Raw genomic sequence first — 288,358 nt, 5'->3', positions numbered from 1 at the left:
CACATGTGGTGCGATCACCATTTATGTACGCATGCAGGACAAATCCGTGCGCTCGACTTTGTGCGAGATTTACATTTTTTTTATTCTAAATTGTTTCCTTTACATTTTTTTTAATCTCTTTTATTGCTGCTACAGGCAATGGAAACATCCCTTGTGACAGCAATAGGCAGCGACAGGAACTCCCTTAATGGGGAGATCTAGGGTCTGATGCCTCCTCTGCCCTTAAAGCATCTGATCACACCAAGATCGGTGTGTTCAGGTGTTTTACCAACTTAAAAATGGCGCCATTTACATCCGGGAAATCGGGAGCGATGTCGCATCATGTTCCCTATACAACAGATCATGGGAGTCAGGGATCAGCGCCTAATTAGCCACTGGATTGGCTTTTACAAAAAAGCTGGCCGCTGACTGTAAATAACTATATCAGGATGATGCCTGATGCAGGTATCTTCCTTGCTGCGCACTGTATTGACAGCAGAAGCTCCCCTTGTCAGGATACACAGCTCTGCACTGTAGCCATTGGCTGCAAGTGCTGACTGAATTCTGATTTACCAGGACAGTTTGACAGAAGCTGGTTGTTACACTGGCTTCTGTTGAACATAGAGGGGAGCAAACAGTGAAATTTGGCTATTCAGGCTAAACCGATGTGTATACACCCTGCTTTAGATGCGTTTGTAGATTTAGATACTAACAAATCAAAACCAACTCCAGCCAGCACTTTTTAAAGAAGACATTCACTTTAAAAATAAATGCACACTTTTTACCAGGTTAAAAAAAAAAAAAAAAAAAAAAAACACCCTTTTTTTATTGTTAGGAGCCTGCAGAGCATTGCAACCATGATCCGCTGATCATGATACAATCTGCAGACTTGACATTTGTCAGCTACATTAGCGAACTACCAGGAAGGGGCATTAGTGCCCATTATTACATTATACAAAAAAAATTGGGCTAACTTTACTGTTTAGTTTTTTTAAAATGTATTAAAGAGGAAGTAAACCCTCCTCAGGAAGTTGTACCTATAGGTAAGCCTATATTAAGGCTTACCTATAGGTACTGTAAATATCTCCTAAACATGCACCGTTTAGGAGATATTTACCTTTAATGCAGCCAGTGACGTCACTGGCGCATGCGCTCTGAAGGAACGGCAGATCGTGCCGTTCCTTCAGAGCCCCGTGCCGTGACCGTCGGCTCCCGCGCGCGTGCGCGGGACTGACGTCACCGCGGCTCCGGCCAATCAGATGGCCGGATGCCGCGATCCCGGAAGATGGGCGACTATACATGTCGCCCGTCATACAGGTAAGCGGACGGCACGGCGGGGGCTCGTTCTAAGGTAAGTATTTCATAATGAGCTACTATGCGATGCATACTAGCTCATTATGTGTTTCTCTTTCAGGATGTAAAGAAGAGAAAAATTTTTTTTCTCGGTTTACAACCTCTTTAAAAAGTGATTATTACCAAAAAACTGCGCTTGAAAGACTTCTGCGCAAATACAGTGTGACAAAGATTGCAACGATCGCCATTTTATTCTCTAGGGTCTCTGCTAAAAAAAATATATATATATATATATATATATATATATATATATATATATATATATATATATATATATATATATATATATATATATATATATATATATAATGTTTGGGGGTTCCAAGTAATTTTCTACCAAAAAATACTGATTTTAACTTGTAAGCAAACAAGTGTCAGAAAAAGGCTTAGGATCCTTTCACACGGTCGCTCCGCTGCTTAAGTCCGCTGCGGGACTTTTTTTTTTTTTTTTCACGGAGCGGATGACATTTGTGTCATCCGCTCCGTGTGTCCGCATATCATCCCATCCGTTTGCGGATGATATGCGGACATAATGTAAGTATATGGCATTGCGGATGTCAGCGGATGACACCGCTGACATCCGATTTTCCTTCCTTTACGTTTTTTACACGGATGAAAAAATAGGGTTCTGTTCCATTCGAAAAAACGGAACAGAACTGAATGGAGGAAAATCGGATGTCAGCGGATGGTATTACGCTGACATCCGCAATGCCATTCACTTACATTATGTCCGCAAATCATCCGCAAACGGATGGGATGATTTGCGGACACACGGAGCGGCCGTGTGAAAGGACCTTAAGGACTCTTTCACACGGGCGGTCCGATCAGACCTGCCTGTCAGTTTTTTAGGCGGATCTGATCGGATCCTCCATGCAGCTCTATGGGGCAGCGGGTGTCAGCGGAGACACCTCCGCTGACACCCGCTGCCATCCGCATCCGATCCTGTGCTGAAATCTGGACGGATGGAAACCCTATTTTTCCATCCGTTCAGTAATCGGAGCGGATCTGATGAGAGCGGACAAGCGGTGCGCTCTCCTCCGATCCCCCATAGAGGGCAGCGGGTGCTGAGACACGTCCCTCTGCGCTCTGCAAGCGGAGACGGAGCTGTCATCCGCCCGGCTCAGCGGGGATCGCGGATCGATCCCCGCTGAGCAACACGGATCCGCCTGCGGAGGCGGACCGTGTGAAAGAGCCCTTAGTCTTTAAAGCGGTTGTATACTCAAAAAAACAAAAAACAAAAAAAACAAACCCTGCAGGACAAAGGCATAATGAGCTATAATGCATCGCATACTAGCTCATTATGAAATACTTAGCTTAGAACGAAGCCCTGGCACGGTCGCCTGGACAAAGCTGAGGGAGCCGACATGCTCCCTCGGCGTCTCTTCCTGGTTCGGTGGTTCCGGTGCTGTGAGTGGTCGGAGCCGTGATGACGTCTATTCCACTCATGTGCAGTTTCACTTTCCATCAAGATCCGGCAAGGAGCTCTGAAGGTCCGCCAAACCTTCAAAGTGCATGCGCCGCAGACGTCAGCGGCTGCATGCAGGTTGAATATCTCCTAAACCGTGCAGGTTTAGGAGATATTAATTGTACCTACAGGTAAGCCTCATTATAGGCTTACCTGTCGGTAAAAGTCATTGAGTATACTACCGATTTAAGAGGTTAAATTGCCCTCACTAAGCGCTGGTTCACACTTCTGCGATGCGGGAATGCTGCAAACATGCAGCGTGATCCCGCATCACATCCGAACCTCTGGCAGTTCACACTGCCATATGCGATACGCAGGGGGCGTCAATTAAAAGTTAACGATACCCCCAGTTGCCATCGCATATCGCAGTGCAATATCGGCGGATCGATCCCCCGCTGTGAAAACCTGAGTCCGCCGACGGACCACCAGGTGTGAAAGGGGCCTTAATGTTGATAAACACAATTTTTTTGACAGCTGTGAGTGAGCAGAGAACATCTCTGTTAGAGCCGGTTCACATAGGGGTGACCCGACTTGCCGGGGCGACCTGTGAAGTTGCGGTGCACAAGCCGCACCGCGACCTCGGAGCGACATGCACGGACTTCATATCATTGAAGTCAATGCAGATCGCTCCAAAGTAGTACAGGACCCTTTTTCTAAGTCGGAGTGACTTGTGTCGCTCCTATTAGAACGGGTCCTGTACTAATCTATGGCAGGCGACTTGTCAGGCGACCAGGTCGCCTGACAAGTCGCCCCAGTGTGAACCGGCTCTAAAAAGCGAGGACATGCCGTTTTAAGATCGGGATGATGGGGGGGTGAATAGAGATCACCATTTCTTTAAGGATTAATCTTGCAGCTCTAGTGTAGGGATGCACCGATCCGATATTCGGATTGGATATCGGCGCCGATATGGCCATTTTAGATGGATCGGTAACTTCGACCGATCCACTGGCCCGATCCGGTTTTTGCTTGGCAACGGCTCAGCCATCCCTTACTAGGTGCAGTAGTAGTATGGGATGGGAGCCGCTCCTTCCTGTATAGGTCCGGCTCACAGGCAGAGTGATATCAGATGCACTCCACCTGTGAATGGAGGAGCCGTACGCATGAAGCAGCGGCTTTGCTCTGTACTGCAGCCGCTTGCTTTATGTGTAGCTCCGGATCGGTTCCGGTATCTGCGATTTCACAACGCCAGATATCAGTATCGGGTCCAAAAAAGTTGGATCGGTGCATCCCTACTCTAGTGTAACATGTTACCAAAGGTAAACTTATCCATAAAAAGGCATTAAATTTTTTTTAAACCTGCTAGGCAAAATTATAACGTACTAGCATGCATTGCATACTAGAACTTTATGTGAAATATACCTAAAAATGAAGCCCTCCAGCAGCGTGCTGCCCCTGCTGACAGGGCTTCAATCTTCATCCAGTCATCCATCCAGGTTGGCGGGCTCTGGTCCTTTGATCTGATGAGCCGCAATGACATCACTCCCACACATGCACGTGGGAGCTGCTGCTCACTGCACACGGCTCTGAAGGATGGCACGGGAATGTCGTTCACAAGTAAATATCTCCTAAACTGTGTACTTTTAGGAGAGAATTACTGCACCTATAGGCAAGCCATAAGTTTAGCTATACATAAAAATCATGCATGGGAGTTTACTCCCACTTTAAAGCAGTTACAGCAAACCATTTCACATAACCGCTAACCACTGCAAGGACGCCTGTCAGTGGTAAATAGTTGGTCTCATCCTTGTAACATGGGCACAGTGGTTGCACAGAAGTGGCTCTAGCGATCGACTTCTATACAACCGCCCGGGTTTGTACTGTTTGATGAGCGCTGCCAGCTGACCTGTGTATTCTGTAGGTCTCCTTCTCCTGTCAGAATACAAGGACGCAACGGGGAGGATTCCCCCAATCCACATCAAATGGGTGGATAGAATTGGTAATTCCTTTTGTTCAAATCGCCAAGGGAAGCCTGCCTACTCCTAACCAGGCAAAAGACAAACTGAATTGGGAATGCGGCTAGCAGGGGGGGGGGGGGTATTGGACCAGAGGGACAGCCCCCTGTAGGTGTGTCTATGCAAAGTTTTTGTGAATATTTCTAACAAAATCTTCTGCCTAGCTTACTCCTGTGGATAAGACCAATACCCAGTAGTGAAGACTGTATGTGTGGGTGGCGACTGTCAGAGGACTTAAAGAGGAAGTAAACCTTCCTCTGACACTTTTACCTATAGGTAAGCCTATGATAAGGCTTACCTATAGGTACTGTAAATATCTCCTAAACATCTACCGTTTAGGAGATATTTACCTTAGATGCATCCAGTGACGTCAGTGGCGCATGCGCTCTGAAGGAACGGCCGCTCGTGCCGTTCCTTCAGAGCCCCGTGCCGTGACTGTCGGCTCCCGCACGCGTGCGCGGGAGTGACGTCACCGCGGCTCCGGCCAATCAGATGGCCGGATGCCGCGATCCCGGAAGACAGGCGACTGGACATGTCGCCCGTCATAGAGGTAAGCGGATGGCACGGCGTGGGCTTGTTCTAAGGTAAGTATTTCATAATGAGCTAGTATGCAATGCGTACTAGCTCATTATGTGTTTCTCTAATGCCTCGTACACACGTGCAGATCGTCGGCCTCTTTTGTCCAGGGCTGTCGTGTCTGTTGAAAAGTGCAAAAGACTGCACAAGAATTTTGTCCGCCGACTACAGCCGACTGCAGAAGTGATGTCATGTGATGGTTAACTTTCCCTGTGTTTTTTCTTTTCTGAGCATGCCCAGTCTTGCAAATCTGCTGTCTGTCGAATTCTGTATTGACTGGCGAACAATCGGCCGCTCTGGTGTCGGCATACAAAAATTTTAATGCTTGCACGACAGATTCATTTCGGCCGAAAGTGCGCTGTCGGCTGTCGGAAGCATCATACTAACAAGCCTAAAATCGGCCGATCGGTCGTCGGCCAAAGCTTTTCGGACGACAATCTGCACGTGTGTACGGGGCTTTACAGGTTGCAAAAAGAAGAGAATTTTTTTTTCAGGTTTACAACCTCTTTGAGAAAAGACTAATCTATAGGCTGCCTTGCTGGTCAGATTACCAGGTGTTAAAGTGTTACTAAACCCAGGACCCTGCATGTCCATGGCTGGTCTCCCACAGTACCCAGAACATGGAAATACAATTCTTTTAGCAAATAAAAACTGCTAAATACCTTTTCTCATCAGCAGTATATAGCAGTCTTGTGACTTCTATCAGTGTCTGATTAAAGCTTGTAGGAGGAGTTTTCATTCTCCCCTGACTGTCCTATGAGGCTGCAGGATCCCTAAACCCCTGTCTGGACAGTGCTGATTGGCCCTATGCTGATCACTTGCACCCCACTCTGCGCCCTCCTAGCACAGTTACCGTTGACAAGCGGAAAGCTCCCGATTGCTTGTTGTGATTGGGAGTTCACAGACCACGTGACTGCCCTGAGCCAATCTTCAGCTGTGTCATAAACCTCTTAAAGGCCCGGGAGGAGCCGGTACCAAGAGGATAACAAATAAAAGAAACACTTATAAAAGAAAAGGAATGCAGCCATCACATCTGAGAATGGGTAAGCTGCAATATGGTCAATGTTTACTTTAAGGGGCTCCCAGGCTTTGGACTCCAGTGACAAGCATGGTGACTCCAGCCTGACCAGGACACAGAGGGAGGGCAGCAGATAAACATGCACAACTGGCCAGTGCAGAGCATACATAGTGATGCCCCTGTGATGTTTGTGTATTGGACTCCTATGCAAGGTGCACGCCTACTGGATGACAGCCTGAGGAGAGACAGGGCTCTGCTGATGCTGTGGCACTACAACTCCCAGCATGCCCCGGGTGCAGAGCCGAGTCCCCCCCCCCCCCGGGTCAGAGCCCTCAGGATTAGGCAGGCCTCTGGTTGCGCAGTGGGATTTGTCACGGCTCTCTATCCGCCCACTGCTGCCCAGGCTGAGGCCCTGTGTGTGCCCGAGGAGAGCAGGCCTTCACCTCCCACCACCGCCGCCTCCACACACGGCCTCCCCTCCTCCCTCCCGCGTTGCGCAGTTGGAATTACCGCTCACCTGCCGGGAGAAGAAGCGCCGCTGCTGTGCTGTCGAGGAGAAGCCGCCGCCGCCTCACACCATTCAGGCGACGGTGACGAGAAGCGTCTCTCGGCCCTGGCAAGACGGGCTCGTCTTCATTCCCCTTCCCCCACCCCCACGGGGGACTCGGTGGGAGCAGAACGGGCCCGGTTGTGACAGTTGGACTCGACTCTTCTGAGGGGGTGTCAGAGGTGGGGGGGTGGCCGGTAAGAATCAGCCAGGGACCTCGGAGGCTCCTGAGCGCGCTCCGTGCACGAGCTTGTGTGCCGGGCGCGCGCGCCGCAGTTGCGTCATCAAGCTTCTCTCCTTCCCGCCCAGTTCTCCTCTACAGCACGCGAAGGTTCCCGGATGTACTGAGATGGAAAGCAGGGAGGGGGCGGAGGCTGGCTGGGGACGCGGGTGACGTCACCCTGTAAATGGTGGTTGGACAGGTTGACAGTGTTGTCAATGAGCCACGGTGCGTGTTCGCTGCCTTCCCTCAGGGCTCAGTCAGCGCGGCCCCGGGGGGAGCAGGAAACTCACACTTATTACTCTGCTCACCTCAGTCATAGGTCTGTTGTGAATGGCAGGCTTGTCAGCTCACCCAATAATGTAGGGAGTCTCTCTCCCTGTGTTCCTGGTGTACACATCTCCCATGATCCCTCACTCTCCAGAGCCCTGCTCTATGAGGAGCTGCCTGGTGACATGACAGGCCTGGGGTGGTCATGTGTGCCATGGACATGGCATAGTACTAGTGGAGACCACCCTCCGCCTGTGTATAGGTGATGATACATAGTCCAGCCTCATGTCTGTATGCTGGCAGGAATTCTCATTATCTATTGTTAGAGCTTTACACACACCAGTATATACACCCATCAGCCATAACCGTATGCACCGCTATATACACCCATCAGCCGTAACCGTATGCACCGCTATATACACCCATCAGCCGTAACCGTATGCACCGGTATATACACCCATCAGCTGTAACCGTATGCATTGGTATATATACACCCATCAGCCGTAACCGTATGCACCGGTATATATACACCCATCAGCCGTAACCGCATGCATCAGTATATACCGGGTCCAGTATATACACCCATCAGCCGTAAACCTATGCACCGGTATATATACACCCATCAGCCGTAACCGTATGCATCGGTATATACACCCATCAGCCGTAACCGTATGCACCGGTATATACACCCATCAGCCATAACCTTGTGCATCGGTATATACACCCATCAGCCGTATACCGTATGCACCGGTATATACACCCATCTGCCGTAACCACATGCACCGGTATATACACCCATCAGCCATAACCGTATGCACCGGTATATACACCCATCAGCCGTAACCGCATGCATCAGTATATACCGGGTCCAGTATATACACCCATCAGCCGTAACCGCATGCATCAGTATATACCGGGTCAGTATATACACCCATCAGCCGTAAACCTATGCACCGGTATATACACCCATCAGCCGTAACCGTATGCACCGGTATATACACCCATCAGCCGTAAACCTATGCACCAGTATATATACACCCATCAGCCGTAACCGTATGCATCGGTATATACACCCATCAGACGTAACCGTATGCACCAGTATATATACACCCATCAGCCGTAACCGTATGCATCGGTATATACACCCATCAGCCGTAACCGTATGCACCGGTATATACACCCATCAGCCATAACCGTGTGCATCGGTATATACACCCATCAGCCGTAACTGTATGCATCGGTATATACACCCATCAGCCGTATACCGTATGCACCGGTATATAAACCCATCAGCCGTAACCACATGCACCGGTATATACACCCATTAGCCATAACTGTATGCACAGGTATATACACCCATCAGCCGTAACTGTATGCAATGGTATATACAACCATCAGCCGTAACTGTATGCATTGGTATATACACCCATCAGCCGTATACCGTATGCACCGGTATATACACCCATCAGCCGTAACCACATGCACCGGTATATACACCCATTAGCCATAACTGTATGCACAGGTATATACACCCATTAGCCATAACTGTATGCAATGGTATATACAACCATCAGCCATAACTGTATGCATCGGTATATACACCCATCAGCCGTATACCGTATGCACCGGTATATACACCCATCAGCCGTAACCACATGCACCGGTATATACACCCATCAGCCATAACCGTATGCACCGGTATATACACCCATCAGCCATAACCGTATGCACCCATCAGCCGTAACCGCATGCATCGGTATATACACCCATCAGCCGTAACCCTATGTACTGGTATATAGACCCATCAGCCGTAACCGTATGCACAGGTATATACACCCATCAGCCGTAACCGTATGCACCAGTATATACACCCATCAGCCATTACTGTATGCACCGGTATATACACCCATTAGCCATAACCATATGCACTGGTATATACACCCATTAGCCATAACCGTATGCACCGGTATATACACCCATTAGCCATTTTGGCATTTGCACAGAGTCCTGACCTCAACCGGTAGAATACCTTTGAGATGAATTAGAGCGGAGACTGAAAGCCAGCCCTTCTCCTCCAATATCAGTGCATGACCTCACAAATGCGCTTCTGGAAGAATGGTCAAACATTCCCATAGACACACTGCTAAACCTTGTGGACAGCCGGGGGAGGAAGGAATGGAGAAGTGCGGACACACGTCTGCTTTCCTCCCCTTCTTGCTGTGACCTGGAAAGCGATGTCTATGACGTCACTTCTGGATCAGCCTCTCAGTGTTCCCGGATAGCATAGGCAGGTAGCAGCTATGTTTTGCAATGTGATCTGCAATGCAAAACATTTGTCCCCATGTGATGAAAAAAAAAGTTAAAGCATAACTCCACTTTTATTGAGAAAAAAAAACATTCCCCTCTGGGTGATTACAAGGATTTTAACAAACTTTGTTGCAGATTCCTACCTTTTGGTATTCTGAAGAAATCATTGTTTATGCCCTTGTGCTAAGTGATTCTAATGGGAGTGGTTTCGTAATTATAAATCAGCTGGTGCAGAATTAGGGCTCTAATGAGGAAAGTGGCAGGGTCTGCATCCCTTTGGACGTGATTTTTCTATTGGGAGTATCTTACGAAAAGTGACATTTTAGTTGCAGGGGATGCTAAAAATCTGACTCATATCTTAGTGCAGACTTCTGGGAAAATCAGTGAGCCAATCACACAAGCAGGAAATGATGTTTCTGGGGTGTGGTCAGTACACATTCTGTGTACAGAACACCTCCAGGTTGCCATATTGCATTGCGCTTTGCAGAAAATTACAGCGGCTGCAGATTGAAAAGGAAAGGTCATTTTTAATAACATTCAATTTCAATATGACTTGTGTTGCTATATAATAATGCTATATTATTATTATTATTAATATTTTTTTGTATTTTCTATTTTTTTCCCATTAAAGTGGAGTAACTTTAATGGGAAAAAAATGTTATTTGCAAAAAAATAAATTTACACCCAAAACTCCCCCCCCCCCCCAACACTAAAAAAAAAAAAAAAAAAAAAGGTTTTTGAGCCCCAACCCCACATATACAGACGTACAAACGGTAATGCATGCATCAGGGGCATGAACATGTTGATTGTGATACACACGTACATATTGCCATGCACGCCAGAGTGAGAGCAATAAATCTTACACCAGACCTCCTCCCTAACACTAAACTGATGACCTATGAGGTGTCGCCTATATAAAATATAGGGTACTGAAGTTTGTTGCCATTTCACGGGCATGCACAAATTTAAGGTTTGACATGTTGGGTATCTATTTACTTGGTGCAACTTCATCTATATTTTACCAACTTATTGTGTTTGTTTGCCCTAAAATTCACTTTAGTGTGTTTTATACAGGAATTTTGCATTTCCTAGACCTTTGCGGTAATATCATGTGACATACAAAATTTGAACTCCCACTATTTTATTTTCTAGGGTATCTTCTTTCAGAAAATATATCTAATGTTTGGGGCTTTTATGTAATCTTTAGGCCTAAATTATTATTATTTATTTATTTTTATTTTTTTGTGGAAATTATTTTTTTGACTGCAAAGTTATACAAAACAAAGCCTATTGGACATACACAGGCTTAAAAGTATACAATAAAATAAGGCTTCTTTCACACGGTCCGCCTCCGCAGGCGGATCCGTGTTGCTCAGCAGGGATCGATCCGCGATCCCCGCTGAGCCGGGCAGATGACAGCTCCGTCTCCGCTTGCAGAGCCCTCTATGGGGGATCGGAGGAGAGCGGACCGCTTGTCCGCTCTCATCAGATTACTGAACGGATGGAAAAATAGGGTTTCCATCCGTCCAGATTTCAGCACAGGATCGGATGCGGATGGCAGCGGGTGTCAGCGGAGGTGACCTCCGCTGACACCCGCTGCCCCATAGAGCTGCGTGGAGGATCCGATCAGATCCGCCTAAAAAACTGACAGGCGGATCTGATCGGACCGCCCGTGTGAAAGAGCCCTAAAAGACAACTAAATACAAACAAAAACAAAACTCAATTGGTATGGCAACCAATGCCTAAGGCCCCGTTCACACAGGGGCGATCCGACTTCGGGGGGCGACCTCCGAGGTCGCGGTGCGAGCAGCGCGCCGCGACCTCGGAACGGCCGCCATGGACTTCATAACATTGAAGTCTATGGCGGTCGCCTCCGGGTCGCCCCAAAGAAGCTCCGGACCCTTTTTCTAAGTCGGAGCGACTTGTGTCGCTCCTATTAGAACGGGTCCGCAGCTTCCCTATGGAAGGCAACCTACGGCGACCTGTGAGGCGACCAGGTCGCCTCACAGGTCACCTTAGTGTGAACGGGGGCTGAGACATTTATGTTTATTCAACTGAAGGATCAATAAGTAACATACTGGTCCAAACAGTCCCACAGAGCACCAAAGGATTTCCTAACCATTACCAGGGGTTCAGTGAAAAAAGACTTAAGGGCACACAGTGACAGAAGCCACATCTTCTTAGATGCGGTCTACATTTCCCATAGCTTAGAGAATTTGGTTTTGCATCCTCTAGCCACTTAAGGACTGAGCCTATTTTTTGACACATTTGGTTCACAAGTTAAAATCAGTATTTTTTGCTAAGAAACTGCTTAAAACCCCCAAACATTATATATATATATAATTATTTGGTCACACGGTATTTGCGAAGCGGTCTTTCAAACGTCATTTTATTGGGAAAAATTAAGAAAAATTACATTTCACTGCATTTAAAAAAAAACGAAATAGTACAGTTATCCCATTTTTTTTTGTATATTGCGAAAGATGATGTCAAGTCGAGTAAATCGATACCCAACATGTTACGGTCTAAAATTGTGCACACCCACGGAATGGCGACAAACTACAGTCAATCAAAATCTCCATAGGCAAATGTTTTAAAAAATTTTAACGGTTACCAATTTAGAGTTAGAGAGTAACTCTTTTTTTTTTTAAATTATTGCTCACGCTCTGGCAATTGCGGCGATACCTCACATGTGTGGTTTGAACATCGATTTAATTTGCGGGTGCGACTTTCGTATACGTTTTTTTCACACGCGAGCTCACGGCGAGGGGGGTGGCTAAAAATTTTATTTTTTTTCTTATTTATTTTATTTCTTTTTTTAATTTTACCACAGGTTTTTAAAAAAAAATCTGATCACTTTTATTGTTGTCACAAGCAATGTAAACATCCCTTGTTACAGCATTAGGCAGTGACAGGTACACTTTATGGAGGGATCGAGGGTCTAAAAGACCCCAGACCCCTCCACTACACTTTTATGTATTCAAAACACTGGCATTTTTGAATATACTCACTTTTTAAATTTGGCGCCTTTAGCAGCCGAGTAACCTGGATGTGAGGTCATGGATGCCGCCTCCGTGTTACGTCATCGGAGACCCGATCAAAGCCGCATCCGGCTTTAATCGGGACTCCACCCAGCCGGTGGGACGGGAGACCCAGGCAGAGCCGCGGAAGGCGGCGGGAGGGGGGGGCGTCCCCTCCCGCTCACTGTGGCTCCTAAGCCGCATCGGTCATTACCGCTGGAAAGCCGACCGCCGGCTCTAAAAAATGGTACCGGGATGATGCCTCTAGCTAGAGGCATCACCCCAGGACAACCACTTAAAGTCAAGGAATAAAAGAAAATACAGTGGCGCAAGCTAATAGCAGTAAACTAAAAGTAGTCCATGGGGTAGCCATATAGGCTATCATAAAAGTCTTTTGTAATGAGACAAGGACCAGTCCATACGCTCAGGGCCAGCCTAGTGGGGAGCGGAAACAATCTCCAAATATGAAAGATACAAAGAGAAAAACAGGCGCCTCTGAGTAAAGACTGTAGTATTTAATTGGCAAGATACATTAAAAACTTACATCAAGGTAAGTAGTTGTAGGTAAGGTGGGTCCTTTCGGCATCCATTTACGGCATGGGGTCACTGCTGGGGGTTCGTGTATGTCTCAGTCCTTCCTGTTCCTGTTCAGCAGGAAGTGGAGCGGTGTCACCGGCGTGGAACTGAGGCTGGGACCGCAGGGTGAGCCACAATAGCCGTCCAGAGGATCTTCCGGCGTGATGACGACGCGTTTCCGAGCATGCGCACTGCGATGGAATACCAGCGCGCGCCTCAGTTCCACGCCGGTGACACCGCTCCACTTCCTGCTGGAGTGGAACAGGAATGACTGAGATGTACACGAACCCCCAGCAGTGACCCCATGCCGTAAATGGATGCCGAAAGGACCCACCTTACCTACAACTACTTACCTTGATGTAAGTTTTTAATGTATCTTGCCAATTAAATACTACAGTCTTTACTCAGAGGCGCCTGTTTTTCTTTTTGCAACCACTTAAAGTCACCCGACAAAGACCTACGTCGGTTTGCGTTAAGTGCCTACTTCTTAACTGGAAATCCCCTTAAGGCTCGTACACACAAAAAAAATCTATTTTCTTATTTAATTTCCTTTAGATTTACCTTCAACTATGTAGTGCAAGGGTCTGCCTGATTGCATACAAATTGAAAAATTTTAAGCTTGACCTTATATTATGTGGTTTGCGGTAAATCTAACAGAAAATTGAACATGTATGGCCAGCCTTAGTCAATCTGTATTGTTGTTTTTTCTTCAGGCACCCCTTACCTGCATAGGCAATTGTTTGGTAAAATTGAATTAACCCTTTAAGGCCCAATGAAGGGGGCAAAATGCGTTGGATTCTCCATAAGAACCCTCATTCTTCCAAAATATATTTGAATAACTTTGGTAAACCGTAATTTGCAGTTCTGAAACTTTTGAATTACCCTTTATAACTTGTTAAACATATTTGTTCTACTCTTATTTAATGGTTACATAATTCAGTGCAGTTTGATTTTTCTTTATGCTAATAAATAATTTAGTATTGTGTTGTGGAAAAAAGTAGGTTGCAGAAGCCTTAGCAGATACTCTAATCTACTCAGTCAGCCAAGAAAAGAAGGATTAGCCAAGAATACTGAAAAAAAAAACATATTTAGTGCAACTGAATGTGTATACAAAATACGTAAAGGCATCAAACAAGTATTACAGCTTTCAGACTTTAGTATGTCCATTTTTAGTTACAGTTTTACATTGTTGTATGCTGAATGTTTGATCATTCGTAAATAATTGCAAACCTTTTTTTTAGACTTCGTTTTTTATTTTTGTAATACAATTGGCAATCTGTTTTACAAGTGAAAAATCTGATTTGTAAAAACTTATATTAATTTGTAAAAAGTTATATACTATTATTGGAGGAGTGAATAAATACACCACACATTCATGTGGAAACACATTGGAGTTTAAGGCCTTGTTTAGATTTGTGGTTGAGGTGGGGCGCAAAAATGAGCAGTTCAGCCGTGTTTTTGCCACCCGTCAACCACCCCCCTAAGGTGCAAGTGGCAGTGGACATGGGTGTTTTCATGAAAAAGGCGCATTGCTTCACTTCGTGCCCGCAGCAAAGTTCACTCGACTTGTATCCACACATTCAAGTAAATGGAGAAGCAAAGCAAACACCTTGCAAACACCAGCAATGTATGCAGTTGCGGCGCATATGTCAGCAAAAATGGGGTTTAACCACTTTTTGACCGCACTATAGCCGAAAGAAGGCTACAATGCGGTCATTTAGTTCTGGGAAGGCATCTATTGATGTCCTCCCAGAACCCTGCGACCCTGTGCGCCCCTGTGTCCTTCGGGCACAGCTGATCACAGATCGATGTAAAACAAATGCCGGTTATCGGCATTTCCTTTCCTTAGCGCTGTCATGGTGTGAGGAAAGGAAAGCCGATAAATGGCTTTCCTGTGACAGCAGACATTTACAATGATCATCAGTGCCCTGTTTATCAGCGCATCCCCATCAGTGCCAATTAGTGTCCATCAGTGCAGCATATCAGTGCCCATCAGTTCTACCTATCAGTGCAGCATATCAATGCCCATCAGTGCAACCTATAAGAGCTTATCAGGGCAGCCTCATCAGTACTTATTCATCAGTGCCCATTGATGCAACCTTATCAGTGCAGCCCCATCAGTACCCACCAGTGCAGCCTCATCAGCACACATCAATGAAAAAGAAAAATTACTTATTTGCAACATTTTATAATGGAAACAAAGAAAAAGTTTTTTTTTTTTTTGTTTTGTTTTTTCAGAAATAATGGTCTTTGGTCTTTTTTCAATTGTTAAAAAAAAAAAAACACAGTGGTAATTAAATACCACCAACAGAAAGTTCTATCTGTCTTAAAAAAGATACCAATTTATTATTGGTGCAGTGTTGCATGACCGCGCAATTGTCATTCAAAGTGGGACAGCGCCGAAAGCTGAAAATTGGCCTGGGCAGGAAGGTGGTGAAAGTGCCCAGTAGGCAAGTGCTTAAACAGATGGTGAGGAGGCATCATATCACTTCCACACCACACCTCTCAGTAGCCTCTGGAGTGTAATCCAAATGCGGATGGGGCTTCAGAGGCAAGGGAGATTTAGATACGGTACATGTCTAAATCTACCCTAAAGGTACACAAGAATACAAAAGTAATGTATTTAAACTTTTCCACAGAAGTGCAAATGTGAAATCCTCATTCCATGCTCTGGCTTATTTATAGCCCTCAGATCTCGATGTAAAAAGGACCTGTCATGCCCTTTTCCTATTACAAGGGATTTTTACACTCCTTGTAATAGAATAAAAGTGATAAAAAAAAAAAGAATGTAAAGGGAAAGTGTCAAAATATAAAAATAAAAGTAAAATACCCCCCCCCCGTATCAGCGCATTCGCACGCACAGAAGTGAATGCATACGTACATCGTGCCCGCAAATGTAAACATCGTTCAAACCACACATGTGAGGTATTGCTGCAAATGTTAGAGTGCGAGCAATAATTCCAGCCCAAAACCTCCTTCATCTTTCTAAACAGGTAACCTGTAAAAAATTTAAAGCATCGCTTATGGAGATATTTAAGTACCAAAGTTTGGCCTCATTCCACGAGTGAGCGCAAATTTAAAGCATGACATGTTAGGTATATTTACTCGGCGTAAAATCATATTTCACATTCTGCAAAAAAAAAAAATCGGGCTAACTTTAGTGTTTTGTTTTTTGTATAATTCATGAAACCGTTTTTTTGTTTTCCAAAAAAACGCGTTTGAAAAATTGCTGTGCAAATACCGTGCGTCATAAAAAAATTGCAATGACAACCATTTTATTCCCCAGGGTCTCTGCTAAAAAAAAACATATATATTGTTTTGGGGTTCTGAGTCATTTTTTTTAGCATAAAAAAATTAGGATTTTAACAAGTAGAAGAGAAGTGTCAGAATTGGCCTGGTTGGCAAGTGGTTAATCAAGTTAAAATCCAATAATAAAATGCATTAATAATTCTGTGGAATTAACAACATCTCCCTGTGACCTGAGAATAGTCCCCTGCATGGAAGCAGGAGCCCACTTGCCATGGCCAGTTGTGGGGCTTAACACTGAGAAAACATTCAGGGATGCCGGGATTAGAAAGAAGAACCTGGACCGCCTGGCAAGAGTTCTTCCTTGGGTCAGAGTAGGCTATCACAGTTCATAGTATTGACGATTTTTTCCAAGTCAGAAAGCAGAGATTCAAAGCCCACACATTGTACTGATTTATCAAGTAGATCCCTTCATTTTTGTAGACTTACCCCTTCCATTCTAAAACAAAGGTTGGAGTCTATTGGCTGCCTGCTTTTTTATTGTGTACAGATTATAGTCCAGATAATAGCCTAGCTTGGGATGGTTGGAACCTCAGTCTTGCTTTGTTTCCATTAGGTATATTTTTCCCCTTGCGTCTTTTCCCCCCTGACACCAGGGCAGTAAATGAGAGCAAACATGTCTAGCAGAGACCCAAAAAATATTAAAATGGCTGTAAACTCTCACATATACAGTATACGGTGAAGTGACTTGGCTCAGGTGATATGTAGAAATTAAGGCTCCGTTCACATGTTGGCTTTTTGGGGACATTTTTCTGCTCTAGGATCAGCTCTCAAAACGCCCAAGACAAATCCTATTCATTTCAATGGCCCCTGTTCACATCTGAGCATTTTGACGCCGTGAGCAAAACGCCCAACGCTCAAAAAAGTACATGAGCTTCTTTTTGGGCAGATTACAGGTGTTTTCCATTGGTCTCTATTCAATCTAAAAACGCCTGCACAAAAAACGCGTGTAAAAACGCCTGTAAAACGCCTGCAAAAACGCCCATAAAAACGCCTGAAAAACGCCCATAAAATAATAGCAACGCCAAGATGTGAACGTAGCCTAAAAGAGAAGTATGGGATTATTTTTTTTATCATGCTTAGCCTAACCTAGCCAAAGCCCCCCCCCCCCCCCCCCCCCCGTCGGCTCTAACACTGAGAACTTGTGATCAAACACAGCTGATGGCTCAGTTCTCACAGCTCCCCAGAGCTGCTTACTGTCAGTCACCGACTCTCTGCTCTGCACCTCCCCCCTTCGCTCACTGGAGCGATGGGCTGTGGAGGGGTTGGGAGCAGCTGGCTCAGGCTCCCAGTAGCTTGCAGAGGGGCTGAGCCGGGTGTCGGTTCAGGCATGTGGGTGGATCTTGAGCATATGGTCGCGATCTTTCCCGAGCCTGGACCAGGACTGTGACGTCAGCTGACAGCAGGCTTCAGCCCGCTGTCTGCTGAAAATGGGCCACAGGAGTGCAGAACACTCTGCACTCCAGTACAACCAAACGGGCTTTGGCTGTACTTCTCTTTTAAACAAATTGCCCTACATAAGTTGTACCTGTGTATCTCAAATCTTCTTTTTGCTACATCCATTAAAAGTCCATAATTTATAAAGCTTGTCTGAGAAGTAAGAAAATGGGGGGGGGGGAGCTGAAATTACACTCTGCAGAGTAAGGAGAGCTCCGACAGCTGATTGGAGGAAAGGGATACACACCCCTTCACACAGAACACAGAACGGAGCTGAGGCTGTCAATCACAGGCTGTGTGCTGGAGCTCCCTCCCCTGTCACCTTTTTTTTCTTGGTGTCAGGAAAACATGTCAGAAGTGACCCATGCAGATAGCAGAGGAACTAAGCAGCTGGCAGAAATAACACTTTGTGCTCCTAAGGCCCCTTTCACACTATCCGTCCATCGGACAGATTCCGTTTTTCTCAGCGGGGAATCGAGCCGCTGATCCCCGCTGAGCAGGAGGATGACAGCTGTGTCTCCCCGCTGTGTGCGGAGACACAGCTGTCAGTTCCCCATGCATCTCTATGGGGGAAATCGGATGGGAACGGACCGTCGGTTTCCATCCATCCAGATTTGACGGATCGGATGTCAGCGGACATGTCTCTGCTGACATCCGATCTCCCATAGAGATGCAAGGGGGGACCGTTCAGATCCGCCAAAAAGACGGACAGGCGAATCTGAACGGTCCGCCTGTGTGAAAGGGGCCTTACTGAGACTATTTAATTTGCTACACAATAAAGAAGGATATGCTTTGTTCATATTTCATGTCGGAGGTTTGCAACCACTTTAACTTTTTTTAAGTAGCACTAACTCTTCCCTGCTTTATGCAATGCTAGAGAAATAAAACAATGGCTGGGGTAAGGCATTAACAGTAAAGTAAGCCAATGTTGCATGTATTCTGAAGCTTTTACAGTTAAAGTGTAAAAATATGCAGACATCCACAACTACAGAGAAAGGGGCCAGTTAATTAGACATCTAGGCCAGTAGGAGGATTTAGCCTGGAGTTAAAAGTCTGCCAGCACACTCCATGTTGCCAGGCAGCAGTGTTTGTTGACGGTGAAAAGAGTGTGAGCTCTCAGTGACAATAAGGAAGGTTTTGGAGCTCTCACTTCACAAACACAGCTGATTTATGTGGCTTTTTAAATAAAAGCATTAAGGGAAAAAGCTGGTATATTGCATTATTGTTTCCATTAAAAAAAAAGTTCAATACAATCCATCAAAATTTAAAATTGCATATTAAAATTGATATAATAAGCTTATGAAAGGCAGACTCATTGCATTACATGAGATGTCATAAATATTAGCAACAGATGCTAATGAGTATCCAGCAGTTGAAAAATAAAAACTGCTGCACTATAGTGCTAATCTGGGGAGGAGGGAGCCCATGGTTTGGCTTGTGAAATGAATAAGGACTAAAGCATTAATGCACAATACTGCTGCAGTCAGCAATCAGTTTAATATGTATTTAATTTGTTTCCATTTGACTCATTATTCTAGATGTACAACAGGCACAAGAATCAGGTTGCATTAGAATGCCTTTTTCTTCTTTAAATTTGAACTTGTTGCCTAGAGCAGATTTTCTCAACATTTTTAACATGAAATAGCTTTCAGGTTTTAGGGAACCCCTGCCAGTAATTACTCTTCTTTAGCGTGATCAGCAACCTGAGATATAAGAACAAATAAAAGAATAAGGAATGTGGCATTCTTAGTATTTAGTATTTGACACCTAAGGCTGATATATAGGAGTTTTTTCTCACATTGGTGGTCAGTAGTGATGTGCCCCTCACATTTGTGGTCGGTAAAGTGCCTTCTTATATTGAAGGTAAATATAGTAACCCCTTTACATAAATATAGTAACCCCTTTACATTTAGTAGTCAGTGGAAAAAAGCCCCCTTACTTTAGTAGTCAGTACAGTAGAGAAAGACTGTCAGAGAATGCCTATCAGACGTTTGGCTCTCAGAAATGCACATGCGTGCTGCATTCTTAGCAGTATAGTGACCAAGCGCATGCATGTGCACACGGGTGCTTACTCAGTGCATGTTGGCACCAGATGGGCTATTTAAGAAAGCTTCTGCTCATGCTTAAGTGCTGACTGGTCTTTCAGCTATTCTCTGCATTCTGCCATTATTCTGCTTGTTCCCTTTTTGCTGACCCAGGTTGCATCTGACCTGAACTTGTATCCTGCTTCTGCCTTGTCGCAAGTTCCTGACCCCAGCTCTGCTTCTGACTACGTCTGTGCCTTATGACTCTGTACCCTGCTGCCCGCCCACTGCTGACCTCGGCTATTCCTGTGACTACGCTTCTGTTCCTGGCTCGGTTCCTACATCCTGTTCGAATGCCTACTTGGTTGTCATCTGTACCAGCTCTGCTCACCACAGTGAGTTCCTGCCTCAAGTTTACTGGGAGTTCTGACAAGCCTCGCAACTGGACCCTGCAGTCCAGGGGGAGTGCCTTTTTTACCTTTGGTTGGATCTCTGAGCACAGTTCCAGTTCCTGACTTGACGTTCTGCCAGCCTGCCAGGGACGGCATCAACTGCTGCAGGCATTCCTATCAACACCTAGCGGCACTCATGTCCCTCCTGTCCCTCAGTACCCTCTGTTCCATCCTCAGCGGTACCTGGGCCGGAGATACAAGAGAGGCCAGCCTTGTCATTTCAGTCTGAGGTTGCTTATCTGAAAGGTAGAATTTGCTTATTGCTCAAGGAACCCCTAGGAACTTCTAGGGGAACCATATGGTTCTACAGAACCCCAGCAGGAAAAGATTCTGGAGCTGGTAGTTTATGAGGTTAACACCTAAAAAAAGTAAAACCCAAACGTAAACCCTGCATGGTTGATGTCACCTGACTTGGTTGATTTACTAGCCTTATTTAGTATGGTGAATTCAGAAGCTGATTGGCTACCATGTACAGCTGCACCAGATTTTGCACTCTCCAGTATTAGTAAATCAACCCTTTTGGGTCCTTTCTCTTCTTCCCCAGCATTCCTCACTCCTGCACAGAGCAGAATTTATGTAACAATGTGCGAGCACAGATCTGTGAACCTGTACTGTGAGCACAGCCTAGCATGATGATGTATGCTTACAGGAAGATAGTTGGATGACCTGGGCAATATTCAGCCAAGAAGAGGACCAATGTTAGATTGAAAAGCAGTAGTCTGTGGGGGACAGTGCTGACAGGAGGTGAGCATTGCAGTAAAAGCTGTATTCACAAACTAAAAACAGCGTGCATGGTGACGTCATGAGTGTAAGCTCTGCCCTATGCGTTTCGTTACATCTGACGTCCTTGGGTATGCCTATGATGCTGTAATCAGGAAGCTGTTGGATCCCGGGACTGGTATTTTATTGCTGAGCACTGGCTGTTTTTACCATTGTGAGTAACTAGTCAGTTATTTTAATAATAAATTGCGTATACAGTTTTACACTTTATAGGCCTTCTCGGTTCTTCTTTTTTTTTTTTTTAAATAGTCTGGTTAAACATCTCATGTTACTGGATAAGAGATCCTGGTGACCACAGGTGGAGAATTAGAGGTGATACCAGTTCCTCTACAGATGCCACATTATTTCATAAGTATGCATGACTCTTTTTATACATAAGTTCTGGTCCATAAGTTCTGGTAAGAGTCCTCCTTATTCAAGGTGGTGGCACACTTGGCTGTTGGGGACATAGGAATATAAAGATCCCTTCACATCACATTTTTCACAGATTTGGAATTATTTGGGACTATTACTTTTTTTTTTTTTATGTTTAATTTTTTTTTATATCAAAGGTACACTTGCTGATATTTTCACTGGTCAGTTTTAGTGCAGCAATGTAGTTTTAAACAGGAGGGTGGAAGGTTTTACCCCTTTCTTCTTACAGTTCACAGTATCCATGCACATATCCCGCAGAAAACTCATACATTTTAGAAATAATTACTATTTATTTGTATTGTGTGTTTTGCATGTATTGTAGTTGTATTGTATATAAAATATTTTCTTATCTTTACAATTAATTAATCTCAAATGTATGCTTTTTGTACTTGGAATGTATCCAATACATGAATAAAGCATCTGGGACTTCTATTTCTGTGTGAGATTGGGTTTTGTACTAAGCTAAATATGCTAAGTCTGAAAAGGACGCCAAGTGTGCATTGTTAGATCCTGTGAGTAGAAGGTAAAATCTCAAGAATTTCTGTAAATTCTTGAGCTCTTAAACACTGCAACAGTTTGTAGCAGTGATATCTGTGATTCTACATTCCATCTACTATATGTTGCTAGGGGCACATCACCTGCAGATCCAACTATCATTGCAAGACCACACTGCAATATGTACTCATATATTTCATTGAGAATCTCAATAATAATGTATCACTTCACAAAAAAACAAAATATGTACACCTTCTAACATTTCTAAGGCTCCATGCACATTAGCATTTTTTATAAGCTTAAAAAACGCTAGTAAAAAATGCTGGATGATGGACCACATCGAATCGGAGAGCAGCGGGTGTCATGGACAAGTCACCGCTAACATCCACTGCCCCATAGAGGTACATGGAGCATCCGATCAGGTCCACCTGAAAAATTGACTGGCGGACTTGATCGGAAAGCCTGTGTGAAAGGGGACTTAGGTGAGCTTTAAGAAAGTCCTAATCCTCAGATGATGTTATGACTATGGACATAGAAATAAGACAACCAGTGAGTCTTTTTCAAGGGATGTTTCTCTAATGCAGTTATATATGTTTTAATGTGAAAAAGATGACTTTTCCAAGACTGCCCATACCTCATGTAAATACCTTCCAAAAAAACTTGCACAGAGCTTGAGATTAAGTGACAGGTAACTTGTTTTGTGAAATAAAGAGTAAGGGTCCTTTCACACAAGTTTTCCACCCAACGGACTCCATTTTGCTCAGCGGGTAGACCTGTCAGAGCCCCGCTATCCTCTATGGGAGATCAGATGAAAATGGGCCACTTGTCCATTTTCATCCGATCCTATCAGATCTGATCCTCCAGACAGGATCGGATAGCAGTGGATGTCAGCTGAGATGTCACTGCTGACATCCGCTGACCCATAAGGGTGCATGAAGCATCCGATCAGGTCCACCTGAAAAACTGACAGGCGGACCTGATCGGAAAGCCCATGTGAAAGGGGCCTAACTAATGACATCCTATATTTTACTGCATGGTAGCCTAATAAAAAAATAAAAAATAAAAGCCAAAAAAAGCAACTCTAGGACCGTAGCCACAGTAAAGATGGAACTTCACAGTTAGTACGTATTTGGAATGACTTAATCTTGTAAACTGAAATGTCCGATTTCAATACCTACCAGTACAGAAACAATTATAGTGTATGTTTGAGCAGAAAAGAAATGATGTAAATATATATTTATTATGGGCATGAAATCCCACTTAGTTTTTTATTTATCACATCCTCTTTTTCATTCACTCACTGTGAAAGCACCGTCTTTTGAGCCCCCCCCCCCCCCTCTGTCCAGCCCCAAACTGCTCTTTCAAATAAGGCTCTGTTCACACCTATGCAGGTGCAGTGGTGCTTATGTTTTGGTGCGTCACATTTCAAGCAGACCATTCATTTCATTGGGTTTACCTACATGAGGCAATAGCCCAAAAGAAGTGTGGGCACCTATTTTTAAACTCTTATGCCAATAAGTTACCATGTGTTGTGGTGCAATGTAGCGCACGACATGTACGTTGGCTGGTGCATTTGGGGTAAGCTCCATGAGAAGTGCCCTCCTATTCCTTCTGTATTGAAATGTATTGTATTTGTACTTTCCCACTTTATATTGTAAAGCGCTGTGAAAAGTGTTGGCGCTCTTTAAATCCTGTATAATAATAATAATAATGAGACCACACAGTGCCTGACAGGAAATAGCAGGTTCTTGCATCATATGCCTGAGGAGCTTAAAGTGGTTGTAAAGTCAAATAAATATTACTGCCAGCCCCTCTGTTCTATCAATCCATTCTACACTGTGTACATAATTGTATAAAATGATGCCTCTAAATATGTTATCTCAAATCTTTTCTGGCCTGTTACATGACCTTTAGCTGCTCCCCTCCCCCAGTCTAAGGGCTATAGTGGGAGGAGCCAAGATCTCCCTGTGACGTCAGCTGGGAGGTCACGTGACCACTGTGCTGGCTGCTCAGCTCCTTCTGCTGTATCCCTTAGATCAGGGAAGAAGAGCGTCCAGAGGTGTCACGTAACCGGCCAGAAAAGATCTGAGATAAGGTGTTTAGAGGCATTATTTTATACAAACATGTACACAGTGTAGGGTGGATTGATAGAACAGAGGGGCTGGCAGTAATACTTCTTTACTTTTACTGCCAGCTACTAATAGCGGCAGGAGGGGGTGTAGGCGGCTCACACACACAGGAGCTGACAGGCAGGGAGGGAAGGGAAGAGAGGAGAGCAGCAGGATGATGGAGGCATGTAACTTGACCACGGTATAATGGATCAGCAGCCATGATTACCATGGTCAGCACATAAGGGGGACACTGGAACAAGCAGGATCAACCAGGTTTTTTACAGCTTAGAGAGAGAGACAGATTAGACAGCACACACGCTGTGCTGTTTAACCTGCTATAAGGGAACAGTATCTCTTTTTATTTATGTATTTATTTATTAGGGTTACAACCTCTTTAAGCCCAGACATCCCTGCACACCTTTCTGAGCTCTTTTGTATCACTGTTTGGCAGATGCAAGACTTTTTCTACTCCATGCTGTGATCATCCCTGGTGTTGATCATTTTGGACATCTATTAGGTCACATTGTAACTCTTTGCCGTATCTCTCGCCTCTGTTTTGCTATGGTCACATCAGCTCAGTACTTTGTTACAAATTACTCCCCCTGTCTATTGCTTGCCACATTCTACTCTGCATTACGTATCTAGTTTTTTTTAATCCCATCTGGGTTCTCCCTTTTGCCACAAAACTCTGCACATTCCTCACAACCCTTTGTCTCCCATCAGGCTGGCCCCTTTTACTATTTCTTATGCTGGCCATACACCAAACAACGCCCCCTGCCAGCTAATGTATTAGTCTCTCCAGCAGCGGTCGGAAAACATGAAAGTGATTCTAAAGGATAATTTATTTTTTTTACCTACAATAAAAAAAATGTTATACTTACCTGCTCTGTCCAATGGCATTGCACAGATCCACCCCTTACCTCCTTTTGGTCCCCCAATCAGTGGTGAAACTAGACAATCTTTCACCTGGGGAAAAGACTCAGTTCGGCGTTCCCCCACCCCCTCCCCAGAGAGAAGTTCTCCATCTATACACTCTAAGCCCCCTGCCCAGAGAGGGAAGCATAATAAATACATAGATAAGCCATAGGATAGGTAATAATAAAGTTTTGCTAATAGTGATTTTAAGCCTCACTTCTGTAGTGGATTAGGACAGGCGCCGCCAGAAAAGAAGTGAGTCAAGAAGCTGGTCTTTATTAGGGCCTGGTTCTGTGTACTCCTCTTCCTTCCCGGCAGCGCCCGTCCCAATCTGCTGTGGGGATGAGGCTTGAAATATTCACATAAAGTGCTGCTGCTTTCTTCTGGCCAATCCCGAACACTTTAGTGGCACACGCCAATTTTTTTATACTTTTTTTTTTTTTTTAGTATACACCATACCTCCCAACATTCTGAGATGGTAATGACAAGCACCTATTAGCAAAAGTTTGTAGCCATACAGCACTCCCTCTGCCACGCCCCCCCCCCCTTAAAGGAGAACTGCACAAAAAAAGATTGATTAAACCTACACGTGATTTTTATTCTATTATACTGGATTTTGGAATTTACAAATGCAGCAATTTAGAAATTGGATTAAAGGTTTAGCTCTGTAAAACACTTTTTGAAATATAAAAGCAGAAAACTAACCAGCAATATGGAGTAATTAATGCAAATATGTATAGATATACAGGTGTAAGCTGCCACAAACCTACCCCCGTGAAACAACTTTTTTTAAATAAATTGAGTGCAACTATATAGATCAGACCAAAATGAGGGAGAAATGAAGAGGGACAGAGGGACTTTGTTCCACATGAGGGACAGTCCATCGAAATCAGGGACAGTTGGGAGCTATGGTACACTATAGGACTGTAAAAGACCTGGGGCACCTTTGGGTGCCCCAAGGAGAACAACAATGTGGCCTGTGTGGTGTACCAAAGTGCGTTAAACATTGGAGGTGCTTAAAAGGGGCATGGTTATTTAAAACAAAGCATTCTTGTACCCATGAAATATACTAAGACTACTAAAATAAATGTCAGTGTAAAAATATGAACTTGACCTCCCTTATAAGCGGACAGTGTCACTCAGTCCAGAGCAGTGGACAGTGAGTGGACAGTGTCAATAAAGCAGAGATTGGTGTCAGTAAGGGAGAGGTTGGTGTCAGTATAGCAATGGACGGTGTCAGTAGACAGTAAGATAAAAAGCCTTCTGTGTGTAGCAGCCTCCCCAGCATTCCCTAATACTTACCTGAACCCCATCTCTATCCAGCAATGTCCATGAGTCCCTTGGCTCTTCTGATTGGCTGAGACACAGCAGCGGCGCCATTGGCTCCCATGACTGTCAATCAAAGTCAGTCAGCCAATCAGGAGAGAGTGGCGGAGCCAAACGGCAGCTTCATGTCTGAATGGACACACGGAGCTGCAGCTCGGCTCCGGTGTCCCCATAGAAAGCTGCTTGTTGTGGGGGCGCTCGACTCAAGGGAGGGGCTAGGAGAAGCAAAGAGGGACCCAAGAAGAGGATGCAGGCTGCCCTGTGCAAAACCAACTGCACAGAAGAGGTAAGTATATTATGTTTGTTAGTTTAAAAAAAAAAAAAAAAAGGAGACTTTACAATCACTTTAAGGTAAAAAATGTTTTGACTATAGAAACACTTGAATAGTGCCCACATCTGCAATGCAGTTCAACTGACCATATTGCATCATGCTGTAGACAGTAGAACTTCATGAAAAGTCTGTTTGCTTAACCGCTTTCAGACCGCCTGCCGCAGAAATATTGTGGCAGGCAGGCCCTCCTGCGCGAACCGCCATAGGTATACGTCGGTTGCGCGCCTGCAGCTAGGGGGCGAGCAGCGGGGACTCCGATGCACGGGGAAGGCAGCTCCGATTGCAGCCTGCCACCCACGATTGCTCCCCGCTGAAAGAGAAGAACAATCAGCTATTGTAAACACAGCTGACCGTTCTTCTCTCTGGAATGATCACAGAGTGCCTGTGATCCTTCTATATAGGATCACAGGTCTCTATGATCATTTCACAAGCCCCGCCCCATACAGTTAGAATCACTCCCCTATGCTCACATTTAACCTCTTAATTGCCCACAGTGTTAACCCCTTCCCTGCCAGTGTCATTATTACAGTAACAGTGCATATTTTTAGCACTGATTACTGTAGTAATGTCACTGGTCCCCCCAAAAGTGTCAAAATGTCAGTTAGGGATCCTATCTGTCCGCCGCAATGTCGCAGTCCCGCTAAAGATCGCAGATCACCGCTATTACTAGTAAAAAAAAAAAAAAAAACTATAAAAATTATATAAATCTTTCTTAGTTAGTAGACACGATAACTTTTGTGCAAACCAATCAAAATACACTTATTGTGATTTTTTTTTACCAAAAATATGTAGCAGAAAACAAATTGGCCTAAAATGTTAAAAAAATTTGATTTTTTATTTTTTTTTTGGGAATGTTATATAGCAGAAAGTGAAAATTTGTTTTTTTTTGTCGCTCCTTTTTTGTTTATAGCGCAAAAAATAAAAATTGCAGAGGTGATCAAATACTACCAAAAGAAAGCTCTATTTATGGGAAAAAAGGACATCAATTTTATTAGGGTACAGCGTCGCACGACCGCGCAATTGTCCGTTAAAGTAATGCAGTGGTCATTAAGGGGGCAAATCCTTTCGGTCCGAAAGTGGTTAAAAAAATAAAATAAACAGTGCGATGCACTGGAATGGGAACATCGGCACCACTGTCATCCTACTGCACACCAGTGGCTGCCTTCTAACACAGCTGCTGAAGTGAACAAGCCCTAAAACATTCTAAATTTAGGCAGTTTATGGCAGCCTTCTCCCAGCCTTTCGTTTCTCTGCCTCCACTGGCACAACACTCCTCCATAGCCCTGTTTTCTCCCATCATAACTCCTATGTCCATGGTGGTCAAATGGAAAATTATAGAGGGCCTCAAGAGCGGCCCCTGACACTTTCAGAGGTCCACACAATAGCAGCATATTTATGCACCTCAATGGCCAAAAATGTTGGTCCTTGCTGCATTTTTTGCAGTTTATCGCTGTGCACACTGAAGAAGTTCAAATACATTAACCCCCCAGCATTGGTGTCAGTGGCAGCATTGATGTCAGCACGATTAACATTAACACACATTGGTGGTCAGTGACAGTGAAAGTTAATCCCCCTCCCTCTCCTGCATTGGTGGTCAGTGGCAGTGAAAGGTAATCCCCCTCCCTCTCCTGCATTGGTGGTCAGTGGCAGTGAAAGGTAATCCCCCTCCCTCTCCTGCATTGGTGATCAGTGGCAGTGAAAGGTAATCCCCGTCCCTCTCCTGCATTGGTGGTCAGTGGCAGTGAAAGGTAATCCTCCTCCCTCTCCTGCATTGGTGGTCAGTGACAGTGAAAGGTAATCCTCCTCCCTCTCCTGCATTGGTGGTCAATGGCAGTGAAAGGTAATCCTCCTCCCTCTCCTGCATTGGTGGTCAGTGGCAGTGAAAGGTAATCCCCCTCCCTCTCCTGCATTGGTGGTCAGTGGCAGTGAAAGGTAATCCTCCTCCCTCTCCTGCATTGGTGGTCAGTGGCAGTGAAAGGTAATCCCCCTCCCTCTCCTGCATTGGTGGTTAGTGGCAGTGAAAGGTAATCCTCCTCCCTCTCCTGCATTGGTGGTCAGTGACAGTGAAAGTAATCCTCCTCCCTCTCCTGCATTGGTGGTCAGTGACAGTGAAAGGTAATCCTCCTCCCTCTCCTGCATTGGTGGTCAGTGGCAGTGAAAGTTAATCCCCCCTCCCTCTCCTGCATTGGTGGTCAGTGACAGTGAAATGTAATCCCCCTCCCTCTCCTGCATTGGTGGTCAGTGACAGTGAAAGTTAATCCCACTCCCTCTCTTGCATTGGTGGTCAGTGACAGTGAAAGGTAATCCCCCTTCCTCTCCTGTATTGGTGGTCAGTGGCAGTGAAAGGTAATCCCCCTCCCTCTCCTGCATTGGTGGTCAGTGACAGTGAAAGTTAATCCCCCTTCCTCTCCTGCATTGGTGGTCAGTGGCAGTGAAAGTTAATCCCCCTCCCTCTCCTGCATTGGTAGTCAGTGGCAGTGAAAGATAATCCCCCTTCCTCTCCTGCATTGGTGGTCAGTGGCAGTGAAAGGTAATCCCCCTCCCTCTCCTGCAGTGGTGGTCAGTGGCAGTGAAAGGTAATCACCCTTCCTCTCCTGCATTGGTGGTCAGTGGCAGTGAAAGGTAATCCCCCTCCCTCTCCTGCAGTGGTGGTCAGTGGCAGTGAAAGGTAATCCCCCTCCCTCTCCTGCATTGGTGGTCAGTGGCAGTGAAAGTTAATCCCCCTCCCTCTCCTGCATTGGTGGTCAGTGACAGTGAAAGGTAATCCCCCTCCCTCTCCTGCATTGGTGGTCAGTGACAGTGAAAGGTAATCCCCCTTCCTTTCCTGCATTGGTGGTCAGTGGCAGTGAAAGGTAATCCCCCTTCCTCTCCTGCATTGGTGGTCAGTGGCAGTGAAAGGTAATCCCCCTTCCTCTCCTGCATTGGTGGTCAGTGGCAGTGAAAGGTAATCCCCCTTCCTCTCCTGCATTGGTGGTCAGTGACAGTGAAAGTTAATCCCCCTCCCTCTCCTGCATTGGCGGTCAGTAGCAGTGAAAGTTAATTAACCTCCCTCTCCTGCAGTGGTGGTCACCCCCCTCCCTCTCCTGCATTGGTGGTCAGTGGCAGTGAAAGGTAATCCCCCTCCCTCTCCTGCATTGGTGGTCAGTGACAGTGAAAATTAATCCCCCCTCCCTCTCCTGCATTGGTGGTAAGTGACAGTGAAATTTAAGAGGAGAGGAGGGATACCAACAAATAAGCAATGGGAGCCTATGGCTGATATACGGCTCCGGGAATTGTTGAGCCATTGTTGAGCGCCCCCTTACAAAGGGATGCTAAAACTGCGGGATCATGGGACTTGACTGGGCAGAATTAAAAAAGATATTTACATTTTTTATGCAGGCAGTGTAGGATGGGTAGAAGGAGGGGGGAGGCGGCATTATTATTAAGAACAATTATTATTATTAGCCATTACTACCACTTTATGTTTTGGACTACACGTGGTGTTTTTTCAAACTGATATCCATAGAATAGGTGGTACGTCTGTGGACTTTTTTCGCTTTTGGATGGAGGAACATACTGTCTTGAAAATTTCAAACTATATTGTGTCACAAAGATTTATTCACAAAACCTTTATTTCTCTTTATATACCAATTCATTGATTTTTTTATTTAGAGATGATATATGAGTAGCTATAGACATTGTTTCATTTTATTTCCTTTTTTAATGGTTTTATAATTTATTTGCACTTAGACTGTTGGTGTTCTTTTTCCTTTTCTCTTAGCTCCATATAATCCAGCATGTAGTACTGGTGCATAAATATTCTTGCCTTGCTCAGGCTAATAATCAGTCACCGATTTCATCATGTCTTGCGTCTATTTATAAATGACTGAGTCACCATATCAACTTGTTGAAACGCATATTTACACACATGCACACTGTCATTGTTTTAGGTCTCAACATGTCCATGTATTCCTGCTACCAATTTGGCTGATTATATACTTTAAGTCTCTGGGATTAGCTTTATTCATGCTGAAACATTTTATACTTTTAACAGAAAATAAATGAATAAAAGATGAATTACAGCTAAACATACACATCGTAGTTGTTTTACAGTAATAAATATGCAATTATTTTTTTTTTTTTTTGGACACTGATTCTTGAGATGGCAATTCCAGGAGCACAAATATTGCCTTTGCAGAATGTGCTGCTTCTTAGGTGCCACAATGGAGAAGACTAACCATCAGGGTACGCATCAGAACTAGGGCCCTATTTGAGACCTGCAGAGGAGGTCATTGAGCGGGTGAATGTTACACAACTCACTGTTGATGCCCCTATGCAGAGGGACCAGTATTTCATCAATAAGTTCTGTATACCTGTGGGTCCTTGGGATGCCCTAGGACAGTGTTTCTCAAAGTTTTTTAAGTTGAGGCACCCTTTAAAACTTTGCACAATCTTAAGGCACCACATTCTAAAATGTAAAAACATTATTAAAGAACGCAGCAACATCCACACATGTAGGGCACCCAACATTCAAGGTGATTTATTTTTCCAAAGCAAACACACCTTTGCACACTGGTACTGACTAGTATTTTGGTGTTTCTCTTCTCCCTCCATTTCTCGCCCATTTCTGTGACCCAGGGCTGACGGAGAGAGGCAAGCAAGGAGGTTGTGCAGCTGCCTAACATCCTACTTAGGGGTTGTTAGGACACTAGTGGCTAGATGATTGTAACAGTGCACAATGAAAACCTGTAGCTTTGTGTAACTAAAAGGCAGGCTTCATCCACCTGCTGGCTTGTATACAATTTTTGGGCAATTTTTTTAACATTTTTCCAAGGCACCCCTGTAGGAATCTGAAGGTAACCTGGTTGAAAAAGGCTGCTATAGGAAGAAATACAGATCAGGTGTCCTGCTTCGAGGGTATCCATATCCCTTGGGGCAGAGACATGGCAGAGCAAATGCCACCTGAGTTGGCCATTTTTGCCACCTCCCCCTCCACTTTTGGTAGCTATGATGCTGGCAGACAAGTCGCACAGCATTAATGGTTGCTAGGACCCAGGCAGCTGGACTATACATCATCACTGGTCGTTGGCTGACTGCATTATAACAAAAAATGACTCTGTGCACCCTGTGGGCTTAACATACACAAGGCTGAAGATGCATTGAGGATGGAGTGTCTAGTATGGCCACTCCGGCTTCAGAGTTGCCCCCACCATGTGTCACCTTAGGTGGCCGCCTCAGTTTTTCTCATTGGTGGCACAACCCTGTCTTGGGGTATGGGAACCAAATGACATTAAACTGGCATCAAACTGGGTCTCTGAATTAGTTTTTTAAAATGTTGTTAGATTCTTCTACAACTATATTATCTCTATGAAATCCGGTTCCCTGGATTACAGAACCTGAAATCAGTGTAGATGGCATACAGGTATGGGCCTGTGTCAAATGGTTATGGACTTGTGTCTATTGCATCAGTTTGAGCAGCTTCTGAAATTCTTCAGAATTCGACCTGCTGTTGACCTACTTCTGACCTGCATTTGATCTGCTTTAAGTGGATTTTGCATTCACATAGACTTGTATGGGAATGCAGAACTTGCTTGAAGCAAGCAAAAACTCTTTGACACAGGCCCTAACATTGTCGTAACTGTACCTCAATTCTATGTTTTGACTAGACAAAAAGAGTAAAATCTCACTAGCTGTAACTTTTACCATTTTACAATTTTGTCCTTTGCCATGTTTATGTACATAAATATGATAAAATCCTTATGATTTTTTTCAGCTGTTCTGTTCCTAGCTTTGCATATGTAAAGTAAAACCAAGCTATTTGTATCTTTTGAAGCCATACTGGTACCTAATAAGCCTGGTGATGATGATCATTTTGACAGTCTGATAAAGTTGGAACTTTAGGTAAAAAAAAAAAAAACAAGTTGGGGAACAGGCAGGATTTTTAATGCAGAAGAGACATACTGGGGCTTATTTACTAAAGGCAAATAGATTATCCATTTTGCAAGTGCCAGGCCCGCTGATAAGGCAGTACAGACAGCTCTCCTGTACTGGACCCCGGCCCCATCAGTTTAAAAGGGGGGCCCGGTTGTACTACCTCACTGCAGACACTGATCTTCTTCTGCCTTCCCCTGCAGCACTGCTGGCTTCTCCTCCGCTCCCTCCCTCCAGCTGTGCTGAAGGGGGATCCACGCCCCATCCCTCTGCTTTCCAGGCCCCCCCTGTGCACCCCTTTTCCCCCCATCTTAGCTGGCAGCGGCACACAAGTGGATGTTTCAGGATGGAGAGCAGAGAAGGGGGTCAGTAAACATGTCATATAATAATGATTTTAGTCTATGTTTAGGGAAAATATAATATATTTTCTAGGGTTGGGTGGGGAGCGGGGCCCTGTCAGGTAGGCAGTATGGGGCCCCATGATTTCTAACAGCAGCCCTGGCAAGTGCATTTGCACTCTGCAAGAGCATTTGCTCCAGAGCTTAGTAAATGGGGTGAAGCTTCACTTTGCAAAGAACACCCAATCACAAGCAAGGAAAATATAAAAAACAGCATTTTTGCTTGCACATAATTGCATGATGGAAGTTAGCAGACTTAATTTACTGAGCTCTGGAGCAAATGTCCATACAGAGTGCAACTGCACTTGCAAAGTGCACAGTCTATTTGCCTTTAGTAAATCAACCCCCAAATGTCTCTTCTGCATTCCTTTCTTACCCGCCTGTCCGCCGCTGTACACTGAGCTGTACATGTGCAGCTCGGGGCACTATTCTGGCAGTGTGGAGCTGACTGAACTCTTACGCATAAGCAGGAGTGACGTCACCTTGGCCAAATAAAATGGCTGGAGATCATTCCCGGGACGCTGCTGACTGAATATGACAGCTGCCAGCGTGGAGCTCCAGGACAGTGCAGTACTCGAGCGAAGATAAGTATATTTCCATTTTAAAGCAGAGCTCCATCTGAAAATTAAAATAAAAAACAAATGCTGTAGCTGCTGACTTTTGACTTTCAAAATGCAGTTTATTGAAAAGAAACACATACAGTCAATTAGAGCAACACCGGATAATTAAACAGAACAGGGTAATACACTGTGTAACAGAAAATAAAGACAATGGTGATATTCATCAACAAGTTAAGCAATTACCAATGGAATCATAGTTCAGTAGACCCCAGGGACACTGCCCGAGAGAGACAAAAAAGGGTTAGAGACCGTGAGTTGTATCTAGACCCCCAGCGAAAGAGGAGTCCAACAGCATACTCTTGTGGAAAGTTATAAAGAGAAACACCCACCCCCCATATACCCCACCAGGGTGTAAGTCCTCCCAAGGAGGGGAGCATCTACGACTGGCCAGTGCATGTACGGGAGTTCTCCCTCCATCGGCTCCAAACCCGCTCAAATTTTTTGGGGCAACCTCTGTGCAGGTATATCAAACGTTTATATGGAAGGGTAGAGTTGACATCAGCCATCCAAAGACGGAGAGTAAGGGGTTGCGCACGCATCCACAATTTGGCTATGAGCTTACGGGCATGGAAGAGCGTTTCATGTAGGAAAGTGGTTAGGAATTTGTCAGCTATGTCATCTGGAAAAAGGCCCAGGACACACTGCTTAATATCTAGCTGAAGTGGGGAACCCATGTGATCATGTAGAAAGGTGATGACCTGTAGCCAAAAAGTTTGCACCACAGGGCATGACCATAGTAAATGTGTGAATGTGCCTGAGTGTATGTGACACGGGGGGCAGTCAGAATCCACCCCCCCCCCGATATCTCGCCAAGCGAAGAGGGGTAAGATAGGACCTGTGGAGGATATACAGTTGCGTTAAACGGTCCGACAGTTTGGGGGAGGAAAGTTTGGGACTGTCCAATATTGCATTCTAGTCTGATTCGTCCAGTTGGGGGACATCAGAGCTCCATTTACGTTGTAGGGTCTCCACCACTCTCTCGACGGCCCGAGAGCGCAACTCCAAATACATGGCCGAGATCAATTTAGACTAATCCTCGCCCATGAGGATAATAAGAGCCGGGGCCTCGGGCAGATCCGGGATCCCAGCGGAAAATTGTAGCTGCTGACTTTTAATATAAGGACACTTGCCTGTCCAGGGATCCCATGATGTTGACACCCAAGCCAATTTCTCCATCGGCTTCAGATGCAGGCTTGGCATTGCAAGTAAGGGAAACTGCCAATGAAGCCTTCAAGCTTCACAGCTGGTTTCCTACTGCGCGTCCGCTGGTCACACTGCACTTTCTGAATGGTCCAGCCGTCTTCTGGGACACACAGATCCCAGAAGGCAGTGGGGGAGAAGGAGGGGCCGAATATGTTGTAGATCGCCGTGCAGCGATCCTACCCCAGAAGTGAGAGTGAGTACCTGTTAAAACCAGGTACCCCCTCCCCACAAAAAGTGCCAAATGTGACAGTGGTGCTCCGCTTTAAGGGATAGAGATGATGAGGAAAAGGGGAGCAGCCATTTTATTTATCAAGCATGTATTTATGATTAAGCGGATATATTGGATGTATATGTTGTGAGAAGATGTATATGTTGTGTTCAAAATACCTCCAGCTGTTAGATTGCTATCTAGGCTTTTGAAGACCTGTTTCTCAAAGGAGCCAAACTACTTGGAAGTGACAAGTCTATGTTAATGACCATCTGCATATCAAAGAATGTCACCAAAGACACAGATTTGACTTCAAAGAAACTTTAGATAGCTAGGTGCCACCCACTTCAGAATGTATAAATTGCATTAGGTGTCCTAGCTAGCTGGAGCATATGTTTTCAAACCAACAGAATGTAATGTGACTGAATTGCTCTCCAAACATGTCTGTCTACCTACATGTTTGTATAATAATTTTCAATCTGGCTTCAACAGTCAAAATGTTACTGAATACCATGAGTTTTGGGTTTTTCCCCTACAGAGATAATTTGGCTAATCCTTTTGGGATCTTTGATATCAAATAGGTTAAGTACTTCTGATTTAGAGGATGATACCACAAATATGATTCCTTCCTCAAATATTGCAGATATAGCATGACATGTTGAAACAATTAGGAACTTTATTCTGTAACATGGATCCATGGGTATATTCCAAAAGGAACAAACATTGGCCATGTGGTACCTTGATGTCATATATTTATAGGGAATGCAAAAGGATAGAAAATGAAGAGGGATTCAAACTGGTTTTATACGCTGGTTGCTTCTGCAGTGCTTTTCCACCATTAGTACTTTTTTTTTTAGGTTTTTTTTTTTCACATGAATGTGAAATATTCCCCTCCAATCTCTTTCCACCATCCACTTAAATTATTCATTTTTATGGGGAAAAGTGAATAATATTTTATTTTTTTGGAACATACAATAAATCCTCTGCAAGTGTCTCAGCACATGTTGTGTTTTTGGAGGGTGCATTTACACCTCTGCATTTCAATGTATTCAGGGCCGCTGATAGGGGGGGGGGCCACCAGCCCACTTGTAGGGGGCCCGAGTACACAGGGGGGCCCACACAGAGAGGAGTATTAGTGATGGACAACAAATACAGAAATCTTCCTCCAGCACCTGAATCTGATCTGTCCCTCTCCCTGCTATCAGCTTTTATCTGCTGAGAAAGAGACAGTTGTCCCTCACTAATCCCCCACCCTGTGTGGGCCCCCCTCCCAGCACTGGCTGTAATGTTATCTCTGCTCAGGAGTTTATTTGTAACTTTATTTCTCTCCCTCTGTCTCTCTGATCCCTGAGCTCCAACTGCCCAGCCTGTATATTTTGTTGTAATTTTAGCTAAATATATCTTTAATATTTACTTGGGGGGGGGGGGGGGGGGCTGCCAGGTAGTCTGTATGGGGCCCTGCGATTTCTAACAGCAGCCCTGAATGTATTGCCCGTATGGTGCATTAAAAAAAAAAAACCCTGCCTACAGTGCATGGAGCTGTATCTTTGGTGCAGCTTCCAATTTCTATAGGCATTGTTGTTATGAAACATTTCCAACATGTCCCTTCAACAGAAGTCTATTAAACAATTGACTTCTGTCGAGCGGGCAAGACCACTCACTGAACGAGTGGGTAGAGGAATCCTCCAACAGGGCGCTGATAGCAGCACCCACCACTGTTACAATAAACTATTCAGTGCCTGTCGCTGTTGATCGATGGAAACATGTGCCTTCAATAGAAGTCTATTAAACAATTGACTTCTGTCCAGTGGGCGAGACCACTCACTGATCAAAATTCAAATGGCCCCTGCTGGATCACCTGAGTTTTGATCATTGTATCTACAGCTTTTCATAGGGTGACAGGTCTACTTATTTCAGCTTCAGTGTTGTCACCCTTTCCTGAGCATTCCCAAGTTGGAATAGAAGCAGCTGTATTAATGCACTGGCACATTCTGCCATAGTCACTACAGCAAAGTGATGTTCAGTAGGAGTGCACAAATCCACTGCTAGGGAGGGAAAACGCTCAAGGTAAGAGCAAACTGTATTTTTGTTGCAAAAAAAAAATGCAATCCTATTTTGCTTACATTACTCTACAAAACTAAGTATTATTTTGTGACAGCTTTTCATTTAATTTCCCAGTTTCAGCCTTACTGAACCACATATTAAGCATGGTTATCCCTAGCAAACATTTCTGCAGTTCTTTTCCAGAGATTAAACATTTTTGTGCTTTAGTGAATATAATCTGGCAGCAGATGAAAATAATCTTTTAATCCAATTTATATAATCACCACTACAGCAGCCTGGGAGCCTTCTACCAAGGTGCTTTCAGCACTTTCTTCTGTGTATAAACACAGGTTAAACAGGGATGTTCAAACTAATTTTATATACAGTGGGTATAGAAAATAAATACTCCCTTTAAAATAATCACATTTTGTTTCTTTGTAGCATGAAATGAAGACAGATACGGTTTTTGTTTTATCCAGCTGCATTTACTCAACATACAATATCCAAGTAAAAGATATAACACCAGAATGACTAAAAAAAATATGAAAACTATTCAAAAACAGAGTCACTGAGTTGGAAAAAGATCACCCCCCTCCTAAAAATGACTAGTAAACTCAATCAGCTGTATCTAATCACCTTCTCAATGGCACACTAAGCCATTTGACTTTCAACTGTGATCAGCTGTGGTCATTTTGATTACCTCAGCATAAACATAGCTTTCCTGGAGCATTTTAGTCCCTGGTAGTGCAACTGAAGCAAACAATCAACTATGGATAGCAAGGTACTGTCACTGGGATCTCCGGGATAAATTTGTGGACAGGCACAAGTCAGGAGATGGATACAAAAACATTTTCAAAGGCTTTATCAATGCCTAGAAGCACAGTGAAATATATTATTAGGAAGTGGAATGTATTTGATACAAAACACAGACCCTCCCTGGATCAGGACGTCGCTCCAAACTGGATGAAAGAGCCAGAAGGAAACTGGTCAGAGAGGCTAACAAGAGGCCTACAGCAACTCTAAAGCAGCTGCCGGAATTAATGACAGCGTTGTCATTGTGTGCATGTGACAACAATATCACATATTCTCCACAAATGTGGCTTGTATGGGAGAGTTGCAGAAAAGAAAAAAGCCACTCCTCTAGAAAGGCCACATGCAGTCACGACTGAGTTTTGCCAAAACACACCTTGAAGATTCTCAGGCCACAGGGAAATAAGTGTTCTGGTCATATCAGACTAAAATTGAATTATTTGGCCTCAACACAATATACCTAAATACAATACAGCTCACCATCCAAATAACACCATTCCTACCGTAAAGCTTGGAGGTGGTAATATCCTGTTATGGGGGTGTTTCTCTGCAGCAGGGACTGGAGCACTTGTCAGGATAGAAGGAAAAATGGATGGAGCAAAATACCATCAGATTCTTGAGTAAAATCTGCTGCCCTCTGCCAGAAAGTTGTCAATAGGAAGAAGGTTTACCTTCCAACATAACAGCGACCCAAAGCACACAGCAAAAATAACCACACAGTGGTTGAAGGAGAAAAAGGTGAATGTCCTTGCATGGCCTAGTCAGAGCCCCAAATCCCATTGAAAATCTGTGGAAAGACTGCAGTCCACAAACAGTTACCATCAAATTTACCTGAACTTAAAGCGGAGTTCCACCCTGGAATACTTTTTTTTAATAAAAATACCCCCGGGACAGTCAGGGATAGTACATTCCACAATGGCTAGCCTCTGATCTGTCCCGGGTTGCACTTACCTTTTAGGACAAATACTTACCTTGAAAAAGTATTGTCCAGTGCTGCCATCTCAGGTGTGGGCAGCTTGAAGCCAGCGCGATCCTCTTCTGCGTCCTCTTCCGTCTTCTTCGGTCCCACGATGCACTGCACCGGCCCCGCTGTCACTTCCGGTGCGCACGCGTCATCCCTCCACAGCTTCTGGGCATGCCCAGAAGCTGTTTAGAAGGGAATGACGCGCGCGCCCCGGAACTAACGTCGGGGCCGGTGCAGGCGCAATGATTCCTGGGAGCGATGACGTTCAGCTCCCAGGAATCATTGCAAAGCCAGGAAGTGACGACGGGCCGTGGCCGCCGAGGGGAGGTAGAAGGAAGTAAGGTAAGTATATTTTCTTCTCTACGAGGTAAGTAAAAAAAAAAAAAATGTGATTATCCATTTGTTTTTCAGGTGACCCGGAGCGAGAAGATGGAGGTAAGTATCATTTTAGGGTGGAACTCCACTTTAAGCAGTTCTGCGAAGAAGAATGGGCAAATGTCTAGATGTGTAAAGTTAGTAGAGACAAATTCCAACAGACTAAATGTTATAATTAAAGCAAAATGTAGTTCAGCAAAATACTGACACCAGGGGGTGATCCTTTTTCCAACTCAATGATTCTAGAGGTTTGTTATTTTGTTCTGACATGCTGATGTTCTATCTTTAACCTGAATAGTATAAGTTGCAATACAGCTGGATAAAACAAAATGTGGCTGTCTTCATTTCAGGCTCCAAAGCGATACAATGTGATTATTTTAAGGGGGGGGGGGGTAATTATTTTCTATACCCACCGTACACATGATCATGTCCATGTGTAGATAACACACTCCAGGAAAAAGTTCCAAGAAAGCACTGTTTTTTTCTTTTGTCTAGTCATATGCATGTAGGAAATCATCAGTGTGTATATTTGAAGCCAAGCTCCAGCCAAAAATGTTGAATAGACATGCATGCCTGCACCCCTACTAGGAGATTTCTCCTCACTTCCTGTTACAACAGGAAGTGATGGGACATCTCTTTAAAGCAAATCCCAATTTGTCAGCGTTTGAAACACCAGATTGTGCTTATTCATATTGGCAAATATGTGAGTGTATCTCCTTTTTTGTTTTAAATAAATGTATGGTTTTAGCAATGTTACACTATTGTGGCATTTCTTGCTTTTATAATATCTGGATCCACTTTGGAGCAAGCTTTAGCTTTCTCTGGGTGCTATGTGGTCTACATATTTGAGCGTGATCTTCTTGACGGCTGGGAATGCTGGATCGTATTTGTCTTAAAGCGTTTATTGACCACTCTAACTGGGGGTCACGCACTATCTGATAAGCAGAGCATGAGGGTGTGAGGTGTCACTGGGCTTACCTAAGGATCCCTACTATTATCACAGTTGTGTGATTAATATATCTACTAGCTTCTTACTTTTGGGACTTTGTTTACACACTTATATATTGATTTTTGATCACTCATGTTTATATTTAATATCATAGCGCTGCACTATTGTATCTAATCACTTAAGCTGGCCATAGATGGGTCCGTTTTTTTCGTTCAACTACAGGTTTAATGAAAACAAATAATCCACACATTTAAAGTGGAACTTCACTCTTGAGTCAATACGTTTTCCCAGTTTTTTGTGGTAAAATTAGGTGCCTCGGCTTATATTCGGATCGGCTTATACTCGAGTATATACAGTACTTGTAATAAATCAACAAATTCACTAATGCAAAAAGTCTGTGGGATATATAGGGGTTGGTTTACTAAAAGAAAATATACTGTGCACTGCAACAGTAAATGAGGGGAAGCTCTGCTGATTTCTATCATCCAATCATGTGCAAGCAAAAAGGCTGTGTTTTTTTTTTTTCTTCCTTGCATGTGATTGGATATTCTTTGCAAATTTATTTATTTATTTCAGGTACTTATATAGCGCTGTCATCAATGTATGTGTATAGCAATTCATTAGTTACATTACATGTGTATTCAGTCTACAGGGGAGGTGTACATTCTATACAGCAATGTTGATATGTCAGCATAGAGAAAACTACAGTGTTGTGAAGAATTTACATATCCATTGTCTTTGTATGTGTATATCAATTCATTAGTTTCAATACATGTGTATTCAGTCTACAGGGGGGGGGGGGGGGGTACATTCTATAAACCAATGTTCTTACATCATATTATATTACCATGGTATGTGTGTTGGATAAATAAAAACACAACTATTAGACCCCATTCAGACTAGCGCGACTTGTCCGGCGACTTGTCAGCCTGACAAGTCGCAGTCGGTCGCTCGCCATTGAGTAGTACAGGACCCGTTCTAATAGGAGCGACACAAGTCGCTCCGACTTAGAAAAAGGGTCCTGTACTACTTTGGGGCGACCTGGGAGCGACTTGCATAGACTTCCATTATGTGAAGTCCCTGCAAGTCGCGCCAAAGTCGCGGTGCGCAGGTCGCCCCTCGAAGTCGGATCGCCTCAGTGTGAACCGGCTCTTAATATATGAAATAACGGTTATTTTTAATTTAAACAAAATAAACAAAACATTGAACACTACTCATCTAAACTGGAAATGGAAATAAATTCATATAATAACTTAACAGAACATAAATAATTAAAAAAGTGCAAATGCAAAGTAGCAAAAAAAAACAGTTTTCAATTGTAACTAAAATCATAAATTTGTGTATCTGTAAACCTGGGGCCATGGTGAGTATAGCCCCGTACACACGTACTGATCGTCGACCAAACGATCGGCCGTCTTTTGTCCAGGGCTGTCGTGTCTGTTGAAAACTGCAAAAGACTGCACACGAATTTTGTCGGCCAACAACAGCCGACTGCAGAAGTGATGTCATGTGATGGTTAACTTTCCGTGTGTTTTTTCTTTTCTGAGCATGCTCAGTCTTGCAAATTTGCTGTTTGTCGGCCGAATTCTGTACTGACTGGCGAACAATCGGCCGTTCTGGTGTTGGCCAACAAAAATTTTAATGCCTGCACACCCGATTCTGTTCGGCCGAAAAGTCGGAGTCGGTTGTCGGAAGCATCATACTAACAAGCCGACAATCGGCCGATCGTTCGGCAGCCTAATATTTACGGCCGACAATCGCTACGTGTGTACGGGGCTTTAGTGTCCATCTGGTCCAGGATAACGCCAATGTGTTGTTTGCAGGGGTGAAGCTGGAGTTGGAGGTGGAGGTGGAGTAGGAGCCATACACTCGGATACACAAGTGTTATAGGTGATATCACCTCTTACTCCTTTGTTGAGAACGTTAAATAAAAGGCACTTTTATTGAAGCGCAGTTCCACGAATGATCCGAGAACAAAAGCCACGTCACATCTGCAAGAAGGAAGGCATGGCCTTGGGGGTCACATGTATACCTACTTACATCACACTCTACGAACAAACGTAAAAAAAAAAAAAAAAATCGGTCGAGAAATTTTGTGAACATTTATGCACTGTCAACTAAAAACGGTTATGAACGCTGAGCATGAGAGAGAAAAATCGGAGGATATTTCGTCCGATTTCCGTCAAGTGTGTACGGGCCTTAACTGTAATAATGACACTGGCAGGGAAGAGGTTAACCCAGGGGCGATCAAAGAGTTTTTTTTTTTTTTGCGCTATAAAAAAAAGAGCGACAATTCTGAACAAAGAAAAACAATATGTTTTACTTTCTGCTATATAACATTCCCAATAAAAAAAAAAAAAAAAATTACATTTTTTCATCATTTGGCCAATTTGTATTCTGCTACATATTTTTGGTAAAAAAAAAAAATTCCAATAAGCTTATATTGATTTGCGCAAAATGTATCTCGCCTACAAACTAGGGCAAAGATTTATGTAATTTTTATTTATACAATTATCATTGTTGCAACTCTGTACATGAGTTACATTGGCTGGTAGGCGCTGTATTGCAAAGCACTGGCATTGAAATGCAGGTTGAGCAAGTCCTAAAGAAGAGAACGCCTTTATGTAACACAAAGAAGGAGAGCCTTGCACAACTTCCTCCATGGAGGGAGGGGGGGATAGGAGGAGATTCAGCAGCAGAAAACCCTCCTGTTCCTTCATAGAGGAGGAAGAGGACAAAGTCATATAGTGTGCAGCAGAGACATTGTGCACCCAGCAAGTTTCCGCAGAGTGACAGCTACAAGACCACCCCTCCTGTGTGACCTGTGCCCCTCCTGTGTGACCTGTGCCCCTCCTGCGTGCCCTGTGCGTGGGTGTAAGCTGAACGCAGCATGGATCTGCTTATCGTACTGATGCTCTGCTGCCTTGCCTACTTTCTCATACAGATCATCAGGTTTATTAAAGCAGATGCAGATTTAACTTTGCTGTGGGCAGAGCGCTTTGGCCACTCGCCAGGTAAATATCAGACGCTGCTGAGAAATCGTCCTAAGGCTCCATTCACACCTGAGCGTATCGTTTTCAGGCATTTTTTTTTTTTTTTTTTTTGAGTTTTGCAGGCATTTTTTCGGGCGTTTTTCAGGCATTTTTTGCAGGTGTTTGGAGGCAGGCATTGATACCTAACAAAAACGCTTGTAATCTGCCAAAAAGGAAGCTCATGTACTTTTTTTAACTTCAGGCGTTTTGCTTCAGATGACAAAACGCTCATATGTGAACAGGGGCCATTGAAATGAATGGGATTTTGCTGGTTGGGTGTTTTGAGACTTTAGAGATGAGCGTCTTACCAGCTAAAAATCGCTCAGGCGAGAACAGGGACTAATTGGCCATACACACTATACAATTGTCTTTAGATTTTTTTCCTTTAGATTTACCAAAACCGTATAATATGAGGTCAAATCTAAACACTTTTAATTTGTATGCAATCTGGCAGACCCTTGCACTGCATAGTTGAAGGTAAATCTAAAGGAAATCTAAAAACAAAAATTGTATAGTGTGTATCCAGCTTAAAGTGGAGTTCCGGGCCTCAGGGGTGAAATTAAGATAAAAATACCCCTGGGACAGTCAGGGCTAGTACATTCCACAATGGATAGCCTCTGTACTGTCCCGGGTCACACTTACCTTTTAGAAGAAATACTTACCTTGAAAATTCTGGTCATGCCCAGAAGCTGTTTAGCAGGGAATGAGGCGCCCGCACCGGAAGTGACGAGCGAGGCCGGTGTAACGTTAAAAAACCATACCCCGTGAAAATTCCCTACCCTCGTCACTTCCGGTGCACATACGTCATGGAACAGCTGAGCAGGTTTCCATTGCGCATGCTCAGAGGTCCGGAGGGTAGGGAATTTTCACGGGGTAGTGATGTGTAACGTTAGACCACATCAGCTGTTGCCGCGGGTACATTAAATCACATCTCCGCTGCCACATTAAATCATCTCCGCTCCTACCCCTGTGACTTCCCTGATCTCAGCTACTAAATGTAAAAGCGGCGGGTGTATGAAAATATAAATCACGGAGATCTCGGCTCCGTGATTTATATTTTCATAGACCCGCCGCCGCTTCTAAAAAGTAAGTGCGACCCTACCCTCCGGAGCTGTGAGCATGCGCAGTGGGAAGCGGCTCAGCTGTTCCATGACGTATGTGAAGAGGAAGTGACGAGGGTAGGTAATTTTCACGGAACACCGGTGCAGGCGCATTGATTCCTGGGAGCGATGACGTTCAGCTCCCAGGAATCAATGCAAAGAGGAAGTGACGGCGCAGGCCGCGGCCGTAGAGGGAGGAAGTGGAAGAAAGGTGAGTATATTTTTCTTCAATAACAAGGTAAGTAAACAAAAAAAAAAAATCGTAACTATCCATTTCTTTTTCAGGTGACCAATAGCAAGCGGATGGCCCAAAATCGATTATGTCGATTTTGTGGCCGGAACTCCGCTTTAAGGCTGGCCATAAATGTTCAATTTTCTTGTACAATTTTCTGTTAGATTTACCGCAAACCACATAATATGAGGTCAAAGCTAAACAACGCTTTCACTTGTATCCAATTACCCTGTTTCCCCGAAAATAAGACAATGTCTTATATTAATTTTTGCTCCCAAAGGTGCCCTAGGTCTTATTTTCAGGGGATGTCTTATTTTTCCATTAAGAAGAATACGGTACACATTTATTGTTGAACAAAAAAAAGGAAATGTATTACCTGTATACGGTACGGTTGTAGTTGTCATCACAAACCAGCAAATTACATCCTCCTGTGTCATTTTGACCCCCCCCCTTCTGAACCTCCTGTGTCATTTGATCCCCCCCCCCACACCTTCTGATCCTCTTGTGTCTTTTTGATTGCCCCCTCTGATCCTCCTGTGTCATTTTAAGTGATCTGACTCCCCCCACCCCTGTGCCAGTGGACACCTTCACCAGACATCCACCCCACCCCTTTATCAGACATTTCCCCCCTACCTCAGTCACCCCTGTGTGTCCACAAAATGTGCCCGACTCCTGCCCCGCACGACTCACTGTCTAATTGTGAGTCAGCCAGACTCTGTCAGGGCAGAGCGAGCAGGAGGCGGCAGCTTGTCCTGTTGGCGGCGCGGCTCTCTGATTAAAAGAGACCTCGCACTTCCTGTCTGCTCCGGCTCCGGCTGCGCTGCGGCCAACAGTGAGCTGCGTGGCGGTTCCCGCCGCTACAGTCCAGAGTTACGGTAGCTTCGGGGGGCCTTATTATCGGGGAGACCTTATGTTTAGGGGAGGCCTTATTATCAGGGAGGTCTTATTTTCGGGGGGGGGGATGCCTTATATTTTAGCGAGAGGCAAAACTGTAAGTAGGTCTTATTTTCGGGGGATGTCTTACTTTCAGGGAAACAGGGTAGGCAGGCCTTCATACTACATAGTTGAAGGTAAATTTCAAGAAAAATTTAAGAAAATTGCATAATGTTTGGCCAGCCTAAAGCTGGATACACACTATACAATTTTCTATAGATTATTTCCTTTAGCTTTACCAAAACCATATAATATGAGGTCAGACCTATACACTTTCAGTTTGTATGCAATCAGGCAGACCCTTGCACTACATAGTTGAAGGTAAATCTAAAGGAAATCAAACAACAAAAGTTGTATAGTGTGTATCCAGCTTAAGGGTGACACTAGTGCTGCTAAGTGTCCATTCACACTGGTACGACTTGTCAGGCGACTTGGTCAGCCTGACAAGTCGTGCACCGTCGCTCCCACTGTGTAGTATAGGAGCCGTTCTAATTGGAGCGACACAAGTCTCTCCGACTTAGAAAAAGGGTCCTGTACTATTTTGGGGCGACCTGGAGCGACTTGCATTATGTGAAGTCAGTGCAAGTCGCGCCGAAGTCGCGCTGCACGCGTCTTCACAGGTCGCCCCCTAAGTCGGAGCGACCTAATGTGAACAGAGCTTTACTTTAGTGTGTTTTGTAGCGCATTTTTGCGTGTTTTTGATGTGTTTTCATGCTTTATGTTTTTTTGTTTTTTTTTTTGTAGGAGGAAACGCAAAAATATATACAGTAAAACTTTTGATTGAGAGTAACTTGGTCTGAAAGTGTTTTGCAAGACAAGCTAAAAGTTTTTATAAATTGTGACTTGATAAACGAGCGATGTCTTGATATACAAGTAGCATCATGTCACAACTGAGTATAAAAGAGAAGGGAGACGCCTCTAAGTGTAGCAATATGATTACATTTAATGAAGGCTCAACATTTAGCAACTCACATGGTTGATTAACCACTTCAGCTCCGGAAGGCTTTACCCTCTTAATGACCAGGCCATTTTTTGTGATTCGGCACTGCGTTATTTTAACTAACAATTGCGCAGTCGTGCGACGCTGTACCCAAATACAATTCATGTCCTTTTTTTCCCCACAAATAGAACTTTCTTTTGGTAGCATTTGATCACCTCTGCGGTTTTTAGATTTTGTACTTTAAACAAAAGAAAGCGTTGATTTAAAAAAAAAAACCACAATCTTTTTCACTTTCTGCTATATAACATTTTCCCCTAAAAAATTAAAAATCTAATTTTTTCATTATTTTAGGCCAATTTGTATTCTGCTACATATTTTTGGTAAAAAAAAAAATCCCAAAAAGCGTATATTAATTGGTTTGTGCAAAAGTTATAGCGTTTACAAACTATGGGATAGATTTGTGGACTTTTTATTTATTTATTTTAGTAATGGCGGCGATCATTGATTTTTAGCGGGACTGCGACATTGCGGCAAACAGATCAAAACTCTAACTGACATTTTTGACACTTTTTGGGGACCAGTGACATTAATACAGTAGTCAGAGCTAAATAATATGCACTGTTACTGTATAAATGACACTGGCAGGGAAGGGGTTAATTACTGGGGGTGATCAAGGGGTTAAATATATGCCTATTTATGCTTACTCACTGTGGGGGGGAGGGCTCTGTGACAGGCAAAGAGAGATCAGTGTTTCAGCTTAGCTAAGACACACGATCTCCCTCTCCCTGCCTGACAGGAGAGCCGCTTGCTTTGTTTACATAGGCAGGCGGCTCTTCTGTCAGTTTCCCCGAAGATCGCTCCTCCTGCAGTCTGGCTAATCACAGCGGGGGGGCGCGGCAGACCGCGTGCACATAGTCACGTAGATCTATGTGATTATGCGCAGATGAGCCACCCTGTCGCAGAGAATCTGCGTGGGGAGGTCAGCGAGTGGTTAAAAAATAGCACTGCACCACGCTGCATTGATGGGCACCATAAAAAATAGCGGGACTCCACTGTCGTGCTTGCCAGTGCAACATATGATGCAGGAAAAATTGCACTAGTGTGAACAGAGCCTTAAATTGGCAAATTATGGTTGTGCAGTGCATTAAGGTAGCAAATTAAAATGAAAGGACTTCTGATGCACCAAAATGAACCATAAGTTGGTCCCAATATCGGTGCCGCAATGCACCGCACTATAATACACTGCAATGCATGTGTGTAGACTTAGTGTGCTGGGGTGCTATTCAAAATAAAGGGCACTGTAATACGTCAATATGTTTGTTGCCACAACACATAGATGTAAATCGGCCCAAAGCCCTGGTTCACATTGCTGCGAATTTGAATCCAACATTCCGGCGCGACTTCAGCGCGGCTTGCATAGAACTTCTTAAACAGAAGTCAATGCAAGTCATATTGAAGTCGGACCAAAAGTAGTACAGGAACCCAGTGGCGGCCCGTGCATAGAGGGCGCCAGGGCACCGCCCCCTACCCCTAAAAAAAAAGAAAAAAAAAATGACAAAATGCGAACAAATAAAGTTTTACAAAAAAAAAATTGGGTTCGCCGGCCTCTGTAATGGAAGTGGTGGCTAGAGGGGGGGTGGGGGTGGGGTTACGTCCCAGAAGAAGCGCCGATCGGCAGCCTTCTGGGGGCGTAACCCGAGCGCAAGTCCTTGCGATCGGACACCCCCACTTTCGGATATCCTGGCTGTGATTGGTCCAGTCTCCAGCCTGGACCAATCATCATCCAGGACATCCGATCCCTGACGTCACAATGGGGGCGGTGCCGGTGCGTGAGTCAGTCACTCACCGTCACCGCCGCTCGGAGGACGAGGGAGAAGCCGCTCTCCTTCCCGCCGCCGCAGAGAGGACGGACTGGATCGAGGAGGGAAGAACCCGCCGCCGCCAGGTAAGTGCATTAAATTGAAGGGAGCACGCACGCTGGTCTCTGCATTGATTGGGGGACAATGCTGTGGGCACTCTGCATTTATTGGGGTACAATGCTGTGGGCACTCTGAATTTATTGGGGTACAATGCTGTGGGCACTCTGCATTTATTGGGGTACAATGCTGTGGCGCTCTGCATTTATTGGGGGACAATGCTGTGGGCACTCTGCATTTATTGGGGTACAATGCTGTGGGCACTCTGCATTTATTTATTGGGGGACAATGCTGTGGGCACTCTGCATTTATTGGGGTACAATGTTGTGGGCACTCTGCATTTATTGGGGGACAATGCTGTGGGCACTCTCCATTTATTGGGGGACAATGCTGTGGCGCTCTGCATTTATTAGGGTACAATGCTATGGGCACTCTGCATTTATTGGGGTACAATGCTGTGGCGCTCTGCATTTATTGGGGGACAATGCTGTGGGCACTCTGCATTTATTGGGGTACAACAATGCTGTGGGCACTCTGCATTTATTGGGGGACAATGCTGTGGGCACTCTGCATTTATTGGGGTACAATGTTGTGGGCACTCTGCATTTATTGGGGGACAATGCCGTGGCGCTCTGCATTTATTAGGGTACAATGCTATGGGCACTCTGCATTTATTGGGGTACAATGCTGTGGGCACTCTGCATTTATTGGGGTACAATGCTGTGGCGCTCTGCATTTATTGGGGGACAATGCTGTGGGCACTCTGCATTTATTGGGGTACAATGCTGTGGGCACTCTGCATTTATTGGGGGACAATGCTGTGGGCACTCTGCATTTATTGGGGTACAATGTTGTGGGCACTCTGCATTTATTGGGGGACAATGCTGTGGGCACTCTCCATTTATTGGGGGACAATGCTGTGGCGCTCTGCATTTATTGGGATACAATGCTGTGGCACTCTGCAATCATTGGGGTACAATGCTGTGGGCACTCTGCATTTATTGGGGTACAATGCTGTGGCACTCTGCAATCATTGGGGGACAATGCTGTGGGCAATCTGCATTTTTTGGGGGACAATGCTGTGGGCACTCTGCAATCATTGGGGTACAATGCTGTGGCGCTCTGCATTTATTGGGGTACAATGCTGTGGCACTCTGCAATCATTGGGGTACAATGCTGTGGGCACTCTGCATTTATTGGGGTACAATGCTGTTGGCACTCTGCAATCATTGGGGTACAATGCTGTGGCACTCTGCAATCATTGGGGTACAATTCTGTGGCACTCTGCAATCATTGGGGTACAATGCTGTGGGCACTCTGCATTTATTGGGGTACAATGCTGTGTCACTCTGCAATCATCGGGGTACAATTCTGTGGCACTCTGCAATCATCGGGGTACAATTCTGTGGCACTCTGCAATCATTGGGGGACAATGCTGTGGGCACTCTGCAATCATTGGGGTACAATGCTGTGGGCACTCTGTAATCATTGGGGTACAATGCTGTGGGCACTCTGCAATCATTGGGGGACAATGCTGTGGCGCTCTGCAATCATTGGGGGACAATGCTGTGGCGCTCTGCAATCATTGGGGTACAATTCTGTGGCACTCTGCAATCATTGGGGTACAATGCTGTGGGCACTCTGCAATCATTGGGGTACAATTCTGTGGCACTCTGCAATCATTGGGGTACAATGCTGTGGGCACTCTGCAATCATTGGGGTACAATGCTGTGGCACTCTGCAATCATTGGGGGACAATACTGTGGGCACTCTGCAATCATTGGGGACAATGCTGTGGCGCTCTGCAGTGATTGGGGACAATGCTGTGGCCTCTGCATTGAAAGGGGCATGCACGCTGAACTCTGCATTGTGGGGGCACAGCACAGTGTTCATTGCATTGAAGGGGGCACAGCACAGTGTTTATTGCATTGAAGGGGGCACAGCACAGTGTTTATTGCATTGAAGGGGGCACAGCACAGTGTTTACTGCATTGAAGGGGGCACAGCACAGTGTTTACTGCATTGAAGGGGGCACAGCACAGTGTTCATTGCATTGAAGAGGGCACAGCACAGTGTTTATTGCATTGAAGGGGGCACAGCACAGTGTTCATTGCATTGAAGGGGGCACAGCACAGTGTTCATTGCATTGAAGGGGGCACAGCTTCAAAGTCACGCAATTTTTTTACTGCGTTTTTTGGCGCGAAGCAATACCTATTACATTTTTCTTTTTGCGCCCCCCCCAAAAATTTTGAGCACCAGCCGCCACTGCAGGAACCTTTTTCTAAGACATTTACAGTCATTTACTTTGTGATTTAAGTCCCTCCTTTTAGAACAGTTAATAGGGCGCAACTTGTCATGCAACTTTGAACTCTTAAGTCACATGACAATTTGTGGCAGTGTGAACCAGAGCTTAACCCTAAAACGCACAAAAATTTTCTAAAAAAGTGAGTCATTTGATAACCGTGTCCACATGTGCGTGTTGTGGTAACGCTCTGGAAACTTTATGCTACTTCAAAGCACAGTAATGAACAAAGCTATTGGATTTTCTCTGCCTCAGGCGCAATAAAAATCACACTGTGGGTTTTTGTGTTTACTATTCTTCAAAAATGATTTGCTTAATACTTGACTGCAGGTGCAAAAACTTTCATTTAACTACTGTATATTCCGCAAAAGCCAAAAATTATATAAAGCCACGTTGTGTGCACCAAATGCCTTTGCAAACACAGATATTGCCCTGTAAAAGTAGTGGAGATATCACTGTGCGATACATAGCCTGAGCAGAAAACTACAAGGGTGGGCGGAGACAAGACCAGTCACCCTGCACAAGGAGAGAGAGAGCAGCAGTGACTGGTCTTTATTACAGCAAGTTCCTGCACAGAGGTGAAGTATCACACTGGAAATACTGCACAGATCTGGAAGAAATACACAAAGTACACCAATATTCTAGTAAGAATACACATGATTCTTTAGATAATCTAGTTCAGCTTTATTGTAGTTAAATCCACATAACTACAGCATGTTCTATATTTAAGGTTTCATTTAGGCCTATGCGTTAGGCACACACATGGTGTTTAAGCCTCGGTTTCCACTAGTGCGGCTACGAAGTCGTGCTACTTCTAGCACGACTTCGTAGCAAAAGTAAACCACGGCTTCAGTTAGACTTGTCCCTCATATATAGAGGGAAGTCGCGCTCAAAAGTAGTACACGATTTACTTTTGAGGTCGCGGCAACTGAAGCCGCGGCAGTGGAAACGTGCCCCATTGAAAACAATGGGTTTTGACTTGCTGTGCGACTTGACATGTGTCAAGTCGCACCGCAAGTCGCACTAGTGGAAACCGAGCCTAAAGTGATTGGAAAGTCTCTTTTTTTGTGTTTTTTTTTTAAATAACAAACATGTTATACTTACCTCCTCTGTGTAGTTGGTTTTGCACAGAGTAGCCTGAATCCCCCTCTTCTCGGGTCCCTCTTCGCTGCTCCTAGCCCCTCCCTCCTGTCAAGTGCCCCCACAGCTAACAGCTTGCCATGGGGGCACCTGAGCCGAGCTGCAGCTCTGTGTGGCTATTCAGACATGGAGCTGCCGTTCGGCCCCGCCCCTCACCTGATTGGCTGACTGACTTTGATTGACAGCCGCGGGAGCCGCTGCTGTGTCTCAGCCAATAAGGAGGGGGAGTCCCGGACGGCAGAGGGACTCGTGGACATCGCTGGACAGAGATGGGGCTTAGGTAAGTATTAGGGGGTGCTGGGGAGGCTGTTACACACAGAATGCTTTTTATCCTTTTTTTTTTACAAAATTTTACATTTTATTAAGTTTCAAGTACAAAAATACAAATACCCTTCAGCAGTCTTGTTGAAACAATTACCCAAATCACCCCCCCCCCTCCCAAGTTCCCTCCCTCTACCCCTATCCACTCAGCATTACTCGACTTTTCATCTGTTGTACCACCTCCCTTTCTTCTTCGTCTACCCTATGTTTTTTTTTTTTTCCCCACATACCCTAGTCTGCCCAGATTTTGAAATATTTTCTCGTCTTCTTAAAATCCGCCCATTTTACCGATCTGAGGAACTCTCTGCTTCCCAGATACTCCATATTGTATATATACTCAACTCTTTTACACCAATCTCTAATTGTGGGGCTTTCAGGTTCTAGCCTTTTTTTTTTTTTGGGCTTTTTCTGCATAATTTTGAAATCTTCTAATTTAGGCCCCTTTCACACAGGCGGACCGTTCAGATCCGCCTGTCAGTTTTTTTGGCGGATCTGAACGGTCACTCCATGCATCTCTATTGGGCATCGGATGTCAGTGGAGACATGTCCGCTGACATCTGATCCGATCTGTCAAATCTGGACGGATGGAAACCCTATTTTCCATTCGTCCAGCAGATCGGATAGGAACGGACCGACGGTCTGTTCCCATCCGATTCTCCCATAGAGATGCATGGGGAACTGACAGCTGTGTCTCCACACACAGCACGGAGAACAGCTGTAATTCTCCTGCTCAGCAGGGGATCGGCGGATCGATCCCCCGCTGAGATAAACGGAAACTGCCGACGGAGCGGAGTGTGTGAAAGAGCCCTAAGTCTTGTGGTGCCTCTGCTGGGGCGCCTTTTAATCTTCTAACCCGGTGTACTCTTTCCATTTTTATTTGTTCGGCTTCTCCTCTGTCAAGTAATGAATTAAACATTATCCTCCTTTTCTCTGTTAAGAACCCCATGTGCTGGTTCAGGTAGGCCTCTGATTCTCAAGTTCTTCCTTCTGTTCCGGTTCTCTTGGTCTTCTAACCTTTATGCCAGGTTTCTCTGTTCTGATTTTTAGGTCCTTCAACTCTTTTTTTTTTTTTTTTTTTAACTCGTATGTTATTTGTGTATAACTGTCTTGTCTTTTCTCCACATCTTCCACACGTGACAGTAAGTGGCCCAGGTCATTGTGTATTGTTGTCATTTCTGTTTTTAAAGACTTTTCTAGCGCTGCAAACATAGCAGCCATTTTTCACCTTGTTCTACTGTGAGATCTTGCTCTGGGTCACACTCCAGATCCTGCTCCAATCTTGACTGCCCTGTGGTATTTATGTCAGATGGCAGTCTTTCCTGTCCACTTTTTTCTTTTACCTCTGTCGGTCTTACACGGGTTACTTGTTATTTCTCAGGAGGGGGGTCACAGGGCAGCGAGGGAAGATCAAACCTACCGCTTCATAGGGGAATGGGATCCGAGAGCTCCTAGCTTGAGCTCCACTCGATTGCCATGCTTAGGCTCCTCCCCCCCAGAAGAAGGCTTTTTATCTTAATGCATAGAATGCATTAAAATAAAAAAACCTTATACCTTTACAACTCCTTTATTTACTAAAACTGGAAAGTGCAAAATCTGGTGCAACTCTACATAGGAACCAAGCGGCTTCCAGGTTTTATTGTCAAAGCTTAATTGAACAAGCTGCCCAATGAGGAGGGAGAAAGCATTGAGAGCGGATGCTCTTTTGCATGACGCTGGATCGGATCGGTAAAAAAACCTTGATGCTTCAGAAGCATTGTAATAGAACAAGCTGAAGTTAGAAGCTGATTGGCTACCATGCACAGCTGCACCAAATTTTGAGTGCTCTACTTTTAGGAAATTACCCCAATTGTGCAGTCATTTTGGGGGAGGTGCTTGTTTATGCACACCTCCCAACGCCAGTAAACATGTGTTGAGGTGTGTTAGAAAAAAAAGTTGGTTGATGTTGGACATTGAGCATCCATTGAAAATAAAAAGGATTCTACTTGAATTGCGTTTAGTGAGTGTGTTTTACTGCAGGAAATGGACAACTCTGATTGGGTCCTAAGAGCTCTAATTGGTTAATTCTGGAGACTGCTAAAAAAAAAGTCCAATGTATGTCAAAAATGATGTTTACCTCAAATAATATGTATCATAATGTATCATTTATTTTGTAGAAAGTAAGTTCCGTGGCAGCGTTGTGTGGGTGACCGGGGCCTCAAGCGGCATTGGCGAGGCGCTATGTTACCAGCTGGCCAAATTAGGTGCCCAGCTAGTCCTCTCCTCTAGACGCGAGGATGAACTGCTGAGAGTGAAGAAGAAATGCATTGGTTTGTATTATTATTGTCATATGCTGATGTGTATTTGTACATCAATATGTATTTTTAGCAAAGTAAATGTTTGAAAATAACACATTTGTATTTACACAAACCTTTTCAGTAATAATGTCTCTGCCATTAACATTTTAGGCCCCTTTCACACTTGTGTAACTTGTCCTGCGACTTGGGACTGCAAATTTGCATGACAAGCCGTACCCCATGATTTCCGATGAGTACCGTTCATATCTGTGCAACTTCAAATGGCAGCCACTTCAAAGAAGTCCCTGCACTACTTTGGTCCGACTTTGATGCGACTTGAGGTCTATAGACCCTGTTTTCTGAGCACTTTCAGCAGCTGATTGATTTTTTCTTTTTGAGTATGCAGCTTCCAAATATCTTAATCCTTACCTATGTTCCAGTTTAAACTGGTGCCATGATCGCTGCCCCAGGTTTCTTGTTTCAGGGTGGCCGCTTTCTCTTGCAGAGTCCTATGTAGCCACCCTTACAAAGAGGGACGAGAGTTGTGCATCAATAGAAACACACAACCCCATAGCCTAGGATGGCAAGGTTCATCTCTCCATTTCCCCCTCTATTCTCCAAGCTAACAGACTGGCCCCATACTCCCATACTGCACTGCCCACTGTTAACTCTTCCAAATCCCATGGTTTCTCTATTCCACCTTTTTGTACTGTAGTTTTTTTATTTTTATTTTATTTTTTTTTTATTATTTTTGTGCTTTGTTTATACCAGAGACCAGCGATTTGGAAGACAAAGATATATTAGTTGTTCCTCTTGACCTAACCAACATAGGTGCCCACAAAGCAGCAACAGACAAGGCGATGAAACATTTTGGCAGGGTGAGTGCTTTTTAAGTTTATTGTGTACTAGTGTGATCTTTTTATAGTGCAAGTGAGACAATGGCTCTTTATGATGGACAAAGGTTGTATATGGTGGTGCTACTCACACACATATTCTACAGAAGCTCTTCAATGTCGCTTAGACACTTATTTACACATTTTTCTTAAATCTGAAAAAAGTGGGCTGATTAATGAATACTGGAACAAACATTGATTGATTACCATTTATTACCAATTAATCCCACTAATAATACCTGACTGGTTGCTATGGGGAACAGCTTTGCTTTTGCCCCAATTTTAATAAGCCCCACTAACTGATAAAACCTTAAGACAACAGAAGTGGCTCTGTTAGCCATTATAATCTGCCAGATTCCTTTATTTTGCCTGTGATTATTGATAATATATCATATTTTAAAATCAATACATATTACAAAAAAATGATTGCATTTCCAGTGCTGAAACAGTAATGGGGTAAGAAGGTACCCTTAGTGTCCATTCACACTAGTACGACTTGTCAGGTGACTTGGTCAGCCTGACAAGTCGTGCACCATCGCGTCCCATTGTGTACAGGAACGGTTCTAATAGGAGCGACACAAGTCGCTCCGACTTAGAAAAAGGGTCCTGTACTACTTCGGGGCAACCTGGAGCGACTTGCATAGACATTCATTTTATGAAGTCCGTGCAAGTCGTGCCGAAATCGCGGTGCACGCGACTTCACAGGTCGCCCCGAACGTCGTGCCGCTTCAGTGTGAACCGGCATTTAAAGTGTATTTCCACTTTTGCAGCCAAATTAGGACAACACCTACTTTATATGTGTTACATGTTCCCAGTCACATAGCATAACCTAAAAGAAAAATACAAATTGCTGATTACATTTTTAACCATTTTCCATCCGGGTCAATTCTGACAATTCGCTTCCACATGTAAAAATTGACTTTTCTTTCTAGAAAATGACTCCTAAACATGACGTTTGCAACAATAACTCACATGTGTGGTGCAATCACCCTTTTACATATGCGTGGGGAAGTAACGTATGTGTTGGCATTTGCATGTAAGCACGATGGGATGGGGGCACATTACATATATATATATATTTTTTTATATTTATTTTATACAAAATCCTTCTTTTTTTTTTTGGGATTAACTTTTTTGCTATGACAAGGGATGAACAACAGCATGGGCCATGACAGGTCCTCTTTATTAGATCCCATATATCTCCTTTGCAGCTGATCAGACACAGATTGGTCCGATCGGCTGCTTTCCTGGCCACTGGCAGCCAGGTAAACAAAGAGGTGGAACTGGAATTGATGAACTACTCATCGCTTCTGGTTTCTGGGGTTACAGAGAGAGAGGAACAATGTCAGTTCCTTTCTCTCTGTTCAGGGCAGCAATTTCCACGGGCTGCATCACTCCTGGGCCCCGCAATGGGGCAGTAGAGCCCAGGAAACGCGGCGGTAGCGGGAGGGGGGTGGGACCCCATTGCATCACCTGCAGAAGTGATTGAATTAGCCACTTGGATCACTTCTGCCTGAAAGGGAATCGTCGGCTGAAAAGATACATACCAGGATGATGTCTGTAGGTGCAGGCATCATCCCAGTATAATCACTGAAACCCGAGGACGTCCTACGGGCAGGAAGTGGTTAAAAAGTATGTAAACCCAACACTTCATATTCCTGATATGTGGCTGCTGTACCATATACTTGTATAACAAAGTATTCCCTTCTCTTTGTATTGCTTGCTATGTGTGAAATCCCTGGTGATCCTTCTAGTCCCTCTGCTTTCCTAAACAAAACTGACCACACTAAGCAGGAGAACACACCTTGGTCAGTTCTCGAACTGTGCTGGGAACTCAGTGTGCTCTCCTCCAATGATCAGACTTGGCCGGACCCCCCCCCCCCTTCCCCTGCACAGTCTCTAGCTGGGAAGACCATTGTTCTGCTGTTTCCCCTCCCCCAGCTCCTATGCAGCTGAGAGCAGAGGGAATGTGATCACTTATAGAAAAAAATAAAAAGCAAAAAAAGGTATTTATAATGTTTTTATATATATATATCTATCTATATATATATATATATATATATATATATATATATACACACAAATGTTTTGCCATTAATTTCTATTTTAATTTGAATGTATTGTTTTTCAAGGTGATCATTTACAATCACTTTAAGTGCTTTTTACTTGCTTAAAAATTCTTCCAGCTTTTAAATGTGTAGCAATGATTAACATGGTGAACCTTCTCTTTACTGTGTTGCAGTTCTTCATTATCAGCTGTAAACTAGATTTGAGCCTAAACCTGGCCATAGATAGTTCGAATCTCAGCCTGTTCAGCAGGGCTTTGCCAAGATTTGAACCATGTATGGGCAGGCTGAACGTACCCAAGGTTTTTGATCGATTAATCTGGGTACAACCAGCCTTTTGGACTTTATATGTAATTAATGCTACCATTTATTATAGCCACCAGCAGTAATCAGAGTATTCTTCAGGCGGAGAGGGCTTCTCCCCCCCCCCCAACCCCCCCCCCCCCCCCAGGAGAACACAATGGCTCTGCAGGAGGGATTCTCCCATCAACATTGACTGTGTTGATGAGAGCAGCCTTTTCTAACCAGGGTGCCCAGGTTTGAGGTCTTGATGTTTCTTTAGGGGTACCTTGGCACAATGCCTAAAAATTGATCAAAAATTGTATACAAGCAAGCAGGTGGATGAAGCCTACCCTTTAGTTACACAAAGCCACGGGTTTTCAATATGCACCATTACGAATAGACTCTGGCATCTTCACAACCAATGACATCATCAGTTAAAGTGGAGTTCCACCCAAGAGTTGAAGCTCTGCTTATCTGTCTCCTCCCCACATTTGGCACCTTTTGGAGGGGTGGGGGCGTTCACCTTTTTTTGACAGCTACCCATCCCCACTTACGTTGGACCTCGTAGCGGCAGCGAGGTCCATCAGAAGCTTAAAGCCCCCTCCTCCTTCCGCGTCACCAGGTCATTCAGAAAGCGCAGAGCGATTCACGCATGCGCAGTAGGGAACTGGCTGTGAAGCCGCAAGGCTTCACTGCCAGTTTCCCCTACAGACTATGGCAGGGGCAGCACCCGAGAGCCGATGGAAACATTGCCTAGGGTTCCGCCATCGGTGGATTCAAGTGTTCTAATATTAAAAAGTCAGAAGCTACAATATGTGTAATATGTGTATAATATGGGGGGGCTGGAGCATCGCTTTAATAAGGAGGATGTCTGTTGCCTCCGCAGCATTCTTTGTTTGACCCTCCTGTGCCAGTGCCCCTCTTCCTTAGCACTGGGGTGACATTAGTTGACTGATGGAGAGAAATTGAGGGAGAAGAGAAACATTGGAATACTAGTCAGTACCAGTGTGCAAAAGTGTATTTGCTTTGGAATAATAAATCACCTCTAATGGGTGTTCTACTTGTGGAAGTTGCTGCATTGTGTAAAGCTATTAGATTCGTTTTTTACATTTTAGAACGTGGTGCCTCGAGACTGTCCATAATTTTAAAGGGTGCCTTGACTGAAAAAAGGTTGAGAAACACTGGATTAGAGAATCAAGTGATTTTCCTTCCTGCAACCCGTGATTGCAGGAAAGAAAATCGCTCCATCTATGACTGGCTTAAAGCAAAGCTCCATCCAAAAGGGAAAGCTCCGCCTGTTTGCATTCTTTTTTTTCCAGACTGGAACTCCTCTTTAACAAATGGTTACAAATTTAGAAACCACCCTCATGCATTGAGGGACAGCTAGAGTCTGTGTGGGGACAAAGACACCGTGAGACTGCACAGAAGTCCTTAGAATCAGCCATGACACCCTCTCCTTAGAAACCTTTAAAAAGTAAGAAATATTTTTTGGTATACTGTGTGAATGGAAACACACAACAAACATATAATGGGGTTTTCTCAAATTGGACCACAAAAGTAGCGAAGGGCTTCAAAGAGGGCCCCCCATAAGAAAACGCAATAAAATGTTAAATGGTGTACCTAAATTAGTAGGCATGCACAGGGCCGCTGATAGGGCAGTACAGCTTGCCCTCCTGTAGTGGGCCCGGTGCCCATCAGTTCAAAAGGGGGGCCCAGACACCTGCTGAGGTGGGGATGGCTCTGTACTGCCTATATTTCTAACACAGACACTCTTGTCGCTCCCCCTGTGCTGCCAGCTTCTCCTCCCCTCCCTCCCTCTGCAAGGGAATCCATTGAAGTATCTGTGCTCCCCCCCCGTGTGGGAGATCTATTCAAATATCTGTGCCCACCCCCCGTCCCCCCATGTACCCTTTCTCCGCAGCATTGCCAGCTTCCCTCCCCTCCTTTCCCACCGGCAATTGCTGAGGGCACACGGGGGGGTTCATTTCAGAATTGAGAGCAGGGCTGCTAAATATGTCCTATGAGCTCCAGGACCTCATTCACACACAGGGCTTAACTGAATACAGTTTTATCTTTTAGCTTTAGACCCCTTTCACACTTGTGCGACCTAAAAGTCGTGCAATTTAGCCACGATTTTGACGCAATTGTGCCTGGACTAGCAATGCCTGTAATGTCTTTAGACCTCAAAACATATTAGTCGGACCAAAGTAGTACAGGGACTATTTTGCAGTCATTGCGTCACACAGATATGAATGCTACTCACTGGAAATCATGGAGTACGACTTGTCATGGGACTTTGCAGTCCCAAGTTGCAGGACAAGTCGCACAAGTGTAAAAGCGGCCTTAGGCTCGATTCACACCTATGCATGTTGCTTTTGAGCATTTCTGTTGTGCTTTTTGCTGTGTTTTTTTTGCCCCGATTTTGCTGTGATTTTCCATGATTTTAGCACGATTTTACCACAATTGGCATTTTGCCGTTTTTATGTTTTTTTCGGGACATTTGTTGTTGGGTAGTTTTAAAAACGCCAAATGCAGCAAAATCACAGCAAAAATGTCTTTCTGCATCTTCTTAATTGAAGTCTATTCAACCAAACAAGCAAAAAAAGCACCGTTTTGCATTTAAAAAAGTCCCTGACCCTTTCCAAAAACGCAGAGGCACAGAAATGCATTGATGTGAATGTGTTCCTTCCCATGTTAATAAAAAAAATAGTTTTTTCATGCTTTTTGCAGAAACACAGGACATAAGTGTTAATGGAGCCTTAGCAGAAATTTTGTTGCGTATGTGTCCACTAATAAGAATTTGAGTATATTTGTATGGAAATACGGTACGGGGGGGGGGGGGAGTTGGGGTTTGACCTGTCAGGTAGACTGTACGGGGTCCTGTGATTTCTAACAGCAGCCCTGAGCATGCATAATTTCATGTTGCTTTTCCTTCACTTTCAGCCATCCTTACGCCGCTTCTGCGCTGCCGCCATTTTTAAAATCTACATTATAACTTAATATACTATGTCTACTGTGCATCCATGGGATGGAATACATGATGTCATGTGTCATTGTGTTTATCTATTTTAAAAAAAGCCTTCCCTGAGAATCTGATGATCTCAGGAAGGTTTTTTTTTTTTTTTTTTTTTACGAACAAATGAGTGTCATGTCCTAAGGTGCACAAACTAAATGAGACACATCATGTGTTTTATCTTGTGCATACACAGTATGACTAATTTGAGATTTCGCAGCTTAGGCTGGCCATACATGTTCAATTTTCTTGTACAATTTTCTGGTAAATTTACCAAAAACCATATAATATGAGGTCAAAATAAAATAAAACTTTCAATTGTATCCAATTAGGCAGGCCTATGTACTACATATGAATAAAGAAAACGAGAGGGGGGAGGGGGCGAAGGGGGGACTTTTTAGAGGGGTACCGTCATAAGACCAATATGCATAATTAGGCATGAAATTTAAAAAATATAATTTTTATTAAATTAAATAACATCGATTAAAAGTATATACTGTGTTTCTGATCTCACAGATATCAGTATTACATATATTATAAAAGCAAAAGAACAGAAGCCAAGGCATAAATAACAAAATTGTTTCCTACATGGAGGGATGATAGAAGAATCTATACAGACCCTAGGCTAACCAGATGACAATATTACTGGTTAGTGCTAAATGTAGTAGACGAAGATGCCCAAAACCTTGCCCAACATGTTTCGCGGAATAACCGCTTCCTCAGGGGCAGTTGAAGGTAAATGTAAAGAAAATTATACAGAAAAAAGTATAATGTATAGCCAGCCTTAGGCATGAGATCCCCCTGTAGGCACAGGTGACGTTGCCTTCCCAGGGGGCATCTCTCCAATAAGGACCAGGTCACTAATGCCTTCTGGGACACCATGGAAATGAACACAAAGTCAGTGTTAGATGATTTTACATCACCATGCAAGGTGGCTAATGACAATTTTAATGAAAGGGGGTCCACTTTATGGTGTATGTGTAGGCAAAAATACTCACTACATCTCTTTAATACTGCACTGCGTTACTTTAACTGACAATTGCGCGATTGCGCAACGCAGTACATAAATACAATTGGTGTCTTTTTTTTCCCACAAATAGAAATTTCTTTTGGTGGTATTTGATCACCTCTGCGGTTTTTATTTTTTTTGCTAAAGACCGACAATTTTGGAAAAAAAAAAAACATTTTTACTTTCTGCTATAAAATATAGCCAAAATAAATGTAAAAAAAAAAATTGAATATTCTTTTAAAGCAAATACACTTTTGCAAACTAGTACTGACTAGTAAGACACTGTGTTGCCCCAGGGCAAAAAGCTTCCGTTCAAAGTTCAGCCTCAGAGAGGAAATTCAGGTGCACGCCCTGGAAATGATTAAGCACCAGTTTGGGTGCGAAACGCGTTAGATGCCAGTGTCATCATCTCCGTTGTGGTATGATCATCCTTCATGTATTTCTGCATTTATTTTCTTCAATAAGGGACTATTTTTTGGAGTGCTGCCATCCAGTCCATTTCTTCCATAGTACTGACTAGTATTCCAGGGTTTCTCTTCTTCCTCAGTTTTTCTCCATCCAGCTAATGAGACCCCAAAGCTGATGGAGAGAAGCATAGGAGGGTATGCAGGCAATAAACATCCTCCTTATCAACTGATGATGTCATTGGTCGCTAGGAGGTTGGCAGCTAGAAGGTTGTAATGGTGAACAATGAAAACCTGTGACTTTGTGTAACTAAAAGGCAGGCTTCATCCATCTGCTGGCTTGTATACAATTTTTGGGGCAGTTTTTAGACATTTTGCCAAGGTACCCCTGAAGAAGCCTCAAGGCACGCCGTGGTGCCTAGGCACCCTGGTTGAAAAAGACTGGTCTAGAACATACACATTACACTATGTATATTTTTTCCTAAATAAAAACCACATTCACATTCAGAATTTGTCCGAGAAACATTTTCCATCCTGCTCCTCTTCTTGTGAATACTGTCGAAAAAGTCAGTTTGATCCCACCAACCATAGAAAAGTTTTTACCTAAATTCTACTGGTGTATGGCCAACATAAGCCAGGATAGGATTCGTGAAAGAAGAAATGTTCTGTGTGGATCCTAGCAGAGGAGTGTTCGTTTGTGTGTTAAAGGTTGTGTGTCAATCAGTCGATCGAGTGATAAAAAAAATCTGTCCCTGGCCCTCCTGTATTAACTTTCTACCTGCGTATGTTTTTTCTCACAGATTGATATCCTGGTAAATAACAGTGGGAGATCACAGCGCTCTCTGTGTATGGATACAGATCTGGATGTTTTTCGAGGGTTAATGGAACTTAATTACTTTGGGACTATTTCCCTGACCAAGCATGTTTTACCCCATATGATAGAAAGGAAGAAAGGAAAGATTGTCACTATAAGCAGTGTGACCGGCTTTATCGGAGTCCCCCTGTCCACTGGATATGCTGCCAGCAAGCACGCTGTTCAGGTAAGCATTTCCCGTTATTGAGGTAGTTCAATGGGGTGGTGGTCTCCTTTATACTACAGTATGGAATAGTCTAAACCAGTGGTCCTCAACCCTGGTCCTCAGGGCCCACTAACAGGCCAGGTTTTCAAGATAACTGAAATACATCCCAGGTGATATAATTTGCTGCTCAGTGATTGCAGTACTCTAGTCTGCATCTCCCCCAAGGTAATACTTAAAATCTGGCCTGTTAGTGGGCCCTGAGGACTGGAGTTGAGGACCACTGGTCTAAACTATGGTGGCATAGTTCCATTGTTATGGAATGTAAACTATATTACCAAAAGTATTGACACGCCTGCCTTTTACACGCACATGAACTTTAATGGCATCCCAGTCCATAGGGTTCAATATTGAGTTGGCACTCCCTTTGCAGCTGTAACAGCTTTAACTCTTCTGGAAAGGCTGTTCACAAGGTTTAGGAGTGTGTCTATGGGAATGTTTGACCATTCTATCAGAAGCGCATTTGCGAGGTCAGGCACTGATGTGGTCGAGAAGGCCTGGCGCGCAGTCTCCGCTCTAATTTATCCCAAAGGTGTTCTATTGGGTTGAGGACAGGACTCTGTGCAGGCCAGTCAAGTTCCTCCACCCAAACTCGCTCATCATGTCTTTATGAACCTTGAGTTGTGCACTGGTCCAAATTATTTGGTGGAACGGGGATTATGGTGTGGGGTTGTATTTCAGGGGTTGGGCTTGGCCCCTTAGTTCCAGTGAAGGGAACTCTTAAGGCGTCCGCTTAGCAAGATATTTTGGACAATTTCATGCTCCCAACTTTGTGGGAACAGTTTGGGGATGGCCCCTTCCTGTTCCAACATGACTGTGCACCAGTGCACAAAGCAAGTCCATGAAGACATGGATGAGTGAGTTTGGTGTGGAGGAACTTGACTGGCCTGCACAGAGTCCTGACCCCAACCCGATAGAACACTTTTGGGATGAATTAGAGCGGAGACTCTTGGTCGCCTTGCCCAACATCAGTGCCTGACCTCACAAATGCGCTTCTAGAAGGATGGTCAAACATTCCCATAGACACACTCCTAAACATTGAGGACAGCCTTTCCTGAAGAGTTGAAGCTGTTATAGCTGCAGGGAGGGCTAACTCAATATTGAACCCCACGGACTAAGACGGGATGCCATTAAAGTTCATGTGCGTGTAAAGGCAGGCGTCCCAATAGTTTTTGTCATCTAGTGTATGTTCCTTGCTAAAGAATATTATTTTTTATCAACTTCAATACTTTTGGTAATTTAGGTAATATAATGTACCACTTAAAGAAAAAAATAAAAATATAAAAATAAAAATAAAAAAAATATATAAAAATACAAGAAACAATGTGGTACTTGACCTACTGATTGCCAACAATACAGACCTGCTCACGGATATAGAAATACGGGGCAACTTAGGAAACAGTGACCATAGGTCAATAAGTTTCAGTATTTATTACAGTAATAGGAAACACAAGGGTAATAAAAGGACATTGAATTTCAAAAGAGCCAATTTCCCAAAACTGCGCTCTCTGCTAGAAAATATCAAATGGGATAGAACCCTGGGAACAAAGAACACGGAGGAAAAATGGGAGTGCTTCAAAAGCATACTTAACAAAGGGATTGGCCACTGCATTCCAAAGGGAAATTAATTTAAAAGAGCAAAACTAAACCCTGGGTGGCTAAACTCCAAAATAACAATGCATTTATCAATACTAAAGAAAAGGCCTTCAAAAAATACAAGGCTGAGGGGTCATTGGCAGCATTCAAGCATTACAAAGAGTGTAATAATAAATGTAAAGACGAAATCAAGGCGGCTAAAATAGAACATGAGAGACATATAGCGGAAGAGAGTAAAAAGAACCCCAAGAAATTATTTAAGTATATAAACAGTAAGAAAGCGAGGCCAGAACACATTGGCCCCATAAAAGACAACAAAGGAAATATGGCCACAGAGGACAGAGAAAAGGCAGAAGTGTTAAATAATTTCTTCTCTTTAGTCTTCACAAAAGAATCGGGGGGCTACACTAACCCAGCTTGTAATGCTAAACTAAATAATACACCTCAGGAAGTACCCCCATGGCTAACAGAGGATAGACTTAGAACTAAACTAGAGAAACTTAACATAAATAAATCACCGGGACCGGATGGCTTGCACCCGAGGGTTCTTAAAGAGCTCAGCCAGGTGACTACCAGACCATTATTCTTGATCTTTAAGGATAGTCTACAGACGGGTATGGTGCCAGCTGATTGGAAAAAAAGCCAACGTGGTACCAATATTTAAAAAAGGGCCAAGATATATCCCGGGTAACTATAGGCCGGTCAGCCTAACATCAGTAGTCTGCAAGATTTTGGAGGGGATGTTAAGGGACCACATACAAGACTTTAGTAATGAAAACTGTATTATTAGTAGTAATCAGCATGGATTCATGAAAAATCGTTCTTGCCAAACCAATCTATTAACCTTCTACGATGAAGTGAGCTGCCACCTAGATAAAGGTAAGCCTGTGGATGTGGTGTATCTGGCCTTTGACACCGTTCCCCACAAACGCTTACTGTACAAACTAAGGAAGGTAGGTATGGACCATAGGGTGAGTACCTGGATAGAGAACTGGCTCCAGGGGAGAGTCCAGAGGGTGGTGATAAATGGGGAGTACTCGGATTGGGCAGGTGTGGAAAGTGGGGTCCCCCAAGGTTCTGTCCTGGGACCAATCCTGTTTAATTTATTCATAAATGATCTAGAGGAGGGGATATCCAACACAATCTTGGTATTTGCGGATGATACTAAACTAAGCATGCCAATATATTCTATGCAGGATGTGGAAACAAGCGGACCTGGACAAAATAATGGGGTGGGCAACTACATGGCAGATGAGGTTTAATGTTGAAAAATGTAAAGTAATGCACTTGGGCGTCAGAAACATGAAAGCAAGCTACTCACTGGGGGGGAAACCTCTGGGTGAATCTAGGATGGAAAAGGACCTGGGGGTACTGGTGGACAACAGGCTTGGCAGTGGAATGCAATGCCAAGCCTCTGCAAGCAAAGCCAACAGAATACTGGCATGTATAAAAAAGGGGATTCACTCCAGAAATAAAGAGATTATTCTCCCACTCTACAAGACTCTGGTCCGGCCACATCTGGAGTATGCTGTCCAGTTCTGGGCACCGGTCCTCAGGAAGGATGTGCTGGAATTGGAAAGAGTCCAGAGAAGGGCAACAAAAATAATTAGGGGAACGGAGGACATCAGCTATGAGGAAAGACTACAAGCACTGAACTTATTCTCTCTGGAGAAGAGACGATTGAGGGGGGATATGATATCAATGTACAAATACTGTACTAGTGATGACCCTAGCATAAGGAACAAACTTTTTAGAGAAAGGGAATATAATAAGACACGTGGCCACTCACTAAAACTAGAGTAAAAACGGTTTAACCTTAAAATACGTAGGGGGTTCTTCACTGTCAGAGCAGTAAGGATGTGGAATTCTCTTCCACAAGCAGTCGTATCAGCAGGGAGCATTGATGGTTTCAAAAAACTATTAGATGGGCACCTTAAAGACCACAACATACAGGGGTATACAATGTATGGTTAACAGCAAACACACATATCATAGGTTGAACTGGATGGACTGATGTCTTTTTTCAACCTCACAAACTATGTAACTATGTGTATGTGTGTGTATATATATATATATATATATATATATATATCTATATATATATATCATTATTATTTTATTTTTTTGCAGGGTTTCTTCAACAGTCTTAGAATAGAACTTGGTTGCTACCCAGGTATAACAGTGAGCAACATATGCCCGGGACCTGTACAGTCAAAAATTGTGGAGAATGCTTATACTGAACAAGCAAATCAGGTACTGTGACTTGTCTACTTTTTTCTGAAAACTGTAAAACTGTTTACATGCCTAGAGCATATTTAAATTTCAAAATAAAATGTAATATATTAAGAGTTTGGTTCCCAGGCCTAGGCAATGTACAGGAGCTTGAGAAGTTGAGATTAAGGCCTCATCCTACTGTCAGTGAGCTGTCAAATTGCAGACATCTGCTGTCCACTGAGGATCTGACATTTGACAGTTGGTTTACAGGGGTAGGAATCATCCTCATGGTGGGGTTAATCCTAACTTTGGAATGTGCGCATGTACATCTCTGTGTACATTCTTGGCACATCTTGGTGCTGGGATAAATTAACTCCTGTATGTACGCATGGGAGTTATATCATCCTGGGCTGGTCAACGAAGGTGGCCAAAGAAGGTGAGGTCTATTTTAACCACTTCACCCCTGGAAGGTTTACCCCCCTTCATGACCAGGCCATTTTTTTGTGATACGGCACTGCATTACTTTCACTTACAATTGCGCGGTCGTGCGACTCTGTACCCAAATAAAATTAATGCCCTTCTTTTCCCATAAATAGAGCTTTCTTTTGGTGGTATTTGACCACCTCTGCAGTTTTTTTTTTTTTTTATTGCTCTATAAACAAAAAAAGACTGACAATTTTGAAAACAAAACAATATTTTTTACTTTGTGCTATAAAGCATACCCAATAAAAAAAATGTAAAACATTGAATGTATTCATCAATTTAGCCCAATATATATTCTGCTACATACTTTTGGTAAAAAAAATCTCAATAAGTGTATATTGATTGGTTTGCGCAAAAGGTATAGCATCTACAAACTATGGGATATTTTTCTGTAATATAAATATTTTTTTTTTTTTTTACTAGTAATGACGGTGATAACATTTTTTTTTTTTTTATTTGCGGGATTGCAGTGGACAAATTGGACACCTAATTGGCACTTTTGAAAAACTTTTGGGGACCAGTGACACTAATACAGTGATCAGTGCTAAAAAAAATGCACTGTCACTGTACTAATGACACTGGCAGGGAAGGGGTTAACATCAGGAGCGATCAAAGGGTTAATTGTGCTCCTAGGGAATGCTTTCTAACTGTGTGGGGGTTGGCTTAACTGGAGGAAGACAGAGATCTGTGTTCCTACTTAGCAGAAACACAAGATCTCCATCTTCCTCTCTGACAGAATGGCGGTCTGCCTTGTTTCCATAGGCAGACCACTGTTCTGCCTCTCATGTGAATGATCTGTGGGTCCTGGCGGACATCGCTGTGTCCAATCACAGCTGGAGCGGGTAACCAGCGGCGAGCAAGCGCGCCCCAGACCTGGTGCATGAAATTACGTACAGTTGTATGGGATTTCGCACAGGAGGGCTGCCCTGCTGTAGTATATCTGCATGGGGTGGTCCATGAGTGGTTAAAGACTGACAAAGGTACTTGCAAACAACACAAGGTGCTGCTCTTCAGCGGTATTCTAACCTTAGCTTTTCAGACCAGGACAAATTTGTTTTAATTACTTGCCGACCACCTAACTGGGAATATACGTTATGATTTTGAAGTTAAAGTTGTTATAGCAGCAGCATATTGTTTTTTCCCTTAGGCAACTGGCTTTCAGATAAAAGTCATCCCAGCGGCAGATTCACAACAAAATGACTTTTATGGGTGTTCCCCCTTCCGCTTGCTTCCTTGTAGTTTCCGAGCTTACCAGAGCAGTCAGTAAGCCTGGAACTGATCCGATGTGGCCGATGGCTCGGCAGGAAGTCGAGTGAAGGCAAGCTATTCCCTACTCGGCTCTATGCCCTTGGAGGACCAGAGCGACCTCTGATGCCACTTCTGGTTCTCGGGCTTAAAGAAAATTTAATTTTTTTTAAGTCAGTGTCAATTATACTGCGGCTGGCTGGCTCGGCTGTGCGAATCGACGTATGGGTTTGCAGGAGCAGTGCTGGGGGCAAGCGCGCGCCAGCAGCGGCATGCTCTTGTCCCCACTAGGCAGCGAGGATGGCCATCCACAGGGCCGGTGGCTGCAATTGCTGCTGGGCACCTGCGATCGTTCCTTGCTGAGAGAGAACGATGGTCAGCTATTGTAAACAGAGCAGACCATTCTTCTCTCTGAAATGATCACAGAGTGCCTGTGATCCTCCTACATAAGATCACAGGTCTCTGTGGTCATTTCACAAGTCCCTCCCTCATACAGTTAGAAAAACCCCCTAGGCTCACACTTAACCCTTTGATCACTACTGTGTTAACGACTTCCTTGCCAGTGTCATTATTACTGTAATGGTGCATATTTTTAGCACTGATTACTGTAGTAATGTCACTGGTCCCCCCAAAAGCGTAAAAAATGTCAGTTTGGAGTCTGATCTGTCCGCCGCAATGTTGCAGTCCTGCTAAAATTTGCAGATCGCCGCCATTAATAGTAACCTGTAAACATTTAAGTGTCACCTATGCAGATTTTAAGTACCATAGTTTGTCTCTATTCCACGAGCGTGAGCAGTTTTAAAGTATGACATGTTAGGTATCTATTTTACTCTAGGTAACATCATCTTTGACATTATACAAAAAAATTATTCATTAAAGTGTATTTTTTCCCAAAAAATTGCATTTGAAGGACCGCTGTGCAAATACAGTGTGACATAAAATTTTGCAACGACCGTCATTTTATTTTCTAGGGTCTCTGCTGAAATAAATAAATATATGTATATAAATAAATAACTTTTTATGTGTCTTTCAGGCCCCGTTCACACTGGGGCGATGCTACTTTGCCGGGCGACCTCATAGGTCGCGGCGCGCTGCTCGCCCGGTGACCTCGGAGCGGCCGGCATAGACTTCATAACATTGAAGTCTATGCAGGTCGCTCCGGGTCGCCCCAATGAAGCTCCGGACCCTGTTTCTAAGTCGGAGCAACTTGTGTCACTCCTATTAGAACGGGTCCGCAGCTTCTCTATGGAAGGCGACCTACGGCGACCTGTCAGGCGACCAGGTCGCCTGACAGGTCGCCCCAGTGTGAACGGGGGCTCAGTCAGTTAAACAAGCAATTTTTTTAAAGACCAGGCCTTTTCCTGGCATTTGTTGTTTACAATTAAAAATCAGTATTTTTTGCTAGAAAATTACTTAGAACTCACAAAAATTATATATATATATATATATATATATATATATATATATATATATATATATACAGTAAAACCTTGGATTGCGAGCATAATTCGTTCCGGAAACATGCTTGTAATCCAAAGCACTCTTATATCAAAGCGAATTTCCCCATAAGAAATAATGGAAACTCAGATGATTCGTTCCACAACCATTTATTCATAAGTCCTTCAGTTTATAGTCCATATTTAAAGATTATAGCATTGCGATAGGTTATATAACCATAAAATGTCCATCCACAAATAGCCGCTTCCACAAGGATTAGAAGTAAAATCCAGCAGGAGCTACAGAGTATCAAAGAGAAGAGAGGCGCCTCTAAGTGTAGCAATATGGTTCCATTTAATGAAGATACAACATTTAGCAACTCACATGGTTGATAAATAAAACAGGCACATCTAAGTATGAAGGCATCCGGGGTACAGCTGTCCACATAGACTATCTTCTGCACTGCCGGCTGCCAGTCTGTAATCCTGACCGGGAAGACCACCCTGCATTAAAGCGATCTGAAAGCGAGGGGCAGCATGGAAGGGATGGCGTAGATGGCGGTGCGGAGGATGGTCTATGTGGACAACTTTAGCTTGGATGCCTGCATCCCTGGATGTGCCTGTTCCAATCCTCAACCATGTGAGTTGCTAAATGTTGTACCTTCATTAAATTTAACCATATTGCTACACTTAGAGGCGCCTCTCTTCTCATTTATACTCAGCTGTGACTTGAGGCTACTTGTATATCAAGACATCGCTTGTATATCAAGTCAAAATTTATTTGAAAATTTTGCTTGTCTTGCAAAGCGCCTTTAAACCAAGTTACTCTCAAACCAAGGTTTTACTGTATATATATATATATATATATATATATATATATAAATAAAATATATTTTTTATGAGGTTGAAGTATCTTTCTAGCAAAAATACAGATTTTTAATTGTAAACAACAAATGCCAGGAAAAGGCCTGGTCTTTAAAAAAACTGCTTGTTTAATTGACTGAAGGACACATATAAAAAGTTTCAGGTCCTGAGCACTGCAGAAAAGGAACATCCCACAAGAGCTGCAGTTTTGGATATGCTCTGACCCAGTCCTCCAGCCATTACAATTTAGTCCTTGTCAAAGTCGATCTAATCCTTTTTTTTGCTTTCAACACATCAACTTCAGGGACAAGATGTTCACTTGTTGCTTAATATATATATCCCACCCACTTTCAGGTGCCATGGTAAGGAGATAATCGATGTTCATGTTACTTGTCAGTGGTCATAATGTTATGGCTCATTGGTGTAAGGTATTGCTTAATATGCTGGAACATAGTAGTTTACGATATAATAAAAGATACTTATTAATTTTAATTTCACATGCCAGCAAATAAACAAACCTCAAAATATATTCCTTGTGTTGCAGCATTTTGGAACTACAGCAGATCAGACTTACAAAATGCCTGCAGAGCGATGCGCACGCCTGATTTTGGTGACAGCTGCAAATGACCTGAATGAATCCTGGATCTCAGGCCAACCCTATTTATTGATATGTTACTTTTGGCAGTACGCGCCTACATGGGCTTGGTGGATAACAGGGAAAATTGGTCAAAAGAGAATAGAGAACTTTAAAAGTGGACTGGTATGTGCTTTTCCAAAAAAAAATCTAATGTATCATTTAAATTTGAACTTCAGGCAGATATTTCTTAAGAGAAAAATGAATGCAGCTCTGTAATCTTTTAAAATATCTTTTCAGTGATTGTAAAGTCTTGTTTTTTTTTTTTTTTCTATTAAAATAGAGCGGTTTTGCACAGGGCAGCCCTAATCCTCCTCTTCTAGAAAGCATTAAGATAAAAAAAACTTTCTGCCTTTACAACCCTTTTAAGGCTCTGTTCACACTATGGCATTCCATATCGAGGGTGGAATAGGAACTTCTTTTAGGCGACAGGCATCCCACGATTCTGTTTGCGTGACAATCACGGCAAAATTGCGCCGCGTTTAGAGTGCCATTGAAAATAACGGGGATCGCAAGGCCGTCCCGCGATTTTCAGCATTTCTGAATCGCGGCAATTCCGCCCACAATCCAGAACGCCATAGTGTGAACGGAGCCTAAGATTGTTGTAATTACCGTTAATCCTTTTCTTGGGAGTCTTTTGTGGGGCACAGAAAGTTTTTCACCTTTCAGGTTATACTGTTGCCTACAGGAGGATTGGATACCCCCCAGCTTTATAGGTATTTTTTTTTTTTTTTGCCTTCCTCTGGGTCAACTGTCGGTATAGGATTGTGTATATGGAGGTTTCTGTGGGGTTTTTTTTCTATGAGTTGAACTGGATGGACTTTTGTCTTTTTTTTTCAACCAGACTATCTAGGTAACTATGTACAGTATGTAGGATGCCTCCATTTTGTAGCACAGCATTAGTGATAGGCTGAACATAAATATAGAGGGGTGGGACCTGTGTCTCTCAATAGTCTGCAAAAAAAAGGATTATAAGTACAAAAATTGGATTTTTGACTTACCATAAAATCCATTTCTCTGATGTTCATTGACGGACACAGCTCCTGATTCTTCTTAACCATTGGGTTATACAGGAGTAGGACACTAGGCAGGAAAAAGCTTGACTACGTCTATGGGCAGTCCCAGGGGGTATACACCCATCTCAGCTTATAGGCACTCAGTTTTGTTATAAGGAGTGTCAGAAGAAAGCCATCTCCACAGAGGGGTGGGTGCTGTGTCCATCAATGAACATCAGAGAAATGGATTTTACGATAAATCAAAAATATCATTTTCTCTTTCGTTCATTGATGAAACCACTCCTGATTCTTCTTAACCATTGGGATGTCCCAAAACAGTGTTAAACATGAGGGGTGGGAAAAACATCAGAAAAAAATTCCCAAGGCTAACCATAGCCAATCAGGTAACATAGAGCTCTTCCATAAACAACTGGAGCTCACCGGAAAAACAATACACCCTCAAAGGGGACCAGGTCCTCTAAACAGCATCCTGCAAAACTTTGCGGCCAAAAGAAGCATCCGCAGATGGCAACACATCCTCTTTATAACATCCCCTTTATAAAAATGTTGTAAAAGTGTGCACCGATGACCAGGTGGCCGCTTGCAAACCTGCGTCACTGACGCATATTGACGGAAAACCCAGGAGGCACTAGGTACCCTAATAGAGTGCGCCTTGAGAGGGAAAGGAGGAACCTGATCCTTGATGGAATAGGCCTGAACCGTTGGAAAAAAATGCTAAAGCCAATACCTGGCCCTTGATGGTACTCAAGGACAATTGCTGTTCAACCCCCCCACCAGTTGAGGGAAGGTTAAGATCCGATCTACCGAGAAGGAGCGAGGATTAACCCCAAGAGACTTACACCATATAATGTACGTCTTCCGCGTACAATGGTAGTTCTTCCTAGAAGGAGATTTCCTAGCTTTCAACAACGTAGGAATCACCGACTCAGACAAACCTCTATCCTTGAGCACCTGGCGTTACAAGTGACTGTAAAGCAGGATGGAAGATTGGTCCTTGGGACAGCAGATCCTACCTGAGAGGAAGTCTCCAAGGAGCATCGGTGACCAGCTGCACCAGTCTGCTGAACAACAGAAGCTGAATTTTCTCCTGCAATGTCTGGAGTTCTTCCAGAGGAAGAAACTGATCTGCAAGCTCCACAAGACAGGGGGAAGCTGTTTCCCTTCCAGGTCCCGGTGTAAAAGTTTAGCCCACTTGGTCAGAGTTTGCGACACCAGGGCAATAGTAAATACTAGCCTAGGTGCCGAACCAACCACAACAAACATATGGAGGGCCAGAGCCTCTGCCCTCCTATCAGCTGAATCTGTAAAGGCCGGGGACTCCTCACCCGGAAAGAAGGTAGCTTTATTCAACCTAGAAACCATCCACCTTTTAAGAAGTTAATACTCATAAGGATACAGCAAGGCAAAAATTCTTAGAACCACTGCGTTTTGGACAACCCCACTATTTTGTGACAATGTTGTCAAAGTAAGCGGAAAGGGGAACACCTTTGCTGCTTTGGAAGGCCTATGGGTGCTGAAAGGGACTGGCGCCTCCCACACAGCATCAGTTGCAACCTCCATTTTTTAAATTTCATGCACTGACACAAATAGTCCATCCAACAGCGCCTTTTCATGCGCGGCTAGAGAAGCAGAGGAATCATCCTTGCTATCTGAGCACTCAGGGTGCTTGGACACAGACCCAGCAGAGTGACTCGAGTCTGCGGCGGCCGAAATAATTTCAGGATCTGATGTAATCAGGGAAGGGCCCCTGACTGTGATCCCGCAAAGGGGACGCCGACCGAGGGCTCACCAATGGACCACCTACTGAATGCCGTAAAAAGGGGACAAGGGGGTCACCCTCCAAGCCCCTCCATAGAGGCCTGCATAATACGAAGTAGCCCCTTAAAAGGGGGCCACCTGCTGTTACCCCGCAGTGAACCCTTGATGGTCCCACAGCGCTAAAAAAGGGGCAGGTGCTCCACATAATAATGGCAACAAGGCTTTCATCAAAAAATGATTCGTCCTCACAGCGCCACCCCTTCCAAGGGATGCGCCAAAGCTGATCGCATGGCCTAACAGGCCACAAGCCGTGGCCTAAATATTCGTAGAAGCCCAGCCGCAAGTGCACAGATTCCTGTCCGGCAGATGCCCAAAGGAAGAGTGGGGGCTTCAACCAAACTCACTGGGGCCGCCCCCCAACAGAGTCGCCCAAATCGGTCATATGGCCTAGTAGGCCGCAAGTCGCGGCCTCAATTTTTTCTGGGCACCCAAATGCCTGGATGTGTGCCCCAGCGAAGCTGACCATCCAGGGGAGGGCAGATGCCCAAACAGGAGGCAGTGGCTTGAGCCCCCCTAACAGGGGCCGCCCCACAGTTTCCAACTAAATTTTTGTCCGGATCCGGGCGCGTGAGGCGCTGACCCTAAACCATCCACTCCCCATGCCCGACAGCCGCCGCAGGGAGCCCAGAGGACATCCCTGACCTAGTCACCAAACCCCAGGGAGGTAGGCAACCCTGCTTAACCCCCCTCCCCCCCCGTTACACACCAGGAAAAACCCAGTCAGCAGCAACTCCAACAAGCCCCCCTTTATAGCATGTGGCAAAAGCCATCTCATAACCTCACCCAGGGATGGTGGGGGGGCCGAAAGACCCCAGTAATCACAAAAGCTTAGAGGGGCTGGGGGGAACCTGGGGATTCCACCGCCCCAGGGAGGGGCCCATGTCCACCCCAAAACCCTCCAGGGGTAGAGTGGGGACAGCTAATTATCATACCAGGAGCAGGGTGGGCACCGCTCCGGACAGACCACCGCTCCATCGTAATGTGGGTGCTGTCGGCCAGGAGGAATGCTGCGACTCGGGCCAAAGCCAGGTAATATGCGCCCTCACAAGACATTTAACTCGCAGGCCAGCCCCCCGTCCAGTGGGGCTATGTCGCGGCCGACCTAGAGCGGAGCTGCAGTCTGCACGTGCTCGCTGGCCAGACTGGGGGGACCCTCTGGATCTAGATTATCCAGTCCGTCTTCCAGTTCGGCAATTGATTGTAGACTCTCAACAGAAACAAAATAATAAAAAGAAAAAATCGCCAGGACCAGAGATCCCAGCAAGGCACTAGGTCCTTACTCCTGATTAGGCAGAAAAAAAGTGCCTATAGCTGAAAGTGCAGATATATCCCCTGGGACTACACATAGGCATAGTCAAGCTTTTTCCTGCCTAGTGTCCTACTCCTGTAGGGGGCAGTATAACCCAAAGGTTAAGAAGAATTAGGAACTGTGTCCGTCAATGAACGAAAGAGAAATCCTATTTTTTTTGTTGTCCTATGAGGGAAATAGGAAATCTTTCACTTTCAACACATCAAACACTAAAAGGCCCAAAAATATAGCACAAAAACCCAGACAATTGGGGGCAGCCTACAACTCAATAAGCTGCCTGAAGGTGCCCTCAGATGAGGCTGCCTGGTAGAAGAGGAGACTTTGCAGTCTGTTCCTTAAAGTGGTTGTAAACTCTCACATGTACCCAGTGAAGTGAACAGCCTCAGATGATACAGTTGATTAAATCCTCCTACATAGGTTTTACTTTTTTACCTGCAGTCTTCTCTTCCCTACAACCCTTCAAAATCTTTTTTCATTTGTCAGTAGCACATAAGAGGGGGCGGAGAGGCTGCAGTGTGTGTAAGCTGATTGGAGGAAAGACACACACCCCCTCCACACAGCAAAATAACTGTATTCTGGATAGACAAGCTGCCTGCTGAGTTCTCCCCCCCACCCCGACACAAATTTATGTCAAATGTGACTCATGTTGATATTAGAGGAGCGAAGCAACAGAGATAAATGACACTTAGAGCTTTGGAGAGAGATAAGTAAACACTACAGATATGTGTGCTTTGCTCAGATTTCATGACTGAGGTTTACAACCACTTAAGCTGGCCATAGACAGTTTGAATCTTGGATGGTTCAGCAAGGACAGGCTGAAATTCAAACCATGTATAAGCAGGTTGAATGTGCCCAATTAATGGTTACAACCAGCCTGTCAGATTTTACATATGATTAATGCTAGCGGCAAACTAGAGCCGCCCCCCACTGGGAGAACACAATGGCTAAGCGGGAGGGATTCCCCCATTAACACTGACTGTGTTGATGGGGAAATTGAGCAGTTGTCTTTCCTGCAACCCATGGTTTCAGTAAAGTAAATCGCTCCATCTTTGGTCGGCTTTAGGCTTCTTCCAATGCGGTCATTACAACCAAGGTTTGAAGCTATAGAGTTTACCAGCGCTTTAACTGTACTTCATCTCTGTATTTAGCATTTTCTCTGGAGTTCAGCTCTAATTTAAGAACCTAAAGTCTATCAAGGGTAGCAAATCTAGTTAGTGGTCTTAAACCTTAACTCTGGGCAGCGCTAATCAAAGAGCTCCCATGGAGCAAGCTACACAATTAGAAGGTAGTAGCAATCAATCTCACACTCGTGCACAATGCTCCAGTCATGTGCTTGATCACAAGATGCTACAACATGCTATTTGTGTAGCTTACTCCATAGCAAACCATTTGTTCAAGTTATTTAGAGATCATTTGCTACAAGTAGTGATCAACCACTATTTTAATGGGTCCCCGCTTAATGAAGTGACTACCAGCAAGTGGCTAGATATCTCAGTAGCAAGAGATTAAAATTGCCTGTGTAGCTTTAGCTTAGGAAATGTATCTAGTTCATAGAATTGGGATCCTGATATAAATTTTGAGTCATGAGCGTATTTGTACCTGGTGTTCCACCTTAATCCGGATCAACAATGAACTGTATTTTACACATTTGCTAAAATTTTGCATTCAAGAAGACACACGTAATTGGTGGAGACCTCCAATTTACATCCTTATGGAAGTTACAGGTGAGAACTGGTGCACTCCGGTATGGATAAGATAGCTGCAGGAATGCTTTTGATGCTTACAAATTTTATATATCCAGAAAAAATTAATTAGAAACATGCCACATACTTCAACTTCAGGTCCAAAGCATGTAGCCCCCCACAATGAAATGAGCAAGTCACATTGCCCTGCAGTGAGTAAAACCACTATTTTCATACAGGAAACACCTGGATTCAGGGGACCCTAGGTGACCATGCAGAATACTTTGTATCTTGTACCTGCTATTATCATATTCATGCAACTCATAGCTAAATAGGTGACCGGTACACTTCAGTCTTTTTTGCCTGGTATTATATATGCACCATTTGCTTAAATGTATGCACAGTGACTAATATGATGATGTCAGAAGCTGTCTGATTTAGCTGATATCTGAGATATTTTTACTGCTCCGTGCTTTTGTGCGCTGTTTAATGTGATTTTTTTTTCTCTTTCAGGATGCAGATTCTTCCTATTTTTCAAAAAAGACTTCCTAACAGACGTCTGTGTACCAAACCGCATTACTATTTCTAGCAAGCAGCTTGTCATTACAGGGAGCCTGAAGGTGTTGTGTGAATGAATAAAAGGGCTTTCTGCATATTACTATATTTCCTTCTATTTTGAGATTTTTGGGTTCCTGGATATAGTGCTATATTCTGACCTTGCCCATATATGTCTAGGTCTATATGAACAATCCATAATAAAGACCGTCACAAATAATCACTACGAATTATTTTGCCCCTGGGATACAGGTTTGCATTCTTTGCTTTCCATTCCCAATACCTCCACCAATATTATTCCAACAAGGCTTCATACACACTGGTGGTGCTATTGTGGCAATTTCACATAGAGTTTTCTGCAGTGTAACATAAGTGATAAGAAAGGTGATACGAAATGAGCAATATTCAAGATCCCGAATGCAAAGAACTGCATTATGCACATTAAATATCTGCAAATTATGATCACATAGAATCACATCGATACAGTGGTTTAATCACTTCCGGCTCAGGATGGATTTCTTGATCATGTGACCACTTTGATTGGCTGTCACAGTGGTCATGTTCAGGAGTTCGTTCTGCCTGATCCAGATCATGACTAGAGACCATGAGCTGCCTATGAATGGAAGCACAGAACCTTGTCTGTCCAGCAGCACATATGCTTAACGTGGGTGGCAATGGGTTAAAGTAGAACTTAAGTCAGAAAATGAAGTCCTGCTAAAAGATTTCAGGCTGGCCCCTTTTGCAGGTATAGCTATATAAACCATTAAAAATAAGTAAAGCCCAGTGTCACCCTGCTCTGCACATGCTCTGTTGCTCTCCATTTTTAGGCATTGCCAAATTTCTAGAGGCTGATCTGCTGACAGCTTTAAAGTGGAATTAAGTCCTCCTATCCTTTACAGCCAAGGAAGTGGCTTCTGTTTGATCTGCAACTGCCATGGTGCTGCACATGTGATCATTTATGACACCAGCCCTATTGATGGTTTTATAGTTTGGTCGAGGACACAAGCAAATGTGACAATTAGCAATACAGGCATTCCAGGAATGAAACTGTTTTTTGAAACCATTAAATCGATGGGTTTAGTTCTACTTTGGTTTACTGATGTTCAGGGGCTGTGGACTTTAGCAAAATGGCAGCCTCCAGCAAGATGAAACAGGAACAATGTTGGAGGCAATTTACAGCACACACAAATTTTGGTAGCATAATTAATAATGTGGAATGTATGTTCTGTAATGTCTATCTACTATCTAATGTATGTTCCTTGCTAAAGAACATTATTTTTATCAAGTTGTTATGCTTTTACCTTGAGCTGAGAAGAGAATGAGAGCAATGGCCTATTCTAAAATTCATGAAGTCTAAACTTCCTAACATGATATTGCCCCTGGACACTCGAGGAGTAAATTTTTTATTTCAAATATATATCAAAAGCATCTCTGTAAAGAGTGTTGTTACTCTACCATAACGAGTGCTTTAAACCATGGGACATACGTAGTAAGAGCCATTTTACACCTGTCTGCCATGGTACATTGCACAACGTAAAATTACATTATGTTGTTTAACGTGTGTTGATTTAAAGTAGCCCATTCAAATGAATAGGCTGCCAACACAACAGACCAGACAAAAAAAAAAAAAAACAGATAAACCATTTTTTTCCGATGCAGAGCACCACAAAGCAAGATATCGGTGAATCCATCAAGAGCATGCTTACTGGGAAGTTAATCCGCACTTAAAATTTAACTGAACACAAAAAGTGAATATATCTTATAGGAAAACTTTAGAAATGTTACTTGAGTTTAAGCAGTACTCTGAAAACTTGTCTGGAATGCCTCCTAAAATTTAGCACTGCAGCCAGCAGTGCACTCCTGGTATATAAGTGTGTCTAGACACTTCTGTGCCTGCAGCCTCTTAGCTGTATACCTACAACAGGGTTTCTCAACTAGGGTTTCTCCAAAGGTTACTAGGGGTTCCTTGAGCAAGGAGCAATTTATACCGCACAGATAAGTTCTCGCTTACACCATTGATCTTTTTAGCTACAGTATATAGTAATTTCTAGAAGCGTTTCCCTGATACCGGAAAATTATTTCAAGGGTTCCTCTGTGATAAAAAGGTTGAGAAACTGATCTACAGGGTAAAATCTAAGCCACTGCTGCCTGACTGCTAGTACCATTAGTTTTGAGTGATATTTGGGGATGTAAATTCTGTGCTGCTCATAGTTCTCCTTGCTGGAGGCAATGACATGAGGAAGCCAAGTCCTGCCTCTAGCAAGATGGCCATCTCAATACAAAGACTCAGTGCAGGTGGAATAGTTCAGCTTTTCTCCAAAGGAGACGTATGGCCAAAGCTCTTTTGGCCGTACTTCTATGGATAACAGGAGTGCACTTAGTTTTGCACTCCTGTGACCCAGATTTAGCCAACAGTGGGCTAAAACATGGCACTGAGAGCCTGAGCCGCCACTCCTGCCCCCTCCATAGACCAGCACTCTGTGAGCACTGACAGTCAATGGCTCTCTGCTCACAGTGGTCTTTGATCGCTCAGTTCTCGGTCTTAGAGGTGGCAGGGGCAGATGCAGCTTCGAATCAAAGCTACATCCACCTAGGTAAGTATGTAGGTTTTTTTTTTACCCTAACCCAGCACTTCTCTTTTGAAGGCAGATCATAGAGACAGTAAGGTGAGTGAGCATTGTCATAAAAGAAAAGAAAAAGGAGCCGCAAACACCTAGTGCATTACCCGCGGTCACCATAAAAAATGTTTTAATAAAATGCCAAAAACATACAGACAAGAAGAATAATAAAATCACATTACAAGAATCCACCACACATGGAATGGAACATGTCCCTGTAGATAGGACCGCTAACGCGTTTCGGGAGTCAAGCTCCCTTCATCAGAGCTCTGATGATTCTTGTAATGCGATTTTATTATTCTTCTTTACTGTGAGTATGTTTTTGGCATTTTATTAAAACATTTTTTATGGTGACCACAGGCAATGCACGAGGTGTTTGCGCCTCCTTTTTCTTTTATGTACCCATGTTGGAGTTCCCTGCCTGAGGAGAGCATCGCTTGGCTGAATTGTTTGGTTGGAGTTAGTGAGCATTAGGACAGGACGTGTTAACTGGCAGGATTATCAGGTAGCAATATTTAGAAAAAATTATGTGAAAAATGAAAAACTAATTATAAAAAAAAAAAACTTTAAACTAACAAAGTCACCGGTTTGTTAGTAAATGTAAAGAGGAAAAGATGGCCAGTACTCCCGACCACCCAAGGTGAATAAACGATATAAAGTGGCCTCAGACTTTTATTGCATCAGGGTGTGTGGTTTGGTTGAGACATGTAGGCTGGGGCTGCTCATTATTGTTTATTCACCTGGGCTGGTCGGAAACAGCAGCAATCCTTTCCCCTTTACATTCACCAATCCTCTGGACTGGAATCAGGACAAGCCTGTGCCCCATGTTCTGGGACACGGATATGCTTTCACCTCTACATAAAGAATCAAATAGGTCACGGTAACAAAGCCACTGGATCATAGGGCTGGAAAACTGCAATCTATTACATTTTTGTTTTTTAAATCTGCTAAGCATGTAAGCCAACCAAGGGTCCTGGTTAAGTTCATTTCTTGTTCCTTACTATACCTTCATGCCTCTGATACGCTTGCTTTTCATCTGTAAGTCTCAATGTTTGGGGCTTTGCACTGGCACTTTTTGTTGTGGTTCCACATACAATTGTGAAAGTATGCATCTGTTTTTACGTTAATTTAAAACATTTTTAATTAAAGTGGTTGTTAAGCCACTCTGACCTCCTTATACTATCCGCTCTGTCTTCTAATCCTGTGTGCCCCTGTGTGTGTGATTTATAAAAAAAATGCAGTGTATACCTGCTTTCAGAGCGGCTCTCATGTGACCGGCCGCCTCTTTCCTCTCCCCTTCTGACAGCTGCAGCGGGAGGGGCCGAGAATCCGCTGTTGACATCAGCTGGGAGGAGAGGAAGAGAGAGGCGGCCAGTCACCTGAGGGGCACTCTGAAAGCAGGTATAGACAGCATTTTTTTTATAAATCACAGGGGCACACAGCATTAGGAGACAAGAGAGGATAGTATAAAAATGTAGATGTTATTTTAGCAGCAGGAGTGGAGGGGTGGACACTGTCACTAGCTGACAGGCAGGGAAGGGGGAGGAGGACACAAGAGAGCAGATAGAAGAGCTGTGGATCACAAAGGTATGTAAACGGACCACGGTGTCAGGCTCAGCAGCCATGATATACTGTGGTCAGTTTACATTGGGGAGGGTAGAAACTGGCTGGATCAGCCAGGTTTTTTAGGGTTATACAAGGGGCCAAATTACACAGCACAAGCACTGTGCTGTATAACATGCTTTAAAGGGACAGGATCCATTTTTCTTTTTTACGGTGACAAACGCTTTAAGGCCACATTGCTACGTAGCATGACTGAGTGCTGTCCAATTATTGTGAGCTGCCACCAAGGTGCATGTTGCTAAATCAATTGAGAGTCTGTTATTGTCCCCTTTTCTTTGCACAATTTTGGTACTAAAATCATTCTCTGCTTCATTTGGCGGCTTAGCCTGGAATACAGATTGTTTTAATATTTTTTTCTGAAGAGGGTGTTTTTAAAACTGAATTCCAGGCAAACCGCTAAATACACAGATGAAAAACACAACTGATAGATGTTTTACTTGCCAGTTATGTATTTCTGTCTATTCAGCCCTGATATTTACACAGCTTAGCCAGAGTCCAGATTTAGGTTGATAGTCTGGAAGCAATACAGCTTGGCCATTTGATTGGACAGTGAAAGAAAAGAAGTCCTCACCTTGCTTTCTTCAATGAGCATGATTCTAGTTGTCACACATGCATGCAACATCCTTGATTGGGTAATGCTGTTACCCCTTCCTCTACCTTTTAGAATTCTTTTTAATATTGTATATATACTTGATGTGGGAATTCAATTAACAATAAGGCTACAACATTCTTTTCCGAGGGGTTTATACAACAGAAGTGTTAAATTCGGGTACTTACACTAAAAAAAATACTTTAAATATTTTTTGAGTGTATTTAAAAAACTGTATTGATTTTTTTAATTTTTTTTTTTATTACTACCTGAAATTTTGCCTTAGGTTTATGCTGAACAGTCTAGTATTAATTTTATAGGACAGTGGTAGTCAAATTTTGAGTTAAAGGGGGCTCAAATGCGGCCCCTGACATCACGAAAGGGCCACACATATTGTTCAATATATAAAGGACTGTCAAACTGCAGACCTAATAGATAAAATGAGGGTTAGAGAGTGTGGACATGTTAAATTTCTGGCTGGGGATATGCTGCAGAAGACAATGGGCACAATTTACTAAAGCTTATCGCATGCGTTATGTCGGTCACGTGATCACTTAATGCATACGATAACCAAAATGTCAATTCACTATCGCTCATATAGGGCATTTAACGGAAACACCAAAAACATTCAGTAAATAATGCATAAAAAGGTATTAAAGTCAATTCACTAAAGGAAATAAATAAATGCATGCGGTAATTAAGTATTGCTCTGAGCTTGCATTAATTTTGCGGTAACCACAGCACTGTCAAGAACCCCCCCCGTGATTGGTTGAAAAATAGGCAGGAAAGTGCAAGCTGGAGGTGTGTGGAGTGTTATCTAGAGGCTGTAAGAGGATATCTCATTGAAATGCATCCAGTCTCCTTGTATTTAGGGCAATACAGAAGAGGAGGAGGAGGAGATGTCAAGTGGTCTTTTTGAAGGTAAGAACCTTCGAAGAACAATCGCACAGTTCTGGACCAATTCTCTGACGCGCAGACACTGCAGAAGTTCCGGTTATCCAAGCAACTGATAAACAAGCTCTATATCCAACTGATCGGGCACTTTGAGCTCTTTTAGGCCCTGTTCACACCTGAGCGTATTTCAGCTCGTAAAACGCTCATCCCTGAAGTCTCAAAAGCCCAACAAGCAAAATCCCATTCATTTCAATGGCCCCTGTTCACATCTGAGGGTTTTGTCTCCTGAAGCAAAATGCCTGAAGCTCAAAAAAGTATGTGAGCTTCTTTTTTGGTAGATTACAACTTTTTTTTTGTTAGATGTCAATGCCTGCCTCCAAACACCTGCAAAAAACGCCTGAAAAAAGCCTGTAAAAATTCCCGAAAACGATACGCTCAGGTGTGAATGGAGCCTTAGTGAAGTCATGCCACACCAGCCATGGCCAAGCTGCTGTCAGCCTTAAATTTTTTTGGAAAGGTGTCATACCAGATGGTCGCAGGTGAGATTGTGGGAATTTCCCAGTCCTCTTTTTCCAGTCTCCTCACCCAAGTTCTAATTGGATTTCCTGCAATAGCACCAAAATACATCTTTTTCCCTGATTCACGCCAGGATGTGACATTCATGCGATATGCATGCGATAATTTACCGCACAATGTCATGTGGTATTTTTGACTAGATAATGCATGCGAGTTCATAACGAGAGTTTCTTTGTGAATTGCACCAGTTTTTTTTAATATTGTGTGATATGTTGCTGCATACTCGAAGGCGGCAACATATCGTTTAGTGAATTGTGCCCAATATGAAATTGGAAACATGTAGAGATCAATGCTATTTCTCTAATCAATAATCCCACTACAAACTGCTTAGGTCTGAGGGCAGCACATCATATACTAAAGGGCTGTAGGCTGGGCACCAGGGTTTTAGGGTCCGATTGTTCCCAAACAACTAAAACCTACTTTCAATAGACACTAAAGGGTTTGTATGTTTAACAAGCATTCATTTTGTTCAAGCGTAACCCCATCAATATTGAATACTTTAACATATTTTTCGAACACTTCAACATTCCTTAAGATACATATACAAAGAAAGCAAATATACACTACCACCATCCTCCCTGAACTTAAATTTCTGCTATGGGTGGATTGGTCCTTTAAGCTGAAAATCACAAATGCCACATTATCACTCAGGTTTACTACAATCAAAATTAACAGTTTATAAAATAATTATTTTACATTATACACATTTGGTCAAACATTTTTTTTTTAAGTGTACACATATTTACACAAGAAGCTATGACCTATTTTAAGTCACTCGTCAATCTGCTACTGGAATTTATAAAACTGAATGAGTACAGTGACTTAGAGGTAATGTGAAGGGTAACATCACTGTAACCAACTGAGCGTGCAGTTCAATAAAGTGTGACATGTCTGAACAACAAACGTCCAACAGCAGTATCTATTCTTGTGTACTGGGTCATAAATTAGTGTTTTCCACTGAACATGCAGAAACACAGTAGAGGGATTAATACAAAGGCACGTGGAGAGGTACAGAGGAATAGATTGGATATCCAAGAGGTGGGTCTGCTGCTTGCACCGTTAGGTTCCGTAGTAGCACTGGGTGAGCCTGTATGCTATAGCGCTCCTCATCATCATTTGTGGCGTACAGAAGTTCCCAGGAAAGATTTGCCCATTGACCTCGAACAGCTTCTGCATTAAGTTTCCCGATCTGAACCAGCTGCTCCTGAAGGGTGAGTACTCTGCCAGTGTATACGCCCTGGATGCAAGGAAAATATTGGTTAAAGCATCTGCTTCTCACCACATTTACATTGAACAAAACCAAAGCTAAAAAAAAATTGCACACAGGAATCCTGCAACTGTCATTTTAATAGCTAAATGAGGCTAGTAGTATTATATCAACTGCTAAAAGTAGGCATATAGCAGACTACTGCTGCAAAACTTAGGGCAAACAGCTAAATACACAATTAAAATACATATGTGGGAGTTGTCCTACTTGCCAAAGTATTTGAATATTTATACAGCCCTGCCAGACAGCCTGGTAACCTACCTTTAAAGGGATGCAGCTATGTTTCCCCTACCTACCTCCAACCAGTGACTGGACAGTAAAGGAGTGGGAACAGGCTGGTCCATAAATGCCATCTCTTTACTCTCTCCTCCTGTTAGCATGTTCCTTTAATTTCAAAAAATTGGATTGGAACCCCATAATGTCCTCCTTAACAAGAATCTGAAATCAAGTCCCATTCAGGTGTCTATACTGGCTAAAAAAGACAGCGAAGTTCCAAAGTAATAAAAGCTAAATTAGGTATCATCAAGCCAAGTTGACACCATAGTTAGGGGTATAAAATCCAAAATTCCATTATTATACCATATCTGGTGTGGGTCAGTATACCCAACATTCACTATACAAAAAGAAAAGGGGAAAGGATCCCAAGAAAAAGCAGTTTCTAAGTTTGACACCAAATGGTAATATAGTAAAAATAGACGACACTGTTTACTCTTTATTTTTAGCGCAATAGGGTAGGTAGGCATTTATTTATTATGAAATAATTTGTTATCATTACCTCACACATATGGAATGTTTTTTTGAATCCTGTATAGACATGCTATGTTAACTATGTATGGGTATATTCCATGGATAGATTGTACGAATTAACAAATCTGTCATGTGTATTCTGACAATGGACCAATTTTTTATGAATGTATTACTTTTTGATGTTTGTATGTTTTCTCCTTTATAGTCTTGTATATGGGTAGACCCTTTCATTATATTAAAGACGGTCTGGTCTTGAAAAAGCAGATGTTCCGCAAAACGCGTCGCCCATCACACAAAGATTAAAACTTTACCCTCATTCTTTGTAATGTATTTTTCTATTATGTGCTTCTTTTATATTGTATAAAATAAAAGGTATATTTTTTACTATCTTTAGCTCTGTATATATCAATGTGACAAGAGAAGTATACTTAAAGTCCCATTTCCAACATTCCTTCTCCTTTCTCCTCTATAGTAAAAATATACCTTATTCAGGACTTCAAAATGAGAAAAAAGCACAACAATAATGCAATCTACACCTCCACCCAACACTAAAAATTATGACGTTGTTAATTCTAAAAACAACACCAGAGTCCGGACTCAATAACAACTGGTTTATACATATGAACATTATGGTCACCATAACACCATGAACACCATTCATGACTCCAAGCTCAATTCAGAGCATATCTGTATGTACAAAAATGCATGCATCAGGAAAATGGAACAGCATGAAGTGTTGGAGTGATAGTGACCGCTCTTCGGGCGCTTCAAGAATATTCTTTTAGCAATAAACTGTATAATAGACGATATTCATGTTTATTAACCAGTCTAGACTCTAGTGTTGTTTTTAAAATTGACAATGTTGTCATTTTAAGTGAGTGGAGATGTAGATTGCATTATTGTTGTGCTTTTTTCAAATTTTTAAGTCCTGAATAAGGTATATTTTTACTATATTACCATTTGGGGTTGCACTTGGTACCTACTTTTTCTTGCGGCCCTTTTCCCCTTTCTTTTTGTAAAGTCCCAAAGCAAGCAGCATTCCACTCAAGGAAAGATACTAAATAAAAAAAAAAAAGGGGAGGGGAGGCCAGTCACAGAGACCTGTTAGGCCTCATGCACACTGGACAATTTTTCTGCTGCTCCTAGGGGCATTTGGCATTTTTTTCCCTGCATCTAAATGTCACTGCCTTTTAGCCTATGTGTCCATGCACACAAAGGTGTTTAGAGGAATTTAGAGGTAGAAAAAACCCATCCAGTGGGTCCAGGAGCAGTAGAGTTTTGGCAGAAAAAACGCTTGAAGCTCCAAATTGTGCCTAGGTACTAGGTACGTTTATCGATTAAACGTTGATTAATTTCAGTATCCAGAATAAATGATTATTATGACCAATGCAATTCATTAACTGCCACGCACCTAAACATGTTACACGAGTTTACAGGTGCCAATCGCTTTTTCTGCATAGACGCTGCTGCCAGGAGGAAAGGAGTCTGGGAGAGTTAGCAAAACAACCAGTGTGCATGAGGCCATAAAGCCATTGAACTTGCCTCTCCTCTGATCACAGAGTGCTTTTTCCACGTTATAAATAGAACGCTCTGTAGGACACCGTAGACACCTCACTGCAGCCTGCATTTTATGAATTGTATGTAAAATGCACACAGTGTTGAGGAAACTCTGCAGTGTCCAGTGGCGAGTGGTATCTGTGCGCAGTTATAAATGGAGCGCCTAAAGTATATCTAAAACCTTTTTTTACATTTTGGATTTGGCATGTTGAGGGGTTTAGAATCTCTGGCAGGTTTTTAATGCCATACATGTCTTTGCTGGAGACATTTATGCTCTCTGTCTTGGTGACCACTGGAGACTTGACAGGGCACATTATAATTTGTGTAAGAAACAATTGTGTCTCAGATGAGAAAGACTGAAAGAACTTGAGAATCTTGGCTGCCCTCGAGTTCCTGGCTTTTCACCCATATTGCACAATAGTGGTTTCAACCTTTTACTACATTTAGATTTTTACAAGACTTTACTTGTTATGGTTATTACACTAGATAAGCCTACGAGATGTCACACTGTCGGAACAGCTGCTTCTGATCCCTTGTAAGCACAAGCAGCTGACACATTCAGAAAATAAGTAACTAAATTATAAAGCAAAGTTCAGCTCATTACAGGTCTCTTAGGCTACAGGAATTACACCTGCAGATTAATACTACATGGTTTAGAACAGAGGTGTGTGACCTCTGGGCCAGGATCTCAAGCAGTAGTCAGTTTTCAGGGTAAATGATTTTAGAATGTAAGCTTCAATGAGCAGGGCCTTCTGATTCCTCCTGTATTAAGTTGTATTGTAACTGTACTGTCTGCCCTCATGTTATAAAGTGCTGTGCAAACTGTTGGAGCTGTCTACAAATCTTGTATAATATTAATAATAATTGCAAAAAAAAAAATGTAAGCAATGCCTTCTCTTAATGATTAACATGTATGCAAGCTCTAACAATGAACTTCAAGTCATACTGGTCTCGTTTTTTTTTTTTTTTTAGTTAAAAATAACAAACATGTTATACTTCCCTCCTCTGTGCAGTTGGTTTTGCACAAAGCAGCCCAGATCCTCCTCTTCTCGGGTCCCTCTTCTGTGATCCTGGCCCCTCCCTCCTGCCCAGTGCCCCACAGCAAGCAGCTTGCTATGTGGCACCCGAGCCACAGCTATCTGTGTCCATTCAGACATGGAGCCATGGCCCGGCCCCACCCCCTTTCTCCCCTCATTGCCTGACTGACTTTGACTGACAGCAGCAGGGGCCAATGGTGCCACGCTGCTGTCTCAGCCAATGGGGAGCCGAGTCTCTCCTGCAACATCGCTGGATCTAGATGGAACTCAGGTAATAATTAGGGGGGCTGATGCACACAGAAGGCTTTTTATCCTAATGCATTGAATGCATTAAGATAAAAAACCTTCTGACTTCACAACCACTTTCACTTATTTGCTACCTTTTGGACTTTTAATATACCACTGAAAGTGTTTTGTTAACATACATCCACAAGACAGGCGGTGAAAGACTACATTCAGGTAGCAAAAATATTCCAACATGCCGGAAAACTCTAAGGCTGCATTCACATGTCAGCGTATGGATCGCGGGCAGAATCGATGCGATTCCGCCCGCGATCCGGAGATTATTGCAAATCGCTGGACGCCTGTGCGTTGCCCGTGATTTGCAATAGCACCCCAAACGCTGAGCGATGTTGCCACGATTTCCACCTGCCGATTCGCGGTAACATCGCGCAAAAAAAAATCGCGGGACGCAATGCGCTCCAAAGAAGCTCTTGTACTTTTTTGGGCGTAATGCGTCCTGCAATTTTTTTTTGCGCGATGTTACCGCGATTTGGCAGGCGGAAATCGCGGCAACATCGCTCAGCGTTTGGGGTGCCATTGCAAATCACGGGCAACGCACAGGCGTCCCGCGATTTGCAATAATCTCCGGATCGCGGGCGGAATCGCGGCGATTCTGCCCGCGATCCATACGCTGACATGTGAATGCAGCCTTAGCGCAACAAGCACTTCTCTTCAAGTCACTGTTCTATGCTTAACCACTTCTGGACTGGAAGGTTTTACCCCCTTAATGACTAGGCCATATTTTGCGATTTTACGGTAAGTCAAAAATCCAGTTCTCTATTGTTCATTGACAGACGCAGCTTCATATTCTTCTTAACCATTGGGACGTCCCAAAGCAGTATTTGCATGAAGGGTGGGAAAACAACGCAGAGAAAAAACGTAATTCCTCAAAGTCTAAATTTAGCCAAGCAGTAAACATGGAGCTTGACCAGGAACAACTGGAGCTCACCTAGAAACACATACACCCTCAAAGAGAAAATATTCTCTTTTTAAACAGCAGCCTGCAAAACCTTGCGGCAAGAAGAACCATCCAAAGATGCCAACACATCTACCTTGTAAAATTTTGTAAACGTGTGCACAGACGACCAAGTTGCCGCCTTGCAAACTTGTATAACTGACCCCTGATGGCAAAAAACCCAAGAAGCACTCAGCGCCCTAGTAGAATGCGCCTTCACAGGAAAAGGTGGAACCTGACCCTTCAGTGAATAAGCCTGTACCACCGTCTGCCTGATCCATATGGATATTGTCGCCGCAGACTCAGCCAATCCCTTTCAAGGTCCTTCCATGAGAACAAAAGGAGAGCCTGATTTCCTGAAAGACTCCGTAACCGCCAGGCAAAACCTAATTGCCCAAACCACAGCCAAAGAATGCAAGGCATTTTCCTTGGGATGCTTGGGCTTAGGACAGAGTGAAGGCAGCACAATGTCTTCATTCAATGGAAATCAGAAACCACCTTAGGAAGAAATGACTGATTAGGTCGAAGTACCACTTAATCTCTGTGGACAACCAGAGAAGGAGAACGGCAGGATAGCGCCGCCAATTAAGACACTCTGCGGGCAGAGGTAATAGCTACCAAAACAGCTACCTTCTGTGACAGGGTAAGCAGAGGAATCTCCCTAAGTTTTCAAAGGGAGGTTTTTGAAGAACAGACAGTAAAAAGTTAAGATCCCATGGAGGTAACGGGGACCGTATCGGAGGAGCCACATGACAAACTCCCTGGATAAAAGTGCGAATCAAAGAATGCGTAACTTAAGGGTGTTGAAAAAAAGACAGCCAAAGCCGACACCTGGCCTTTAATAGTACCCAAGGCCAACTGCTGCTCAACCCCTCTTTGGAGGAAAGCCAATATCCTAGCCATTGAAAAGAAGCGTGGATGCACCTTAATCGATTCACACCATGAGATGTACGATTTCCACGTACGATGATAAATCTTCCTGGAGGTAGATTTTCTAGCCTTCAACTGTGTAGGAATCACTGAGTCAGAAAGACCCCTATCCTTCAATACCTGGCTTTCAACAGCCACACCATTAAAGCCAGCGACTGTAAAGCAGGATGGAAGATCGGCCCTTGAGACAACAGATCTTCCCTGAGAGGAAGTCTCCAAGGAGCATCGGTGACTAACCTTACCAGATCTGCATACCAAGACTGGTGAGGCCAGTCTGGGGCCACCAGAATGACCGGAATCCCTTCCACCTCTATTAAGCGCAGAAGCTTCAGCAGAGGAAATGCACAGATTAGCTGATACTGATCCCAAGGAGCCACCCGTGCGTCTGTGGCGTCGGCCAAAGGATCCTGAGACCTGGCTACAAACCTGTGTACCTTCTCGTTGAGCCGAGAAACTAACAGGTCTACATCGGCGGAGAGGGCTGGAACAAAATTTTCTTCCCATATTAAGATCTTGGCCATCTCCCGGGCCGCCAGGACAATCTTGGTGCCCCTTGATGATTAACGTAAACCACGGCCGTGGCATTGTCTGATTGAATCCAAACCGGACAACCCTGCAGATGATTTGTCCAGTGAAAGCAAAGCTTTATTGCTCTGAGTTCAAGAATATTGATCAGAGTCCAGGTCCCCTAGACACACAGCTTTCCAAGTACTCCCCCCCCCCCCCCCAGCCGGACAGGCTGGCATCCGTGGATACCATGGTCCAAAACAATGGAAGTAAGGGCTAAGGAATGGAGCCACCACAGAAAAGCACTTCTTGCGTTTTGACTCAACAGAATCAAATTGTCCAAAGATTTTGGATCCTTGTTCCACTTGACAAGAGTACACCTTTGCAGAAGTCTTGTGTGGAACTGAGAAAACAGAACTGAAGGTAGACACCATCAGGCCTTGAGCTCGCATGCAAGTCTGCAATGAGGACAGAGTGCTGGATAACAGCAACCAAATTGCCCCCTGCAACTTTGGAAGCTTTTCCAGGGGAAGAAACACCCTTGCAGAGGGTGAGTCCAGAGTCAGTCCAAAATAAACCATTTTGGAGGCTGGGACCAGAGCAGATTTTCTGAAATTGATGGTCCAACCGAACTCTTGCAGAGTCCATACAGTGATTGACAGATCACCCACCAGAACTGAGTGGGAGTCTGCTCTTAAGAGGAGATCGTCCAGGTACCCTAGTACCGCAATCCCCCGCTGTCACAGTAATGCCAATACCGGAGCCAATGCGTTGGTAAAGACCCTGGGGGCAGAGGCGAGACCAAAGGGTAACGCCACAAATTGATAATGTTCCTCTCCTACAGCGAAGCGAAGAAAACGCTGGTGTCCAGCGTAAATAGGGATGTGCAGTTATGCAACCTCGATATCAATAGAGGCCAAAAAGTCAACGACAATCGGGAGGCACCACTCCGGACAGACTACCTCTCCATTCAGGGTGGAGGGTGCTGACGGCCAAGGGGCACGCTGCAACTCAGGCCGAACCAGGTCGTGTGTGTCCCGGCGAGGTGTTTCACTTGCGGGCCAGCCCCAGCCCACTGGGGCTCTGTCGTGGCGAGGCCTAGGGCTATAACCTGCACACGCTCGCTGGCCAGACTGGGAGACCTTAAGGATCTAGGATATCCAGTCCGAAACCCTGTCCGGCTGTTGATTGCAATTCTCTCAGGAACATAACTAGCTAAAAAATTTAAATTTTAACAAAGGTTCTCTTTAAAATAAAAAAAACAAGCTAAGACCGAAGTCCCAGCCGGAAACTAGGTCCTACTCCTAAACTAGGCAGAAACAAACTGAATCCTATAGCAGTGAGTGGGTGTATACCCCCAGGGACTGCCCCATAGGCTTGGTAAAGTTTTTTCCTGCCCAGTGCCCTTCTCCTGTAGCGGGCAGCATAACCTAATGGTTAGGAAGAACATGGAGCTGCATCTGTCAATAAACGATAGAGAAAGAAAAATTTGGCTTTCGGTACACCTTAAGAAAAAACATTACAGATTTTATTACACGTAACATGGCAGTTAAAATGAAAGTAGTGCTAATTCATGTGCCCATTTTTGTTTCAAATTTTGCTAAGTCCTTTGGTGAACTTACCATGTTTGGGTCATGGCCCAGGGAGAAGAGGTATGGTTTCTCTTGTAAAACAGCCTGCTGCCACTCAGAATCCGAAACCAAACCAATGTACCAGTCATTGTCATACTCTTCAAGGTAATTAAGAAGCTCCTTGAAATCTTCCACTGGCCCCAAACTTGCTTTATCAACCATGAGCTTAAAGGTATACCTGCAAGATAAGTTCACAGATGTACACATGATATAAAAGTTCAAATACATGGCAAGGCTTAAAAAGGGTTTGACTTTGACATATCACATGAGCAGGCTTTCCTTTCCTTTGAACTAATTGTTGCCAGTGGTACTTTACTACTTTGAAAGTATCAAAAGTAGGGGAAACACAATGCATGTTTGGAAGCACAAAGCTGTGCAGCCCTTAAGCTGGCCATCCATCAAATATCTTGGGTACAACCAGCATGTCAGATTTTTTAGCATAAGATTATTGCCAGCTGCTATAGCCACTAGCAGTAATCCTTCTGCTCTCCTGGCAGGGATGACTCCCTCTGCCGGGAGAACACCATAGTTTAGCGGGAGTGATTCTCACATTAACACTGTGTTAATGAGGAAATGGAGCAATTTTCTTTCCTGAGACTCATGGTTGCAGGAAAGAAAATTTCAAGATCTATGGCCTGCCTTAGTGCTTTTAGTGAAAGATCAGATTGTTTCTTGTTTCCGATATTTAGTTGATGGTGGGAGTACACACTGGTCCCTTACATAATTCATAAAATCACATATGTTGACCTGCAACAACTTAGTTTTCCTTTCTCTAATTTTTAAAACTTACCGCTATGAATAAAAAAAATAAAAAATAATTACAAAATGGAACTTTACCTGAATGCTTTGAGTGCAAGCTGAAACAGTTCTGGATTTCCAGTTAACCAATCCAAAGAAAGAGACCATGGGATCCCACCTAAATATGCTCGAAACAACCAGGCAGAACTAGGAGATGAGTTTTCCATGCCAAAAAAGGCATAATAAATAGACGTCAACCCTTGAATATACAAGTCTCTTAGTGAACTGTCCCTGATACCCTCCTCAAGAAGAGCAGAGGGCTTCTCACTTAAATGGTGAAAGTCTAACTGAGTCAAAACAAACTCATACCACTCTGTTGGAAACATCTGTTTCATCTCCCTCATTTTCAAATTTAACAAGGAGACAAATATCCAGTCTTGAGGTATACTGAGAAACTTTGAGTAGGAGGAATTGAATTCCACCATTTTGAAATGTTCAACGTGAGTTGTGTTTCCTCGTTCAGTTGCAGGAAGACCAAATCCTACTACAGAGTACAGTTTATCTACTGCTACATCTTGCTCCACATGAGCATCGATATGTGTCTGGACACTCCCAGGGATGGAAAACCCACCACTGGCTGCAGCCATGACTGTTTTAATTCCAGAAGTCTTTGGATGTGGAAGAATTTCGAAGATGTCATCATCAGACCACTCATCACCAAGTTCTTCATGAAAACTTTCCAGATCCTTTGATGATTCTTTGTGTTCTATGTAGTGTGGACCAACCAATTCTTGGTGTTTCCCTGACAAGCTCAGCTCTTTCTCTTTGCTTTGTTCTGTGTGTTTGCCTTCTTGAACTTTTGACTTTTTGTAGCAAGTCTGAATAAGCACCCACAAAAGCACTTTAATGAAATCGTCTTTGAATTGTTTCAAGTTGTCGTGTGAATCAATTATACCAGACAAAACGTTCCGGGCATCAGAGTACACTCTGACTGGAACAACAGTGCATGGAGTTAAGACGTTCCCAAAATGGTTGTTGAAGGCAAACCGACTAGTATTTTCTGCCTGCTCAAAGGCCATTTCAAAAACTTCATCCACTCTCCGAGCTTCGGCTGTATGACAAGAGGTTTCTTGCAACTCTAATCCCTAGGGTAGATAAAGAATATCAAATTCACATTACCACCACCAATAATTAGCATAAGCCATTCATACAGCTAACAATATCTTGTTTCTGTATGGCCTTGATCCTGAAAAAAATGTTTGTGTGCTCTCTTAACACCTTCTGTAGTTCTTAAAGAAGGATATTATAGGGATCTTGTCATGTGACAAGATCCTACAGTCCTGCCAATAAGCACTGTGGATGCAATGAATTAAATAACTATCTGATCAACAAAAAATTAACCACTTGCTGACCACTCTATAGCAGATTTACTGCTACAAGGCAGCAGCTGTGCGCAGGATCACACATATATACGTGATTCTGCAGTTCCGCCCGCAGAAGCCGATCGGTGGATGCTGGGCACTCAATGTCCGCCGGCACCCGCCGATCCTTGGACAGACTTTCGCTTATGTAAACAAGACAGAGTTCCACTCGGACAGTGGGGAAAGGATGAATTTTGTGTTCCTGTAGGAACTAGATATTTAACCCCTTCCCAGCCAGTGTCAGTAGTACAGTGAGAGTGCATATTTTTAGCACTGATCAATGTATTAGTGTCACTGGTACCTGCAAAGTGTCAAAAGTGTCAGTTAGTGTCTGATTGTCCACCACAATAAGTTGCTGATCACTGCCATTACTAGTATAAAAAAAAAAAAATTCCAGTATATATCCCAAAGTTAGTAGTCGCTATAACGGTCGCGAAAACCAATCAGTATATGCTTATTGGGATTGGGATTGCTTATTGGGATTTTTTTTAAACATGTAGCAGAATACATATTGGCCTAAATGTATGAAATTTTATTTTTTAAACTTTTGTATTGGGTATTTTTTTTTATTGGATATGTTTTATAGCATAAAGTAAAAAATATTGATTTTTTTTCCAAAATTGTCTGTCTTTTTTTGTTTATAGCTCAAAAAAAAAAACTCAGTGGGAATCAAATACCACCAAGAGAAAGCTCTATTTGTGGGGAAAAAAATACATTTTATTTGGGTACAGCGTTGGGTACAGCGACCGCACAAATGTCAGTTAACATAATGCAGTGCCATATCACAAAAAGTTGCCTGTCATGAAGGGGGTAAATCTTCTGGAGGTCAAGTGGATAAGTAGACTTTTTTCATTTAAAGACAAACAGCTAAATACACAGTTGGAATGCAAGTATACAATGCAAAGTTATTTATCCTATCAAATTATTTGTAATTCTGTTCTAACGGTCTAAAGATCCAGGTACCTCTTCCTAAACACTGTAATAAGGTCCTGAACCTCCCTGCACACTACTCTACAATTATGCAATATAGCCAGGAAAAAGACCGTCCCAAGCTTGCAATTGAGCAGTGATGTAGGGTCAGCACACCAATGAGGTCATTTCTACACCAATGAGGCCACTGCTCTGCCTTCTGCAAGCATGATGACTATGTTAAGCCGTTTAAAAGAAAGTAAAATCCTTTAGCAATTTAATGTTAATAATAATATGTACATTTATTAATAAACAGACGCTTTAGAACTCTGTATAACTTTGTTTAATTATTTAAGTGTAAAGCCGATCAAAATAATTTTAAATAAACGGGTTGGGGAAAGGTTAGGACTTTCATTGTGTTTTCACTTGCGTTTGAGGCCTTATTAAAACTTTCCCTAATTTCCTTTCCTGGAAACAGCCTTTCCTGACGCCCACATGGCAACATACATGTGATATAGCTCCACCCCTATATCTACCCACAGGACCTGTTTAAATCTATAAAAGAATAGCTAGAGCAACCTCCCCCATTCTCCTTTTTGTCCTCAAGATCTACACCCGCAAGACCATGTTGTTGCGATTAGTCTCTAACTACGGACTGAGTTAGAGTCTGTCTGGTTTCAGCCTCTCCCAGGTGGTCCCTTATTTTAGGCTGCTAAATGCATCAACAAGGTGAGGATCCCCTTCTGGTGGTCTTTTGGGGCTGAGGCGTTCTCTAACTAGAGACGTCAGAACCTCATGTGGTGCACCTGAGCTGGTGTTTGGTTGCTTGAGTCCATGAGCTGAATCCTGGTGCTGGAGTTAATGCTTCCTTTTCTTTTCTTCCACAGGTATATGCTATCCCTTTTTGTTTTTCCTCCCTTGCCTCTACCTTCATTAGGCTTTGTCACTTTTCTTTTTGGGAGCATTTTTTTTTTTCCTTTTGTCTGCAGTTTTTTCCTTTCACCTGTAACTGGCGTGTGCACGATCCAGTACAGCCTTTGTGGCTGTTTCCAGTATCAGGGATGGCTATGGCATTGACGCATGCACTATGCAAAGGAAACATCTTCTGTTTTCCTTTGCTGATGCTGCAGGTGAATGGGGGGAGGAGGAAGGTGATTTCGGCACATCTACGATCCGTTTGCTTCTTTCTCTGAGTCTCTTTTATTTTACTTTCTGTGCAGTGCTGACATCCATTCTCCATTATGAAATTTCTGCCACATAACAAAGACCTCCATGTGCTTAGGTAAGGACCATCAGTGTGTAAGAAGAGGAAAAAGAGTGCCTTTCTAGGAGTGTGGCCTTCTGGCGCAACCTAGCCCGCTCTTGCTCAAAGTTCTTGCTAAAAGAGCATCGCCATGTCATGAAAAGTCCAGTGTGGACAGCAGCTCATACAGCTCCACAGGTCTTGCCCAGGAGGCGCAGAAAGTTACTAGTGAGTGTCGGCAATCCTCCTCTCCAGAGTGCTAACAACGACAAAAGGGAAAGATGTGCTGGGCCTGCAGTGCAGATCTATTACCAGACTAACATATGTGGATATTGCTGCCAAGATTACTCTAAGGGCAAAGGACGCTATGAGCCATAAAGCCATGGCTCTTCATGGGCAAGTAGTTAGTGAGTCTCTGAGATCTCCAGCTATTTATGTTAGCCAACTACAGGCACAACCTCAAGGATGCAGCTCTGCAAATGAGTTCAGGGCATTACAGTTAGCCCTCTTAATCAAGAAGGCCCTGGGACTATTACAGTCATCTTTATTCCCAGCTCTGAGGGCACCTTTATCCAAGCCATTGACCTATGCCTTATACCTGGTTTCACCTGAGGTAGAAGAAGGTCGCTCATCCTCTTTGAAGAGGCTAAACAGGTGTCTCTTGGGTCATCATTCATTAGGGCTGATAAGCAGGCCCGGAATGGGATGACCCAGATGACTGCCTTTGAAGTCAGAACATACTTCACGTTTTCAAAGCACAGCCTTCCATACTCCCCAATGAATAGGAAGGTGAGGCCAAGAGGAAAGTCGCTAGTGATAAATGGATTTTTGTAAGATCTTACCGTAAAATCCTTTTCTCTTAGCTCATTGACAGACGTAGTCCTCGGTGATACACCACCTTCGGGTTATGTTGCCTCCACAGGAGCAGGACTAGACAGGAAATTAAAAAGCTCTGGCCACACCCTAGGGGCAGTCCCAGAGGGTATATCCTCTCTCTCTCTGCCTCAGCAAATCAGTTATGTGAAAAAGCAGTCTTTAGAGATTTAACCCAACCCAACTCAAAAAACAGAGGGGCGGGGACTACGTCTGTCAATGAGCTAAGAGAAAAGGATTTTACGGTAAGATCTTACAAAAATCCATTTTTCTCTAGCGCTCATTGACAGACGTAGTCCTCGGTGATACACCACCTTCGGGACGTCCCAGAGCAGTATCACAACTGAGGGGTGGGAAAATGAAATCAAATCCCAATCTAGAAGGCCCAACCGGTGTCAACTAGAAGTTTACAATGCTCATCCTTAATGATGAGACAACAAAAAAGAGAAAAATTTTTTTTTTTTTTCCAAACAGAAAAAAACCCTCGAGGTAGACCACCGGTCTCCTCAAATTGCGGCCTGCAAAACCTTGCGGCCAAATGTGGCATCCGCCGATGCCGTCATCAATTTTATAGAATTTTGTAAAGGTATGTACCGACGACCAGGTGGCCGCCTTACATACCTGGACCACTGACGCCTGATGGCGAAAGGCCCAGGAAGTACTGAGCGCTCGAGTGGAGTGCGCCCTAACAGGGAACGGAGGACTCTGACCCTTAATAGAATAAGCCTGTACCACCGTTTGTCTAATCCATTTAGCAATGGTCGCGGCAGATGCAGGCAAACCCTTTCTGGGGCCATCCGTGATCACAAAAAGTGAATCCGTCTTACGGAATGATTCCGTAGCTTTCAGGTATACCCTGATTGCCCGAACCACATCTAAGGAATGCAATGCATGTTCCCGATGATGCTTGGGCTGAGGACACAAGGAAGGTAGTACAATATCTTCATTCAGATGAAAATCTGAAACCACCTTAGGAAGAAAAGATGGCTTAGGATGAAGTACTACCTTATCCCTATGAATCACTAGGTATGGGGACTGGCATGATAATGCAGCCAGTTCTGACACCCTGCGAGCAGAAGTAATAGCCACCAGGAAGGCCACCTTCTGGGATAAAGTAAGCAAGGGAATCTCCCTGATGTTTTCAAAGGGAGGTTTCTGTAGAACCGACAAAACCAAATTAAGATCCCAGGGCGGTAAGGGCGCGCGGACTGGTGGAGCCAGGTGCCGCACCCCCTGGATGAAATTCCGCACCAAGGACTTGGTAGCTAAAGGTTTCTGAAAGAAGATTGCTAATGCTGAAACTTGACCCTTGATGGTGCTCAAGGCTAGCTTCTGCTCAACCCCTTGTTGCAAAAAGGCCAATATTCGAGTCACCGAATAGGTACGTGGAGGAAATCCTAAAGATTCGCACCACGCAATATAAGTCTTCCATGTGTGATAATAGACCTTGCTGGAAGTCGCTTTCCTTGCTTTAATAAGGGTAGGAATGACTGAAGCTGACAAACCTCTGTCCTTCAGTACTTGGGTCTCAATGGCCAAGCCATTAAACCCAGCGACTGTAAAGCATGATGGTAAATTGGTCCTTGAGACCACAGACACTCCCTGAGACGAAGTTCCCACGGAACGTCTGCGACTAGCATGTTCAAGTCGGCCAGGCCGGCTTGAGGAGGCCAGCCTAGAATTTCTAGGACCACTGGCGCTGATAGAATCTGAACCAGGCGTCCCTAGAGGTATCTGGCCCCGACCATCCGAGAAAGTCTGGTCGTTTTCTGTTCCCACACATTTATCAGATACCTGATTGTTAACAGGAAGGGTGATCTTTTCTGGTTGAACCTCAGGGACCGAAGTCACCCGACTAGAGGCTACTTGGCCTATCTGGTCAACCAGATCCGATTCCTGTGAGGTATAGGGACTAATCTTAGGAAAAGGTAAAGGAAAAGATCTATTCAGGGAACGGTAACTACCGCTTTCTGTAGTACTTAAATGTTGGAAGAGAAGAATCGCACCGGTAGTAGTGGTTGATGCTCGATCTAATGTCCTGAATACCGGTGAAAACGTCCCCCCACCCTGAAACCGGGTGGGGGCGCACCTTCAGGCTGTGTACTCCTTTGCTTCGGGTTTGGCTGGGTTGGTCCTCTGCTTGTCCGACCAGCCCTTCTTGAACCCTCCTGGAGGAGTCTTGCCTTTCCCGCTAGTACCAGCCGGGCGCCCTTTATGGGCGGTAAAGAAAGGTCCTCGCTTGTTGCGAGGTCCCTTAGCTTTAGCAGCCTGTGGCAAAAAAGTGCTCTTGCCCCCAGTGGCATCCTTAATGATTTCATCTAGGTTGGCCCCAAATAGACGATTCCCCTGAAAAGGGAGATTTGTCAAGGTCTTCTTGGAACCTTGGTCAGCTGACCAGCATTTTAACCACAGCACACGTCTGAGGATCACCGCTGACATAGATGCATGCCCTAATAAGGGAATAGTGTCCAAGGCTGCGTCACAGATAAACTGTAGCCCTTGTATAATCTGTTCCATCAAATCAGATGTCTCCTGGGGAATATCTTTTCCCCTAAGGTCTTGGCGTACCATTTTCGCCCATTCCGTAAGTGTCTGGGAAACTAGACCAATAACAATTACTGGTCTAAATGCTGACCCTATCAGAGAGAAGATGGTGCGGGACTCTGCTTCCATCTTTCGATCCACCGGATCCTTAAAGGACGAAGTGTCCTCCACTGGGATAACCGTGGCTTTATTCAGCCTGGAAATAGGTGGATCCACCACTGGTGGTACCGTCCATTTCTTAATGATGGATTCCTCAAACGGATAGCGTCTAGCAATACGCTTGGAAATAGTAAAGGTACGTTTAGAATGCTCCCATTCTCCTTTAATCTGATTACCGAAACATTTGGGTACAGGAAAAACCTTCACCGTTTTGATGGGCTTATTAGTACCAAAAGGAATCTCTGTTTCAGTTGCCTCTGCCGGTAAAGCCTCAAGTTTTAAGGTTTCCTGCACTGCCACAACTAGTGCGTCCACCAATGCTTCTTCCTGAATTATAGCAGGAGAAGAAGCGTCCTCCTCACTGTCTGAGGGGGCTTTACCTGGGATAACAGCCCTTGCAGAGGAACCTGCAACTGCAATGACCATCTCTGAATCTGAGTCAGAGGTGTCAGATAGTATAGGGGTAGGCGGGGGTCGCTTCCTTGACCCCCGTCCCTGACAGGCCGCCTCCACCCGAGCCACCATAGACTCCAAAATTGCTGTAAATGACTCTACACTCTGTGCACCGGCCGGTCCCGTGGCCCCCTCGAGGGAAACAGGTGGGGGAATATGTGTGGCAGGGTCCATGATAATTCCAGTCACTTCCTGGATATATAATTCAAAAATAAAAAACTTTTTTTTTTTTTTTTTTTCAGACCCCTAGCGCCACAAAAAGCCCCTTAGTGTTACCTGCTAGGGATCCCTATCGATCGAGAGAGAGAGAGAGATAGACCCCCAGGCTCACCACTTGATGCTCAGAGTTTAACTGCAACAGGTTACAGCGCTGTCTTGACAAACAGGAAGTCTTTTGGCTGGCTGCCCAGGAAGAAAGGAGGCGGCTCCGCCCCTCTGCACGCCTTCCGGCGCCTCCCCCAAGCTCCACGAGGTGTTTGGATCACCTCAAACATGGCCGCCCCCATGCTGGAGACACGAGGCTACTCCAAAATGGCGGCTCGTGCGATCCAGCAAAAAAAATGGCGGTGGCCTGTACTGAATAGCGGTGTGCTGCAGGGCACACAACACTCTCTCTGCATGGGGATATGGCGTGGTTGGCGGTACCGGCCCTGGCGGACCGCATGGCCATTCGGGAGGCCTGCTAATAGCTGGAGATCTGATTAGGAAGGCAGTCTACATGTCCGTGGCTTCTGACTGGTAGGTAGCTTATTCTTATCACCGTAAGATTCCCAGAATGCCACAGATTACATCTTTTTAACATGTATACAATTAGATTGTTAGCTCCCAAACCAAGCCTCCTGGCTTTTTGCACATAAAATCACACTCAAAGTAGGAGGATCTGTGTCATGTTATAGGATAGAGAGGGACTCTATCTTACCATACAGAGAGGGGCCCGCGTTCACCACAAGACCCGTCAGGGGAAAAGGGGGAACATACTACTCACCATACCAGAACCAGGCGGGCACCAACTCCTTACAGTACCCCTCTCCACCGGGGCGGGAGGGCTGTCGACCGATACGGACGCCGTGACTCATGGTCTTTGGCGTTTCAGCGAGACGTTTAACTCGCGGGGTCAGTCCTTTAATGGGACTTTGTCGCGGCCGACCCAGCGCGGAGCTATGGCCTGCACGCGCTCGTAGGCTGAACTGGGGTGACCACCGGATCTCAACATCCAGCCCGTCGCCCAGTTCAGCTTTCTTGCTTGAAGATCTCACAGGAACACTGGAGAAAAAAAGCTGTCTAAAAAATCCTTTAAGAAAAAATTCTTGCCAGGACCTAAGATCCCAGCAAGGTATCTAGGTCCTTACTCCTAACTAGACAGAAAATAACTGATTTGCTGAGGCAGAGAGAGAGAGGATATACCCTCTGGGACTGCCCCTAGGGTGTGGCCAGAGCTTTTTAATTTCCTGTCTAGTCCTGCTCCTGTGGAGGCAACATAACCCGAAGGTGGTGTATCACCGAGGACTACGTCTGTCAATGAGCGCTAGAGAAATGAAGTTTTACATAAGTAAGCAGCGGCAAAATTACACCCTACACCGGAGGGAAACACCACTTCTCTGGTCAAAAGATCGGCACTGCAACTTGCTAACACACTTAACATGTGTTGCAGTAACACACACTTTACAGCACTGCACCCTACTGCAAAGGTGTGGACGCTACCATAATGCTTTTTGTCAGGCGTGTTAATCTTTCTAAGGAAGATTCTCTTTTCATTGGCTATGTCCTTGATCAATGAATTGACTGATATTTGAGGGATTCATGTCCAGAGGCAGGGGGCGCTTGTAAGCCAGTGATCGCAGGACTTCATGGCAAGCCCAATACAGTTGGCACCCAGAATTTCGAGGTTACCATCACCCATGAATTGCTGAAAGAGCAGGCTATTAGTGTTCTTAGTGAGCTTAAGTGCTCAACTGATTTTGTGGATAAAGTAGCATTTGCGGTCATCAATGTTTCCCTAAGGCAGTGCTGCATTCAGTGACAATGAAGAGGGCTGTAAAGCCCAGTAATAAATTTATATGTATCTTGGAGCTGCTATGGTTTCTTTTTGATAGTGTTCAAACCGGTGTATTCAAAAAACTTTGTATAGTGAAAATCTGAAAAAAAAGCTAATATCTTTGCAAAAAGTTAAAAAGATATAAAAAAGTGTAAAGAAATATAGCTGCTATACACCCAATGTGACTCTCATACTAATCACTGCAATCATAAATTCAATGAAATTTGTACAGCGCTAGTGTGAACTGAATACCCTATGCAATATTAGAACAAAATCCAACTACTGACATGAATATCATGTGCAATACTAAAAACACAATCCAACCAACCATGTGCCACAACACTCAAGGTTGAGTAAAAGTCCTTTTATAGTCCTCTGTACATCATATTCCACCTTGTGTGCTAAAAAAAATAAACCACTGCATGCGTTACCACCACCAGGTGTGCTCCTACCTCAGCTATTAGACCTCACATACTATGTGCGGTCAGAGTACACTTTTTGTCCCTTTTACTTGACTGTGGGTAATGTTTGGATGTATCCTCTTATTCATTTTACATGGACTGGTACATGTCTCCTCCTTGTACTCCACTCAGCACCATGCAAGCAAAAAAAAAAAAAAACTAAATATAGTGCTTATCATTTCTAAAACTTTTATTGCTTTGCCACGAAAAAACTCCACACATATATTTTATGGGTGCTAAATCATATATCATATATATATATATATATATATATATATATATATATACACACACACACATTTTATATATATATATATATATATATATATATATATATATATATATATATATATATACTGTATATATATATCTATCATATATATCCAGCATTGTTTATTACGTTCGGAAGCCCTATACTATATTGAGTATCGGTTACCGCACTTCCTTGTTCCTCTCGAACGTCGTGATGTCATCCAGGAACTTCTCAAACAAGTGAAACATAAAGCTGCCTTTGCTTCAGAAACAACCTCCAGACACTCAGCCATGCAATTCATTGCGTCATGCTTCAGAATAGCACAAACCACTCAGGAGGTGGAGGTCCTCTCTCAATATATCAATATTATACAACTGCAGTAGGGAATAATTCTAAGTCCTCCCTCATTTACAGGGTTTTATTCTCCTCTGTGTCTCGTTCAAAAAAGACCGAGGACCAGTGTCGAATTTAAAGAAACTTAGTCTCGGTGGCAGGTGGACATTTTCAGTTTGTGTGTCTTCCGTTTAGAGCTCTTCACCTCACTGATGACCTTTATGGAGGTCCTATTCTCTGTGTAGCCCCTGTGAGGAAGTGGAGTGCTTTGAATCCATCATTACTTGGATGGTATTCTACTGTTGGCTCAGCGTCCAGATGACCTACTAGTTCAAAAGTGGATTCTTCTGGCCAGCCTGAGAAGTTTTAGCTGGATAGACAGCTGGAGGCCCAGTTCAATTCTCAAGCAAGTACTTTCTCCTCCTTCTCAGAATGGGCCAATCAGTTGTCAGCTTCCCAAAGCAGGGTCTCCTGAAACGATGATGTCTTGCATCCCTATGCTACCCTGGGAACATTGGATTCTCCGGACGTTCCAAAGAATTTCCTTTTTGCAATGCAGAAGGCAGCACCTGAGCCGATTCAAAGTGCTTCTCCTCAGATGCACAGGAGCCTCTGGTGATGGGTATGTCAGGGGACCCTCACTCAATCCTGTCTGGTATGTTCATTATCCTGGACCATTGTCACCAATGCCAGTACTACAGGGTGTATCAGGTACAGGTGTGGCCAGAAATGTGTGGGCTGCCACAGAGAATATCAGACACAAGCAAAGTGTGAAATAATATAATTTATTTAAAAATAAGTGAACAACATAAATGTAAACGCACTTCCAATATACCAAACTGTGTAAAGCAAACCAGAGAACCAAGCGAATAGTGACACAATGAACAACTGCCCAATCCAAGTATATACAGAAAGCAGGGAATATGAAGCATAGTCTTAACAGAGCCAGGGTCATATGCGGAAAATCAAGCAGAGGGCGCTGGGAACAAGATGGACAGGGAGAGGGTAGCAGGAGACAGATAGAGCAGGCAGGAAGACACCAAGGAAACAGGAGAAGCACAGACAGAGCTTAAATATACTTCCTGCAACAAACACCAGGTGATGACTGGTGATGTAAGCTTCAGGCTGCTGAGAGACACCCCCTTGTGGACACTGGAACTGCACCCTTTGGATCTGGGAGCCACAGTGCCACCAGCAGATGAGCAGTTTCCTGACAGGGTGGATTACCACCTGCAGTCATCTCAGAATGCAAGACGGAAGGTGGAGTTTACTGTCAGGGTAGTCTTCAAAAAGCAGAAAATCTGAGCAGTTGGGCTAACACTATGTGCGCTATTGCCTCACATTCAGGCTTGACTGGTTATTCTGCATGAGGTCAACACAGCAGCGGTATCATACGTTTAGAAACAAAGGAGAACCGAAGGCAAGTTACAACAGAACTGGAACTATCATGTCCCTGATTGAATATAATCTTCAGGGACTACAGGTGGTGTAACTTCTGGGCGCCCAGGATAGTGAAAGGGACTGTTGCAACAGGTGTTTTTGGTTCCTAATGAATGGGTCTTTTATCAGAAGATCTTGCCCATATCTCTCAAGTATGGGGCCTCCCTCAGCCGAACCTGTTTGCATCACCATCCATTCACAAAGTGCCTCTCTTGCTACCCTTAACCGTTGGTGGAGGAAGTGGATGCTCTCACTCACCTAAGGAATAGCCACCTAGCAGATGTCTTTCCTCTACTGCCTTTGGACATGAAGTTCCAGGGGAGACTGTTGTCTGAGGGTCTCATTGTGATAGCAAGCATGCCAATTCGCCCACAGGCCTTGAGTTTACCCTAGCCATGGAACCTAGCCCAGAACAAGCACTTCAGCTACTAGTGTTTACACAACACCTGTCCCAAGATGGACTGGAAATTGAGAGGGTAGGATTGGAGGACTTGGGCTGTTTTATGGATGTGGTTTAATTGTGGCAGGGTTCCAGAAAGGGATCAACAAACGCTATTTACTCTGAAGTCTGGAACAAGTTTCACAGTCTTCGCAGCTGAGTGTAAGGTTCTGGCACTCTCAGTGCCTCCTATCACATCATTTCCGGGTGCGTTCCATCTACCTACATAGATGAAGCACATATAGGTGTGTTTCCCTTTAAGAGTGCTGACATCATCATGAGGCGCCGGACTGAACAGCTATTTAAATCACCAGCTTTCACTCACATGTGTTCGTTCAACCTGCTGTGTGCCTAGATGTGCCTTGATGCTAACCTGTCTTGAAGCTCTCATGCTTGCAAGCATACCTCGCTGTCGGAACCACGCTGCGCTGATCCCTGTATCCCGCTACCGGATCATCCGCTCTTGTCGAACCTCTCCTCTGCTACATTGCTACTAGTGATAAGTACCCCACAGGGGAAACCTCAATAACCTTCATACTAAAGCTTACACTGTCTAGCTCTGCATACTAAGGACTGTTACTACATCTGCACTATCTAGATTGCTAGCTCTTGAGCCTACTATCATCTGCTCTTGCACTGGGTTAGTCTCTCCTGTATGTCATCTGCTATCCTATCATCTACTACCATACATGATTGCTAACCTATCTGCATCCCACCTGTTACTATCTCATTCTCAAGAACATTCCTCTCAAGTGTCTGTCACCTATCGTCTCTACTCAACCTGTCTCTTCAGCCTATCACCTCTATACTACTATATACATAGATCACTCCAGGAACTTCTTATTGAGTGTGTATATTTGTATGCTGAATTGAGATCATCCACACATGATGAGTCTTGGGAGTTGGGATTGGTGTCTCAGCGTTTCTCTACATGACTACTGAAGTGGAATATTTCTGCAGCTGTAAATCCACATCATACATAAAACGCAGGAGCGTTAGATTGAACGAACCAGATAAAATGGATTCAGCAGAAATGACCACTCAGGTGACACAGTTAACACAACAAGTAACTGCGTTAATACACGCACTTACTGAATTAAAAGAAGACAATCAGGCTCTGACGCAGCAGGTGGCCAGACTGACACAGCCTACTGCTGCTCAACCCCCAGAACCTCTTGTCCTTCTACCAGACAGGTTTGATGGTTCCCGTTCCTCTTTTCTTTTTTTTCGTATGGATTGTGAGCTCCTATTTATCCTTAAGCCTAGGACCTATCATAATGACTTTATTAAAGTGCATGCTGCCATTAATTTGCTTTCTGGCAAAATGAAAACGTGGGCATACCAGAAACTGCAAGAAAAAAGTCAGATCCTAGACAATTGGGAATCATTTGCAATTGCGATGCACTCCCAGTGTCTCCCCTCCCAAAAATCTACTCCTAAACCTGCTCCAGGTAACCGCAGACCCCGGCTACCTAGGGAAAAAAGGAAACCAAATGAATATGGTGATCCTGCCTGGTCATGGTCCAAGCCTGCCTTAAACAGTCAGCCTTGTCACTCTGACACATCTTATTTGAACCCTGATCCTACAGAGATGGATGAGGAGCCTATGGAGATTGGTGCCTTACATACTAAGTTGTCCTTACAAAAAAAGAAAGATCACAGGAGAATCTGTGGCCTTTGTTTTTATTGTGGAGAAGGGGGACATTTCATTACATCCTGCCCAACCCGACCCCATAGGCCTAAGGCTCTCCCAATGGAGGCCAGGCGAATCCGAACTGTCTTCCCTGAAAAACAGCCTGGAAATTACCAAGGCTGTCGCCAGCCCTGTCCCCGTTCTATATCAGAAAAGGACACCCAGAAATTGGCAGATGTTGGTATAGATACTACTCTTTTTGCAAGCACATTTCTAGCTTCCAATGAAAACATTGAGATTCTTGCACCTGACTGCGTACGCGCTTCTAATGGCACGGTGGTATGTAGGAAGGATCTGAGGATGTTTGAAGAAGCATTGGTTGCTATGACTACTTCGGATGGTTATGTGTCCGATTCTAGTGAGGGGTTCATGTAGCAGACACCCTAACAACAAGTGATCCGATTCTCATATCGGCAACAAGTGATCCGATTCTCACATCGGGTACCAACCTGATCGGATTCTCATATCGGCAACAAGTGATCCGATTCTCACATCGGTTACCAACCTGATCGGATTCTCATATCGGCAACAAGTGATCCGATTCTCACATCCGTTACCAACCTGATCGGATTCTCATATCGGCAACAAGTGATCCGATTCTCACATCGGTTACCAACCTGATCCGATTCTCGTATCGGCAACAAGTCCTATCCGATTCTCAGATCGGTTACCAACCTGATCCGATTCTCATATCGGCAACAAGTGATCCGATTCTCACATCGGTTACCAACCTGATCCGATTCTCGTATCGGCAACAAGTCCTATCCGATTCTCAGATCGGTTACCAACCTGATCCGATTCTCATATCAGCAACAAGTGATCCGATTCTCACATCGGTTACCAACCTGATCCGATTTTCATATCGGCAACAAGTGATCCGATTCTCAGATCGGTTACCAACCTGATCCGATTCTCATATCGGCAACCAATCTTATCCGATTCTCACATCGGCAACTAGTCTTATCCGATTCTCGCATCGGCAACCAGTCTTATCCGATTCTCGCATCGGCAACCAGTCTTATCCGATTCTCGCATCGGCAACCAGTCTTATCCGATTCTCATATCGGTAACCAGTCTTATCCGATTCTCGTATCGGCAACCAGTATTATTCGATTCTCGTATCGGCAACCAGTGTTATCCGATTCTCGTATCGGCAACCAGTATTATCCGATTCTCGTATCGGCAACCAGTCTTATCCGATTCTCGTATCGGCAACCAGTCTTATCCGATTCTCGTATCGGCAACCAGTCTTATCCGATTCTCGTATCGGCAACCAGTCTTATCCGATTCTCATATCGGCAACCAGCTTTTTCCGATTCTTATATTGACAACCAGCCTTAGAGGCCTTCCGGAGCCGGCCTTACGGGGGGGGGGGGGGGTACTGTAAGGTTCTGGCACTCTCAGTGCCTCCTATCACATCATTTCCGGGTGCGTTCCATCTACCTAGATAGATGAAGCACATATAGGTGTGTTTCCCTTTAAGAGTGCTGACATCATCATGAGGCGCCGGACTGAACAGCTATTTAAATCACCAGCTTTCACTCACATGTGTTCGTTCAACCTGCTGTGTGCCTAGATGTGCCTTGATGCTAACCTGTCTTGAAGCTCTCATGCTTGCAAGCATACCTCGCTGTCGGAACCACGCTGCGCTGATCCCTGTATCCCGCTACCGGATCATCCGCTCTTGTCGAACCTCTCCTCTGCTACATTGCTACTAGTGATAAGTACCCCACAGGGGAAACCTCAATAACCTTCATACTAAAGCTTACACTGTCTAGCTCTGCATACTAAGGACTGTTACTACATCTGCACTATCTAGATTGCTAGCTCTTGAGCCTACTATCATCTGCTCTTGCACTGGGTTAGTCTCTTCTGTATGTCATCTGCTATCCTATCATCTACTACCATACATGATTGCTAACCTATCTGCATCCCACCTGTTACTATCTCATTCTCAAGAACATTCCTCTCAAGTGTCTGTCACCTATCGTCTCTACTCAACCTGTCTCTTCAGCCTATCACCTCTATACTACTATATACATAGATCACTCCAGGAACTTCTTATTGAGTGTGTATATTTGTATGCTGAATTGAGATCATCCACACATGATGAGTCTTGGGAGTTGGGATTGGTGTCTCAGCGTTTCTCTACATGACTACGGAAGTGGAATATTTCTGCAGCTGTAAATCCACACCATACATAAAACGCAAGAGCGTTACACTGAGCAGTATTTTGATCCTCGCAACTCGGAGGTTGCCCAGTTGCTGAAATTTCTTTACATGGATCTAGATTTGGGGCTCAGCCTAGTTCCTTAAGGGTTTAAATTTCAGCCATTAAAGCTTTCACCAGGGAAAATAGGCATGTGAGCTGCTAGGAGAATACTTCAGGAGGTCGGTACTGAGACTTTGCCATGAAGAAGAATAAAGTTACCCAGTGAGTTTTTATTCTGGTTCTGTATTTTTTTGGGAGGACTCTGTTTGCATCACCAGAAAGCAGTCATCAGTAGAACATCACTTAAGAGGCAGTGTCCCTCGATAACTTCAGGCAATAACTTCAAGGATAGAGCATTGGAACTGCAAGCACTTGAGTCCTACATCTTACTCCTTCCGGAAAAGTTGAGGCCTAGGGCCCTTTGTTCCCAAGGTGGCTTCTGTTTTCATCTTACAAACAAAGTGGCGGTTTCATCCTTTCTAGCAGAGACAGTACCTAACTTACACACGCTGATATGCGAAGTGTCTAAAATGCCTATCTTCAAGCTGCTTACTAGTTAAAATCCTCCAGAAGGTTGTTTGTGTTTTAATCAGGCAAGATTAGAGGAAGAAGCTACAGCAAAAACTTGTCATCTTAGAGTGTCAAGGTCATCCAGAAAACTTACAGTGCGGCCAGGCAAGAGTCTCCAGAAGTGACAGAGGCTCATTCAGCGGGGTCCATTTTGACATCTTTAAGTTCAGGGCAGCGCATGCAAAATGTCTATGGAGATATCTGCCTCAGGCGCTACAGGGAAGATCCAGGGGCTCAGTTGTCAATGGACTTGGACAGAATGACAGTCCAAGCTTCCATGTCTATTGTAATAAAGTTTGATTATACATTTTGGTCCTCACTGCTTAGCTCGTTATTTATCACATGTATGCTGCTATGTTGGCATTAGGAAAATTGTATCATTACTTACTGTAATTTTCCTTTTCTGACACCAGTCCATGGCAACATACGAACCCTCTTCTCCTTATCTTGTTTATTTTACAGAGAATGGGGGAGGTTGCGCTAGTGTTCCTTTTATAGATTTAAACAGGTCCTGTGGGTGGATATAGGAGCGGAGCTATATCACATGTATGTTGCCATGGATTGGGGCCAGGAAAGGACAATTTCAGTATTTGATACAATTTTCCATTTACACCAAAAAAAGGAAGTTAGGGGAAAAAACAGGAAAAAAAATCAGCCAAAAGTTTCGAAACCCTCATTCCCAAAAGAAACATTTTGGCTACGGTTACACTCTACCAAAATATCTCTAGTTAAAAAAAAAAAAATAACAAAGTGCATCAATGCTTCCTATATGCTGGTTAGCAGCATGTGTGTAACTGCCTATAAGGCAAATTGCCCTGTCTTTGCTAGCAGTGAGAAAGAGCGGGTGTCCCTCCTCTGAGCCATTAAAGTGGAGTTCCGGCCTCAAAATCGATAAAATCGATTTTGGGCCATCCGCTTGCTAAGGGGAACCTGAAAAAGAAATGGATAATGGCAATTTTTTTTTTTTTTTTGGTCACTTACCTTATTATAGAAGAAAATATACTCACCTTCCTTCCACTTCCTCCCTCTGCGGCTGCAGCCTGCACCGTCACTTCTGGTTTGCGATGATTCCTGGGAGCTGAACGTCATCGCTCCCAGAAATCAATGCGCCTGCACCGGCCCCGCTCGTCACTTCTGGTGCAGGCGCGGTATTCACTGCTAAACAGCTTCTGGGCATGCCCAGAAGCTGTGCAGGGATGCCGCGCTGCACCGGAAGTGACGGGCGGGGCCGGTGCAGTGCATTGTGGGACTCCGACGTCACGAAGAGGACACGAAGAGGGACGCTGCGGCTTCAGCTGCCCATACCTGAGATGGCAGCGCTGGAGAAGAAATTTTCAAGGTAAGTATTTCTTCTTACTGGTAAGTGCGACCCGGGACAGTTCAGAGGCTATCCATTATGGAATGTACTAGCCCTGACTGTCCCGGGGATATTTTTAGCTCAAATTGACCCCCGAGGCCAGAACTCCGCTTTAAGTGGTCTTTACATTCTGAACTTTCTAGTCACTTGTGTCTGCAAGTGGGTTTTCACATATGCTGTACATTTGATTAAAAATAAATCACCATATATTTACCATTTATTTTTTAGAACCAAATAGAATATTTAAATTTAGAAAAATATATTTATTTTAAGAAGAATTGAATGTGCTTAGCTTTCTAGCTATGGTGCTTCTGCTAGAGCTAATGTGTAATCATCCACATTTTTACTATTCAGCTTATAATGCATCCCAAGAATGTCAGTTTAAGCAGGTTCTGAAAATACAGATCACAGTTAAAATATTTACCTTTACATTTACACAGCAGTAAGTATAGCCCCTTTCAAGAATCAGCAGCCATATTAATCGATCTTGAAAACGACAAAGGAAGTGTGATCCTGGAATAACCACACCTGTTAAAAGAAAGCATAAATGTTAGAATTAAACATAAATAATCTTTCGCAACATAAATTGTATGCCAATGCTGCAAAAAGATCATTTAAAAGTATATTTAAAGCCAATATTTTTATTTTTATTTGTATAGAGTTGGTGTCCACCATTGGTAGATTCACCCTTTCTCTGACAATGAAAGAAAGGCCTCATGTTTACTGGACATTTTTACAGCCGCTGTTTTTGGCGTCAGGCGTTTTTTCTGCAGCCAGTAAACTCCCTGGCATGTAATCCTATGTGTCCATGCACACATAGGCTGTTATTTGTAGTTTTTGTCAGGAGCATTTTCTGGCTGCAAAAAAAACCCCAGAACCCCCCGTTTTGATAACGTCCAGTGTGCATGAGGCCTAATCGGTAATCCATTTTATAGTTAATCGCTAGGACAGGAACAGAATGAAATAATCCAATGGAGACACCTGTTCTGATGGCAACCATGTAGGAGGGGATTTCCCCTTACTTTGGAGGGATTTCCTTTCCCTTTCTATTGTATCTTCAGAACAGGAAGCAAAGAGAAACCCCCTCAATTTGATACTGATGGCAAAAAACAACAGGGTCTTCACCTTTCCCTACTTTAACCACTTGCTGACTGCCTAATGCAGATCTACGTCGGCAGTCAGCCCCTCAAAGGCAAAACGACGTAGGTCTACGTCACTAGCCTGTGAGGCTCTGGGGAGCGAGGGCGCGCCGCCGGAGGCGCGCTCCCGCTCGCTCACGGACCCCCCCGCGCGTGTGCCCGGCGGACCCGATGTCCGCCGGGCACTCGCGATCATCCGTTAGAGCGGGAGAAAGGCAGGCGGCTAATGTAAACACAGCCGCCTGTCATTCTCCCCTGTGTAAGAATGGAGATCACACGGTTGTACTATGTAGGACCGTTGATCTCTGTTCTTACACAAGTAGCCACATCCAATCACAGTTAGAAACACGCCCCTAGGGACACACTTAACCCCTCCCTCTCCAATAAAGTTAACCCCTTCCCTCCCAGTGTAATTTTTACAGTAACAGTGCATATGTATAGCACTGATTACTGTAGTAATGTCACTGGTAACCCCAAAAGTGTCAAAAATGTCAGTCAAGGGTCCGATCTGTCCACCGCAATGTCGCAGTCCCACAAAAAAAAAAATCGCAGATCGCCGCCATTACTCGTTAAAAAAAAAAAACAATAAAAATGCCAAAAATCTTTCCTTTAGTTAGTAAATGCAATAACTTTTGCGCAAACCAATCAAAATACGCTTTTTGCGATTTTTTTTTACCAAACATAGGTAGCATAAAACAAATTGGCCTAAAATGTTAAAAAATTTTGATTTTTACATTTTTTTTGGGAATTTCATATAAAAAAATGTGAAAAATATTGTTATTTTTGCAAAATTGACGCTCTTTTTTTGTTTATAGCGCATGATCAAAAAATCGCACAGGTGATCAAATACCAGCAAAAGAAAGCTCTGTTTGTGGGAAAAAAAGGACGTGAAATTCGTTTAGGTACAGTGTCGCACGATCGCGCAATTGTCTGTTAAAGCAACGCAGTGCCGAATCGCAAAATAGGCCCTGGTCAGGAAGGGGGTAAAATCTTCCGGGGCTTAAGTGGTTATTTTGCATTTAGATATACTTTAAAGGAAAACTCCAGTCACTCAGGAAAACAGGACATTAAACTTACATAATATATACTGTATCTTGTTTTACTTAAACAGTTGCTGTGCTCCTTACAGAAAAATTATCAACAACAAGCATCCTGGGCAAATTAAACAAAAAGCTTGTCACAGCTTGAGGAGAGGAGACAGGCGGTAATCGGCTAGTGTGAAAGGGGACATCTGCACTGATATTAAGGAGACTGATCCAGTTCAGCCCCAACAGTGCACATCAGTGCTCCCAATTAGTACCTCATCAGTTCAGCCTATCAGTGCCCGTCAATGCTGTCTATTAGTGCCCATCAGTGCCACTTATCAGTGCCCATCAGTGCAGCCTTATCTGCGTACATCAGTGAAGGAGAAAAATTACCTGTTTACAAAATTTTATAACAGAAACTTTTAAAAATATTTTGGTCTTTTTTCATTTATTTAGCAAAAAAATTAAATACCACCAAAAGAAAGCTCTATTTGTGTGAAAACAATGATAAAAATGTCATATAGGTACAGTGCTGCATGGTCACGCAACTGCCAGTCAAAGTGCGACAGCACGGAGAATTGACCTTAGCAGGAAGGGGGTAAAAGTGCTCAGTAAGCAAGTGGTTAAGGATTGATCTGTTTGGTTGCCATTTAACTTATGCAACCCTATGTTTTATATTTTACTAAAAATTGATTATATTATGGTTGTGTGCACTAAAATTTTTACTGTATTCTTTCCTAAAAATATGCGTTCAATTAACACTTACGCAGATATCGTGCAATATAAAAAGAAATTGCAACTGCCACTATTTTATTCCACAGGGTCTCTGCTTCCAACAAATATATTTTTGGGGTTTAAAGTAATTTGTAGCAAAAAAAGTGTGCGAAAAATGAAAAAAATTACCTTGGTAGGAAAGTGGTTAAGCACCCATACTGCAACTTATTCAGTTAATATTTTTTCTTGAGGAGGCTGACTAGGACATTTAAATGTGTACTTGATGTTAGTAGATCCTCACTGTACAACAAATAATTTTATTTATTATATGGCAGGGAAGAAAGAAGAACTAAATCTTATGTGACAGGAGTGCCGTGTGTAATAAAATCTCGGTGGCTGCTATTCCTAGCATTGAGAACATGTCTGGGAACACAAGAGTGCCACTTCCTGCCTGATTGCCATACTTTCTTCATGTGCTGTGGCAACACTCCATGGAAACACAAGTAAACCACTTGGAAAACAACATAATTATGAAAGTCAAACCCTTTCATCAAACAAGTGTGTCAGCCAGTCTAATTCTCAGTTTCACTTGTATATTCCGTTATCTTCTGTAGACAGGTATGTACAAGTAAAATATTCATGGTTTACGGGAACGACTTAAAGCAGAGGTTATATTGTGTTAAAGAAACTTTAAACTATGAACATCGGTTGATGTCAGAGGCCTGGCATCTGTCCAGCATTGTAAAAGATAATGGTAACACAAGCTGGTCACTGACATTTAAAAAATGGCTCATGGAGTTGCGTTAAAATGACTTTGTCATGACAATACACAAAAGTGAGAATGGTAGGAAAGCAGGCACTTCTAAACCTAAAGTGTATGATTTAACAATAAATGTATCTTATTTTGGTCTTTTAAACATACTATAGAAAGTGTTTTATTATATCTATCCAACTGGGGCTAACTGGCAACTTTTGGCCCAGGGAGCAAGTACAACCTAGGGGCCCATGGTGCAGCAGCAACTTAGCCCCTCTCCCGCTCTCCCTGTTCCATGTCTCCTACTGACCCTCATCCCAGGCTGAAGCTCTGCTCACTGGGCGGGTTGGACTAGACAGCACCTGCTGCACCGAATCCAGGTTCCTGAACTGGCTCAACAGGGCTGGCTCAGGGAAGAGAGCCTCCGGCGGGACATGGAGCCATCCTCTGCTCAAGCATGGCGTATACCATCCATGCCGGGGGAGGGGGGGAAATGTGCACTGTTTTCACAAAAAATACACTAAAATCATTATTAGTGGACACAAACAGAACACAACATAACTTACAAAATTCCTACCAAGCCCTGGTTCACACAAGCGTGTCTTGTCATGCATCTTGATAGTTCAAAGTCACATGACAATTCGCACCACATTTGCGGCAACGGAACAATACAAACTGTTGACTTGAGTTGAGGCAACTTTGAAAAAGGTTCCTGTATTATTTTTGTGCAATTTCAATGAGACTTGCATTAACATTTGTTAAATGAAGTCGCTCAGAAGTCAGCAAGTCGCACATGAAATCACACTGATAGTCAGCTTTGAAGTCACGCTGAAGTAGCATGATTTCAAAGCCACAGTGGAGTGAACCAGGGCTAAGTCTAAAAGATAAAACTGTACTGCGTTAATAAATAATGTTCTGTGTGTAAATGAGGTCTTAGGGCTCATTCACATAGGTGCTGTGGCCTGTACATCGTGAATCAGTTTTTTTTTTTTTAAATGTGGCTATTGCTGTGCTCAGGCAGCCTATGTTACGCTATGGGGATGCAGCAGCTGTATAAACATGGCCGCAGGGTTCCCCCTACATCAGAGTCCGCAGGGTTCCCCTTTACAGTGGAAGTGGGATCTATGTGGACCCTGATGTAAAGGGAAAAACTGCGGGCTCTGATGTAAGGTGGAATGCTACAAATTGTGATGTAAAAGGGAACGCTGATGTAAGGGTATCACTGTTCAACAGTTAAGGGGGGGAATGCTTGGAACTCTGATGTTTGAACTCTGGTGATCCGAGCCACCCTCACATCTCTGTAGAGTGGGTGATGTTGCAGTCATCCCCTGTGCAGAACAGGTTAGATATCGATGTGTGCGGATATTCCTTCATTCCTCACTGACACAGCAGAATACCTGTGCCCTCTCCCTTGCGCCTAGACTGACTGACCCCAGCCCAGACTGTGTATACCTCGGAACTGGATAAACCTACTGTACATAGAAATCCTTGGACAGTTAATAGCTCCATATATGTATTACATCTGTGTCTTAAAATGTTTTCCTAGAGTTCAGCTTTAAAACCTCTGCAGTAGCTTATACTCTATACTCCCCCCCCCCCCCCCCCACACACCTATTGTTGGGAGTAATGAGAAAAAGCCCTGTATGTGTCCCATGAGGATTCTAGTTGAGTTGAACTTACACAAGGCTGATCACCCTCTCCCACACTATGGTGGTGGTGCTGATACCGGAGTGGCAAATCACAAAGCACCAGTGTTGTCACATGTAACAAAGGGGGATGAGTCAAATGCTAGCTAAAACCCAGTTTTGCTTGTGGCTGCAGACAGAGCAGATTACCAGATGCTGCTTTATGGGCCGCCCTTAAAGTGTTTGTAGAAAGAACAAACAGGAAGAAGCAAAGGTGATCTGAAGCTTTGGGGTCTGGGGCTCGAGCGCACCGCTGGCTACTCGCTTAAAACTGTCATTGGCCACAGCAGGAGCCAATCAGGACTAGATATCCACCAGGACCTGCCGATCGCTCGGGACATAATCAGAACGGCAGTCTGCCTGAGTAAACAAGGCAAAGCAGGAACACAGATCTTTGCCTTCCCCTAGTCAAAGCACCTCCCCCCACAGTGAGTAAGCAAAACCTAGGCACGCAATTAACCCCCTGATGGTAACCCCTGTCATTGGTACAAGCCAGTGTCATTGGTACAATGACAGTGCATATTTTGTAGCACTGATCACTGTTTTAGGGTCACTGGTCCCCAAAAAGTGTCAAAAGTGTCAGTTAGGTGTCCAATTTGTCCGCTGCAATATCGCAGTCCCGCTTGTCGCTGATCTCTGACATTACTAGTAAAAAAAAAAAAATGGATTTTTGTAAGAACTTACCGTAAGTTCCTTTTCTCTGAAGTTCATCAACAGACGCAGCTCCTTATCTTCATGACTCATACGGTTATGCACCTCCTTCTAGGAATAAGCACTAGGCAGGAAAAAAACGTAACCACGCCTATAGGGGCTGTGCCTGCAGGCATAACCCCTCAGACTCTGCTATCATCAAACAGTTTAGTTGCAAGCAGTGTTCAGGGGACAAAAAAACCTATACCTTAGAACAGTGGTTCTCAATTCCGGTCCTCGGGACCCACTAACAGGCCAGATTTTAAGTATTACCTTGGGGGATGCAGACTAGAATACTGCAATCACTGAGCAGCAAATGAGATCACCTGTGATGTAATTTAGTTATCTTGCAAACCTGGCCTGTTGGTGGGTCCCGAGGACCGGAGTTGAGAACCACTGCCTTAGAAGTAGAGGGGCGGGTACTGGGTCTGTCGATGAACTTCAGAGAAAAGGATTTTACGGGAAGTTCATACAAAAATCCAGTTTTCTCTATCGTTCATCGACAGACGCTGCTCCTTATCTTCATGACTCAAAGGGATGTCCCAAAGCAGTATAATCATGAGGGGTGGGAAACAACGCAGAAACAAACGTAAGTCCCCAATGGCTAAACTTAGCTAACCAGGTAACATGAAGCTCAACCAGGAACAATTGGAGCTCACTCAGAAAAAATGTAACCCTCAAAGAGAAACTAAACAGAGTTTTCTTTTTAACTGCAGCCTGCAAAACCTTGCGGCCAAAAGAAGCATCCGCGGATGCCAACACATCTACCTTGTAGAATTTTGTGAACGTATGCACAGACAACCAAGTTGCCGTCTTGCAAACTTGTAGCACCGACGTCTGATGACGAAAAGCCCAAGAGGCACTCAGCGCTCTCGTAGAATGAGCCTTCACTGGGAAAGGAGGAACCTGACCCCTCAGTTAATAGGCCTGTACCACCCTCTGCCTGATCCATCTGGAAATGGTCACAGCAGAGGCAGCCAATGCCTTACGAGGTCCATCAGCAAGGACAAAAAGAGCGTCTGATTTTCTAAAGGATTCACTGGTCTCAAATAAACCCTGATCGCCCGAACCACATCCAAAGAATGCAAGGCATACTCCTTAGGATGCTGAGGTTTAGGGCAAAGTGAAGGCAACACAATGTCTTCATTCAGATGAAAATCAGAAACCACCTTAGGAAGTAACAACTGATTAGGTCGAAGTACCACCTTATCCCTGTGTACCACCAGATAAGGTGAGCGGCAAAACAACGCCTCCAATTCAGGTACTCTGCGGGCAGAAGTGATCGCCACCAATAAGGCAACCTTCTGAGACAAAGAAAGCAGCGAAATCTCACAATTTTTTTCAAAAGGAGGCTTTTTAAGAACAGATAACACCAGATTTAGATCCTACAGGGGTAACGGGGATTGTTACCTAGATAAAAGTCGGGATTAGGACATGCATGGCTAACGGGCATTGAAAATATATAGCCAAGGCCGAAAGTTGGCCTTTGATAGTACCCAAGTTAACCGCTCTTCAACCCCTTTCTGCAAAAAGGCCAAAACCTTAGCAATCGAAAACAAGCGAGGGTGCACCTTCAGCGATTCACACCATAAAATGTACGATTTCCACTAACGATGGTAGATCTTCCTGGAAGTTGACTTCCTAGCCTTCAAGAGTGTAGGAATCACAGAGTCAGAAAAACCCATATCTCTCAACACCTGACTTTTAACAGCCATGCCGTTAAAGCCAGCGACTGTAAAGCAGGATGGAAGATTGGACCTTGAGACAGCAGATCTTCCCATAGAGGAAGTCTCCAAGGGGTATCAGCGACCAGCCTGATCAGGTCTGCGTACCAAGACCGGCGAGGCCAGTCTGGGGCCACCAGAATGACCGGAATGTTTTCCACCTCTATCCTGAGCAGAAGCCTCGGCAGGAGTTTCAACAGGGGAAATACATAAATCAGCTGATACCGACCCCAAGGAGCCACCAGTGCGTCTGGAGTCGGCCAGAGGATCTCAAGACCTGGCTACGAATCTCTGCACCTTCTTCTTGAGGCGAGAGGCAAACAGATTGACCTCGGGAATCCCCTACTGAACACACAGGAGGCGGAACACCTCAGGGTGTAGGGACCACTCCCCTTGATCCAACACCTGATGACTCCGGTAATCCGCCTGCCAGTTTTCCACACCTGGAATGTGTACAGCAGAGAGGGCTGGAACAAAGCTTTCTGCCCAGGCCGGAAACTCTGCCACCTCCTAGACACTCTTGGTGCCCCCCTGGTGATTGATGTAAGCCGCAGCTGTGGCATTGTATGATTGAATCCGAACTGGAAAACCTTGCAGATAAGTCGTCCAATGACTCAGACAAAGATTTATCGCTCTGAGCTCCAAAACATTTATCGGAAGTTTTGACTCTTCGATCGTCCAACAACAACTGAAACGCCCCCTGCAACTTTTGCAGCTTGTCTGAGGAAAGAAAAACCCTCGCAAAGGCTGAATCCAGAGTCAAGCCCAGATAATCCAGTCTCAGAACTGGAGTCAGCGCAGATTTCTTGAAACTGATGTTCCAACCAAACTACTGCAGAGTTCTGACCGTGATATCCTGTCAGATCCCCCAACAAGGCTGAATGAGAGTCCGCTCTCAACAGGGGATCGTCCAGGTACCCCAGTATCGCAATCCCCCGCCGGCGCAGCAGTGCTAATATTGGTGCTAGTACCTTGGTAAACACTCTGGGAGCTGACCAAGAAGGCTAAGAAATCTCCCTAATGCAGAGACGCTACTACTATGCGAATGGACTCCATCCGAAACCTCTGTACCCACACAAAGCGGTTCAGGGCCTTGAGATCCAGGATGGGACGCACCTTGCCTTCTTTTATGGGCACGGTGAATAGGTTTGAATAAAATCCCTGAAGCGGGAACCAGCACAATCACTTCTTGCGACAGCAAGTCGTGTCCCGCCCTTCACAAGTGCCTTAACCGGACTGGGGATAATTGAAGATTGGATGGGAAGAACCTCTCCGACTGACAAGACCGAAATTCGATCTTGTATCCTAATCGGATCAGTTTGTGAACCCATTTGTCCTGATTTAACGAGGTCCAGGATTCCTAAAAGAATCAAAAACATCCCCCCACCCCAGACTTGGGAGTGGGTGCCCCTTCATGCAGCCGAGGACTTGTCTGCAGGTCCAGATTCGCTGTGCTCTTACACCCCATGATACCTTTGATCAACTCATCCAGGGAGGATCCAAACAGCCTTTCCCCTGTAAAAAGAAGATCAGTCACAGCCTTCTTTGAAGCCTGGTCAGCTGACCAGTATTTTAGCCATACCATGCACCTAATAGCAATCCCCACTGATGACGTCCGGGCCACTAACAAAGCTGAGTCCAGAGACGTATCATACATGAACACCAGGGCTTGGGTCAACTGGTCTATTAGTTCCAGTACTGCAGGGGGAAGCCGTGCCGTTTCCAAGTTACTTTTCAGTAACTTCACCCATTCAGTAGCAGTCTGCGCTACTGAAACATTCACAAAGGTAGCCTTTAACATGTGACCTGCTACCACATGTAAATGGTGGGACAAGGATTTCACCTGTCTATCCACGGGATCTGGAAAGGTTGGAGATTCTTCCACCAGTACCAGTCACTTCATTCAACCTGGCCACAGGAGAATTCACTTTCGGTGGTACAGTCCACCTATTGGACATCGCCTCTGCAAAAGGAAACGGCGTGCAAAACGCTTAGGCACCACCAACATGTGCTTAATGCATCGCCATTGTTCATCCACAATAGTATAAAGCCATTCTGGACAAGGGCATACCTTGCCCGATTTACGGGATTTGCGGGAGCCAAAAGACACCTGCATATCTGACGCTGTAGGTTCATCAGCCAATTTTAGGGTTTCTCGCACAGAAACTATCAGGGCAGGACCATTAGAATGCGAAGACACCGACCCCTGAAGGTGGTCTGCGTCCGATGGAGGTGAGTGCACGGGGCGTTTGCGGCTGGCAGCATCAAAAATGACAAAATCCACTTTTGACATCAGGCTTTGCAAAAAAACTGCAATTTCTGGCTGCGACTGTGAACCGGAGGGTCCCGCAGTCGCTTCCAGGGGGTCTGCAGGTGAATTTGTATCCTGGGACTCCATTGCTCAAATACATTTTTTTTTTGTGTAATGCCCCTTTATGACCGCAAAAAATATGGTCCCACCGCTATTACTGCGGATTCACAATCTCTGATTATTATGTAATAAAAGCAGAGCAGAAGAGGAAAAAACCCAGAGGGAAATCCAGGAACATTACCAGACCACAGAGAAGCATCCAGCTTCTAACACGAAACTAACACTGTCTGCACAGGAAGAGAAAGAAGCTCTGCCTCATTATCATTATGAGCCATGTCGCATGCCTGTCCATCCCACGGACCTCAAGAAAATGGCCGCTCATACATTCTCAATGGGGAAGTATAGAAATTGTCTGCCCATGCAAACTAATGGGAACACAGAGATCATGAACCACAGCAAAATGGCGGCCATCACGGCGTGCCATGCGGTCTCCAGGACCCCCTAAAGGGGTCCCAGAACAATAGGTATCTAAAGGTCCCTAGCTAGAGACCCACCCAGGACAATCCATCCCTTTAAATAAGCGCCATAACGGCCGCATTATTACGCCCCCCCCAAGGTAAAACCTGCTAGGGGTAGGGGACTGCCAAGGGATACACCAGATTAGTCCTCCAGGGTGCCAGGGAACCGAGGGAGCCCCTAAGGTCCGACCATTCCAGGGAGGGGCCCATGCCTGCCTCGCGACCGCCAAGGGTGTTTGGGGGGGGACAATTTTACTCACCATACCAACGGTACAAGGTGGGAGCCACTCCGAAACAGATCACCTCCCACCCGGGATGGGGGTGCTGTCAGCCAAGGGGAAGGTGCAACTAAGGGCATTCCAGGTCGATGCGTCCCAGGGAGACTGTCCACTCGCAGGCTCATCCCCATCCATCGGGGCACTGTCGTGGCGAGGCCTAGTTCTGGACTATAACCTGCTCATGCTCGCTGGCCAGGCTGGGAGACCTTAAGGATCTAGATTATCCACTGTGAAACCGCAGCCGGCTGTTGCTTGTAGTTTCTCTGGATCTTGATCCTCAGGAACTAACTAGTTAAAAAATAAAAAATCGCAAACTTTCCCTTTTACAGCTAAGACCGAAGTCCCAGCAGGGAGCTAGGTCCTATTCCTAACACTAGGCAGAACAAAACTGTTTGATGATAGGTGAGTCTGAGGGGTTATGACTGCCCCAATAAGCGTTGTTAAGTTTTTTTCCTGCCTAGTACCTATTCCTAGAAGGAGGAGCATAACCCTATGAGTCATGAATATAAGGAGCTGTGTCTGTCGATGAACGATAGAGAAATAAATAAAAATATCCCATAGTTTGTAGACGCTAGAACTTTTGTGAAAACCAATCAATATATACGCTTATTGGCATTTTTTTTTACCAAAAACATGTAGCAGAATACATATTGGCCTAAATTGATTGTTTTAAAGAAAAGTAAAAAAATATATTTTTTTTTTCAAAATTGTCTGCTTTTTTTTTGTTTCTAGCGCAAAAAAAAAAAAAACGCATCAAATATATGGTAATCAAATACCATCAAAAGCTCAATTTGTGGGGGAAAAAAAAGGACAAAAAATGTATTTGGGTACAGTGCCGCATGACTGCGCAATTGTCAGTTTAAGTAACGCAGTGCCATATTGCAAAAAAATTCCCTGTTATTGAAGGGGGGGGTATAACCTTCTGGAGGTCAAGTGGTTAAAGTAAACCTGTTGCTTTGCCTTGCAGTACCATGACAGGAGTCTGGCTTCTCTATAGCATCTCCATAATTAGACAAAGACCAAGACCAAGTAAACATTGACCACAAAGTTACCGAGTCATCTTCTCCACAGTATCGTTACACCTACCTAGACTTCCAGAAGCAAATGCAGATTGCAGAGCTGCAGCAAAGCCTGGGACCATTTGCTGGTAATAGACTGTATCAGAGCACACACAGGCTGCAGCACCTACAGCACCAGGCCAGCTGCGAATGGGTCTGGGGAATCCCACCAGGAACACCGGGAGAGTGAAAAGTGCCAGTAATGGAGAGGACAGCACAGCTGACAGGATAATGAAGATCAGCACCAATGGGAAGAAAATAATGTTTATTGTAATTAGGCTGCTTGTCGACTTCCTTCTTTGCTTCTTTTCAGTCCAGGATGTCAGTAAAACAGTAATAGCAAACTGAAGTTTGGAGACTAGCTGATATAGACGATCACGTATTAAAGCAACCTGTAAAATGTCATAACAGAGGTAAAATTATATTTTAAATTATCTACAAAAAGAGTCAATTACTAAATTTCATCAAAATAAGATAAATCCATTAAATAATCATGTTTAAGTTTTTGAGTGTTGGCAAGCTTATTCTGATGCCTTCTTTGGGAGACAATGGTGAAATCCACCTTGAAGTAGACCTTTCCCTCCTCCTCCTCCTATGAAGCATTACAGATTACACCAGTGTTTCTCAACCTTTTTTTTTAGTCAAGGCACCCTTTAAAATTATGGACAGTCTCGATGCACCTCATTCTAAAATGTAAAAAAATTATTTTAATAGTTTTACATATTGCAGCAACATCCACACTTGTAGGACACCCAACGTTACAGGTGATGTTTTCTTCCAAAGCAAATACACTTTTGCACACTGGTACTGACTAGTATTCTAATGTTTCTCTTCTCTGTCAATTTCTCTCCATCAGTCAGCTAATATGACCCCAGTGCTGAGGGAGAGAGGCAGAAAAGGGTCAAACCGGGATGCTGTGGAGGCAACAGACATCCTCCTTATTAACTGATGACATCATTGGTTGTTAGGATGCCAGGGTCTAGAAAGTCGTAATTGTGCATAATGAAAGCCTGTGGCTTTGTGTAACTAAAAGGAAGGCTTTATCCACCTGCTAACTTGTATACAATTTTTGATCAATTTTTAGGCATTTTGCCAAGGCACTCGGGCATGCCTGGGCACCTTGGTTGAAAAAGGCTGGATTACAGTATGGTAAGCTAAAAACAATCCATTGTTGCTTGAACCCTACCTTGCCCTCTCCTCATTTCCCCACACTGCTCTGCACCCCTTCCTGTCAAACCATGCCACCCTCTTCAATGCCGACATCATCAGTGGCCAGTTTCGTCTTCTGCATTTTTCTGCACTGGGCCAAAGAAAACACCAGCACCAGATCTTACACATGCCCAGTAGGAGATCTGACGTGGTCGTGTTGCTTACACATTGCCATGGCTTTTGCAACGTGGCAGAATCCACCCTTTTCTCTTGACAGCATATCTAAACCCAACAACAGAAATGTGACTGCAATAGTTACATTTTTTGTGGCTTTTTCCCCCTTTTATTTTCACCTGGTAATCCTGCCAGTAGCACACATCCTGTACTGGGGTGACAATGATCACTCCTTGTCTTATATCTTTGGAGAAAAAGATGGTGTCACCCTGGCCTGCTCTTCTGATTTTGAGTACAAACTCCTCTTCTTCTTTTCATCTCCATTACATAGGGAGGCTTTCCTCCCTATGTTTATAGAAGTTGTTTTAAAGAAGTTTATAGAAGATAGCTGGGAAAACTGATTTCATTTTATAATGTATCAGTTGAGTGTGCAGGGAATTACTAGGACACTGAAATTCTGGCAAGAAACATGTACAGTATCTCACAAAAGTGAGTACACCACTCACATTTTTGTAAATATTTTATTATATCTTTTCATGTGGCAACACTGAAGAAATGACACTTTGCTACAATGTAAAGTAGTGAGTGTACAGCTTGTATAACAGTGTAAATTTGCTGTCTCCTCTAAATAACTCAACACACAGCCATTATTGTCTAAACCGCAGGCAACAAAAGTGAGTTCACCCCTAAGCTAAAATCACCAAATTGGGCCCAAAGTGTCAATATTTTGTTTGGCCACCATTATTTTCCAACACTGCCTTAACTCTCTTGGACATGGAGTTCACCAGAGCTTCACAGGTTGCCACTGGAGTCTTCTTCCACTCCTCCATGACAACATCATGGAGCTCGTGGATGTTAGAGGCCTTGCGCTCCTCCACCTTCCGTTTGAGAATGCCCCACAGATGCTCAATAGGGTTTAGGTCTGGAGACATGCTTGGCCAGTCCATCACCTTTACCCTCTGTGCATACAGGATCAAACAGCCTTTTTACACAATGCAGAGGATTAACCCCTTCCACAGTGCGTATACTAAGCATGCTTTACTCATATACAGACAGATTTTACTGTTGTGGGTTTATTAACACTTTAAGGCCTCATGCACATGAGGCATTTTAAAAAACAAACTGCAAAGCCAGTACCGAGGCCAGGAAAATTTGGCTGTAAAAACGCGCTTTTAGAAGCGTTTTGCATTGGCTTTCATGCACGTTTAGCAGTGTTTTTCTGCCCTCTTCTTTTTTCCACTCCCAAATTCAATTACTACAGCTTAAAAAAACACCTATGCCACTTACAGCTCCTAAAAGCCCATATGTTCATGGAAACATAGAATAACATGGGAGAGACATTTTTAAACCTTTGGAGTCGGCTCCCGCCAGCCCTTTAAGGGGTTTGGAATTCCAGGAGACCGCTGTGACATGATAGGAAAACTCCCGATCGCAAGGAGCAATCATGAGCTTTTTGTGAGCTGCTGGTCACTATGCCGGAAGCGAGAAGGGCGCTAACTTTTGGCACAGCTCTGTTGGTGCTAATGAATGCAAAATTGCGGCTACTCAGCGCCAAGGCCCAGCCGCATATTTGAGTGTGATCAGCGTCTAGGGTTAAGCTGTAAAAAAAAAAAAAAAAAAGCCTAATACCCCTAGGAGCAGCTGAAAAAACATTCAGTGTGCATGGGGCCTAAGGGATCATTCGCACCTGTAAATGCAACCTGTCTGGAACCAGCTGCGAGACCCCTAGCAGGGGTTCCCACTATCAGCAATCGCTCATGCAGTGTTGAAACGTGGGTGATTGGCCCTGTACCCAGACGGCCTGCATCCATGGTCGATCACCTGCTGCTTGAGCAAAGTGGGCACAATTAGCTGCAAGAGCCAGCAGCCTCCCATTGCTTTCAATGGGGCTGCCTACTCACAGCTGGAGGTAACGCAGCTGATCGCAGACAGGTTGCATTCGCATGTATGAATGCACCTGTACTTTTAAGGCAGCTCCCAATTATAAAAACAAACCCTTAGGCTCCATTCACACTTGTGGCAACTTGTCATGTGACTTTGGACACAAGGTTCATTTACTAAAGCAGGAGAGTGCAAAATCTGGTGCACTTCTGCCAGGATTTATTGCCAAAGCTTAACTGAACAAACTGAAGTTAGAAGCTGATTGGCTACCATGTACAGCAATAGTTATCAGCTATAAGTTGCTGATCGCCGCCATTACTGTACTAGTAAAAGAAAAATATATCCCATAGTTTGTAGACGCTATAACATTTGTTCAAACCAATCAATATTCACTTTGAGAATTTTTTTTTTTTTACCAAAAATATGTAGCAGAATACACATTGACCTAAATTTATGGAGCAATTATATTTTTTACATTTTTTTTATTGGATATGTTTTATAGCAGAAAGTAAAAAAATTGGATTATTGACTTACCGTAAAATCCATTTCTCTAATGTTCATTGACGGACACAGCTGCTGATCTTCTTAACTATTGGGGTATACTGCCCCCTACAGGAGTAGGACACAAGGCAGAAAAAAGTCTGGTTACGCCTATGGGCAGTCCCCGGGAGTATACTCCCTCTCTCTGCTATAGGTACTCAGTTTTGTTACAGCAGTATCAGAAGAATTACAACTCCACAGAGGGGTGGGTGCTGTGTCCGTCAATGAACAGCAGCGAAATGGATTTTACTGTAAGTCAAAAATTCCATTTTCTCTTTCGTTCATTGAAGGTCACAGCTCCTGATCTTCTTAACCATTGGGACGTCTTGAAGCAGTGTTAAACATGAGGGGTGAGAACAGCGAAAAAGTAACTCCCAAGGCTAACTATAGCAAACCAGGTAAACAGGAGCTCAACCAAAACAACTGGAGCTCACCTGAAAAAAACAAACAAACAATACACCCTCAAAGAGGACCAGGTCCTCTAAACAGCAGCCTGCAAAACCTTGCGGCCAAAGGAAGCATCTGCAGATGCCAACACATTCACTTTATAGAACTTTGTGAAAGTGTGCACCAACGACCAGGTGGCCGCTTGCAAACCTGCGTAACTGACAATTGATGACGGAAGGCCCAGGAGGCACTGAGCACCCGAGTACAGTGCACCTTGACAGGGAAAGGAGGAACCTGACACCTGATGGAATAGGCCTGAATCACTGTCTGTCTGATCCATCTGGAAATGGTTGCAGAGGAAGCAGACAACCCTTTCCGAGGCCCATCCGTGAGCACAAACAGTGAGTCTGACTTCCTAAAAGACTCCGTAACTGCCAGGTGCACCCTATTTGCCCAGACCACATACAAGGCATGCAAGCCAATTTCCTTTGGATGTTTTGGCCTGGGACACAGGGAAGACAACACAATGTCTTCATTCAAATGAAAATCAGAGACAACCCGAGGAAGGAATGACTGACCAGGACGAAGAACCACCTTATCTCTGTGAACCACCAAGTAAGGTGAACAACAAGATAACGCCGCCAATTCCGACACCCTGCGTGCAGAAGTGATAGCCACCAAGAAGGCCACCTTCTGGGAGAGCATAAGCAGGGGACTCTCCCAAAAATTGCATCCATGAGCACAAATAGTGAGCCTGACTTCCTAAAAGACTCCGTAGCTGCCAGGTGCACCCTAATTGCCCGGACCACATCCAAGGCATGCAAAGCAATTTCCTTCGGATGTTTTGGCACTGGACAAAGGGAAAGCAACACAATGTCTTCATTAAAATGAAAATCAAACACAACCTGAGGAAGGAACGACGGACAGGGGCGAAGAACCACCTTATTCCAGTGCACCACCAAGTAAGATGAACGACAGAATAACGCCGCCAATTCCGACACCCTGGCCACCTTATGGGACAGCGCAAGCAGGGGAATCTCCCGAAGATTCTCAAAAGGAGGCTTTTGGAGGACTGAAAGCACCAAAATGAGGTCCCAAAGCAGCAACAGAGACCGCACTGGACTGCCTAACTCCCTGAAGAAAAGTACGCACCAGAGAGTATGTGGCCAAGGGCCGTTGAAAGAAGAATGCTAAGGCCTACACCTGACCCTTGATAGGCCAGTTTCTGCTCAACCCCCCATTGAAGGAAGGTCAAGATCCGAGCCACCAAAAAAGAGCGAGGATGAAACCCAAGAGACTCACACCACGCAATGTATGTCTTCCACGTACGATAGTAGATCTTCCTAGAAGTAGATTTCCTAGCTTTTAACAGCATTGGAGTCACCGACTCAAACTTCTATCCATCAGCACCTGGCATTTAACAGTCAAGCCATCAAAGCTAGCGACTGTAAAACAGGATGCATTGGTCCTTGGGACAGCAGATCCTCCTTGAGAGGAAGCTTCCAAGGAACGTCGGTGACCAGCCGCACCAGATCAGCGCACCAAGCCTGGCGAGGCCAGTTCTGGGCCACTAAGATGACCGGAATCCCTTCTTCCTCGATCCTGCGTAGAACTCTTGGCAAAAGCTTGAGAGGGGGGACGGCGTAAATCGGATGATACTGACCCCCACGGGGCCACCAGCGCATTTGCGGCATCCGCCAGAGGACCCTGTGACCGAGCCACAAACCTCTGCACCTTTCTGTTGAGTCAGGACGCCAACAGATCCACCTGAGGGATGCACCACCAGAGACACAACTGATGAAACCCCTCCAGATGAAGGGATCACCCCCCATGGTCCAACGCCTGCAGACTGAGGAAATCCACCTGCCAGTTTTCCATCCCAGGAATTTGTACGGCGGTGAGGGCTGGAACAAACTGTTCTGCCCACCTTAGAATGCTGGCTACCTCCAGAGCCGCCAGGACACTTCTTGTGCCCCTCTGGGGATTGACATATGCCACGGCCATGGCATAGTCTGATTAAATGTGCACTGTACATCCCTGAAGATAATCCGTCTAATGTTCCAGGCACAGTCTGATCGCTCAGAGTTCCAAGGCATTGTCGATAGTCTGGACTCTTCCAGTGTCCAGATCCCCTAAGCAGAATTTTTGCAGAGGACGCCTCCCCAGCCGGACAGGCTGGCATCCATGGTGTCCACTGTCCAATACAAGAGGAGAAAGGATTTGCCCAGCCAAAGCACCAGAGAACAAAGCCACCATATCAGGGGCTCTTTCATTCCCCAGCTCAGCCGTAACTGATTGTCCAGAGACTTCAGATTCTTGTCCCATTTGGCGAGAATCTCCCTTGCAGGGACCTCATATGGAACTGTGCAAATGGAACTGTCTCGAAGGCAGACACCATCAGGCCCAGCACCTGCATGCAAGTCTAGAGGGATGACCATCTTTCGGACAGCAGAAGACGAACTGCAGCCTGCAGTTTCTGGAGTTTGTCCAGAGGAAGGAGCACTCTGGCTAAGGCCAAAACCAGTCAGACCCAGGTAATCCAGCTTGGTGGATAGAACCAGAGCAGACTTCTGAAAATTCAGAATCCAGCCAAACTCCCTCAAAGTTCATATGGTGATTTCCAGGTTTGCCACCAGAGCAGTAGGAGACTCCGCTTGCAGAAGGAGGTCGTCCAAGCAGCCCAGTACCGTGATCCCCCATTGGCGTAACAATGTTAGCTCCCGGGCCAACACTTTCATGAAGACCCGAGGAGCGAAGGTGAGACCAAAGGGTAACGCCACAAACTAATAATGTTTCTCTCCAACGGGAAGCAGAGGAAGCGCTGGTGGTGACCGAGACATATTGGAATGTGAACCTAAGCGTCCTTGATGTCAGTGGAGGCAAGAAAATCCCACTGATGCAGGGAAGCCCCCATTGTGCGAATGGACTCCATTCTGAACTTCTTCCTTGAGGTACAGAATTGGACGCACCTTGCCTTCCTTCCTGGGGACTGTAAACAAGTTTGAGTAAAAACCCTGAAAACGCTCCGAAGTTGTAACTGGGACAATCACCCTTTGAAGTAAAAGCTCTTGCACGCCCCAAAAAGAGCCTGTAAGCGGATCAGGGACAGTCGCACGTTGGAAGGAAGAACCTTACCAGAGGGTAAAGAACGAAACTCGATCTTGTAGCTGGACCATATGACCTCGTGGACCCACCCAGGGAAATCCACGGGTCTGGGAACCAGCGAAAACATACCCCCACTCGAGATACGGGTAAGGGTGCACCTTCATGCTGAAGGGGCCTTGTCCGCGGGTCTGGAGATGCCTGCTTTTGACTTGCCAGACCAAGTTTGCTTGGGTCCTCCAGAGGAGGCCCCAAAGGGCTTTAATCCCTTGTCAGTCGACCCTGAGGGACAAAAAAACTTCTTATGAGCCGAGAAGGAGGGCCCAAGTCTACTGTGACAGGAAGTCAGGTAAATCTGTGGATGTAGTCACAGACAGGAGATGCATTTCCCACCTGATTTAGAAAGTTCACCAATTACTATAGGGTGTTGGCTGCAGAGATAGCCAGCAGGAAGTTGAAAACCATTCAGCTGTTCAGAATGAGAAAATGAAGGCCTCTATAATTTGTCCAGAGGAAGTCTAAGGATTGCTGCCTCCTGTTGCCGTGTGGGCTGGGAGAGGAGGACAGTCAGATGTGTACCTCCCGACGCCATGTGGGCAGGGGAGAAGGAATGCCCCCTGAAAGCTGTGTGAGCATGGGGAAGACCTCCTGAAGCGATGTGAAGCTGAGGAGGGTAACAAGTGTGAAGACTACTCGAAGTGAGGTCTTGGATCGTTTCTAGGTGAAAAGAAACCCATGGACATTTCCTGTGTGAATGGGAAATTAATTAAGACTGAAGACTTCTCAAGGTGAGAAAATGAACTATTTCTATGTGGAAGAAATAAATGCACTGTGTTCAATGTGAAGAGAAAAACAAAGGGACATGATCAATGAACTGTTTGCTATGTGAAGAGACAAATAAAGGGACATGTTCAATGTGAAGAGGAAAATGAACATGTGCTGTGTGAAGAGATAAAACATGGACTATTGAGAGTCTGCTGTATGGTCAGCCAAGTCTGCCCAACAGTAGGTTGGGGACAGACTTCATTAGATAGGTTCCAGTATGTGAGAAGGTAGCCGCCCACAGTGGCAAGGATTTATTTTGTGTTTTATTTTATTTTGGATGTTTTTGCTGCATGCACTTGTTTGAAGAAAATTGCATGAATAAACCAAAGTGTTGTTTGCAACCACTTCTCGGCTGTCTCCCTGTGTAACGAACCCCCCCAAGGGGTCATCCACGCCTACCACCGAGTGAAACCCCACATATGGTGGAAGTATGCATTGGGCAGAAGCAGAGATCCCTGCAAAGAAGTTCATCTGTCCTAGGAACTTTCTCTGGTGCATGAGATTGCACAATGTGTACAGGAAAGGAGATCCTGCAAGAGAGAGAAAAACTACTAAGTTTTAAAGGGACAGTGGTCTCAAAATTTTTTGCTGGACTGTGAAAAATTTATTGTGGAGTTATTGAAGATGGGGCGATCAAGACGCCTGAAAGATGCAAAGATGGAGGGGATGCTACCGTCTGAACGAGCCCCATCCATGCCTAAAGAGAGTCTACTAAAGAGGAAGGTTGTTGTCCCTAGCAACACTGAGGAAAATGTGGATTTTCAGCGGAGCTTTGCAGCTCAACAAAAGGCTCACCAAGAGAGCATGGCAGGCTGGAAACAGAGACGCCAGCAGCCAATGGAGGTCATCGGTTTGGAGGAAACCGAGTATGTGTGCAGGGCTGAGATGGATGCCTTGAAACGGAAAATGGAAGAAAAGGAACGAGCCCTGGAGTTGCTTAGGATGGAGCATAGAAACGTGCAGGCTCAGGTGTTCCAGTGGGAAGAATCCACTGCTCTTCTTTCCGAGTTGCAAAAACGCAGAGAGACTATAATGGAGAAAGATACCATCCTCATGGAAAAGGAAAGTGAAATTCAGACTTTGAAGGAGCAAAGTAAGGATGTTGGAGTTGCGTAATCAGCTGAAAAAAAAGTCTTCAGTCTTTGGAAGCTACAAAAATAGACCTGCAGGGGGTGCAGGAACAGAATGTCGCTCTGAAACCGACATTGTCTCTCAGCGACAAGGAGAAAAGTGAAAGAGAGGCTAAATTACTGAGTACTGTGTGTGAGCTCACCACTTTGAGCAATGTGGTAGATGAATTGCGTACGGACTGTGAAAGTTGGAAAGATGAAGCCCAACGTGTCCAGCAGCAGCTAAAGGAGAAAGAAACCTGTGTGGCAGTATTACAGTCTCATTCCCAGAAACTAGCCAATGAGGTGAAGGCTCTTACGCAGGGAAAAGGAGATTCTGAACACAAGAGAAAAAAGTAGAGGCACAGCTGCAGGAATCGCAAGTCAAAGTGTCAGAAGGTGACCGATTGTGTGCTAAGCTGTCAGAGAAGGCAAACTGACTGCAGGTTGAGTTGGACAATGTCACAAATCAGCTTTCTCAAGCAGACAGCAAATCTAGAGAAATTGCAAAAGATTTCTCTATCTTGGAATCGCAGCTGCAAGACACGCAGGAACTCTTACAGGAAGAGAGGTGTCAAAGGCTGAGTTTTAGCACAAAGCTCAAACAAATGGAAGATGAGAAAAATGGTGTCCTGGAACAATTAAAAGAGGAGGAGGAAGCAAAGAAAAACCTATCAGAGCAAGTTGCAACACTGCAAGCTCAGATAGCGGATATGAAAAAACGCATGGAAGAAAGCGTTGGTTCATTTGAGAATGTTGAAAATGTGAAAAAGAAGTTTGATCAGATGCTTCGTGAGGATAAGACTGTGTCTGCAAAATATGCAGAAGAACGCGACCGTGCAGAAGCGGAGGCGCGTGATAAAGAGAGCAAAGCCCTGTTCTTGGCTCGCTCCTTGGAGGAAACTCTAGAGTGTAAGGCTGAACTAGAAAGAGTTAACAAACAGCTGTGTACAGAGATGGAAGATTTGGTCAGCTCCAAGGATGATGTTGGGAAAAGCGTTCAGGGGCTAGAAAAGTCTAAGCGAGCCTTAGAACAGCAAGTAGAAGAGATGAAGATTCAGTTGGAATTACAGGCAACAGAGGATCTGTCCCAAAGAGGGGATAGTGTGCCTGATGCAGTTTTTAAAAGGATCAGTGTTTTGGGGTCTGTCCTGAGTGAGCCTCAGAAATGTGATGACGTGTGGCTTGAATTACCCCTCTGGAATAAACAGTTCCTTCAAAAACTTCAAGCATTGGAAAATGTATCATTAGAGCTTCAGCAAACAAAGGAGCTGTGCAAGAAATGTGATGATTTCTCAGTTCAGGCTGAAAACCTAGTGGAGAAAACTAAAGCGGAGAAAACTAAAGCAAGTGATATAAAGCTGGGAGAAAAAAGCAAACACCACCTAGTGGAGAAAACTAAGGCTGTTGTTGAAAACATGAAGCAAATGAATTTCAAGTGCCTTTCAGGGAATATTTCCAAAATGGAACTGGTGAAAGACAGGTGGCAGAAGTTTGATCGTGATCTTAAGATACATTCCATGTGGAGTTCAGATAAAGAAAAGGAACCAGGTGACCTTGAGCGGTCAAATAGTTCAGCAGAAAGTGCATTGAAGAAACCTGTAATAGACTGTGTTGCAGTTCCATGCTTCTTCACTGATGCAGAGAGGAGGTCTGTAATGGATACCACCCAGATCGCTGGGTTCACTGTCTACGGCTAATTAATGAAGCTACTGCCTTTGACCCATATGATGGTGGAAGGAAAGTTGATGATGTCGCTGGAAAAATGAACAGGGGTCACTTTGAAGAAATGTGTGACAGCCTGTTGTCGCAAATGGAAGGCCTTCTGAGCAAGCCAAGCTCAAGAAGGCATTTCTTGGAACAAAGCCAAATGAAGCAGAGGTTCTCAAAGTGTTGTGGAAATCATTTGTTGATTGCAGAGAGAGGCGTCTTAAGAATGTTGAAGACATTAAGACTAGCACAATTGAGTTGCCTATGGATCACGGTCCTCCATGGTGGATAGGACAGACGGTTATGCAGGACAAACCTGAGAAGGAGCAAAATGATGCCAAAAATGCAGTTGAAGAATGTGTATATGAGATGAGGGACAAGTTGTCTGACATTTATGAGAAATCTGTCAATGAAGATGACAGAAACAGTTTCATCCGGAAGCTTGAGGATACTAGGAGGCTTATCAGTGAGAGTGAAGAGAAGTGCCTGACACATGCGTGTCTGGAAATCTGTGTCCCAACCCGAGGGTTGAAACAAGAGGGGGGGGGCTATGTGACAGGAAGTCAGGTAAATCTGTGGATGTAGTCACAGGCAGGAGATGCATTTCCCACCTGATTTAGAAAGTTCACCAATTACTATAGGGTGTTGGCTGCAGAGATAGCCAGCAGGAAGTTGAAAACCATTCAGCTGTTCAGAATGAGAAAATTAAGGCCTCTATAATTTGTCCAGAGGAAGTCTAAGGATTGCTGCCTCCTGTCGCCGTGTGGGCTGTGAGAGGAGGACAGTCAGATGTGTACCTCCCGACGCCATGTGGGCAGGGGAGAAGGAATGCCCCCTGAAAGCTGTGTGAGCATGGGGAAGACCTCCTGAAGCGATGTGAAGCTGAGGAGGGTAACCCAACCCCACACTACGATGAGGTTTCTTGCCCTCAATAGCCTGTGGAAGAAAAAGGTACTCTTCCCCATTGTGAGACCTTTAATGATGCAATTCAGAATAGCACCAAACAGGCAATGGCCTTGAAAGGGAAGATCAGTCAAGGCCTTTTTAGAAGTCTGGTCCGCAGACCAGCATTTTGAGCCAAAAGACACGTCGAAGGACCACTGCCGAATCAGAGAAAGGAGCCACTAGGGGAGCCGCATCCAAAGAGGCACTACAGATAAACTGCATTAAATATATGTAATCAGCACTATGGATATTCGAAAAAATATGTGGTAAGGTGCTAAGTGTACATGGAGCTGCTGCCCCCCTTATGACTACTACCTGCCTATAATGAAACCTGTAAAAAATATTTGGATTTTTGGTCCTGCTCTCTGTGGGATATACAACTAATGTAATTTGTCATATATCAAAGAAATTATTTAAAATATGTGGAAAGTGCAACATATGTGCAAAAAATGAAATTGCTGAATGAGGTAAAACAATATTGTGCAAGATATGCAAAACTTAGGTGCAAATCCCATAGTGTGAATCCGCTGGCTGCACCCGATGATGTCAGAGTGACGAAACTCATAGGGAGGAGCCTAGCATCATTGCACCACTTCTGGTTAGAGTCCGTGGAGTGCATTGCATCCCTACATATTGCCTAGAAAAATCGCTTAGGGACCCCAAGGTGACATATTAGTCGTCTTCACTCTTTAGTGACAATTCTGTCAAAATAGGAGGGGAAAGGGAACACTGTTGCCACTCTGGATGGCTTGTGAGTGCCAAAGGGAACCTGCGCCTCCATCTTTAGGGTCTCACGCACAGATACAATCAGTGCGTCCACCAGCGCCTTTTCATGTGCGGTTGCAGAAGTGGAGGAATTCTCCTCACTATCTGAGGATTCAGGGCACGTGGGTGACCCACGTCCACAGTGGACGTATCAGATTCAAGATCTGATTAGGGAGGGGAAGGCGAGGAGCAGGCCAGCCCCCGTCTGGTGGGGCTATGTCACGGTCGACCTAGGGCGGAGCTGAGTTCTGCGCGCACTCGCTGGCCAGACTGGGGTGACCACTGGATCTAGATTACTGTATGCAGCCCGTCGCCCAGTCTGACAGTTGATTTGAGATCTCACAGGAAAAATCCAGGAGAAAAAAATTCTAAAAAGAAATAATTTTCCAGGACCAGAGATCCCAGCAAGTAACTCGGTCCTTACTCCTGACTAGGCAGAAAAAAACTGAGGATCTATAGCACAGAGAGGGAGTATACCCCCTGGGACTGCCCATAGGCATAGCCAGACTTTTCTTCTGCCTAGTGTCCTACACCTTTAGGGGGCAGTATAACCCAATGGTTAAGAAGATCAGGAGCGGTGTCCATCAATGAACAAAAGAGAAATAATGCTTTTGTTTTATTTTTTTCAAAATGGTTGGTCTCAAAAAATAACGCAGTTGTGATCAAATACCACCAAAAAAATTCTCTACTTGTGGGAAAAAAAGGACATAAATTGTATTTGGGTACAGCATTGCATGACCGTGCAATTGTCAAATAAAGTAATGAAGTGCTGTATCGCAAAAAATGGCCTGATCATGAAGGGGGGTAAACCTTTTGGAGGTCAAGTAGTAATGTTATCAATGCGACAGCTGTGCAACAGTCAAAGCCAAAGTCGCCCCAATTCAAAGTTGCATCAAAGCTGCAATGTAATGTCGCAACAAAAATCGCACGACTTTGAAGTCACACAAGTGTAAATGGAGCCTTAGTATAGCATCTCAATGATTGTAGAAGATAATTTATTCAATGCAGAAGTTGTTAAAAAATAAATAAAAATTACCAATGCATTTGGGGATGTTCCAACAGCCCCCCCCCTTCCTCAGGGCTTGACAATGCTGAACTAGAAAAAAACGTTTGGATTTTCTGCAGTCATAATTTTAAAAACAGCAAAAATTATTTTAATCATCATAATGTCCTGGTAAAGGGAGCCTCTTGGAAACCCCAAAATGTTTTGTCTGTTTTTTTAATGACTACTAAATAAACATTTTCTGGACTGTCAACAATATCTTGGTGCACTCTTCTACAAACTATGGGAAAGAACTGAGCATTTTGGTTGATAGATTTCACCAGTGGAGTCCCTGAGAAATACACAAAGCCAGATCATTCAGTTTTCAAGGCCTGGGGAAGGGGGACCTTAGCCCCCCCAAAATATGTTTAAAATCATAAATAATTTGTCGCTGATACATAAAGGTCCATAAAAAGGGCAAAAGCCTGATATTATGGCAGTCCGTATATAATAATAATGTCCATATATATGGCTTTAGCCAAAAAAGAACAAGTCCACTGTTTCAGGACTAGCCTACAGAGGGGGGAGTAAAAGCAAATTCCCAAAACATGTAACATGCCTCTTAGTGTAGACTGAAAGATTATTTATTGTAGAATAAAAGAATCAAACTCACATGGGTATGTGTAACACAAGCTTTTCAGGTGAAGTATCACCTAAGGGATGTTCTGAGGTGTAGGGGCTGGATGTGCCCGTGCTGGAGCCGTGTCCGCCACTGGTAACGCTGATTCCGGCCAGCGATGTCTGTAATGAGGAAACAGACAGGACCGAGGGGTGGACCGCACACTGGAACGCAGCACTTGCCTCTGACGTCACTAGTACGCGATGCGTTTCTGAGCATGCGCAGTAAAGAGGATACTTCAATGCGAGCCCCTTTTTCAAGCTAGTAATGGGTGAGCCTGTACTTATATCTATTTGTCAGACATCTACACTTAACTAGTATACATTGCATTATACAGCGGTTTTATTTTCCCAAATGTTTTATGTCTCCTTGTATTGAATTATCAGTTTTTTCTTGGAAATATACCGTATATTGACCACTAGATTGTGGGATGTGTATAAAAATCAGTACAGACTTACCCATTACTAGCTTGAAAAAGGAGCATGCATTGTAGTATCCTCTTTACTGCGCATGCTCTGAAACACGTCATAGACTAGTGACATCAGAGGCGAGTGCTGCCTTCCAGCTTGCGGTCCACCCCTCGATCCTGTCTTTTTCCTTACCACAGACATCGCTGGCCGGGATCAGCGTTACCAGTGTCGGACACGGCTCCAGCACGGGCACATCCAGCCCCTACACCTCAGAACGTTACCTGGGTGATACTTCACATGAAAAGCTTGTGTTACACATACCCATGTGAGTTTGATTCTTTTATTCTACAATAAATAATCTTACAGTCTACACTCAGAGGTGCCTCTCTTTCTGTTTTCTTCCCCAAAATATGTTGGCTAGTTAGTGAAAGTTTCAAACAGTCATGTCTTGTTTGTTTTTGATGAATAGGCAACCATTCGTAGATCTCAGGAATAGAAAGTAGATGATGCTGAAGCTCTAACAGGTTTAGTAAAATAGCCAAACATTTTTTTCTTTCACCAAACAGGGCTTTCTGTCAGAACTCAAGGAGATATTTAGGGAAAAATACAAAAACAATTGATTAAACAGCAATGTTTCATAAATAAGCTCAGTAGGACCCTGTTCCCATTAAGCGATTTGGAATCATAGCCAGAATCAGTGCGATGCTGCCCGCGACTCCAAATCGTAGCAAAATGCGTGTTTGGGTGCCATTATTCTTAAAGTGATTGTAAGGTCTTGTTTTTTTTTCTATTAAAATAATAAACATGTTATACTTACATCCTCTGTGCAGTTGCGAAGGGCAGCCCAGATCCTCCTCTTCTCAGGCCCCACTTTGGCTTTCCTGGCCCCTCCCCCCTGTTGAGTGCCCCCACAGCAAGCAGCTTACTATGGGGGCACCTGAGCCAAGCTGCAGCTCCGAGTATCCATTTAGACACGAAGCTGCCATTTGGCCTCGCCCCTCTCTCTCCCAATTGACTAACTGAGTTTGATTGACACTGCTGAGGCACTCGTGGACAGTGTTGGATAGAGAGGGGGCTCAGGGGAGCTGCTGCACATAGAAGGCTTTTTATCCTAATGCATAAATTGCATTAAGATAAAAAACCTTCCGACTTTACAACCACTTTAATGGTACCTCAAACACCGTATGATTTTACTGCGATTGTCGCAACACGTAGCAAAAAGTACGTTTTAAAAGCGCACTTTTTTTTTCAGCTAAAAAGGAGCAGGAGCTTCTTTTGGGCAGCAATGTGTCACGCATAGGGGAAGCCTGTTCACTTCAATGGGCTGCCCTGTACGTGACACGCGGAAATGCTTGTAAATCATGCTTTCAAAATCGCAAGCCGGAATGCTTGTTACTGTAACGCAATGTCTGAATGAGGCATATCTTTCAAGCAAGTGCAATCAAAAGAAAATGACCCAATATTGACGCAGTTATTTATACACTTAAAAAATATTAAATATTTCAGCTCTGTTTAACTTTAACCCTCATCCAACACAAATATATGCTTAAAGTGGTTCTAAAAGGCTGAAGGTTTTAACATTCATGCATTCTATGCATGAAGGTAAAAAACCTTCTGTGTGCAGCGGCACCCCCAGCCCCCCTTAATACTTACCTTAGCTCCCTCCAATCCAGCGATGTTCACGATAGCCTTGGCTGTCCTGGGACTCTCCCATTCTCATTGGCTGAGACAGCAGCAGGAGCCCACTGGCACCCACTGCTGTCAATTACAGCCAGTGAGCCAATGAGGAGAGAGCGGGGGGAAGATGGGCAGAGCTGTGGCTCTATGTGTCTTATGGACGCATAGAGCAGTAGCTCGGGAGCGAGCATGCAGCGGTGCCCCCCAGCAAGTGGCTTTCTCTGGGGGCATTGCTTAAGGGGGAGGAGTCAGACACACCAGCGAGGGATCCAAAAAGAAGAGGTATGCGGCTGCTCTGTGCAGATATGTATAACGTGTTTGTTATTTAAAAAAAAAAAAAAAAAAAGCGTTAATACCAGTCTAAATCTTCTAGTAACTAGTTCTGAGCATGAAGATAAATTAATCAGTTCATCTCAACCCCCCCCCCCCCCATGTTTGTCAAAAAATGAATGATCTAAAATAATTAGAAACTATATAAATATTTTTAACCACTTGCCTACCGGGGTAGTTGCACTGTTATTTTCCAAATGCATAGTTTGGAAAAAATACACTAAAACTAATTATATCACAAGGCCCCCGCCAGCGCTCCTGGTTCGTCCTCTTCTCGGTGTGCCACTATATGAAGCTGCTTCCTATGGTAGCACACCTCCTTTCTCAACCCCAGGCCACGCTGCCTGTGTCAATGGAAACAGACAGCACGGCTCAGCTCTGCCCACCACCTCCTCATCACAGTATTTGGCTCCCACTGCCTCAGCAAGCTTGCGAGCGCGTGGAGAGCCGCTAAAGACAGGCACACTGCTGTACTGAGATCAGCATACTGCTGCCTAAACATTTTTTACCTTAATGCAGTAAATGCATTAAGGTAAACGTTTTTAGGGTTTAGAACCACTTTAAAGTGTATCTAAATCCAAAAGCAAAAATCTAATATATAGCAGCTTACCAGTCCTTAGATGGGGTGGCTACATGAGTTTCCTTTTATCCAGCTAAGAACATGTTCAGCAAGTACAAAAAATACCTGTTAATCTTGCCAGAAATGCAGTTCTTGTCACCGCCTATAAGCTGAAAACACAGCATAAACCATGTTAGTAAACTACTAATTCTATTAAACCCCTTGTAATGGGGATGAACAAAGGCAGAGCCTGTTTGAAGGCCAGCCTTGTGTGTCAAGCAGAGCTCCTTCCATAGGTACAAGGAAGAAGTGTAGTCATAAAAGGATAAAAAAGGCACTATTTACAGGATTATTAACTAAAAATAAAAGGAAAGGTTTGAATAAAATGTAGCAATCAGGTAGTTCTAAGTCTCCATTCACACTACCGCGGCTTGTAAGGCGACACAAGTCGCTCCAACTTAGAAAAAGGGTGCTGTACTACTTCGGGGCGATCTGGGAGCGACTTGCATAGACATTCATTATATGAAGTCCGTGCAAGTCGCTTGCAAGTCGCGGCGCACACAACTTCCTAGGTCGCCCCCGAAGTTGTGCCGCTTCAGTGTGAATGCGGTCTAACAGACATCCTGTACTGGGGTGACAATACCACCCATTTACAGATACAGTACAGTGAGTGAGCACTGTCACTCTACAATAGGAATCGTGTTACTGGCAAGAACACTGCGTGAATAAAAAAAAAAAAAGCAGCCACCTCATTTAAGAGCTAGTAAACTGCAAAATAAACAATATTTGTTTTTTGGGTTTGCATACACTTTAAATTATAGTTATGCACGGTAATGCTGATAAGCATAATACAGGTATGGTTAGTATAAAGTACCAGTCTAACACTTACCAAAAGAAGCCTGATCCCTGTGTCCAGATCAATGTTCCACCAGACGGTCGTGTTAAAAACAAAGAGCTGTACAATTGATACGGTGACCATCTCCAGCAAGGCATTTTCTGTGTTCTGCCATATCTAGAGGAAAATAAAAAACACCTTGCACATGACCACTAAAATAATTTACACACAATTCTAAAACTTTTATATATGGCCACAAAAAGGGGACACAAATATAACAGAGCAGCCACAAAATTTCTATAGTTAAGAGATGAAAAATATTTGCAAAATTCTCATCGCTGAGAAACCTGTGCCAAAAGCCCTTCATCAAGATCTAATAAAATATATTTTAAGAGTGCTGGGAAGGAAGGCGTTGCAGTGATTCACAGAGATGCAAAATATTTGGACCTTATCATTAACCAGAAGCTTAGCTTCCATATTGTATATTCTGAAAGTCAGTCTATAACCCGGTAGAAGTTCTATGGTGATGAAACGCATAGGGTGGAGTGGCTTGATCACGTCATCCCGTTACCTGGAAGTGGAAGCGGACGCCATGCGCATGTTTGTTATACTCGCTTTCAAATAAAAATTTGTCTAAAGGTTTTACACTGTTTAGTGTTCTTGATTCATATGTACCACGTATAAGGAGTTTGAGGTACTTTCCTGGAATCACACCCTAAGATACCATCCTGGAGATTGTGCTGTCTTGTTTAGGCACTGCTAGAGGGAGCGAGTCCCCAAAAGCCCGTTAGACCCGCCTGTATATAGGGGGTTTACGAACTCTGGTAAGAGGACATCTCATTAGGGTGTTGGTGACTGGCTTCTTTGGTGAAGGGGAGGAGACAGCATCTGTCTTCAATCCTTTGGCTGTTGGACCCATAGTCTTTTTACTTTTTTTCATTTATGGACTGTTTTTCACATTAGACTATATTGGATTAATATATTGATTACACAATTTTCAGCGCAACACTTTATGTTCACATATGCATTTTGGTGATAAATACAGTATCTCACTGATGTGTTTTCAGCTTTTTGTTATATAATTAGCACACAAGCGCAGTAATTTTTGGTTTACACTTTAACTGAAGGGGTCATGGTAGCAGTCTTCAGAACTGAACTTATGAATAATTATAATTAGGTGATTTTTGGCCTCCCTATAGCTGTTCAGTGAGGATAATAGTCTGGGTTGGACAGCAAAAAAACATTTACAATTAACAAAGGAATAACAATCAGAGTAAAGAGCTGCTTATCCTAACAATTGGTCATTACATTTAATTTGTTCACCCACTGGGACTTTAATACAGCCAAACACAAGTATACCACCAACACATTGTATAGAAAAATATTAAACAACAACTTTATTAATACAAAAGCATATCAAAACATAGCACATTCTAAAATGTACATAAGCCCTGGTATGGAAACAGTACCAATGTACTGCAAGGTAAAAACCCCTCTATATATATATATATATATATATATAAATAAATAAATAATAATAAGCAGGAAATAATAGTTTACAATAGAATTTCCCAAATAGTAAATTTGGCCAGAATAAGCCCCTGTGTTTCACTCAAGTATAAAATGTTCTAAACACTTGGACACCAGTCCGTACAGTTCAACCTATGATGAGTGTGTGTGTATGTGTTTATGTCAATAGTACACCGTATACCCCTGTATGTTGTGTTAGTTAAGGTGCCCATCTAATAATTTTTGAAACTCCCTGCTGATACCACTGCTTGTGGAAGAGAATTCCACATCCTTACTGCTCTGACAATAAAGAACCCTTTACGCAGTTTAAGGTTAAACTGATCTCTTCCAATTTTAGTGAATGGCTGCGTCTTTTTAAAATTTTCTTTGACTGAATAGTTTGTTCCCTATGCTAGGGTCGCCAGTACGGTATTTGCTCATTGATATCATATCCCCTCTCAAGCGTCTCCTCTCCAGAGAGAATAAGTTCAATGCTTGTAGTCTTTCCTCATAGCTGAAGTCCTCTAGTCCCTTTATTACCTTTGTTGCCCTTCTCTGTACTCTCTGGTAAAGGGACACATTAAGGACTAGTTGGTAAATATTCTTGTAAAGGGACACATTAGGGCTTGTGGGGGTCACAGAGTTCCTAACCCCTACCTATTCCATGAACAGTTTGTAGCAGGTGGAACAGGGTTGACCCCCTACAAGCAGCACATACAGTATGTGTATAGGGAATCTGTCAAACATACATCATTTAAAGTGAGTGTCTTGTTTTTTGCCAATAAAAATAAACATATTATACTTACCTCCCCTGTGCAGTAGTTTTGTTTTCTTCTCGGTCCCTCTTTGGCTCTCCTGGCCCCTCCCTCCCTTTGAGTGCCCCCACAGCAAGTAGCTTGCTATGGGGGCACCCGAGCTAAGTCCCAGCTCCGTGTATCCATTCAGACACAAAACTCTCTCTCCTCATTGGCTAACGTACGTTGATTAACAGCAGCAAGAGCCAATGGCGCCGCTGCTGTGTCTTAACCAATGAGGAGGGAAGTCCCGGACGGCTGAGACAGTTGTGGACATCGCTGGATTGAGAGGGGGTTCAGGTAAGCATTAGGGGGGGCTGCAGCACACAGAAGGCTTTTTATTTTAATGCATACAATGCATTAAGATAAAAAATCCTTCTGACTTTTCAACCACTTTAAGTGGGCAGAACAATCCATTTCACTTTGACTGAGAGCACAAAGGTACACTGCAAAAATGCTACTCATTGGCTTTAATGAACCCAAGACAGCTCCTCTTTACTTTTTTCAAATGGAGCATGGAATGAATGATGCTTGGGCATACTGTAGTTGCATGTGTATGCAAGCCCTTTCATCTATTAACTGAACTATCGATAGTCAAATAAATAAAATAGACACATATGCTTTTTTTCTCAAATTCATGTCAAATTGCTAAGTAACACCTTTTGGTTATACGTAATGCATTAATCGATCTGAAATAACTAAAGTACTAAAACAAATATTAGTAGCTGAAAACCTATCATTCATTTTTACAGACACTTTTAATCAAACTTTAGAAAGCTGCATTATACTGCATTTATATGGCTTGGCCAGTGAGGTAGAAGCAGGTAAGTAGTATTCTTCCTGTTCTCGTAGCAATCTTGTCGATAGTAAGTGGCCAACAGCAACAGGGTTGCAAGTGTGACAGAGGCCTAATGGTACACTGAGCTGGACGTTCTGGCTGAGCACAGTTACAATGCTATCTGGAGCAGTTCATTGTATTAAAACATTAATTAAAAAAAAGACTCCATTTCATTGATACATCTATAACAGAAACGTTTTTGACACAGCACTCCCTTACCATCCTATAAGCCCTTGTGAGTCCAATGCAGGCTGATACCGAAGGCAGTGAATGCAGTGAAGTATCCAGAGAGAGGTAAGCCGCCATCATTAAAGGAGACACTAAAAAAAAATAGGAACAAAATAAAAGGGTCAGACCATTCAGTAATTACCATTTTACTTTTGAGTAGATTCCACTGGGATAAGTCACCTTCTAATTTATATACCCCTGGGTTGTATCAGTAAAAAAAAACTCCTACATCTGACTTCCCAGCTCCTAGCATCTGCTTTGGCTTTTCTAAGAAACTCTCCCAGATGGATTTTTCAGTTCAGAGAAAAAAGTCTCGGAAATGTGTAAGAGGTTGAATGGTCCAGCCAAGACTAAAAGTGCATATAAAGCTAGACAGATACAGTAGATAAAAACTACACTGGGAAATTATTAAACCCATTCCATTTGCTGTATTTGTGCCTTTGGTGGGATTTCTTTTCTCTTTCTGTACCAAAGACACAACTACAAGTGAGAGGAAATATCTTTAAAATGAAAGGAAATATCTTCTTAGAAAGTTGTCACTGAAACAGATGTCCTCTCTATTCCTGTCCTGTGACAACTGTAACACTTTGGATTTTGAATCACTTCCAATTACAGAGACAATGATCACCAGGTCAAAGAGATCATCTTGATCTCACAAACAGAAACAGAGACAAAAAAAGAGTATCTATGGTCAAAATTAAAAAAAAAAAAAAAAAAATTGTATTAATTTCCACATTGTATTTAAGTTATTTCTAGCCTACTCATATTAATCTGATCGACCTTGAAGTTTGTAGACTAAAGGGCCATACACACTATAAGATTTTCTGAAGACTTTTTCATTTAGACTTACCAAAACCATATAATATGAGATCAAACCTAAACACTTTCAATTTGTATGCAATCTGGCAGGCCCTTGCACTACATAGAAAAGGTAAATCTGAAGGAAATCTAACCACAAAAGTTGGATAGTGTGTATCCAGCTTTACTTTGTGAAGATCCCTCCGCATTTACTTCATTGAATTCTGTGGCACATATTCACTATGCCCTGTGAGAAGGCACTGCTCTGTCATGGAATTCACAAAGCTTGCCTTCTGATCTACAGAGGTGCTGAGAGGAGGAGCTTCAGGAGTCTGAGTCAGTAAAGGAATTACTGCTTGCAGATAGCAAGGTACCATGGGATATATAGTCCTTAGAAATTGAAAGTTGAAATTATGTCCTTAAGAGCATAGGACCTGGGGAAAAGTCGCTTGATTCACCTGACAATGGTGAAGTGAAAAAGCTGGATGCTTTCTACAAGACCCCACAGGCAAAACAAAGAGCGTGCAAACAAAGGCTGTGGCAGTCAGGTAGACCCTGACAGCTCGTACCACATCAAGGCAATGTAAGGCAATTTTCTTGTTATATTTGTTGTTCTTGTTATATTTTGGGGAAGAATAAAAACAAGAAAGGAGAATGTCCTTATTGAAGTGTAAAGAAAAGACCATCTTCTGTAGGAAGGAAAGTTTTGGTCTAAAAACCACTATGTCCTTGTGTGAAACAAGAAAGGGCTCTGCCGACTCAGAAACAGAAGTAATGGCCAACCGGAAGATAACTTGCAAGTGAGGTCTTCCAATGGAATGTCTGGAATTAATTCAAATTTTATATATATATATATATATATATATATATATATATATATATATATATATATATATACATATACACACAGTAAAACCTTGGATTGCGAGCATAATTCGCTCCGGAAACATGCTTGTAATCCAAAGCACTCTTATATCAAAGCGAATTTTCCCATAAGAAATAATGGAAACTCAGATGATTCGTTCCACAACCATTTATTCATAAGTCTTTCAGTTTATAGTCCATATAAAAAGATTATAGCAATGTGATAGGTTGTGTAACTATAAAATGTCCATCCACAAATGGCGCCTCCACAAGGGGATTAGAAGCAAAATCCAGCAGGAGCTACAGAGTATAAAAGAGAAGAGAGGCGCCTCTAAGTGTAGCAGTATGGGGACATTTAATGAAGGTACAACATTTAGCAACTCACATGGTTGATGATTAAAGAGGCACATCTAAGTATGCAGGCATCCGGGGTAAAGCTGTCCACATAGACTATCTTCTGTACCACTGGCTCTCACCGATGTCAGTCTGCAAATGTGATTGGGAAGACTACCCTGCAGTAGAGTGATCTGAAAGCAAGACTTTGAATCGCTCGTGGAGCGCATCGTGGAAGGGTGTGATGAACATGGCAGTGTGGAGGATGGTCTATGTGGACAGCTTTACCCCGGATGCCTGCATCCTTAGATGTGCCTGTTTTAATCATCAACCATGTGAGCTGCTAAATATTGAACCTTCATTAAATGTAACAATATTGCTACACTTAGAGGCGCCTCTTTTATACCCAGTTGTGACATGACACTACTTGTATATCAAGACATCGCTTGTATATCAAGTCAAAATTTATTTAAAAAATTTGCTTGTCTTGCAAAGCGCTCTCAAACCAAGTTACTCTCAAACCAAGGTTTTACTGTATATATATATATATATATATATATATATATATATATATATATATATATATATATATATAGATAGATAGATAGATAGATAGATAGATAGATAGATAGATAGATATATTAGTCAGGTCAATACATTTTGGGACATCAACACAATTCTAATCTTTTTGGCTCTATACACCACCACAAAGGATTTTAAATGACACAAACAAAATGTGCTTTAAATGCAGATTTTCAGCTTTAATTTGAGGGTATTTACGTCCAAATCAGGTAAATGGTGTAGGAATTACAACAGTTTGTATATGTGCCTCCCACTTTTTAAGGGACCAAAAGTAGTGGGACAGATTAACAATCATAAATCAAACTTTCACTTTTTAATACTTGGCTGCAAATCCTTTGCTGTCAATTACAGCCTGAAGTCTGGAACGCATAGACATCACCAGACGCTGGGTTTCATCCCTGGTGATACTCTGCCAGGCCTCTACTGCAACTGTCTTCAGTTCTTGCTTGTTCTTGGGGCATTTTGCCTTAAGTTTTGTCTTCAGCAAGTGAAATGCATGCTCAATCGGATTCAGGTCAGGTGATTGACTTGGCCATTGCATAATATTCCACTTTTTTCCCTTAAAAAACTCTTTGGTTGCTTTCTCAGTATGCTTCAGGTCATTATCCATCTGCACTGTGAAGCGCCGTCCAATGAGATCTGAAGCATTTGGCTGAATATGAGCAGATAATATTGCCCGAAACAATTCAAAATGCATCCTGCTGCTTTTGTCAGCAGTCACATCATCAATAAATACAAGAGAACCAGTTCAATTGGCAACCATACATGCCCACGCCATGACACTACCACCACCATGCTTCACTGATGAGGTTGTATGCTTTGGATCATGAGCAGTTCCTTTCCTTCTCAATACTCTTCTCTTCCCATCACTCTGGTACAAGTTGATATTGGTCTCATCTGTCCATAGGATGTTGTTCCAGAACTGTGAAGGCTTTTTTAGATGTTGTTTGGTAAACTCTAATCTGGCCTTCCTGTTTTTGAGGCTCACCAATGGTTTAATCTTGTAGTGAACCCTCTGTATTCACTCTGGTGAAGTCTTCTCTTGATTGTTGACTTTGACACACATACACCTACCTCCTGGAGAGTGTTCTTGATCTGGCCAACTGTTGTGAAGGGTGTTTTCTTCACCAAGGAAAGAATTCTTCGGTCATCCACCACAGTTGTTTTCCGTGATCTTCCGGGTCTTTTGGTGTTGCTGAGCTCACCGGTGCGTTCTTTCTTTTTAAGGATGTTCCAAACAGTTGATTTGGCCACACCTAATGTTTTTGCTATCTCTCTGATAGGTTTGTTTTGTTTTTTCAGCCAATGATGGCTTGCTTCACTGATAGTGACAGCTCTTTGGATCTCATATTGAGAGTTGACAGCAACAGATTCCAAATGCAAATAGCACACTTGAAATTAACTCTGGACCTTTTATCTGCTCCTTTTAAATGGGATAATGAGGGAATAACACACACCTGGCCATGGATTAGCTGAGCAGCCAATTGTCACATTACTTTTGGTCCCTTAAAAAGTGGGAGGCAATACAAACGGTTGTAATTCCTGCACCTTTCACCTGATTTGGATGTAAATACCCTCAAATTAAAGCTGAAAGTCTGCAGTTAAAGCACATCTTGTTTTATTTCATATACATACTGCCTGGCAAAAAAAAAAAAAAGTAGCCACCTGGAATTACCTAGGGAAAATATCAAGCATGCAGTAACTATTCTATTGGATAGTTACTGCATGTGCACAAAGAATGAGGTCAGCTGACTACCTGAATATACTGAATGACCAGGTTATTCCATCAATCAAATTTTTCTTCCCTGATGGCACGGGCATATTCTAAGATGACAATGCCAGGATTCAACGGTCTCAAATTGTGAAAGAGTGGTTCAGGGAGCATGAGACATCATTTGCACACATGGATTGGCCACAACAGAGTCCAGAACTTAACCCCACTGAGAATCTTTGGGATGTGCTGGAGAAGGTTTTGCGCAGTGGTCTCCCATCATCAATACAAGATCTTGGTGAAAAATTAATGCAACACTGGATGGAAATAAATCTTTTGACATTGCAGAAGCTTATCAAAACAATCCTACAGCGAATGCATGCCGTAATCAAAGCTAAAGGTGGTCCAATGTGTGTGACCTTTTTTTTTTTGCTGGCGACTTTTTTGTTGGCCTGGCACTGTATATAGTTTACATCAGCAGCTCCCTGAATGAAAAAGGAGCTGTGTCCGTCAATGAACGAAATAGAAAATGGGATTTTTGATTTACCGTAAAATCCAAGCCGTCAAACCCAGCGACTGTAAAGCAGGATGAAGGATCAGTCCTTGGGACAGAATATCCTCCCTGAGAGGAAGCTTCCAAGGAACATCAGTGACCAGCCGCACCAGATCGGCGAACAAAGCCCAGCAAGGCCAGTTTGATGCCACAAAGATGACCAGAATTCCTTCTGCCTAGTTCCTGTGTAGAAGCCTGAGCAGAAGCTTGATAGGTGGAAAGGCGTAAATCAGCCAATACTGACCCCACGGGCCACCAGCGCATCTGTGGCATCCGCCAGAGGATCCCTTAACTGAGCCACAAACCTCTGCACCTTTCTGTTGAGCCAAGACGCCAACAGATCCACCTTGGGGGTGCCTCACCGGAAGACACAGCTGATGAAACACCTCCGGATGAGGGGACCACTCCCCGTGGTCCCACGCCTGATGTCTGAGATAATCCGCCTGCCAATTTTCCAGCCCAGAAAGGTTCACTGTGGAGAGGGCTGGAACGAACCGTTCTGCCCACCTTAGAATGCCGGCTACCTCCAGAGCCGCCAGGACACTTCTTGTGCCCCCATGATGATTGACATAAGCTACGGCCGTGGCATTGTCCGATTGAATGCGCAGTGGACAACCCTGAAGACGATCCGTCCAATGATCAAGACACAGTCTGATCGCTCTGAGTTCCAAGACACTGATCGGTAGTCTGGACGCTTCCAGCGTCCAGATCCCCTTAGCAGAATGCTTGCCGAGGACGCCTCCCCAGCCAGACAGGCTGGCATCCGTGGTGACCAATGTCCAATACAAGGGGAGGAAAGATTTTACCAGCCAAAACGCCGGAGAACAAAGCTACCATATCATGGAATCCCTGATTCCCCCCACTCTGCCAGGTCTGATTTTCCAGAGACTGGGGAGTCTTTTCCCATTTGGTCAGAATCTCCCTTTGCAGGGACCTCGTATGGAACTATGCAAACAAAACCGCTTCAAAGGTAGACACTATCAGGCCCAGCACCCGCATGCAAGTCCGGATGGTTGACCGTCTGTTGGACAGCAGGAGGCTAATTGCAGCCTGCAATTTTTGGGAGTTTGTCCAGAGGAAGAAGCACTCTGGCTAAGGCCGAGTCCAGAGTCAGGCCCAGATAGTCCAGCTTCCTGGACAGAACCAGAGCAGACTTCTGAAGGTTCAGAATCCAGCCGAAACTCCCAGAGAGTTCGTATTGTGATCTCCAGGTTATCCACCAGAGCAGAGGGAGATTCCGCTCACAGAAGGAGATTGTCCAAGTAGCCCAGAACCACAATCCCCTGCTGGCGTAGCAAGGCTAGCACTTTTGTGAAGACCAGAGGAGCAGAGGCAAGACCAAAGGGTAACTCCACAAACTGATAATGCTTCTTTCCCACAGCAAAGCAGAGAAAACACTGGTAACTGGCACATATTGGAATGTGAAGGTAGGCATCCTTGATATCGATAAGAGGCGAGGAAATACCCCTGACGCAGGGATGCCACCGGCGTGTGAATGGGCACCATTCTGAACTTCTGTACCCGCACAAAGCAGTTTAGCGCCTTGATGTCCAGGATTTGACGCACTTTGCCTTCCTTCCTGGGGACTGTGAACAGGTTTGAGTAAAAACCCTGAAACCGTTCCGAAGTCGGAACCGGGACAATCACTCCTTGAAGGAACAGCTCTTGTACTGCCCCAAACAGACCCTGTAAGCGGTCTGGGAACAGGCGCAAGTTGGAAGGAAAAAACCTTGCCGGGGGACAAGAGCAAAACTCAATCTTGTAGCCAGGCCAAATTACTTTGTGGACCCACTTGTCTTGAACTAGGGAAATCCACGGTCCAGAAACCAGCGAAAACATCCCCCGATCCCCGATACGGGTGGGGGCACACCATCATCCTGAAGGAGCCTTGTTCACGGGTCTGGAGAAGCCCGATCTTGGCTTGCTAGACCAGGTTCATTTGGATTCTCCTGAAGAGGCCCTGAAAGGCTTTGAGCCCTTGTCAGTCAACCCTGAAAAAACTTCATATGAGCTGAGGAGGGCCCACGTCTACGATGAGGTTCCCTGCCCTTAGTAGCCTGCGGAAGAAAAGTACTCTTCCCTCCTGTGAGACCTTTAATGATGTCATCCAGGGTTGCTCCAAACAGGCAATCTCCTTGGAAAGGAAGATCATTCAAGCCCTTTTTTGAAGTCTGATCCGCAGACCAGCACTTGAGCCAAAAGACACACCGAAGGACCACTGCTACAGAGAGGCGAGCCATCAGGGGAGATGCATCTAAAGAGGCATCACAGAAAAAACTGCAGCCCCTGGACCAGCTGGTCTGTCAGCTCGGCAAAGGCAGGGGGGAGCTGTTTCCCCTCCAGGTCACAACGTAAGAGCTTAGCCCACTCGGTCAGAGTTTGCGACACTAGGGCAATGGTGAATATCGGCCTCATTCCTGAACCAGCCAGAGTGTACATATGGCAGGCCACAGCCTCCACCTTCCAGGTCAGTCAGATCCTTAAAAGGCCGGGGGACTCTTCAACCGGAATCATGGTTGCCTTGTTTAATCTGGAAACTGGAGGGTCCACCACCGGCGGCACAGTCCACTTCTTAAGAAGGGACTCCTCATAGAGGTAACGCCTAGTAAAGCGCTTAGGGACCCCACGGGGACGCTTTGTTCGTCCCCACTCTATAGTGACAATTCTGTCAAAATAGGCAGGGAAAGGAAACACCTTTGCTGCTCTGGATGGCTTGTGAGTGCCAAAGGGTACCGGCTCCTCCGTCGCAGTTTCAGCTGCGTTCTCCATTTTCAGGTCTTCACGTACAAATACAATCAGTGCATCCACCAGCGCCTTCTCATGCGCGGTCGCAGATGTGGAGGAATCATCCTCACTGTCAGAGGATTCCAGGCGCGTGGTTGCAGACCCAGCAGGGTGACCCACGTCCACGGCGGTCAAATCAGATTTTAAGATCTGATGAGACAGATGAGGCAGGGGAAGGCTGGGGGTGCTTTTTGCTAGCCCATCGCCCGCAAGCCACCTCCACCCGGCACACAAGGGACTCCAGGACCGCCGTCAGTGCATGGATAGATGGCTGGAACCGGAGGGCCCCGCAGTCTCAGAGAGGGGATCAGGTGGGGATCACCAGGGGGACCCCACAAAAAAGTGTAAAACACTACTAAGGGACAACCCCCACCATGCTGGCAGCACCACCTGGTCGCCAGGCACAAAGCGATCCTCAGCAGAGATGTAGAGGACTCCACCAGACTCACCACACACAGAGACAAGCACCTGAAGCCCCCAGGATAATCTGCACTACACGTGCGGCGATCAGGAAGTAAAATGATCCAGGAGTCAGCATCAGGAGATGAGGGGGGCTCCCACCACCGAAATCGCCGCCCACAGGGCTCCGCTATGATGGCCCCTGATCTTTTCAATGGCAAACCACAGCAAAATGGCTGCCAGACTACACAAACATGGCCGCCCTGTTTAGAACACACAGGCTACAACAAAATGGCAGCCCCGTGCGGCACCACGAGGCATACAGGTACCCAGGATTGGGAGACCAGGCCTCAAAGACAGATCCAGGCAGGCCGCAGGGCCCTGGCAGGAGCCCCCACCAGGTACAACCCCCCTGCACAGTCGATCGTCCAGTTGCTGGCAGCGCATCCCCCAGCCCCCATCACCAGTCAGCACCCTGCCCCCACCCCAGGAAAGTGACCAGACCAGACAACCCAAACAGCCCCAGCGTATGTGGAAGGGGGAGGGGCAGGATGAGGGCTTCTCCAAGGGGGGTTTCCTGCGGGGAAGAGGGGAGCCCGGGGGTCTGACCGTCCCAAGGAGGGGCCCACGTCCACCCCAAAACCCTCCAGGGGGAGAGGGGGGACAGCTATTCACCATACCAGGAACCAGGTGGGCACCACTCCAGACAGAACCCCTCTCCATCGAAATTAGGGGGTTGTCAACCAGGAGGAATGCTGAGACTCGGGCCTAGACCTCACAAGGCATTTACCTGGCAGGCCAGCCCCCGTTTAGTGGGGCTATGATGCGGCTGACCTAGCACAGAGCTGAGGTCTCCGCGCGCGCGCTGGAACAACTGGGGTGACCACTGGATCTAGTTATCCAGCCCATTGCCCAGTCCAGCAGTTGATTGTAGATCTCGGAAGAAAAATCAAGGGGGAAAAATTTTTCTATCTAAAAATCTTTGCCAGGACCATACCAGCAAGGAACTAGGTCCTTACTCCTGACTAGGCAGAAAAAACTGAGTGGCTATAGCAGAGAGAGGGAGTATACCCCCTGGGACTGCCCATGGGTGTAGCCAGAATTTTTTTCTGCCTAGTGTCCTACTCCTGTAGGGGGCAGTATGACCCAATGGTTATGAATACCAGGAGCTGTGTCCCTCAATGAACGAAAGAGAAACTGGAATTTCACTGAAGAGATATATGGGTGTGCTCTAGAGGTGGCCTTAGCAAGGTTTTTGCCAGTGTCTAAACACCTGAAGGTAGCCTGCATATAACCTATGGACTATGAATTAAAGTCCTGTACTGTACGACTAGGATAAGAAGTTTTTGGCCTAACCTACAATTTGTCTCTACATCTTTTACCAGTACGTTCAAAAGGTATATACATTAATTAACGCTGGATAGAACAGGACAGTGCTAAAATCACAGAGATGCCTTCTAAACACATTCCAATAAATACAGACAAGGGATCTACAATCTGAATAACATGTGCTGGCCAAAGACGCTAGAGAAAAGTCGAAAGTGCTATCCATATATGAGAGTGGCCAGATCTTAAACACAAACCCATTTGTGTTTAGTCCTATAAAGAAAAGCATTATTCTCATGAAGAAAACACTAGCAATAAGACAGTGCTTTCTAATCACTTTTCCTGAAAAATCTTGGGTGGCTGTGCCTGTGCATACGTAGCCCCTTTGAGAATGTTCCATAATTCACAGCATTACATTTAGAACTCCTAATGGTTAACTGATTATATACTTCCTACACTACCCCAAGCATTTTTATTTTATCAAAGCCAAGGTCCACTTTTTTGATCAATGTAAGCTATGTGCATGAAAGAAAAAAAAAAGAAAAGAGAAAAAAAATTGCCCTACCGACCTATCCTTGACAGGTTAATCCAGTCAAGCAAAGTGCAGCTCAGAGCATTTCTAATTCACACACAAAGAAAAGAGGTGTGGGAACTTTTATGTTGTATGGCAGATAGCTGCCATAACCCCACTATTTTTTTTTCAGGGCGCGCGGTCCTATTTCACATAAAAGTGGTCCCAGCGGTGGATTTGCCTCCTGGTCAATTTTCCCGCTTACCGGAGCAGTCGGTAAGCGGGGAAAAACAATCCGGTCCTTTCCCCTCCTAGGCAGGAAGTCGAGTGAGGACAAGCTGGCCCCCCCTCGACTCTATGGCCTTGGAGGACCCAGATCTCACAATAAAGAGGACCTGTCCAGCTTATTTCTTTTACAAGCGATGTTTACCTTCCTTGTAATAGGAATAAAAGTGATAAAAAAATGTTTAAAGGCACAGTGTAAAAATAAAAAATGTGAGGTATCACCGCAATCGGTAGAGTGAGAGCAATAATTCTAGCCCTAGACCTCCGCTGTAACTCTAAACTGGTAACCTGTAGAAATTTTTAAAGCGTCGCCTATGGAGATTTTTAAGTACCAATGTTTATCGTCATTCCACGAGCGTGCGCAATTTTGAAGCATGACATGTTGGGTATCTATTTACTCGGCGTAACATTATCTTTCGCATTATAGAAAAAAATTGGGCTAACTTTACTGTTTTCTTATTTTTTAATTTAAAGAAATGTATTTTTTCCAAAAAATTGCTTTTGTAAGACCGCTGCGCAAATACGGTGTGACATAAAGTATTGCAAGGATCCCTATTTTATTCTTGAGGGTCTCTGCTAAAAAAAAAATATATGTTTGGGGGTTCTAAGTAATTTTCTAGCAAAAAATACAGATTTTAACTTGTAAACAGCAAGTGTCAGAAAAAGGCCTGGTCCTTAAGTGGTTAAATACAGTGATTGAATCACCTGTAGTGACTGTTTGGTGAATGTCACATTCACTGCTTTATAACTATGCTTCTATGTATTTTTCATTTTAAATCAGGATATTCTATTGGGTTAATACATAAAATTGACCTTTAGTTTACTTACACATTTCTTTTAAATGTTTTTAAAGGAAACTTGTACTGAGGGAAATAATTACTGACATTGTTGACCACTTTTTGAAATTACTAGTTGTCTGGTTGTATCTGGATTCAGTAATGTAAGGCTTCATGTACACAGGATATCTGAAAACCTCTGCTGAATGTTGGAACTTGACAGCCAGTAACCGACGGCTAAAAACGTCTATTTTTCCACAATTACATACTGTGTTTATGCGGTGTTTGCGTTTAGAATCGTTTTTACATTGTAAAATGGTCAGAAATGTATCCCCATTGAAAACATCTATAAATGAAATGCTTATAAAAATGGATTTTTGTAAGAACTTACCGTAAAATCCTTTTCTCTTAAGCTCATTGACAGACGTAGTCTTCTTGATTCTCAAGAGCTGGGTTATGTTGTCTCCGCAGGAGTAGGACTAGGCAGAATGACAAAACGTTCTGGCTCCACCCTAGGGGCAGTCCCTGAGGGTATATCCTCCCTCTCTCTGCTACAGGGAATCAGTTCTGTTTAAAGCAGTACAGAGAATTTAACCCAACCCAACTCAAAGATAGAGGGGCGGGTACTACGTCTGTCAATGAGCTTAAGAGAAAAGGATTTTACGGTAAGTTCTTACAAAAATCCATTTTTCTCTATCGCTCATTGACAGACGTAGTCTTCTTGATTCTCAAGAGCTGGGACATCCAGAAGCAGTGCCACAAATGAGGGGTGGGATTGACAAAATCAAATCCAATCTAGAAGGCCCAACCGGTGCCAAACTAGAAATTTTAAAGGCTCATTATAAACAAAGAATGAGGCTAAAGAAAAAATTTTCCAACGGAAAAAAACCCTCGAGGTAGACCACTGGTCTCCTCAAATTGCGGCCTGCAAAACCTTGCGGCCAAATGAGGCATCAGACGATGCCATTACATCAACTTTATAATGTTTAGAGAAGGTATGCACCGACGACCAGGTAGCCGCCTTGCACACCTGGACCACTGACGCCTGATGGCGAAAGGCCCATGACGCACTAAGTGCCCGAGTGGAGTGCGCCTTAACAGGGAACGGGGGCTCCCGACCCTTATGGAAATGGTCGCGGCAGATGCAGGCAACCCCTTTTTGGGTCCATCTGGGATCACAAAAAGTGAATCCGTCTTGCGAAACGAGTCTGTCGTTTTCAAGTATACCCTGATCGCCCGGACCACATCCAAGGAGTGCAAAGCAAATTCCCGAGGATGACTGGGCTTAGGACACAGGGAAGGTAATACAATTTCTTCATTCAGATGAAATTCTGAAACCACTTTTGGTAGGAAGGATGGATTCGGACGAAGAACCACCTTATCTCTATGAACCACCAGATATGGTGAACGACAAGATAATGCGGCCAGTTCTGACACCCTGCGTGCAGAAGTAATAGCCACCAAGAAGACCACCTTCTGGGACAACGTGGGTAGAGGAATCTCCCTAATATCTTCAAAGGGAGGTTTCTGAAGAACCGACAACACTAAATTAAGATCCCAGGGGGGTAACGGCGCATGCACTGGCGGAGCCAGATGTCGCACCCCCTGGATGAAATTCCGCACCAAGGAATGAGTAGCCAAAGGCTTCTGAAAGAAGATGGCTAATGCTGAGACCTGACCCTTGATAGTACTCAAGGCCAGTTTCTGCTCAACCCCTTGTTGCAGAAAAGCCAATATTCGACTAATCGAATAAGACCGAGGACGGAACCCCAAAGGTTCACACCATGCAATGTAGGACTTCCATGTGCGATGATAAATCTTTCTGGAAGTCGCTTTCCTTGCTTCAACTAGAGTAGGAATAACTGAAGCTGACAAACCTTTGTCCTTCAGCACCTGGGTCTCAATAGCCAGGCCGTTAAAGCCAGCGATCGTAAAGCAGGATGGAAGATCGGTCCCTGAGACAGTAGATCCTCCCTGAGAGGAAGTCTCCACGGGACGTCCGCCACCAGTCTGACCATGTCGGCGTACCAAGCTCGACGAGGCCAGTCCGGAGCTACCAGGATTACTGGGATTCCTTCCTCCTCTACCCTGCGAAGAAGTCTTGGCAGTAACGCGAGAGGAGGGAAGGCATATATTAGCTGGTATTGCCCCCACGGGGCGATCAGTGCGTCTGCGGTTTCTACTAGAGGATCGCGGGAGCGAGCCACGAATCTCTGAACTTTCCTGTTGAATCGTGATGCCAACAGATCCACATCCGGGGTGCCCCACCGTAGGCACAACTGGTGGAAAACGTCTGGATGGAGGGACCATTCCCCCTGATCCAGGGTCTGACGGCTGAGATAATCTGCCTGCCAATTCTCCACCCCCGGAATGAACACCGCAGAGATTGCTGGAACAAATCGTTCCGCCCAGCGAAGAATGTAAGCCACTTCTTTGGCCGCTCGGACACTCTTGGTGCCCCCCTGATGATTGACATAAGCCACGGCCGTGGCATTGTCCGACTGGATCCGAACCGGGCTGCCCTGGAGCTGCTCGGTCCAGTGAATCAGACAAAGTCTGTTTGCTCTCAGTTCCAATACATTTATCGGTAACCTGGATTCTTCCGGGGACCAAAGTCCCTGGACAGATAACTGACCAAGAATTCCTCCCCATCCGGATAGACTGGCATCCGTGGTCACTATCGTCCAATATATTGGCAAAAATGACTTTCCCTGGCTGAGCATTGGAGACCGAAGCCACCAAACCAGAGACTCTCTGGTCTGTTTGCTCAATCGTATCAGATTGTCCAGGGATTCCGGATTCCGATTCCATCTGAGAAGAATCTCTTGCTGAAGAATTCGGGTATGGGACTGGGCAAATGGGACTGCTTCGAATGAAGCCACCATCAACCCCAGAACCCTCATGCACGTCCGAAGGGAAGACCAGCTGTTGGACAGTAACAACTGGACTGCTGATTGAATCTTTCGAAGTTTCCCTACCGGAAGGAAAACTCTCGTCCTGACTGTGTCTAGAATTAGACCCAGATATTCGAGCCTCTGGGTGGGAACCAGAAATGACTTTTGCTGGTTCACCAGCCACCCGAATTCCTGTAAAGAAATCATAGTAATTTCTATGTTTTGTAGCAAGGTCTGAGGAGACTCTGCATGAAGCAGAAGATCGTCTAGGTAACCTAGAATCGATATACCTCTTTGGCGCAGAAGTGCCAACATTGGGGCCAACACCTTTGTGAAGACCCGCGGAGCCGTGGCGAGACCGAAAGGTAACGCCACAAACTGATAGTGGTTCTCCTCTACGGAAAAGCGTAGAAAACGCTGATGTCCTGCGAAAATGGGAATGTGAAGATAGGCGTCCTTGATGTCTATGGACGCTAGGACATCCCCTGGATGCAGGAAGGCTGCTACCGTGCGAATGGACTCCATTCTGAATCTTCTTATGTTGACGAAAGAATTGAGTGCTCTTAAGTCCAGAATTGGACGCACTTTGCCCTCTTTCCTGGGTATTGTAAACAGGTTTGAATAAAACCCTTGAAACCGTTCTGTCCAAGGAACGTGGACTACCACTCCTTGTTGTAGTAAATCTGTGACTGCTCTCCGCAGATCTTCTAAACGATCTGCGGATAGACGGATATTGGAAGGGAAGAATCGCGCCGGTGGGAGAGATCGAAACTCGATCTTGTACCCTGACCTTATGACTTCGCAAACCCATTTGTCCGGGATTCTGGAAAGCCATGGATCCGGGAACCGGCGAAGACGTCCCCCCACCCCAGTTATGGGTGGGGGCGCACCTTCAGGCTTTGGATGGTTTATCTTCAGGTCTGGAGGGGGCGGGCTTTTGCTTGCCCGACCAACGACCCCTGACGCCTCCTGCAGGAGCTTTGGAGGACTTAGTTTTTTCACCCGCTGGACGAAAAAACCTCTTGTGAGCAGAAAAAGAAGGCCCTCGTCTTTGACGAGTTCCTCTACCTTTAAAATTTTGCGGTAAAAAGGTGCTTTTTCCACCGGTGAGATCCTTAATGATCTCATCTAAGTTGGCTCCAAATAGACGCTCTCCTGAAAAGGGGATATTAGCCAATGCTTTTTTGGAACCTTGGTCGGCTAACCAACCTTTTAGCCACAGTGTACGCCTGAGAACCACTGCTGAGACTGATGCTCGCGCCATTAATGGAGTGGCGTCTAACGCCGCATCACATACAAACTGTAACCCCTGTATCATTTGTTCCAACAAATCTGATACCGCCTGAGGGACTTCTTCTAAGTCCCGGCGTAACCACTTGGTCCATTCAGTTACAGCCTGCGAAACCAGACCAATAGCAATTATTGGTCTGAAAGCTGATCCAATCAAGGAAAACATGGTGCGAGACATAGCTTCTATCTTGCGATCCACTGGATCTTTAAAAGACGGAGCGTCTTCTAAAGGAATAACCGTGGCTTTATTCAATCTAGCAATGGGTGAATCCACCACAGGTGGTTCTGTCCATTTCTTAATAAGGGTTTCCTCAAACGGATAACGCCTGTCAATGCGTTTAGAAATATTAAAAGTGCGTTTTGGCAGACGCCATTCTTCTTCGATTGGATTGCCAAAACATTTGGGCAATGGTAAAAACCTTCGCCATTTTGATGCGCTTTTTAGTCCCAAAAGGGATCTCAGTTTCAGCTATTTCTGATGGAATACCCTGTAACCTTAAAGTCTCTTGAACAGATACAATGAGTGCGTTTACCAACGCTTCCTCTCGGGCTATGGCGGATGCCGAAACATCCTCCTCACTGTCTGAAGAGACAGGACCCGAGACACCAATACCAGATGAAGTACCTGCAACTGCAGAAATAGGCTCAGAGTCTGAATCCGAAGTTTCAGATAATAAGGGGTTAGGCGGGGGTCGCTTTCTTGCGCCCTGTCCCTGACAAGCCACTTCCACCCGGGACACAAAAGTTTCCATAATAGCTGACAAAGATTCAATTGTCAATGGGGTGCTGGAGGATCCCGCAGACCCCTCGAGGGGATCCGGAGGAGATACATGAGTGGCAGGGTCCATGTTAATACAGGACACCTTTGCCAGCAAAAACAAAAAAACTTTTTTTTTTTTTTTTTTTTTGTGTGTCTCCCCCTAGCGCAATAGCGCCCCTCAGAGTACCTGCTTCTCGATCCCAGAGAGAGAGAGAGGGACCCCCAAGGCTCACCAACCGATGCAGTGCAGTTTCCAACAAACTGCAGTCAGCGTCTGTCTTACACAGACTGGAAGGAGCTGTTTGCTTTTTCCCCGGGCAGAAGGCGTGGCTCCGCCCCCTGTGTACGCCTTCCGGCGTTCCCAGCCCTCCACGAGGTAGCTGGGCTCACAAAACATGGCCGCCCCCATAGAAGAGACATAAGACTCCAAAAACATGGCGGCCGGCGTGACCTGAGGACATACAGGCATTCGGTCTACGGCAAAATGGCGGCGGACCGCCGATATCGTCTTCCCAGCACATCCACCTGCACTCTGCTAAGAGGTGACATATGGATCTACAGAGATACACTGCACATAAGGTAGGATTATACCTCCTATGTCTGCTGTAATGTTACAGTCTGCTGGGTAGAGTGTTAGCTCTTGAACCAAGTCCACTTCCCACAAACACATGCTGTATTACAAGGGGGACTTGTAAGTATCAGATATATACTGACCATATATGGAGGGGCCCATAGTATATACTGCCTCATAATGAGGAAAAAAGGGAACGTTTACTCACCATACCGAACCGACAGGCACCCTCTCTTCACAATACCCTCTCCACCGAGGTGGGGGTTTGTGGACGCCTCGACTCTCTGGTACCTGGCGTCCAAGCGAGACTTTTAACTCGCAAAGTCAGTCCCTTTACTGGGACTCCGTCGCGGCCGACTCAGCGCACTGGTCTGCACGCGCTTTTAGGCAGAAACCGGGGTGACCACTGGATTTCAACATCCAGCCCGTCGCCCGGCCCCGCATACTTACTTGAATATGTCGCGGCCGACCAAGCGCAATGCCATGGTCTGCACGCGCTCGTAGGCCGGCTGGGGTGACCACAAGTGTCGCCCAGTCCGGCATTTTTGCTTGAAGATCTCACAGGAAAAAAACACTGGAGAAAACTACCTAAAAAATTTCTTTTTCTCAAAGAAAAAAAGTCTTGCCAGGACCAAAAGATCCCAGCAAGGAACTTAGGTCCTTACTCCTGACTAGACAGAAAAAAACTGATTCCCTGTAGCAGAGAGAGGGAGGATATACCCTCAGGGACTGCCCCTAGGGTGGAGCCAGAACGTTTTGTCATTCTGCCTAGTCCTACTCCTGCGGAGACAACATAACCCAGCTCTTGAGAATCAAGAAGACTACGTCTGTCAATGAGCGATAGAGAAATGCAAGTTACCACATTTAAACTTGTTTGTATGCTGTTAAAAGGCTGTTATTTGGCATTTCAAATGCCAATAAACTTCCGTCTGAACGCATTTTTTAGCTTTCAAAAAAGGCCACTAAACTCAACTGCCAAAGCGGCCTCCCTGCACTGGATCACGTACCTAGCATGTGATCCACGCGCTCGGACAGGGGGTACGCACGTGCCCCCACCGGCCGGACTGTACTATGATTCGTCACAGCACATGCCAGTCACCGGGTCCCAGCCAATGATTGACCGCCGACACATGGTGATTGGCTCTATGAGCTTCCTTGAACACAGCCCTGTGAATGTAAACACAGAGCTGTGTTCAGTAACAGTAACAGGGAATCTTGTTGTTTGTTCATTCCCTGCTATATAGGCAATGGAAATTTTGGGTAGGCGAACTACCACCACCAGGATGGTGGTAAACCCCTCAAAGGGAGGCAAGTCCACAATGAAGCCCATGGCAATCATTTCCCATGTTCGGATCCAGAGCATAGTGTGGAGGCCTGTTGGATGAATGACTTTAGACTGGCTGGATCAGCAAATAAATTCTGGGCAGACAAGATAGGGCTTGGGGATTCGGGTGATTCGGGAAACATATGGGATACAGCATCTACCTTCCCATCCTTGGTTCCTGGGCGGTAGGTTATGTGGAAATTTAATCTGGAAAAAAATAGAGCCCATCTAGCTTGCCGGGGTCCAGATTTTTATGATCCGTGAACATCAAAATCGGGTGGCTAGCACCTTCCAAGAGGTACCTCCATTTTTCAAGGCTACTTTGATTGCCAGGAGTTCTCATTGCCCACATCATAATGCCTTTCAGCTTGGCTTATTTTCTTCTGAGAAAATCAAGATATCATCCAAATAGACAAATTAGGGATAGATCAAGATACTCTCTGAAAATGTATTTTATCAAGTGTTTGAACGTTGCGGGGGCATTACATAATCCAAAGTGCATCAGGAGATACTCAAAGTTTTCAAAGCGAGTCCGGAAGGCAGTTTTCCATTTGTTGCCTTCCCTGATGCAAACTGGTTTGTAGGGACCCCCCAGTTTTGTGAACACTTGGGCTGTCCAGAATCTTTGAGGGAGTGATCCTTTTTCTCGACAAAGAAGATGCCCACCCCGGCAGGTGAGATAGAGGGGCAAGTAAACCCCTTTGCAAGGTTTTCGTCTATGTACTGCTAGAGGGCTTCCAGCTCGAGTTTGGATAGCAGAAAGATCGGACCGAAGGGTATCTTTGCCCCTGGAAGCAGTTCGTTTGGGCAACCATAAGACCGAAGAGTTGGCAGTATATTGGCCTTTTTCTTGTCAAATACATTAAGGAAATCATGGTAAGCAGGAGGAACGGATTGACTGGCATCTGATACTGGTTGAACAGAGGCATGCAGGAGGATTATGGGGTAAAGAGATGCCACAATGCTGTAGACAGTAGTTAGATAAAAAGATGATCTCTCCTTTGGACCAATCGATTTGCGGGTTGTGTGCCTCCAGCCAAGGTATTCATAGAATGGCCGGTAACATAAGAGATCTGATTACATAAAAATGAAGGAACCCCTGGTGACCCGAGTCGGTGGTTTATAGAATAGGGATGGTCTCCTTGGTAATGGGTCCTGAGCTAGGAGTGGTGCCATCAGCTAGTTGCACGTCAAGGCTTTTTCAAGTGAAGAGAGTGCTTGGCAAGGTTAATGTCCATGAAAAAACTGCAGGCTCCAGAGTCAATGATTACCCGCAGCTTAACCCCCTTTGTAGTGCACCTGCAATGAGATGGAGATAATGAGTGGATAGAGTCCCGAAAAGCTGGAGATACGAAGGGTATGGCTGACTGGACTTACTTGGTCGAATACAGCAGTTGCGTAAGAAATGGCCCATGGCTCCACAGTATAGGCATAGGTTGCCTTGTCATCGGTGCACCCTAAATTCAGATGTCAGAGCGAGTCGAAGAAGGCTGATTTGCATTGGTTCTACTTCAGAAGTGTTGGTGGCCTGAGAAGCAGTGGCAGGAACAGTTGATCCCGGAACCTTTGGCAATACCCATGTGGGCCTAAAGGCATGCGTTTGGAGCATCAGAACTTCAACCCTGGCTAACCCATCTTTGAGGATTTTGGACAAGCCCAGCCGGAACTGGTAGTTCAAAGCCCCGTCACTCCATCTGGTATCAGCTGACCATTTGCAGTACTCCACACTGTAGTCCTCCACAAATCGTTGGCCTTGTTTTAGGGCATGAAGGGCGAACTCAGGGGTGGCAGTTCTTTCCGGATTGTCATAGAGAGCAGCCATGGCTTTGAAGAACGATGCAACAGAATTTAGTGCTGGGTTCTTTCGTTACTACAGGCTGTGAGCCCAAGATTAAAGTTTGTCAGATAAGAGGGAAATAGTGAACCCCACCTTGACAAGTGCAAAAGTCCTTGGTTGCAGGGCAAATTAAAGTTGGCAGGCATTTGTGATGACCCTGAATTTATGTTGGTCCCCTGAAAAGTGTTCAGGAGTGGGGACTCTGGGCTCTGCAGGCGGCAGCACCACACTGCTTTGGCAGTGACAGATACACTTTACTGAGAGATCTGGGGTCTATTTGACCCCAGATCTCTCCTCTGCCATCAGAAGCATCTGATCAAACTGACATGTAAACAAGAAACTGAACAAGAAAAAATCCTTGTCGCTTCCTTCCAGTTTCATACACCATAGAGATGATCGGGAATGGATGTTCCTCCTTCCTCTATTGCAAACCGGCTGACCGCCCACATAAGTCCGGGGCTGACTGTTGGAACAGGAAAGCCCAAGAAAGGCGGTAGAAAGTGGGGAGGCCCCCTGTAAAAGTGATCATGAAGCTGTAAAGAATATTGGATCACTTTTACAGAAAAAAGAATTGCCTGATCCAAAAAAGGATACCAGTATCATGGCTGAAGCTGCAGCAATGATCCTGCCATAATAACTTAAAACCTAGAACCTACTGGTACATCCTACTGCAGGAAAATCTGCCAATTGAGAACTTGTGAAATTCATTTGGACCTATAAAACACCAAAACTAAGGCTAAATTCACTCTGGTGCGATGCAGGAACCATGGTGATTCCTATGCAGTTTTCCACACTGCATCAGAATTGCACGCAGATCACACTGTGCTCTGCGAATCGCTGAGGGTGTCAATATAAAATTAATGACACCCTAAATCAGTTTGCAGAACGTAGTGCGAACTGAGGAATCAAATGGAATCGGATCACATGGGTCTGAACACTCATGCGATCTGATTCCAGTGTGGACAAAAAAAGGATTCTGCACCATTTTGGTTCCGAATGCAATGCGAATTTAGCCATACAAACTGTATGGCTGAACACAGACATTGCATGTGATGTGCACAGGAATGCTGTGCGAATCACATGCGATGTCTGCAATTGCATTAGTGTGAACCCAACCAAAATTGTAGCCTCCTATCCCTCCCCAGGTCTCATGGTGAGGTGGCAATTCCAAACATAATAAAATATCACACTGCATCCTCATCCAGCCCCCCCCCCCCCTCTCCCCGAAAAAACAACAAAAAAAAAAAAACAACAATCTTGGCTGGAGTTAGGCTTTATACAACTGTAGGAATTCAATACTTACCCAAAGTGAGTAAAATGCTCCTTACAAGAGATGCTTTCTGTAATCGACTTTGTTTCTTCATGAAGACATTTAGCATCCTAATGTCATTTTGGAAAAAGGGATTTCTTATGATCCCCAGAATATAAGCACCTTGAATTTCTCTGAGCATCCACAAAAAGACTAAAAGTACAATGAGGCAGTAGCTCACGATGGCCTGCGGACTTTTTAAGGAAAAGGTTGAATAACAAAAGTGATGTAACAGGCTGGACTCCAGCAGGACCAAGCTCAAAATGACACAGTAAAATAACGGCTCTTTCCAAGTCATTTTCCAGTGGAAGCCATCACTAATTCTTGTACACCTGCTGCTTTTACTGAGGAGGACAATTGCCATCTCTGTTAAATTAAGACTGAGGATGAAGCCAAATCCGCTTATGAACAAAACAACACCAACTGAATTTGAAATGAAATAGGCCGATATGGTTACTCCAGCTGATATGATAAAAGTAATTAACAACCTGCCAAAAAAGAAACAAAGTAATTAAAACATGAAAATTTATCAAATTTAAAATATGATACATAATTTTCATTAATGCATATTATGTACAGTTTTGGTATTTTGTTTTTTATTTCCTTTCTCTAATTTTGTTTGGTAATCCTGCCAGTGGGGATGCTCCCCATCACAGGGTGATAATGCAAAGTTGTCACCCTGTGCTCCCAAGAACCACGGGCTGAAATGTCAGACAGACAGTGCGACAGCAACATGTTCTATGCATAGAGTGCCAGTTACACCATCTAAAATGTCCCCAGATCTATCAATGACAGTGGTTTTGAGGACTGTGCACTTGATGTTCAGGGCAAGTTTACTTACAAATAACAACACAGATACCTTTTAATGACACTTTTATGCAGAGCTCCAGGTAAAACAAACTTTAGTCCTATTATGTATTCATTCAAAAGTCTTCAAAGTTTCAGAGAAATATTTAAAGGATGAGATTCCAAGTCCAGAATAATAATCTTCTAACATGGTACCCTTTCTGTTTCTGCCTGCCTGACCAGCCTAATTATAAGACAATAGCCTTGTGATCTTGTGATGTAGAAGCTGTGAATTCAAGTTATTATTTTTGTAATTTTTTTATGGTCAGAACAAACAGACAAAAATGGACAACAAATAAATGTATTGTATATTATTATTAAAGCGGGTATAAAAGCCTAAGTTAAAAGTTCCCTCCTCCTACCTATCCTGCTGAGAGCCGGTTCACATACAGACCACCCGACTTGCCGGGGCGACCTGTGAAGTCGCGGTGCACAGCGCACAGCGCGACCTCGGAGCGACATGCACAGACTTCATATCATTGAAGTCAATGCAGGTCGCCCCAAAGTAGTACAGGACCCTTTTTATAAGTCGGAGCGACTTGTGTCGCTCCTATTAGAACGGGTCCTGTGCTAATCTATGGCAGGCGATCCACGGCGACTTGTCAGGCGACCAAGTCGCCTGACAAGTCGCCCCAGTGTGAACCGGCTCTAAACCTAAAGATGTGTGTATTTACTTTTTTTTTTAACTTAATCCTTTTTTAATAATATTTTTTTATATCAACATGGTACAGAAAGGGGGAAAAAAATTGTCATATTAAAAAAAAAAAAGAAAGCAATAATGTACATGCTTATTTATATAAAACAACTTTTTGCCTCCCTTTTTTTAAAAATTTCTAAAAGTTTCTTAACTACAAGATATAGGGTAGTAGCATGTTACAATCCTATATATTTATACATGAATAATAAATACATAAACCTATACATTATTACATACCAAGAAAAAAAAAAAGGGAGAGCACTTACATTGCTTTTTCCTAAGAAAACATACTCAGCATTGATTACCCATCTATTCTTTAACTCAGAAAAAATAAATTCCAAACAAATCAAATCAGGTCAGAAGCCTAATTCCATGTCCATATATATAAAACGTACCTATTTTTAATCTGCTCTGATCTAGTCATGTGATCCTGCAGCTCTTGCTCCCCTGTGTCATTGAGCGACTGCTGCATGGGAGAGAAGGCAGCGGCTAGGCCGTGGGAACCTATGAGTGATATCATGACTCTGAATTCCTAGTGGTTGTCGAGCACTCTGTGAGCCAGAGCTTCATGATCACTGACCAGACTGGATTAAAAATAGGTAATTACATACACCTTTTTTATACAGGTTAGGAAAGATTAGTAGGGGGACACTAAATAAGTAATGAACAGGCCACCATTTTTCTAGATAAATATATTTTTAAAGGTGTTACTGATATGACATTTTCACCACATCGGTAACAACCCATGCAATCCTTACATCACAGCAAAGCCACCAGCTGAAATCTATCAGTAATTAAAAAGCAATCCTGTCCCTTGTCAGTGCAAATTAATATCAGCTGGTTCAGTCTCAACTGATGGCCTATAAAAAGGTGTCTCTTTACCAAGATGTCACACAAGAATCTCATCTCATAATGGGTAAAAGCAAAGAGCTCTTGCAAAACCTTCACAACCTTGTTGAAAACATACTGATGGCATTGGTTACAGAAGGATTTCTAAACTTTTGAATGCTCCAGTGAGCACTGTTGGGGGCCATAATCCGGAAGTGGAAAGAACATAATTTTACCATAAACCGGCCACAACCAGGTGCTCCTCGCAAGATTTCGGACAGATTAGTGAAAAAAAGTATCTGAAAAGTTGTCCAAGAGCAAAGGACCACTTGTGGAGAGCTTTAGAAAGACCTGGAATTCGCAGGTACAATTGTTTCAAAGAAAATAATAAGTAATCCACTCAACCGCCATGGCCTGTATGCGTGCTCATCACAACTCAGCAAGACTCCATTGCTGGAAAAAAAGCATGTTGAAGCTCATTTAAAAAGTTTACTGCACAACATTTAGACAAGCCTGTAAAATACTGGGAGAATATAGTCTGTTCAGATGAGACCAAAATTTAACTCTTTGGATGCCATAATACACACCATGTTTGGAGGTCACATGGTACTGCACATCACCCCAAAAACACCTCCATACCAACAGTGAAATTTGGGAAACATCATGGTGTGGGGCTGTTACTGGCAAACTTCATATCATTGAAGGAAGGATGCATTGAAAAAATGAACCAAGACATTCTTGATAAAAAATCTGTTCCCATCTACCAGGAGGATGAAGATGAAATGAGGGTGGACATTTCCGCAAGACGATGATCCCAAACACAAAGCTAAGGAAACTCTCCACTGGTTTCAAAGGAAAAAAATAAAGCTGCTTGAATGGCCCAGCCAGTCACCTGACTTGAATCCAACAGAAAACCTATGTAAAAAACTAAAGATCAGGGGTAAAGTGGTAGTATACTCCACTATTTGACTTTTATCTACAGGTAAGCCTACAATAAGGCTTAGCTGTAGGTACAATTAATATCTCCTAAACCTGCATGGTTTAGGAGATATTCGCCCTACATGCAGCCGCTGACTTCAGCGGCGCATGCGCTCTGAAGGATCCGGCGGAGCTTCAGAGCTTCTTGCCGGTCCTTGCCGGAAAGTGAAACTCCCGTGCATGCGTGTCATCGCGGCTCCGGCAACTCACATCGCCGGAGCCGCAGAACCAGGAAGAGACGCCGAGGCAACATGACAGACACCTTAGCGTTGTCCAGGAGACCGTGTAGGGGCTTTGTTTTAAGGTAAGTATGTCATAATGAGCTAGTATGCGATGCATATGCCTTTGTCCTGCAGGTTTTTTTTTTTTTTTTTTACTGAGTATACAACCGCTTTAAAAGAAGGTGCTCACAGAACCTTCAAGATTTAAAGAACTGCGTGTGGAAGAATTGGCCAAAATCACATCTGAGCAATGCATGGGACTAGTTTCTCCATACAGGAGGCGTCTTGAAGCTGTCATTACCAACAAAGGATTTCGTACAAAGTAATACATAAATTTCAGTTAGTGTGTTTAAATACTTTTTCCTGTGTCATTCCATTTTATTACACATAGCTTCATTTTTTAACTTATTTGTTTTGATCTCTCTGTACGTATGGATTGAATGGGTTATTACCGACATGGTGAAAATTTCATGTAAATAGCACCTTTAAAAATATAATATATATATATACAAGCTGTGCTAAATGACAAACAAGCGGATAACTAAATCTGTGTAAAAAGGTAAAAACAATATTCTACAATAAGATGATCTAATATTGACCAATAACGTATATGAATAAATAAACAAATTATATATTAATAGTCCAAAAAGTCCCAAAAAAGTGACACTAAGTGCAGATTGTAATTAAATAGTGCTGAGTGATATCCACTGCCAGTGCTCAATCTGTCACCAACTGTAGGTCTGCTTACCGGAAGCCGAATAAATGAGGCTTATCGATCACCAGGCGAATGGGTTTCAAAAGCAGCAGGAATTGTATTATTGTAGAATATTAGGTTTACATTTTTACATGGATTTTGTTATACACTATTTATTATTTAGCGCAGCTTGTATATATTATATTTGACATTTGGTGACATCTCACTGGAAGCTGCTGCTTTCATTTAAATTTTACTAGTGCGGTTATATTTTGTGGATTTGACCTTTAAAAATATATTTACATAGAAAAATGGTGTCGTGTTCAATACTTTTTTCACGTGTGTGTGTGTGTGTGTGTGTGTGTGTGTGTGTGTGTGTGTGTGTGTGTGTGTGTGTGTGTGTGTGTGTGTGTGTGTGTGTGTGTGTGTGTGTGTGTGTGTGTGTGTGTGTGTGTGTGTGTGTGTGTGTGTTGTGTGTGTGTGTGTGTGTGTGTGTGTGTGAATGTGTGCATACTATTTTTTTCCCCCTATTTGAAATGTGAGGTTTGTTTTACTTTTTACACTGAAGTTAGACTTTAAAGACAAGGTACAAAAGCTTAATATTTTGATTACTCTGCAATGACCTCATGAATGTATGAAATGAAAGCAAAATAAAAGTTACCGCAAGTTACTGGACATTGGCGATCCTCCTAAGGCAAACTCCAGCGTCTGCTCCATTCCCCAGAGGACTAGTGCATCAAGAGGTGGTAGAATTCCCAAAGCCCAAAGAAATGGCAGAAACAGGAATATGACATGCAAGATTTTATTGGCCAAAACTAAGGCTGGCACAGACACAACAAACCTACAATGAAAGAGAAGTTATTCATTTGTATACAAAAGCTTGTGACTAGAAAAAGGTCAGTATTAAAGGAAAACTCAAATTAAAAAGAGCCAATAAAGATGAAGAGTATCCTCTCATTTTATAAAATTGGTTTGCTTTTTTATCCCGCTTCTTGACCACCCATCCAAAGTGTACTGCGGATGGGCGGCCTGTGCAGGCAAAGCGACATACTGGTATGTCACTGCCTACTCTTCCCTCCACCAACACCCGCTGTGACTGTACACAGTGGGAGTCTGTCAGTATTTCCCGGCCATGATTCATGTCCGGGACCTGTTGATCGGCGGTGTCCAAACACAGCAGAGAGCCCTGTGTTGACAATCAACACAGGGCTCTGTATAGAGGGAACGATCAGTCTGTTTCCTTTTCCTGCAAAGCAGGAATAAGAAACAATGAGATACTTAGTAAAAAAAGCATCATATAATACACATAGTACACACTGTTAGGCACATATTTAACCCCTTGATCACCCCTAGATGTTAACCCCTACCCAGCCAGTGTCATTAGTATAGTGACAGTGTATAGTATTATCACTGATCACTGTTTTAGTGCCACTGGTGATATTAGTCAGTTCCCCCCTAGCGCCAGTTAGTGTCAGATTGCCTGCAGCACTATCACAGTCCCACTCCAAGTCTCTTGATCACCGTAGTATAAAAATAGTATAGTAGTATAAAAGTTCAAGTATATATACTGTACCATAGTTTGTAAATGCTATAACTTTCACGCAAACCAATCATTATACACTTTTTTTATCAAAGACATGTAGCAGAATACATTTTGGCCAAGATTTATGAAGAAAATAGGATTTTTGTTACTTACCGTAAAATCCATTTCTCTGAGTTAATTGAGGGACACAGCACTCCATATTCAGAACCATAGGGTTATATCGCCCCCTACAGTAGTAGGACACTAGGCAGACAAAACAACTTGGCTATGCCTATGTGTAGTCCTAGGTGGTATACACCCCCCTCTCTGCTATAGGCCTTCAGTTTAGTAACAAGTAGTATCAGAAGTATCAGAACGTCATAGCGGGGTGGGTGCTGTGTCCGTCAATGAACTCAGAGAAATGAATTTTACGGTAAGTAACAAAAATCCGTTCATTGACGGATACACAGCGCTCCATATTCAGAACCATAGGGATGTCCGCAAGCAGTGGCAAAAACATGAGGGGTGGGACAAAAAAAGCCAACCAAGTAACCGGAGCGCAAAAAAAAAAAAATGAACTGGAGCCCAACCTGAACAATACACCCCCAAAGAGGGAACAGACTGAACAGCAGCCTGCAAAGGAAGCATCCACAGATGCCAAAACATCCACTTTGTAGAACTTTGTGAAAGTGTGCACCGACGAGCAGGTGGCCGCCTTGCAAATCTGCACCACTGACACCTGATGACGGAAGGCCCAAGAAGTACTATGCGCCCGAGTAAAGCGTGCCATTACAGGGAAAGGAGGAACACGACCCTTGATACTGTAGAATAGGTCTGAGTCACCGTCTGTCTGATCCATCTGGAAATGGACAGACAGTCCTTTTCTTGGCCCATCCGTGGTCACAAAAAGTGAGTCTGACCTCTGAAAGGCCTCAGTGGCTGCCAGATACACCCGAATTGCCTGAACCACACCAAGAGTATGTAATGCAAATTCCTTGGGATGAGGGGGCCTGGGACACAAAGAAGGCAGCACAATGCCTTCATTCAAATGGAGGCTTCTGGAGAATTGAGAGCACCAGGTTCAAATCCCGCAGCGGTAGAGGACACCTCACTGGCGGATGTCAGGTGTCGAACTCCTTGAATAAAAGTATGCACCAAAGAATGCAGGCCAAGGTTCGCTGAAAGAAGACCACCAAGGCAGACACCTGACCCTTGATGTACTTAAGGCCAACTTCTGCTTAACACCACTTTGAAGGAAGGTCAAAATTCGAGCCACTGAAAAGGAACAAGGGTGAACACCGATCGACCTACATCACGCAATGTACGCTTTCCACATACGATGGTAAATCTTTCCAGGTAGACTTTCTAGCCTTCAGCATAGTCAAAATCATCAACCCAGGCAAACCTCTATCCTTCAGCACCTGGCTTTTAACAGCCAGGCTGTCAAAGCCTGCGATTGTAAAGCAGGATGGAAGATCAGCCCTTGGGACAGCAGGTCCTCCCTGAGAGGCAGCCCCCAAGGGATGTCAGTGACCAATCGCAGTAGGTCAGTGTACCAAGACTGGGCGAGGCCAATCTGGGGCTACCAGAATTACTGAAATCGCTTTGACCTCGATCCTGTGCAGAAGCCGCGGAAGAAGATTGAGAGGAGGGAAGGCGTAGATCAGGCGATACTGGCCCCACGGGGCCACTAGACCATCTGTGGCGTCCACCAGAGGATCCTGTGACCTTGCCACAAACTTCTGGTACCTTTCTGTTGAGCCCAGATGCCAACAGGTCCACCTCGGGAGTGCCCCACCGCAGACAGATCAGATGAAACACGTCTGGATGAAGGGACCACTCCCCTAGGTCCAATGCCTGCCATCTAAAATATTATGCCCGTCAATTTTCCACACCTGGAATATGCATGGCGGAGAGGGCTACAACAAAGCGTTCTGCCCACTGGAAAATGCCAGATACCTCCAGAGCCGCCAACACCCTTTTAATTCCACCCTGTTGATTGACATAAGCCACAGTCTGATTGCCCGAAATTCTAAGACATTGATCAGTAGTCTGGATTCTGCCAGAGTCCAACAAGCCTGAGTGGAGCTCAGTTCCAGGACACCTCCCCATCAGGACAGGCTGACATCTGTTGTGACCACTGTCCAATACAAGGGGAGAAAAGACCTGCCCTGCTGAAGAGGTTTCCCGGCTCAGCCGAATCGGATTGTCCAGAGAGCTTGGACACTTAATTTCACCAGGATCTCCCTCTGAAGGAACCTCATATGGAACAGTGCAAACAGGACAGCGCCTAGAAGGTAGACACCATCAGGCCCAGCACTTGCATGCCAATCCAAGGGTGGACCACCTGTGGGACAGCAACCGATGAATCGCAGTATGCAACTTCTGGAGTTTGTCCAGAGGAAGAAACACTCAGCCCAGAGCTGAATCCAGAGTCAGACCCAGGTAATCCAATTTCTTGGATGGGTTCAGGGCAGACTTCTGGTCGTTCGGGAGCCAACTGAACTCCTTCAAAGTCTATATAGTGATCACCATGTCATCAGTCAATGCAGATGAAGACTCCGCATGCAAGAGGAGTTCGTCCAAGTAGCCCAGCACAGCAATCCCTGCTGACGTAGTAACTCTAAAACCTGGGCCAACAACTTTGAGAAGACACGAGCAGCAGAGGCGAAACCAAAGGGTAACGCCAGGAACCAATAGTGCTCTTCTCCCACAGCAAAGCAGAGGAAACGTTGGTCTTGGGCACATATTGGAATGTGCAAGTAAGCATCTTTGATGTCAATAGAGGTTAGGAAATCCCCATGATGTGGGGATGCCACCACTGTGCGAATGGACGCCATTGTGAATATCTGTACCCGCACAAAACAGTTCAGGGCCTTGAGGCCCAGAATCCGAAGAATCTTGTCCTCCTTCTTTGGGACCGTAAACAGGTTTGAATAAAAACCTTGAAACAATTCTGATACCGGAAACGGGCAATCACTCCCTGAAGCAACAGGTCCTGCATCTCCCCGAAGAGAGCTTGCAGCCGATCCGGAGGCAGACACATATTGGAGGGAAAGAAGCTTTCTGGAGGGCAAGAACTAAACTATATTTTGTAACCAGACAGAATTACTTTGTGGACCCATTTGTTCCTCACCAAGAAGGTCCATGGGCCCAGGAACCAGCAAAGACGCCCCCCCATCCCAGGCATGGGTGAGGGCACACCATGTTGGAGGCGGCCTTGTATGCGGGACTAGAGAAACCCGCTCTAGGCTTGCCAGACAAAGGCCGCTTGGAACCTCCTGAGGTGGACTTGAAAGGTTTTGAACCCTTGTCAGTGGACACTGATGGATGAAAAAACTTTCTGTGTGCTGAGGAAGAATGGCTGCGTCTGTGACGAGTCTCCTTCCCCTTCCCAGACTGTGGAAGAAAAGTGCTCTTCCCCCCGCACGAGACTCTTATTGATGTCATCCAGGGTAGCCCCAAACAGGCGATCGCCTTGAAAGGGCAAACAGTTCGAGCTTTTTTTTTTTTTAGAGGTTTGGTCCACAGACCAACACTTAAGCCACAACACATACCTAAGCACCACTGAGGAAACAGAGAGCTTAGAAATCAAGGAAGCAGTGTCCAGAGAGGCATCGCCGACAAATTGCAGCCCCTGGATCAACTGGTCCATCAACTCAACAAAGGCAAGTGGAATCTGCTCCCCCACCCAGACCATGGCGCAAAAGTTTAGCCCACTCAGTTAGAGTTTGCGACACCAGAGCAATGGCCAGGACCAGCCGTAACGCCGAATCAGCAATAGTGAACATGTTGCGGGCCACAGACTCCGCTTTTCTATCAGCTGGATCTTTAAAGGCCAGGGATTCCTCTACTGGAATCATGGTTGCCTTATTTAATCTGGAGACAGGAGGGTCCACCACTAGTGGGAAGTCCACTTCTTTAGAAGTGACTCTTCAAAGGGGTACCTCACTGTAAAACATTTAGGAACCACAAAGGGACGTTTTTGGGTGCTCCTAATCTTTGTAGACAAACTTGTCAAAATAGGAGGGATAAGGAAACACTTTTGCCGTGTGAGATGGCTTGTGAGTACCAAAAGCATCCGCCGCCTCCTCAGCTGCATCCTCCATCTTCAATGTCTCCTGCACAGATGTAACCAGTGCATCAACCAGCATCTTCTCGTGCGCAGCTGCAGTTGCGGAGGAATCATTCTCACTATCTGACAGATCAGGAAGCATGGCTACAAGCCCCACAGTGTGGGCAATGTCTGGGGCGACGGAGCCAGATTCAGGATCTGAAAAGACAGATAAGCAGGGTAGGGCAGGGAGCGCTTTCTGTAAGCCCCCCGTCCAAAGCCAGCCTCCACCCTGGAAACAAAGGATCCCAGGACTGCGGTCAGTGCATCAATAGAAGGCTGGGACAATGAGGAACCTGCTGCATCCGAGAGGGGGTCAGGTGGGGAAACATGTTCCTGAGACACCATAAGTAAAAAGGAGGAACCCACCAGCAAATGTGTCTTGCACCGCCAGGGGACTCACCTACCCTGAGGCACTGCACCAGCACTACCACAGGGGTACAAAGCAACGTATCCTGCTACCTGCAGCAGAGAGAGGGAGGGACCCCACCAGAACTCACCCCCCCACCGGAGGAGCGCTGGTCTGCACCAGAGATAGCCAGGGATTCACATGCGGCGTCCAAGGAAAAAGGAAACCCAGGAGTCAACACTAGGGGAAAGAGGAGAGCCCCACCACAATATTCACTGACCTGAAGGCTCTACTGTCATGGCTTCCGCTCCTGTGTACACTGGACCAACCAAATGGCAAAATGGCCGCTTCCACACGCTGCGCCCATGAGCCTCCCAGGGACCTGGAAAGCATCTGTGGAGCCTAGGCCACAACTCTGCGGCAGGAGGGGGACCCGGGGCCACAAGACCACCAAAACAGGGGTTCCCCTCCCCACCGGTACTGTGCTGCACACACTACCAACGTCCACCACCATCCCGCCACGCTACCCCCAGGTCGGGTAGGACTTGGGGAGGTGGGTAGGACAAGGGTGGCCCACAGGGACCACACAAAACACAGGGGCCTAGGGGGAAGGAGGGGAACCCGCAGGGCCGACCATCCGGGGGTGCCCGCGTCCGCCCCTTACTGCACCCAGGAGCAGATGGGGGACATCAAACCCATGGAAACCAGGCGAGACCTCACGAGACGTTTAACTCGCATGCCAGCCCCTGTCCAGTGGGGCTATGTCGTGGTTAAAGGCCAGACTGGGAGCACCACTGGATCTGACTATACAGCCCATCGCCCAGCCCGGTAGTAGTTCTCACAAAAAATGACATTTAAAGAGAAAAAAATTGCCAGAACCAAAGATCCCAGAAGGGAGTTTGGTCCTTACTCCTGACTAAGCAGGAAAAAACTAAAGGCCTATAGCAGAGAGGGGGATGCCTAGTGTCCTACTCCTGTAGGGGGCAATGTAACCATGTGGTTCTGAATATGGAGCGCTGTGTCCGTTAATGAAGGAAAGAAAAATTCTATTTTTTAAACTTTTTTATTGGATATGTTTTATAGCAGAATGTAAAACATGTTGTTGTTTCCACCAAAACTTTCAGTCTTTTTTCGTTTATGTTGCAAAAAATAAAAAACCCAGTGGTGATCAAATACCACCAAAAGAAAGCACTTTACTTGTGAGAATTGTTTTTTATAAATTTCATTTGGGTACAGAGTTGCATGACCGCGCAATTACCAGGTAAAGTAGTGCAGTGGTAAATAAAAAAAAAATGGCCTGGTCGTGAAGGGGGGTAAAACCTTCCAGAGCGGAAGTGGTTATTGTGAGTTCTGCAGTACCTGTAGTGAATATTGCATGGTAATTACATGCAGCTGGGGAAGTTTTATAATTAGCGACACACCTGAAAACGAGCATATGATGAAAAGATTTTATACAACCTATAAAATGGGAGATTCAAGCACATAAATGAAATTAAAAGTAAATCTTTTCCTGTAAAATATGAGTTTGGTCCTCCCAAGCTTACTGAGATTTCCTATTGGCCTTACAATGTGACAGGCTTCCTCATTGGTCAATAAGGAGTCCAAATGAAGTAGAACCAAGCTTGGCTTTTACAGGTAAAGTTAAGTATATTTTTCCACCTGGCTTAGGCTACGTTCACATGTAGGCGTTTTGGGGGTGTTTTTCTGCTCTAGGATCAGCTCAAAACGCCCAACAAGACATACCCTATTCATTTCAATGGCCCCTGTTCACATCTGAGCGTTTTGACGCCGTGAGCAAAACGCCCAACGCTCAAAAAAGTACATGAGCTTCTTTTTGGGCAGATTACAGGCGTTTTCCATTGGTCTCTAGTCAATCTAAAAACGCCTGCACAAAAAACGCCTGTAAAACGCCTGCAAAAACGCCCATAAAAACGCCTGTAATAGCAACGCCAAGATGTGAACGTAGCCTAAATCTCTATATTTCCTGACATGTATTTTCTCTAAGGCTACATTCACACCTGAGCGTAGCGTTTTCGCGCTTTTTTTTTATTTCCCGATTTTACCGTGATTTTTACCGCGATTTACAGGCGTTTTTACAGGCGTTTTTTGTGCAGGCGTTTTTAGATTGAATAGAAACCAATGGAAAACGCCTGTAATCTGCCCAAAAAGAAGCTCATGTACTTTTTTGAGTGTTGGGCGTTTTGCTTACAGCGTCAAAACGCTCAGATGTGAACAGGGGCCATTGAAATGAATAGGATTTGTCTTGTTGGGCGTTTTGAGAGCTGATCCTAGAGCAGAAAAACTCCCCAAAAACGCCCCAAAACGCCTAGATGTGAACGGAGCCTAAAGGTAACATCTGCTATTGTATCTATTCACAATATGAACAGTCCGAGTTGCCTGGTTAGTGATAGGTGTGCTTTAAAGCATTACTTCACTTTTACCGAAAAACTGCCTATGCACATAAAGAGTTTCTATAGATAAAAACAAACTGTGCAGCTTTAAGTATAAGCCACCTACATACCTTCCAAAGCCTGGCTAAATCTCCCAGAGAGGACATCCCTCTATCTTGCCTTGTTGCTTGGATGTCAATAAGGCGCTTCCAGCTGTTACTGCTAACCCCACCATTAAAGAAGCAAGCTCTCAAAGCCTCACACATGCGCGGTTCACTATCTCCTCTAAGGCAGCATCGCTGAACTCTGTGCTACTGCAATGGGGAGGAGAGAGTGCATGCAAGCACCTTTGAATTGGAGAAAAATAGCTTGCTCCTGTGATGGTGGGGGACAACTGGGCGTGTCTTAGCAACGTCCTAGCAACAAGGCAGGCATAAACACCCAGGCAACTTACATATCCATAAAACGGGTATTTCACATTTGAGCAGGTTGTGACAGGTTGGCTAAAACATTTGGGAGAAACTCCTATTCCTAAAGCCAATTTTCTTTATCTCCTAGGAAGGCCATAAAGAGACTGAGAAGCATGGTGGCTGCGGCATGTAAACATCCCCATCCACTGCCCAATGCAACTTAAGGAGGGAAGGCTGCTGGTTGGCAAAACATGGCTCAACGGTGCATTTTTGCTGGCCCAACTGCAAGTCTAAACAAAGCCTAATGCCCCGTACACACGCGTCGATAGTTGGCCGTAAATTTTCGGCCAATGTCCGATCGGCTGATTTTCGGCTTGTTAGTATGATGCTTTCGACAACCGACTCCGACTTTTCGGCCGAAAAAAATCTGGTGTGTAGGCTATAAAATTTTTGTTGGCCGTCACCACAACGGCCGATTTTCCGTCAGTCAGTACAGATTTCGGCAGACAAAGATCTGATGAGCAAGACTGGGCATGCTCAGAGATGAAAAAACTCACGGAAAGTAAACCATCACATGACATCACTTCTGAAGTAGATTTTTGTTGGCCGAGAAAATTCGTGTGCAGTCTAGAGCACATTTCAACCAACACAACAACACTGGACAAAAGTCGGCCGATCGGTCAGCCGATAATCGCTGCGTGTGTACGAGGCATAAGACTGCCTTGGAAAGATGTACATTTGTCCAAAAAAAGAAAAATATCACAACATTTCCAATACTTATCAGAAGCAATTTGGGTTACCTGTATGCAAGGTCTACAGCAATGAAAGCCAAAATATAGACAGGTCGCAGAAGAGGTGTAATTTCGTAGGTGTCTTGAGCATGAAAAGTTGCTGTCTCAGTGGCGGAGTTTACAATTAGAGAATATTCACCTATACAAATAGTTATCCAACCAAATATAAAAATCATAACTGTCCCTCCTAAATTGCCATACAGCAAGTCTAATCTGTATGGTAATAAATACCAGGTTCCTAATCCACATAACACCCCAGCAAGAATGGAATGAAAAATAACGTTCGCTATGAATTTCTTGCCAGGAATAACAAACTTTACAGTTTCTGAGTCCAGACAGCCGGAAAAGTCATAATCATCCTCATCGGTGAGGGTGTTTTGATTCTGTAGTCTTTCTACAGTAGAGGTCCTTCGTCGAGCATATTGGTTTAAAAGTTGTATAATAAAGGAAGCAAGGAGCATTAGTCCTCCAGAAAGTACTGATGCGTAATAATCCTGTATGATTCTGACTTCGCACAGCACAGTGCCCACACCGCCTAATACCCATGGTGTCAGAAAGAGGATGACCTGATTGATATATATGTAAGGAGGAGCACTGTATCCTAATTTAAATCGAGGACCGCCCAGAACAGTTTGAGGAAAGCGTTTCCAGACGAATTCCTGCTTGTAGTCGTTCAGTAAAGGAACATCAGGACCCATTCTTTATAGTCACAGTTCTGGGTAGGGTTTCATCATTTGTGCAGCAAAATGACAATACCTACAGAGAGAGACACAAAAATATAATAATTTAGGCTTAAATATGTATAACATAAATAAATGAGTTGATAAATTAGAAAAGCATTAGCATTGATATCTTAAGAAGCTTGAAAAATAAGAGATTTTTGTCTTACCATAAAATCCTTTTCTCTGAAGTTCATTGACGGACACAGCTCCATATCTTCTTGACCCTTGAGTTTATGCTGCCCTCTACAGGAGTAGGACACTAGGAGGAGAAAAAATTGACTATGCCTATAGGGCAGTCCCAGGGAGTATACTCCCACTTCCTGCTATAGGTCTTCAGTTTTGTAACAAGCAGTGTCAGAACATAAAATCCAAATGATCAAAGGGGCAGGTGCTCGTCAATGAACATCAGAGAAAAGGATTTTAGGGTAAGACAAAAATCCAGTTTTCTCTTTCGTTCATTCACGGACACAGCTCCATATCTTCTTGACCCTTGGGACGTCCCAAAGCAGTGTCAACATGAGAGGTGGGAAGAACACAGCAAGAAACACACTTCCCAAAGGCTAAACATAGCCAACCAAGTAAAACAGGAGCTCAACCAGAAACAACTGGAGCTTAACTGACAAAAAGACTGATGATTTTTGGAACGACTCAGTTGCTCCCAGGTACACTCTGATTGCCCGAACCACATCCAAAGAATGTAGGGAAATCGCTTTAGGGTGCTTAGGCTTAGGACACAAGAAAGGAAACACAATGTCTTCATTTAAATGGAAACCAGAGACGACCTTAGGAAGGAACGACTGGCAGGAAAGAAGCACCACTTTGTCTCTGTGAACCACCCAATACGGTGAGCGACAGGACAATGCAGGCAACTCTGACACCCTGCGCGCAGAAGTAATAGCCGCCGAGTAGGCTACCTTCTGTGACAGAGTAAGTAGAGGAACCTCACAAATATTTTAAAAAGGTGGGTTCTAAAGAATGGACAGCACCAAATTGAGGTCCCACGGAGGTAAGGGAGACCTCACGGGGGGAGCCAGGTGGCGGACTCCCTGAACAAAGGTGTGAACCAAGGAATTTGGGGCCAAGGGGAGCTGAAAGAAAATCGCCAGGGCCAAAAGCTGGCCTTTGATGGTGCCCAAGGCCAAACGCTAATCTACGCTTCTTTGGAGAAATTTCAAGACAAGAGACACTGAAAAGGAATGGGGAGAGACCCCCCTCCCCCCGAGACTCACACCAAGCAATGTAAGCCCTCCAGACTTGATTATAAATCTTCCTAGAGGTGGATTTTCTAGATTTAAAACAGCATAGGAATTATAGGAATTATTGGTTCAGACACCCCTCTATCTTTTCACACCTGGCTTTCAATAGCCATGCTGTTAAAGCCAGCGATTGTAAAGCAGGATGGAAGATCGGTCCTTGAGCTAACAGATCTTCCCTGAGAGGGAGTCTCCAAGGGACATCGGTGACCAGCCGTACTAGGTCTCCGTACCAGGACCTGCGAGGCCAGTTCGGAGCCACTAGGATGACCAGAATCCCATCTGCCTCGATTCTTCGCAGGAGCCTTGGCAGAAGAGTTATCGGAGAAAATGCGTACAACAGATGATACTGCCCCCAGGGAGCAGCCAGAGCATCTGTGGTGTCGGCCAGATGATCCTGAGACCTTGCTACGAACCTCTGCACCTTCCTGAGACGAGAGGCTAACAGGTCCACATCGGGAGTCCCTCACCGGAGACACAGTTGATGAAACACTTCCTGGTGGAGAGACCAATCTCCCTGATCCACCGTCTGCCGACTGAGGCAGTCAGCCAGCCAATTTTCCACCCCTGGAATATGCACAGCAGAGATGTTTGGAAGAAACTGTTCTGCCCATCTTAGAGCACCTGCTACTTCCCGGGCTGCTAGGACACTTTTGGTGCATCCTTGATGATTGACATATGCCACGGCTGTGGCATTGTCCGATTTAATCCTTACAGGGCACCCCTGCAGACGATCTGTCCATTGAGTCAGGCAAAGCCTGATCGCCCGAATTTCCAGCATATTGATGGGCAGGCTGGACTCCTTTCAGAGTCCAAACCCCCTGAGCACAATCCGTGCCCAAAACACCTCCCCACCCCGACAAGCTGGCATCCATGGTGACCATTGTCCAGTACAAGGGGAGAAAAGATTTTCCCTGTCGAAGCGCCGCAGAGCAGAGCCACCAGATCAGGGATCCCCTCGTACCCTGGCTCAACAGAATCAGATTGTCTAGAGAGAGACAATTCAGTTTCCATCAGAACTCTTGTAAAGTGCGCACTGAAATGTCCAGAGTGTCTTTGAGGGCATTCAGGGACTCTGCTCGCAGAAGGAGGTCATCCAAGTACCCCAGTACCGCAATCCCTGCCTTAGCAATGCGAACACCGGGGCCAAAACTTTTGTGAACACCCGAGGAGAGACTAAAAGGTAACGCCAGGAATCGATAGTGCTCTTTGCCCACGGCAAAGCGAAGGAAAGGCTGATGCCCGACATATATTGGGATATGAAGGTAAGCGTCCTTGATATCGATAGAGGCCAGGAAATCCCCTTGATGAAGGGATGCTATTACCGTGCGAATGGACCCTATTCAAAATTTCTGAACCTGCACAAAGCGGTTCAAGGCCTCGAGGTCCAGGATTGGACGGACCTTGCCTTCCTTCCTGGTAACAGTAAATAAGTATGAATAGAACCCCTGAAAGCATTCCAATTCCAGAAACCGGTACAATGACTCCCTGTGAGAGCAGATCCTGTACTGTCCCGAGAAGACCTAGTAGGCGATCTGGGGACAAACGCAGGTTGGAAGGGAAGAACCTTGCCGGAGGCAAAGACCGAAACTCGATCTTGTAACCAGACTGAAACAACTCGTGGACCCATTTGTCTTGAATAAAGGAGGTCCACGGATCCGGAAAGAATCAAAGACATGCCCCCACCCCAGATACAGGTGAGGGTGCCCCTTCAGGCAGAAGTGGGCTTGTCTGCGGTCTCGGAGGAATCCGCTCTCGACTTACCAGGCCAGGGCCTCTTGGAGCCCCCTGCGGGGTTATGGGTGGGTTTTGATCCCTGGTCCTTAGATCCCGAAGGACAAAAAGACCGCTTATGGGCCAAGAAGAAAGGGTCATGTTTATGACAAGACTCCTTGTTCCTGGTAGTCTGTGGAAGCAGAGTACTCTTACCTCCAGAAAGTCCCCTAATGATCTCTTCCATTGAAGCTCCGAACAAACAGTCTCCTACAAAAAGGAGATTAGTCAATACCTTCTTGGAAGCCTGGTCTGCAGACCAGTATTTCAGCGATATCATGATGCAAAGAGTCACCACTGTCACAGACACCCTGCAGGCTAAGGGGGCCGCATCCAGAGAGGCATCACAGATGTACGGAAACCCCTGGACCAACTGGTCCGCCAGGTCAGGAAGAGGCTGTCCCCCTTCCATATCCTGGCACAGGAACTTAGCCCATTCCATTAAGGTCTGGAAAACCAAGGTTATGGCAAAAACCGGTCACAGAATGGAACCGGCCATAGTAAAAAGGTATTGGACCAGAGATTCAGCTCTCTTGTCAAAAGGGTCCTTAAAGGACAGAGAGTCCTCCACCGGAAGAAGGGTGGCTTTATTCAACCTGGAAACTTGAGAGTCCACCACAGGTGGTACTGTCAGTTTCTTTAGAAGGGACTCTTCAAAAGGATACCTGCTAGCGAAGCACTTAGGGACCCCGACAATGCGTTTGGGGGGAACTTCGTGACGATGTTGTCGAAATAGGCGGGAGAGGGAATACCTTTGCCGCTTTGGAGGCTCTGCGGGTACCGAATTGCACCTGCGCAGCCGACGCTGCAGTAGTTTCCAGTTTCAAAGTTTCCCGCACTGATATAATCAGTGCATCCACAAGCGCCTTTTCGTGTGTGGCTTTAGTGGAAGAGGAATCATCCTCACTATCAGAGCACTCAGGGTGCGTGGACTTAGATCCAGTAGGCGTCCGTGGCGGCCAAATCCTCCTCAGAATCTGAGGAAGCAGAGGATGCAGGTGAAGGCAGAGGACCCTTTTAACTCATCCTATTTTGGAGGGCCATAACTACCTTAGACACTAGTGACAAGGCGGACTGGGACCCCGCAGCCTCTGAGAGGGGGTCAGGTGGGGACACGTGCTCCAGGGACTCCATGGGTTAACCTGGGGACCGCTAGCAAAGTGTAGAAATTGCCGTTAAAAGTACCACCACCGCTGTACCAGCGGTACCACAGGTCCCAGTACACCAAATACCGCTATAGCAGAAAAAGGGAGCCGTTTATCACCCACAGGGACTCACTACCCCTCACTCAGATGCAGAGTCAGAGTTTCAGGCTGCACGCCGTGCGGCGATCAGAGAGAAAGAGGAAGTTCAAGGAACTGCCACTACAGGCCCACCACTGATTCACTGCTCCATAGACTTCAAAAACATGACCGCCTGTGATAGCAATGGGAAACTATAAGAAAATGGCCCCCGGAATACACAAACATGGCCGCCAATATATGCAGCAGCCATCCACGGCAAAATGGTGGCTTCATGCGGCGCACACGCGGCTCCTGGGACCCCCAGAGGAGGGGCCCATGTCCACCATGAACAACCACCAGAGGGGAAGGGGGACACTACTCACAATTCCTTGGAACCAGGCGAGCATCGCTCCAGGCAGACCACCGCACTATCTTGGAATGGGGGGGGCTGCGGGCCAGAGGCCCGCTGCAACTCAGGTCATGACCAGGGCTACACGTCCTCACGAGGCGTTTAACTCACTGGCCAGCCCCTGTCCAGTGGGGCTATGTTGCGGCCAACCCCGCTCGGACCTAAGGTCGGGTTGCGCTCGCTGGCCAGACTGGGAAGACTGTAAGAATCTAGGATATCCAGTGCGTCGCCCAGTACGGCAGTTGATTATAGCTCTCACAGGAACCAGTTGATTGTAGTTCTCCCAGGAACAGGAACTAATAACAGAAAAAATTCAGTTTAAAAAGGAAAAAATTCTAGGACCCAGCAGGGAAGTAGGTCCTAACTGAAGACCTATAGCAGGAAGTGGGAGTATACTCCCTGGGACTGCACTATAGGCGTAGTCAAAAAATTTTTTACGCCTAGTGTCCTACTCCTGTAGGGTAGCATAAACCCAAGGGTCAAGAAGATATGGAGCTGTGTCCATCAATGAATGAAAGAGAAATAAGAAGTGTGTCTGTATATGTGCATGGGTATGAGCAGTGACGTTGCTAGTGCTGGACACACAGAGCAGGTGCCACGCATCTCCAGTGTGGTGCCTTAAGTCTCAGACGCCAGGATTGCCAGTCACTGAAGCAGCTGGCATCTCTTCCCACTAGCGCCCTGTCAAAACAATAAACCTCAGAGCAGGAGAAAGCTTCCCCTGGGCTCCTCCTTGGCTCTGATGTATCACAGGACACAACATCAGTAAGGGAAAGATGGGAGGAAGGACATCCCCTGGCATTCTGCTGTTCTGTGTCAGTGGTCTGTAGGTTCAGGGAGAGAGGGACAATTATACTGAGGGCGGGGGGGGGGGCACAATGACCTCTGAGTGTGAGGGAGCTGGTGCTCCTGACCTCTGCACACTGTGCGTTACACAAAGTGGACCCTTGTATTGTGTGCATTGTGTACTCCTGCACTTTGTGTGTTACAAAGTCCTGGTCCTTGCACTGGGCATTTGATACTCCTAACCTTTAAAATATGTACATTATTTACTCCTGCTCCCTGCACTACTTAGGCCTGACTTCTGCATGCAGTGTTACATATAAATGACCCATGCACTCTGTGCGTTCCTCCTAAGCCAATGCAATATATGCCTTAAGTGCTCCTGACTCTTGCACTCTTTGCATTATTCACCCGTGATGCATGCATGCACTCTGCTCCTTACAGACTCTTGCATATACTGTATAGGTGCACCTCATAAAATTAGATTATCAAAAGGTTAATTTACTTCAGTAATTCAATTAAAAAAGTGAAATACATATTTTATATAGATTCGTTACTTACAGAGTGATATATTTCATGCATTTCTTTCTTTTAATTTTGATGATTATGGCTTACAGCTAGTGAAAACCCAAAATTCAGTATCTCAGAAAATTAGATTATTACATAAGACCAAAAAAAAGGATTTTTAATACAGAAATGTTGGGGTACTAAAAAATCAGCCTGCTGAACTACTGAGGTGTTAGGGAAATTCAAATTTCTTTGATAGTGGCTTTCAGCTTGTCTGCATTGTTGGGTCTGGTGTCTCTCATCTTCCTCTTGACAATACCTCAGAGATTCTCTATAGGGTTTAGGTCAGATGAGTTTGCTGACCAATCAAGAACAGTGATACCATAATCATTAAAAAAGGTATTAATACTTTTGGCAGTGTGGACAGGTGTCAAGTCCTGCTAGAAAATGAAATCAGCATCTCCATAAAGCTGGTCAGCAAAGGGAAGCATGAAGTGCTCTAGAATTTCCTGGTAGAGGGCTGCGCTGACTTTGGACTTGACAAAACATCAACACTGATTGACTAGAGCACTTGATGCTTCCCTCTGCTGACCAGCTTTATGAAGATACTGATTTAATTTTCCAGTAGGACTTGGTACCTGCCCACACTGCCAAAATTACCAATACTTGGTTTAATGATCGTGTATCACTGTACTTGGTTGGCCAGCAAATTTGCCTGACCTAAACCCCATAGAGAATCTGTGGGGTATTGTCAAGAAGAAGATGAAAGACACCACAAGGTCGCTATCAAAGAAACCTGGGCTTCCATAACACTTCAGCAGTGCCACAGGCTGATCGCATTGAGGCAGTAATTCATGCAAAAGGAGCCCCAACCAAGTATTGAGTGCATACTATACTGTACATAGACATACTTTTCAGTAAAACAACATTGCTGTATTAAAAATCCCCCTTTTTTTTTTTATTGGTCTTATGTAATATTCTAATTTTATGAGATACGGAATGTTGGGTTTTCACTAGCTGTAAGCCATAATCATCAAAATTAAAAAAAGAAATGCTTGAAATATATCACTCTGTGTAACGCATCTATATAAAATATATGAGTTTCACTTTTTGAATTAAATTACTGAAATAAATTAACTTTTTGATGATACTAAAATTTTATGAGATGCACCTGTACACTACATAAGCGATATTGAATTAAATTTAAAGGCAGTCTAGTCAGTAAAATGTTTTCCAGCAGAGGTCCGAATCCCATTTACAGTGATGAAAATAATTATTTGATCCCCTGCAGATTTTGTAAGTTTGCCCACTTACAAAGAAATAAAGGGTCTATAATTTTTATCATAGGTGTATTTTAAATAATAGAGACAGAACATCCACCAAACATCCAGAAAAAACACATGATACAAATGTTATAAATTAAGTTTCAGTTCAGTAAGTAAAATGCGTATTTGATCCCCTACCAACCAACAATAATTCTGGCTCCCACAGACTGGCTACAGTATGTGCTCATGTCCTACCAGCTCGCCCGTATTTCATATATAGGAAAGCCTCAACACTAAGAGACAGGATAGCCCCTGGAGTGGTTGATCCCGCTATACAGAGGGAAAGTAGACTTTTTTCCTTTCTATCGGGGTTCTATGCATGTGGACAATGCCCAGCATGCAAACACTCCAAGTGTAATTTGAAAAAACTTAAAGCGTTTACTGCAGCAGCTACTGGTAGAAATTGTCAGATTAAGGATGTGAAAAGGAAAAATTGGTGGAACATGCGTTATGGTACCTACTGGAGATGAAGGTGTAAGCTGCCTCCAACATACCCCTTTTGATAGGGGTACTGTATCAGGTTATATGTGTAGAGGGTTGGTCTATGGTGCTCCCTATTTAAGAGGGGTTGTGTCCACCTCTTTTTACAAAACAATTTGTAATGTTTAAATCAACTGGTGAATGTTGCCCATGTAGTGATGTGTCTCATAAAGTGCTGTAGTGCATATATAATTATAAATAGTGGCAACTTAAACTCACAATTTCAAATAAATAATTGTGTACAACCTATTATAGAAAGTGCCAGTGCTATCCGTGCTGTGGTTAGTGCCAGAAAATAAATAAATATTTAAATAATTACCAATCATAAACCACAAGTGCAAACTACAATGCCACCTATGGATATGTGCAATTGATTATTGTAAAGTGCCAGTGTTATTTGTGCCGTAATTGGTACCAGAAAGTACAAAGGAAATATTTCCTGCCTGTGTTATATACACTGACCACGAGGGGGGCTGTAAATAGCAATCCCTGGTGTGTCTTTTTGTGCATAACTCAAAAAGTGCAAGAAAGTGACATTGCAATAAATATATAAATAATGTCTTTTAAGGTGCTTAGTTCAGTCCCATCTGGCAGCTTATTGTGATGGTAAGAAACAGTCCAATAAATCCTTAGCACTGTATCAATGAAATTCCGTGCAATGTTTCGGGCTACAGTTCCCAGGATTCCCCGCGGCATGTGGAAGCTTCCGGGTCGGTGACGTCAGCAGGCACTACGTGTTTTGAGTTGTGTTACCGGAAGCAGCTGAGGATTTGAGCATCACCAGGCCCTACCAGTTACCGGCCCACAATTGGAACTACAGGAGACGGACAAGACAGTACCCTACAAACGCCTGTATCCCTGTTGAAAGGGGTGGGCAATCTGGTGAGCCTCACTCATAGTGGGGATCACGGGTGAATGCACAGAAGACACGGATACAGTGTTCCACCTGCACAGAATTTTATTGATACAGCACTAAGGATTTATTGGACTGTTTCTTACCATCACAATAAGCTGCCAGATGGGACTGAACTAAGCACCTTAAAAGACATTATTTATATATTTATTGCAATGTCACTTTCTTGCACTTTTTGAGTTTTGCACAAAAAGACACACCAGGGATTGCTATTTCCAGCCCCCCTGGTGGTCAGTGTATATAACTCAGGCAGGAAATATTTCCTTTGTATTTTCTGGTACCAATTACGGCACGAATAACACTGGCACTTTGCAATAATCAGTTGAAACATATCCATAGGTGGCATTGTAGTTTGCACTTGCGGTTTATGTTTGGTAATTATTTAAATATTTATTTATTTATTTTCTGGCACTAACCACAGCACGGATAGCACTGGCACTTCCTATAATAAGTTATACACAATTATTTATTTGAAATTGTGAGTTTAAGTTGCCATTATTTATAATTATATATGCACTACAGCACTTTATGAGACACATCACTACATGGGCAACATCTATCAGTTGATTTAACCACTTAAGCCCCGTAAGATTTTACCCCCTTCCTGACCAGGGCCTATTTTGCGATTCGGCACTGCGTGACTTTAACGGACAATTGCGCGGTCGTGCGACGCTGTACCCAAATGAAATTGACGTCCTTTTTTCGCACAAACAGAGCTTTCTTTTGGTATTTGATCACCTGTGTGATTTTTTGATCATGCGCTATAAACAAAAAAAGAGCGACAATTTTGCAAAAATAACAATATTTTTCACATTTTTTTATATGAAATTCCCCCAAAAAAATGTAAAAAATCTAAATTTTTTAACATTTTAGGCCAATTTGTTTTCTGCTTCATACGTTTGGTAAAAAAAAAAAAATTGCAAAAAGCGTATTTTGATTGGTTTGCGCAAAAGTAATTGCGTTTACTTACTAAGGGAAAGATTTTTGTAATTTTTATCGTTTTTTTTTAACGAGTAATGGCGGCGATCTGCAATTTTTTTTGCGGGACTGCGACGTTGCGACAGACAGATCGGACCCTTGACTGACATTTTTGACACTTTTGGGGGTACCAGTGACATTACTACAGTAATCAGTGCTATACATATGCACTGTTACTGTAAAAATTACACTGGCAGGGAAGGGGTTAACTTTATTTGAGAAGGAGGGGTTAAGTGTGTCCCTAGGGGCGTGCTTCTAACTGTGATTGGATGTGGCTTGTGATGTAACAGCAGAGATCTACGGTCCTACATAGCAGGACCGTATGATCTGTGCTGTTACACAAGGGAGATTGACAGGCGGCTTTGTTTACATTAGCCTCCTGCCTTTCTCCCGGTGTAACCGACGATCGCGAGTGAACGGCGGACATCGGGTCCGCCGCTCACAGGCACGGGGGGGTCCGTGAGCGAGCGGGAGCGCGCACGCTCCCTAGAGCCTCACAGGCTAGCGACGTAGATCTACGCCACTTTGCCTGTGAGGGGCTGACTGCCGATGTAGATAGACGTTAAGCAGTCGGCAAGTGGTTAAACATAATAAAATTGTTTTATAAAAAGAGGTGCACACAATCCCCCTTAAATAGGTAGCGCCATAGACCAACCCTTTACACATATACCCTGATATTAGATTAAGGAGTTGATCACATGCCAGACTCAGGTGGTTGTGTACATGCTGGAGTGTGATTGCGGCCTTCAATATGTGGGTAGAACCTCCAGGGCCTTACATGTATGCATTGGCAAACATATCAATAATATTAAAAAAGGCCTTAGGTCGCATAATGTATTCAAACACTTTAGGCTTTTTAACAACAGAGATCCCATGGGTCTGCAATTTTGGGGTGTTGAAAAAGTGAGTAGACAGTGGAGGGGAGGCCACTTCATCAGGCATCTAAGTCAAAGGGAATACTATTAGATATACGAGACTAAGGTTTTTAACCCAGCAGGTTTGAATGTTCAGTTCGATTTAAACTGTTAAACTCGGATAGATAATATTATGTTGTTTCATATATGCTCCAGGAATACTAGGAATTCTTATGGTATTTTAGAATATTCCTCCTATATATGGTGTTTTAATGTTTGTCTGTATAATTTAAAATAAGAGATAGTAGCGTGTGTGCCCATGTCAGTTTATAACATTTTTATGGCTTCTTTTATTTTGACTTAGGGTTGTTCCTTTTTTTATCTACAAATGTGGCCATATTAACAGTAGGGAATTGTTATTTTTACTTCTGTTTGGGAGTAACTTTTCAGGCATTGATCTGGTGTCTATGCCCAGTACTGATTTCTGGCCACTAGATGTCGGTCTTAAAGGCCCAGTCTCTGGTTGTATTGTGCCGGATCCTGAACGGTTCCTATGGCAGCGGTTATGCTATTTATACGTATGGGTGACTAGTTGGCTCCACCCCCGCTGACGAAGTCCCACAGGACGAAATGCGTACGGGAGGTGGAGCTTGCAATTTTGACATCACCCACTGCTATCTTGTTTGCCGAACGGCTCTCGCAACGGCTGGAGGCTTCGGCTGTACGCTGTACTCTTACATGCTGGAACATGTTTATATGCTGGAAACAGATCTACCTCTTGTAAGTGTTTTACCTAACAATAAATGTGAGATTTTAAATGGTATGCACTTAGATCTTTTCACTCTCATTTTTCAACTGTTTGGTGTGCGGATAACCCATCAGGCGAGTGGAGGTTCTCATATTATTATCAAGGCTTATTACACCGCTGGTGTCAAGTGGAGGACCTAGGAGATCCTGTGATTCTGACCTAAGCCTGTTTGACCCACTGGTACTACAGGGGTCTTAAAATGAGGTGAGCACAATTGAGTGCTTTCAGGTGAAGGGAGTGTCACTGCTAGTGGATTTCTTCCAGCACCCTCTGAGGACTACAGCTATCATCAATAGACTTTTTGAGAGGAACTTTTGGGGCTTAATACTTTTATATGGACTCTTTTTATTCTTGATATATTTTATCTTGGATTAATTTATGATTTGCGCGGCACTTTTTATGCTTATGAGCTACAGTTCATTGAGAGCATGATCCCCCCTTCAGAGACTGGGCCGTAGGGTAGTATTCCAACACGATAATGACCCCAAACACAACTCAAGGATGACCACTGCCTTGCTAAAGAAGCTGAGGTTAACGGTGAAGGACAGGCCAAGCATGTCTCCAGTTCTAAACCCTTTTCAGCATCTGTGGGGCATCCTCAAAGGGAATGGTGGAGGAGCGCAAGGTCTCTAACATCCACCAGCTCAGTGATATCATCATGGAGGAGTGGAAGAGGACTCCAGTGGCAACCTATGAAGTTCTGATGAACTCGATGCCCAAGAGGGTTAAGGCAGTGCTGGAAAATAATGGTGGCCACACAAAATATTGACACTTTTGGCCCAATTTGGACATTTTCACTTAGGGGTGCACTCACTTTTGTTGCCAGCGTTTTAGACATTAATGGCTGTGTGTTTAGTTATTGTGAGGGGACAGCAAATGTACACTGTTATACAAGCTGTACACTCACTTTTGATATATATACAGTATCTCACAAAAGTGAGTACACCCCTCACGTTTTTGTAAATATTTTATTATATCTTTTCATGTGACAACACTGAAGAAATTACACTTTGCTACAATGTAAAGTCGTGCACCCTAAGTGACAATGTCCAAATTGGATCAAAAGTCTCAATATTTTGTGTTGCCACCATTACTTTCCAGCACTACCTTAACCCTCTTAGGCATGGAGTTCATCAGAGCTTCACAAGATGCCACTGGAGTCCTCTTCCACTCCTTCATGACGAAATCACAGAGCTGGTGGATGTTAGAGACCTTGCGTTCCTCCACCTTCTGTTTGAGGATCCCCCACAAATGCTCAATAGGGTTTAAGTCTGGAGACATGCTTGGCCAGTCCATCACCTTTACCCTTAACTTCTTTAGCAAGGTAGTGGTCATCTTGGAGGTGTGTTTTGGGTCGTTATGTTGGAATACTGCCCTGTGGCCCAGTCTCCGTTGGGAGAGGATCATGCTCAGCTTTAGTTTGTCACAGTACATGTGGGCATTCATGGTTCCCTTAATGAACCGTAACTCCCCTGTGCCAGCAGCACTCATGCTACCCCAGACCATGCTAGACTGTAGGCAAGACACACTTGCCTTTGTACTCCTCACCTGGTTGCCGCCACACATGTTTGACACCATCTGAACCAAATAAGTTTATCTTGGTCTCATCAGACCACAGGACATGTCTTCAGTAATCTGTGTCCTTAGTCTGCTTGTTTTCAGCAAACTGTTTTCGGGCATTCTTGTGCATCATCATTAGAAGAGGCTTCCTTCTGGGACGACAGCCATGCAGATCAATTTGATGCAATGTGCAGTGTATGGTCTGAGCACTGACAGGCTGACCCCCCGTCCCCCCATTTCAACCTCTGCAGCAATGCTGGCAGCACTCATACGTCTATTTCCCAAAGGCAACCTCTGGATATGAGCATGTGCACTCAACTTTTTTGGTCGACAATGGCGACGCCTGTTCTGAGTGGAACCTGTCCTGTTAAACCACTGTATGGTCTTGGCCACCATGCTGCAGCTCAGTTTCAGGGTCTTGGCAATCTTCATTAGTGACATTAATGACTGTGTGTTGAGTTATTTTGAGGGGACAGCAAATTTACACTGTTATACAAGCTGTACACTCACTACTTTACATTGTAGCAAAGTGTAATTTCTTCAATGTTGTCACATGAAAAGATATAATAAAATATTTACAAAAATGTGAGGGGTGTACCTCACTTTTGTGAGATACTGTATATGTAGATTTTTTTTTTTTTCAGTGGTCAATTTATTACTTAGGATTAAACCCCAAAACACATTCTGCTATTCCTCCCAAGAATAGGGATACCACATGTGACTTTTTTGCAGACTAGCCATAATACGGGACCCAAAATCCAGGGAGCACCTTCAACCTTTCAAGAGGCATAAATTAGGTGTCTAATCCAGGGCTTAACAAATTTGCTTGGAATCTAGGAGCCAGCTAAAAAAGTTAGGAGCCAGGTTTTTTTCTGCGCATCCTGAATGGATGGCTTCTGTCCGACCGGCTGCTATACACACGGGCCGAATGGCGGCCAGTTTTTAATGAACCTGCTGATGTTGCCTGGCATTTGGCCCATGTGTACTTGGCTAGATTGTGTGATGGGCAGTGGCTCACTAGGGAAGGACAGTGCAGCAAGGTGGAAGCGATAGGAGATCCAGTGATCCAGTAACTAATGCCGCGTTAGGCCCCTTTCACACGGGCACTTCCGCTAAGCGGAATCCGCTTGCTCAGCTGGGATTTCTTCGCTAATCCCTGCTGAGCAGGCAGAAGACAGGTTTTGTCTGCTGCCCTATGCAGAGTGAACATGGACACAGTCCCGCTTTCCTCTATGGGGCAGTTGGATGGAAATGGATGGAACGTAGGACCACCATCAGTCTGTTTTTGGCAGACGATCAGATGGCGGCGTTTGTCAGTGGACATCTGGTCTCCATAGGAGGAGACTAGAGGGTCCGATCAGGTCCACCTGAAAAACTGACAAGCAGACCTGATCAGACAGCCCTTGTAAAAGAGGCCTTCGGCTATGTGACAAGACAGGGAGAGAATGAAAAAAAAATGTATTTTAATGGAAAATAAAAATACTGTTTCCATCTTTGTGAGATTGTAAATGGAACTGAGGCTGTTCCGACCAGCTGCCCCACACTCCCTGTCTACTCACTGGTAAGGACAGGGCACCAGATCAAGCCCTCAACATCTTCAACCTCTTTTCTTGGGAAAGAGATGGTCAGGCAGTGAGAACAGGTAGGGAAACACTCAGCGCCGCCAGTGACTGCTTGTTGCAGCCCCAGCCACCACAAGAGGGTGCCAGTTCCCCGATATCAGCGTTTCCCTACAGCAGGCCGCAAAGCCGTGGCCCTAATTACTGGCCGGAGCAGCATCTTAGTCCATGCACCCACGGGCAGAGGCCGCATGGTACAAAACATGTGCCGAAAGTGTAGCTCAGGCGCCAGGCCACAAATTCTAGTCGCCAATGTGACCTGGCACCTGGGGTTTGTCAAGCCCTGGTCTAATCGCATGTTTGGAGCCCCAGGACAATGGAAATCATGCACACTGGACATTCTTGTTTTTGTGCTTCTAGGGGCATCAGACTTTTTTTTTCCTGCCTCTAAAACCCCCCTTTCTGTTAGCCTATGTGTCCATGCAAACATGGGGGTTGATTTACTAAAACTGAAGAGTGCAAAATCTGGTGCAGTTCGGCATAAAAACCAATCGGCTTCCAGGTTTTTTGTCAAACCTAATTGAACACGCTGAAGTTATCAGCCGATTAGTTACCATCCACAGCTGCAGCAGGTTTTGCACTTTGAAGTTTTAGTAAATCAACCCATAGGCTTTTAGAGGCAGAAAAAAAACCATTAGCCAGTGCTTCCACGTTCACTGGCATTTTGGCAGAAAAAATCCTGGATGCTGAGAAACACATTTTTGCTCCTCTTCCTGAGTATGGAGATACCACATGTGACAACTTTTTCAAAGCCTAGCAGCATTGAGGGACCCAAAATCCAAGACACAATTTCAGGCTTGCAAGGGGCACAAATTACGGATCCAATTTCCTGAGTACCTATCACATTTTGGAGGCAAACATCCAAAAGTATTTTATAAGAGGCATGGTGAGCCTTTTGAATATTTCATTTATTGTCACATAGTTTTGATAAATGAAGAAAGATTTTTTTTTTACACAGAGTTGTCAATTAATAAGATATTCCTAACATGCAGTATGGGCATCTTTAGAATTACACCCCAAAACACATTATGCTACTCCTCCCGAGTACAGAAATACCACATATGTGAGACCTTTTTGCACAGAGGAGCCAAAGTTGTAAATTGAATAGGACATTTTTCACACACAGCATTGGCATAGTTAGAGTTTCACCCCAAAACACATTCTGCTACTCCTCCTAAGTATGAGGATACCACATGTGTGAGACTTTTTCAATGTATGAACTGATTGTGTACTCGACATTGCATCTTATGCTTCACAAAAATAAACTAATTGTATCAAAAACAGTGTACTTTATTGGTTGCCTCTGTACAAGTAGTCAGGGAATATAGCTAAATGTAGTATCACCTATAGCAGTCCTCATTCTTATACGCCAAGCAAGCCTAACCTACTGGTAGGTGGCTGCCCTCAGGAATGCCATGTTCACAGGCCAGGAGGTACAGGAGACTGAAAAAGTAGCTGTGCTTTTAACAGTGCAGTTGCTCACTGGGGATGATTGGGACTGGTGTCTTGCAGGAACATAGTCAGTGGGACGTGCAGATGGGTCAGTTCAGGCAATAGGCAGAGACATGGTCAGTAAACAGACAAAGGATTAGTCCAGGCAGCAGGCAGAAACATGGTAAATAAACATGCCAAGGTCAGTACAGGCAGTGGCAAAAACACTGTACTGATGTGGCAGTGATCAGGAACACTGTTGCTGGCTGCACTGGCTCTGATGACACTGTACTGGTTAACAATCAGCAACATTGTTGGTGATATTTGTGGTGTGGCAGTGATCAGGAAAACTGTTGATGGCTTAAACTGGTCTGGCAACACTGCAGACTGGTGTGGTAGTGATCAGAATTACTGTTGCTGGCTTACATTGGTCTGGTGAAACTGGGACTAGTGTGGTGGCAACTGTTAATGGCATTGGTCTGGTGACACTGTAGGAAACACTCTGTTTACTCTCACAACTGATCGTTCTGGGAGAAAAAGGTGCAACATGCAGCCTTTGTTTAAAAGTGTGATCACTGTGACTGGTCACAGCAATCACATTAGTTTAATTTACCAAGGGCAAAGGGATCATGTGAAGAGCAGAACTAGTGCTATGGAGATATATATCCATGTACCTAAATTCAGGTTGACAACAGCCCAGAATGTAAACCAGTCACTGTAAAGATAGGTATATATAGGTGTATGAGTGGCCATAAGTGGTACTAGATGGCAAAAAATCAATAGTAGCAACTAATGAATTGAATAAAAGAAATAAAGGTATTCAAAAAATATAGTGAAAATAAGAGCATGAGAACCGTGAAAAAAGTGAAAAAAACAACCAAACTCAACTTAATGAAAGTGAATAAAAAAATGAAAATACATTGGAAATAATAAAAAGTGTAAGAATGAGCTGACTTACTATGACAATAATTATGTGTGTGTGCAATACCAAAGATATGGTGCAAAAAAGTGAAGTCCTGCTCTTTCATCAAAATCCCCAAGCATCCAAGTTAGATATCCCCAATGCCATGTATGCTGCCCAAGACATGTGGGGAGGGCCAGAGCGTGAGAGCACACTCGGTTTTGGGATCCCCTCAAAGACATGTAACAAATAGAAGAGGGCACCAGATCAGTATAAGCAAGATAAAAAGTGTAATTTATTAAGTATCACTTACATGTAAACAAGCTGTAAACTGCACACAGGGCTGGTATAGTTGCTTAGCTGAAAGTAGTGGTATCGATGGACTGGGGGGCAATTGCAGACATCGCTAACGAAGGAGGCGGGGCCTTGGAAACACGTTGCGGCCTACCTCCTCTCTCATTCTGTCTGCATGTGCACTCAGCTGCAGTGGTGTGTGTCAGAGCCCCGAATGCCGCAGGCTCTCCCCACATCGATTCCTGGTCTGTGCCTGCAATTGCCCACCAGTCCATCGAGACCACTTGTTCACATATAAGTCATAATTAATAAAATTACAGTTTTTATCTTGCTTATACTGATCTGGTACCCTCTTCTATTTGTTAAAGAGGAGCTCCAGTCTGTAAAAAAAAAAAAAAAAAAAAAAAAGTCAGCAGCTACTGATTGCCCCGCCTTCTTCTGGGACCTGTGTGTGACCCAGAAGGCAGCGTGGGGAAGGAGGGGGTCTAGAAATGTCGTAGATCCCCGATCAACAATCTTACCTGGAAGTGGGATCGGGTGTTAAATATGCCAAAAAGTGCTAAATGTGGCAGTGGAGAGGGGGAATGTGCGAACAAGTGGAGCTTCCCCCTTTGGGTGGAGCTCCACTTTAAGGTCTTTTACAATCCTAGCAATGTCCTTGTATGTGAGTGTAGCTATACACACACACACTAACACAGTACTGAAGAGAAAAAAACCCAGACCACTCACTGGAAAGGATAAGCCCCATTCACACTTGAGTGTTTTTTCTGCTTGTTTCCCTACACCTGACTACGCCATACTATGCAGAATCCCATTGTTATGGTGTCTGTTCACACCTGTACGCTCAGTTGCCCCACACTCTATGCCCAAAAGAGAACATGAGCCTTTTGTTAAGCGTATTCAGGCGTCTTTGATCCCACAGGCTTCAATGCAAATGCCTATAATATGCACATATTCACATCTGAAGAATTCCTCTTCTACCATAGAACTGCTCTCCTCCCCTTGGGCAGCCCAACTCCTGAAGCTTGATACTGTACATTTGCAAAAACGCCTGTAATATGCCTGCAGATAAAACGCTTCAAAATCATCAGGAATACAACCTGCCCAGGTGTGATTGCAGGCTTTTAGAAACCTCCATTATTTTGCTCACATAATGCTAGGATGGACACACTGGAAATAATCCAGACACTTAAAACAATAGAAATGCATAATTAGAATGAACAGACAAAGGCTCGGTCCCTAAAGCAATATTTATGAACCTTCAAGACCAGGGAATCACTACCAACACATGAAACTTTGCAAGCCTTGATCTCAGGCCTGAAATATAACGTGCATGTAAAGCCCAAACATTTTTTAGCTTAAGTAAGGGAGTAGTTAAAGTGATATTAAAGTCTCGTTTTTTTGTTTTTTTTTACGTTAAAAATAACAAACATGTTATACTTACCTGCTCTGTACAGTTGGTTTTGCACAAAGCAGCCCAGATCCTCCTCTTCTGGGGTCCTCTTCAGCTCTCTTGGCTCCTCCCTCCTGTTGAGTGCCTCCATAGCAAGCAGCTTGCTATGGGGGCACCTGAGCTGATCTGCAGCTCCCTGTGTCCATTCAGACACAGAGCCATGGCCTGGCCTGCCCTCTTTCTCTCCTCATTGGCTCACTTGAAAGAAGAGGGAGCCCTTCTCAGCAAATGAGGAGGGGAGTCCTGGACAGCCAAGTCCCTTGTGCTACATTGTTGGATTTAGAGCGACCTAAGGTAAGCATTAGTGGGGCTGATGCACACAGAAAGAATGTATTAGGAAAAAAAAAAAAAAAACATTCTGCCTTTACAATCACTATAAAGTGTATCTGAAGGTAAAACTTTATAATTTTGTAAGGAATAGAAATCCTGTCAGGTTTTTTATTGCTACCTGTGTCCCTGCCAGGGAGCTTTACTCTCTCCATTTGTCTCTATTTGTCCTGGTTTTGGAGTTGCCACCAGAACAGCAATAGCAGGGAAATCATCCAATGGGTACAATGTTCCAACTGTGTAAGAGGGGATTTACCTCACTTTGGAGAGAGTTGCTCTCACTTTCTGTTACATCTACAGAATAGGAATTGAATGAAAAGCTTTTAAACAGGACAGAGAATTTTTTTCAAAAAACCTGACCGGGGTGTTATCCATTGCTGAATGTTGCTGAACATGTTTTCACTTTGTATATACTCTTAGATGCTTGTTGGATCTTTAAGGCCTGTTTAGATTTATTTTTTTTAAATAATGGCCTGCCAAGGCAAAAACAAATGCACTGCAATGCATTTGCGTTGTCTTGACTGGGGCGCCATTCAAAATGAAGGGTTCAGCAACACAATGCAATAGTTTACATGGGTCCTTAAATTGGAAGTAAAGCTCCACACATTACTTCTACCTATAGGTAAGCCTATAATAAGGCTTACCTACAGGTAGTGTAAATATCTCCCAAACATGCACCATTTACATCACTGATGCATGCGCTCTGAAGGAACGGCCAGCCGTGCCATTCCATCCGAGTCCTGTGCCATAATCGGAGGCTCCCGCCCGCATGTGACGTCATTGTGGCTCTGGCCAGTCACAGAGCCGGAGTCCGTGAACCCGGGAGCAAGACAGGTGAAGATGGGAGCCCGCTGTACTTCTCAGATATTGGCGTGGGAGTGTTTCCTTTTAAGGTTAGTTAAACATAATGTGCTAGTATGCCTTTACCTTTCAGGGTGTAAAAAAAAAAAAGATTAAAAGAAAATCAAGCGGTTTACCGCTTTAAAGTGGTTCTAAAGGCCAGCGGTAAAGTGGTTCTAAAGGCCAGCGGTATACCACTTTAAAGTGGTTCTAAAGGCAGAAGTTTTTTTTTATCTTAATGCATTAAGATAATAAATCCTTCTGTGTGCAGCAGCCCACGTCACCCCCCCAATACTTACCTGAACCCATCTCGATACAGCGATATTGCACGAGAGCCTCTGTTATCCGGGACTCTCCCTCATCAAATGCTGAGACACAGCAGTGAGCAACAGTGGCTCCCGCTGCTGTCAAAGACAGTAAGCCAATGAGGAAAGAGAAGGGGTGGGGCTGAGCCGCAGCTCCATGTCTGAATGGGAGCACTCTGCAGGAAAGCCAGAAAACCATTACACAGAGCAGCTAGGTATGACATGTTTGTTATTTTTAAACGAAAAAAACAAGACTATTATCACTTTAAAGTGGTTCTAAAGGCAGGTTTTCACCTCAATGTATTTCTATTAAAAAACTTTCTGTGCAGGTCATCCCCTTATATTTACCTGAGCAACATCTCGATCCAGCGATGTGCATGAGAGACAGTGGCTCCCCAGGCCCTCTCTCTCCTCATTGGCTCCTGCTGCTGTTACTCACAGCCAGTGAGCCAATGAGGAGAGAGCAAGGGGTGGGGCAATGTAAATAAACATTGCCTATTCACATGAGTGCAGTTCGGGAGCGAGCCTGCTCCAGTGCTCTCATACCAAGAGGCTTGCTATTGGGGGTAATCGGCAGGGGAGAGCAGCCGAGTGCCAGGACCCAAAAAATTAGAGGATCGGGGCTGCTCTGTGCAAAGCCATCGCAAAGATCAGGTAAGTAGAACATGTTTGCAATTTTTTTAAACTTAGCTTTAGAATCACTTTAATTTACCATTTGCGTCCCATCGTTTAGGATTATCTTCACTTTCTGTCCCAGAGGCACAACAGGTAAAGCACTCAAAACTCAAAGGAAGTCCCCTATTAGGCAGTTGTCAGCGTCCCCTTTGGAAGATTTTCTCTAACCGAGTCCTGACCTGTTACAAAGCTCTGATTTCCCATCACTTTTTATACCAGAGGCAATTGGCACCAGGATAAACAGAGAAGGAGAATCTCCCTATCAGGGGACACAAACAGCAATAAAAATCTGACAGGGTTTTAGCACTTCCTCACTTTTCCCATGGAATCCAAAAAAAAGTAAAAATGGAGAGTTTGACTTTACAAACACTTAAAAGAACAATTTTATTTTAGATAAGTTAAATATCCCCCCAGCAGTGCAAATATACTAAAATACTTACCTTTACCTCTGCTCCAGAGCTCTTCATTGCGTGCAGCAGCCTATTCAGTGGCGGCTGGTGCATTGGGGGCACAGGGGCGCCGCCCCCCCTATCCATGTGTCCTGCCCCCTAATCTACATGTGGGGTGCCGGACGCATGGACTTCAATGGGGCTTTTTTTTTTAGCAATGTGATTAGAGCCAGAGGCTCTAATAGGCTAAAAAAAAGGTGGTCTTGGGGCACAGAGCACTGCGCCCCGAGCCCACCCAGTTGTGTGACAATAGTGAATGAAAATTTGCTATTGTCACACAGATCCTCCTCCTGGCCAATCAGGAAGCGGGTCTTGAGACCTGTTTCCCGATTGGCCTAAAGAAGAAGCCATGCCATTGGGCATTGAGGAGGAGGGAGGAGACGCAGAAGACAGGAGGACGAAGCCAAAGCCGCCGCTACCTGCTGCTGCAGATATCCAGGCAGGGTGAGTGAGTGGGGAAGGGGGGGGTCCTGTCCTCTGTCCTGCTGTGGTCCTGGGGGGGGGGGGGTATGGTGCACAGGCCTGGTGTGGTCCGGGGGGTATGGTGCGGTCCATCTGGCCCCCCCCCCCCGGCCCATGGAGCACCAGCCGCCACTGAGCCTATTTGTAAAAGACATCATGACGAGGCCCTATGCTTAGTGCGTAAATAATAGTGATCGGCCGATTATCGGCAACACCGATATATCAGTGGCCAATATGCACTTTCCCCGATGTATCGGAATCGGCCTTTGGATTTACCGATATTGCCAATATTTCGGGAAAGTGATGCCTGCAGCTAGAGGCATCACCCCAGGACCGGCGTCCATAGCCGATGGTCGGCTGTCTTGAAATGACAACCGATGCGGCTGAGAAGCTGCTCGGCTGTCATTCCAAGGAGCAGGAGGGGAAGTCCCCCCCCCCTCCCGCCGCCTTCCGCGGTTCGCCCAGGTCTCCCGTCCCACCAGGAGACCTGGGCATCCTACTTGCAAGGCCGCCGAAGAGAAGACACGATCAAAGCCGCATTCTGCTCTGACCGGGTCTCCTTTTTTTTTAATTCGGCACCGAGTACCCGGTAGTGTAGAAACTTGCAGCATTCAAAACAGCCAAACTTGGCGTTTTGAATGCTTTTAAGTGCAGGAGGGGTTTGGGGTCCCCCAGATCCCTCCGCCACAGTACCTGTAGACATGAAAATATATATTTATATATATATTTATATATATATTTTTTTTTTTTAATGTCCGAAAATATCAGCCAATACCGATATCCAATGACAAAAATATCGGTATTGGTATCGGCATAAAAAAAATGATATCAATCTATCAATAGTAAATACGCCATACTCCTCTGGATGGTTCAGGTCATTATAAGGATGGGCTAACTATAGGAATAAATGGGTCGAGTGTGTGTGTATGTGCATTAGACATGTGCTATATTTATCATACTAAATGTAATACTTTTATGGTTTAAACGTCCAATATATAAAATCTTTATCAAGCAGATTAGCTCAATACAAATAAGCATTGAGCAAAGTTGCATTGAATGAAAAGCTACAGCATAAAAGCGCATTAGTGCCACAACATTTGTTGATTCAGGGTCTCTCTGTTCTATTGAGGCATTTTCTCAAACAAACTGCTTGTTAGCAGACGGTACTTGTGTGCCCTAAAATATCATTTATTCAACTGTAATTGATGCATTCACTTTTAAAATAAAATGGGTACCTTTTGTGTATAGCAGATGTGTCACTTTTGAGAATATAGGTCTTTTTTCATATTTTTTGTGTACTCTCGAGGAATAAAAAAAAAAAAAACTTGCAAAAATACATACATATACAGTATACAAACACATACTCACATCTATATGCCATTACAAAAATAACACGCTATATCGGCAATATTTTCCTGGCACAGACGTCTACAGAGCAAGACACCAAAACAACTTACAATGACAGTGCAGATGCAACAGGTTAGGAAATCCCCAGCCAGGGAAATAATAGATCCACTGGGATTATACGAGATCTATAAACATATAAATTGACTTAGTATTTACCTGCCAAACAACAGGAACTTTTCTTCTCATTTGCATCACAACCTTCAGATTTCCTGTTAAAAAAAAAAAGGGAATTCAAATCAATATCTGCTTCTTTTCATAAAAAAAACTTGTTCATCTAATAAAAAGGCATAAAAAAAACGGAAAAACGGTCTTCCGCATAATTCAGTTTTTTTTAACAACAGGCAGATAAAAAAGTTAGATGTTTTAAAAGTCATACCTTGTAGACATTTCTTTCCAAGTCGTATATCTATAATGCTTTCAAATAAAACTTTCTCTTTTTTATCGCATTGGCAACTTTTAGCTTTTGGTGTCAGAAACTTTTGTGCGGCATTGCGTTCCCTTAGTGATTGTAAACTGAACACCTAGCAACCTCTAACAGTGACACAGTACACCAGTTATTCAGGTGACTGGCCTCTGAGTCACAGCATGCAAGTAAACTCCTCACTAGTAAATACAGAAAGGATAAAAGAATAAAATAACGTAACAGTTCACATTCGTTATTCTTAAGGGGAATGTACAGTGTTACCTCAGCTTGAGTCAATAATGTAATGCAAAACTCACATTTTTGTACAATGTGCTGGATAAGAAAGTATTAAATCCAACGAGGTACATGCCACAGTTTACATTTTTTTCTGGGTATCGGGAGGATAACCACTGCTATGCTTCCAGCACCCCAACGATGGACCCTCTGGTTCCAGCTCCTGAGGCTGCAGAGTCGCATGCAACCATTGTGCTCCCCCCTCGCCTTCTCCTGCCCAACCACCGAGTGAGTGCTTTGCTGTGGGTGTCCGGGTTGTCTGAATACAATAGCCATCAGCTGTTAGCATGGATCAATTTATTTTTCTTGTTCACCCCCATAGGTCTGAGCAAGAAAAATCAAGCAGTGTATGGCCAACCTAAATTTGACACTTTCACTCACTAACTCCTTTGTTAAAGCGTATGCCAGGGTAAAATAAAAGTACACAGATGCACTACATATCTACAACACATGCATATTTGCCCAGATTTTATGCCTTTAGAGAGACCCTGTCCCCAAACTAAAAAAAAAAAAAAAAAAAAAAAAAAAGGTACAAGCACTGAAAAATTAAGCAGTTTGTATGCTTATCTGCATTATTTTTAATTTCTATAAATTATTTTTTATTCACTTGCAAAGTGCCCCCGAACTAGCTGTAAAATGTAAACCCTTAAAGCGGTAGTATAGTGCTTTTTTCCACTTTTAACTACAGGTAAGCCTATAATAAGGCTTACCTGGAGTACAATTACTATCTCCTAAACCGGCACGGTTATTTGCACTGCATGCAACCGCTCACGCGAGCGGCGCATGCGCTCTGAAGGTCCGGTGGACCTTCAGCTTTCCTTGCCGGGAGCTTGCCGGAAAATGACTCCCGCGCATGTCATCGCGGCTCCGGCCAATCACAGCGCCGGAGCCCCCGAACCCGGAAGAGACGCCGAGGGATCATGTCAGCTCCCACAGCGGTGTCCGGGGGTCCGTGTTGGGGCTTCGTTCTAAGGTAAGTAATTCATAATGAGCTAGTATGCGATGCATGCTAGCTCATTATGCCTTTGTCTTGCAGGTTTTCTTTTTTTAGGTTTACAACCGCTTTAAGGCTACGTTCACATGTGGGCGCAGCAGATCACGGGCAGAATCACCGCGATTCTGCCCACGATCCGGCAATCATTGCAAATCGCGGGACGCCTGTGCGATGCCCGTGATTTGCAATGGCACCCCAAACGCTGTGCGATGTTGCAGCGATTTCCGCCTGCCGAATCACGGTAACATCGCGCAGACAGAATCGCGGGACGCATGACGCACAAAAGAAGCTCTTGTACCTTTTTTGGGCGTCATGCGTCCCGCGATTATGTTTGCGCGATATTACGCGGCAACATTGCACAGTGTTTGGGGTGCCATTGCAAATCACGGGCTTTGCACAGGCGACCCACGATTTGCAATGATTTCCGGATGGCAGGCAGAATCGCGGTGATTCTGCCCGTGATCCGCTGCGCCCACATGTGAACGTAGCCTAAAGAAAGTCAGTTCCCTGGCACAACCCATTCCGTTTTTACACGTCACAGCCCTCTCCTCTTCTAGGAGTGTCAATATACTGTCTGTGCTGGCCCAGATCCTCTATCACCTATTTTACCACCCTCTTGTGGCCTGGATATGTGAATAGGGACTAAGGTTTAGTAAGCTGTATATATCAAAATATCAAAACGTTTGTTCTTGGGTTTAAATATGCTTTTAAGAGGAATTTAATTATTTTAAGGATCATGTGATAAATGGAATGTAAATCATCTGAGTGTTAATTAAGTCTTGTGTATACTGCTTTCGGGTTTTTTGTTGAAAGAAGTTTGAGACGCTTCTGTGATCATTCAGAAATGGTGCTGAGGCCTGTAGCCTGTGCGTTTATGTGGCATGAGCCACTGGGTGCTGCATGCAGGCAGCACATTAAAGTCATGGCTGTGACAAATTCTTTAAGACCCCATTCACACTGCCGCGACCAGAAAGTCGCCTAATAAGGGGCGACTTGTTAGCGCGACTTTGCGCGAATTCAGCGTGACTTGTATGATAGACTACTTTGTACGACTATGTATTTGGCCAATCTGAATATGATGGTTCTGGGTCATGCTCAATCACACAAAAAAAAGTTCCTAAAAATTACAAAAAAATGTGTTTAGAGGAGTCACCATGGGGCAATGGCATAAATATTAACCCAACCGGAAATGGGAAACGCTCATAGACCCAACAGGCAGTGGGTTAATGTACCAGCCATAAAGGAGGCTCCAAAAACACATATGAGGGGAGGGGCAACATATGGGACTTTAATGGTGTCATACAATATGGGTAAAGACAGATTCATAAAGTTTTTTTAAAAAACAAGAATTTATTTATTACATCATAACAAAACATATCTTTAAAAGACAACAAACAGGATAATAAACCTATCAGAGAACATAAGGTATGATATCATATCGTTTATAGACAAGAGGGACATGGAGAAATACATATTATATCAGCAGAACCAGAAACTCTGGTAAGTAGGTGCAAAGGGTCCATGTCCATCTGAAATACTTTACATGTTTTGCGGTATTGAGACCGCTTCTTCAGAAGTTTTTTGTGCGTAAATAGTCAAACATATCTAATATGAGACAATACAACAAACACAGAAAAAAAGAAGAAAAAGAAAACAGCGTAAATGGTACAAAATTCAATGATACATATTGTACTATACCAGCTCACTAATAGCAACCCGTGTGGCAAGTACCCATGCATATATCCCCTACAGTGCCAAAAGAGGCCTAGTTGGAAAAGGTAGGTGATTAGAGGTGTGCGCCCAGCCATATACAGGTCCCCTGGGCGAGTGCGGTGGCCCAGAAGAAAGAAAGAAGGACTAGTAAAGGAAGGTAAAGGTGCTTATAAAGGAGAGTAATCACCGTATCGATATAAAATGGAACATATACCTCATAGTGTCCCTTAGTCCTCTGACGCTTTGTTTAAAAATAAGGAAGGGCCATATTATAACAGGGTAACATGGTGCTTAAAAACCCTGACCTAAGGAGAGGAATATATAATTAAAGTTAGAAGTTGTAATAGTAATGCCCCAAATCTAGTGGCACAGTCTAGCACAACAATACATATAAGTAAGAAATTATGTCCAAGGGTTAACATACCACGAGAATAGTCCAAAATGACATAGAGGGGCCAAAGAGGGCGGATGGGAGGGTAATCATAGAGCATATACAAATGCTAATATGGAGGAAGTTCATGAGATCCTCAAAAGATTCCCAATACTGGAGATGATCCAGGGTGGAACACTGTCAGCTTCAATATGGAAAGACTATACTATGAGAAAAAATTGTACAAGAAAAAAGGGCAACACCAATAGTAAATAGAGGGTAAAACATACCAGTCACATTCTATTTTAGAAAAAGACCAGTGGGTGTGCATAAGAGAATCTCTACCTGATATCCCAACCGCATACAAATGATGGCCGCCTAGAACACCTAAGACGCCGAGTCCCAGCCTTTATTCGCGCCACAATCCGGGCGCCAACCAATCCGCAGGGACCGGAAATGACGTCCGGACCCGCTGTCAAAATGCGCATGCGCAGATCCCTGCGCACGCGCATTGCTAATCTCGGACATTAGTGGAGATGAGCTCCACATCCGGAACAGCCAGAGGAGGCGGGGACCACGGGCGGAGAACCGCCCGTGTAAGAAAACCGCCCCCTCTCCTGACAGCGCGCACCCGCCCATTGGACCAGCCACGGCCATGGAGCATCCTCCAAACACCAGAAGGGGCAACTCTATACACATAGGCGCCATGCAAGGGGAAACGATCAGTGAGCCACATGAAGACCAAAAAAGGAACCTATAAAGAAACAATACAAAATTACAAATACAAAATGATACAAACACAATATAGTGTATTACATCAACAGCCGCTAATCGGGTGTTGGTGACAATCTACTACATGATGAATTTAAAGACTAACAAAAGCAGCTGGGTCTTAAGTTCCTAAAAATTGTCGTTTTTGATAGAGAGCCAATTACTGAAAAAAAAAAAAAAAAATGAGATTTCTTTGGATTTAGTGTCCGGGGGGTCTAAAAAGTGTACCTGTGAAGTTTCAGCTCTGTAGCATGTCCAGAACCAGAAAAAAAGAGAATTATTTTTCTTAGAATTTTTAGTAGCGCAGGGATGGGGCTCCGCTCCACCTGGGCGTTTTTGTTGCAGGCGTTTATCAGGCATTTTTTGGGCACCTATCAGTGCCCACCAGTACCACCTATCAGTGTCCAAAAGTGCTGCTGACCAGTGCCTTGTCATCAGTGTGACCTATCAGTGCTACCTACCAGTGCCTTTCAGTACTGCCTACCAGTGCCCATCAGTGTCACCTATCAGTGCAGCCTCATCTGTGCCTCCTCATCTGTGCCTCCTCATCAGTGCCTCCTCATCAGTGCCTCCTCATCAGTGCCTCCTCATCAGTGCCTCCTCATCAGTGCTGTCTCATCAGTACCCATCAGTGCAGCCTATCAGTGCCAGCTCATCAGCGCACATCAGTGAAAGAGAAAAATTACCCATTTGCAAAATTTAAAAAAAAACTATAAATAATGGGTTTTTTTTTTTCAAAATTTTCGGTCTTTTTTTGTTTCTTTAGCAAAAAATAAAAAATGATTAAATACCACCAAAAGAAAAGTCCATTTGTGTGAAAAAAATGATAAAAATTTAGCTTGGGTACAGCGTTGCATGACCGTGCAATTGTCATTCAAAGTGCAACAGTGCTGAAAGCTGAAAACTGGCCTGGGTATAAGTGCCCAGTAAGCAAGTGGTTAAAATGAAATTTTACCCATAACAACTTGATAAAAAATGTTCTTTAGCAAGGAAAATACATTCCACATTTATTGATTATTAGTGGTGCACCTAAATGAAAATTTCCGTGCCAAAATCGAAACCAAAAATTCAGGATGCACTTGGCCGAAATCAAAACTGATGTTTTTAAAATATATATATATTTTTTATAAATAAATGTATTATATCCGACTTTTTAATTAATGTCATGAATTTAAATTAATATGAATTTATTGTCGGCCATTATCGGCACCTTTTGAAGCAGTGTTAAAAATCCTGCTTGCTGCATTTCTGATGCATATTTGGCAAACTGCACCTCTACATTGAAATGCATTGAGAACGCAGCAAGAAAGAACCAAAAATGCACCCCTGTTGCGTTTTCAAGCATTTTTTGTCACGTGACCTACATAAAAAAATTTAAAAACACACCATAAGCAAGGTAAAATTGCATCAAAATCACAGTTGTATTGCTGTAAAATCGCAGTAAAATCACTTCAAAATCGCTGGCATTTTTGGCAGCCATTATCTGCATTTTTTTTCTTTTGCCACAACGCTAAAAACCCTATTTTCAGCTGATAATTTTCGGTGCATCACTAATAATTATGCTACCAAAATGATTGTGTGCTGTAAATTGCCCCCAGCATTCCTCCTGCTTCTTCTTGCTGGAGGCTGCCATTTTGCTGAAGCTCAGAGCCCCTGAGCAGCAGTAAATTATAAAGTGGAAGTAAATCCATCGATTTAACGGTTTATAACAAAAAAACAGTTACATTCCTGGAATGCCGGGACTTAGAACTATCATATTTGCTTGTGTCCTCAACCAAACTGTCAAACCATGAAATGGCTGGAGACATAACTGATCACATGTGCAGCACCATGGTGGTAGCAGATCAAACAGAAGCAGCTTCCTTGGTTTTAAAGGATAGGAGGGTTTAATTATACTTTAAGGCTGTCAGCAGATCGGCCTCTACAAACCCAGCAATGCTTAAAAATGAGAGCAACTGAGCATATGCAGAGCAGGGGAGACAGTGTGTTACTGGATTTTAAACAGTATAGGCACTTATTTTTAATGTTTTATATAGCTATACCTGCAAAAGGGGTCAGCCTGAAGTCATCTAGCAGGACTTAATTTTTTGACAAAAGTTCCACTTTAAGTGTAAGGTCTGTGTCAGGGTTTTGGCCTTCCGTTGATGATATCAGCTTAACATCAATATCAGACACTTCATTTCAAATTGACTGAAAGTGGCAGTTGACCTCCTGTCCCGCATTCGACTTGTTTTAAAGAGGAAGTAAACCCTCCTCTGCAAGTTTTACCTATAGGTAAGCCTATGATAAGGCTTACCTATAGGTACAGTAAATATCTTAATATTTACCTTACATGCAGCCAGTGACATCACTGGCGCATGCGCTCTGAAGGAACGGCCACTGGTGCCGTTCCTTCAGAGCCCCGTGCCGTGACCGTCGGCTCCCGCGTGCGTGTGCGGGATTGACGTTACCGCGGTTCCGGCCAATCAGATGGCCAGATGCCGCGCGACTGAACATGTTGCCCGTCATAGAGGTAAGCGGGCGGCACGGCGGGGGCTCGTTCTTAGGTAAGTATTTCATAATGAGCTAGTATGTGATGCATACTAGCTCATTATGTGTTTTTCTTTCAGGGTGAAAAAAAAAAAAAAAAAAAAAAGAAAAAATTGGGTTTACAACCTCTTTAAATGGGGTTTGCATTACCCTAGACATGTAGGGAAATGCAAAACCTGTATGAAGCAAATAAAAAACCTGTCAACACAGAACCTAAAAGTTTTCTCAAAAAAGTTCCAGCTATGCACAGAGCTGAAATGTTTAATTCACCTGCTTGTTAAAGCGGAACTAAACCCTCCTATCTTTTTCAGCCAAGGAGGTTTCTGTTTGATGTGCAGCTGCCATGGCCCTACACATGTGATCAGTTATGACTCCATCCAATGGATGGTTTGATAGTTTGGTTGGGAGCACAAACAAATGTGACAGCATTGCCAGAATCCAGGGAATGTACAGTGGGTACGGAAAGTATTCAGATCCCCTTAAATTTTTCACTCTTTGTTATATTGCAGCCATTTGCTAAAATCATTTAAGTTCATTCTTCTTCCTCATGAATGTACACATAGCACCCCATACTGACAGAAAAACACAGAATTGTTGACATTGTTGCAGATTTATTAAAAAAGAAAAACTGAAATATCACATGGTCCTAAGTATTCAGACCCTTTGCTCAGTATTTAGTAGAAGCCCCCTTTTGATCTAATACAGCCAGGAGTCTTTTTGGGAAAGATGCAACAAGTCTTTAACACCTGGATTTGGGGATCCTCTGCCATTCCTCCTTGCAGATCCTCTCCAGTTCTATCAGGTTGGATGGTAAACGTTGGTGGACAGCCATTTGTAGGTCTCTCCAGAGATGCTCCATTGGGTTTAAGTCAGGGCTCTGGCTGGGCCATTCAAGAACAGTCACGGAGTTGTTGTGAAGCCACTCCTTCGTTATTTTAGCTGTGTGCTTAGGGTCATTGTCTTGTTGGAAGGTAAACCTTCAGCCCAGTCTGAGGTCCAGAGCACTCTGGAGAAGGTTTTTGTCCAGGATATCCCTGTACTTGGCCGCATTCATCTTTCCCTCGATTGCAACCAGTCGTCCTGTCCCTGCAGCTGAAAAACACCCCCACAGCATGATGCTGCCACCACCATGCTTCACTGTTGGGACTGTATTGGACAGGTGATGAGCAGTGCCTGGTTTTCTCCACACATACCGCTTAGAATTAAGGCCAAAAAGTTCTATTTTGGTCTCATCAGACCAGAGAATCTTATTTCTCACCATCTTGGAGTCCTTCAGGTGTTTTTTAGCAAACTCCATGCAGGCTTTCATGTGTCTTACACTGAGGAGAGGCTTCCGTCGGGCCACTCTGCCATAAAGCCCCGACTGGTGGAGGGCTGCAGTGATGGTTGACTTTCTACAACTTTCTCCCATCTCCTGACTGCATCTCTGGAGCTCAGCCACAGTGATCTTTGGGTTCTTCTTTACCTCTCTCACCAAGGCTCTTCTCCCCCGATTGCTCAGTTTGGCCGGACGGCCAGCTCTAGGAAGGGTTCTGGTCGTCCCAAACGTCTTCCATTTGAGGATTATGGAGGCCACTGTGCTCTTAGGAACCTTAAGTGCAGCAGAAATCTTTTTGTAACCTTGGCCAGATCTGTGCCTTGCCACAATTCTGTCTCTGAGCTCTTCAGGCAGTTCCTTTGACCTCATGATTCTCATTTGCTCTGACATGCATTGTGATCTGGAAGGTCTTATATAGACAGGTGTGTGGCTTTCCTAATCAAGTCCAATCAGTATAATCAAACACAGCTGGACTCAAATGAAGGTGTAGAACCATCTCAAGGATGATCAGAAGAAATGGAAAGCACCGGAGTTAAATATATGAGTGTCACAGCAAAGGGTCTGAATACTTAGGACCATGTGATATTTCAGTTTTTCTTTTTTAATAAATCTGCAACAATGTCAACAATTCTGTGTTTTTCTGTCAGTATGGGGTGCTATGTGTATATTCATGAGGAAGAAGAATGAACTTAAATGATTTTAGCAAATGGCTGCAATATAACAAAGAGTGAAACATTTAAGGGGGTCTGAATACTTTCCGTACCCACTGTAGCTGTTTTTTGAAACTGTTAAATCGATGGGTTTAGTTCTGCTTTAAACAATTGTATTTCTGCATAAAAAAAAAAAAAAAGACTATATGAAAGCTAAAACCTGGAGAACAGAGAAGAGGAACAATGTTGAGTTATTGTCCATGTGACCACTTAGGTTCCACCTTTTACTCTTTGGGAATGTGGAAAAGGAATCTAATTGGTCATTATACACAACAGATCAATATTTGTTCCCACTTTCAGTTCTTGATATTTTCTAAATTGTATGTAGATTTTCCTGCTTAATGACCAGGCCCTATTTTGCAAATCGGCCCTGCCTTACTTTAACGGACAATTGCGTGGTTGTGCGACGCTGTACCGAAATAAAATTGACGTCCTTATTTTCCCACAAATAGAGCTTTCTTTTGGTGGTATTTGATCACCTGTGCGATTTTTATTTTTTGTGCTATAAACAAAAAAAAGAGTGCCAATTTTGAAAAAAAAAAAAAAAAAAAACAATGTTTCTCACATTCTGCTATATAACATTCCCCGCAAAAAAAAATGTAAAAACCAAAATTTTTTAACATTTTAGGCCAACTTGTTTTCTGCTACATATTTTTGGTAAAAAAAAAAAAAAAAATCGCAATAAGCGCATTTTGATTGCGCAAAAGTTATTGCGTCTACCATTCTGAGCTCTCTCACCCCTCCCTCCCGACACAAATTTATTTGTTTATTTATCTCATCAAGAATGCCATTTTTGTTGCAGAGGATGCTTAAAATCTGACTTGTATCTTAGTGTAGAAAATAACATATCTGAGGGGTGTTCAGTACACCATCTGTGTACAGAATACCTACAGGTAGTCATATTGCATTTTACAGAAAAGTACAACACTGCAGATTGAAAAGGAAAAGTAATTTTGAATAACATTCAATTAGTATATGACTTGTGTCGCAATTGTATATGCTATATTATTTATTTCTTTATTTTAGCTAATTTTGTTTCCCACAAAAGTGGAGTATGGCCTCTTTCACACGGAGCAGACCATATTGCGATCCACTCTGGCACTTTTTTTTTTTTTTTTTTACGGACACGGATGACACTTGTGTCATCCGGTCCGTATGTCCGCATATCATCCCATCCATTTGCGGGTGATTTACGGACATAATGTATGTCTATGGCATTGCGGATGTCAGCGGAATACCATCCGCTGACATCCGATTTTCTTCCTTTCAGTTCTGTTCCGTTTTTTGGAATAGAACAGAACCCTATTTTTCCTCCGTTAAAAAACGGAAAGGAAGCAAAATCGGATGTCAGCGGTGTCATCCGCAATGCCCATAGACTTACATTATGTCCGTATATCATCCGCAAACGGATGGGATGATATGCGGACATATGGAGCGGATGACACAAATGTCATCCGCTCCGTGGGAAAAAAAAAAAAAAAAAAGGAGCGGAGCCAGAAAACTGAACGGCCGTGTGAAAGAGCCCTAAGGCTCTTTTCATACTTGTACTTTGGAGTGCAACTTTGTTGCAATTTTGATGCAACTCAGGACGGGAACAACTTGGATACAACTTGGCTTTGACCAGTTATAATAGACAACTGTTACACACAAGTTGTATTGTACAACATTCAGGTATGACTTTCATGCAACTTCTGAGGGTTAACATTGAAGTCTATGGCCCTCAAGTTTCAGGAAAATTAGATCAAAGTAGTGCATGAACTACTTTGAAGTTGCTGCACCTTTAAGTTGCACATATATGAATGAGTATCATTGGAAAACATGGGGAAAGACATGCCGTGCAACTCTGATTTTCAAAGTTGCATGACAAGTTGCAAAAGTGTGAAAGGTGCTTTACCCTTCAAATGCAATGAAAATACTGTATTATCTGTTTCTGAGATTAGGCCGTGTATGAAGCATTTAGGATAACCACAACAACAAATGGGAATACCGCGCTTAAAAGGTGCTTAGTGCATGTTATTCATACTAATTACATTTAATAATTTACTTTCAGTGCTTTCAAATGTTTATAATAAAATCCCTTGTGCTAAAATTATATAGATATTCTCCAGTGCATAAAATTATATAAATATTCTCCAGTGCATAAAATTTAAAAAAATCTCATTAATAAATAAAATATTTCTTACAAGTGATGTAAATATGTGCTATAAACAATCCTTAAATATATCAAAATTTGTTAAAATAAAGTACCAGTGATAAATTATGTGCTTATAAGTTTCCAATAATTAAATAATTCAAAAGGGAAAAAGTGCCAAAGTGTCCTTATATATATAAATAAAATGGTGTATATTCAGACGCCTTTTCTTTCCCAAAATTCATGCAGGTGCTCTTCCATGCAGTGGCCACTAGGTGTCCTAAGCGCTCACCTCAATTGGCTTTATAACCAGCTTTGTATGGTATCATATGTAATGTTTCCTCCTTTTCTATGGTTGATGGGTCCGGTCACTAATTCTCACACTTATCCCTTTTAACACGATATTCCAGGGGGTGTGTGTGGAGCCTTTGAATCTCCAAAATAAATGGGGCCACAATAGTGAGGTACCGTTTGGTGATTTTATTAAAATAGATTAAAAATAACAGACTCACATTTTCCTTCGTCTTTGCCAATGCATAACAATTGTAATGTCGCTACGTCACTTCCGGTTTGGCGTCCTACGCGTTACGTTTCCAGGGATCCCTGGAAGAAGCTGTGTGGGCACGCAGCGTAACGCGTAGGACGCCAAACCGGAAGTGACGTAGCGACATTACAATTGTTATGCATTGGCAAAGACGAAGGAAAATGTGAGTCTGTTATTTTTAATCTATTTTAATAAAATCACCAAACGGTACCTCACTATTGTGGCCCCATTTATTTTGGAGATTCAAAGGCTCCACACACACCCCCTGGAATATCGTGTTAAAAGGGATAAGTGTGAGAATTAGTGACCGGACCCATCAACCATAGAAAAGGAGGAAACATTACATATGATACCATACAAAGCTGGTTATAAAGCCAATTGAGGTGAGCGCTTAGGACACCTAGTGGCCACTGCATGGAAGAGCACCTGCATGAATTTTGGGAAAGAAAAGGCGTCTGAATATACACCATTTTATTTATATATAAAAGGACACTTTGGCACTTTTTCACTTTTGAATTATTTAATTATTGGAAACTTATAAGCACATAATTTATCACTGGTACTTTATTTTAACAAATTTTGATATATTTAAGGATTGTTTATAGCACATATTTACATCACTTGTAAGAAATATTTTATTTATTAATGAGATTTTTTTAAATTTTATGCACTGGAGAATATTTATATAATTTTATGCACTGGAGAATATCTATATAATTTTAGCACAAGGGATTTTATTATAAACATTTGAAAGCACTGAAAGTAAATTATTAAATGTAATTAGTATGAATAACATGCACTAAGCACCTTTTAAGCGCGGTACTCCCCCCTGTTATAAATTTCTGAATTGCGTAGGTTACCAATAATAGTACCTGCAGCTTTAAAGGAATTTAGGATTCATATAGAGTGACAGCGCGAGAATTTCACCAACCCAATATACAACAACAAATGGGATGTGCGATGTCTGCCCATTCTCGAGAACCCAGGCCCTGTTATGGTGTTTTATACAACTAATTAGATGGATAAAAATGGAAAATACAAAGTAACGTGTTTCCTTCCTTATTAGACATGAGAACAATCACCAGCTATTGAGATTTTCCAGCAGGTTGGAAACTCTCTGCTCCATAACAAGCACCGCTGACAGTCATATAAACATAATCCCAGGACACCTCTACATGGTCTGATCTATGATCTTCACAAACTGCATCTGAAATGATTGCATAACTTTTAAAGATGGGGCAGTGCATGGCCACTCACAGACAGCATCTAACTTCAACTTGTTCAATTAAAGTGGTTGTTAAGCCCCTATGTGATCTTTACATCATCCCCTCTGTTAGATTACAACCTGCATCCTAGTGTCTGTGCTTTACTAAAAAAAAAAAAGCCGATTTCTACCTGTTTTCACAGCTCCTATCAGCGCTCACGTCACACTCTGCTCTCCCTGACTGACATCTCCAGCGGGCGGGGCCAAGAACTTCCTCTGATGTCAGCTGGTGAGGAAAGAAGGAGAGAGCCAGGAGTCACGTGACAGCCGAGTGGTGCTGTTAAAACCAGGGTTGTGGCGTCGGTAGATAAATGTTCCAACTCCGACTCCCCTGTATTAATATGCAAATGTATTTTATACATTCCTTGAAGGAAAGAAAGGAGCCAAAATGGCTCCTTTTCCTGCATGTCTTTTCAAAATTGCATCTGTTTTCGGGGCCCTGGCTGCAACAGTTAATTGCCGTAATTTGCCAATTAGTGTAGCTGCATGGTGATCTTTTAATCCATCTCTTATGGCAAGTTGCAGTGTATGAACAGCATATGATGAATAGCAAGTAGCAAGCTTCAATGCTTCTTCAACAAAGTTGTCTAAAAAAAATGTCAGCATTCTCTTCAGTTTCTGAACTTTCTCCAATACTTGCAGAGCTGTCTTCCTCTTAAGGGCTCTTTCACACGGGCGTTCCTTTTTTTTTGCCCGATCAGGTCCTTTTTTTTTTTTTGTAACGGACACGGATGACACTTGTGTCATCCGGTCCGTATGTCCGTTTTTCATCCCATCCGTTTGCGGATGAAAAACTGACATAATGCATGTCTATGTAAATACGGATGTCTGCTGATGACACCACTGACATCCGTTTTTGCTTCAGTTCCGTTTTTTGAAAGGAAGAAAAATTAGGCTCCTTTCACACGGCCGCTCCGTGTGTCCGCAAATCATCCAATCCGTTTGCGGATGATTTGCGGACATAATGTAAGTGAATGGCACTGCGGGTGTCAGCGGAATACCACCCGCTGACACCCGATTTTCCTCCATTCAGTTCTGTTCCGTTTTTACAATTGGAACAGAACCCATTTTTTCTTCCGTGTAAAACACGGAAAGGAAGGAAAATCGGATGTCAGCGGTGTCATCCGCTGACATCCGCAGTGCCATAGACATACATTATGTCCGCATATCATCCGCAAACGGATGGGATGATATGCGGGCACACGGAGCGGATGACAGAAATGTCATCCGCTCCGTGGTAAAAAAAAAAAAAAAAGTCCCGCAGCGGACCTTTCACACGGAGCGGCCGTGTGAAAGGAGCCATAGGGTTCTCCTCCGTTCAAAAAAACTGAACTGAACTGAACTGAACTGACAAAAAACGGATGTCAGAGGATGATCATCCGATGACATCCGTATTTACATAGAGATACATTATGTCCGTTTTTCATCCGCAAACGGATGGGATGAAAAACGGACATACGGAATGCCCGTGTGAAAGAGCCCTAAGCCCCGTACACATGTAGCCATTGTCGGCCGTAAATATTCGGCCAACGTCCGATCGGCCCATTGTCAGCTTGTTAGTAGGATGCTTCCGACCACCGACTGCGACTTTTCGGCCGAACAAAATCTGGTGTGCAGGCTTTAAAATTTTTGTTGGCCAACACCAGAACGGCCGATTGTTCTTCAGTCAGTACAGAATTCGGCCGACAAACAGCAGATGAGCAAGACTGGGCATGCTCAGAGAAGAAAAAACACACGGAAAGTTAACCATCACATGACATCACTTCTGCAGTCGGCTGTTGTTGGCCGACAAAATTCGTGTGCAGTCTTTAGCACTTTTCAACCGACAGGACAGCACCGGACAAAAGACGGCCGATCGTTCGGCCGACAATCGCTACGTGTGTACGGGGCTTAACTCTAATATCGGTTTGTTACCTTCTTCATCTGCGTTCATCTTCTCAATTGTGCTCAACGCGTTAGAAGCGTCATCTGTCACAACACATAAAATCTGTTCCTTTGTAATTTCAATATCTTCTATAACACCCTTCACTAACTTCTGAAGGTAATCACTGGTGTGATTTGCCTGAGTGTCCTTTAATCAGAGGGTCCGTGTTATTGTTTTGTTATTTTCATCCACAAATCTAACATTAATAGCAAAATAATTGACTCTGTGACGTGTGCATGCATCCATTTTAAGGAAGACAAAACGTCCTTTCAGAACTTTCTGCAGTTCTTCCTTTTTACATTTGGCCTCCTCATTTATACGTTTCCTTATACTAAGTCATTAAAGCGGTAGTATACCGCTTTTTTTCACTTTTAACTACAGGTAAGCCTATAATAAGGCTTACCTGTAGGTACAATTAATATCTCCTAAACTGGCACGGTTTAGGAGATATTACCACTGCATGAAGCCGCTGACGAGTGTGGCGCATGCGCTCTGAAGGTCCGGGGGGACCTTCAGAGTTCCTTGCCGGGAATTGCCGGAAAATGCACGCGGGAGTGACGTCATCGCGGCTCCGGCCAATCACAGCGCAGGAGCCGCCGAACCCGGAAGAGACACCGAGGGATCATGTCAGCGCCCACAGCGATGTCCGGGGGTCCGTGTCGGGGCTTCGTTTTAAGGTAAGTGTTTCATAATGAGCTAGTATGCAATGCATACTAGCTCATTATGCCTTTGTCTTGCAGGTTTTTTTTTTTTTTTCTTGGACGAGTTTACTACCGCTTTAATTATACTTTTTGTGAATTGGGACATTTAAACTTGCTTTTTTTTTAATTCCAATCTAAATTTAGTAGGAGTCGGAGTGGGTGCATTGTTTGCTGACTCCGACTCCAGGTACCCAAAATTTCCTCCGACTCCTCGACTCCGACTCCACAGCCCTGGTTAAAACAGTTAGAAATCGGCTTTTTTTAAAAAAATAAAACACAGGCACTAGGATACAGTTTGTAATCTAACAGAGGGGGATGATGTAAAGATCACATAGCTTTGAAGCAGCGGGGAGGGGAGCAGAGTGGCGCTAGTGAGCTGACAGGCAGGGAGGGGATGGGGGAGGAGGACAGAGGGAGACAGAGAAGAGCTGCAGATTGCTGCTGATGACGGAGACACGTACACGGACCACGATGTCAGGGCTCAGCAGCCATAATACACCGTGGTCAGTGTACAGGGAGGAGGGTAGAAACTGGCAGGATCAGCCTGGTATTTTAGATGATATGGGGGTGGGGGGGGGGGGCAAATTACACAGCACAAGCACTGCGCTCTATATCATGCTTTAAGGGAAGAGGAGGTTTCGGTTTTTTTTTGTTTTGGTTTTTTAAGGGTAACAAACGCTTTAAGCTTTAACAATAAAACCTGGAACTGGATTGGTTACTATGCACAGCTGCACCAGATTCTGTGTGCTCCAGCTTTTGTAAATATCCCTAAAAATGTCTCCAGTAGCATGTCACCAGTGTCCAACAACTCCTATAGTATGTTCACAATCTCTGACCATCTCTTGTATCACGTCCGCAGTCTCTGACCATCTCCTGTATCACGTCCGCAGTTTCTGACCATCTCCTGTATCACGTCGGCAGTCTCTGACCATCTCCTGTATCACGTCCGCAGCCTCTGACCATCTCCTGTATCACGTCCGCAGCCTCTGACCATCTCCTGTATCACGTCCGCAGCCTCTGACCATCTCCTGTATCACGTCCGCAGCCTCTGACCATCTCCTGTATCACGTCCGCAGTCTCTGACCATCAGTGTTAATTTCGTCGACTAAAACCGACTAAAACGTTTTCGTCGACTAACACAATTCAGATGACTAAAATACGACTAAAACTAAAATGGCATTTTAGTCAAAAGACTATAACTAAAACTAAATCGAAATTTGCTGCCAAAAATTAACACTGGTGCATGCTCAAAGCATAAATAATAACATATTAGATTTTTCACTCCAGGACCAGCAGTAGTATATAATGAGTTTGGAAATTGTAGAGAAATGCTTAAATAATGCATTACAAATTACAATTGAACTACACCCATTCAATTATAGATGACTAAAATGAGTTTTAGTCAACTAAAATGTAGGGCGTTTTAGTCGACTAAAATATACTGGAGTTTTAGTCGACTAAATACGACTAAAACTAAAACACTGGCAGAAGACTAAAATGGGACTAAAACTAAAATGCCATTTTAGTCCTAAGACTAAAACTAAATTGAAATTTGCTGCCAAAATTAACACTGCTGACCATCTCCTGTATCACGTCCGCAGCCTCTGACCATCTCCTGTATCACGTCCGCAATCTCTCAATCTCTGACCATCTCTTGTATCACGTCCACAGTCTCTGACCATCTCTTGCATCATGTCCGCAGTCTCTGACCATCTCTTGTATCACGTCCGCAGTCTCTGACCATGTCCTGTATCACGTCTGCAGTCTCTGACCATCTCTTATATCATGTCTGCAGTCTCTGACCATCTCTTGTATCATGTCTGCAGTCTCAAAACATCTATTGTATCCTGCTTGCAGTCTCTGACCATTTTCCTTCCTTATTATGTGTGCAGTCTGAATATTCAAAAATAACCTCACAAGTTCCTCTTTGGGTCATTCCTCAACCCGCAGTGAACATAAACAAAAGGGTGGGAACATTGACTAAATATGGTCATGTGTCCATAGAAGGTCACTGACATCACCAGCATCTCGCCCCTTGTGTGGCCTGACCTGCAGCTGATCCGACTTAAAGTGGTATTAAACCCAAAACTAAAAACGTATTATATTTCAGCTTACAATCATTAGATGTAGTGACTGCATTAGCTTTCATTTTCTGTTTTTTCTTTGGCTTTTTTTCCCCTCTGTTTCTCCTGGTGATCTGACTAGTAACACACCTCCTGTATTAGAGTGCCCCCACTCTTGATGAAGGTGCACAGGGGCACAGCAGACAGCAGCATTGTCAGTCTGGGGGGAGGGGGAGGGGGAGTGGTAAATGGACTAGTAGATTTAGATACACAAACAAATTGAAGCTAAACTCCAGCTAATACTTTACAACCAGTTATAGGAACTTTTTTTTCTCTCTTTTAGGATAAAGGTTTGCATACATCAATAAAAGCTGATCATTGTAAGCACCCCTGTCAGTGGTACATAGTTGTTCTCATCCCTGTAACTGACACATTCTGCTGGAGAGCTTGTTCTTTTGAAAAACAACAGATGTACTGGCTGAATCACCAGGTGAAAAAAAAGGAAAGAAAGCCTAAAAAGAAAATACAGTATTTCACAAAGTGAGTACACCCCTCACATTTTTGTAAATATTTTATTTTATCTTTTCATGTCACAACACTGAATAAATGACACTTTGCTACAATGTAAAGTAGTGAATGCACAGCTTGTATAACAGTGTACATTTTCTGTCCCCTCAAAATAACTCAACACACAGCCATTAATGTCTAAACTGCTGGCAACAAAAGTGAGTACACCCCTAAGTAAAAATGTCCAAATTGGGCCCAATCAGCCATTTTCCTCCCCGATGTCATGTGACTCATTAGTGTTACAAGGTCTCAGGTGGGAATGGGGAGCAGGTGTGTTAAATTTGGTGTTATCGCTCTCACTCTCTCATACTGGTCACTGGAAGTTTAACCTGGCACCTCATGGCAAAGGACCCTCTGAGGATCTAAAAAAAAAAAAAAGAATTGTTGCTCTACATATAGATTGCCTAGGCTATAAGAAGATTGCCAAGACCCTGAAACTGAGCTGCAGCACAGTGGCCAAGACCATACAGTGGTTTAACAGGACAGGTTCCACTCAGAACAGGGCTTGCCATGGTCGACCAAAGAAGTTGTGTGCACATGCTCGGCGTCATATCCAGAGGTTGTCTTTGGTAAATAGATGTATGAGTGCTGCCAGCATTGCTGCAAAGGTTGAAGGGGTGGGGGGTCAGCCTGTCAGTGCTCAGACCATACACCGCACACTGCATCAAATTGGTCTGCATGGCTGTCATCCCAGAAAGAAGCCTCTTCTAAAGATGATGCACAAAAAAATGTTTTCTGAAGACAAGCAGACTAAGGACATAGATTACTGGAACCATGTCCTGTGCTTTGATGAGACTAAAGCCCCGTACACACATAGCGATTGTCGGCCGAACGATCGGCCGTCTTTTGTCCGGTGCTGTCCTGTCGGTTTAAAAGTGCTAAAGACTGCACACGAATTTTGTTGGCCAACAACAGCCGACTGCAGAAGTGATGTCATGTGATGGTTAACTTTCCGTGTGTTTTTTCTTCTCTGAGCATGCCCAGTCTTGCTAATCTGCTGTTTGTCGGCCGAATTCTGTACTGACTGAGGAACAATCGGCCGTTCTGGTGTTGGGCAACAAAAATTTTAAAGCCTGCACACCAGATTCTGTTCGGCCGAAAAGTCGCAGTCGGTTGTCGGAAGCATCATACTAACAAGCCGACAATCGGCCAATCGGACGTTGGCCGAATATTTACGGCCGACAATCGATAAGTGTGTACGGGCCTTAAGATAAACTTTTTGGTTCAGATGGTGTCAAGCGTGTGTGGCGGCAACCAGGTGAGGAGTTCAGACCAGTGTGTCTTGCCTACAGTCAAGCATGGTGGTGGGAGTGTCATGGTCTGGGGCTGCATGAGTACTGTTGGCACTGGGGAGCTACAGTTCATTGAGGGAACCATGAATGCCAACATGTACTGTGACATACTTAAGCAGAGCATGATCCCTCCCTTCAGAGACTGGGCTGCAGGGCAGTATTCCAACATGATAATGACCCCAAACACACCTCCAAGGTGACCACTGTCTTGCTAAAGAAGCTGAGGGTAAAGTTGATGGACTGGCCAAGCATGTCTCCACACCTAAACCCTAGTGAGCATCTATGGGGCATCCTCAAACGGAAGGTGGAGGAGCGCAAGATCTCTAACATCCACCAGCTCTGTGATGTCATCATGGAGGAGTGGAAGAAGACTCCAGTGGTAACCTGTGAAGCTCTGGTAAACTCCATGCCCAAGAGGATTAAGGCAGTGCTGGAAAATAATGGTGGCCACACAAAATATTGACAGGTTTGGCCCAATTTCAACATTTTCACTTAGGGGTGTACTCACTTTTGTTGCCAGCGGTTTAGACATTGAGCTCCCGTTCACACTGGGGCGACGCTACTTTGCCGGGCGACCTCGGAGCGGCCGGCACGGACTTCATAACATTGAAGTCTATGCAGGTCGCTCCGGGTCGCCCCAAAGAAGCTCCGGACCCTTTTTCTAAGTTGGAGCGACTTGTGTCCGCAGCTTCTCTATGGAAGGCGACCTGTCAGGCGACCAGGTCGCCCCAGTGTGAACGGGGGCTAATGGCTGTGTGTTGAGTTATTTTGAGGGGACAGCAAATTTACACTGTTATACAAGCTGTACACTCACTACTTTACATTGTAGCAAAGTGTCATTTCTTCAGTGTTGTCACATGAAAAGATAGAATAAAATATTTACAAAAAGGTGAGAGGTCACATCACATCTAAGGGCTGGTAAGTGGCAGTAGAATAAATCTTTGCTTTTGGGTTTAGTGCAGCTTTACAAAGAGTGTGAAGTGGAATTTGGGATGGAGATGAGTCTGGAGGACGCCTGAGCTCTTCTCTATTGCACGCTCCTAGTTTTCGGGCGAGGGTCGTATTGCATTTGAGCTTTAAAAAAGTCGTACTGTGGTGACGAAGGGGTTAAACTGCGTTTTTTAAGAGGGGAACGCTTTTATTTATTTATTTTTTTAGCAAAGACAGGGTCTCTGGGATGTGCAGTCCCTGTACAGGAGGAGGGACTGTCCCTGGAAATCCAGGCCATGTAAACAAAGGGCCCTGTCCAGGAGCCATGCAGTGCTTGTGAAGGTATGTGGGTGCAGAGGGATGGCGCTGCTGAGACACAAACAATCATCTGTGTTGTATTTCTACAGCCCTCTCCATGCCCACCCCAGGGTGCCCAGGCTGCAGCAGGTGAAGGGTTAAAGCCGGGTAGTGATGGAGGCCTAGGTGAAGCCCGCACATTGCCTCCCCCCTCCTCCTCCTCCTCCTCCCGTCCTTCGTGTTGCACTCACCCGCCCCCCTCCGCTTCTCAGGCCCGGTACACCGCACACGGGATCCATCCGCTCTTCACCTTCTTCCTCCCGATCCCCCATCTCAGCACGGGCGCGCTCCCGCCGCGGGGACGCGCACAGCTGTGCCCGGGCTCCATGACACACAATGGAGGGAGCCGTGTGCAGGCCTGGCTGGGGGCTGTGGAGAGCCAGTGCGGGAGAATGTGAAATAAAAGGCCCCAAATGTGAAATAAAAGGCCCCAAAATGTGAAATAAAAAGACCCAAAATGTGAAATAAAAAGACCCAAAATGTGACATAAAAGGCCCCAAATCTTCCCCTGTATTATCATTCCTCATTCTTTTCATGCCATCACCGGTGCTGCTCACTGGGGTTCTGAGGAAATACATTTTGCAGCCCAATAAATCATTTTTTTCAAAAGTGGAAATGTTCATGTTCGCTTATTGATGTTATGAGTCAAGGGAAGATTGGCTTGAAAAACAATACATTCAATAAGGCCGTAGAGGGGCCATGCCACATTCAGCGTCTGCGTATACACTGTCCTGCGAATGGGGCGTATCATGAAATGAGCGGGCCAGTGTGCAAGATAAAAAGTGGGCCCTAGGCATTGATAAAAAAATGTGGTGCGCATAGCGTGCCGCAGCGACATGTGGCCGTGGCTTCAATTGCGCTTAAATATTGGACGTGGCTTAACCACTTAAGCCCCGGAAGATTTTACCCCCTTCCTGACCAGGGGGTATTTTGCGATTCGGCACTGCGTGACTTTAATGGACAATTGCGCGGTCGTGCGACGCTGTACCCAAATTAAATTGACGTCTTTTTTTTTCCCCCACAAACAGAGCTTTCTTTTGGTGGTATTTGATCACCTGTGCGATTTTTTGATCACGCGCTATAAACAAAAAAAGAGCGTCAATTTTGCAAAAATAACAATATTTTTCACATTTTTTTATATGAAATTCCCCAGAAAAAAAAAGTAAAAATCAAAATTTTTTAACATTTTAGGGCCAATTTGTTTTCTGCTACATATGTTTGGTAAACAAAATCGCAATAAGAGTATTTTGATTGGTTTGCGCAAAAGTTATTGCGTTTACTAACTAAGGGAAAGATTTTTGTCATTTTTATTGGTTTTTTTTTAACGAGTAATGGCGGCAATCTGCAATTTGTTTTTTTTTGCGGGACTGCGACATTGCGGTGGACAGATCGGACCCTTGACTGACATTTTTGACACTTTTGGGGGTACCAGTGACATTACTACAGTAATCAGTGCTATACATATGCACTGTTACTGTAAAAATGACACTGGCAGGGAAGGGGTTAACTGTATTAGTGATGCAGTGGCTAAGTGTGTCCCTAGGGGCGTGCTTCTTACTGTGCAGGGATGTAGCTTTTCATGTAACAGCAGAGATCTATGATCCTACATAGCAGGACCGTATGATCTCTGCTGTTATACAAGGGAGAATGACAGGCGGCTTTGTTTATATTAGCCGCCTGCCTTTCTCCCTCTGTAACCGACGATCGCGAGTGACATCGGGTCCGCCAGTCACACGCGTCGGGAGCACAGTGAGCGAGCAGGGGCGGTAGCGCTCCTCCGGCAGCGTGCGCTCGCCCCCTATTGACTCGCAGGCGAGTGACGTACCCAATACGTCACTTTGCCTGCACGGGGCTGACCGCCGCAGTATATGTACTTGCGGCGGTCGGCAAGTGGTTAAAGGGGGTGTGGTTTAATAGAGTCTGAGATTACTGCAGAATTCAGGGGGTAGCGGACGGTGTTAGTAGGACAGTGGGCGGGACCAGTAGGACAGTGGGCGGTGTCAGTAGAGCAGTGGACAATGTCAGTAGGACAGTGGGCGGTGTCAGTAGAGCAGTGTATGGTGTCAGTAGGACAGTGGGCGGTGTCAGTAGAGCAGTGTATGGTGTCAGTAGGACAGTGGGCGGTGTCAGTAGAGCAGTGTATGGTGTTAATAGGACAGTGGGCGGTGTCAGTAGAGCAGTGTATGGTGTCAGTAGGACAGTGGGCGGTGTCAGTAGAGCAGTGTATGGTGTCAGTAGGACAGTGGGCGGTGTCAGTAGAGCAGTGTATGGTGTCAATAGGACAGTGGGCGGTGTCAGTAGAGCAGTGTATGGTGTCAGTAGGACAGTGGGCGGTGTCAGTAGAGCAGTGTATGGTGTCAGTAGGACAGTGGGCGGTGTCAGTAGAGCAGTGTATGGTGTCAGTAGGACAGTGGGCGGTGTCAGTAGAGCAGTGTATGATGTCAGTAGGACAGTGGGCGGTGTCAGTAGAGCAGTGTATGGTGTTAATAGGACAGTGGGCGGTGTCAGTAGAGCAGTGTATGGTGTCAGTAGGACAGTGGGCGGTGTCAGTAGAGCAGTGTATGGTGTCAATAGGACAGTGAGCGGTGTCAGTAGAGCAGTGGACGATGTCAGTAGGACAGTGGGCGGTGTCAGTAGAGCAGTGTATGGTGTCAGTAGGACAGTGAGCGGTGTCAGTAGAGCAGTGTATGGTGTCAGTAGGACAGTGAGCGGTGTCAGTAGAGCAGTGTATGGTGTCAATAGGACAGTGGGCGGTGTCAGTAGAGCAGTGTATGGTGTCAGTAGGACAGTGAGCGGTGTCAGTAGAGCAGTGTATGGTGTCAATAGGACAGTGGGCGGTGTCAGTAGAGCAGTGTATGGTGTCAGTAGGACAGTGGGCGGTGTCAGTAGAGCAGTGTATGGTGTCAGTAGGACAGTGGGTGGTGTCAGTAGAGCAGTGTATGGTGTCAGTAGGACAGTGGGTGGTGTCAGTAGAGCAGTGGACGATGTCAGTAGGACAGTGGGCGGTGTCAGTAGAGCAGTGTATGGTGTCAGTAGTTTTTTATGTATTTATTTCCTTACAATGTAATTTTTTTCACAATGCTTTTTGAGAGGAAGGGGTTGGGGCAGTGAGCAGTGTCAGTAGGGCAGGGGGGGGGGGGTAGTGGTGTCAGTAGTTTTTTTATTTGATATATTTTTTTTACTATTTCTATTTTTAATTTTTATTGCAATTTTTTATCAGCCCTGTTGATGGACTTTGGTGAGATATCTGGGGTCTAAACAGACCCCTGACATCTTACCTTTGAGAAATAGTTAGGGACTGAGGACACAGATTCCCCAGTCCCTTTCTCAGCAGCCTCAGCATTGAAAATGAGTGAACAGGAGACAGAGGCTCGTGTTCATTCATAAACTGAAGCATAGTAAACACAAAGGACAGAGGAGCAATCAATAGTCATAGCTCACTATGTCCAAGTTAGAAAAGGAAGGGGTCAGTAAAATTACATGTTTACCGGCCCCTTCCTCCACTCTCCATCCTGACACATCCCCCCCAGCACCCGGCGGGAGAGGAGGGAAGCTGGCTACGGGGGACGAACAAGGGGGGAGGGCAGAGGAGGCAGACAGGGGGGTAGAGGAGGAGGACACAGAGGGGAGAAGGAGGACAGGGGGCCAGAGGAGCACACGGGGGCAAAGGAGGAGGACACGGAGGGGGACCTGAGGAGGAGGACACAGTAAAGAGCCAGGGATCGATGTGGCGGGAGGGACAGCTGTGAGCACCAATCTCCCTGCATGGCTTTTCAGCTGACAGCCACGGGAGGGAGAGGAGGAGAAGCGGCTGTCAGCTGAAAAGCCATGCAGGGAGATCAGTGCTCAGAGGTGTCCCTCCTGCCGCACCAATCATCCCCGGCTTTGAACCAGGGGACCATTTATGTGTGCAGTGTGGGTCTCTGTGAACGTCCTTCACACATGGATGATACACCACTGGTCCAAGTATAGACATCAATTAGAAGATGTACGAAGGTACACTATATTGTCAAAAGTATTGGGACACATGAACTTTAATGGCATCCCAATCTTAGTCCATAGGGTTCAATATTGAGTTGGCCCACCCCTTGCAGCTATAACAGCTTCAACTCTTCCAGGAAGGCTGTCCACAAGGTTTAGGAGTGTGTCTATGGGAATGTTTTACTATTCTTCCAGAAGCCCATTTGTGAGGGCAGGCACTGATGTGTACGAGAAGGCCTGGCTCGCAGTCTCTGCTTTAATTCATCCCAAAGATGTTCAATCATGTTGAGGTCAGGACTCTGTGCAGGCCAGTCAAGTTCCTCCACCCCAAACTCGCTCATCCATGTGTTTATGGACCTTGCTTTGTGCACTGGTCCAAATCATTTAGTGGAGGGGGGATTATGGTGTGGGGTTGTTTTTCAGGGGTTGGGCTTGGCCCCTTAGTTTCAGTGAAGGGAACTCGTGACCACTTGCCGACTGCCGCACGACTATTTACGTCGGCAGTCAGCCCCTCACAGGCAGAGCGACGTAGTACTACGTCGCTAGCCTGTGAGGGTCTAGGAAGCGAGCGTGCACCCACGAGGCACGCTCCCATGTGGTCACGGACCCCCCCGCGCGTGTGACCGGCAGACCCGATGTCCGCCGGTCACTCGGCAATCGTCGGTGCAGAGGGAGAAAGGCAGGCGGCTGATGTAAACAAGCCACCTGTCATTCTCCCCTGTGTAGAAACAGTGATCAAACGGTTCTACTATGTAGGACTGTTGATCATTGTTCCTACACCTCAAGCCACAGCCAATCACAGTTAGAATCGCGCCCCTAGGGACACACGTAACCCCTCCCTCTCCAAAAAAGTTAACCCCTTCACTGCCAGTGTAATTTTACAGTAACAGTGCATATGTATAGCACTGATTACTGTAGTAATGTCACTGGTAACCCCAAAAGTGTCAAAAATGTCAGTCAAGGGTCCGATCTGTCCGCCGCAATGTCGCAGTACCGCAAAAAAAATCGCAGATCGCCGCCATTACGCGTTTAAAAAAAAACAACAAAAATTACAAAAATCTTTCCCTTTGTTAGTAAACGTGATAACTTTTGCGCAAAACAATCAAAATACGCTTTTTGCGATTTTTTTTTTTTTTTTACCAAACATATGTAGCATAAAACAAATTGGCCGAAAATGTAAAAACATTTTGATTTTTACTTTTTTTTTGGGGGGAATTTCATATAAAAAAAATGTGAAAAATATTGTTATTTTTGCAAAATTGATGCTCTTTTTTTGTTTATAGCGCATGATCAAAAAATCACACAGGTGATCAAATACCGCCAAAAGAAAGCTCTGTTTGTGGGAAAAAAAGGACGTCAATTTTGTTTGGGTACAGCGTCGCACGACCGCGCAATTGTCCGTTAAAGTCACGCAGTGCCGAATCGCAAAATAGGCCCTGGTCAGGAAGGGGGTAAAATCTTCCGGGGCTTAAGTGGTTAAGAAGACATGTTCATGCTCCCAACTTTGTGGGAACAGTTTGGGGATGGCCCCTTACTGTTCCAACATGACTGTGCACCAGTGCACAAAGCAAGGTCCACAATAGATTAGTGAGTTTGGGGTGGGGGAACTTGACTGGCCTGCACAGAGTCCTGACTTCAACCCGATAGAACACCTTTGGGATGAATTAGAGCGCAGACTGCGAGCCAGGCCTTCTCCTTCAACATATGTGATTGACCTCACAAATGTGCTTCTGGAAAAATGGTCCAACATTCCCATAGACACACTCCTAAACCTTGTGCACAGCCTTCCCAGAAGAGTTGAAGCTGTTATAGCTGCAAAGGGTGGGCCAACTCAATATTGAACCCTACAGATTAAGACTGGGATGCCATTAAAGTTCATGTGCGTGTAAAGGCAGGCATCCTACCTAATACTATTGACCATACAGTGTATGAGGGGTTGTGTAAAGCACCAGTCTAGACACATGCCCTAAATGAAAATACTGCGCATTTGGAGAAAATGTCTGTGCACTTGCTTTACATAAGCCTCGTCACATACCTGCAAGGCCACTGTTAGAAATCATGGGGCCCCGTACAGCTTTCCTGATGATGCCCACCCCACCAACCCCACCTACAAATGGGTGCAGCGGACTAGCGTCACTGATTTTATCCACCCACACCCCGAAAATGAAAATAAAAGTCCCTCCTCTGCTCCCACCTTCCTTTTGCCTCTGTTGACCTGATGGGGTCCAGGTAAATGTAGTATAAAGCGGAGCTCCAACCAAAAGGGGAATCTCCGCTTGTCTGTCTCCCACCCCCCCCCCTTCCCTCCACTGCCACATTTGGCACCTTTTGGGGGGGGAGGGGGAGGGGGAGCAGATACCTGGTTTTGTGCTAAGTGAACCAGAAGTTTGGCCCCTCCTCCTTCCCCCTGCAGCAACCTATTGACAAAGCGCAGCACAATTCGCACATTCGTAGTAGGAAACCGGCTGTGAGGCTGCAATTCTTCACTGCCAGTTTCTCTTAGCCAAGATGATCTAGTAAAATCCATTTATTAATTTAGGCAGAAACAAACAATAAAGCTGGCATGGGCCCCCCTGTTTAGCTGATGGGGCCTGTGCCTGTAAAAAAGAAGGGGTTGTGCTGCCTTATCAGCTGCCCTGCATACCTTCATACAGCCACATCTTCTAACCAATGTCTAATCTATGAACGGCTGTACGCAGCGGTTCCAGGTCCCAGGAAAGTATCTACACAGGATCTGAATGTTGTACAGCCATGTGCATGAGACTCTCAGCTGGAAAGGTTTAAATCGCACCCTCTTAGATATGGGACTCTTACTTCCGAGCAGAAGCAGCATTGGAGTAGGCATATTGCAGCCTTCGTACATGTCTACAATAGCACCGAAAATGATGCCACAGGCTACTCACCTTACAGGCTAATGTTTTGAAGAGAAGCTTGACTGCTGGTTGACTTAGCACTCAGCACATCCCTGGACCATACTTTGATGATGTCCCTCAGAGGATATGTGAAGCACTTGAGGAAGAGTCTAAAAGTAGCATATGAGAAAGTTTAGGCTGCCTCAGACGCCCGAGGGCAGCGAAACAAAATACATTTTGACTTGAAAGTGAGTGTCAGAGAAACGGCCATGCTGCAACTGGCAACTCCGCCAGTACTTCCAATGGCCACAATGGGCTCAGGCCATAGACTCATTGTCAGTGAACTGGCTGTGCTGCAACTGGCAACTTTGCCAGTACTTCCCATGGCCGCAATGGACTCAGGCCATAGACTAATTCACTGGCCTATAAAAGGACTCTGCTCAGCCCATCAGATTGCTGGATTGTCTTCAGCTCTTCCTGTTTCCTGAGCATTGCTACTTCCTGGATTCCAGTTTGACCAGGCTTGTTCCTGACCTGTCTGCTCTCTCTCCTGGCTTTGACCCTCGGCTTCGTCTGACCATCCCTGCTCCAGTTTGGCTCTCCCGTCATCTGATCTCGGCTTGGCTCACAGACTTGCTTTCTGTCTACCTGCCCTCCAGTACCTGATCTTGGCTTTCCCATGGACTTGTCTGCTTCTGGCCTTCCTGCTATACCTTTGGCTTGCACCTTTTGCAGCTTCCTGCCGAGCCCTGTGTTTGACCCCCAGCCGGTCTTACACATACTGCCTGGTTGTTCCTGGTTCCTTGTTGGACTGTCCGGTGTATTCCTGCCCAGCACTCTGCTAGAGACCGCCTGTCTACCATCAGGACCCTGCCGGCAACCAGTGCTTCTGTGGGCGCTACACCCTCTGTCTCAACCCAGGGGTGTGCCGCACTCAGCCGCAAGGGGAGCCCTCTCTGCATCTCGGCCTCGGATCAGGTACGTGACAGTGAGGGTACATGATCTTCAGCCTAGGTGTCCCTGGGAAACACAAGCTGGCTGATCGCTGGAAGTCACAACCTTATATTTTCTGTAAGCAGCTGCCAGGACTACCAGTATACCAGATCCACCCAGAAGGAAGTACAGGCCCACTAGAGACCTGGCACCTACTGCCACTATCAGAAGCAGTTTGTGTGCCTCAACAACCAGATCCACAGCCTACTCAAACTACCTCTCAGAGATCATGTCCAATAACCAGGTCTCAGGCTGTGCCACTGAACACAGATGAAGAGGACAGTGAGGATGAGGAACTGGGTATGAACTGGCTGTGGCAGTCTACCCTATCAGAAACTGCCACTCTTCTTCCTTCTAGAGAAGTGGATACTGGAACCCTTTGGCCTGAGGCACCAAAATTTATACCAAAAAGCCAATCATTGACAGGCCAGGAAGATCTTCTGATTTACCTAACTGCAGAGGACACAGAGACTCTTCAACCATCTATGGTGGAAGAGGCTGCTATACAAGAACCATCAGAGCCCATAGAGCAAAGGGAAAAACAAACAATTCATCCGCCAAAAAGACTGACTTATGATACTCTAGGCAAAAGTTCTGAGGAAGCTATCTATACCTCCCAAAGAACTCACAACACGCCAACCCTTGCCACTACAAGTTTAGTGTAGGGCGACTCCAACTCACCCCCTGGCACATCTAGGTGGGTCATCCCAATATCAGTGGCTTGTGGGCAAGACAACCTAGCCTCTTATGACAAGTGGTGGGAGGTTCCTTTGCCAGGTTCATAAATGCATGCCAATTGCTTGTTTCCATACATGTACGAACCTGTTTTTGAAGTGTACTGTTCTTTTTTTCTTTTCCCTTTTCTACTTGGGTATAGTTTTATTTTACCCCGTTTAGCAGCCTTTGTGTGAATTTGCCTGATCTGTGTTTAATTTTGTTGAAATTGCCATTCATGCTAATCTGCCTTAATAGAATGTGCAAGTTTGAACCTAACCTGGTGTGTGTGTTTATTTACTGGCAATATCTCACAGCTAGGCGAAAGGTATTTGAAATTTCTGGTGTTACTTGTGCTCGCAGAAGGTGTGACAGAGGGGCTGAGATCATTCTTGGAGTTGAGGTGTGGAACAACGAACCCAAAATTACCAAGCGGCTCCTTTGGGGGTGGTGCTACACAAGTGAATGAGGCCACTCAGCAAGTGCCCTGCAACCTTGTACAGTACAGCAAACAAGGAGTTAAAGCAGGCAGCATTGTGCTGCTTTCTCACCACCTGCTTTCACCCCCTGGACCCCACAGAAGCATGCAGTTGTGGGGCGCTTGCAGAGTAGCCTCTTTTACTTGAATGGGTTGCGATTGGCAGGGGATAGCACCCACCAAAAGCAACGGGGGCCTTAATTCCTGCTGCGGCATGTGTACACATTTGGCTGTTGCCTCAGCAGCTGAACCGCTTGCCGACCGCCGCAAGTACATATACTGCGGTGGTCAGCCCCTCACAGGCAGAGTGACCTTTCGGTACGTCACTAGCCTGTGAGGCTCTGGGGAGCGAGCGCGCGCTGCCGGCGGCGCGCTCCCGCGTGGTCACGGACCCCCCCGCGTGTGTGACCGGCGGACCCGATGTCCGCCGGTCACTCTGCGATCGTCGGGGGAGAGGGAGAAAGGCAGGCGGCTACTGTAAACAAGCCGCCTGTCATTCTCCCCTGTGTAGAAACACTGATCATACGGTTCTACTATGTAGGACCGTTGATCATTGTTCCTACACCTCAAGCCACAGCCAATCACAGTTAGAATCACGCCCCTAGGGACACACATAACCCCTCCCTCTCAAATAAAGTTAACCCCTTCACTGCCAGTGTAATTTTACAGTAACAGTGCATATATATAGCACTGAGTACTGTAGAAATGTCACTGGTAACCCCAAAAGTGTCAAAAATGTCAGTCAAGGGTCCGATCTGTCCGCCCCAATGTCGCAGTACCGCATAAAAAATTGCAGATCGCCGCCATTACGCGTTAAAAAAAAAAAAAAAGAAAATGACAAAAATCTTTCCCTTTGTTAGTAAACGCGATAACTTTTGCGCAAACCAATCAAAATACGCTTTTTGCGATTTTTTTTTTTACCAAACATAGGTAGCATAAAACAAATTGGCCGAAAATGTTAAAAAAATTTGATTTTTACTTTTTTTTTTTTGGGAATTTCATAAAAAAAAAATGTGAAAAATATTGTAATTTTTGCAAAATTGACGCTCTTTTTTTGTTTATAGCGCATGATCAAAAAATCGCACAGGTGATCAAATACCACCAAAAGAAAGCTCCGTTTGTGGGGAAAAAAAAAGGACATCAAATTCGTTTAGATACAGCGTCGCACGATCGCGCAATTGTCCGTTAAAGTCACACAGTGCCGAATCGCAAAATACCCCCTGGTCTTTTAGCAGCCAAATCCTCCGGGGCTAAAGTGGTTAAGGGGAAAGGGATTGGGGGTGGTAAAGCTGCAACTCAGGGTTTTACCACCGCCCAACTTTACGCGTGAACAAGCTCTATGGGTGCCGTTACTGAATGCAAATAAGGGCTCATTCACAGTGCAGCAGGCACTGCTGGTCCTCTGAAAAGCTATCCAAGTGTGTTTGACAGGTGGTGAGGAGGCATTATGTTGCCTCCTCACCACCGGATTTAAACCTGTGATTGCTGTGCAATGCATGTGATTGCGACACGGTAGTACAACAATTACATAATTAAATCAGGTGTGAGGAGGCGACACTGTACCTGATGATGATCTTTGACATTTCCCATGTTGTTCAGGTAGTTCTCACCCTCTTTAAGGGTTGCCTACTCCTGATCTATAGTGTGTACTTGTCCCAATTAGGAGCTCTAAGTGTCATTTCTGTCTGCTGCCTTGTTCCTCTGCTATCAGAATGAATTACTTTTGACAAGTTTTCCTGACACCAAGAGAAATGGGGTGACAAGGGAGAGAGCTCCAGCTGATTGACAGCCTCAGCTCTGTTCCTGTTTGCTGTGTGAAGGGGTGTGTGTCTCTTCTCTCCAATCAGCTTTTAGAGCTCTCCTCACTGAGCTCTGCAGAGTGTAACTTCAGCTCTCCGCCCCCTTTTTTTTTGAACTCTCAAACAAGCTTTATAAATTCAGCACTTCAAACAGATGTAGAGAAGAGAAGACTGCAGATAAACATGTAAAACTTATGTAGGAGGATGTGTTTGATCTCTTTGAATCACCTGAGGCCAGCCAGTTCACTGTGTATATGTAAGGGTTTCTAACCATTTTAAATAGCTGAAAACATTTATGCTGGTTCCAATAGAAAGGTGTCAGAACACACAGTGCATCATGTTTGTAGTGCATGGGGCTCTGCAGCCGCAGACCAGTTAGGATGCCCATGTGGACCCGTGTCCACAGCCAAAAGTGCCAACAATGGGCATGTGAGCATCAGAACTGAACCAGGGAGCAATGAAAGAAGGTGGCTTGGTCTGATGAATTCAAGAATTGGTTTGAGGAAGTCTGATCCATGGAGACCCCATTGTCCTGCTACTGACAGCTTGGTGCCAGATACCATAGCATACCTTCAGAGGCCTAGTGGATCCATGCCTCGATGGGCTATGGTGGGAAAACATCCTGCTGACCCTCACCTAACCCCATATCTCAATATCTAAAATGGAACTAAACCAATCGGTAAGTCCCGCCCACAAGCTGGTTTATATAATTTTGGAGTACTGGGTTTTTTTTTAACATTTTTGTCTGTTTTTCAGGCGGTTTCAAAGTTAAAGGATGTTCACACCACATTGAGTGCAGTGCTTTTTCTGCATCAAAAAGTAGGTTATATGGGTTCCAATGTCATAGTTCAAACCAGTGCAGTGCGTTCCAGTGCTTTTCAGTTCCAGAAAAAAAAAAAAGTGTAGAACATGCTGCTTTTTTTCCTGCACAGAACTGTACTGGACTGCAGTAAAAAGCATTAAAAATGCATCAAGAACCCACCAAACCTCAGTACAAAGAAAAAAAGAAAAAGAGCATCTGGAATTCATCCGGAAATGCATCAAAAATACACTGGAATGCATCAAAAAAGTATTAAAACGCGCATGCAGAAATGCATCTGGAACGGATCTGGAGGATGTTTTTGTGGTGTGAACAGGCCCTGAGTGTTTTTCTTTTACCTAGTGGAAAGCTAGTTAGTAGAAAGAGGAGTTATTAGGCACAATTTTGTACATTCTTCTTTCCCATTAAAGTCTTTTGAGGCTAAAAGCACAAAGTAATGCCCACAAATTGTACTAGCGGACACTAACCTGGGTGGGTGGTGACTGTGCTGGGGGACAGTGACCTGGGGGGGTTATGGATTGTGCTGGGTAACACTAGCCTTGGGGGAGGGTGATAATTGAGTTTGGGATACTGACCTGGGGGCTGGTAATTGTGCTGGGGGACACTGATTTGAGGGACACTGACCTGGAGGGGTGGTAATTGTGCTGGGGGACACACCTTCTCGGAGGGGGGGGGGGTGATTGTGCTGGGGGACACATGCTTCCTGGGGGGGCTGGTGATTGTGCCAGGGACACTGACCTGGGGTGGAGGTGATTGTGCTGGAGAAACTGACCTGGGGCCGTGGTGGTTGTGCTGGGGACACTGACCTGGGGTGGAGGTGATTGTGCTGGGGACACTGACCTGGGGCCATGGTGGTTGTGCTGGGGACACTGACCTGGGGTGGAGGTGATTGTGCTGGGGTACACTGTCCTGGGGGGGGGGTGGTGATTTTGCTGAGGGACACTGACCTGGGGCGGTGGTAATTTTGCTGGGGACACGGACCTGGGGTGGAGGTGATTGTGCTGGGGACACTGACCTGGGGTGGAGGCGATTGTGCTGGGGGACACTGACCTGGGGTGGAGGTGATTGTGCTAGGGGACATTGACCTGGGGTGGAGGTGATTGTGCTGGGTGACACTGTCCTGGGAGTGGTGATTTTGCTGATGGACACTGACCTGGGGCTGTGGTGATTGTGCTGGGGACACTGACCTGGGGTAGAGGTGATTGTGCTGGGGACACTGACTTGAGGTGGAGGTGATTGTGCTGTGGGACACTGACCTGGGGGGGAGGTGATTGTGCTGGGGTCACTGACCTGGGGTGGAAATGATTGTGCTGGGGGACACTGTCCTGGAGGTGGTGATTTTGCTGAGGGACACTGACCTGGGGCGGTGGTAATTCTACTGGGGACACGGACCTGGGGTGGAGGTGATTGTGCTGGGGACACTGACCTGGGGTGGAGGTGATTGTGCTGGGGGACACTGACCTGGGGTGGAGGTGATTGTGCTGGGGCACACTGTCCTGGGAGTGGTGATTTTGCTGATGGACACTGACCTGGGGCTGTGGTGATTGTGCTGGGGACACTGACCTGGGGTGGAGGTGATTGTGCTGGGGACACTGACTTGAGGTGGAGGTGATTGTACTGGGGAACACTGACCTGGGGTGAAGGTGATTGTGCTGGGGGAAATTGACCTGGGGTGGAGGTATTTTGTGCTGGGGGACACTGTCCTGGGAGTGGTGATTTTGGTGATGGACATTGACCTGGGGCTGTGGTGATTGTGCTGGGGACACTGACCTGGGGTGGAGGTGATTGTGCTGGGGACACTGACTTGAGGTGGAGGTGATTGTGCTTGGGGACACTGACCTGGGGTGGAGGTGATTGTGCTGCGGGACATTGACCTGGGGTGGAGGTATTTTGTGCTGGGGGACACTGACCTGGGGTGGAGGTATTTTGTGCGGGGGGACATTGACCAGGGGTGGAGGTATTTTGTGCTGGGGGACACTGACCTGGGGTGGAGGTGATTGTGCTGAGGGACACTGACCTAGGGTGGAGGTATTTTGTGCTGGGGGACATTGACCTGGGGTGGAGGTATTTTGTGCTGGGGGACACTGACCTGGGGTGGAGGTATTTTGTGCTGGGGACACTGACCTGGGGTGGAGGTGATTGTGCTGGGGACACTGACCTGGGGTGGAGGTGATTGTGCTGGGGGACACTTTCCTGGGGTGGTGATTTTTCTGAGGGACACTGACCTGAGGTGGTGGTGATTGTGCTGGGGACACTGACCTGGGGTGGAGGTGATTGTGCTGGGGATAATGACCTGGGGTGGAGGTGATTGTGCTGGGGACACTGACCTGGGGTGGAGATGATTGTGTTGGGGGACACTGACGGTGGAGGTGATTGTGCTGGGGACACTGACCTGGGGTGGAGGTGATTGTGCTAGGGACACTGACCTGGGGTGGAGGTGATTGTGCTGGGGGACACTGACCTGGGGTGGAGGTGATTGTGCTAGGGGACACTGACCTTGGGTGGAGGTGATTGTGCTGGGGACACTGACCTAGGGTGGGGGTGATTGTGCTGGGTGACACTGACCTGGAATGGAGGTGATTGTGCTGGGGACACTGACCTACGGTGGAGGTGATTGTGCTGGGGTACACTGTCCTGGGGGGTGGTGATTGTGCTGGGGACACTGACCTGGGTTGGAGAGGTGATTGTGCTGAGGGACAGACTGACCTGGGGGGGGGGGGTGATTGATTTGGGGTACAGACTCAGTCTCAGACTACTGCATTATTTATTCTATATTGTACATTACTGTACACATTTCTTCACTTATGTACGTTACACACTCCTGCTCTATATACACTATATTGTACATTAGATACATCTTACCAAAGTCTTTATTGTCTCAACAGTAGCTGATTGCTAAGCAGTCCCTGACTATTCTAGTGAAGTTTTTCTGTAAGCTAGGCAAAGTCAAAGTGTTAGCTCTCTGTCAATGTTCAGTATGCACAAAATCATATGGAAGAGTTAAAATATTATTTTTTAATTATTGTGCTGAGGTTTATACATGTCTGTGAGAAATGCAATTTGGCCACACCTATTTTTCACCACGGCCGGATATGTGCCCTGCATTACTACTCTACTTGAGGTACCTAAAGATGCTCCAGTCTTTCTATAATCCTAGCAAAACCTTTGGCGCAGTGAAAACCATGCCCACTCTTCCCTGCAGCGCACTAAGCATGCCATTTTGTTTTTTATCAAGCAATGGGGCCCAACTTCTGATCTTGCACACAGGCCCACTAATTTCATAAAATGCCCCTGCTCAGATGTGAATGGGAGCACAGTCACCCCAAGTGCCAAACTTTACGCTCAATATTTTTTACTGATTTAAAAATGTTGTATTCTCTACACACAGCCATTTAGCTTTATTCTTATTCATCTTTTTACTGCTTCACTGTATTCTGAATTTTAAAATGAGTGAAATAGCTCCCTCCACAGGAAGATATATGAAAAGGCCTGGAGCAGTTTCTGCAAGTCCATTCACCTTGCACACAAATCTGAGCGCTCGCTCGTCATACGGTCAGCTCCATAGAAAGCCTTCATTGTATGCAAGGCTCACCAAGGACACCATACTCTGAAAGTAAAGTGATGTTAGATCGACTCTACTGCTTTGAAGGCTAGAGAGAAAACCATGTCTAAGATAGGCACTTAGGTACATCTTTTTTCACAATAGCTACACACTAAGAAAAGAAAAGCAAGTAAAACAGCAAATTCTACATCAATGGGTCCTCAAGCTTTCAGGGCCAGACCTGGTACAGTGACAGTCTTCTATTATAGCAGTGCAGCGAAATTTCCACAAGTGTCAATAATGGTCAATGAGTGCCGGTTCATACTATAGCGATGTCAGACATTGCATGTGATGCACACTGCACTGCTCTGCAAATCACATGCGATGTCTGTGCGAGGCGAATTCAGCCATACAGATTGTGTTATTATTTATTTTTTTGTGTAATGAGGGGGCGCCTGGGATCATCAGCCAGCCATCTTGGTAATAGTAAACTGTCCTTTTATTTTCAATACAAGCAAACAGAAAACAGATTATCCTCAGCATGAGAAAAAACAAGCAAACAAGCAAGTCCATCCACTTCTGGTACACCAAAAATAATTTACGGCTCACCGCCAGTAACACTAAGGCCTCTTGCACATTGCAGATTCAAAAAGCTCAGTACAGCTTTTTTTCTGAGCTAAAATACAACCCATTCATTGTAATGTGTCTATGCACACCGGCGCATAAATGAGCGCCGTGCATTCTTCAGTAAGAAAAAAATAGAAAAATCTGCATTTTTGGACGGTAATTTATGCCTAATGCGCGCAAATACGCACAATTGCGAACAAATTAATGCATGCGAACATACTGTTGATGTGAAAAATGCAAATTTGCATATTTTACAAGAACGTAATTTGCATATTTTACAAGAACGTCAGACTATATTTGCGCAAAAAGATGCAAATTTGAGCGAATTTGCGCAAACGCATATGCGCGAAAATGCACGCATTTCAATAAGACAATTACGCCTGAAATTTACGGCTGAAAAAGGAGATGCTCAAACAGGAGTATTGTGTGTAAGAGGCCTTATCCTTTAACTACCTAAATGGTAACTCCACTTTCATGGGGAAAGAAAATAGCAAATAAAGAAAAAACAATATAGCGTTTACAATTGTGACACAAATCATATTGTGATTGAATGTGTAGCACCCTCCTAGGTAGGTGCTAGGTTAAACATATATGTGACCCTGTGCTGCTTATCAGGAGGTTCTGATCTGTCAGTTAGCCTGTCACATGTTTCCAGGTGTGTTCTGTTGAGTCTGGGGAGTCTTCCCACTGTATCCAATGAGGGACCTTGTTGGACAGTGGAGAAAACCTAACCAATAGCACACCATGGTTAATGACTGTCCCAGTGGGTGGACATTGCTGCAATGCATCCTGGGATTGGGAATAAATCTGGAGGGAGCATGTGACAGGGTGTCTTTGGGCGGGAAGCCAGGTCCCAGGAGGAGGGTGACGACTGTCTCTCCTCCTGTTGCTGAGGATGGTGGTCCAGGCAGTCGGCCTAGGGACCAGGGGTTGAGCTGTGCTGCGGAGGATCCAGTGTGTGCTGACCAAGTGCTGGGCAGGATTCTTCTGGAAAAACAGTATCGTGAGTACTTAAGCACCTGCCCAGGGGTCTGCCTAAGAGAGGGGACCACTCCAGAGAGGTCAAGGGGATCAAGGAGCCAGCTAACCCAGTGTGTTGTAGTAAACGGGGTGCCAAGTTGTGAAGCCCTGAAGATTAGGAGTTAAAGGGGGCGCCAGGAAGGGCCTTGAAGTTGCTCAGCAGTGCAGTCTGTATTAAAGTCAGCTACCTTGGGAAAGGAGTACCTTAGGAAGCTAATAGGACTCTTTCACAGTCAAAGGTGAAGTACAGTAAGCGGCCTAGCCATGTAGACATAAACAAAAAGAAGGGCTTACCAGCCTAGCGCATTATCCTCAGTAGGCTTTTATTAGTAAAATATTAAAAAATGGCTACTCGCAAACATGCGATGTAAATCAGCATATCAATTCCATTGAACAACGTCCATGATGTTAGAGTCCAATATCTCATAAAGGTGAAAGTTAGGCTCTGAGGAAGAGGCATTGCCTCGAAACGCATTAGCCTTTCACCTTTACGAAATATTGGACTCTAACATCATGAACGTTGTTCAATGGAATTGATATGCTGATTTACATCGCATGTTTGTGAGTAGCCATTTTTTTATATTTTACTAAAAAAAGCCTACTGAGGATAATGCGCTAGGCTGGTACGCCCTTCTTTTTGTTTATGTCTACACGGCTAGGCCGCTTACTGTACTTCACCTTTGACTGTGAAAGAGTCCTATTAGCTTCCTAAGGTACTCAGAACCCCCAAACATTATATATTTATTTTCAGCAGAGACCCTAGAGAATAAAATGGAGATCGTTGCAATACTTTATGTCACACTGTATGTGCGCAGCGGTCTTCCAAACGCAATTTTATTTGGAAAAAATACACTTTTTTGAATTCAAAAATAAGAAAACAGTAAAGTTAGCCCAATTTTTTTTATAATGTGAAAGATGATGCTACGCCGAGTAAACTGATATCTAACATGTCATGTTTCAAAATTGCACACACTTGTGGAATGGCGACAAACATTGGTACTTAAAAAATCTCAATAGGCGATGCTTTAAAAATTTCTACAGGTTACCAGCTTAGAGTTACAGAGGGGGTCTAGGGCTAGAATTATTTGCAGTGATACCTCACATGTGTGGTTTGAACACCGTTTACATATGTGGGAGCGACTTGCAGGTGCATTCGCTTCTGCGCGCGAGCTTGGATGGACGGGGCACTTTACTTTTTTTTTCTATTTATTTTCCCTTTTATTTTACACTGTTCTTTTAAAAAAAAAAACATTTTTTGATCACTTTTATTCCTATTACAAGGAATGTAATAGAAATAGGCAGGACAGATCCTCTTTAATGTGGGATCTGGGGTCAAAAAGACCTCAGATCTCACATCTACCCTTAAAGTAAAAAAAAAAAAAAAATGTCATTTTTTAAGCAAGAAAAAAAAATGGGCCCTTTAAGGCCGTTGGGAGGAAGTGACGTATGATGTTGTTCCGGTCCTCCAAGGCCATAGAGTCGAGTAGGGGCCATCTGGCCCCCCACTCGACTTCCTGCCTAGGAAATGAACGCTGGGAAGCGGCGGGGGGGGGGGGGGAGGCCTCTCCTGCCGTCCATAAAAGTGATCCCGTGGCGAATCCGCTGCTGGGACCACTTTTATGTGAAAGAGGACCGCCGGCCCTGTAAGAAAATACTGGGGTTATGGTAGCTATCCACTGCCATAACACCAGTATTTAATGTCAAAATACAAACGTAAAACTGCGGCGGACGGTCTGGAAGTGGTTAACAGGGATTTAATCCCTGCCTGTCCTAGGCATCTAGAAAGGTTTTAAGAGTCTTGCAGGGTCTCAGACAATCATCAGCCTATAGTCCTCTCATAACTGTTGCTGTTCTACACTACACTTCACAGATACCTGCTGATGGTTTCCTGTTCCCTTTTCAGGTTTCTTTTGCAGGCAGCTTAACCCTTTTAGGACCAAAGTCCTTGTAGTCAGAGTTGGAGGCTCTTTCCCACCCAAAGTTTCTCTGAGCCTCTCAATCCCGGGTCCCATATAAGGACTTGCCAGTTCTGAGGGAACTGTAAATCAGTTTTCTCCTCTGAAACTGGACCACCCCAGAACCCCTCACCCTGGATGAGTGGGAACCCCTGAGTAGTCCAAAAATAACTTTTAACGTCCCCCTTAAAAGCACCACAACCCAAGTAGCGGGAAAACACATCTGCCTTTCAGGACTCATGGCATCCCGTACAATAGGTATACTGTAAAGTCGGTATCTTTCCAGAGCCTTGACCGGCTGAGTGTCACCAACAGCAGGGTTTAGCCCGCTGTCGGCTGAAAACAGGTCACAGGAGTGCAGAGCGAAGTGCACTCCAGTGAACCATAGGAGGTAGGTGGAAGTAAAATAGCTTTGGTCATACTTCTTCTTTAAATTGTGCCCAAACAGTACCCTGAAAGATCTTCCTTTTGAAACTCTCCCTGAAAAATTGTGGTGCTCTTCCTGGCTTGACTGTGTTAGGCACTTTCATTCTGTATCCTGACAGCTGTATATCTGCATTGTGAAATCATCTAATGCTCTGCTACCTCTGACTGCTAGTCTTTGAAGTGACATTTTGTGATTTTTGCTGCTCACAGTTCCCCCTAAAGCTGAATTCCAGAAAATCAGCCACTTTGTAAAATGTACATTCACATTATGAGTTAAGTCCAATGAGGGGCATGACAGAATCTAGACGTATCTCTCTTATTTACATCTGGCAGCTTTATGGCTCTGCAGTGGGTGTCATTGCAATGCTAACAACATCCCAAGTGCAGGTTGCAAACCCACTTGATCTCATAGTACAGAAGTACCATGGGGTCCAGTTGCAGTGCATTTTCCAAAGTAGTGCAATTTCAGCCTAATCATTTGAAAAGGGTGAAATCGCACTGCACTCAAATAGTGCAGGAATTGCACAGGAATGTGAGTGTACATTCCTCTGTGATTTCTGGTGTGAAACAGCCCTAAAAGATGAGAAAAGCACACAAAGCAGCTCTTCCCGCCCATCCCCTCTACAGCCCATTCAGAGAAGCCTTTGTATTTTGTGAATGACTTTACAATGCAAAGGCTTTTGTGTCAGATGTAAAAAAATAGGGATAAGTCCAGGAGATGTCATACACCTTGTTGAACCTAACTTGTAGTGTGCCTTCAATTTTTACGAGGGAGCTGATTTCCTGGCTTTAAATGATAAGTTCACCTTTTGTAACAAGTTACACCCATAGTCAGGGTTGACATGTAACTTGTTACAAATCCATCCACCAGCCCACTCTCTGTCTCACTCTGCCTGCCCGGCCACACTATTTATCCACAGAGTTTTGTGAATATAAAATACAAGGTCCGGCAGCCTTTGCGGCTGTTGGCTTGTAATTCTCAATGAACTACCATGATGCTGTTAAGCGCTGTGGTAGTTCATTGATGCTTCCTGTAAATGTATAACTGCCTGGCCATACAATGTACAGCCAAACAGCTTACACACAGAGTCTGCAAGAGCCCTGTATTGCACCCATGATTTGCTGATAGTGGGTGCAATGCTTTGTAGGCTCCCAAAAAATAAAAATAAAAAAAATGCACATTTTTTTTACCAGCAAAAATATGTGCATTTATTTATTTATCTTTTTAACCACTTGCCGACTTCCTAACGACTATTTACGTCGGCAGTCTGCCCCTCACAGGCAAAGCGACGTAGTACTACGTCGCTAGCCTATGAGGCTCTAGGGAGCGAGCGCGCGCCGCCGGAGGCGCGCTCCCGCTCGCTCATGGACCCCCGCGCGTGTGAGCGGCGGACCCGATGTGATCGTCGGTTACACCGGGAGAAAGGCAGGTGGCTAATGTAAACAAAGCCGCCTGTCATTCTGCCCTGTGTAACAGCAGAGATCATACAGTCCTGCTATGTAGGACCATAGATCTCTGCTCTTACATGAAAAGCCACATCCAATCACAGTTAGAAGCACGCCCCTAGGGACACACTTAACCCCTCCTTCTCAAATAAAGTTAACCCCTTCCCTGCTAGTGTCATTTTTACAGTAACAGTGCATATGTATAGCACTGATTACTGTAGTAATGTCACTGGTAACCCCAAAAGTGTCAAAAATGTCAGTCAAGGGTCCGATCTGTCCGCCCCAATGTCGCAGTCCCGCAAAAAAAAATGTAGATCGCCGCCATTGCTCGTTAAAAAAAAAACAATAAAAATGACAAAAATCTTTCCCTTAGTTAGTAAACGCAATAACTTTTGCGCAAACCAATCAAAATATGCTATTTGCAATTTTTTTTACCAAAAATATGTAGCAGAAAACAAATTGGCCTAAAATGTTAAAAAAATTTGTTTTTTACATTTTTTTTTCAGGAATTTCACATAAAAAATTTGAAAAATATTGTTATTTTTGCAAAATTGTCGCTCATTTTTTTTGTTTATAGCGCATGATCAAAAAATTGCACAGGTGATCAAATACCACCAAAAGAAAACTCTGTTTGTGGGAAAAAAAGGACGTCAATTTCATTTGGGTGCAGCGTCGCACGACCGCGCAATTGTCCGTTAAAGTCACGCAGTGCCGAATCGCAAAATAGGCCCTGGTCAGGAAGGGGGTAAAATCTTCCGGGGCTTAAGTGGTTAAAGGTGAACTTATACTTTCATCTTTGACACTTGCTGGAGAGAAATCTGTACCTGACGACCTGCAGTGTAAACATCTCCCTGCTTCTGCTTCATTAATTCTGTGAACCTCCACATCTGTTGTTTCATGAATAATTCCATACCAGCCATCAGATCACAGCTTATCAGGGAGGCAGCTCTGCTTCACACACAGACGCAGTGAAGAATAAAACATGGTAAGTCAGTAAAGTCAGCAGCCTACAGACAATACTAGTCCTTTGCCCTATTCATGTTGGTTTTAGGGTACAGTTCTCTTTGTAAAGGGCCTCAACAACTTAGCATTGCTAAATTTGCAGCACACTTGTGGCTATACACACCCATACATTCTCAAAACCTGAAGTAATGACAATGAGATCATATTATAAATTAATTTTTCATAAACGCATATCTGGATTTGCTGAGCTGTATTAGTTTTGACTTTCAAATGTTAACTTCCAAACTAGAGACAGACAGGATTTACAGAAAAATCTGTAAATAATTCTACAGCAAACATATCTGAGATAATGATAACAAAAAACAACTATACAAAAAGCACATACAGGGCAGCCATCAGGGGGGGACAGCCCATACACATGTAGGGGGCCCCGGCATTCCGAGGGGCCCGGCTGCCCAGACCCCAACCAATGAGACCCAGTTGTTGCTACTGTAGTAACTAGCAATAGCTAAAACAGGGTGGCTGCAGAGTAAGCCGATGCAGCTGAAGGGATGTCTCTTTGCTGGATTGCGCTGTCTCTTTGCTGAAAATATGAGGCTGTCTCTTTGCTGGATCGGGATGTCTCTTTGCTAAATATATGAGGCTGTCTTTTTACTGGATTGGGATGTCTCTTTGCTGAATATATGAGGCTGTCTCTTTGTTGGATTGTAATGTCTCTTTGCTGAATATATGCGGCCATCCCTTTACTAGATTGAGATGTCTCTTTGCTGAATATATGAGGCTGTCTCTTTGCTGGATTGGAATGTCTCTTTTCTGAATATATGGGGATGTCTCTTTGCTGTTTTGGATTAATTTTTAAATGTCTTAAGTTGTAAGAGTGTTAAAATAGAAGTGGGTGCACTGAAGGACTCGTGGGATGGCCAGTGGGTGGATTCGGTGGGACGGCCAGAGGGCGGGCCCTGTGAAATGTTGGTGGTCAGGCCCAGGCCTAAAGCTGTGTAAGGGGCCCCGAAATTTCTGATGGCAGCCTTGAGCACATATAATAATAAAAACCTTGAATGTTACAAAAATACTGAAAAATTTTCCCTAACTTCTAATAGCAGCAGAGACACTACTGAGACCATTAGACAAGTGGAAGAATGCCTATACAGTATAGCTTACCTTAGAGCATTAGTGCTCTCCTTTATGTCTTCGGAATGCGGTATACTTTGATATCACTTGCCCCTGAGATCATGGAGTGCCACAATGCACTTCTATACATGAACTTAAAATGTGTGTAACACTTAGCACAGGTTTAATACAGTATAATAGAAAAAAAGAAAATACAGCTACAAGGTCAAATTCAGATCGCATATAGGAAAACAATTTAACACAGACTTCCTACTAAAGCATAACCTTAATGATACCTTCCTATTATGTAGATCACACTTTTGCTATGGCATTCTCCCCATCAATTAGAATTATGGGTCTTGAATCGAGGTGCTGACAATTTCCTTGCATCGACCTATCAATGTTTCATTTTCCACCTGGAGTTATTTTTTTACTGCAGATTTTAATCCATTTGGTTTCTATGAAGCTGTAAAAAGATTTTTTTTTATTACGTAGTGATGTGGTCAAAAATGAAAAAATATCATAAACCAGTCTTTGTAAATATTCCAACAGATAGAAAATGTCTACAAGGCATCAAATAACAATAACTCTTTGTTCATTTAAACTTGACTGACTGATTGAAATTTTGATCCCTTTATTGTCAAAATCGCAGAGCAATGAAACACATAAATGGTGATTTTGATTGACCACAAGGATATAAAATAGAAATGACCCCAATTAAATATGTTGTTAAAATATGGCCGCTTTCCACGAGATTGCTGGCCTTTTTTTTTTACAGCTTTGTATACTTTTTAAATTTGATTGCAATTTTTCTACAAACTTTCCTTTAATAAACTCTATTTACCTGTCATTCCAACTGTAAAGACAGTAATATTGGAGCTAATTGACAATTCTCCTCCAAGTATAGTTGGATTTTGTTTATGATTAATATATGTATTATGTTATGCATTTCGTAAGAATTTAATAAAAATTAAGAATTTAGGAAGAAATTTTAGTTTTCTAAACAACCTATTTTGTCTCTAACAAGTTTGGCATTTTGTTTTATGTCTGTATGAGAGACCAGACCTATTAGAACTGTTGATTCTTACAAGATGCTGTGCAGGCCAGTGTTAGCCCCAAGGCTTGATGTGCATTAGGGTATTACTCAGTGGTGGAATTCAAAAATTTTAGTAACCAGTTCCGACTTTCAATGCACAGTGACGAGCGTGCCCCCTTTCAATGCAGAATGACCAGCATGCCCCCTTTCAATGCACAGTGACCAGCGTGCCCCCTTTCAATGCACAGAGACCAGCGTGCCCCCTTTCAATGCACAGAGACCAGCGTGCCCCCTTTCAATGCACAGAGACCAGCGTGCCCCCTTTCAATGCACAGAGACCAGCGTGCCCCCTTTCAATGCAGAGACCAGCGTGCCCCTTTTCAATGTAGAGATCATCGTGCCCCCTTTCATCGCAGAGACCAGCGTGCGGCGTGCCCCCTTCAATGCAGAGATCATCATTCGTGCCCGCTTCAATGCAAAGATCATCATTTGTGCCCCCTTCAATGCAGAGATCATCATTCGTGCCCCCTTTCAATGCAGAGACCAGCGTGCTGCGTGCCCCCTTCAATGCAGAGATCATCATTCGTGCCCCCTTTCAATGCAGAGACCAGCGTGCTGTGTGCCCCCTTCAATGCAGAGATCGTCATTCGTGCCCCCTTTCAATGCAGAGACCAGCATGCTGCGTGCCCCCTTCAATGCAGAGATCATCATGCTCCCTTCAATGCAGAGATCATCATTCGTGCCCCCTTCAATGCAGAGATCATCATTCGTGCCCCCTTCAATGCAGAGATCATCATTTGTGCCCCCTTTCAATGCAGAGACCAGCGTGCTGCCTGCCCCCTTCATTCCAGAGATCATCATTCATGCCCCCTTTCAATGCAGAGACCAGCGTGCTGCGTGCCCCCTTCAATGCAGAGATCATCATTCGTGCCCCCTTTCAATGCAGAGACCAGCATGCTGCGTGCTCCCTTCAATGCAGAGATCATCATTCGTGCCCCCTTTCAATGCAGAGACCAGCGTGCTGCGTGCCCCCTTCAATGCAGAGATCATCGTGCCCCCTTCAATGCAGAGTGAACAGCGTGCCAACTTGCCAAGCCCCCCATACCAGTGCACTTGACTTACCTGTTGTAGCGGCGGCTTCTTCTCTTCAGTCCCCGCCTCTCCTCGAGTTCTCCCGCGTCCCGCCTCGGCCAATGGCATTGGCCGAGGAGCAGGAGGATCCGTGTGACAATAGCGAATTTTAATTTGCTATTGTCACACAGTGGGTGGGCTCTGCGCCCCGGGTCCACCCTTTCCTACTAGAGCCAAATTGTAATAGGCGGGGGAGTCAGGGACTGTCTGGGAGGCGGCGGCCTGGAGGAGAAAGGGGTGATGTCACTGGTTGCTAGACGCTAAGCGGCTCTAGCCTAGCAACCAGTGCAGCGTGTGGGCTCCGGCCGCCTCCCTGCAGAGAGAGAGAGCGCCGACAGAGGACAGAGAGAGCAGCAAAGCGGTCAGCGGATCAGGAGGATGATATACAGATGGTGATGGTCACAACTCCCAAGGCGGTTCTGCGAACTTCCAAAAATTTAGTGTGGAACCGGTGTGGAACCGGTGCGAACTGGCTGAATCCCACCACTGGTATTACTCCTCACTACACAATAGTATGTCCGTTGCCCAAGTTCATCAAATTTAAAATATAGGACATACTTTGGCAGATGCCAGGAAAGTGAACTGTTGCATTCACACAGTTATCTTTGCAAGCACCTTTAGAGTCATACCCAGTATGTCTGTCATGTCCATTAAAATGTGTGTGGCAATGGAATTTCATGGTGCAACATACTGGACAAAAAGAAGACCGTAGGGGATACACACAGAATATTGAGCCATTGTAATTGTATTAGCATTCCTTGGTGCACATGACAATTTGTTATGTGGAAATATACTGTATATTGCGCCAACACTTGATGTTCAGCAGCCAACAATACCAAACGACAATTTGTGAAAAGTAATGAATAAAATACGAATCATATATCAATGCTTGTATGAAAGCAGTGCAAAAATATATTCCTTATGTGCAAACTTGTGCAAAAAGTGTGCAGACTCTCACAAACAATATTACATTATCACAAAAAAATGCAAATATATGTACAAAATTATGCAAATAAAGTGCATGTATGTGTATATGTAAAAAAACATATACACTTAAACAACAACTGTGCAAACCTATGCGCAAAAATATGCGTATATATAAAGTGCATACATGTTTCTGTAATAAAGAAAAAATAGTCCATCAAAAAAATGGTTCATGATACATCCACCACAAAGTGCAGAGTGCGAATAAGTCCTCTTTGAATAATCCTAGGTGTATGACCACCACCGATAATACAGGTAAATCAGAGGCTTACCAGAAAATGTTGACCCAACAAAGCATACACACTTTGGGTCATTCAGGTTTAATATGGGAGATGGAAAATCCTTATGGCAGATGTCACAAATCCTTCATATAGAAGTATATACTTATCCTCCATGGATCAAGGGAAGACAATCTTAAGTACACACAGCAGGAAATTCTTTCCACGAGAAACTCAGGGAAACAAAAAACTCACATAGTGTGTACATTTAAGGACAATTTATTATCAAAGGAAAAACACACTTACAGAAATTCAATATAAAAAGCGCTTGTACCAGAAAACATCCTCAGCATTTACCTGATATGTCTGCCTAGCCCCATACATTTGATCATTTTCATATGGATATCTGCCCCTGCTTTTAGGGAACTAAGCAGTGGTGTATTTAGGTTTTGTGCTGCCCTAGGCCTGACTAAACTTTGGGCACCCCTAATTTAAATACGACCCACCCCTTCCTGTAAACGACACACCCTTTCCTGTTTATGACCCGCCCTGTAATCTGTAAACCATAGACCACAACCACAGTCTATCAGTGCCCATCAGTGCCTATCAGTGCAGCCTCATTAGTTCCCATAAGTTCAGCTTCATCAGTGTCCATCAGTGCAGCCTTATCAATGCCCATCAGTGCAGCCTCATTACTGCCCATCAGTGCAGCCTCATTACTGCCCATCAGTGCAGCCTCATCAGTGGCCATCAGTACAGCCCCATTAGTGGCCACCAGTGCAGCCTCTCAGTGCCCATTAGTGCAGCCTATCAGTGCATCATATCATTGCCCATCAGTGCTGCCTTATCAGTGCAGCCCTATCAGTGCAGCTTATAAGTCCTGCCTCATCAGTGGCCATCAGTGCAGTCTATTGGTGCCCATCAGTGCAACATATCAGTGCCCATCAGGGCAGCATATCAGTGCAGCCACATCAGGTTTTTTGCTGCCCCCCTGCAAAGTGCTGCCCTAGGCCTGGGCCTTATTGGCCTAGGCCAAGATACAGCACTGGGACTAAGTGGACACTGCTAGACGTGGAGGTGATTATTTTTGAACTTGGTGCATTAATAGTGCCTCCTCCCAGGATGCATTGTTGAGACCTGAGGAGCCAATGTCATGTGAGGAGAAGGACAGCATCGTCAATTCTGCTAAAGCCCTGACACCATCCAACACAGTGCTTACACAGGGTTTGTGTTTTCCAACAGACCTTCAGGGATGGGGAGGGGACTTTTCCTTTTTCTTGTGCTTTATTTTCACCTGGTAGTCTTGAAAATATCCTGTCCCTGGGTGGCTATGCCCACTGCTTCATTATATTTATAGAGGGAGCAATCAGCAAATGGATGTCACTCGAGCTGGACTTTAAACATGTCTGCCTTTGCTCATGTTTATCACAAAAATGAGATAATGCTTGTGCTTCCACCTCAGCTCACAAGGAGTGTTAAGGCCACTGCATTTCTAGGAAGATCAACAGAAAGTTTCTGTACTTGTTGGAAATGTTCTTGGCCTAAAAAAGAAAACAAGCACAGACACTGCATCAAAGGACTGGTTAATGCAAAATACAGTATTACATTTGGGATCTTGGATTTAGTTATTTTTTTAAAGTAACAAATCTCATCTAGGGTAACATTTGGGTTTGCTCAGGGTGGTGCAAATATAGAAGGCGGTTTGTCCTGTTTTTTCACACCACATAATGGGTTGCCATGGTGCTGATGGGTTAGCTGCCGACATCAAAACAATGAATGATGCTCTAGGGCCAGGATGAACTATCACTCATTGCTATGGTGCTGTTTGGCTGGCCTATTGGCACCATGACAATGCATGCCAATAATCTGGAGTGGGCTGTATGCAGGGCTGTCCCCTTCATTCAGGAGAGGACAAAAGTGTACTTTTGACCTTCTCCACCTCCCACCCTCCACCATGCTGCTGTTTTGGGGGAGTAGAAATGTAACTAGGGAGCTCTGTAATGGGGGACACTGATGTGATGGGGCTCCTATATATGGGGAGGGACTCTGATGTGATGCGGTACGCTGATGTGATCTGGGCCTCTGATTTGATGGTCAAACCTCTGTTATTGGGGGGAATCTGATGTCATGGTTGGATCTTTGATGTGATGGGGAAATTTTGATGGAGGGACTCTCCTGTGATGGGGTGACCACTGATATTATGGAGGGACTCTGATGTGATGGGAAACTCTGATATAAAAGGGAGACTCTGATGTAAAGGTGGGCTTCTTATGTAATGGGGGAGGAACCTCTGATGTGATGGGGGGACTCTGATTTGAACATGGGCTTCTGATGTGATGGGGGGTCTCCGATGTGATGGGGGGCACTCTGATGTGCTAGTGGGACTTCGATACGAAGGGGGGATTCTGATATTATGAGGGAACCTCTAGTGTGATAGGGATCTCTGATTTAATGGGGGGAAGAGGGGCTTTTGATATAATGGGGGTTTCTGATGTGATGGGAGGACTTCTGATGTGATGGGGGGACTCTGATTTGAAGGTGGGTTTCTGATGTGATGGGGGTTTCCGATGTAATGGGGGGCACTCTGATGTGCTAGCGAGACTTTAATAAGAAGGAGGGACTTTGATTTTATGAGGGAACCTCTGATGTGATAGGGATCCTTGCTACAATGGGGGAAGAGGGGCTTCTGAGATAATGGGGGGCTTTTGATGTGATGGGGGACCTCTGATGTGAACGGGGGGCTACGATTTGAAGGGGGTCTTCTAATGTGTTAAGGGACTCTGCTCTAATGAGGCAATCTTTGATGTGATGGAGGAAAGAGGCGCTTCAGATATGATGGGTGGACTATGATGTGACGGGGGACCTCTAATGTGAAGAGGGGTTTCTGATGCGATGGGGAGAATTCTGATGTAATGGGGGGAACTCTGGTGTGATGAGGGGACTATGTTATAAGGGAACACTTATGTGATAGAGGGCTCTCTTGTATAGGTTAGACTTCAAAGTAAAGGTGGGCTTCTGATGCGATAAGGGGACTTCAATGTTATGGGACCTCTAATGTGCTGGGGACCGCTGATGTGAGGGGGGACTTCTAATGTAATAGGAGGAACTCTGATAAAACAGAAAAAGGTAGCCCAACCGCCGCACACCTCCCCTGACCCTAGTGGTAACAAAGTAAAAGCAGCCTCAGCTGTCCATCTGATGTGATGGACATGCCTCTAATGTTGTGGGGGATATCTGATGTGATGCAGGGACTCTGATGTGATAGGTGACCCAGTGGCGGCTGGTGCTCAAAATTTTTTGGGGGGGCGCAAACAGAAAAATATAATAGGCATTGCTTTGCGGCAAAGAACGCTGTGTGTGTAAGGGGCCTTCAGTAATTAAGGTATAGGGTGCCCCCTTTCAATGCAGAGAGACCAGCGTGCCCCCTTTCAATGCAGAGAGACCAGCGTGCCCCCTTTCAATCCACAGTGACCCCCCTTTCAATGCACAGTGACCAGCGTGCCCCCTTTCAATGCACAGTGATCAGTGTGCCCCCTTCGAAACAGTGACCAGCGTGCCCCCTTCAAAACAGTGATCAGCGTGCCCCCTTCAATGCAGTGATCAGCGTACATGCCCCCTTTCAATGCAGTGACCAGCGTACATGCCCCCTTTCAATGCAGTGACCAGCGTACATGCCCCCTTTCAATGCAGTGACCAGCGTACAAGCCCCCTTTCAATGCAGTGACCAGCGTACAAGCCCCCTTTCAATGCAGTGACCAGGGTACAAGGCCCCTTTCAATGCAGTGACCAGCGTACATGCCCCCTTTCAATGCAGTGACCAGCATGCATGCCCCCTTTCAATGCTGTGACCAGGGTACATGCCCCTTTCAATGCAGTGACCAGTGTACATGCCCCCTTCAATGCAGAGACCAGCGTACATGCCCCTTTCAATGCAGTGACCAGCGTACATGCCCCTTTCAATGCAGTGACCAGTGTACATGCCCCCTTTCAATGCAGTGACCAGCGTACATGCCCCCTTTTAATGCAGTGACCAGCATACATGCCCCCTTTCAATGCAGTGACCAGCATACATGCCCCCTTTGAATGCAGTAACCAGTGTACATGCCCCCTTTCAATGCAGTGACCAGCGTACATGCCCCCTTTCAATGCAGTGACCAGCATACATGCCCCCTTTCAATGCAGTGACCAGCATACATGCCCCCTTTCAATGCAGTGACCAGCATACATGCCCTCTTTCAATGCAGTGACCAGCGTACATGCCCCCTTTCAATGCAGTGACCAGCGTACATGCCCCCTTCAATGCAGTGTGCCCCCCCCCCGAGACCAGTGCACTTACCTGGAGCAGCCGCGGCGGCGCCTTCTCCTCAGTGTCCCGGGGGCAGCTTCTCTTCAATCCCCCGGCGTCTCCACGAGTCCTCCCGCTCCCGCCTCGTCCTCGGCCAATGGCATGGGGTTTGCCTTGCGGCCAGTCAATCAAGAAGCGTGTATCGGACGCGCTCCCTGATTGGCCAGGAGGAGGATACCAATGGGTGGGCTCGGGACGCACTGCTCTGCGCTCCGGGTCCACCCTTTGCATCGCCCTATTAGAGCCTCTGGCTCTAATCAGGTGATGCCAATAAAAAAAAAAGCCCCATTGAACTCCATGCGTCCGGTGCCCCTGCATGCAGATTAGGGGGCCGGAGGCATGGATAGGGGGGGCTGCGCCCCTGCGCCCCCAACGCACCGGCCGCCACTGAGGTGACCTCTGATATGATGGGTAGACCTCTGATGCGATGGGGAAGGGGGGCTGCTGATGTAATAGAGGGATCTCAGTTGTGATGGGGACCTCTGATGTGATGCACAGGCCTCTAATCTTATTGGGGAAATCTAATGTGATGGGGGGACTTTGATGTGATGAGGAGACTCTGTGATGAAGGATTCTGATTTGAAGTAGAGACTTCTGATGTGATGGGGGAACTCTGACCTGTTAAGCGGGACTTCTGATGGGATTTGGGGACTCTGATGTGATGAAGGAACCCTTGATGTGATGGGGGGGCTCTGATGTGAAGAGCTTCTAATGTGAAATCAATTCCATCAAGGTGGTTGTGTGCATAGATGGGTCTATTGCAGCCCGCACCAAATAATCAAGGTATTTCAAAACCGCACAATAGGAACGTGGAAAGGTTTGCGATCAGCTGGCGTCAAATGGAATCCATGGCTTTCAATTATCATTCACACAGAAATAAACAAGTTCTAAATGTTAAAACGATAGCTACTCAAAATTCACAATAGGCATGTCTTCCAAGCAACCCACTAACAAGAAAAATATGAAGATTAAAATTCCCAGAATAAAGCCACATACTCAGCCGCAAAGGAATTTAGACACAAAACAATGCTTGCCATCCTTTGGTAACCTATCAAGCTAACATAGTGTCATAATGTCTTTTAATGGGCTAACATTTTAAGCAGAGAGATGGAACCCCATGTTTGTATTATGCCGTTAACAGAATTATTTTCACATCGCACTGCCATTACCAAGAACGAATCATTCATGCAAGTATACAGAGGTATTGCAGACAAAGGAGTGCAGCACGTTAAGGCCAAAATGCTGTCCTTGAATGGTTAGGTATGAAGAGGTGGCAAGCTACATTAGCCTTCCTCCAAATAACAGAATATGTGTTTGTTGCTTTATGACTAGTAAAGTCTACTTTAGAGTTATATAATTCTTCTTGAGACCGTTTTATGAAAAGTCTGCCCAGATATCATTGTTGAAACTGGTATTGTCAGCCCTCAACCCTTATTGTGTATTGTTCATCCTCCATTTCTTTCTGATGATGGCAGAACAAAGTACATAGGGGTACAAGGACCTTCAGTAATGGAATGTTAAGTGAAACGCGTGGTGTTGTCATATCTTTGAGTCTCTTATAAAGAAAACCTATTTAGATTTCTTGAGAACTGTTAATATTATAAACAATCCATTTTTGTTGTTACTATTAAAGTACCTTGTGTGCCACCTCTATAAACCACATTCAGAACAATTAAGTAAAGTTGCTTTCTACCACATGGGTCTTATGTGAAAGGGCAACCAGGTGCAGTGCCGTGACACTGTGAATGCTGTTTAAATGGGCGGGCTTATATACTCTTTTAGTAGGGGGGGATAAAAGTAATTCACATTCTGGAAATAACGCGTTATAATGTACACTACCCATTTTAGCAAACATCTGAAAAATAACAGCATTGTATTGCTATTTGCATTGTGCAGTGTTAAAAGCTATTGCAAGCATTACCACATGCTTTTATACTAATGGCAGAAGAAAACATTTTAAAGAAGTGGAAATTGTAACCTTTAGGAAGTGAGCTCATTAAAGAGTAATTCCACTTTTGCTGAGAAAAAACATTCCCCTCTGGGTGATCTATGTACATTGCAGGGATTTTAACAAACTTTGTTGCAGATTCCTACTGTTTGATTTATCCTGTCCATGTGAATCTGAATAGGAGTGGTTTTAAAATTATCAGTTAGCTGCTGCACCTGTAGGGCTCTAATGAGGAAAGCTGCAGGGTCTGCATCCCTTTAGATGTGATTTTTCTTTGAGAATATCCTACCAAAAAATTACATTTTTGTTGCAGGGGATGTTTAAAATTGTATTTGTATCTTAGTGCAGACTTCTGGGAAAACCAGTAAGCCAATTATTCAAGCAAAAAATTACATTGTTAGGGGGAGTTCTGAACACCACACCTCCAGGTAGCCATATTCCATTACATTTTACTGAACATTACAGCACTGCAGATTAAAAAGCAAAGGTCATTTTTAATAACATTCAATTACAATATGACTTGAGTCGCAATTGTATAGGCTATAGTATTTATTTACTATTTTTTTCCCACTAAAGTAAAGTTAACCTTTAAATCATCCTTTTGCAAACTTTTTAATATAGAAGATCCCTTCAAATAACTCTCTGGTCTCAGGGAGCCCTTGCTAATGGTCATTGGGAAGAATCCTTCCTTACAGATGGATAAAACAGTAATCTTTGTCAGATATTACCTATCTAAGAGGCAAAAATTGCTCATAATCCCTAGTTGAGGGACATGCTGAGGGACCCTAAGGTTTTTTGGAACCCTGATTGAAATGGGCTCTATGGAATCAACTAATGATGGTAGCATTAGTAAACCGTTTAGTTAGCCCAAAAGTTATATTTTCTTTTAAATAGCTTTTTATTCAAATATTTATCAAAAGTTTAATATTAACCACATCCCACCTGGCCTATAGCAGAATTAACAGGGATTCAGTTATCCTGACTGGATTGCTCGGCAATCGGTAGTGTGATGTATCGCTCTAACACACCGCACACCTGACGAAACATGCGTAGGGTGAGACTAACATGACACACCACTTCCGCCATATTGGAACGCAGGTGGAATGCAAACCGGCGTTCCAGGAATGTTTTGAATGCTTTGACTTACTCTACATATTGTAAGTGTGATTTTAATTATATTTTTAATAAACCTGGATATACTGCACCATGAGAGGCTTCTTTTTTATACCCCTTTCTGAACATGGACTGGCATGAGATTTTAAAGGTGCAGGAGCACAGCTACTAATGGTTTACCCTGGGATGCTAATGTGAGTGTATTACCAGTCACCCAATGCTATATTTGACTGCCTGTAATAGGGGTCAAATGGTTCTGGTGAGTGAGCTGTGTTTTTTTTTTTTGTTGAAGAGGAGACACTAAAGGCACTGTTAGTGCGAAAATACCTTGGTGTTGGGGGATACATACTGTATCTTCTTGGAATATTTGGAAAGGACACTATTACTATCATAATAGTTTTATGCAAGTGAGAGCGCAGTTTATTAATCTATGATTCAACATTTTTTGGCTATGATTTAGCTATACAATGAGCATCTCTCAAGTATATCACTATTAATATTAGTCTTCAGCTGGATACACACTATACAAATTTTGTTGTTTGATTTCCTTTAGATTCACCTTAAACTATATAGTGCAAGGGCCTGCTTAATTGCATACAAATTGAAAGTGTTTAGGTTTGACCTCATATTATATGGTTTTGGTAAATCTAAAGGAAGAAATCTATAGAGAGTTGTATAGTATGTATCCAGCTTTATTGTTTTGCACAACTTTACATTACAATAGAATCTCTTCCTTCTAAAGGATTCTTACATTTCTTTGATAGTGGAAGAGACACGCTCCATCTTTTTCATTTTGGTTATTCGTTCAAACCACTGCAGCAAGGGGGGGGGGTTTGGCTTATGCCAAGGTGTAGGGATACAAAATATGGTGGTATTCACCAGGGTGCTGTTGAAAGTTTTTATATGTTTTTCTTGGCATTGTATTGTGGCTGAGTAGGAAGAAGTCGGGGGCATAGGGGATGTGGAAATCTGTAAATTTTTAAACGATTGATCCCACTCACTTCCAGAATTCAGAGAGCTTGAACGTTACTAAAAATATGGAGAAAAGTACCCTCACCTTCTCCACAATGCCAACAAGTTAAGGACTGGGACAGAGAGAAAGAGTTTAGGGTGCTAGGGACTTGGGACTTGTGGCCTCTTGTACTTTATATCCTGTTTCCTGGGAGTTTGTGCAAAACTCATATTTTGTGAGCAAAGTATAATATCCTCTCCTCTTGTTCCTGTGTGTGAAGGCCAACTGTAATTCCTTTGACCACTTCTGTAAGAACTGTAAGGTTTGTGTCTTATCTCTACTAATGGGTAGTGCGTACAGTAAGGAGAGTGTACAGAGTGTAACTGATGATTTTAAATAGATTAAATAATCTTAACTGTGCTCAGGGCCGCTGTAACAAATGTGGAGAATTTAAAGCTGTTATATTAGAGTATAAATATTAATCTAATAATAGTGGGAAACAACAAAATTTATAAAAAGCAAAAGACTGCATACACTTGAGCAGATTAGCTCTTAGGCTTCATGTACACAGGACATTTGAAAACCTCTCCTGAACTCTAGAACTTGACAGCTAGTACCCGACGGTTAAAAATGTGCCGCATTTACATGCTGTGTTTATGTGCGTTTAGCGGCGTTTGTGTTTAGAAGCGTTTTTACATTGTAAAATTATCAGAAATGTATACCCATTGAAAACACCTATAAACAAAATGCTTATAAATGTGAGGTACCGCGTTTAGATGCGTTTACACGCTGTTACAAGCATTTGGTGTTTTAATAAATGCCAAAAAACTTCTGTCTGAATGCATTTTTTTGCTTTAAAAAAAATGCCACTAAACTCAACTACCTCTAAACAACTTTAAATGTCTCAGTACACATAAACAGATAAGATAACACAGAGGAGAGTTTTGGGGCTGCTGAAAAAACCCAAAAATGCCCAAACACTCCTAAATGTCCGTTTAACAGCAGCAGTGTATATGAGACCTTAATTGTTGCAGCACAATATATTGAAATATACTGGACAGGTATACTGGACAGTCACGCAAATATCTAGTGAATATTTAAAAAGAACAGACACATCAAGAGCAGTTTTGATAAAAAGCATAAAACAAAACTTTACTGGACATCAAAATACATAAATCTTCTTACACATAAAATTTACCATAAACTCCGCCTGAACTTTCCACCCCTTGTTATGGTGATTCGCACACTGCTTGAGAAAGGGTCAAAGGGACTTCACTCCTGGTTTGGACGCTGCAACATCCTAAAGATGTCGGTACTGCCCAAGCTTTTATTTCTATTTCAAGCGCTGCCTATCTTCATACCGGCGTCATTCTTTAAGAAGGTTGAATCCACTTTTACAAACTTCGTATGGGCCGAAAGGAGACCCCGGCTGGCTCGCCGCCTTCTCGTCCTGCCTAAAAACCATGGGGGGGGGTGGCATTGCCGGACCCCCGACGCTACTATCAGGCAGCTATGCTGACGAGGTGGATTGATTGGGCCCGACATGCCAACCAAAAACAGTGGGTGACCTTGGAGTTGTCCCTTTTTTCACTACTTCTACCCAGGGCGCCTTTGATTCCTCAGGACATACCTACCACAGTTAATCTCCATCCCACAATCGGTCCAACAATTCGATCGTGTTCTGCAGTTGTCATTAGCAAGGGCCTTTTGGACGGACAATCCCCGCTGTCCCCAATCTTGGGACATCCGAAATTCCCTCCGGGCTGTGCAAGGGATAGATTTTGGGAACTCCTGCGGGAGGGCTCATTCCAGGTGTCCCACTTTATCACAGGTGGTGCTTGGCAGACCCTCTCTCAATTGACCGCCCCATCTGGGAAATTCCACCTGTCACATTGGCAGGCGCTGCAGCTTCTCCATTTTTTCAGGGAGCTGGGCCCCCCTTCACTATTTGAGAGGGACTTGACACCCTTCGAGCATCTTCTGATCACCTGGGGTCCCATGCCTCATGCTCTTTCCCAATTGTACACCCTTCTCTCGCTTCCCCCGAGGATTTCGTCCTTCCGGGAATCCTTAAGTGGGAAGGAGAACTTCACAGGACGTTCTCCGAACCCCAAAGACGCAACATTCTTAGGTTCTCCCTTAAATCCTCTATTTGCACACGCATCCAAGAATCTAATTATAAGATCCTAACTCATTGGTATTTTTCTCCGGCCAGACTCAGTCATATCTTCCCGGAGACATCTGATAGGTGCTGGCGTTGCCAACTAGATAAGGGTACTCTGTCCCACATCTTCTGGAGCTGCCCTCTGCTTAGGGACTTCTGGACTGAAGTGCACAGGATTACTCAGCTAATGACGGAATATGTTATTCCAGATGACCCAGCATTCTTTTTACTACACTGCTCTGGAATGGCTCCGAAACGCTACAAACGATCCGTGATCCGACACCTCACAGATTCGGCTAAGTCATGTATTAGTCTCTGCTGGAAAAGCACGACTCCCCCGACGATCTCCCTCTGGTTTGCGCAGCCGCAGAGGGAAATGGATTAATGACTTGGAAGACCTGGTACTCTCAGCACAGGGTAGAAGAGAGCAATACTCTAAAACATGGGCATGCTGGAATACGTTCATACTTTTAGACGAGGGACAGGCTCTGAGCGCTACCCCTCCACTGGACACTGCCTGACTGGAGACGGAGTCACCCGCACGGGCTGCTCGCACCCCTTCCCTCTCACCACTACCTGTAGACCTTTTTCCCATGTGTATATGCCCCCCTCAATGCTTCTCCCACTTCCTACCCGTCCTGACCTTCCTTTTGTCCCATTTCCCCCCCTACATACACAGCTACTCCGCTTTATCCCATTATAAGCGTATGAACTCAATGGTCTTAGCTTCTAGTGCATATGCTTTTTTGCTATGCTGATACGGTGGCCCAAGACGCCCGCAGCTGACACTCGCTACCCTACTTCTGTGATGCCCTGTACTTAGGCTATCTATCTTATACGTCAGGAATTTGTATGTATTATGAATCTCCCAATACTTTGTCAGTTGTACTTTGTTACTGCACTTTATCACGGTTACTTCTGATGTGTTCTACATTTGTTTATACGCATTTTGTAGTCTGTGTTTTTTTTCTTATGTTTAACCACTTAAGCCCCGGAAGATTTTACCCCCTTCCTGACCAGTCCTTATTTTGCGATTCGACACTGCGTGCCTTTAACGGACAATTGCGCGGTCGTGCGATGCTGTACCCAAATGAAATTGACGTCCTTTTTTTCCCACAAACAGAACTTTCTTTTGGTGGTATTTGATCACCTGTGCGATTTTTTTGATCATGCGCTATAAACAAAAAAAGAGCGACAATTTTGCAAAAATAACAATATTTTTCACATTTTTTTATATGAAATCCCCCCCCCAAAAATGTAAAAATCAAATTTCTTTTACATTTTAGGCCAATTTGTTTTCTGCTACATATGTTTGGTAAAAAAAATCGCAATAAGCGTATTTTGATTGGTTTGCGCAAAAATTATTGCGTTTACTAACTAAGGGAAAGATTTTTGTCATTTTTATTGTTTTTTTTTTTAACGAGTAATGGCGGCGATCTGCGATTTTTTTTTGCGGTACTGTGACATTGCGGCGGACAGATCGGACCCCTGACTGACATTTTTGACACTTTTGGGGGTACCAGTGACATTACTACAGTAATCAGTGGTATACATATGCACTGTTACTGTAAAAATGACACTGGCAGGGAAGGAGGGGTTAAGTGTGTCCCTAGGGGCGTGCTTCTAACTGTAAAGGGATGTGGCTGTTTGTGTAACTACAGAGATATACGATCCTACATAGCAGGACCGTATGATCTCTGCACTTACACAAGGGAGAATGACAGGCGGCTTTGTTCACATTAGCCGCCTGCCTTTCTCCCTCTGTACCGGACGATCGCTAGTGACCGGTGGACATCGGGTCCGTTGGTCACATGCGCGGACATGTTAGGGAGCGAGCGGGGGCGGGAGCGCGCCTCCGGCCGCGCGCGCTCGCCCCCGGCCGCGCACGCTCGCCCCCTAGAGGCTCACAGGCTAGCGACATAGTCCTACGTCACTTTGCCTGTGAGGGGCTGACTGCCGCCGTAAATAGTTGTGCGGCAGTTGGCAAGTGGTTAATAAAGTCGAATTTGAAAAAAAATAATTTTACCATAAACATTACACAAAATACTATGAACAAAACATAAACATACACTCCTATTCCCGATATTCCAAAATATCTCCTAGTTGAATGTCAACAGCCTACACTGGATAGCTGGAGGAACTGGACATCAAGAAATCCTGGCTGCATGCTTGGTCTTTCCACAGCTCCAAAAAAACAGACTATTCTTTATGCTATGGACTCTTTTTATAGTCCTGTATACCAGAGACCACCCACAGGATGTATTCATTCCTCTTGACCACTCACAAGTCACTTTGTGGGTGAGGTCAGCAACACATGGTTGCACTTCCCCCCACAACCACATGGTCAATTAGATATGCGGCAGCCATCTTTAAATACACAACGTCAAAAGCTCACTAAACTACTTGTGGGTGAGAGATAGTATTATACATGTGTGGGGACATTTGTCATGAATCAGTTTAAAAAAAAAAACACAAGTGATACAATCCACCTGTTGATCCCATACATAGGCAATAATTACAGTGCATACATTTCTACTTCTCGTAGGGACCTAGCTTTCCTCATTGCATTTTCCCTATATACAGTACATCACGCACATCACACAATTCATAGTTACAAAAATATGCCTACAACATCCACAAGCTAATTATCTTCAAATAAGCATGTACAATGTGTATGCAATAATTATCCTAATCAGTTACTCAAAGATGGAATCAAGATAGAATCTTCATAGTTCTTTGCTTAGAGTCTAAACTGCTTATCAAGTCTAAAGCAGATATGTTGTTCCTTTTTTGTTCCAAAAACAACTCTCCTTTGTCTGAACACATACAGTACTTCTTGTTACATGTCTAGCTCCTAAACCAATTGGACTGTTTTATTGGCATATCAATGGGGAGAACCTAGCTTCTTAGCACAGAATTTAACTAACAAATCCATTTTCTATAAAATCATCAAATATCCATAGCAACACAGCCGCCATTAGGGGGGCCAGCCCATACACATGTAGGGGGCCCGGGCGCCCTGAGACCGTGTTGTTGCTGCTGTAGTAACTAGCAATTGCTAAAGCAGGGCAGATGCGGAGTGAAATGACGCAGCTCACTTAGTTCCAGCTGCAGGAGAAAGGCGGAGTGATATCATCTGCATTACCCCCCCCCCCCTCTCCTTGCAGACCGGATACTGGCTTGAGCGCCACGCCAGTCACAGTTCAGCCGCGGGAAGGAGCTGTACTGCATGTAGCATGCATGTAGCCTGTAGGACTGCTCAGTGCACACTGTGGACTGGTCTGGAGGCAAGTTGTTAGACATCACAATGGTAAATTGATTGACAATGTTGCTGGATGTGGGCCTGTGCTATGACTGTCTCTTTGCTGGATTGGGCTGTTTATGACTGTCTCTTTGTTGGATTGAGCTGTATGTTTTCTGGATGGGCATGTCTCTTTGCTGCATTGAGGAGTCTCTTTGCTATATGGGGATGTCTCTTCATTGGATATATGGGGATGGCTCTGCTGGATTGGGCCGCCTCTTTGCTGGGTTGGGATTTCTCTTTGCTGAATATATGTGGAAGTCTCTTTGGTGGATTGGGCTGTCTCTTTGCTGGATTGGGATGTAACTTTGCAGAATATATGGGCAACTGCACACGTACCCTGTAATTTGCTAAGGGTGTATTTATGTATTCTTTTTTTAAGTTACATGGACAGTACTGTGGATGTTTTTTTCTTCTAATTCTTGTTGCAAAATAAGAAATAAATATGAAAATTTAGTTTTTATAGTATTTTTTAAACAGTTTTCAAAGGGTGAGCCCATATTTCCAAAATCCTTTGCTATTATCTCTTACACAAGTAAATCTGGTAGAATGTTACATTACAGGGTTGACCTTTTATCCACTTTCTAAAAGGGCGTTACTTTTTCAGCTGTAAATACATTTTTATAATTGCCTATGCAAACACCTCACAGTGGTTATGTTTTAAAGGGAAAGTATATGAGTTATTACTGCAGTGTTTACTCTAAAGTTGTGTTTAGCAAAACTTTTACTACGTGGCCCCCCATATACCATTTACCATATGTACATATACTATTACAAACTACATATAGGAACTTTTTTTTAAACAATTAACATTTGCATCCAGCTGATCTCTTTTACAAAAATATAAAAAAACACTGAAAAAACTATACATTCCAACATTAATATCACTTTGTATCTTAAATAATTGCCATTTTTGTAAAAAAAAAATAAATAAATAAATACTACTTAAACCTTTTTTTCAGCCTCTGTTGCCTCCAAGTGCTGCTGATTTGCTGTAGCAGACACATCTTGAGCACATGCACTCTAGTGATATCTGCATGGCATTTCTCAGGGCAGGTTTCTTAATGTGACGGGCGGCATTAGAAAATGTCAATGCAATATATACTCAAATGGCCACTTGCATTCTCCATCTAAATCCCATGTGAACTGTAAAAGAAAGGCAGGCGCCACTCTAAGTGTAATAGGACTCGAATTTTATTGGAGAAATCAGCACACTATATACTCACAAGCGAGTAACAAGAAACAACAGTGGATAATGGCCGCAGAGTTCATCCGGAGGATCGATAGATCCGGGTGCCTGTGGAAGAGGATCCGACCGATCCGCTGTGTAGTCCGCTCGAGCCGATGGGAAACGGCTTATCCTGAACCCAGGGGACACTGGCGTACTTCCGGCTTGGACGTGGAGCGTGATGACGTAGGCAGGCGACGCGTTGTCGGAGCATGCGCTCCTTCCTCAGGCCTCTAATGGCGCCATCTTGGAGAAGGGAGTTATATAGGGAAACCTTGAAAGGCTTCCACTGGGTCCTAAACTTAAACTATTTGTCCATTACTGCTCAAAAAACAAACGCCTATGCGAATGTCATAAATGGGAGTGAGACAAGGGTGATTCTAAATTAAAACAAACTAAGGGATTATGCTGTAGAATTAAAACAATGTACAATATGGAATAAATACATACTATTATTGGGTCAACAATACCAAAAAAACAATCTTTGGGCACACCAAAACTTGCAAGGAAAGTAATAAAACTTGGAAGTCAATTATGCAAAATGAAAATAATAACAAAAATAAATAATAAATAAAAATAAAAATAAATATAAAAAACTAAACACTTAATTAGATAATAGAAAAAATGAATTATTTGAAAAAATTCTAATAATAATAATAATGAGAAATAATAATGATAAAAATAGAAAATGTTTTTAAAAACATTTTTTTTTAAATATTTTAAATATATGCAGAGTGTATGTGATTGATAAAAAAGAATGAATATTCGTATACATGTACATGTGCATGTATGTACATGCAGACCCCAGAATAAATATCATGATAAATATGAATATAAAATGTCATTCAATTTAAAAATATCATTCAATTTAAAACTGACTTGCGTGGATGTGTGTAAATATATAAAAGAATTATTAAGATTGTATAGGATATATACAATATAAATATGAATACATATACATTTGTATATAAATACACATAAAACTACATACCAAATAAAAAGGTCCCGCTTACATATATACACATAAAAGTTTACATATATGCAAATATGGGGCCCATCGTATAGGAGAACACACACATGTGCCTCGCTTTTAGGGGTTTATCCACATACATATACACTCATGCGCATGCGTATAGCCAAACATGAATCTGAATGAGAGAACGGCCCTATACCAGTGTGTTAGTTTCTACTTCCTCATTGAGCCCCCCAGGTACCAAAGTATCCAATGTGTAAATCCAAAAAGCTTCTCTCTGGCATAGCCATTTGTAACGTTGGGCTCTTGAGGAGGTGGCTGGTATGGATTCCAAAATCCAAACTCTCAGCCCTAGAGAGGAATGATCATGGTGTGTCAGGAAATCGTGGGGAACACTGAAAACTACCCGTGAAAACCACTCTTTATGAGATGGGGGTTCTTTTCTTTTCCAATTTAAGGGGATTAAACTTTTTGCTGAATTTACCAGATGAGGAATCAATGTTTTTTTGTATTGTTTTATCGACATTTTTGTCCCATGAAATAGACAAAACCATGGGTCTTCATTAATGTCTATATTGGTCATTTTTTAAATTAAGGATAATACTTCCTTCCAATATTTTTTAATTTTTGGGCAATCCCACCAGATGTGTGCTATTGTACCCGTTACCTTACACGCAGTGGCGGCTGGTGCTCAAAATTTTTGGGGGGGCGCAAACAGAAAAATGTAATAGGCATTGCTTTTCGAAAAAAAAACACTGTAAAAAATTGCGTGACTTTGAGGTCGCAAAAGTGTGAAAGGGGCCTTCTGTAATTAAGGTATAGTGTGCCCCCTTTCAATGCAGAGAGACCAGCGTGCCCCCTTTCAATGCAGAGAGACCAGACGCTGTAAAAAATTGCGTGACTTTGAGGTTGCAAAAGTGTGAAAGGGGCCTTCAGTAATTAAGGTATAGTGTGCCCCCTTTCAATGCAGAGAGACCAGCGTACCCCCTTTCAATGCACAGTGGCCAGCGTGCCCCCTTTCAATGCACAGTGACCAGCGTGCCCCCTTTCAATGCACAGTGACCAGCGTGCCCCCTTTCAATGCAGTGGCCAGCGTACATGCCCCCTTCAATGCACAGTGACCAGCATACATGCCCCCTTTCAATGCACAGTGACCAGCTTGCCCCCTTTCAATGCAGTGACCAGCGTACATGCCCCCTTCAATGCAGTGACCAGCGTACATGCCCCCTTCAATGCAGTGACCAGCGTACATGCCCCCTTCAATGCAGTGACCAGAATACATGCCCCCTTTCAATGCAGTGACCAGCGTGCATGCCCCCTTTCAATGCAGTGACCAGCGTACTTGCCCCCTTTCAATGCAGTGACCAGCGTACATGCCCCCTTCAATGCAGTGACCAGCGTACATGCCCCCTTCAATGCAGTGACCAGCGTACAGCCCCCTTTCAATGCAGTGACCAGCGTACATGCCCCCTTTCAATGCAGTGACCAGCGTACATGCCCCCTTCAACGCAGTGATCAGCGTACATGCCCCCTTCAATGCAGTGACCAGCGTACATGCCCCCTTTCAATGCAGTGACCAGCGTACATGCCCCCTTCAATGCAGTGACCAGCGTACATGCCCCCTTCAATGCAGTGACCAGCGTACATGCCCCCTTCAATGCAGTGACCAGCGTACATGCCCCCTTCAATGCAGAGACCAGCGTACATGCCCCCTTCAATGCAGTGAGGGAGGAGATTGCTGGGAATGTCCTACATTCAGTGTATAGAGCAGGAAGTGGTCCTCCAGCACACAGCATACACACAGCATGCACGTAGCATGCACACAGCATGCACACAGCATACACACAGCATATACAACACAGCATACACACAGCATGCACACAGCATGCACACAGCATACACACAGCATGCACACAGCATGCACACAGCATACACACAGCATGCACACAGCATACACACAGCATACACAGAGTGCCGTACAATCAGTGACAAGCCTTCCTTCCTCCACTTATCTTCCGAGTCCCGGCTCTCATCTGTTGATGTGGAGGAGGGAAGGCTGAGCCGGGCTCCGCTCTCCTTCTCCTGGGGAAGAGGTTACCTGTCTCTTTCCTCACACACACACTAACTTTCCCGGGAGGGAAGGCTGCACAGCGTGCACCGGAGAGGCGGCATCCTCCGCCGCTCGCACTTACCCTTTCAGCAGCTGAAGCTCCCTCATGGCTGTGACTCTGTGAGAGGTGCAGATCCTGGGGGCGGCTCGGAGATGAAGTTCTCGTACAGGCAAAGCGGTGGCAGTACGCTGGTCACTGCATTGAAGGAGGATTGCACTGCAGTGATACTAACACTACGGGTCTAAGGAGAGCTGGGGGAGGGACGCCTGCAGGCTAGACGGGGTCTCCCGATTTGCCAATCCGGGCCTGCTTGCGGCCAATCAGGAACGCGTATCGTACGCGCTTCCTGATTGGCCAGGAGGAGGATCGGTGTGACAATAGCGAAAACAGGCAAAGCGGCGGCATGTACGCTGGTCACTGCATTGAAGGAGGATTGCACTGCAGTGATACTAACACTACGGTTCTAAGGAGAGCTGGGGGAGGGACGCCTGCAGGCTAGACGGGGTCTCCCGATTTGCCAATCCGGGCCTGCTTGCGGCCAATCAGGAAGCGCGTATCGTACGCGCTTCCTGATTGGCCAGGAGGAGGATCAGTGTGACAATAGCGAAATTTCATTCGCTATTGTCACACAATGGGTGGGCTCGGGACGCACTGCTCTGCGCCCCGGGTCCACCCTTTGCATCGCTCCATTGAACTCCATGCGTCCTGCGCCCTGCATACACCAGCCGCCACTGCTTACACCCTCTCCAGCAATATTTTTAACTCTCCAGTTGGTATCTCCCCACTTTATCTGGGGTATTATACCATCTGGAGATGAGTTTGTAGTTCATTTCTGCTGTGCTCATATCAATCGCGGAATTGTGTGCTAATTTTGTACTTTTTTCCCATTGGAATCCCTCACTTCGAGCACCCAATAAACTTTCCCATTTTTCTACGAGTGGGGGCACTGTCTGCTTCTCCCCTGCATTCAGAATTTTGTAGATGTTAGAAATATTATTCTTTATTTTCTCCGACACACACATTTGTTCATATGGTAATAAATCATTCGTTTCTCTTATTGGCTGAGGTAGAGAGGCGAAAAAGTGTCTTAGCTGGCAGTACCTCCACTCGGTTAGATTCCAATCTGCCTTCTTTTTTTTAAGATCCAGTAACGTGTTAATTTTTCCCTTCACCATTATATCTTTTAACCTTTACGTCCTCCTCTCCAATCCAATTACCGTATTCCCTTCTCTCCCCTGGTGCAAAAAAATTTGTATCTTGCAGTGATATCAGTGGTGAATTGTATTTCCATTTTTCTCTAAGGTGTATTATATCCCAAATTTTTAATGCTTGTCGTGTGATTGTGTGTGTATTACTGTTCAACATTCTATATTTTGGTGGGATCCAAATAATTTTGCCTAAATGTGTGTCACTCATTACATTTTCTATTTTGACCCAATTTTTTTCACTCTCTTTTTTCCCCCATTCCATCACCCTGTCAGAAATTAATAATAATATCTCGCTGGGCCGTCTCCATTATGTCAGAATGTTTATACTGCTCTGATATAACAGTGTCTATTTATGTCAATAAGCAAAGATCTGTGCGGAAGGAGAATCTCTACTTATTTCCACAAATCAATATGTAGCGAATTCTTTTTATTGATTAATTTCTTTTTAAAAGCATATACCAATCTTAGCGAAAACAGTCTACAGTATGGAATATATAAAATATTTATTCACGAGACATGTAATCATGATAAATGATCAAACTTGAGATGACACAAAAAGATAACTTTACATAAAATATGAACTTCAAACAATAAATGCAATGTGATTGGTAGCTCAATAATGAAAGTAAAAATAAAGCAAGATTACGTTTTCTCCAGGTATAGTAGGTATAGTAGAAACCATATTTAAATGTTCTATATAATCAGACCACAATTTGTCTGCGCAATGCACAGCCTGATAGTCACTCCACTGCAGATGAAGCGAGAATAGGCTATGCAAAATGTGAGACTAATACGCCAATATGCGCTAAATCTGATATTAATAAAAATGTTTAAAAAGCAAAAATCAGCTTTTTAGAGAAAAATCTACATATGGGTTATACGGCTGGGATTGTACTCTCGTTACCCTTTAGCATGAAATGTAAAACATTTAAGGAAGTACATAAACAATATTGAATAATAATCAAATAATTAGCAAGGAATATTTACCATATTTAAAATGGCTGCTAGCTTAGAATGGTCGTTACCAGAGTCCTTAAGATGGCTGCCTTTCCAAGATGGTGGCCAATTAGGAAGGAGTTTCGTTTGGCGTCCCTCAAAGTTTCAGATACATGATGGAGCAAAATGGAGTCTGTATAGATGAGTCTATGCATGGCTGTAGTAGCTTGTATGTTGTATGTGTGATGTATGTTGGGCAAATGTCATGTGTCCCTCTCTCATCTGAGTTTTCCTTTTTATATGGTATAGAACAAAAGCCTATTAAAATTACCATAAGTTAAACCCAGAAGGAGTGACATTATCCCCATTGGTTGGGACATCTTATTCATTAACTGGTGATGTCATTGGGTGACACCTCTTGGTTGACCAGTATATGGATATTAAAACTAAATGATGATATCTCCATATTTAAGAGTATCATAAAATAACATAAAAAGTATCCATGCTCTCATCTATTACATGTCCATTTAATATCCACCATGTATCTAAATAAAGATTAAATCTGGTAACACCGTTTTAATATTTAATATATCTTATTTAGATATATTGGATTTTACTTTTTAACCTAAGACTTCAATTAGTAGCAGTCAGTCACCAGAGATGGCAATATTGCATTGCTCTTAGCTTCAGCATACAGCAATATAGCAACATTATTTATCTTCAAATAAACTTTGCAACTTATATTGACGAAGAGCTTACAATCTCAGACCTTCTAGATCCTGGCAAGGTTAAACAAAATTTTATGATGCTTTCTACAACTTACAATTTACAAATGTTTACTGAAGCCTCTCTTGACATACAGAGATGAGTCATCAATATCAGTTATCAAGAATGAAACATTTATAATATATAACGGTTTTCTACATATCTATGTATGTTAGTTATATATATATTTCATTGTTAATATTATGTTACATATAAGATTATAACATATCTGTAAATCTTATTTTTGAATGGGTTTAAGCATAGAAAATACTGACTAAGGTTTATGGCCCCACACACAGATAAGATACCTTGGTATAGCGTCTTAGACTTATATCTAAGGAAAGTCAACAGACTATTTATTTATTACCTTAGGTCAACACAGCATATCTGGGGTAAACCTGTTGAATAGGCCCTTTTTGTTAAAGAGATTTAACCTTTCAGTAACCTAACAAAAATGGATGTCATTGCTTCATATTTCTATACAGAACAAAATATAACATTTCATTTCTATTTTGAAAATTTAACCTCCCCAAATAAGCCTGACAACCCGTGTAAGAATTGATGCTTGATACTATTTTTTAAAGTCCAGTAGTGCTAGTCCCCCCTCTTTTTTACTTTTACTTAATGTTGTGTATTTTATCCTTGGTTTTTTATTTTTCCATACGAACTTAGTTATCAGTGATTTTAATGTCTTAAAGAAGGCATATGGGATCTGTATTTGGAATTTATACGAAATTTTTGGGAGGATTGCCATCTTAATAATATTAATTCTTCCCATCCATGATATGGCTCTTGATATATATATATATTTTTTTTTTAACAGAAACGTTTTTATTAATTTCAAAAGCAAGTTACAAACAAAAAATACAGAGCTGTGTTCACAGTGGACAAAATCATAGGCAAGTAAAAGGGCAAGGTACAACATACGCACACAGTAACAGAGGATCTCCCACACCTGCAATAAAGGGTCAGTCACCCCAGCGGGGTCGGCAGCCAGAAGCTACGCCAGCCATAGGGACAGCAAGTGAAGGATGACACCACCCAGTAAAGGGACCGCAAATCCAGAGAGAGAAGGGTAAGGGGGGGAAAGGAAGGGGGGAGGGGGAGAAGGGGGGGAGGGAGGAAAGGGACCCCAAAGGGAGCCGAGCACAGCAAAGCAGAAGAGAGGAGGTCAAGAGAGAACAGACAGAGGAGAGAGCGCAGGAGGGGAAGGGTCTATCCCAGCCCTCCCCCCGCCACCCACAAACCCCACACCTTGTCAAACTTCTGAGGACAACCCCTGCTCATGTAGGTGAGTTTATAGAGCGGCAATACAGAGTCAACCAAGGTCCGCCACCTCGACAATAGCGGAGGGTCACCCGATTTCCAAAGTAATAATATAGTTTTCCGGGCATAGAACATAAGATAAAAGATAAAGAGCTGCGTGTGCCTTCTGTGAGAGACCAAATCACAAAAACCCAGTAATGAGACTCTGGGATCAAGGACCATGCCAAGAATCCCCAAACCCTCAAGCTCACCAACCACCTCCCGCCAAAACCGCTGAGCAACAGGGCAGGACCACACCATGTGGAAGAAGGTACCAATTTGCCCACAGCCCCGGGGGCATACATCCGAACTACCAGGGTATATCTTGGCCACTCGCTGAGGGGTAAGGCTCTTGATATTAATCTATTTATTTCTGTTTTTATTTCATTTAATAGTGGGAGGAAATTTGCCTTATATAATTTTTTTGGGGTTGGTGTTAATTTAATTCCTAGGTATTTTAACTCATCTCTTCTCCATACATAGGGAAATTCACTTTTTAGCCTATTTCTCTCCTGTATACTCATTTTAATAGTTTATATCTCAGATTTTGTTTGATTAATTTTTAGGTTTGAGAGTTCTCCATATTGCTTTAAGGTTTTAATTAAATTTGGCACGGAGAGATCCTTGGGTTGGAGACGTAGAGCAGCACGTCTTCAGCAAATGCCGCGACTTTATGCTCTACATCCCCAACTTCCACCCCTTGATGTCTGGGCATCCTCTTATTGTTGCAAGTAAGGGTTCTAAAGAGAAGACAAACAGTATTGGGGACAAGGGACATCCCTGTCTCGTTCCATTGTACATTTCAAATGGTTCGGACAGTGTCCGTTAATTTTTATTTTTGCTGAGGGTCGACAATACAATGTATTAATCCATGCCATCATTCTGGGCCCTATACCCAGTTCCTCTAAAGTTCTTATCATGCACTCCCAGTTGACCCTGTCAAAAGCTTTCTCAGCATCTATTGACAGTATCACGCTTGGTGCCCTTTTTTTAAGCATTTGTTTCATCAAGAGGATTGTTCTAATCCCATTGTCTCTACCTTGCCTACCAGGTATGAAGCCTACCTGGTCATTATGGATCCACTCATTCATCAACCCTTTCATTCTTGTTGCTAATATTTTTGCAAATAGCTTAGTATCTGCATTTAAGAGCGAGATAGGTCTATAGCTGGAGCACAACGTTGGGTTTTTCTTCTCTCTCTGGATTTGCGGTCCCTTTACTGGGGGGTTTTTCTTCTTTTAAAATGACTGTAATCGATGCTAAGAGGGCTTCTTTACTCATATTAAACTCGGTGCCCAGTCCATTCATGTACTCTTTCAGCCTCGGGATGAGGAGCTCCTTATATTGTTTAACCACTTGCCGACCGCCGCACAACTATTTACTGCGGTGGTCAGCCCCTCACAGGCAAAGTGACGTAGGTCTACGTCGCTAGCCTGTGAGGGTCTCGGGAGCGAGCTCGCACCACCGGAGGCGTGCTCCCGCGCGGTCACGCACCCCCCCGCGCGTGTGACCGGCGGACCCGATCATCCGCCGGTCACTCGCGATCGTCGGTGGAGAGGGAGAAAGGCAGGTGGCTAATGTAAACAAGCCGTCTGTCATTCTCCCCTGTGTAGGAATAGTGATCATACGGTTCTACTATGTAGGACCGTTGATCACTGTTCCTACACCTCAAGCCACAGCCAATCAGTTAGAATCACGCCCCTAGGGACACACATAACCCCTCCCTCTCAAAAAGAGTTATCCCCTTCACTGCCAGTGTAATTTTACAGTAACATTGTGTATTTATAGCACTGATTACTGTAGTAATGTCACTGGTAACCCCAAAAGTGTCAAAAATGTCAGTCAAGGGTCCGATCTGTTCGCCGCAATGTCGCAGTACCGCAAAAAAAATCGCAGATAGCTGCCATTACGCGTTTAAAAAAAAACAACAAAAATGACAAAAATCTTTCCCTTTGTTAATAAACGCGATAACTTTTGCGCAAACCAATCAAAATATGCTTTTTGCGATTTTGTTTACCAAACATATGTAGCATAAAACAAATTGGCCGAAAATGTTAAAAAATTTTGATTTTTACATTTTTTGGGGGGAATTTCATATAAAAAAATGTGAAAAATATTGTTATTTTTTCCAAATTGACGCATTTTTTTTTTTGTTTATAGCGCATGATCAAAAAATCGCACAGGTGATCAAATACCACCAAAAGAAAGCTCTGTTTGTGGGAAAAAAAGAACGTCAAATTAGTTTAGGTACAGCGTCACACGGCCGCACAATTATTCGTTAAAGTCACGCAGTGCCGAATCGCAAAATAGGCCCTGGTCAGGAAGGGGGTAAAATCTTCCGGGGCTTAAGTGGTTATAGTAACTAATAGTGAACCCATCCGGGCCTGGGCTTTTTCCTATGATGGTGTCTTTTATAGCTCTTACTATCTCCTGTTCTGTAATTGGTGCCTCTAGGCCTATTAGTTTTTTCCTTTTCTATTTTTTTCATTTTTGCCTTTTCCAAATATACTTTGATCTTTTCAACTCTGTCGAAATTGTTTTCTTGTTTACTCCCTCCTCTTACAGCATAAAGATTACCATAATATTTTTGAAATTCCCTAGCTATCTCGGTAGTTGAGTGAACTAGTTCCCCATTTTTATTTTTAATCTTATCTATGAAATTCATTGCTTTTTTTTTTTTTTGAGGATCCTTGCCAAGTTTTTCCAATTTTGTTGCCCTCCACATATTTCTCTCTTGCCACCCTATTAAATTCCCGTCTAATTTCCTGTTCTAATAGGTCCTTTAATTCCTCTTTTTTCCTTCCTAATAGGGGTGCCGGTTCTTCCTTTATTGTTTTTTTATGTTTTTGTTCCAAATCGAATACCTCTCTCATCAGTCTATCTTTATTTTAAGTTCTTTCTTTTTTCCTTTGTGCTCCTTTTGCGATTAAGATACCCCGCATATAGGCTTTTTGTGCTTCCCAAATGATATTTTTAGGTGTCTCCTCTATATCATTATTTTGGAAATAGAATTCCAATTCTTTCTCTATTTCCCTTCCCCATTTTTTATCCCTAATCAGATCTTCATTAATTTTCCATGTGGTTATCTTAGATTGTTCTCTACCCATTTTCATTTTTACTGTAATGGGGGGAGTGATCTGACCAGGTCCTAATCCCAACCCTCACCTCTGATACTTTTTCGATCCATCGGTGTTCTAACAAGAAGTAGTCGATTCTTGAGTATGTCCCATATATATTTGAGTAACAAGTATAGTCCCTTTCTTTTGGATGGAGTATTCTCCATATATCCGCCAATTGACTTTGATATAACTTTTTTCTAATCTCCTTGATTCGATGGTTCGAGAATCTTTGGTATCGCGATGTATTATCCATTTTTGGGTCAAGGCTCAGGTCGAGGTCCCCCACCAGAATCACCTCTCCTTTTTTAAAATGTATTAGTTTCCCCAAAATCTTCCCCAGGAAGGTCACCTGCCCTTCATTAGGACTATATATATTTACTAATGTAGCTTCTTCCTCATTTAACTTCCCTTTCAGAAAGAGGAATCTTCCCTCCGGGTCCACCAGCCTATCTTCTTCTCCTCCCCCCTGCCGCATGCCCCCTTTCAATGCAGAGTGACCACAGCGTGCCCCCTTTCAATGTAGAGTGACCACAGCGTGCCCCCTTTCAATGTAGAGTGACCACAGCGTGCCCCCTTCAATGCAGAGTGACCACAGCGTGCCCCCTTCAATGCAGAGTGACCACAGCGTGCCCCCTTCAATGCAGAGTGACCACAGCGTGCCCCCTTTCAATATAGAGTGACCACAGCGTGCCCCCTTTCAATGTAGAGTGACCACAGCTTGCCCCTTTTCAATGCAGAGTGACCACAGCATGCCCCCTTTCAATGTAGAGTGACCACAGCATGCCCCCTTTCAATGCAGAGTGACCACAGCGTGCCCTCTTCAATGCAGAGTGACCTCAGCGTGCCCCCTTTCAATGTAGAGTGACCACAGCGTTCCCCCTTTCAATGCAGAGAGACCAGCGTGCCCCCTTCAATGCAGAGTGACCACAGCTTGCCCCCTTCAATGCAGAGTGACCACAGCATGCCCCCTTCAATGCAGAGTGACCACAGTGCCCCCTCTTCAATGCAGAGTGACCACAGTGTGCCCCTTCAATGCAGAGTGACCACAACGTGCCCCCTTCAATGCAGAGAGACCACAGTGTGCCCCCTTCAATGCAGAGAGACCAGTCAGTGCACTTACCTGCAGTGGCAGCTTCTCCTCCGTCCCCTGCATCTCCTCGAGTCCTCCCGCCTCCTCCTCGGCCAATGGCATGGGTTCGCCTTTTGGCCAATCAGGAAGCGGGTCTGGGACTCGCTTCCTGATTGGCCAGAAGGAGGATTCGTGTGACAATAGCAAATTTTTATTCGGTATCGTCATACAAATGGGTGGGCTAGGGCGCACTGCTCTGCGCCCCGGGTCCCCCCTTTTCTGAAGCCTATTAGAGCCTCTGGCTCTAATCAGATGATTCAGAAAAGAAAAAACCCCCACTGAACTCCATGCGTCCGGCGCCCTGCATGTAGATTAGGGGGCCGGACGCATGAACAGGGGGGGCGGCGCCCCTGCGCCTCCAATGCACCGGCTGCCACTGGACGACGCGCTATCAGAGTACAGGGTTCTGGTATGTACAGAGTACAGGAGAGTGTACAGCTATAACTTCTGCACCCCCCTACACACAGCCCTCTCTCCTCTGCCCTCATCACCTTTCTGTAACTGGCTCTTCTATCCACTGCAGCAACAGCTTCCTTTACCCTTTCAGTGCACTAAGTACACACTCATTTTTGGCTCCTGAATTCCTCCAGCAGGTAGGAGATAAGGATTAGGCTGCAGCTCACCCCCCCTCCTCCCCTTGAACACGCTGCAGTCAGCCAGTCCAGCACTTGTCCCGACTCTAGTGCAGAGCAGGGAAGCTGATGAAAGAGCCATGAGAGAGATGTTATTTTCATTTTCAACTAGTGAAGTGCAAGGCTAACTGATGCTGAAAAAAACCCAGAGGAGGGAAATAGACAACTGATCCTGACTGCTGACTCTTTGCAGCTTTGTCCCAGCGCTCTTTTCTTATACACTGGTTGCCTGAAAAAGGGTCGGGTCTGGGTAGCAGTCCCGCCCATACCCGACATCACAGCTTGGATTTGACAGCTGAAGTCTGTTTTCGTGGCTGCACAGCGCACACCTCGCTGGCTTGTCTGCCAATCCCACCCTATGCTGCATGTTTACACTGCTGCAGGTCCTATTGAGGTAAAAGTTATAATCAACAATTAATGCGGGACAACACGCCTGTACAGCGGGGACAGCGGGACACAGGTCTGAATGCGGGAAAGTCCCACCCAATCCGGGACTGTTGGGAGGTATGGGTATCTGAGATTGTGGGAACTGCTGGCAAAGTTTGTTGATTGAGGTCTGAGTCTTCTATAATTGCTGTTGTATTAGCCTGTTAGGCCCTGACTGTTCACACGTAGCAATTTGGGATTGTGGGAAGAATATCCCTGCGATTCTGCCCACCGCTACACCCAGATTCCAATCCAAATCGCACGGCAATGCTGGCAAAACGCAGCACGTGTGTTTGTGTTCTATTCATTTTTAGTGACACCAAAATGTGATGTGGTTTTGCTGTGATTGTTGAGCGATTTATCACACAATGATCCAAAACCACACCATGTTTTGGTGCCACTAAAAATGAAAGGAACACAAGCACACATGCTGCGTGTTGCCAGCATTGCAGTGTGATTTGGAATTGCAGGCAGAATCACTAGGCTACTGCCAGTCCGTGATCCCAAATCACTACATGTGAACAGGGCCTTAATGACATTGACTAAGGCTGGGCTGAGTCTTCCATTGCTATTGGGCAGTGAGTGCTTCCTTCCAGAAGATGGTGCCCTTTGCACCTGCCCAGTAAGATTGGCTATTACAGTGCACCACCCTGTGGGCAGTCCAATGGCTGAGGGCACTGTACACTGTGTTTTGGTGAGGGGGGAACACAAAAGCACAGCTGGGGAGATCGCTGTAGTAACACAGCGAGTTTTAGTACAGTGATCTGTCAGTTTTTTTCCTTCAGCCAGTACCCAGCTTTAGGCTGGACAATAGCCAACCAAACTGGGCAATGTTCATAAGAACTGGAAGAGGTTAAAACTGAAATCAGGCTCAATTTTCAAGAGGATCTGAGAAAATAGAATTAGGAATGTGATTGCTTACTATGAGCAACACATAGTTTTTCCTTTTTCCAGCTTTTTTTTTAATTTGCCGCAATTTGTTTTATTTACAAAGACTTTTACTTAGTACCTACTGCTGAACCCCCCTAGAACAAAAATTTATCTACGGCCCTGGGCGCTCTGTGTTCATTCCAGAGAGAACAACGGTCTGCTGTGTGTGTTTACAACAGCAGACCATCTTTCTCTCTCCACGGGGAGCGATGGTGGGTTCCCGACGGCAATCGTGGCCGCCGGCCCCATGGATCGTCTTCCTCGCTGCCTAATGTACAGTAATCTCTAGCAACAAATAAACAAGCAGAAGTCATGTGCTGTAACCTCTAGCAAATAAACAGTGAGCCATAATGTGTGCTGTAACATCTAGCAGCCAGTCAGTGAGCTTTAATGATACACTGTAACCTCTGGCAACCAATTGCAATTGCTGCCTGATCTGATTCGGTAAACTGATTTTGAGTCTAGCTGCTATTTTTGTATGCCAATGGGCATGTGAAGGAGGATTGAGTTTATGATTAACCACTTCCAGCTCAAGCCAATTCTGGCACTCCTCTCCTACATGTAAAAAACATCATTTTTTTGCTAGAAAATTACTCAGAACCCCCAAAACATTATAAGCAGAAACCTTAGGGAATAAAAAGGCGGTTGTTGCAACTTTGTGTGTCAAACGGTGCTTGCGCAGCAATTTTTGAAACTCAATTTTTTTGTAAAAAAAAAAAAAGGTTTCACGAAAAAAATAAAAAATCCTAAAGTTAGTCCGATTTTTTTTGTATAACGTGAAAGATGATGTCCCACCGAGTAAATAGATAGATTGGAACTGCGCCAAACTTTACTTTTTTTTTCTTTTTTACTTTTCTCCATAGGCAACGCTTTACAAATTCTTACAGGTTACCTGTTTAGAGTTACAGAGGAGGTCTTGTGCTAGAATTATTGCTCTCGCTCTAACGTTCGCACGATTCCTCACATGTGTAGTTACACCTGTATAGTAATAATAAACCTAATGGTGCAAAAGGCAGGAGAGAGAACTATCCTTGCATTTTCCTCTAGACAACAATGCACCTGTGTTCAGACACAAAAAGAAAAAAATTTTGCCCGTGTGCAAGAGATCTTAATATTTTCTCATACATTTTGTAGTATATAATTTTCTGAAAAAAGGAAAGCAGAACATTATGTTTGTTTTTATAAAATGTATAAATGCTATAGACCTTTTGGCTTTAATATACAATATACAGTATAATATTATATAGGCTTTCCAATCATAAAGAAGAAGTGTTGGAAGTATTCAACCGATAACTTATAAATATATTTATGTAAGCTGAATTCTATTCTTTCTCTGATCCTTCCACCCCACTAATTTATCATTGCCATAGAAAAAAAATCCTCTATTTACTCATCTATCAAGCCGCAGTGACGTCCTCCCAGTCTTTGTCTTCATCGGATGTCCGGATCATTGCCTGTGGACATGGACACTACCTATTCTCTGTTCAGCGGGGTCTTGTCAGGATCCAATAGGAGGTTGATGTTAGCCAATAGGGATTAGCAGAGACACATCAGCGCTGGAATAATAGTCCCTTCACCCAGAAACAGAGTTGATGAAGGACACAGAAGGCGGCAGCTATTTCCAGTCCAATTTTATCATTCAACAAGTGGGTTTAACAAAAAAGTCTGATTTGATCCCTCATCCACCACTCGCCTATAGCGCTGTTTGAGTGAGAAAAATCGACAGGGACGGTTGTACAGAAGTTGATCAGCAGGTCGACCTCTGTACAACCTGCAGCGCCCATACATGGATCAAAATTCCTTTATGGTTTGGGAAATGTTTGAAGAATGAAGCTGTGGATATTTTTATTCTTATTGAATTAAACTACTTTGTAGATCAGGCCCATATAGATTTGGAGTTTTACAATATATTACTATCACATTGATAAACTTGCATACTGTCTATTTCACCATGGTCCTGAGGAAGCATGGACGCATGCAAAATGTGTTGACCCTTCAGCTTTGGTAATAGTGCCACATTGTTAAAGAGTATATATTTTGTTGATTTTGTATGCTAAATGTACACCATATTTATCTAAACAAATGAAAAAAAAAATGTTTTGTGAAATGCTTGAAATTTTCCACATACATTACAACCAAAAACGTAAAATGTATTTTTTTGGGATTTTACGTGATCGACCAACACAAAGTGGCACATAATTGTGAAGTGGAAGGAAAATGATAAATGGTTTTCAAAATTTTTTACAAATAAATATGTGAAAAGTGTGACGTTCATTTGTATTCAGCCCCCCCCCCCCCCGAGTAAATACTTTGTAGAACCCCCTTTCGCTGCAATTACAGCTGCAAGTCTTTTTGGGGATGTCTCTACCAGCTTTGCACAACTGGAGAGTGACATTTGCATGCCTTGCTAATATATTCTAATGTGTTGTCTTTTAAAGTCCTACAGAAAAGTATTGAACATTTTAATATTTTAACTGTTTATGTTGCTTCCCTGAGAGAAACATAAAGGCTGACATTGCTAGGATAGAGTGGATTCTTGGGGAGTTTGGAGTTCTTGTTTAAAGGGTACCTCAACTTTTGTGGGGGAAAAAAATAATACAGCGTATACAATTGTGACACAAATTATATTGTAATTGAATGTTATTAAAAATGACCTTTCCTTTTCAATCTGTAGCCACTGTAATATTCTGAAAATGCAATGCAATATTGCTACCTGGAGCTGTTCTGTACACAACACTGAACACAGCCCAGAATCATCATTTCCTGTGTGATTGGCTCACCAATTTTCCCAGAAGTCTGGGAAGATACAAGTCAGAGTTCAGGCATCCCCTGCAACAAAAGTGTCATTTTTGGTGAGATGCTTCCAATAGGAACACGTCTAAAGGGATGTAGACCCAGCAGCTTTCCTCATTAGTGCTCTGCAGCTGCACAGCTGATTGATAAATTGATAAAATGTAATTAAGGTTGTTATAATCCTTGCAATGTCCATAGATCACCCAGAGGGGAATGCTTTTTTTCTCAGCAAAAGTGGAGTTACGCTTTAGGGATTCATTTTTAAAAGAAGACAAACCTTTTTTGGTCATACTTCTTTTCTGGGTCACAGAACTGCACTTACTTTTGCTCTCCTGTGACCCAGAGTCAGCTAAGAGTGGGCTATTACTTGCTATCATCTGCTATGGTAGAGGATCAAAAAGGATCCTGATAATATTGTTGGAATCCCCCCAGAAGCCTGATCGGCCACTGGCACAGATTCTTAGCGCACCGCTAGGATCCAGAGCCAGCTGCTCCCGCCCCTTCTCCAGCCTGACAGTCCAGTGAGTGCTGGAGGAGCAGAGCAGAGAGCTGACAGTCACTGCTCTCCACTCTGAGCAGACCGAGAACTGAGCAATCAGAGAAAGGGTCCTTTCACACGGACTTTCAGCCCGGCAGACTCAGTTTTGCTCAACGGGGATTGATCCACTGATCCCCGCTGAACAGTTCTGTCTCCGTTCACTGTGCAGAGACGGACCTGTCAAAGACCCGTTCTCCTCTATGGGAGATTGGTTGAAAATGGACCACCTGTCTGTTTTCATCTGATCCGATCCGATCTCCCAGACGGATAAAAAATAGGGTTACCATTCATCTGGATTTCACGGACAGGATCGGATAGAAGCAACATCGCTGCTCCATAGGGGTGCATGGAGCATCCAATCAGGTCCGTGTAAAAAACTGACAGGAGGACCTGATCTGAAAGCCCGTGTGAAAGGAGCCCTAGAGCTAATGTGGGACAATTGAAGCATTGCACCGATGCTGTAGCATGGAGGTGAGTTTGTGTGTTTGTTTTTCCAAATCCCGTATATCTCCTTCATTTGTGACTGGGGATTACTTTTAGTTATAGTATTTGGCTAGTAGTAAAACTGCATTGCAGTTTAAATGCGTTAGATGATGCAAGTAGCAAAGAAAAAGAAAGCTACAAATAAGTACATTTTCTTTATATTTTCTCTTTAATTTCACATATTTGACTTTAACCACTTCAGCCCAGGAAGGTTTTACCCCCTTAATGACCAGGCCATCTTTTGTGATTCGGCACTGTGTTACTTTAACGAAAAATTGTGCGCTCGTGCGACGCTGTACCCAAATACAATTGCCTTTTTTTCCCCCAAAAATAGAGCTTTCTTTTGGTGGTATTTGATCACCTCTGCGGTTTTTAGAATTTGCGCTATAAACAAAAAAAGAGCGACAATTTTGAAAAAAAAAACGCCAACATTTTTTTTACTTTCTGCTATAAAACATTCCCAATAAAAGAATTTAAAAAAAATTTTTTTTTTTATCAGTTTAGGCCAATTTGTATTCTACTACATATTTTTGGTAAAAAAATCCCAAAAAGCGTATTTTAATTGGTTTGTGCAAAAGTTATAGCGTTTCCAGACTACGGGATAGATTTTTGGAATTTTTTTTTTGTTTTTATTAGTAATGGCGGCGATCAGCGTTTTTTAGCTGGACTGCGACATTGCGGCGGACAAATCTGACCCCTAACTGACATTTTTGACACTTTTTGGGGACCAGTGACATTAACCTCCCTAGCAGTTTGATTATGTCCAGATTTCTGTACTAAAAGCAGTACATTGTTTTGCAGAGAAATCTGTTGTTTTACAATTTAAAACTCACCTTCCCTGCGATCCCCTGCCATCCTCCTGCTGTCCTCCCGATGTGTACTCAGCCGATGCCGGCACCTGTCTCCCGGTTCCCTCCCTGTGAGCGTTGCGACGCAGGGGGGTGGAACCGGCGGCAAATTCAAAAGTGTAAATACACGAAATGACACGATACAAAGCTGTGATCCTAATGGATTACATTGTATCATGCCATTTCACCACAGGGTTGCACCTGGTGACTTTTCCAGTGCCCTGCCTGTGCTTTTCTAGTTCTTTGTGCCTGGAAAATAGAGAGCGACCATGGCGTCCAAAAAGCATTCTTTTTGCGCAAAAGCGCTTTTAGATGAACTGGAAAACAGTGACAGCTAAACAGAGTTACTTGAAGAACTGAGCGGTAGCGATTTGTGGGAAAATTCCTCATCAGGTACGGAAAGTGACGACAGCGATGTCTGATGTCTCTTTCTGGCACATCGCTCCGTTGGAAATTCTGAAGAATCATTTGATATACTTTCCAAATTCCACAAGCTGGGAAGGGGTTAACACTGGGGGTGTTTAAAGGGGTTAATGTGTGCCTAAATATGCTTACTCACTGTGTGGGGGAATGATTCGGTGACAGGCACAGAGAGATTGGGGTTTCAGCTTTTTTTTTTAGCTGAAACTCCTGATCTCTCCCTGCCTGTCTGACCGAAGACTCGCCAGCTTTGTTTACATAAGCAGACGGATCTTCTGTCAGTTTATCTGATGATTGTCTAAACACAGCGGGAGCGCGGCTCAGTACTACGTGATTTTGCGCATCCGAGCTGCCCTGCCACAGTAATACTACAGTGGGCGGTCGGCAAGAGGTTAATATACACTGCCCGGTCAAAAAATTTGCCACCTGGAATTGACGAAGCAAATAACGAAACCAAGCATGCAGTAACTATCCTATTGGATAGTTACTGCATGTGCCCAAAGTATGAGGTCAGCTGACTACCTGAATATACTGAATGACCAGGTTATTCCATCAATGGATTTTTCCTTCCCTGATGGCACGGGCATATTCTAAGATGACAATGCACGGATTTATCGGGCTCAAATTGTGAAAGAGTGGCTCAGGGAGCATGAGACATCATTTTCACACATGGATTGGCCAACACAGAATCCAGAACTTAACCCAATTGAGAATCTTTGGGATGTGCTAGAGAAGGCTTTGCGCAGTGGTCCGACTCTCCCATCAATACAATTACAATTAATGCAACACTGGATGGAAATAAATCTTGTGACATTGCAGAAGCTTATCAAAACAATGCCACAGCGAAAGCGTGCCGTAATAAAAGCTAAAGGTGGTCCAACAAAATATTAGAGCATTTTTTTGGTGGTGACTTTTTTTGTATTTATTACTACTGATTTATTTTCCCATGAACTGCTCTTAATTTTTACCTGAGTTCTACCAAGAGAATTATAACATTTTTATGGACTAGTCTGTTGCTAGAAATTGTTGAAGCAGAATGGTTAAAAAGTGCCCTAAAAATCAGTATTCAGCAAGCGGCACTGATGTGCCCTCGACATTGTTACTGGGATGCTCTTTAAGGTCAATTAGATAAACACGATGTAAAGGCTGGTAGAAGCCCCTACTGCTGTAATAGCCAAATGATTTGCTGTTTAGAAGTTCTTGATTAAAAACCGAGCAGTCAAAAAGTAGCGGAGCCCTTGAAGGTGATTTTGAAGACGGAGAGGAACTGGGCAGCGCAAACAGCAATCAAAGACAATTAGGAGGACTGTGGCAAGTGGATGATTCTCTTGTGAAGCTGCATGGAAATTGCTCTTCACATTACAGGCCTTGTTGCATTTAAAGTAAGGCCCCCCAGCTAAGTCATTTCAAAAGTCCAACTCCAATCAGAAAATATTGCTTGAAATCTTCCTATTATGGCTTGAAGTGAAAAGGATTGATTGTCTATGCTGATGACTCCTAAGATTGGTTTATAAAAAAAAAAAGAAAAAATGGTAATAATGTCTGCGTGCTGCGTTATAATGTTGCTTCAAATGCTAAAAAAAATATATTGGGCGCAAGTCTGAAAACTAGGTCTGGGATTTGTGAGCCTTATAAAACCGTATACCTTTCCTGTGCTGATGCAGACAATAAAAGGCAGTGTAGTTTCAATATACTTTATCATTTTTACATTTTATGTGGATACGGATATTACGTTGTTATTATTTTTTTAAAGTGAACTTCAGGGTAAACAGTTATATACAGAGAGCTTGTTTAGAAAGATTTGTATTTCTGTCAACCCAGTCCTGGGATTTACACAGATCTGCCACACAGCACAGCCCTGTCTGTAGGTGGAGAGAACCTGATCTTTCTTTGCTGCATTTTCACTTTTATTTATAGGCTTCCTCCCCACCCCAGCCTGCGAATGGCCAATGGAAGTAGAATCCCAGAGTTGGGTTTTAGGCTGGGTTCAAACTGGTGCGAATTGGATGTGAGTTTCTCTGCATCCAAGTCGCATGTCAGGAGAGTGTGCCCTCAATGGAGCCAGTTCAGTTCACAGAGCTTCAGGATGGTGCGGAGCTCCTCCTGCGCGAACCAGCATAGCTGTACGTCGGTCTGGCACCTGCAGCTAGGGGGCGAGCGCGCACTCCCGCCCCCACTCGGCAGCGGGGACTCCGATGCATGGGGGCCGATGGCTCAGATTACCGCAGGCCACCTGAGATCGCTCCCCTCTGAGAGAGAAGGATGGTCAGCTATTGTAAACACAGCTGACCGTTCTCCTCTCTGAAATGATCACAGAGCACCTGTGATCCTTCTATATAGGATCACAGGTCTCTATGGTCATTTCAAAAGCTCAACCCCCCATACAGTTAGAAACACTCCCCTAGGCTTACATTTAGCCCCTTGATCACCCACTGTGTTAACCCCTTACCTGCCAGTGTCATTATTACAGTAACAATGCATATTTTTAGCACTAATTACTGTAATAATGTCACTGGTCCCCCCAAAAGTGTCAAAAATGTCAGTTTGGGGGCCGATCTGTCTGCCACAATGTCGCAGTCCTGCTAAAAATCACAGATCGCCGCCATTACTAGTAAAAAAAAAAACAAAAAACAATAAAAATGACATAAATCTTTCTCAAAGTTAGTAGACGTGATAACTTTTGTGCACACCAATCAAAATACGCTTGTTGTGATTTTCTTTTACCAAACATATGTAGCAGAAAACAAATTGGCCTAAAATGTTAAAAAATTTGGATTTTTTAATTTTTTTTTTTGGGGAATGTTATATAGCAGAATGTGAAAACAATTTGTTTTTTTGTTCAGAAATGTCGCTATTTTTTTTGTTTATAGCGCAAAAAATAAAAATAGCAGAGGTGATCAAATACCACCAAAAGAAAGCTCTATTTGTGGGGAAAAAAAAAACATCAGTTTTATTTGGGTACAGCGTCGCACAAGCACGCAATTGTCCGTTAAAAATAAGGCAGTGCCGAATCGCAAAAAATGGCCTGGTCAGGAAGGAGGCAAATCCTCCCGGTCCAGAAGTGGTTAAACTGATTTTATTATTATTTTATTTATTATACTTTTGTGGGTTTAGTAACAATTTAAGGTGATTTTACAGAAACTTATGTTTTATCTCATATATTTTTTTTTTTTGTACACAATTTTTAAATATATTTGTGATCCTTTTTTTCAGCCTTTAATCAAGGCAGGAAATAAAATCACTCTAGTAAATACTACATCTCTTTTTAGAAAATATCATAGAAAAGATTGCCCGTAGGATGTTGATCTGGTAAAGGTCAGAAATCATGCAGGTACCGTATTCCCAGAGGTTGATGTATGATCACCGCTTGAGACAACATGATTGCAATCTGTCTTCAAGTCTAACTTTACCATTTGG

The 288,358-nt window shown here is 44.2% G+C and overlaps 3 protein-coding genes across 3 annotated transcripts in view; 1 reads left to right on the top strand and 2 right to left on the bottom strand.

Annotated features, from left to right (window-relative positions):
* The window catches only part of PPM1A (protein phosphatase, Mg2+/Mn2+ dependent 1A), an 83,560-nt gene extending 76,358 nt beyond the window's left edge, over window positions 1–7,202 (bottom strand). Inside the window, exon 1 of the mRNA XM_082275544.1 lies at window positions 6,861–7,202. The gene's annotated coding sequence lies outside the window, so the exon portion shown is untranslated. The remainder of the gene's footprint in view (window positions 1–6,860) is intronic.
* Window positions 7,203–43,033: 35,831 nt separating this feature from the next.
* Window positions 43,034–78,357, top strand: DHRS7 (dehydrogenase/reductase 7). Its single transcript, XM_082274839.1, has 8 exons — window positions 43,034–43,182; window positions 43,223–43,368; window positions 54,423–54,575; window positions 55,314–55,420; window positions 63,010–63,249; window positions 67,012–67,134; window positions 71,668–71,883; window positions 78,096–78,357. The coding sequence occupies exons 2-8, from the start codon at window positions 43,245–43,247 to the stop codon at window positions 78,132–78,134; spliced, it is 1,002 nt and encodes a 333-aa protein (XP_082130965.1). The 5' UTR covers window positions 43,034–43,182; window positions 43,223–43,244; the 3' UTR covers window positions 78,135–78,357.
* Window positions 78,358–85,072: 6,715 nt separating this feature from the next.
* PCNX4 (pecanex 4) lies at window positions 85,073–225,473 on the bottom strand. Its single transcript, XM_082275719.1, has 12 exons — window positions 225,372–225,473; window positions 204,462–204,514; window positions 180,564–181,310; window positions 171,640–171,819; window positions 166,709–167,202; window positions 145,799–145,899; window positions 142,493–142,615; window positions 124,408–124,771; window positions 112,908–113,011; window positions 94,188–95,233; window positions 93,342–93,528; window positions 85,073–85,674 (listed from the first exon to the last, which is right to left on the bottom strand). The coding sequence occupies exons 3-12, from the start codon at window positions 181,250–181,252 to the stop codon at window positions 85,423–85,425; spliced, it is 3,540 nt and encodes a 1,179-aa protein (XP_082131845.1). The 5' UTR covers window positions 181,253–181,310; window positions 204,462–204,514; window positions 225,372–225,473; the 3' UTR covers window positions 85,073–85,422.
* Window positions 225,474–288,358: the final 62,885 nt, after the last annotated feature.

Source organism: Pelophylax lessonae, assembly GCF_965119305.1.
Source record: "Pelophylax lessonae genome assembly, chromosome: 13".
In the NCBI taxonomy this organism is placed as follows: Eukaryota; Metazoa; Chordata; class Amphibia; order Anura; family Ranidae; genus Pelophylax; species Pelophylax lessonae.
The sequence above is the reverse complement of the archived record's forward strand: the minus strand, read 5'-3'. Positions and strand labels throughout refer to the sequence as shown.

Excerpts from the sequence above, each read along its gene's own strand:
- DHRS7 (XM_082274839.1), top strand. The coding sequence starts at position 43,245 with ATGGATCTGCTTATCGTACTGATGCTCTGCTGCCTTGCCTACTTTCTC. Across the intron at positions 67,135-71,667 it reads ATACTGAACAAGCAAATCAG|CATTTTGGAACTACAGCAGA; the intron begins GTACTGTGACTT and ends CTTGTGTTGCAG. Across the intron at positions 71,884-78,095 it reads AGAACTTTAAAAGTGGACTG|GATGCAGATTCTTCCTATTT; the intron begins GTATGTGCTTTT and ends TTTCTCTTTCAG.
- PCNX4 (XM_082275719.1), bottom strand. The coding sequence starts at position 181,252 with ATGGGTCCTGATGTTCCTTTACTGAACGACTACAAGCAGGAATTCGTC. Across the intron at positions 167,203-171,639 it reads CCAATGTCCAGTAACTTGCG|GTTGTTAATTACTTTTATCA; the intron begins GTAACTTTTATT and ends CTTTTTTGGCAG. Across the intron at positions 113,012-124,407 it reads ATTTGCTTCTGGAAGTCTAG|GTGTGGTTATTCCAGGATCA; the intron begins GTAGGTGTAACG and ends TTCTTTTAACAG.